Here is a 246,473-nt window from a genome sequence, read left to right as displayed (position 1 = left end):
AAATACAGCCAGTTTATTTGCTTTCCAAAATAGCCAGTGAACGTTTTTATATGAAATGTAGATAACGGTAGTGGTAATTTTGGGGGGAAAAAAAAATGTGGGTATTATTTTTCCTTAGAACAGCTTTCATGTGCACTGTTATGCAAAATTTTGGGCACCACTTGTCAAATTCTGTTTTGTTGATTTTCTTCGTGACAATAAATTAACATTCTCTACAGAGAATGTACTGCTGCACATTTTGATACACAATTACTGTATTTGCTGAATTTAACATTGGGAAAAAAATAAAAGTTGACACATTTAAAGTTTATGGCACATTTAATATGTTGTATTTTTTCAATATGTTAAATTTAGTAAATAGAAATTGTGCAGAAAATTATTTTATATATTATATTATGTTCTATTTCAGGCATCATATCTGTAACTATTTCATGTGATAACTTTCTGTGAGGGAGCTTTTAAAAACAACAAAACCAAAAAGATGTTTCATTCCTATCAGTACAGCTGAATTACACTCAACAATTCTAACTCTAAGTTTCTCTAGAACGGAGCATTTCACATCCAACCACTCTGAATGACTGAATTTTATTATGCAGAGGTTTTGACAAATCAGTGGAATTCCCATTTGACATTGCTGCAGCATCCGGAGATCATTTCAGGTGCTGGTGTCTCCATTCTCTGGCCAAAACAGGGGTAAGAACTGTGCTCAGATCAGGTGCAGAAGCCTGAATCTCATTCCTGTTTGTGACTGACCTCAGTTCAGCAGAATGTTGCTTACACGCTTAACATGTTATCAGGAAATGCTGTGCAGTGACCGTTTAGCCAACATACATGCTTCTAGTGATTTTTCTCAAGGTGCTTATTGTCTATAAAGAGGATTTTGGACCAACATTTTGGGACTTGAAACTTTTGTTCAAAGTTGACAAACCTATTTTAGCGTTAGCACTGAAAGGCTGAAAACACTGGATGTGAATAGAGCACAGTTAGCCTGTCTGAACATTTAAAAATGGCTTACCCTTGAAGCATTTTGGAGGTTGTACTTATGTAAATGTGTGAGAACTGCTGTAGAAGCCATGTTTACCGTTGTCATCAAAATCCTGAGAAGGAGTCAGTCTTCCATAAAACAGTTAGTACTATATGGATGTCTCTGTAACCCTGACGGTGAACAGTGTGTCAGTAGGCCTTTACACACTGCTCAGGCATTTTTGTTTGCTTGAAGAGCACTTTGCGATTGTATTGTGGAACGTTTATCCCTATAACTGCACATGTTCTAGTTTTGTATGAATCATCCTGACTCTCACAAGCTTGATCTCATCTGACAAACACAACTCAACAGTTTTTTTCCTTTTCTCCCATCGACACCTTCCAATTCTGCCTTTAGCAATAATGAACAGCATCAACAGTGTTACACCCTTTGGCTGTTGTCTACTATTAGGATTTATTCTTTAATGTCCAAGCTGGTGAGATGCAGGTTTTTTTGGCTGGATGTGTTCAGATGACAGCTGGTCAGATTTTAGAGTTTTCTGAGCGTGATCAGATCAGACTGTTGATCTCTGCTGGAGTTTGCATGTAAAGACCTTGCAAACCTTTACTGAACACCTGAACATTCCCTTTTCAAAGTTGTTACCTTGTTTTCAAAGTGACCTGTGTATATGCTGGGGATTTCCATCACTGGAGAAAAGAATACATATGGCTCATTCTTTTTTGTCCTGTTTTTTTTCCCATTTTTAAGGATTTTTTTCTATATAATTTTTTTATTGCTGATTGTTTTATTGTAAGAGTATTGTAATGAGAAATGCATTTGGTAATGTGTGTATATTGAATTATCTTTAGAGAAATTAATGCTTCCAATTATGTTGCCATTAAAAATATCTTCAATAGCATCTCATTCGTTCATTTTGTTTGTATGAAACACACACAGAGTGTGTGTAGTAGGTATGAATGATTGACTAAGATTGGAATCAGCAGATTTGTGCTTTAAACAAGTGAGTCTGCAGTTGGCCAGTTTATTACTTTTGATTTGTCTGTGTTGCCCTTTTATGAGATGAATAAAGTGAGGCAGGTAAGTTCACTCACACTGTTAGAACGCTGCTGCTACACTTGCACCAAAATGTCCTAGTGTAATTATGCATGACTTAGTGTGCTAGGAAGAAGAAAAAAAGAAATTATAATAACCATAAAAACTCACGACCGTGCAACCTAGTGTGTAGAACGCTTGTGAACTTTTGAAGATTTGAGGATTTGGAGACCTCTCTGGTAGAAATGTGTAATTGCACACTGTGCTGGAGAACATTTTGTAACCTCGAACATGCTTTGGACCCCTTCCCTGAGCAGATGAATCTGCTGATTGAGTGTGTTGAAAAAGTATTCAAAGACAACTCAATCAAAACTTGGTGATGGATGTGACTTCTGAGGATTATGAATTATCTTCTACTGCCGTCATATCTTTTATCAGGATGAAGTTTATTTTGCATTTGACGTAAATATCAAACCGGACCTTCTTTTTGAGCCTGTGCATGTGACGGTAATACATAACATTGATTATGACATAATACAAAAAATACTCCCTGACACCTCTGACTTTTAAATGATTACATTAGGCTTTACAGGATGACTCTCAGCATTGTTAACATATTTTAACCTTGTTTTTTCCCCTTGCTGATTCAGTGATGATTTTAGTGTGTTTGGAGTTAGCAATGTTTTGTTCTGGTAATATTTCAGTCACTTGAGTCAGTGGTCAGCCTGCACAAGGACAGACATGGAAACTTGTGTATAGTCTGTCTTCTGGCTTTTTATTTGAGTGAAAAATGCAGCTCTGATGTGGAATTTCCTTTGGCCTAATTCCAGGAGCTCTGTATTAGGAATGTTATACACGACCTCAGCCTGCATTATAACACAAAACCTATTCACTGCAATAACAGTTGCTTTGGATGTTCAGAAATGACAAAGTCAGATTAAACAGCTGCTGCCTTCTCTCTCTCTCTCTCTCTCTCTCTCTCTCTCTCTCTCTCTCTCTCTCTCTCTCTCTCTCTCTCTCTCTCTCTCTCTCTCTCTCTCTCTGTCTCTGTGTTTTTTCCACTTTTGGTTGCCAATGTTCCACAGCTAAATCTGATTGGGAGAACTTCCTGTTGCAGAGGTTGAAGGCCTCCCCTGATACAGGCACTCTGTCTCTCTCTCTTTCTCAATCTACCTCTCCTTTCCTCTCTCCATCCCCATCTGTCTTTTTCTTTCTCCACCTTTCTTTCCTTGTTTCTCATCACTGCTAACATATCCAAACTTCACAATCACAAGTTTTATGTTTCACCATTTGGGGGGGAAAAACACCAGCTTGGCATTGTGTGAAGATTTCATGATGACCAATAGAAATGGTTCAAAATGACCTACATTAAGATCTCATTCCATTAAAGTACATTCAAAATCTGAACGCTGTATTTACATGAGACTCATCCTCATCCTGAGGTTATAGTGAGCAGAGCAACATGTGCTAAACATCTATCACCATAACAGCAACCAGATTGTGTGTTGGTTGATTGACCTCACATGGCATTTAATGTGACTCATACAAAAAATGAAGGATAATTTATATCCTGAAATGTTTGTTTATGATCTTCCCTCTTCAACAGTTGTTCATTTGGGTTGACGTGACTAATTGGTTTTTACATTCATGCACTGATTTTGAGGTATGCTTTGGGTCATTGTCTCAGTATAATGTCCACATATGATTAAGGCTCGGCTTGATGGTTGAGACGGCCAAGTATTCTTTTGGCTAAAATGTCTCGGAGCTTATTGGAATTTATTATGCTGTTGATGTAAACAACAGCACCTGGATCTCTGGCAGCACATCAGCCTCAAATCTCAATTATTGCCATTAATGTGCTTTTCCTCATATGCATCAGTTGTGTTCTGCTTATTTTCACAGGCAGTAGGTTTCTTTTTTGGTCTTGTTTAACTACTGTACATCATCTCTGTTATAGTTCCAGTGACTCTGGGTTATGAGCCCAGGTGCATCTAATGTCTGTGTTTTTTCAGTTGTGTTGCTTGGCGTCTTTGCGCTTCTCCCTCTCTTCCTCAACAGACACAAGAACAGGCTTTTGCTGCTTCTTCCTGTCAGCTTTCTTCCAGATGGCCAAAGCTTTTTGATTATTGCCCTAACAGAGTCTAGTGGTATGTTTAATTCATCTTTGATTCCTCTTATGTGCTTCCTGTAGGTTGATATCTAGCTGCCTCTTTTAATGTGACTGTTCTTTGGCTCTCCTCATAGCAATGAATGGCTGGGATTTTACAAGCATTACCTCATTCTGCTGTTGTGAAGTTCCTTCTTCCAGATGTGAAACCAATAAGTGAGTATACAGAGTTATTATATTATATAAAAAAAAGTTAGTAAATGCAGTATAAACAGTAACCTTTAGTATTGTTACTTCTATTAACGTTGTATACACCCAGTCTTAGAAGTAGGTTTGTGAAAGTGTTACACAGCTCCCTGGTGCTATGACATTATGTTCATTTTCCTCAGCTTTGCCATTTGCCATAATAAAATCCACCACACTCATAGATTAAACTGTTAATTGTTACCAAATAATATATTTTCATTGCTTTGGAATGGTTCCTAATTGAGGTGTATGATGAAGCCTTGTGCGGATGGTCAAGCAGTACTACAAAGTGTGTGCCACATGACACAGTACATAACGTTACAACATAAACTAAATGTCCAAAAGTTTATAGACACCTGCTCACCCACATTTCCTCTGAACCTCCCACCCCCTTTTACTGCATTAACAGCCTCTACTTTTCTGGAAAGGCTTTATGTTAAATGATTGAGGTGAGGATCTGGTTGCATTCTGCTACAAGTGAGGTTTTTAAAATTGTACTCCACATTGAAAAAGGTTGTGTGAATTTATGGACGCTCAAAAACTTTCCATGTTGCATTATTTACACTCACTGAGCACTTTATTAGGTACTCATCCTCAATTTTATCAGCTCCACTTACTACATAGGTGCACTTTGTAGTTCTACAGTTACAGACTGTAGTCCATCTGTTTCTCTGCATACTTTGTTAGCCCCCTTTTACCCTGTTCTTCAATGGTCAGGATCTCCACAGAGCAGGCATTATTTGAGTGGTGGATCATTCTCAGCACTGCAGTGACACTGACGTGGTGGTGGAGTGTTAATGTATGTTGGGCTGGTACAAGTGGATCAGGCCATTTAGACCTTGTGCCACCTTCAGCAGCAACAACTGTAACCAAATGCTTTATTATAACAGGAAATGGGTTTTTCCCAATGAGAAATTTTGGCCCACTTTTCTTTGCAGAATTGCTTTAATTAAGTCACATTGGTGTACTTTTCCACCCATTGACAGCTGGGATAGGCTCCAGCATCCCACCGCAACCCAGAAGGATAAGCGGTTTAGATGATGTGTGTGTGTGTGTGTGTGTGTGTATGGTGGACTTTTGCACATAAACTGCACATTCACTGTCCACTCTATTAGACACACCTGCGTTATCCATCCTGTAGATGTAAAGCCAGAGACGATAGCTCATATCTTGCTGTACAGTATGAGCTAATCATCCTCTAGTCCTTCATTGGTGGTCACAAGACGCTGTCCACAGGACGCTGTTGACTGAATATTTTTGCTTAATGGACTATTCTCAGTCCAGCAGTGACACTGAGGTGTTTAAAAATCTAATCCACTCGTAGCAGTACAACACACACTAACACACCACTACCAAATCAGTGTTACTGCAGTGCTGAGAATGATCCACCACCCAAATAGTACCTGCTCTGTGAGGGTCCTTGGGGGTCCTGACCACTGAAGAACAGGGTAAAAGGGGGCTGACAAAGTATACAGAGAAACAGATGGACCACAGTCTGTAGTTGTAGAACTACAAAGTGCACCTATATAGTAAGTGGAGCTGATAAAATGGACAATGAGCATAGAAACAAGGAGGTGGTCATGTCAGTGTTATGCCTGATTGGTGTATATGTCATGTTTTCACTATAGATACACAGATTTAAAGCGCACTCAATAACAGTGTTTGAGAACTTTGTTGTAGGCACTGTGATGCTGTTTGGTCGCATCTTGTTTCTCATTTCTTTCTTCGTCACTCTTTTTGTTGTGGATAGTTCTGCTGAAAGAGCAAAGAACTCAGCCTCCACTTCTCTATATTCAGCTGTAAAATCATGGTTGATTTTAAACTTCACTGCCGAGATTATGATCACTGGAATTATGATTCTTTAATCCCTTTTACTCATCTTTTTATTTTTGATCCCTTTTCTTAAGCTTTCATTTCATCTCCTTATTGATTTGTTTCCATCTTCTGACAAAAAGGTGTCGTCTTCTCCTCTTCTCTCTCATCGTCCTTTATTGTCCACTCGACTGTCGTCCTCAAAAGCTGCTGGTTAATCGCACTGCAGGTAAGAGAAAGGAGGGTATGTCTTTAGGGCCTAGTACGAGAAAGTAGTGAGCACAGCATGAGAGAGAAGAGGAAAAATAAAGTGCAGAGATCTAAAGAACAGTGGAAGGAAGAGAGAGAGAGAGAAAGGAAAGGACAGAAATAGACAGACAGGCATAATGAAATGATTAGTGCACAGACTAAAGAGAAGCCTGTGGATGAAAGAGTCTGAGTGAGTTCCTTTGTTCAAGAAAACCGCAATAGAGCTACAGCTGTGTGTGAGTGTGTGTGCATGCATGCTGTTAGTTGCTGAATGTTTGCGAATATGAACATTCTAGACATATTGAAAAATATATCATGTCACAAATATGAACTTCAGTTTATTGTGTATGTATAATAGTCCAAAACATGCATTTCTCTTTCGGCCTGTACAATGTGTTAATATGTTTACATGTTTACGTCTTTGTGTGTTTCTGATTATTTACAGATGTCAGTTCTTCATTCATCTCTTCTGCTCATTAATCCTTCAGTCTCTCCTCTCATCCTTTCTTCAGTAATTTATTCCCTCACTCACTCCCTCCAGCCTCCATTATAAGGTTGTTTGTGACAAAGAGCACAAAGCGCCAGCGCATAATTGGCCTGATCATGGCCAGACGACACAAAGAGGCCACGCTGATATAATAATAAGCTCTGAGGAGGCAGCTGACCAATCAGAGAGCGGGGCTCCAGTTCCCAGGCCAGCTGATTGGATGATTGTGTGTCTGTGTGGTCTCCAGGTAGCCGGGTCAATGTTGGAGAACATTTCAGCCTTTCTGATGGGCGGAGTTACAAAGTGGCCAAAAAGAGAGATGGCTACTGCAATGGCTTTCTCTCTCTCTGTCTCTCTGTCTCTCTCTCTCTCTCTCTCTCTCTTTCTTTCTTTCTTTCTTTCTTTCTTATGTCTTTTTTCTCACTTTCTTTCTTTCTCACTTCTTTCTTTTTTCTTTCTTTTTCTAACTCTTGTTCTATCTTTCTTTATCTTTTTTCTTTCTTCTTTCTTTCTTACTGTTTTGTTCTCTCTCTCTCTATTTCATGATCTCTTTCTTTCTCCTTTCTCACTTTTTTCTGTCTTTCTCTGTTTCTCTGTCCTTTTCAATTTCTTTCCTTCTTTCTTTCTTTTTTCTTACTCTTGTTCTATCTCTTTTGTTATTTCTTTTCTTTCTTCTTTCTTTCTTACTTTGTTCTCTCTATATTTCATTATCTACAACCCCATTTCCAAAAAAGTTGGGACGCTGTGCAAAATGTAAATAAAAACAAAACGCAATGATATGCAGATCATTTAAACCCTATATTTAATTGAAAATAGTACAAAGACATAAAATCAAATGTTTAAACTATCTTGAATTTGATGCCAACAACGTGTTTCAAAAAAGTTGGGACGGGGGCATGTTTACCACTGTGTTGCATCACCTCTTCTTTTAACAACACACTGTAAGCGTTTGGGAACTGAGGAGGACCAATTGCTGTAGTTTTGAAAGCAAAATGTCTTCCCACTTTTGTTTAACATAGGAATTCAGCTGCTCAACAATTCGGGGTCTCCTTTGACGGTCATATTTTTCATTTCATAATGCGCCAAATGTTATTAGTGGTGACTGGTCAGGTCAGTTTAGCGCCCAGACTCTTTTAATATGGAGCAATGCTGTTGTAATACATGCAGATTGTGGTTTGGCATTGTCTTGCTGAAATAAGCAAGATCTTCCCTGAAATAGACGTTGTCTGGACGGCAGCATATGTTGCCAAAATTTATATATTGTTCAGCATTAATGATGCCTTCACAGATGTGCATGTCACCCATGCCATAAGCACTAATGCACCCCCTGATAACAAGCTAAGTGGTCTTTAGCCCAGAGGACTCACTGTCCATGATATCCAAAAAGAATATCAAATGTTGATTTGTCGGACCTCAGGACACTTTTCCATTTCCCCATTTTAAATGAGCTCGGGCCCAGAGAAGGCGGCGGTGTCTTTGTGTTTTAGAGTTTTAACTTGCGTTTGTAGGTGCAGCGGCGAACTGTGTTTTTCAGAAGTGTTTCTGAGCCCAGGCAGTTATTTCCACTACAGAATCATATCTGTTTTTAATGCAGTGCCGCCTGAGGGCCCAAAGATCATGGCCAGCAAATACTGGTTTTTGGCGTTGTCCCTTACATACAGAGATTTCTCCGGATTTTAATGATACTATGTACTGTAGATGATGAAAAGCAAAAGTTCTTTACTATTTTATGTTTAGAAACATTATTCTTGAATTGTTGCACTATTTGCCTGCTCAGTCTTTCACAGAGTAGTGAACCCCTCCTCATCTTTACTTCTGAAAGACTCAGCCTCTCTGGGATGCTCTTTTTATACCCAATCATTTTACTGACCTGTTGCCAATTAACCACCAGGTGTTTTTTAGCATTACAACACTTCACCAGTCTTTTGTTGCCCCTGTCCCAACTTTTTCGAAACATGTTGCTGGCATCAAATTCCAAACGGACATATATTTTTTAAAAAACAATAAAATCTCTATTTCAACATTTGATATTATGTCTTTGTACTGTTTTCAATAAAATATAGAGTTTAAATGATCTGCACATCATTGCATTTTGTTTTTATGTACATTTTTGCACAGCGTCCCAACTTTTTTGGAAATAGGGTTGTATTTCTTTCTCCTTTACTGACTTTCTATCTTTCTCTATTTCTCTGTCCTTTTCTATTTCTCTATTCCCCCTTTCTTTCTTTCTTTGTCTCTCTGACTCTCTGACTCTCTCTCTCTCTCTCTCTCTCTCTATATATATATATATATATATATATATATATATATATATATATATATATATCTGTCTCTCTCTCTCTATCTCTTTCTCTCATTGAATGTACATGTTACTGTAGAAGTCTGAATGTCTCTGAAAAATTCACATTATTCTTGCTCTGTGGTTCTTGGGCGTTTTCTGTGAGAATGGTGCCACTGGCACTGTTTTTCTCTCTTACTAAATCTCTCTCTATCAAGGCTTTAAAAATAAACTGCCTCATCCCTATTTCCCTCCCTCTAGTTCTTCCCTTCTTTCTTCTAGCTCACTAAAGCTTGAAAATAAAGTAGTCTGCTGAATACGCCGTTTCTCTTTCACAGCTTGAGGCCACCTTTCCCTGGAGTTTCCCCTTCTCAGCAGCGAGAAGCATGTGATTCAGGAAAAATTATGTTTACCCACAGAGAGAGAGAGGATAAAGTGTGGAAGGGTTAGAGGGAATGAAGTGTTCTAGATGACCCCACGTTTAATTACCTTTGTGGAATTTAACGGCTGTGAAAAAATAAAAACACAAAATTGAGTTCCGTATTACGCACTGTTTGTTTCCTCTTTAATTTCATACTAATATCTATTTCATGTTTACACAGTGTTGCATGTACACCATTTGTTACCCATTTTAAATGTTCTCTTCTCCAGGGTTGGTGTGCAAATATGGTTAGCAGTCTGAGAGGCAGGACAGGCATGTGTAGGTGGACACAGAGGGCAGATTCTGTTTCAGCAGGTGGCTATGGCTGCTAAACAGTGTGAGTATGGAGGGGTTTCACAGCGCTACTTAGCTGAGCTTGGCCTTGGTGGACACAGACTTAGTGGAAAAACAGCACCTGCTGAAGCTCTAACAGCTATCAGCCTTTGAGCCTCAGACAATGAAGGTCTGCTGTTGAATCATTTATAGATGTTGATTTAGTGGCCACATCATGTTCAAAAAAACAACATAAGATACTGAACTGATGATAATAATAAAATGAATAGGTGCATAAAAACTGTTAATGCTTCTAACAGTGGAAGACAACTAGCAGCAGCTGATAAGCTGATAATGCTAATTATGACATCAGAATAATTAACTTTTCCTTTATGTGGTCAAAAATGCTAATGTCATAAACATCAATTATGACATCACACTAAATAACTTGCCTCGTTGTATAGTTAATAAGTACAAAGGAATAGAATTGTCTGATGAGGCAATGTGAGTTAGAGTGTAGAGCAGGATCTACCACGCTGGAGAGTTCAGATCCAACACAACTGGCTTTAATATTCAGATGTACCCAAAAGCCTTCATCACCTAAATCAGGTGTGTTAGATTAGGGGTGAAACTAAACCCTACAGGGTGGTAGATCTCCAGGACTGGGATTAGGCACCCTTGGGGTAGAGTGTATCAGGTAGGTAGAAGGTTTGAAGCCCACCTGAAGTAACTGAAGCTGAGGTTATTTGTCAGTCGGTGGTGTAATAAACATCCTTTTTGATTACACATTTGATTTTATATTATTATATTATACTATTAACATCACTGACACATCATTAAGATACAGGACCAGTATGGACAAACGATTAACCACATTAGATTTTCTTATACACATGCAGATCATCTCACACAGAGAACCTGCCTCAGTCATACAGTGCAGTCTGCTTGTACTTCTACTTGGTGTTTGTATTTTTAGTCCCAATCCTATTTATATAACCATTTTCCAACCCCTCTTAGAATTAAACAGGCTGTTTTTGTTACAGTGCTTTTAAGATTAAGCTCTGTTCTAATTGGCAGTCCTGTATTGTACCTCATTCAAAAAGCAGCCCGAGCTGAAACACTCCTTATAACGTCATGGTGAGTGGGTAGAGCTAAACAGCTTTAAACTGATTAAGCAGATATATGCAAATGTGTTCGTTTTTGTGACACCACAAAAGCACTGAATCCAAAATGTGCTGCTTTTGCAGCTCAGTTTCCATATATGGGCAGTATGGACTGGTGAGTGATTTATACGTTTTAAAACACTAGAACTCAGTAGTCACCAAAATCTTTTTTTGGAAAGACATCCGAAAAAATTCTCTCAACTCAAATTGCATGTAGGTCTTCATTAAGGTCATGTAGACTTGTTGATGGGGCTTTGGCCACAGCATCACTTACTGTGGGCTATAAAAATGTAGCTCAATGGTCTGGGCGTTTTTCTAAAATGGCTGCCCACTGCGATGAGCTACACATTGAAGTTTTGTGCACTTTTATAGTTGATAGTCGACTGACTAAATCAAGAGAAAAAAGTGTATACATTTGATTTTTCAAACCTTTAACTTTTTATTGATGGTTAATCTGATGAAGTTTTATTACTTGTAATTCTGGACCACTTCATCATGAAATTTATTCACACAATATAAAGTGCAGGAGACATTTTGTAATGGCCAGACGTACAAAGGTTTGATATGACAGCACTAATTAGTACACTCCAGTTAAACACCCTTTAATCACTCTCAGAATTTCCTCATAAAATATATGTACAGCAGAGCAGAATTTTCCCCTCAAAAAACAGATGCTCTTGAAGGAATAGCTCAGTGAGACAGAGATAGGGAAGCTAAGGAGAAGGGGGGAGAGGGTTGGCCTACATTTCTATCCTGTGCCTCTGCAGAGAGAAGGAGAGGAGGGGATGATGCTGAAGTAAAGATTTCTGAGCTGCTTTGTCACTCACTGTGGCTTTGCCTAGCTTTCACCTCCGGTGATGAAGCACCACTGAAACTGTAAATAAATGAATAAAAATAATACTAAAAAGAGCTGTTAGCTTCTTTCTGAGGCCCTACATAATATTTCAGTCACAGTTTATTTTGATTGGATGAATGCTACAAATGCTTTATATACCTTGCAGCTTATCTACAGATGAAACTGTGGAACTCTGGTGGTTAACTAGGGTTACTGTTAGAATTAGGACCAGAGTTAGAGTTTTTGACATTCAGTTGAGGATAGGATAAGAATTAGGTTCAGGTTTTGAGTTGAGGTTCAAGTGAGTGTTAAGTTTGGGTTTGGGAAACTTTATGGTAAATTTTATTACACATTTATATCTAGAGTATTTGCAGTGAACCATTAAAGTAAAGTGAGCTATATATCAAAAACATTGAGTCGATAATAAGAAAAGATGTGGCATATGTCCACAGGGACATTAAGTGTATTAATAGGGAGTTTGTCCCCCTTTACTGTAGCAACAGCCTTTACTCTTCTGGGAAGGATTTATACTAGATGTTGGAACATTGCTATGAGGATTTGATTGCATTTAGCTACAAGAGCATTGGTGAGATCAGGCACTGAGATTAGATGATCAGTTCAGTCTCACAAATTCCACTCCAACTCATCCCAAAAGTACTGAATGGAGCTCCATCACTATCACAGATCCACTGCTCCACAGCACAAAGCACAAAACGTTCTATTGGATTGCACTTTTCTAAGGAGACTATACAAGCTGCGTGTGCACCTTAAAGTAACTGAATTGACTAATTAGAAGAGGTGTGTAGTCTCTTTTGGATACATAACATACCAAATCTCATAAACCAAAATAAACTGCAGAGGTAGAGAGTGCATCTCTGAAGCTGAGCACAGATAAGCAGCAAGCAGTGGCGATCAGCAGGGATACGCTGAGAGGAAAGAGCCTGAAAAGCCTTTAGCTCTGTAACCCTGTAAAGCAGAGAGTTGAGTTTCCTGTCTGACTCTCTGCTGTGAAGAGAAGGCTCTCTGTCTTCCTGTCTGAATCTGTGTCACGTTCCTCAGGCAAATCTGCTTTAATGCTTAATTTACTGTAATCCCCACTGCCATTCCACTGCTCAAAATAACACCTCTCTCTGCTGCAGGCCTGCTCGCACACTGTGGGTGACGGATCACGCTGAAGAGGGCTGCTGAGAGAGAGACTGTGTGGGTCTGCATGCTGATGCTTGAGCTTGTTAAGCTGCCATTTAGTGTGTGTGTGTGTGTATGTCAGTTGTGTCTTTGATTGCTCCCTCTATGTAGACGAGAGTAAGCAGGCATTTTGTATTTTAAGCAGAGCACAAATGTTTGCAGTTTAGATTATTATGTCTATTGTTCAGGACCCTGTACAAAAAATATGAATATAATATTAAATAAATACAAATTAATCTTTAGTAAACATCTTTTCATGCCAGTTTTCCCTGAATGAAATGTGAATGATCAGGTGTCCCACACTCTTAAAAAAGATGGTCCTTCAAGAGTTCATTTGTACAAAAAATGGTTCTATTTAGAACCATTAGTTCTATATATAACCGTTTCATGCTTAGATGTACTTTGCATGATGAAATGTTCTTCAGATTTGAAAATATGTTGTATATGGTTCTATGTAGCACCAAAAAGGGCTCTTCTATTATTACAAGCTTGTCATTCTAACAATAGCAGAACATTTTTAGGTGTTATGTAGAACCATTTACAACTTATTGTCCTTCAATCTAAAGAACAATTTCACCATGCAGAGAACCATTTAAGCATGAAATGGGTCTATATATATATATACCCTTTAGAACCCTTTTTTAAGAGTGTCTTAAGTATGAGGGTCAACCTTACGCATTTTATCTTCAAGTTGTAATCTGAGCACACATCAGCTCTCAGAAGTGCTTAAAGGACATTTGGGCCAAAAGATTTTTAGTGTGTGCTTTTAACAGTAGTTTGGAAAAGAAAACAGTTAAATCATTATTTAGGCAAAGTCCACTGTTCATACGAGGCAAGACACTTGATGAGCACGAAAACATAAACAACGAAACATACAGTATTAGTAAACAGCTGTTTTATGCCAACAGAGTCCTTTTTTGTAAGAAAGTAAACTTTTACTTATAAGAACAATGTTAGAACAATCAGTGCTTACAGCCATAAAACTTGATACACTAACCAAACAAACAAATAATAAGTAAAATAATAAAAAAGCTGGTTTAATGATGCATTCGCATGTTTACATACACTAATGAGTAATAATGAGTTTTCACTATGGGTCATGCAAAAGCCTTGGCACTTTTTGCTTTAACTGAGACCAAAGAATAGCCTACTTCTTAAGGAACTGTGTAACAGTGAAAATGAAATCAAACATTATTTTAAGCATTTTGCAAGCAGGCAAGGTGTCCCCAAGATGTTGATAGGCAGTGTCCACTGAGTAATGTAGTGTACATTGAAAATCAAACAGCAGTTTTTTTCTTGATATACAACATTAACAAAAGCAAACAAGTATGGAGTAAATACAGCATTCAGAGGTGTTAATGGAGGCCTTTATTGTGGTGATGACACTAAAGGCTGTTGTTGGAATGATGAAGATGATGATGATGATGATGATGATGAAGGCTGCCTTTGTGGTGGGGTGTCTTGTGTTTGGCCTCAGGCTGTGTGTGTCTGCTGAGCTGACCACCATCAATCAGACATCTGTGACCCAGAAGCAGCACACACCCCAAAAACAAGACAGAAATACTGTCTCTCTCTCTCTCTGTGTGTGTGTGTGTGTGTGTATGTGTGTGTGGTCATCTATCTGCAGTGCACTTTGTGTGAGAAGCCACATTGTCGGTTGTTAGTGGGGTGTGACCGTGTGTCTGTTAATGTGATTCTGTGAGTGTGCGTGTGAGAGAGAGAGACTGACTGTGACTATGAATCAGAGATGTGGTGTGATCAGTCGTATCTTAATCGTGAACAAATCTAAATGTCTAATTGATCTATTCATGCTCCACCTACAAATGTTTTCTTGAGTTGTAACAGTTGCTGGGTTGGACAAGCTTTACATTTCATTTCATTCAACTCACTGAGGAACTGAGCAGTGCTTATTTAGAGCTGCTACATAACAGTGAGTTTCCAGTTTAAAATGTCATGCTACTGAGCTGGACTGTGTTGTTGTAGCTTGTCCAAGCTTGGCAGGCTGGAAACTACTCAGTGAAGTTGCCACCATGCTAATGTGGCAGCAAACCACATTTAAACAGTCCTAATGTTTCACATGTATTCAAAATAAATATAATTTGACATTTATAATTCAGTCTCAATGTAGATATTTTCATAAGTTGTGCACTACCATTTCCCATTTGCTTTAATGGGGTTCTTACTCACACTCTCTAAAGCCTGTCCAACATTAGTCTCAGCTTCAGATGCTCCGACCACATGTAAATAAGGCGTCTGATATTTTTGTCTGTTAAGTTGCGCGCAACTATTGGGATTTTGTCAGTTTCATTCTGATTAGCTACCTGTACATTTGTGTGAACGCAATAGTTTTATCTGACCAATGGGAAACAAACTTTGCGAGTTGTGATCAGTGACTTCAGAGAAAGATGTTGTTGCTGAAAAAAATGAGAAAAAAAAGTGGTTTGTTGTATTAATCATTAAAAGTTATTCAAGAGCTTTTTTGAAGCATCTTTTAAGTGAGATGTCCTTGTGTGTTTGCCGACTCATACTGATGAGTTTCTCATGGGTTTATTTTTCTTGTAGCCCTGTTTTGAAAATTGTCTGTCACACTACAACAAAGATCTGAAAAATCTGTGGTTGTTTGTTTTGCATGTCAGTCAAACAGCTCTTCCTTGTCATAGTAGGCAGTTCTTGGCCATGTTGAGATAAGAAAAGCACCAGACTGTCTAAGCACAGGCAGAAATGTGGCTTGTGGGACTAGTTTAACAAAACAAAACAGTAACCCCAAAACTGGAGTTCAGAAAGGTATTAAAAATACAGAGAAAACTGGACTCTTTATAACCATGCAGGATCTGGTAGACCACTAACACTGTCATCATCAGATAAACAGTATATAAAGCTTTCATCTTTTGTGAAACAGGAGAAAATCAAGGTCCACTCTTGCTTCAGATCTGAAGTAACACATAGCTGTTTCTGTGCATCCTTCTACTGTGAGAAGACAACTCAACACTATGAGTCTGAAAGGATGTGTAGGTGTCTGTCAGGAAGCCCTCACTGAGAAAAGGAAACTTTGCAAATCAAACAAAGAAGCTGTTGGTGTTCTCAAAACAATAGACTAACCAACCCAGAGTCCAGACTTCAACATCACTGAATGTGCTCAGGGTTACTTGGACAGTCAGAAGCAGAAAATGCAACCAAGACTGAACTTTGGAGGTGTGCAAAAAATATCTCTGCAAAACTGAAAGCAAGTCTCCTGAAAAGACTGGAAAATGGAAATACAACAAAGTGTGGATAAACTAAATATTGATAAACATGATAGGCAGAATTTTCAGAAAAACAAAAAAACATTTTGTGATTTTTTTTTTCTTATGCTTAAAAAATAAATGACTTGTACTTAGTGTCTGTTTTGGCTTTTGCACAGTACTGTAGTTACCTCAGTCACAAAATCACTAAGAATGATCTGTTATCAAAATCAGGCACCTCTGATAGGTGTGTGTTTATATGTTACAGAGAAAAACAGAGTCTAAGAGTGTGACATTCAGATTTGCTTTGGTGGTCAGCTGTCTGTGAGTAGCACGATGAATAATTGCAGGAGTGTGTCTGCTGGCCTGAGAGATAGTAGTGTTTGTGTGTGTGTCTGGGTCTGTGTCTGGATTCCTGGGTGCGCTATTAGGTCAACTAAAGCAGGTTATGCCTGCAACTGTTCCTCTGTACCTCAGGGGCTCTGTGTGTGCATGCATGTGAGTGAAAGTGTGTGCATGTGTGTGGGGGTAGCTGAGTGAGTCTGGTGGAGAAGTGGGGGCAGAATGAGAGATAGAGACAGATCTATGTTAAGGGGTCACTAGTCGATTGTCCTACTTTAAATGAGAATGCAACACTGAGAGATAGTGTGGATGAATGGGTAATAGTATAGGATCTAGGGATGGGTGCTGAACCATTCAAATAACAACTATATAATATATAATATATATAATATATATATATATAATATATATATATATATAATATATATATATATATGTAATAAATAAACATGGAAGATATAACATTTGTGTGCCACTAGCTGAAGGTTCCTGATCATTTGGTTGATTAAGTGATTTATCTTTATTTTGTATATATTTTGTAAATGAATATTACTACTGCCAGTGGAACTACACTTTCCCCTGGCCATGCTTTGTTGATTCCCTGTGTGAAAATAAGTACACATCCTATTCAGAGAACACATTTTAATGCACAATTACTATTGGCTGAATTTAACATATTGGGAAAAAGAAATAAAAATCAAACATGGCCTGTGCAAATGTTATGACACATTTTATATGTTATGTTTTTTTCAATTTATTAAATTCAGAAAAATAAATAGAACTTATACACTAATATTTGCAGAAAATGCATATTTAATTGTGCATATTAAGTGTGTTCTCTGTACAGGATGTGTTACTCATTTTCACATTCTCAACTCAATTTTCAGTGCTGCTCTGCTTAAATGTTGTCAGCTGTGAGATGCATTACCAGCTGCTTATATCTCAACATTCTCTCAGTGTAATACACATTCCGTCTAAAATGTAATGCCTATTTAAAATGTTTTTATATAAAATGTACATGCCTTATTTGAATAGTCAGTTAAAGCTGCACTAGGTAAGATTTTTTGTTAAAATTGAAAAAAGTAGAATTACTAAAAAGGAGCCGGGAGGGGGGGTTCTCTTTGTGTACTTTTTCAATGCATTTGCAATTTGGATCCAAATCCCCAAATCTTACAGAGCGTAGCTTGGAGTAAATGAATACCGAGAGCTGGATACTACAGACATCTGTAGATTTGAATAACCACACCCATGACAAATAGAAGCTGACAGTGGAAGCCCACTGTGTGAGACAGAGGGGATTTGTGAATGACTAACCAGTTTCCTGCTGCTTCTTATGTATTGGGGGTTTTTGTAGTAATTGAATGACAGAATGATGAGCTAATTTTATCAACCGCCCTCTATTCCAGGCACACACAGGAAAGCATTTATGAAAGGCTTTAGTGTCCTGTTGTTCATTGTATCTGTTTGAGTCACTTCCGCAGAGGGAGGAGAGTGAATGAGTGAGAGGGGCAGTGAGTGAGTGGGTGTGAGGGTCAGATGAGTGCAAATTTCCACACATTCTTATCTTACTGTGCCACACACCCATGAGTCCTTATTCTTTTTTTTCTGGACACGTTTTCTTCAGGGTGGTCTGGCTAAACCCCATCTATCTAGTAAAAGAACAGAAAACCTGTTGACACAAAATACACTTATAGAAGCCAGTGCAGGGGGATGATTGGTTGTTTGCAAGGGTTTGTCAGTCTGTGCACTTTCATAACATTATTGGCTCTATATTAACAGTAAATTGCCACAGACTTTTAAAATAAACAAAGAAGTAACCAAACAGGTCTTTAATTTCAGAGTAAATACTTTTAAAGAGCTTTTTATACATTTATACATGACAGCATCCATATTTTATCAGTTGCGTGATTGCTTTGAGCTGAGAAGTAGGATACTCGATTGAGAAGTCTGAGTTCTCAGTTGTTATGAATGTGGCGTTTTTGTCCATAGAAAATTAACCACAAGCTACAGATGGAAAATAGAGATTAGCCCCTTTCTGCAGGCCTATAGTGACCACTCCACTGGCAGAATGGGAATTGACTTAGATATTTTGAATAAATATGATTTAAATAAATTAGATTTCCCCGTAATTCTGTTATCAGATTGACTCTCTGTGTGTGAAACGAATGACTCTGTATTGAGCTGCTTGTAGGCAATGAGGAGATGAAAGGGAGGGTGAGAACCCTCTACTTTAAAAGCAATTCACACCCCTCCAAAAAGACAGCTGTGTTGTGATAAACAGCACAATGGCAGCTTTCTTGATAGCACAAAATCATGCACAACTGCCAAAATAAAAAGAATTTCAGCTCTTTTATAAATGCTGATGTGCGTGTTCACTTGCAAAGACAAAAATCCAGCTTGCTTCTGGTTTTGTAAATGGCTACAGTGAAATAGGCTCAGATTAAAACACTGCAGTATTTCTTTAATTTTGTGGAGAACACTGGGAGTGGCAGTGCAGCAGTATGTGAAAAGGTCTATAAGTTGTTTATCGCGTCTGATTCTCTTCATGTGGAGCAGCAACACCTCATATTCAAATATAGACCTGTGTGTGCTTGTGTATGTGTAAATGTGTGTTCACACCATTAACCCAGATGCAACATCCATGTAAAAGAGCTTACTGGCAGGCATTACATCACCTTTTTGGGTTTGTTTCCATGGTTACTGTGACTGACAGAGACCCTGTTTCTTTCCTCATCTCTTTCTTCATGTTTTGATTTCTCTCTAAAACCCCCTCGCTTTCTGCATCTATCTTGCCATTCATTACCAAATATGTATCAGCTCCTATTCCCTCACTCTTTTCCAGGCTTTCTTTCTATCCTTAACTTGTACATTATAGAAGAATGGACAGATCAGCATTAGAGCACAGTGAAAGCTGGTCAGATTTCTTAAATAGGCCTTTGTAGCCTTTTCAGAGTAGAAGGAGCAGTAGATGTAAGGAGGGATGAGAAGAGCAAAAGAGAGGAATGCAACAACACAGATTTGATAGATGACCCCTTAGACACGTGAGGGAATGCATCAATATGGATGTAAACTTCAGTAGCGGTAATCGTCTAGAAATCACTATAATCTGATGTCATTTCCTTTATAAACCTGCACCCTCCTCAAATATCAGATAAACATATTTATAAGAGAGGAAAATAAAATACTTAACACTTTAAGAGCAAACCACTCCGTCTGTTATATAAATGCTGACGTAGCGTTGTTTACCCTGCTAGCTTTTAAGTTAACAGCTAACAGCTACATCGACAGCATGAACAACGAAAAGAGGCAATGCACCCTATTCCAAACACAGAGTTCCTTCTCTTGATCTAACATCCTATAAATGACGATCTCTACCTTCTGCTTCCTGTGATGAAGTTTTCACACCCATCTCCCTGCCCGTCTGTTCCTCAGTCATCTCGGGCTCTTGTTCATAAGAAGGCTGCAGCAGTAATGTAGTCGCTGTACCGGACTGTATCAGTGAAGAGTGAGCTGAGCCAGGAGGTAAAGCTCTCTGTTTACCAGTCAGTCTACATCCCCACTCTCACCTATGGTCATGAGCTTTGGGTAATGACCAAAAGAATGAGATTGCGAATGCAAGTGGCAGAAATGAGCTTTCTTCGCAGGGTGGCGGGCAACACTCTACTTGACAGGGTGAGGAACTCAGTCATTCAGGAGGAGCTCAAAGTAGAGCCGCTACTCCTCCACATTGAGAGGAACCAGTTAAGGTGGTTTGGGCATCTGATTAGGATGTCCCCTGGCCGCCTCCCATTGGAGGTTTACCAGGCACGGCTGACTGAGACGAGACCCCGAGGTCATTCCAGGACTCGCTGGAGGGAAAATTTCTTCAAATTGCCCTGGGAGCGGCTCGGGATCCCCCAGAATGAGCTGGAGGAATTTGCGTGGGACAGGGTTGTCTGGACTTCTCTGCTTTCCCTACCGCGACTCTAGCTGGATCAAGCGGCTTAGGAAGATGAAGAAGATCCCTGTTCAGCCTTCTAGTTTAAAGAAGAACACACCCACAGCTCCAGCCCACATTATCTGAGTTCTTTCTTGAACTGGCAACCTGAAGCTTAGACCAGACAAAGTAAATGCTCACAAAGTGTAAAGTTGGGTCCTCCAAAAATTGGTAATAAAATAATCAAATTCAATCAAATTTTGGTGAAGTTTGAGATTTCATGATACATTGAATTGTTTCCTAAAGATTCGTAAGGTCAGAGATTTACACCACTGATGAACATACAATACAATCTATTTCACAATGACTGCAAGCATTGTGTAACAAAAAGTACTGAAATGATCTAGAACCAAATTAAGCCACAACCTGAAACTGAATCCCAGAAAGACCAAGCTGCTTAACATCCCTGGTATTAGATGTCTTCACCGTCAGCTTGTTATGGCTTTGGAAAACTCCCTGGTCATTCCATCTGCAGAATTCAAAACCTTGGTATAGCTGTGGATGACCTGTCATGGTTCTTGGCTCCTACTGCAAACCTGACTCAGTAATGCATATTTCTCGATGATAACATCCTGAGAAATAGACCCTGTCTCTCTCAGGATCCACCCAGGTGCTTGTACAGTCCCTTGTCATCTCAAGATTTGACTTCTGCATGCTATCATGTTCTTGCAGGTTGTCCAGAATGCAGCAGCTCGACATCTTGTCACGGTGCTTACCCTTCCCTGGCTTACTGTAGTTCAGCACATCAGATTTAAAAACATGATGCTTGCATACAAAGCCAAAAATGGCACAGCTCCTCTCTACCTTCAAGCCTCAAGTAGAGCTCAGCTTGATCTGCATAGTAGACAAGCATCAAGACTCTTCTCTGTCCAGACACCCAGGTGGTGAAACCAACTTCCCTCGCAGTCTTCACATGCTGACTGAAGACCTGCCTCAGACTAATCAGGCACTTCATAAAATGTCTTATTGCTCTTGTAAAAGCCCTTCTGAAACTGGCTTGTAATTGAACTCATGAAATGTCTTATCTGTGTTTCTTGAGGTATCTAGGTATCAGCTCTGACTAGTTTCTGGCAGTATCCTTAGACTCTTGCCTATTTGCAAAATTACTTGGAAAAAAATATTATTACATTAACTTCTGTTGTGACGTTTTCATTCTCCAGTAAAGTTGTCATTTTGGAGACAGAAGATTTTGTTCTGACAGCGACAAAACGTCAGTATGTGTTGCGAAAGGGACACTAAATCTGAAGCTTGTTTGTTCATTTATGTTTGCTATGAAGCTGGTATAAACACCATTTTTCTAACTGTGCAGAGGCAGCCAGTGAGTGTAGACTGAATGATGGTAATGAATGGGTTTGTGATGACTGTGGGAAAACAGTCAGGTTAATGACTGCAGTATTTATACACTGTGGAATATAGAGAGAAAACGCCTCAGCACTGCACTGTCATCTCAACTCCACTGCCCTACTTTAACCAACCTCCATCCGCCTACAGTGTCTGTCTCTCTCTCTCTCTCTCTCTTTCTCTCTCTCTCTCTCTCTCTCTCTCTCTCTCTCTCTCTCTCTCTCTCTCTCTCTCTTTCTTTCTCAGCATGGTAGAATTACACAATGTTGCTCACTACACCAACACTTAGCCAACCCACATTCTCCATCCCAAACACATGAGCTTGGAAATTACTTGTCATACTGGTATATGTAAGTAACTTAACTTCAGTATCAAATTTACACGATTGCCCTCTTACCTCACATGTAAGAGCCAAGACTGCCTCAGTCTGAAGTTGCTTCTTTAGTTTTGCACTGGAGCTATGAGGCTAATATAGCTAACAAGTAATGGAAGTTTATAGCCACCAATTATCATCATATAAACTGCATACATAACTCTTTAAAAGACCTGCCTCAAATCATGTTGAGTAATTTCAAATAGACTTGCTTTTATGATTTAAAAAATTTTTGACTTTAAGATGCCATGATTATTTTTAGTTTTGCAACTTACTTTAGTCCATTTTTTTGCATAATAGTATGTTGTACAGCATCAGAAACTACAGCAAGAGAACTGTGGAAAACAAACATGTTAGAAACAGAGACGGGGTTAAGATGCCTGAGAAAAAGAGGGGGCCAAAAAGTGGGCCAAAGGTAGTCCCATTCAGAGCATTCTTCACTGTGACACTCTGGCAGGCCGGAGAGCTATAAGCCCCCCTTACCACACACACACAGGCTACACTCACACTAACCTTCTGTTTCAATAGTTTTTAATATGTCCTCACAACTGGGAAGTGAATAAGCCCTAAGTTACATAAGCGGCCACTCAAAGGGCAAGAGAAGGGGACAATGAGTAGAGGATGGTTTAATAGGAACGCACTTGCCCTTGAAAAGGCTAGCCTCAGTGAGCTAATTAACAGAGTAAGCAATCTCTGTACTGCAAACTGTTTCTTGAGAAGTGTGAGCAAATCAGTTTATTATTTTTTTTATTTGTGTGATTGAAAATAGCCCAAGATTTTTTATTTTGGCCAGAAAATGAGTGTGAACATTTTGGAAAATGTATTATCCACCTAACATTTGACGAGTCCATTGTATTTGAGATTATGATCAAAATGTCAGTTTGGGGAAAGGAAGTGTTGTTCATTACTGTTGTAACTAAGTCAAGGAACGTGCTTACTTATCATTTTATGTCACATGAAATCTTTCTGAAACCTCTCATTAAAGAGCAGTGCTTCAAAGGACATATGAATGTGGCTTTGTCATTGCTGTGCCCATTAAACATTGCTGTGTAATACCATTGCTTTATGGTTTTATGCCTGTAGCTGACAGTACAGACAAAGTTATCAAGTTTAAATTAATTGACTTTATTGCTGTAAGCACTGTGTGTAGGCTACAAACACAATCCTCAGACTAAAGCGTTTTTCTCACTTACGCAGGTTTAAGTTGCTGCTGACAGATTACAAATGTTGGCATATGGGTATTAAAGCCTTGTATACATTTTTATTTATTCTATCATGTTAGGATGTTGTGATCATTTAACATCTTGTCTTTTTACACTTTGCTGGAAATTCCATCCATAAGTTACTCAAAGCATTATGGGGCGTATGAAGATGGTGGGTAATAATCGATTATAAACTGTTCTGACAATTCAAAACTGACGCAGATAACCACTTCCAGACCTATGCATCAGTGCATTTTTATAGCCCTGATGTTAACACTCTGTTAGCAGAAATTTTCATATTCTGTGTGTTTTTGGAAGACTGCGCATGCCATACAGTATGAGCTGTAATCCCAATGTGGTGAATTTGGATTCATGTTTGTTTGTTGTGTCTTTGCCATGGTGATGTGACAGATATTTCCCTCTATGCAGGCCGCAGCGCTGGCTCTTCTACCAGAGTCTGCTCAGATGCTGCAGCCGAAGTGTCTGATGGCACACTCCCTTTTTTTTTCTTCCCTTTTTAATGATAACTCTTAACTGCAGCCATTTATCTGTGAAACATTTCTTATCCCAGTGTACTACTTGCTTTTAGAATAGTGTTGATCTGCTGTTACTCATATGAGCATATGAGTTCCAACCTCTTCATTGTTGCTTTTTAAGAGAAATCGCAATTTCATATTCAAAAACTTCTTCTAATATCCAGCCTGATCATTGGAAACAAAATAATAATTCTTAGAAAGCTGCGGAGGTTGAGAAGTCTCTTCTGGAATGTCTATGGGGTCTGATGGACTTCATACCTTGCTCTCATTACACTTTCCATTCTGCAGTCCAGTCTGAGGTCAGCAGGGAAATTCCATCATGTTCTGGAACACTGTGAATGTGTTCTATGTTTGATTGGGAATGTTTGAACTTCGTGATGGAATGTGACTCTGAGGAACCTGCACACTACACCCAGACCTCACTGAAACCCACTACAGACACTAAAGAGAGCTCAGTGTTTTCTCTTTGTGATGTCAGAACTTGGGTGTGTGCTGCAGCTGAAAAGAAAAAAGAAAGAAAAAAATGTGTGTATTGGCTATGAGTTGTCACCCATCCAGGATTTTCCTGGACTGTCCTTGATTTGGTTGTCAGGCCAAAAAATTCATTCCATTCCTGGAAATGTCCCAAAAGCAATTTCATATGTTCGCATTTCCAGTGCAGTTCAAACTGTTTCTTCTTATCCAATAAAACCATTTGTATAAGGAATTGGTTTGATTGGTTCAGGTTACCCTTGACAAATAGACAATTGCTTCACAATTGTTTCAGTGCTGGTGACATGTTTAGGTACTACACTGCATGCTGTGAGCTGCTTGCAACATAATTTCTGTGCAACTTGACAGTTACAGTTCAAAAACAAAGTAATATGCAACACGTGATTACTCCACTAGTTAGTCAAATAAGCAGCTCATATTTTTGATACATCATTCTTGCTATATAAAGTCAACCATGAGGTGTAACTTACATATTTGCAGCATTTTTATCATCTTCATATTTCTTCCAGCTATCATTTCCATTCTTTTTCCCTATATCTATGAATCTGTCATTTCTCCATCTATCTATAGACTTTTACTAAATATTTGTGATTTTATCTGTTGTATGTTAAGCCTTTGAAAATTAATGTTGCAGTAGCCATTATGGTCAGTCAAGGGAAGGGAGGGTGGTCTCCTTTTTAAACCACCCAATAAATCATCTTCTGTTTTATTGTACATTGTTTCAATGAATCTTTTTAAAGTACATGGGTCGATATGATCACGTGATGTGTCACTGCCGTTTTGATTGGCTATTTGATTGGCTTGCAACTGAGTTTCAAGTAAGTTGCAGGACACTTTATATGACGCAACTCAAGCGCAATTTAGTTTCGTGTAGGTTTCAAGCAACTACTTGCAGGAAGTTTAAGGTTTGATGTGTAAGGCCAGCCTAAGTTTAGTGTGCTTGTGCTGAGTTGCTGTCATTATGAGAACATGGTCCTGGGGTCTTAAATATATTTAACACACACTCAAACATTAATTCAAATAAGATATTACTAGTTTTATTATTTTAACATTTAACAAAAACATTTCTCTCATTTGCTTTATAGTGTGTCTAATTTTCCAAAGCAGTCTTGCACATTCCATAACAGTGTCAGTTAGTGGAACACCACACACATTCCTCTTCTTCACACACAAAATTCATGTGCCAGAATGCATTTTTATGTGCAGTCAAAAATGTGTATGCAAACAAATCAGTTTGAGATCATAATTGAAAGCCACCATTTAACAAGATTTCCACTTTATCTACAGGTACCAATTAAAGCTATTTATGTGTGGGGAAAAAAAACTTGAGATTTGGAACAGTATCCACTTTCTCCAATATCCAATAATAAAATTCTGTGTGTGAGGAGACATTTAAGATCTTCTTTTGACGAGAGAGGCAGTAAAATGTAGATAATAATATGCTGGTGCAGAATGATATTTATAAACTGACTGGAGGCTGAATATGCTGTTTTGAAAAATAATGAGACTGTGGTAAGGTTTTAGTATGCTGTGTGAAAACGTGAGTAGCTGAACAGTGACGATGTGAGTGTAGAGATGTTGTGAGTGGAGTAAGTATCTCAGAATATCCCCTGCAGCTGCTCACAGAGCTCCACAACACCTGCCACCATGAACGCTGAAGTGTGGACAAGGCTTTTTCTCAGGGGTGCATGTCTAACAGGCTTTAAATTCACACTCAAATTCCTTCATTCTCTCTCTCTCTCTCTCTCTCTCTCTCTCTCTCTCTCTCTCTCTCTCTCTTTCCTCCCTCTCTCTCTGTCTTTCTCTCTCTCTCTTTTCCTCTCTTTTCCCCTCTCTCTCTCTCTCTCTCTCTCTCTCTCTCTCTCTCTCTCTCTCTCTCTCTCTCTCTCTCTCTCTCTCTCTCTCTCTCAAACTCACATTTCACACTTACAGTTCAGTGAATTGAACATTCAACACTGTGCAATGTGCAATGATTCTGTTGGAAATAGCTGCTATTTTAGAAAACTGCTTAGATTGGTCTCGTGGAGTGATTAATGCTTGTACAAAAACCTAAAAACTTCTACAATTCCATTCATGGTGACTTCAAGACGTCATATCTACAAATCTCAAGTGGTCATATTTACAAATCTGTTGAACTGAGAAGAAGCTTATTGGTGGGTACATTTATTTGAGTTTGTTGGCAAAACAGGTGTGTCAAAAAGGGCTCTCTGTTCTTCTATGGCATTGCTCCACTTTTGCTGCCTTTCAGTGGATTGTTTTAATGACACATATTTGTAAATGAAATGAATGTAAAGAACCTTTTTAAAGTTTAAAAAAACCTTTACATAATGAAAACCCGGGGTACACAACTCCGGTGCTGGAAGGCCGATGTCAGGCACAGTTTGGTGTTCTCACAGCTCATACACACCTGATTCAACTTCTCTGTCAGTTGCTAGGTTTGGTGAGTGTGTTTGAGTAGAACAACTACCAAACTGTGCAGGACACAGCCCTCTATTTTTCTTTTCTCCTCCCTGTTTCTTGTTGTTTTCTTTAGTGAACTTTTGTTCTGTTGGATACTCTGGATACTCTTGCTGACTAGTATGGCCAGCTTCTAAGAAGAGAAGACGTTTCCATGGTAACAACAGTTGTGGTGATTTGTTCTGTTTCTGTCCAGAGTGAAGGAAGCCAACAGTTCTCATAACACTTTGATTATGCATGTGTAACAGATGGACACCCCTCTTTTTTCCCTCTTATCCCAACAAAAGAGTACTTGCCACCCTGACCATCCAGAGGCTATTTCATTATATGAAAGGAAAAGAGGAGACAAGCCTTTTTTCCCTTAGGGGGTCTTTAGTCAGAGTCAGTTTTAAGCTATGGTCATTTCCTCTGATCTAGACTTAGCTGACCCTGCTTTTGACCCTACATCTCTGGCTACTTTAACAGGATGCCTTTGCCCTCTGACCTTTGCTTCAGCAGCAGAGATGAGGAGACAGTTTCACAACTGTTGGTCCAATATCGTGTCACTGCCCAAAAAAGTTGGGTTTTTTCCAATTATTATTTTTTCCTGCTCTTTGTATTGTGTGATAATTTCATGATGAATTGACCAATAGAAATGTTTGAAATAAAATCTCTTTACAGGAGAAGGCAAATGTATGTATGTTAGTGTAAAGTTACCATTTTGGAGATATAATATATCACTGCTGTCAGAACAAAACCTCATGTCTCCATTTTTCAATTTTTGACAGAATTTGAAAATGCCTGATGCCCTTTATATTGCGTGTAAATTTCATGATGAATGGACCAAAAGAAGTGGCCCGAAATGACTTGGAAAAAAGTCCGGTTTCACTGACTTACATTAAAAGTAAAGTATGTTTTTTCCTTCTCCTGTAAAGTTACCATTTTGGAGATACAAGGTTTTGTTCCGACAACAGTGATGTAATATTTTTAAAATATGTAATATTTTCTTAGAGGACTGTGTCATGTATAAGTGCCCTTATGAAAAAAATTAAACTGCTTCATATTTCAAAACATAAATAGCACATGCAGTGGGTGATATGGCAAAAATATAACTTGACAATGGGTTGACATACAATCAGCTACTTGTTACTACGTAATTACTGTACACTGGTTTTTGTTTACTGGCACTCTATAATTGGTCTAAATCTGTCTTTTTATGACACATGCAGTGGTTGAGTGTTCTAGAAGTACTGATAATACTCATACATTACTCCAAAAAGCATATCGCAGCATAATCTATCACAATAATTATAACCCATCATCATATTCCCCACCTCTAGAGCATATTGCAATGTTTTCAGTATATTCCTTTTGTATGGGGCTTTGCTGTTTCAGATCTGTTCCCCAATAGTGGTGAAGCTGCCTCATCTGTATTCTAAACTCACAGCTGAGAAAACACGCAGATAGTTTGGCAGATGAAGCCAGGAAAGAGCCTTTGAGAGAGCAAGATTGAGAGAGGCAGAGAGAGAGAAAGAATGAATAAAAAAAAAGAAAACAGCCATGAAAGGGAACACTGTGTCAGCTAGCCTAGTTTCTCCCTCTCTTTTGATGAGAGCTGAGCATGCATAACTTTGTCTCTAAGAGTTAGCCTAGTTAGCGTAGCTGCCCCATGCTTTCAGACAAGCAGGCAGATCGTACATGCAGTCAGGCTGTCATTAAGCGAATTCTTCTGAGGGACAATGCACATGTAAGCATAGTTAAGCCTTGACTGTCCAGTTTAGTTTAGAATCCTCAAAACAGAAGTGACATCTATTACGAGGTAAACAGTTTTGGTCTTTCACAGTGGATGTCCTTGAGTCCAAAATGACCATCATCATTTGGTACTCAATATACACAGAGTGGCCAGTTTATTAGGTATACCTACCTTGTACTTACAATCATTGGCCATTTTATCAGAAACACCTACCGTATAGGTGCACTTTGCAGGTTTACATTTACTGACTGTGGTCCTCTTATTGCTGCCCCTGTTTAGCCTTTTATAGAAAAGAGACAATCGTAGGACCACCGTTGACTCGATATTATTTGGGTGGTGGACCATTCTCAGCACTGCATTGACACCAACATGGTAGTGGTGTGTTAGATTGGTTTGCGCTGGCACAAGTGTATCAGACATACCAGCGCTGCTGGGGTTTTTACATGTCAGTGTCACTGCTTGGTGGAGAATTGTCTGTTAACCAAAAATATCCAGCTAAGACTAGACTGGTGGCTGGAACTAACCACTGATGAAGGGCTAGAGAATGACTAGCACAAACCGTGCTTGTGAAACATGAGCTACAGTCTCTAACTGTACACTTACAAGGAGGATAGTAATGGAATATGCTATGACATTAAATAATCAGGATACACTTATAGAAGAAAGACAGTAAAACTATGCTTTTAGTTGTGATTAGAGGCAGAATTACATTAAAACCACTCTTACAGAGATATCTTCTTGCTTGTGTCCATCTCTACAAATTAGATCCAAGTCAAGCTAAATTTAACTTTTGCTATGTGGTAAATTTCTCTCTTCTTCTGCAGACTCATTCGCTGCTGTTCAGTGGGGATGATATAGGTCTGTACTGGAACAGTGTAAATTAGACATTAAAAATCGAGCTGCGATGAAACGTTTTCCGGACTGCTCAGACTGTGAAGCAGACTGAGAACAGCACAAGGCTGTATCTCACTATTTTTTTATATTTTAATATTTTTTATTTCTTTTTTATTATTTTATTAGTAATCCGATTATGTTACTTTAACATAATAATCCCTTGAAATAGGTTACAAATCACAATTTTAACCGGTGACCAGTAAGTTCTACCACAGGCATGGGGAACAGAGGGCCAGAGTCCAGCACAGTTTGTCCACTTGCCTGCTCTAGTACGGCAACCAAACCTGGTAATTAACTGAATCAGGATGAATCAGGTGTGCTTGAGCAGAAAAATAACCAAACTGTGCAGGAATCCAGCCCTCCAGGACTGGAGGTCCCCACGTCTGCTCTACTGGGACACATATTAAATTGACCATCCCAACCCTGCCAACAAAGCAGGCAGTTTTTTTTTTCTTTATTAAAGTTTCTCATAAAGTGGCCAGTAAGTGAACACCTCTTAAATACCAGATGCAAGTGAGTGAACACCTCTTAAATACCCAAGACCCTTTGCTGGGTCCAGTCTTCCATTACTCCCTCCGTCAGTGTGCATTGTTTTTGATGTAAGTACTGACTAATAAACCTAAAGACACAATAAGCCTGGGAATTTAAGTCTGTGTCCTGAGGCTGGCCCTACCATCTTGCATTCAAGCACTTTGGACTGCTGTGATGTGGGTTTTGGGACTCAGACTGTCTAGGGACATGCTGCTATACTGTTGTACCAGTTCATTTTGAAGGGAATGCTGAATGTGATAAAGGCTATAATTCATACTGAAGTATTACTTGAATACCACACTGTACATTTATTTAACAACAGCTAGTGTGCCCTGATCTTTTTTTTCCTTTTCCTTCTTCAGTTATCATAAAACACCACTTCTTTGAGTAAATAGAACAACACTGAGAGTGAGGTTCTACTCCATTTAAGGGATTTAAATTTCCAGCTGTTCTCTGCAACCAGGAAGATGCTTCAGATACACAGTGTTCTTAATATTTTATAGCTTGTTTTAAACTGAAATGGGCCAGTTGTGAAGTCATCCATGTTCTGGGTGTTCATGAAAAATGCAAGTGTTTGCAAACTTTTCAGCTAGCACTGCAAAAAAGACCTGTGCGAAATCATCTTTTTATAATAGTTATAGGGAAATTCCGCCAATTAAAAAAAATACAGAATTTGATAATTGAGGTGTAAACAGTCATCTAGACTGGTTCTGATGCATTGCAGGATAACTTATCAACTTGCATTTCTTTATAATAGTAGTGACAGGAACCCAGGGGTTATGGTGTCTCCAACACACATTGTCATTTTATTTGCTTCTAAAAAATGACCAGTGAACCAACACAAGTTTTTATATGTTACGGTGATACAAGTAATATTAGCAAATCCACTATTGGATACTATTGTGCTCTATAACATCCGCATGTACATGTCCGCCATTAATTAATTTAAAACTACACATTTCAGTCCAAAAACGTTTGTTAAAACTATAGGAAACTTTGCATAAATTTTGAAAAAATCAGTGGTATTACCCTTTAAAAATAAAACCAAATTTGAAGTTACAAAAGTCAAACAATGACACAATAACAGGTAATATAATTTTTAAAGCAATGCTTATAGGTGCATGCAACCTTCACTGTGTTTAACCCTTGTGTGGTGTTCATGTTACTGAGTGGTCTGGTGGACCCACCGCATTGTTGTTAATCAACACAGCCATAACAATTTATGTAAAAATACCAGATGTTTAAAATTCACAAGTGTCCAGCGTAGGGTTCTCCTTTAGCAGCTGTAGCCAGTCAGCAGCCTGTCCATGTTGTCCACCCTCATACACACACAGAAACACACACTAACAGCAGGCCATGTAGGAGAAGAACAGAGTGAAGTCATTGAAAATGTGTTATTTTATATGTTCTTCACAGAAAAATGAGTTTACCAATGTTGGTAAATATTGAAAACAGATCCCACAGACCTGAATACCACACAAGGGTTAAAGTGAAAGATGGCATTGGAAACAGAAGTAGCATTAGAAGTATCTGTAATATATCACAGCGTAGACATAGTGATATATCACTAAATGAGTATCAATAAAGGTCAGAAGTCAGCAAAGGATTAATGATTTCATAACCTTTTATTTGAAATGTCAGTGTTCAAGAGAAAATAAAACAGCAATATAAATATTAGCATATAAAATAAGTGTAACACTGAGGAGAAATGAGTCTTAGCGTTTTATAAGAAAGATGTTACAGCGGGGTACAGAGCATTACGGCATCGGCAGACACACACACATATATAATATTTATATTTGTTTCTTCATACAGACATTAAGAAGCAGCCTAGCACATATGCACAATAGAAATCACAAAGAAAAAGAAAAGAAAGGTTACAGAGGGTTAGGAGATGTTACTTTTGTGTCTATTCATTTAAGGGTGATCAATCAGACAGGAAGAGCAGGAGCGATAAAAAAAGGAACACAAAAATATATGCAAAAACGTCACAAATTTCTAGACTATGCGTGTGTCACGTTCTTCCGTTAAAAGTTACTCTCTTTATTTACAGTCGAGTTAGTTGGCCTTCATGTGCTATATTACTACTTCTGCATCACATATTTCCAAGAACATTTTGTGTTTTATTTATTTATTTATTTTATTTATTTATTTATTTTTCTTATTTTACTAAAAAACAAAAGCAATGCAACACATTCCAGTAGTAAGCCTGTGTTCCAAGCTCAGGATCTGAAATCTTATTGGATACATTTTTACATGATCCCAACTTACTCTGTATATTGGCTGGTATCTATTTACAACATGTAAAGTTCTCTCACCAATGATGGAAGGATGGAATAAAATGCTGAGAGGAGGGAAAATCATCAGTTGATTAGAGCTATGGAAACTCGAGATGTTTATGAACGTTGTCTCTGCCCTCCTGAGTGGTATTTCCTCATCTATGTGACCTTGGAACTAAAATCTGTGGTCGGTCAGTGATGATCACTGAGTTTGGAATTGTTTATTGATTTTGAACAACATTTACTCATTGAGTACAAACAACAGCTCTTCAACACTTCACGGTGACAGCGCAAAATACTTCCAGCTTCAATCAAGCAAGCTTCTACAGGTTTGACGTTTTTGAAAGCTCGAAAAGGGATATTAGGGATTATCAGGCAGCTGGTAATGATATAGTTCCTCTCTGTTATAGTACATGTATCATGTTTTGGCTCTGGACACATAGCATACCAACAGACTAGCAGTCAAACGTGCACTGAAATGGTAAAAACATTGTTACGCTTGAAGAGCACATCGTAACTCGCTGACCAAGCAGTCAGACAGCGAGACTCATAAACTGAAAAATAAGCACACAATAAATCATTTAGAACAGATCATTCTGACATCCAGTTGATGCTACAAATGGAGTTGGAGTTGATATCTTTCAGGGGCTGTTCTCTGTCAAGCAATGCATAGTTACACTTCACTTTATAGGATGTTTGGCAAAAAAAAAACTGCATCATGCAAAAAGTATTACCTGTATTATAATTCTCAAAAGCTGAACCCTCATACTTTGTTATATTTTGATAAATTCCAACAGTGGCAGCCTAGGCACAGCAAAAAACCATTCATTATCTGGAAAAAATGATTTGAGGAAAAAAAAATCAAAACACAAAAGTAATATATTACCAAAAAAAAAACAAAACACCAAACAACACCTTTTTGGGTAAGGCTAGGAAATGCATGGGATATAAAAAAAATTCAAGCAAATTATCACCAATATAATAATTACTATCATAGTCATTGTCAAAGTGATGATCACCACAGGTTACCCCTCTCCCTCCAAGTGAAATAGTACAAGATCACCATCACAAAGTACTGTGTTATATACCTCAATGACTTCTTATATGTAAAAAGTACTATTTTTCAAAACAACAGCAACAAAATAAAAGAACGATAAAACAGCTTCTGAGTTCACTCTCCAGAACTCAGGAACATTCAGCGAGACAAGAAGTCTAAAGGAACCTTAATCTCTATGTGAAAAGTATTATACATAAAACACGTTCAGCCACATTATAATGTGAGAAAATTAATGCATGGATTGAAATGGATGGTGGAGCTGCACATCCACCAGAGTCGAGAACAGAGGGAGGTGCACATTGATACACTGTTTTTCCGCCCCCCCCCCCCATTCAGTCTTATTTTATACTCTTTAAAGACATCCAGAAAAGCTCAGTGCACCAAAGCTCACCCTCATCTCTGAAGAAGCAAGAGAAGATTATGCCATATTCTTCCCCTAATCCAAGTCCCTCTCCATCCACCTCTCTACCTTCCCTCAGGCTTTCACCCATGTCTCGCTACCTCATTCAGCATCTCACTGCTACTGCTCTCTCTACTTCTTCTCTTTCTTGGTGGACTTCTTCTTGCTGGCAGGTGTCTGGGCGGCCTTGGGTGGTTCAGGCTGGGCTGCAGAGGCCTGTGGAGGGGGCAGGGCTTGCTGGGGCTGCTGGGGGTTGGCGGTGAGCGTGGCTGTGCTGCCGGGGATGTAGACGTTCTGCCGGTAGTCGGGCACATGCTGCAGGGTGAACTGCGGGCTGTAGCGAGTGCTCAAACCCATGGTACCAGGGCCCAGCGTGTTGGTGGCCTCACTCACTTCTGCAAAGAAAGAAATTTAGAAACTATATTTTCATCTGAAAATTCACTGGAGAACATACTTATGACAACAGAGCCTGGTGTAGGTCTTGGTACTGAGATCCCATACTTTTATAGTACAAAATGACTTCAATACTAGTGAGTTTAAAAAAAAAAAGTCATTCATTACTAAATTTAATAATCATGCTTGCCTGCTTGCTTCGTCTAGACTGACTGTCTAATTACATGCACACAACGTGATTTAATGTCAGCACTACTTGATTTGCAATATGTTTCTGGGTTAAGCCACACCCACTTCTGGTTAGTAATTCAAAAGAAGGTATGAACAAGAAAGTACTGTTCAGGAATCAATGTCAAAGTCTAGGTATTGGTATCAGTACTAAAACCTATTAAAATACCTCCTGGGCCTAGTCTCTTACACCAAAAGCTTGCCACAAGTCTTAATCTAGGATTGCATATCATGCTGGCTATACTTCTTTGTCAAATAAGACAATGACAACAATGTTCCTCCAACAATGTTCCTCCACTGAGACTTCAGTGATCTGGACTCTGATCAGGTGCCACAAAAGTTAAATTTTATTAATAAAACAGTCAAACTTATCTGTGGATTGCTATAGTTTAAGAACACTTCGATTAGCCAACAAGGATCGAATAATCATTGGCAACATTGATGAAAAAGAGGATGTGTCAACACAATGTTTAGTTAAAAACAGAAGCAATGTTCTATGGCTGTAAGCTGTATAACAGAGGTCTTTAACTTATGACCTTGTGTTAAGTTTCTGGTCCAAGATTTTGTAAATCACTGGTAGGTTTGACAATCAGTCGAAAATCAGTTACATCAACAATTCAATTAATTAACAGAAATCACAAAATTCAGGGCTGAGTTTCAGCGTCTGCACTTGTGTTCTTGTGATCATTGTTCAAAAATGTTTAACTTTCCAGGAGAAAACATTCTTAACTTTTAACATATCTTAATGTAAATAGATTTTTACCAAGTATATTTGGAGCATTCTTATTGTTACATTCATCAAAAGAACAACTGCTGTACCCAAATAATGTTTTTTCTTTTTTTGGATGGCAACAAAGTGACATGCCGCCATTCTTACAGATTGCAGTATGCTACAGGAGACATTGGGGTCAATATGGCCTTGTTTTGCTGGACCATAAAAGAAGAAATCACTCATCACACAGACAGAAATGTGAATGCCTGGGGACACTATGATGTGGCAAAGTGAGAGGAAATGGCAAAAGGCAGAATTATTTGATTACCTGATTAATCACATAATAGTCTATAATCATCTAAATAACTGTCAGCTGAAGGACTGTTTATTTGGGAAAGTAGAGGAGACAGGTATGTGAGTGTAATAATGTAAATAACTGTTAGTTGAAGCCTTACAGAACTGTTTATTTGGAGAGTGCAGTGAAGGGACAGGTGTGTGTATATGGAGGATAGAATCCAGTGGAAAATTTCCAGTGCTGTAAATATATGTAAAGCCCATGGGAGGTTATTACAAATCACTGCTTTGATGGAAAATGCATGAGTGTGTGTTTGAGAACACTCAGTTCTGTGTGGTGTTCATCTGGTTCTACTCTCTGAGCTGTTAGTGTCAGTATGATGTAGTGGTTGGCTCATAACTCACTCTTCCCCTTTAAACCATCCCCCAATCTGCACCATTTTCAGCTATGCTCGCAGCACACAAACCCGCACATGGTAGTGGCAGCTAATATATCCTCAAAGCTGCAAAACAACTCAAAAGAAAGCTGTTTTCATCCTCTCACACACAGTTAGGCTGGTGTACATGGTAAAACGTCTCTACTGCTAGTTGCGAGATGGGTGTGAGATGCATGAAACAATTTCTGTCAGTGTGCCGCCACTCATTTATTCCCAGCTAGCTGGCTAGCCAAGCCATAGAAAATGTTGTTTGTTAAACTTCACAAAACTCATGCTTGTTTTTTTGTCATGGCTAAAGCGACATAATTGTTTAAAAAACTGAGGACTTTCTCAACTATCTAACGACCATCATCTGCTTTATTTTCTTGTTCATAATGTATTGCAATCAATTGTTTGATGTGATCACCTGGTTTGTTATTGCTGTTTTAACTTGCAAGTTTCATGAAACTTGATTCACAAAAGCTGATTGCTGTGGCAGAGTTTCAAAAGAGTTTGAAGTGAACTGCAGGACACTTTACATTATGTAATGCAAGTAAACTTTTAATTTAGTTTAAAGCAAGTCTTCGCCTCATAAAGCCAGTCGTAAGAAAAGGAATTCTATATAAACAATGGAATTCTAATGTACGCTTTTAGGCCCCCTTTTCATCTTACTTTTCCAAACAAACCTCACTCTGCCTCAGTAAGGATCTTATATGATTACGCCCTTTCCTCCCCCCTCTCTCTCTTTCTCTCTCAAACACAGTCCAGGTCATGTATTCTTTAAGCAAAGCATATGTGTGGAAACTCCAAGGCTTTGCTGGAAGAGCACACTGAGGCAATAACAATGGAAATAATGACGGCTTTCCCTTCGGCATGACTCAAATTACTCGGCACTATTAATCTAGCCTGTGCCTCCAAACAAAACAGCCAAAAAGGATTCTGCGTCACTGTTTGCCACTGTGTGTTCAGAAACAGGACAGATTTGTTCTGTCCTGATGTGGTGATTACGGTTAGAAAGAGTGTGTGTGTGTGTGTGTGTGTGTGTGTGAGTGTGTCTGCTTAGTCACTGCAGTACAGAAAATGGTGGAATGAAGGAGGGAAGAGCAAAGACAGAAGGAGGGAGGGTGGGAGAGAGAGACAAGAACAATGAATGATGTAAGCAAATGAGCTGTCCTTTCCTCTGATTAGGATGGAAATACTATGGTACACTGAACACTGTGTATGTTTGCCCATGTGGGTCTCTCCTCTTGCACACGTGCCTTCTGTTTACTGCTATTGGCTACGCATAGATCTGATGATAACACAGTCTATAGTAGAAACTCTATACCTCTATGGCATGTTATTGTAAAAACACACAAACATGGCTTCTGATGGAGCCCAGAGTGCACATTTAGCCAAGTACAACTAAACTTTAAATTATGAGTAGATGCTATGTTGTGCTTTTTGGCATGACTTTGTGTGTGTGTGTGTGTTTCATAGTGGATATACATTGTAACAACAAGGTTTTGTATGGTTTCCACATCCTATGTTTTTTTGGGTTTTTATTTGTTTACTTTTTCCCCTGAATTACACCTATAATGTCTGTTTTTTTTTTCATTTTTGCCACAATTCATTTTTACATAACTATTTTCCAACCTCTTTTTATCCCTTCAAATTATACATGTTTTCTGTACTGTGCTTCTAAGACTGATATGTGTAAATGAACTTTGTTCTGATTGGCCGCTCCATGTTGTCCCTCATTCAAAAACAGTCTGGGCTGAAACACTCCTTATAACTCCAACGTAAATTGCAGGGGTTAAACTGTCGTAGGCTAAATAGGTGGATATACTGTATATAAATGAATTGTTTTTTGTGACATCACAAAAACAGTGAATTCAAAACAGCTCAGATGTATGAATATTTAGATTTTTTTTTAACAATGTTTGCATATCACATCAAACCCTTTATTTTAAAAAAAGTGAAGAAATTAAGGTGTAAGAATGTTTGGAACAAAAGACATTAAAAAACACCACGCTTGTACCTCTTTGTGACAATAATGTGTTTGTATTGTATAAATAAAGCTAAAGACATTAATGAATACAGACCAGGCTTTTTCAATGAGTGTGCAGCTGCTCTCTCCCTTCCAGCAAACAGAAAACAGGTCAGAGAGAGAGCGAGAGAGAGGGAGAGAGAGAAAGAGAGGTTTATTGATGGAACATTCAGAGAAGAGAGGGGAAGCAAAAAGATAAGAGGACAGGGTACAGAGAAATCATATAACATCCAAAATGTTAAGATGACAAGTATGCTAAGATGATATATAGAGATGTAGAGAAGGAGGTGGAGTGAGTGAGAGTTCAGTTATTCTGCTTTGTGGGGAAAGAGAGAAAGAAGAATGGATAAAGGAGAAGTGTGTGTTTGTGGGAGAGTGAGTAAGTGAGTGTGTTTCTCACCATTGGCGGCGGCCATAAGAGCCTGGAGCTGCTCGGCTTCAGTGGGGGGGTTGGGCCAGGGTCCTGTTCCCACGGCAACCTCCGGAGTGGCAGCCGCTCTGTGAGCAAGAGGGAGAGGGAGAGGGAGAGGGAGAGAGAGAGAGAGAGAGAGAAAGAAGAGTCAGCGACCAGCAGCCATTTTGTTTTCCCCTTCCTCCACACCACAGCTGCAGTGTGTGTGTGTGTGTGTGTGCGTGTGTGTGTGTGTGTGTGTGTGTGTGTGTGTATGAGTGAAGGCACATCTTCAAGAAGTTAAAACCAGTGAAGTCATAAGATCTGACCATCTAATGTAGCCTGGAGGAACAACACAGAGAAAATTACAACTACTTTAACCAATCTCTCACAATCTCCCTCTTCTCATTCCCTACTTATCTTTCACTCGCTATCTATCTCTCCCCCTCTCTCTCTGTCTATCTGGCCATCTTTCTATTTATTTGTCTCTTTCTCTATTTATATCCATACCGTTTTATATCTATCTATCTAGCAAAGGATAGACAAATATATAGATAGACAGCGAGCGAGTGATGGATAGACAGACAGATAGAGAGAGAGAATTCTAAAGCTTATTCTTTCTCTCTTACACACACACACACACACACACACACACACACACACACTCACAAGTCTCTTAAATATATATAGATACAAACACAATGATGTTGGCATGAATACACACCCACACCCTAACCGATGTTGGTGTTACTATATTTGTAAGGACTTTCAATGACTTCTGTATTATTGTAGCCAATGAGTGCTACATCTAACCTTAGCCTTAGTCACCAAAGAGCTTGCTTTTTTGGTGAAAACAGCACATTTTCTTATTAGAGGTCCTCACTTGTACTTGAAATTGTGACGATGTTCTATCATATGGAAATTTAGTCCTCACAAAGTGCTAAAGAGAAGCACACACACACACACACACACACACACACACACACACACACACACACACACACGCTCACCCTCACACACAGGCATTTAACGTTCACCTTCCATGTTGCCCTGAACCGCGCCATGTTGTAAAACAAAAAGTTAATGAGACCAGAAACAGAGAGGTAACAGCTGCCTGAAAGTAGAACATGACTCTCTCTCTCTCCCTCACTCACTCACTCATCTCTCTCTCTCTCTCACCGAACCACAGAGCATTTCCATCTGGACTGAATTGAGCTTCAAAGGCTTGTTTTTAAACTCAGCAATTTGCATCTACAGAGAACAAAAGCAAAAGTAGCCCTGATCTCCGTAATGTTCACCTCATTAGAGAAGTATAACACACTAATGCGCATGCACGGTAAGATTTAGGAGATATGAACACACTCTTCATTAATGGCAGTCTTCCTGGTTGCCAGCAGCAAATACACTTCAGACACAGTTTTACCATCTACACCCAACATGCAGAATCTCTCAGCATTAAAGAAGATTAAAGTAGCCATGCAGCTCCAGCATAAAACCAGATGGAGCTAATGGAGCTTACACAAGAGGAGACAACACTTTCACAACCTGTATTAATTACCCCAACAAAGGACAAATAGCTCTTAAAGTCTAAAGCACTACCGGTAGTGCACTGTTTTCCTGTTAGTGAATGCGCTACAGTTATTCCCATTAATAACAACAGAAGGTTGCCAGGTGAATTAAGATTCAGCCAACTTGCTCAAACTGGCAGGAGCAAACTGCTTCTTTAGTTTAGCCAAAAATGATTCCAGAGAACACAGAAAACAAAATGAAATAATAAAACTATGAGTTTGAAACCCTCATCATACCCACATACCCATCATACCAACACTGCTGCAGTTAAATAAATAAAAAAAGTTCCATCTAGCTTTGGAGTTAAACACACTCTTAAATATTGTAGAATATTTGAAAGGGGTGTTAACACAGGCTTAGATGTAGAGTCCCTGCAGCGAGGGGAATGGGTTTGACCTTGTCTTAGGAACGGTCAGACTGCATAAAGCATACAAACTGACTTACAGTTGGCCAGTGAAGTTAATAAGCTCTTTCACACATATGGAGTGGCCTGTTTCTTACATTTCCCACATTTGCTTGCCCTATTAGATACAGAACAGTGCTGCATAGGTGGGGAAAAATGTGAGTATGTGCAAATACATGTTCCTTTACATTCCCCTTCAATAATCCAAACTACAGCAGCCATCAAATACTCTTTGTATTCAGAATACTAAAGCTAAACATGCAGTGCAAATGGGCTTCAGTACTAATTTAAGACATACATACATCTGTCTCTGGCACTCAAGGGGTTAAAAGGATGGGGTTAAAAGGAAGCCGGGTCTCACGGGGTCTCACTTCCTGCTTTATACAAGCTTAAAGGTCATAAAGCAGGTCTACAGCACAGTTTTACTCTCTCTGGGGAATTAGGAGACAATTACCCACACTGACAAAAGACACATCTGTATACGGTACATTACTAGAGAAAGGAAAGGGAGAGGCTGAGAGAGGGACAGTGAGAGGAAAAAAGACAAATGCTGCAAAAGGACACCATACATTCTCATAACTAGTGCAGAAAAATGTTACATAAAACAGAAAAATGTTACTGGAAAGAACAGCAAAAGAAAACACAAGAAGGTTTAAAGGTTCAGTGTTTCATGGAAAAAATACTCTGAGTAATGAGGAAGAGAGAAAGAAAAACATCTTGCAAGAGAAGATGCTGGAATGGAGCACAGCAGAGAGAAGAGATGCTGCCAGGATTACTCCTGCCAAGCACTGAGAGCGGGATAAACCCACAGAGCCAGAATGAGGGAAGGCAGGGGACAGAGGCTTAGAGCCAGCACTGCAAGAACTGATGAAGAGCAGACCACTGGGGCCAAGCTAACCAAAACCTGCAGCTCCACTCACTCTGCTACTTCCAGAGCAGTTTTTATCGCTTAAACTGCAAGAACCCATATTTAAAAACCTCAGTCTCATACCTACACAATTTACATATTACTTTTATAGTAGTAACTCAATAATATCTGAGTAATAAGTCCTGAAGAGCAATATCATTGACTTTTGATGCAGCTCTTTTCTCTGTGGATTGTGGGTTAACCAGTGGTTATTGTGGTGTAATCATTGGCCGGTCAACCATGGAAAGACACTGCTTGAACTACAACAATATTAGCCGGTCTACAACTGATGTTGGCTAAGTTACCAATAGCATGGTATCAATAACAGCTAGATAGCTACTTTTTCTACACTGCTAATCTAAGCTAACTACCTACAATGATTAGCTAGACAAGCTAATAATAAGACCATAGAAAGACAGTATCTAACGAATAGTAATATTAGCTAGGCTAACACTAATGTTAACCAAGTTACCAACAGCATGATACAAATAATAGTGAGCTAGCTAGCTAACCTAAAATAGCTGCTGTTTCTACACTGCTAAGCTAGGCCAGCTACCTACAATCATTAGCTAGATAAGCTGGTGATGTGCCTAGACGTTATGATCACATGACAAAGCATCAGATTCTGTTCTATTCATTTTTTTCAACAATTTCACTGACATTGCTGTTTGAAATCTAAGCAGTTAACAAAGACTAACATCAGAACAACTGATTCTAGTTCAAATCACTAAAATATCTCAGACGAGCTCTGTCAGTTGCCTTGTTTCCCTTACACAGGGTAAAATGAGGACAGATTGCATGTCTAATGCCAGATTAGCACTTAGTGCAAGGATCTGGGAAAAGACACTTTGTTGTTATCATGAGTTCCCCATTTTATTTAGTAAATCTATTGGTGAAGATAAGACGCCTCATTTGTACCTAATTAGCTTTGGACTGCTCTGATCATAGATAGCACTTCCTCTGTCAGCATTATCATATCCTGTGGATGGATAATGACTTCCTGTGGTCAAGACAACAGGCTGTCGGTCAGAAAGAGCGGACAGTCGACCACATACACAAACACACAGGCACTGCTGGCCAGAAGAAAGCGTCTATACTGCCAAGAGTAAATAAAACCACATTTTTTTCCTGTCTTACAGACATAATTCACTCCAAATCACTATGTCAGAAGGACAGCCTTATTCTATATCAGTGCTAATCAGATACGTCTAAAAACTCCACTTCACACCAGCACACCCACGTACGCTGCTATTCTAGTAGTAAGAAAGCCCTACAAGCAACCAAAGCCAAAGCTATGGCCTACGCACACCACATGCTACAACTGGGTCAAAGTCTGAGCATGGAAAGCTGATAGGGGATGACTACACAAGAATAAAGGAGAGTTTTGCACACATCTATCTGCTCTACATTGCTGTACCTCAGCCTGCGGGGCGATGTCCATCTTAGATGGTTGGACTGGAACGTGTAGTGACTGAAACAAGATCAGTGATTCACCATTTTGAATTCTGCTTTAGGCGGGGGTAGAGCATTGGGGGAGGACAGTGAAACTTTAAAGATTGCTGTGTAATCATTACTGGATTTGTAGAGAGCGTTCTGTAGGCCAGAAGTTTACTGACCGGACAGACACCAACAAACACCACCAAATACAAACGCTTGATTAGTGTGCCATATTTGTGTTTGACTGGCGAAGGTTTCTAGAATATTCTCTCTCCATTCACTTCAGCTCATTTGGTTTGTCAGTTCTTTTTTGGACATTCTAAGGACAAATGCAAACGTTACAAGGTTTGTGTTTGTTGGTGTTTGTCTGCCCTGTTATTGTAATTGTATGCAAGATAGCATCTTCATAGGTGAAGAAAAAATATTCTTAAAATTAAATTTATTCTTTAACTAAAGGTTTTATTCCAAGATATTTTGGACTATTACTGTTGCTCCATTTATCATGAATTGTTCACATAGTGTAAGAGGCAGATGTACAGAACATATGTGGAGACCTCACAGGTAAGTTTTCATTACCTAACCCAAGCCTACATTTTCTCTCCAGGCTTTCTTTTTCCTTGAAGATCCGTCAAACAACCTTAAATGACGGTACAAATACTGCCTCTTCCAGCTCAGTTCTCAACGAACAGAAATGTATTCCTGTCGAGTTCTTCATCCACTGTATATATAGGGCTGACATTTCACACTAAACAAAAAAGATCTAATTTCTGCCAAACGGCTATTTCAAACAGGTCTTGCTCTCTGGCAGAAACGCTTTGTGTAATGCCTGTTGTGAAAATTGTTGCAGCGTGAGCGCATTGGGGCTGGCTGGCACGCAAGAAGAGGATGAATGCCTCTGGCTAACTGCTAACTGATTGGAAAGAAGAGCTGTGAGTTACTGTCAGTCACATAAAAATACAGTATTCCCAGTGGCACTCTGTGCCATTGCGGCAGTCAGTTATAGCTGGGTAAATAGACATGGCATTACCATGACTACACATCTCCAACCTTTTTCTTCCTTTCTTTCTCTTACTCTGGCTCTCATTTATGCTCTTGTTCCATCTTTCCATTCCTTCTTGCCTCCAGTCTTCCCCCCACCTCCCTCTCCTTCTCTCGTTGTTGAAACAAAATCACATTGGAAGGCAAAAAACGAGGAGGGGCAAAGAGCCGGCAGACATTTTACTCAACACACAGCAAACTGATGGAGCAGTTACTCAGAGTGCTTTCTATCTCCTTCATTGCTCTCCTTCTCCACATACTTTTTAAAGATATGCATTCAGACTAATTTGATTATTTGAGTATCCATAAGAGTTAATGAACAAATATCCAGGTAAGTACAGGAAATGAAAAAGCAACAATAAAAAGAAAAAATGGACTAAAATTAGTGTATGGCTATAGCCTTAATGTTTAGATGATTGCACTAGAGGTTAAAATTTAAAAACATCAAATTTTATATTAATCAAAAATAGCCTTTAAAAATCAGGTTTTTTGTGTTGGATGATTATGGGAGTCACATCATTAGAGAAACTAATGAGCTAAAAGTTAATGCTAGCAATGATGAGGACTGGTGGCCTTTTGCATGATGTCTTTTGTCCTCAGTCAACAATATACCAATATGTTAATTTTCCAGAGAAATATATTTTCACTGTTTCTGGATGCAAATATTAGCAATAGCAGTAGATAGCCTAATTAGCGATAAAAGCCACTCTATCTATGCCTTTATGGGCACGTCCTTAACAACACATCCTTGGCATTACACTCACATTCAGATACTCGTGTCCATAGGAGCAAAGCACAATATACTTACTTGCAAAACTGTCACATTTTGGTGTCTGGAGTTTGTTGCTTTAGTTTTGCTCTAGAGCTGCTAAGGCTAACGAATTTAACAAGTAAGGGAGGCTTATTGCCATCTGTTTGTACAATGCAATCTGCATTCATTACTCATTATACACTTGAATCTAACTAGGGATGTGCATTGTGATAAATTTTGATGTTGAGTATCCGTAAGAGTTCACAAACAGATATTAGTTAACTGTAGAGAAGAAGGGTGATAAAAAGGGCTCCAGCTGATATTAATGTTTTGTAGTTCTTACTTATAATACACAAACAATGCAAAAGTTCAGCAGCAAAAAGTGCACATTTTGTTCTATTAAAAAGAAACAGCAAAATATTTTGGTCTAGGCAGGTTAAACCAGTAGGTTTTCATGTCAGTAATGAGTGATTAGTGGAAGCTGCCCCTTCAGATGAGCTAATATTCTAACACTAACCATTTTACACAAGCTAACTGGTGCAATTGTGGATGATAATGATTTGTGGATGAAAACCAAGTTTTTTTTCTTCTTAGTGGATGATGTGGCAACATGTTAGTTAGATGTGATAATCTTGAGAAACAGAGTGTTTTCTGTTATAGCTAATGCCAGCTGGAGTAGTTGGCCTACAATATCTGCCTTCCCAATCATGTCCTTTACAACATGCCTTTGGCAACGTGCTCATGTTAAGGCACTTGTGTTTCATAATAGCAAAGTTTATTTGCAACTATGAGCAAAACTGATGCACTTTACAGCCCCTTTAAACCTTAATGGCGTTTATTGGCTGAATTTAACTGCATATTTTCTACCTGATTTTCAGTGTATAATCATGATACTTATACAATTATTTCAATATTCAGATAGTGCCAAAACATCTGACTCAAGCATAAGGTGACCAGATACATGAAATGCAAACCAGGGACATTTCCAGTTCAGTGGTAAATATATAATTTAAATATTTAATGTTTTTATCTATGAAAAAAAACAGACAGTTACAGTTTCATGTATTTTGTCCATGGTAACTGTACTGTACTGTAGTAAACTGTGGTGAAGGCTGACTGATAAAATTGGGTACTAATTAAGTAACTTGGTAAACCATGTCAGAAGATCATAGAAATAGAAGTAGCCAAGTAAAAAGGGTCTCAAAAGTCACTAAGTCTAGTGGCTTAGGCAGGGATGAGGCACGTTACATTTAGTACAAAAGATTCAGTGGTTGTTTGAGCCCATAATTTATATTCATGTTAAATATTTTGGCAGCAAAAAGACCCCCGTGGCTACAGCAAAAAGACTTGTGGCTATAGTCCAATAGTCAGAGCCTAAATATACCCCTGGGCTAGCTCCAGTTTTGGAGAGACAAAGACGGCTGCTATCAACATATGCCACATGTCATATATGGATGGCTGAAAAAGTGACACAGTTTAAAAAATTCATTCACTATTTTGTAGATCTCTACACTGAAGAAGACTGTAGGCCTACACAAATCAGTAGTACGATTCAAGTCTCGTTAGCCCACCCCTGCATTTATGTTTTGAAAAAACGTTCATGGTGACATTGACACTTGCTAGCTTCTGGCCGAGTTTTACACTGCACTATTCTCTAAAACTAGGTGAGCAAGTGGTAGAAGTGGTCAGCAGATAGCAGCAGCCAGCTCCCTCTGTTAGCCAAAACAAAATTGCCACAATGCAAGACATCTGCCCATCTGCTCTGCTACCAGGTCTTTTTTAGGACTTTCCAGTGTGTTTTGATTCACAGATAAAAACGGGGACATTTCTGGGGACAGCTGTTAAGTTATGCAAGACTTGATTACCCTTTAGTGCAAAAGTAAATAAGGAAACCTTTGACACCAAAATATGTTGGCTGACTGACAACATTTGGGGTAAACATTACTTGGCTGAACCACTGCTATAATGGAATCATAATTAAACCTACAAACATCTTTCCTTTGCTGGCGTGATGTTGTGTCAACAATGAGTGAAAAGAAAGAAAGAAAGAAAAAAAAAAGAAACAGTGAGAAAGAAAGGGAGGAAATGTGTTTCTTTTTGTGTGTTCACTTTGCCTCTGGGCCAACAGTTCTGTGTCCTCTTCCCTGCTGTGAACTCTGAAACATCGGCCTTTGCATCATCATCCAACACCCACACACACAGCTCCTCCCTTACACAACAGGGGCACCTCTACACGCCCTCTCCCATCTCTTCATCTATTCATAGTGCTTTGGGCTCATTCTAACATTCAGAAAACTGGCAGATCCAGAAGTGTTTTATGTAAGATGCTAAGTGACTGTATGGAGCATACTGCCTGTCCAAAGTTTATAGACACCTATAGCTTTTTGAAATGTTTGTAATAGAAATTAGCATGTTTTACTTGTTGCTGTAGTGTAACATACTAGGCTAGCCAAGATTATTTTGGGGTAAACAGTAGACAGTGTTATTGTAGTAATAATGCCTACCCCAAATATTGTATCCTCTTGTGAGGTCTGCACTCATCAGCACTCAAACCTATCAGGTGTTTATACCACTTTTGATTCAAAAGATTTTTAATATGTGCTTTTAATAATACCTTAAGAAAGAGTCAAATTAGTGCTTAGGCCAAATCTACTGTTCATACAAAGCTAATGTAAATACTAAGTACTGTTCATAGTGTTCATCACAAAAATAATGAATTAAAAACAGGCATTATAGTTTCTGTATATGGACTTCATGGACTGGGGAGTGAATGGTATATTTTGAAACAACACGTTACATTAAACTCTTATTTCAAAAACACAGGGGGACTTTGGACAGACTGTTTGCACATGAAGTATGTTAGTGTGTGTGCAGTACAAAAATGCAAATGTTTGAGTGTTAGATGGGTGTGGGCTGGTGCTTCAGATCCGAAGCGTTTGCATAATCCAAATCTATGCTAATGAACTCACCCGCTGGGTCCAGGCCGCTGGTTCTGCGTGAAACGCCAGTCAGTGTTAGGGGGTTTTTGCTGTGGAGAGAAAAAAGACAAAGTTTTAACTCTACAGAAAATAAAAGACAGATCTATGCATCTATCTTTAAAATTCTCAGAACCTCAGTAAGGTCAAATCATGGGCCTCCTGTTACACAAATGGTAATGGAAGCAGGCTGTTGTTAAGGATACAGAGGTATGGTTTAAAGCAATGCCAGTATACAAGCTCACTGTGGCAGTGGCCATTTTGTTGTAGAAAGACATAAAGTGCACAGAGAGACAAATGTAGTCTGAGGCTACATTAGCAAAGAGGGCACAGAGTTTGAATGTGTGTGTCTACAGAGGCTGTGTTGATTGTAACATTAGCACGAAGAAGTAGTTCCCTAGTCCATGCAGCCTGTATTCTAAACCACTTAACCCCTGTTTCAAGCTGATAACAGCTATGAGGTATGCACAGTAAAAAACAAAGTGCTTGAAGTGTAACACAAAACAATCCTTTATTGTTCCTGGACCCGGGAAATGAGCGCTAGCTCTAATTGAGTGATTGCGTGAAACTGCAGTCAGGACACAAAGCCACCATTGTGTTTATATTAAGAGCAAAGGACGTGCTCAGCGGACAGGAAGCATAAAGGACAGTATATAACTAAAACATCTCTGAATAGAGGCTCTTATCTCTTTAAAAATGCAGAGAAACTACAAAAATAAAGCGAAAGAGAAGGTCAGATGGGAGAGATGATGGGTGGTTATGAAGGAATAAAAGCTCTTGTACTCATCCTCTACCCCTTACTCTTTCTTTCCTTTTCTGTGTCTCTATGGGTGTGACAGGACTGAATAGAATGCTAACCTCAGGGATGGGGGTAGACAGATGGTTAGAGAGATAGATAGATAGATAGATAGATAGATAGATAGATAGACAGACAGATAGACAGATAGATAGAACGATATTGAGAGAAATAGATAGATAGATAGATAGATAGATAGATAGATAAAAAGAGACAGAAATAAAGTAAGAAAGAAAGAGAGAAAGAAAGAGCGGGGGACAGCTATACGGGTGAATTATTTAGAGCCTCATGCTAAAAAAACAACTACATACCTACATACTCACATGTTCATTAGAGCAAAACTAATATCTGTTCTATTGTAAGACTAGCAGTGTGCAGTACATGCACACAAACACATAACTGTCACACTAAAGCTCAGCAAAGCCATTAAAGCACTGCACAGTCCATTAACACACACACACAGCAAACACTGCTTTAACTGCTGCACACACACCCGCAGCAAACATTCACACTGCTACTGTCAGCAGCCATCTGTGTAATATGGACACAGAAGGTTTAGACCTGGACACCGAAACACAGCTCTAAAATATCAAATACATAGCGGTACAATTTCAAGAAAGTCACATGACCTCTTCATATATAGCCCCTTATATTATTAGTCCAAATAACCTCTCTCTGTACATGTGTACAAAACAGGGCTTCGGCCTGGGCTGCTGCTTCTCCTATCAAGGACAGGAGCCTGCAGTGTGTGCATGTGTAGATACTGAAGGTTATAAATTGAAGAGAGGAATGTAAGCACAGTTAGCCCACACTCCAGCCCACACTCCGAAACCTGAGGGAGGACTTTACTCATTTACATTTCTCTCACTTTCTATCCTTCTGATCTCTCTCTATCCTCCTATCTTCCCTCTCACACTCCTTCTGATCCATCTCACTATCACTTTATCTGTGTCTCTTCTCAGTTGTAGCCATCGACAGGAAAACTAGAGAGGAAGAACAAGTTTGAGTTTTCAAAAAGGTCTGACATTCCAGCACCGTGACCATCAGTATTTGGAGTCAATGCGGCTCTGTGCACTTTCAAGGTCACCGGCAAGAGCATGCTGTATCTCACAGAAAAGCAAAGAGGAAAGCCCACTCTCTAACACTACATGACAAGATTTCAAAGAAAAATACACAGTTTGTAGATGACAATGATGATAACTATGTAGAACATTTGCAATGTTTAAAAGTTTAGAGTCACTGTTTTCAGTTATATGAAAGCGGTCGGATTACAGACAAATGAATAAATGATTACAGACAAATGAATTCCACCTCACAGGCTTTATATGATGAATGAAGTTGTAAGTGATATACGAAACTAAGTGTATAACATATGAATGTTTGAGAAGTTAATGAAATATGAGGCATAAGAAATGTAGTACGTAGGTATTTACAACATGTTATTTATCACTAAAAATACATGTAATATTGAATAAAACTACCTATCTAAAAATCTTATCTAAAGCTTTTAATGTCTGTAAGACTTAAATGTGCAATGTATATTATTGTATATAAAATAAATGGAGCTATGGAATAACAAATTTGGGGGGGAGGACTGTGCCTGAAATGCCTTCCAATCAAAAACCCTATAAAATCTCTACCTTCCTTTTCCCATGACCAATTTCACAATTCCCATCACCACCCCATCTCCTCCCTGTTCCTCAGTCCTATCTGTCAATCTTACCACTGCTCAAAAAGGGAGGGGTCAGACCTCTTAGCTCCAACAAAAAACATGCAGAGCTCCAGCCCAAGTTCTCTGTGAGTTCCCCCGCCTCCCTCAATCACAGTCTACTTACTAGTACCACTACAAGTTGAAGGCATGGTACAAACTTTCAAACAAAACACTGGCATGATGATTGATTTCTAACTTATTCACTATTCACTAGAAAATTCTTGCTACTTTGCAAACTGAAGAAATGTATTTTTGGGAATTTACCAATACCACAACATGGCAGATACACGATGTAGCACACTATTTCTATTACTGTAACAGGGAGTGATTTCAGATGCTGCTTATGACTGATAGTCAGAAACTGTGGGGTCACAATGACACAAACATCTTCTGTTTACACATGCTGACATTTGGTGCTGTGCTATAGCTGGGTCAAGCAGTCTGTTTCAACACAAGGAGAATTTCCAACATCAGGTTAACCTAAATCACAGCTTTTAGTGTTCCTGGGTCTACCGTGACTCTGTGTGTTTTAGTGAGGAGTTTAATGAAACAGCTGTGGCTCAGTGGCTAAAATCTCTCAGCCAGAACCGAAAGCACTGTCTGAATGCCTCTAGGGAAAATGCTGAAAAGAAGAAGCTTCCAATATATTCCTATATATATATATATATATATATATATATATATATATATATATATATATATATATATATATATTAGTTTCTTTTATAACATTTCAAAGAACACTTTTGGCATCTTTAGTTTTAAGAGTGTAAGCAATAATAACACTAACACTAACCATGAAACTCCACTAGAAGAAGTAACATTCACTAAAGTCTTAGTCTGGCCAAAGACACATGTTGGTCAAGATGGTGTATTAACGGGGTGTTAACACTTGAAGTGCCAGGTTCAATTATAAAATGGAAACCGGACACACACAGACTTCCCGCCAAAACCAAAGTGCATAGCAGGAAAAAGCATGGAAAACAGCTGGTTCTCTGCTCACATCCTTTGGCTGGCCCCACCAAAAACACGACTTCATCCTATTCTCTACAACAGGGAGGAAGTTCCTCTTCCCTAATAATGTTTTCCTACAATAATGCTTTCCGTCTCATTGTCAGACACAAACTGTAGGGTGTTCTAGTCTTTTGTACATGAAACACTTACAGTAGAAACAAAAGAACACTGCAGTGTTTCTGTAATCAAGCTTGATACTGATCCATGTCTCATTGTTCTGACAGCTCTCAAATCAGCACCTGTCAGTAATGTGAACAACGTAGAATTCTGTGGCTAGTTGCATAAAAAAAGCTTGAGTTACTTCTCTAGAATGTTCCCTTATGGGTTAGATTTCCTTCATCTAAAGCAATAAGCAATTAATTAAGTGTGTTGCATTAAACATGCTTATGTTACATGGAAACTTAAAAAAAACTTTTTACCTAGTTTTCTCTAATTGTTGGTATTATTTAAAGGGGAATTCCAGTGATTAAATCATTAAGATGTAAACAAGTTTATTCTGTGTGATTTAATGTGAAATGTGCAATTGCAAATAGGCAATGGCGACAGGAACCAGATCGATGAAGGGTTAGGTTCACTGGTAATTTCAGATAACTATTCAAATAGCAATGTTTATGCTGTAGACATTGTGACCCCTGGTTCCTATCATCACCACTGTAAAGAATATCTGATGGTGGAATTCTCCTTTAACATAAACATTTGAATGTTGCTAAGGATGGTTAGTTTCTAGGCTAACAGTTTAGGGCATTAATAAATCAATGAAATGGCATAATTAAAGAACATTAAGAAGACAAAAACACAATGTTTGTTGCTTTCAGTTAAACTTAATTATTAACTCTCTTATCTTTATCCATAAAAGCTTTTGAAGGTGAATATTAAGATGGTTTATGCACAGAACAGTTTAGAACTTCAGCTTCACCATGCTGACTTTTGTGCAGTACAATCTAGAACTCCATTTAAGTTGACTCTGCCTAGAGGGCATTCATTAATCTGATTATTGTGATACGGGTCTCCAGCAAAACCTTCTTCCCCACCAGCACAATTTAGGCCACTGCAGGGGGTCTTATCAGAAACACTCTCCTGATGTGGGTTAATCTACCATACACACAAACACTTTTAAACACTGACACTGAGTACGAGCCACATATACACATTCACAGCTCTAGAGGGGAAACTGGCTGCAATGGTGATCAGAAGTCTTGGCAGGAACGAACACACACACACACACACACACACACACACACACACACACACACACACACACACAGGGGTAGAGAGCAGAGGATGGGGAAAGAGCAAATGATTGCTAGAAACATGGCACACTAAAAGATGACTAATAGTACAACATACTCAATGTCTTTACTGCTGAAAGTATGAAGAAGGAAAACTACAACAGTGTTTACATCATAATGGCAAAACAGACAAAGCAGCCGACGGAAAGCTCCTCCCCCTTTTTTTCTCTTCATAATAGCAGTAACAGAAGGGAAAAAGGCATGGAGAACGAGAGAAAGCATAAAAGAGGCTAACCAATGCAATATAATCCAATGCCCTCTTAGGCCCTGGGCCCATTATATTTGTAAAAGTACAAGGCCTAAAACTATTTACTGTCCTGCTCCGAATGTCAGAACCATTAGTGGCCTGTCCTTCTGTTATTGTTGCAGCTCACATGCCCTCTTGCAAAACGCACACACACAGACACATTGTGCACGTGTCATGCCAGAGGAGCCAGATGGTCTCCTCACGGCCCAAAGGCCAAAATGACTCCCAGAGGACTAAACGATGGGACACGAGGGAGAAGCTGGGAGATTGAGAGAATGAGAGAAAGAACGTGAAAACAAATTCCCATTCTCAGGCTCATCCCCCCTCGCTCCTGCTTCAAAAACATGATATAAACACCAGAGATTACACAGCGAGTCCTACTTCAACAAACAGCGGATATAAATAACCTCGGCCTGTAGCCCTAAAGAATTTCCACCTCACGCATCACATTCCAAACCCAGGAAAACCAAAACTGTAAGGAATCTGACACACGTCTCCACCTCAGTAAGTGAAAAAAGAGGCTAAAGCACTGGTGACTTATAATGAAGAGTGCAAAGTAAGAGTTGGTTTAGTTTTCACTCAGGCTACTGAAGTATTAACTCTAAGCATATTTACTATATTTCTACATAGTATTTTAGCTCAGTGTCTGAAAAAAACTCATTTCCTTCCTTAGTCTGGAGAATACTAAAGGATGTCTGAGGCCTAGTTACCATGGAGGTTTATTATGGGCTTGCCCAGAGGTGATACACTCACACATTACTAAAGGTCACACGACTTGAAAGGTATGGGATCAATCAGTCACAAGTGTCCAGCAAAACAGGAAGTCCAGGGTCACAGGATGACCTCTGGGATCCTGTTATTCAGACACTGATTTCTTCCTCTCCACAGCCCCGTCCACTCCGTCCCTCTCTCCATCCCCATTTGTCCTTCCCCCACTTTCCTTCTCAACACAATACTCATTTCTGCCTGCCAGTTCCTCTTCCTTTCTCTACCATCTGTCAAATATCTCTCTCTTTTATCACTCAAAATCTCTCCTTGTGATCTTCCTCACTTCCAGTCATTCATTTAGACCTTTATATCCTTTGCTTTTGATTCTTCATATATCTGTATGACTTTTTTCTGTTCTTGCTGGTAGATGTCTCAGAATCTCCTACTTGTCAATTATTTATGGTCTTCTTTGCTCTTTCTTTGTTCTTCCATCTTTTACCTTCTCTGTTTTCCTGTTTTGCTTTGCCAGAGTACTGTAACCTTATTATTCTAGTTTCCATTCTGGAGTACACTTCCTTCCCCTTGGTCTGATCAAACATTATGGCTCTCAAACATCTAAAACATGCCCTGCTTCAGTCTTGGGTGGGCTTTATTCATCAACACATTTTCCTGTTAAAACACTTTTAATTTGGCTCATTAGTTAATTATCAGGTTTAGTTGGTATCTTAGAGCATCAAATTGTGCTGGACTAAGGCCCTGCAGGATCAGAGATGAGTTCCCCTAATGTAAAACATGCACCACACAGAACTGTATAATAAGAAAAGCCATGCAAGGATAACAATTTTATATTCAGTTCAAATAAAGAGAGTCTAACAACACTACAAATGAGAGACAGGAAGACCCTTCACACACAGAGCTACTGAACATTATGCAACATTATGGCTGGTGTGCTGAGCTGAACGCTCACCTCATTGGCTGAGTTCATTAAGTGCTTCCTGGTTAAGGTCATGTTTAATGTGTTGTTATGGCTCAACATGGGAGTCTTGACAAACACAAAGTCACTCCTGCTGGAGAGGGTTGAGTAGCACGGCCTGTATGTGCGTGTGTGGGGCTCCTGAGGGCCCCCCACCACCTCCATGTACCGGATCGGCCCATCCGTGTTGAGCTGGAGATGGAGGTCTTTATGGGAGCGCTGCTGGTAGGCATGCCTGGAACGGAAGTCTTTCCTTGAGTAGCAGCATGTCAAGTCGTCCCTGTGTCTGAGACACCGCACCAGCACAACTACAGCGGTCACAAGAAAGACCAATGTCACACAGCCCAACGAAATGATAAGGTACAGGGTTACATCCGTCATCCCACTGACTTTCCGAGAAAGAGTTTTGTGGGAGTCTGTGGCTGCATCCATGCTCTTCTCCTCCACATCGACGGTGACAGAGACGGTGGTGGACTTGGGAGGCTTACCATTATCCTGCACAACCACTATGAAGCTGTAGGATAGCCGTTCCCTGCCACCCTGCTCGTCATCGGCCAGTTTCCGTGCAGTGCGTAGCTCACCTGTATGCTCTCCAATTAGGAAGAAGGCTCCATCGCCTCCAAGGGTGATGCTGTAGGACAGCCAGGCATTGTGCCCACTGTCTGGATCATAGCCCACAATCTTGTTCACAAGGTGGCCAACGGCGGCAGAGCGGGGTACGGTCAGCTGGAGGCCTGAGTCCTCAGAGTGGGCAGGATAAAGAACGATGGGCGGGTTGTCATTCTGGTCGATAACAAAGACGTGGACGGTGACGTTGGAACGGTGAGACGGCGTCCCAGCGTCATGAACCTGCACTTCAATTTTAAAGGCGTTCATCTGCTCATAGTCCAATGAACGCATAGTAAAGATATTACCGTTCTCTGGGTTGATGTAGACGTAAGAGGACACAGGGCTGCCACGAACACTGGTGGGCAAGATGGAGTAGGTGAGACGGGCATTGTCCCCCAAATCTGGGTCTGAGGCTGAGACCGCCACTATCAGGGTACCTGGGGCATTGTTCTCTGCAATGTCTACAGAGTAAGAGGGTTGCGAGAATACTGGAGCATTATCATTCACATCAGAGAGACTGACTACAAATGTCTTCTGTGAAGACAATGGAGGAGAGCCTTCATCTGTCGCTGTGACAACAACAGTGTACTCAGGGACAGTTTCCCTGTCCAAACGGCCATCAGTGACAAGGGTGTAATGCTCCCCAAAGGCAGATTTCAGTTTAAAAGGCAACCCTGGTGACACCTTTAATGTCACCTGACCGTTTTTACCAGAGTCTAAGTCTCTAGCGCTGATTAGTGCAATGACAGTGCCGGTTTCAGCATCCTCGCTGATGGGGCTGGTGAGAGAGGTCAATGCAACTTCCGGAGTGTTATCGTTCACATCCGTTATTTCTACTTTGACGTTGCAGGAGCCCTCCATGGCGGGGGTTCCACCATCCCGGGCCTGGACAGTAATGTCATAAACATTGGTTTGCTCATAATCCACCTCTCCAATAACCTGGATTTCTCCACTTTTAGAATCCACACTGAATAGATTCAGAATTATGTCTGGCGTGTATTTACTAAACAGGAAAGCCACTTCCCCATTCATTCCAGAATCTGCGTCAGTGGCATTGAGTTTTGCAACAACAGTTCCCACAGGAGAGTTTTCTAGAAGACTGACCTTCTTCACAGGCTCGTCAAACACTGGCGCGTTGTCGTTCACGTCCAGGATCTTAATGAGCAGCAGGGTGGTGCCCGATTTCTCAGGCTGCCCACCGTCCACGGCCGTGAGCAGCAGGCGGAATGACGCCTGCGCCTCTCGGTCCAGAGCCTTTTCCAGCACGAGCTCCGGGAACTTACCGCCGTCGCTTTTGGTCTCGACCCTCAGGCCGAAGCAGTCATTGGGCGCCAGGTGGTACGTGCGCAGCGAGTTGACGCCCACGTCAGGGTCCCGCGCGCTCTCCAGGCGGAAACGCGTTCCCGGCGCGGCCGCCTCCGAGATCTCCAGCGAGGAGTTGCGCGCGGGGAACTGCGGTGCGTTATCGTTTACGTCCGATATTTCTACGACGACGCGATGCACTTCGAGCTTGTTCTCGAGGAGGATCTGAAGGTGCAAGTAACACACTGCGATCGAGCCGCAGATGCGCTCCCTGTCAATGGTCTCCTTGATGACCAAGGCGCCGTTGTCCGAGTTGATCTCGAAGAACTGGCCGCTGGAGTCCGAAATAACACGCGCGTTCCTCTCAATAATCCTCTGAAGGGTGAGGCCCAAATCTTTTGCTATATTCCCTACGATGGAGCCCGGCTTCTGCTCCTCTTCGGCGGAGTACTTGAGGTCCCCGAACGCGCTCGAGAGGCAGGAGAGGAAGAGCGCGAGCCAGAGCGCGAGCCAGAGCGCGCGCCATTCCGGGCAGCGGCTCCGCTTTCTCAGCTCCATTGTGAGAGAGAGAGAGCTGGAGAAGAGAAAGTTTGAAAGGGTTTTTTTCCCCCGACGTTCAATCCATATTTCCACTTAAACTGTTCCTACCACGCCGTTCGAAACTTAATCCGCTTCGTGTGGAGCAGAAAGAGGCGTTTTGACGAGTTCATGGTGACCGAAAAAACATTCGTTAAATTAGAGAAAGAGAAGAAAAACAGTCCATCCAGCCGATTCCCCAAACTTCTGCGCTGCCTATGCCCCTCCGTTGTACAGAGGGGAGGAGACTAGGCCACCAAGGGCCTCTCCCTATTGGCCAGGAGCGAGCAACAGGCTCTTCACACCAATTTTCCTTCCCCACCCGTATTCCGACAAGTCCAGCCCACTGTGTTGAGAATGGCTGGTAGTATTCCGTTTCCTGCGCTAAAACTGGCTATTAGTATTCCCCCTTCTTGTGCTAGGGTTGGCCAGTAGCTCATATTCACCAGCGAGCTCACTACGAACTCCAGGATATGTTCACTACTAGCCAATCCGAGAGCAGGATGCGGGATGTGCCTGAAAACGGGTGGTAAATAACACACTTCGCAAGGAGTCAGCCACAGCCTTTGCGGAGCCACACAACTTTGAGAGCGCAGACTGAGAAGAAGAAGACTGAGAAGTCTGACTCTCTCTGAGTGACTCACAGGCAAAATATTTTCACGTGGCAACGAAGATGAACTGTAAATTAATTTCGTCCTTCAGTGACAACTTTTTGACAAAACGTTATTATCCTAAGTTTATATAATTTTTCAGATTCTATGGCTGTATCGTGAGTTTTCTACGTCTAATGAAAGCTTGTTTTGTAAAACAATCGAAAGAAGGAGCGCTGAAGGCAACACGCGCATCCAAAGCTTGTACAGATGCAAGATCAAGAGTTCTCCACTCGGGGGCGCTGTTTCTAAATGGGCTCAATTTATTATCTGTTCCTGTATTAGATCCTAATATTTCTACAATTTTAAAAAAAGTATATATATATATATATATATATATATATATATATATATATATATATATATATATATATATATATATATATAACATATCAGCAGATCTGAAGCAAAGCAAACAAGCATACAAATTCTGCTTTTGTCTTTTGTGAGGAGATAATGAACATAATGAACACACGACAAAGAAATAAGATCCTCACAGAGAGAGAGAGAGAGAGAGAGAGAGAGAGAGAGAGAGAGAGAGAGAGAGTACTGTAAATCCTCCCTATCCAAATAAATAAATAAATAAATCAATGAATGAATGAATGAATGAATGAATACAAACAAACAAACAATCTCCAAAATAGTAACTTTACAGAGCAAGGCAAAAATGTTAATGTAAGCTAATATAAAGAGATTTTATTCCAGATAAAACTTTACATTGTTACACAATGTTAAGGGCAGCTGCTGTGTTCAAATGACGCACAGCGATGACATTTTTAAATGCGTAGAGTTTATGTTTAGGCATTTTTGATGTGAGACTGTGTGTTTGGACCAGTGGTTCTTAACCCATCATCAGGGACCCCCAGACAGTCCACATTTTTGCTCCAACCCAACTTGCAACACTTAGCGAAAAAAGAAAAATGTAGACCATCTAGAGGTCCCCCTAAGGACCTATTTGAGAACCACTAGTTTATATAATATTCAATATGTAGTGTCCTCTGCATATATAGTCTTATGTAAAAGTTTGGGCACCCCTGGTCACATTGCATGTGTTGTTAATTTTCTAAGTGAAAATAAGTTCATACATCCTCTACAGAGAACACACTTCTGCACTTGTTAAATTTAACATATTGGAAAAAAATAAATCATCAAATGTCACACTTTGCACAAATAAGAGTTTATGTTTTCCCCAGTATGTTAAACAACAAATAAATAGAACTTGTGCATTTGAATATTTGGAAATATTTAAAACTGTTCCTTGTAGAAGGATGTGTTAACTTATTTTGTTACAAAATCAACAAACTTTTGCATATGACGTGTATGCAGCAAAAGGTTTCCTTAAAGTGAGCCACAATTTAGAGTCACGACGATGACTCAAAGCTGTTGATTTCCTTTTAACACTTGAGTAAACCCAACAAGACAGGCTTTATGCTGTTTAAGTCCAAAAATCATACCACATATCACGCAACAAGAAGCATGGTGTTGACAATATCACAGTACAGCACATTTCAGCTCACCTGCTGACTCTCAAAGGTCCAGGTGCTGTCCGGTAGAGACGCATCCAGCACGCTGATCATGTCCTTAAAGTCAAAAGTGCTGCTGGGCTTAATGAGGGTAAAATCACTGAACTCTGACATTGGAGAGAGACATGACCTGAAGGACTGGCTCTGGGACAACATATCCCCTCCCAGAACCTCCACGTACTTTATAGGCCCATCTGTGTTCAGCTGGATTTGCAGGTTTCGAGTGGGATTTTTGTAGCTGTCAGAGTCAGTCCGTCTCAGGCAGCTGCCTCTGCTGTTTCTTGCACACTTCATCACTAAGATGACGAATGTCACCAGAGACAGCAGAGACACAGAGGCCAGAGAAACGATCAAGTAAAATGTGATGCGGTCGTTTCTACTGATGGGCTCTGGAGCTTTGTGTTGGAGGTCTAAAACAGGTTCATGGAGGCTGTCCTCCAACACTATGTTTAGCGTGATGGTAGAAGACCGCACTGGATCACCATTATCCTTTATCTCTATGAGAACCCTCTGGGGTGAGTCATCATGCTCTGAAACTGCATGTTTAGTTCTCACCTCACCTGTGTAAGTATTCACACTGAACAGAGAGGCATCTGTAGCCTCCAGCAACTTGTAGGAGATCCAGGCGTTGTGGCCTGAGTCTGCATCCACTGCAGTTACCTTGGTAAGCAGGTGGCCTGCTTTAGCGGAGCGAGGCATCTTATAGTTAGAGGCTACAGAGGGGTAGATAACAGCAGGGACGTTGTCATTCTGGTCCAGGATGAACACATGAACTGTGGCGTTGCTGCTCAGAGATGGAGAGCCATGATCTTTGGCCTGCACCTGGATCTGAAACACCTTCAAGTTCTCATAGTCAAACGAGTACATGCTATAGATGCTGCCGTTATCTGAGTTAATGTACACATAGGAAGAAACAGACACATCTTGAACTTTAGAGGCTAAGATGGAGTAAGAGATCTTCGCATTCTCACCCAGGTCAGCATCAGAGGCCGATACTGAACATATGATTCTTCCAGCTGGGAAGTTCTCTTCAACATACACTGTGTATGAGGGCTGAGAGAACACTGGAGGGTTATCATTGACATCTTGAACATTAATTACCACTGTTTTCTTAGTGGAGAGAGGAGGGTCGCCTGAGTCTGTGGCACTGATTTCTACATTATAATTTACATTTTTCTCGCGGTCCAGGCGAGCTGTCGTAGCTAATTCATAGTGGTTTTCAAAGCTAGGCTTTAACTTAAATGGTGTATTGCTGATTACCTGTAGGCTGACCTTTCCATTTTCATTTGCATCCAGATCCCGAGCATTTATTAGTCCCACCACTGTACCAATGGGGGAATCCTCAGGTACTCTATCAGCCAGGGATTTAATAATGATCTCTGGTCTGTTGTCATTGGCGTCAATCAGATTTATCTGGACGCTGCAATGCCCCTCCATTTCAGGACTGCCCCCATCCTTAGCCACTACATCAATTTCATAGGATGAAACCTCTTCATAATCGAGTGACCCCTTCAGTGTTAATAAGCCTGTTTCTGAATTTAAGTCGAAAATATGTAATACGTCATCACCAGTACGTTCACCAAATAAATAGCGGATTTGCCCATTTGAGCCTTCATCTAAATCTACAGCTTTGAGCTCCACAATAACAGTCCCCGGTGGGCTGTTCTCGCTTATGGCAGACTCATATGTCTGTTTGGTGAACTGAGGCGCGTTATCATTATTATCCAGAACGTGCACTGTGATTTTAGCAGTGCCAGATTTAACAGGGCTTCCCCCATCCACAGCCGTTAACAGCAATTCATGAGTGGATTGTTTTTCCCTGTCGAGAAGTTTTGCTAAAACAAGCTCTGGCAACTTCCTACCATTTTTCAAAGTCTTGGTAGCGACAGAAAAATATTCGTTGTTATTTAAAGTGTAAGAGCGAACTGCATTACTGCCGACGTCTGGATCCTGCGCGCTCTCGAGAGGAAAGCGCGTTCCAGTCACGGCGTGCTCGGCCACTTTCAGCACCATCTCCTTGGTGGGGAAACTCGGGGCGTTGTCATTTATGTCCTGAATTTCCACGACCACCCGGTGCAGCTGCCACGGAGAGTCTGCGATCACCTCTAGCGGAAGCGCGCAGCTGCCGCTCTGCCCGCACACAGCCTCTCTGTCTATCCTCTCCTCCACCACCAGCTCTCCTCTCCCCAGATCCACGCTGAAGAAGCGCTCAGCAGCCTCGGAGGCGATCCGCACTTTACGGCTCGATATGTCAGCCAAACTCAAGCCCAAGTCTTTGGCGAGGTTCCCCACGACCGAGCCCTTTTTGGACTCCTCTGCTACGGTGTACCGAATCTGCCCGTCGACTGTCGCCCACCAGAGAGACGCACACATCAGCGGGAGAACCAACGCACAACTTAAACAGCCTCGCATCCCGTTATCCATGTCGATCAGTGAAATAGAAGTTTTCCCACGGTGACAAAATCCACCATGTCTGCAAGAACATACCTATAAACACTCAAACGGTCAGAAAGCACTGAAGCCGAACAGAGAATCCAGCAAGACTACAAGCCCGAACACGTGAAGGTCTTTGTCTCCATCTCTGTGCGCAGAGCAGCATCTTTAAAAGCTGATGCTGAAGCTGAGGATACTGGATCACTCAGAGTTAGCAGGAGTCCTGTTGGTGCACATACGCTGTAGTATGCACCAATGAGAGCACAGCTTAGTTTAAAGGTACAGGCTATCTAGAGAGAGAAGTGTTGTGAGTATAACTGTTTACATAAAAGTTACACGTTTATCAACAACACATGCTAACAATACAATAAATAAACAAGTTTTAATACACTATGTATTTTTTGCATAAGGTGCCATGTTAAAGGGGAATTTCACTAATTAAAAAAAATCTGTATAATTCAATCAAGGTTTTATATAATGTTGATAATGGCAAAATAGTGAGTGTGAGCTGTCATTGAGCATTATTTTGCCTCTCTGTCACCTGCATATACCTTTTTGCCATCAATGGATAAAATAAACACATTTTAGGCCAAAAAACGTGTTTCACTATCCTGAAATAATGTCTCAGGCATCAAGAAACATATTTGTAACTATTTCATGTAAAGGTTTTCTGTGATGCAGCTTTTAAAGGCATTAAAATCTTCAGATGTCTTCAGCTTATTTACATCTTAATTAGTGAATTGTGTAGAAACAAAACAGAATTCATCTTTAAAGTTGCAAAATATTATACTGTAATACTGTGTAGCAACAGCAACAATAATAATCATCATCAGGCAACTTAAACTACTTAAAACCTTCTGCTAAACTGGATGTGTGTGTGTGTGTGTGTGTGTGTGTGTGTGTGTGTGTGTGTGTGTGTGTGCGCGCTCATAGTGAATGTTACTGTCCAGTCTTCTAGCTTTTTATTTAAAGAAATTCAAACATATTGACTATATCAGAGAACAGACTGCCATAAGCTACAGAAAAATCAAATAATCATCTTTAACTTCATACAAGAGCTCTCTCTCCCAGCAGAAGTACAACAACACATCAAAGGGAGAATAAAGTGACCAGGCTGACTGGATTCATTAATGGGCTGTGAAATATGTTTTACTAAGTTTGCTAAAGCTTATAATTTATGGGCAATGCAGAATTCAATGTGGTAATTATTCAATTTGTAGTTTACTTTATAAAACTTGATTTCAAGAGTTAAACATAAATACTGCCTGCTTTTTAGAAAAACAAGTCAATAAAATAATTTGAGTGAACTCAACAAGCCAGGCTTTGCAGTACTATACAAGCTTGTTACAAGTGTTACTACAAATTACACAACTTAAATTGCTGAAATTTATCAAGTTAATGTACACAAAAGAAGAAGCAGACACATCCTGCAGAGAGTGAGAGATCTTTGTATTCTCATCCAGGTCTGCATCAGTGGCAGATACTGAACATAAGATTGTTGCAGCTGGGAAGTTCTCTATGACACACACAGTGTACAAGGGGTGATGTGAGCTATAACCTATAACCTATATTCTACAGTGGAGTCTTAAGGCACAGGTGTCACGAATGAAGCCACAACAAGCTCCAAAACAATGTCAATGTCAATCACGTTGACCTGAACTATATATTTTAAATCAGAACCTGTAGAGGTAAAAGACATGAGGCATTTTGTCCACACAGAGTTTCACTGTCTATTCACCATAAGTTCTCCCTTTCCCAAATACACACTGAACTACTGCTTACCAGCCTCAGATCTTATCCACAATGAGTTAGTATAATTCTACTGTTCCAGTATCCAGATTTTTTGCTGTGTTCCAAATAACAGTCTCTTATTTAGTTCCTCCAGCATACTATAGGTATAACACACATATTAAGAATATTATTGTTTTTTCTGGCACCTTTTCTTTTTATTTGTTTAAAAAATTGGTTAAAAAATACCATATTAAATGTGTCATAAATTTTGCAAGGGTTTATTTTTTTTGTCCAATATGTTAAATTCAGCAAATTAACACTAACTGTGCATTAAAGTGTGCCGGAGTGTCTTCTCAATAGAGGATGTGTAACTTTCATTTTCATAAAAAAAAAAAAATCAATAAAACATGTAAATTGACCAAGGGTGTCCAAACTTTTGCATATGGTTGAAGTATATAAAGTATTGATCTTTTGTGGTCCACTAGAAAAAAAAGTTATGTCACTACAACATGGATCAAATATATGGGTAAGTCATCATCTTTTTTACACAGGTATTAGAACATGCACTAAAAAATTATTGCTTTGATGTTGGTTAAAACCAGCTTTCTCTTATTTATATTACTTAACAAATGCATGTTAGTCTGTGAAACTGAGTCAGCCATGTTGTTTTAATGAAATTTAGTGAGTTGTCAGATTTACTTCATAAGTGTTAGTTTGGTCAATGTAATCTTGGGTAGAATTCAACGTCTTTCCTACTGGCTCCTAGCATAATCTATTTGCATATTGTTTGACTTGTTTTACTCTCCCTCTTCATGTTATCATCCCCCCAACCTGCCTTCCATTGTGTGAGCATCTTTTACTCCTTGGTTAACTGCCTAGCCACATTGTTGTTGGTTATCATGTAACTATACTGCTGAGTATAATTCAAAAACAGCTCAGTTAGCACAGTAATAACTTCACCAAATTATGTAGTTCTAACTTAAACCTGTTAACTTTGTGTTCTTTTCTACTTTAATTAGTACAGCATGTTAAGTTGAACTGTTGAAGTTATACATAAAGTATTTGGTCCTGTTAATTAGAACTCACTTTAGAGTGATTTACTTGAATTCTTTAAGCACACATTACTCAATCAAGTACCTTAGAAGCTACTTAACACAGTTGCACTGAACCACTTTACATAACATTTTTAAGTAAATGCAACATTTCATTTTTTGATTGTGTGGTCTAAAGTGTGGTCTCAAAGCCATATTGATGCTGCCAGGGAAATGGTGAAATAATGTAGTAACGCACCACATGCATTTTAATGTCATCAAGTGAGCCTGTTGTGCACAGAGCATCTCATCCTCAAAGCAGTACAAGCAATACTGTTAACTAGAGCAAGAGACCATGATCACTGCCATGACACACAAGTATTATTATTATTATTATTATTATTATTATTATTGTTGTTGTTGTTGTTGTAATTCTAAACATACTGTATATCATTATTGCTTATGATTAGTAGTAGTAATAGTAATGATAGCAAGATAATCAGTGCACCCACATACACATTAATAATAATAATAATAATAATAATAATAATAATAATAATCGAACACAACACTTTCTGGACTCGGATTGTCACGTTAGTGCCACCCTGTGGTACAACACGCAAACCGCAGTTCAGTCCAGTGCAGAGCGCTCAGTACAGAGCGCTCCTGAGCAGTAACGCTATTCCAGTGCGAACCAGTACAGTCTTGACTTCCTTACAATACGAAGGCTTTTTATTAATGATAACTACTTTAGAGTTCAACATTTGAACAAAAAAGTATGAAATATTCCATCACTAATTTGCACTTCACGGATGTAAAACTGACCAGAATCAACATATCCGGGGCTTCAACACACAACCTGTCATGTTTTATAATAATATATCTAGAACATGTGGATATACTTATAAATAACTATAAAAAAGGTGCCCCGAACGAGCAGACTGAGAAGAAACAGGAGTCAGAGAGGCAGAAGAGAGAGGGGAGGGAGATGAGGGTTAAGATGGTTGCGCTGCAGAGGAGCCACAACGCCTGTTTCAGCACCACGAGGGTGAACAGCGCCACACAGGCGGCGACCACGCGCCTCTGCATGTAGCGCGCAGCCATGCGGAAGAAAGCCATAAAGACACAAAGACCTGCTCTCCTCCCACAGAGACACATTTGTGAAGCGGTCATTGGCCAAGCAAACAAAACCCCCACATGTCTTACTCTAACACTAAACCCATTCACTGCTCCCAATACAGCCGAATAACACACTGAACCGAGACTGGACTCTGTCACTGCTATTAACACTGTAGCTTAATATCAGACACAGCATCCTATATCCCCCATACAGTGAGGGACATTCTATGTCTCATTAGCAAAAGGACTGATCAATGCAAACAGCCTACATAACCTAAAAAGTTGAGAGCTGCTGAAAGACGTGTGTGGTGAAGTGCATACACATACGTTAAATACAGCATAGCAAAGTTCAGAATAAACATATGTACATACTTGAATATTTGTTCAGTAAAATATATAAAATTTGACCATTTTGTTAATTTTCTACATAACAGTGAAGTAAACAGGGTAACTACAGATATGTAGTGTTTTAGAATGATGAAAACAACAACACTGAATTAAATTACAAGCCTCACATCTAATTTGGAACATGAATGCAAGCATTCCTTAAACATGAAGGCAGCTGATGTCATGTTTGATGTTCTTTGTTTAATTTCCACAGCAGTATCAGTGTTTCAGAATGACCACTGTGGGCTCTCCCTCAGCTAAAGTGTCATATTTAATGTTATATTATTAAGGCATTTTAATTTTTAATTTTTAAATGTATATTTAAAAAGTGTACTTTTATAATGCACAAACCATCATGTAAAATCAATCAATGGTGTAAATCGATCTAAATCAGTAATCTAGTAATCACCAAAGGATTGATACAGCATGTACAGTATGTACAGACACCTTAGTTTTTGCAGTACCAGTAAAGTAATTCCTGACTGTGGTCTTAAAGCTTTTCAAAAGGAAAAGTTTCTTACCTTTATTGAGTCACAGCAATGGACCAGAGTAAGAGCGAGAGCAGATCAGATGGACACAGCATCAGAGGCAGCAGATCAACATGAAAAAGAGAAGAACATGAAGGAATTTGGTTAGAATGGTGCATCATTCAGACAGTTCAGGGCCCAGATCTATACTTACCCATCTTCTTTACAATACAACACAGCTTTAAATGCAACAGATTGCAGTGCAGTTATCAGCTCTCACTGGTGCAAAGGCAAAATGAGTGACCAGAAACATATTTCTAAAATTCAACAACAGATCACCATAAAGACACTATGACCATCTAAATTGTGGCAAAAGTAACCAAATGACTCACACATCAAAACAATGGGCCGAATATGACACAAAATTAAAAATCAAAGCTGAAAATGAAAAGATTTTCTTTATTATCCAGACATAATGCTCCAGTGCAAGGTGCACAGGTAAGGTCATACAGGGCAGCAAACTATCTAAAGTCTGCTATGTGAATTCAGTTGTGCATGTATGTTTGTGTACATGAATTCAAATATAAAATAATCACAGACAGATTTTTTGTCACTGTCCAAAAACAAAAACAAAATCAAGCATCTCCAAAATGCTGACTTTTCAGAAGAAGAAAAAACATTCTTACATTCTTAACTTTTAATGAAAGTTATTTTAAAAAGGTTTAATTCCAAATAATTTTGGAGCTTTTTTACTGGTCCATTCATCGTGAAGTTATTACACAACGTAAAGGACGCCTGCGGTGCTCAAATGTTGCAGAAAAAAAAAAAAATAGTAAGCAACAGAGTAGAGTGAACAGAAAGCGCTCACTTAATGTGTCTGCTTAAACACATTTGTACTAATATGTGTCTACTGTATGTCTATATGTTCACTCTGTAACCTTTTAGAGTGGCTTAACATTAATAACGCATCTGTTGGTTTCAAAAGAGACCATGTTCCTTCTTCCTCTCTATGCCTTGTTGGTCTTATGTTAAAGCTCTGCAACACAAGGTATATATGGGAAATGAAAACAAATGTTTTCTCTCTTGTAACAGTTTTCAGGCTTTTAGAAATAATATACAACAATGTGTTAAGAACAACAACAACAAAAAAATGAAACAAAAACAAAAACCCATATATTTCATATCTCTCTCTGTTGCCTGTAAGTCATTTTTTCAGCTCAGGACCAGAGTGAGGAACTACTGGCCTCAATCAGTCCAGTTCACTGTAATGATGTCAGGCAATAGAAGAACCCTCAAAAACATACAGCACATTCTCCATCAAGCTGAAGAACTTCATGATGCAAAGAGCCCTTTAATGATGCAAAAGGTTCTTTGAGTGTTCTATATAGAACCATATAAAACAATTTTCTTTACTAAAGTGTGGGATCAGTGGTTTTCAACTTTATTCCTGTGGATCCTCCACTCTGCATGTGTTTCTTTCTCCAGCACTCCTGATCCAGCCCATGAGTGACTTGATAATGACCTGATCGGCTTGTATAAGATGGATTGGGGCAGGTAATAGTCTAATGGACTGTTGTCGTATGTTCACTAAGCTGACCTTTAATCATGTGTTACAAAAAAGCTAGCAGTCACTGAGCAGGTTGCATTTGTAACCAAAGAATTCACTCACATGGCAGAAAAAAGTAGAATTAGATAAAATAAAGTCCATGAGACTTTATGAAAGTGAAGAGTAACTGGTAAGATGTATTTAAAATTGTTCTTTGTTATTCATATATGATGCAGCCATTCTCTATTGCTGCAGTGCCCCTCTGCATGGTGAAGAAAACTGCAGTACCCTCAGTACAACAGCAGAGGACTCCTGTCAGAAGACACAGCATGATGCTTTATTCATGACTGTGTGCATGTACATCTGTGCATGTGCTAGATAAAGACGTAAAAAAAGACAGGCATGTCTACAGCTTTAATCCCTCAACACTGCACCAGTACTGATGTCACCTAACATATATGAACTACAGTGCTTGCACAAATGTAACATCATTATCTGCTGGTAACTGAAGAAATGACCGTTTGTTTGTCTGTGTGATCAGTCTTAAACTGTGAAGGGGACAACACCCATCCTGATCACACACATATCCACACCCATTCACACACCCTTCCCCCATCACATTAGCCTAGAATCTCAGGCTACTGTACCACATCATCCAGTCCAGGGGTATCTCATCTTCCCCAGCATCTCTCTCTTTCCCTCATACCACATCATTCAGGTCTGAGCCTCTCACTGCCCCCCTGTGGACTCTGACATAATGGTACAGCCCTGCCTGTGAGTCAGCTTGTTGCTGTGGCAACACATGGCAGGATGAAAATGGGCTAGGAGATGAAAAAAGAAAATAATGTGAAGAAAAAGGGGAAGAAGGCTGAGAAAAAGATGGATAAGCATGTGGCACACAAAACCATTGTGCAAAGTTGTGTTGTGTGCCAGTATAGTACCACATTTCTCTAAACAATGATATATTAGACTATCATAACAATCAATAGTACACTGTTTCTGTTATCTTGGTACCCAAAAACACTGTGTTGGCACTGAAGGAAGACGATACAACAGCAAGACTGTCTTATTCAGAAATCTGACTCAGATTACAGTGAATTGACGCATGTGTATTTTTAGCCCATTTTGCTCCAATTGAAAGGGCGAGCAGCCCAATGCACACAGCACAAAGACTGCAGAGTGGTGCAGCTGGAGAGGGGGAGGGGAAGGACAGACAGAAAGAGAGAGAGAGATGGAGAGCACTGCTCCTGAAAACTGGAAAATAGGCTGATACCATCTCACTCAAAACAGTAGCACGCATTACTACATCTATAATTGTATTAGGATTTTAATAATTATATTAATATTAAGAAAATGCACTTATTATTTGCCATTTTAACCTGTTCACTGACCTTACATGATTCAGCAATCCATTCTTATTCACAGCGCTACTGTGATTTTTGAGTCAGACACACATGACCTAGTTTCATCAGAAGGTAAAAAACAAGCCAGAGAAAAATGTGTCTCACATCAGACACACAAAATATAATTTGTTGTTGTTCATGTATGTGTGTGTGTGTGTGTGTGTGTTTTGTGTGTGTGTGTGTGTGTGTGTGTGTGTGTGTGGTGGGTGGGAGTGTATGTGTCATGTGACTTATGTCCATGTGTCTGTGTGCCCTACTGTCTCACTGGCCTCGATAAAGCTAAAGTAATCCCTTCAGAGGATCAGCACACAGCACAGGAGACACAGTAAAGAAACACCCACCCACACTCACTCACACTGAGATCTAGAAAACAGTAAAGCACAACAGAGCAACGTGTAACATGTGTAAAATTACTGTAATTAAGTGGCAGTATCTCCAATATGGTGCTTTCTGTTAAATACAGCAATAAATTGTTTACCACACACCCAAACTCACATGACTTGCACTTATGCCAGTCTTTAAGATCACATATATATAGCTCAATTTTTCCAGCAGTCTACTATAGTTAAGGAATATGTTTAGATTACTGAAGAATTACCAATGTAAACTTACAGTAATTCTCTACAGTGTGTATGTGTGTGTGTTTGTGTGTGAACTGAGTCTGAGGATTGTCCTTCTTTAATCTGTATTAAGGGCCACACCTGGTCAGAAAGCACAGGACAGACGAGGACAGAAAAGGCTCTGCAGCAGAAAGAACAGTCCTATCGTCAACATTACAGGCAGAAAAAAACAGAGCATGCCCCAGTGATGATGGCAAGAGAAGGGAAAAATACAAACTAACGTAATCTTTGAAAAAAACTCTTAATAAAGTGTCCAAAAATAAATTATTGGCCAATGATGCGCCAAAGACACAAGATTAGAAATAAAGAAACTAGTAATCTCTTGATCTTGCAAGTACTGGCCGGATATTGCTGGTCAGTGTGCTCATCTGATCAATACAGTCAATATTCCTAAACTAAGTATGTGGCAAATCAATCACAAATACAATACAGGCAGCATACAAGGGCAGAACATACTCAGAGTATCACACACATAGCACATTCATGTTGCCTTAGGAAGCAGGGCTTTCCAAAAACAACCAAATATTCCTGTTTAGATCATCTGCTTCATAGTCATCACAGTGGATCAGTCATTGTCAGATTAAAATGAACATCTCCTCAGTGTACAGTAAGCAATATCTTTAAAACACAACTACTAGGCCACTTTTTGATGGTTTCATTGCTAATTTTACAGCTCTCAATTACATTGTTGATTTCATGAACTCAGGTGAACTCCTAATCCTGTTAGTTTAATGTAAGATTATACCATAAGACAGAGGGAGGATTTCTTTCTCTCTTAAAAACAGGACATTTACCGTAGAACCAAAGAAATACACTCAATGTGAATTCATGTGAATTAAGAAGGTGCAAAATTTGATTTTGTTTGTATTAAGGACAAATTGTCACCTAGTCAAAGAAGCTATGTGGACATGCAGCATGTTTGAATTACAGAACATTACAGAAGGAAGATAAGACCAAACAAGAATACTTCCTTGGACCACACATAAACAAAGGCATCTGTTTGTCATTAGATTGTTTGTCATTAAAACCTGTCTGGGAAAGGAAACACAATTACAACAACATTGCTATTTATTCATAGAGCACAACGTCAGCCTATACTTGGTGGCCTTAACTTTTTCATAGGCATGGAATAGACTCAGAAAGCTTTCAAGTGATAGGTGGAGCTGATATCAGTGATCAGAGACACTCAAAAGCATGAAGATTTACACTGTGCAGTAAAAAGTAGTTTCACTAATGAACGTTTCTGGAAACTGCAGATTAGTGTCTAAAACAGAGCTAAAGTGAACCCAGATGTGAGGAAGTGTATTGCTGGGAGGTCATAGGTTAACACACACACACACACACACACACACACACACACACACACACATACAATTCATGAGTGTTTATTTATGAATGTGTTCTAGTGAACAATTTCAAACATAACACAAAAGCATACACCTTCATTCTATGTCCAAAACGTTGCTATTACTCCACAAGTTCAACACAGACCTATTCAGTTTAAACATGATAGAGAGGGAATTTAATGCAGTAGAATCTGCGCTACTGTTTGTAGGACTCAAAATGCCAAAATAAGCCTCACAAGATGATAAGAAACAGAGATAGGTCGCTATTCATAGAAGCAACACTTCCGCCATATACTGTACCCTCATGAAAGTCAGTGAGATGCTAAAATTTAATCCACATGGGTTCCTTCCTGTATAAAACGAGTGCCACATCTGACTGCCACATGAGCCTTCTACTTCACTTCCACTGACTCTCCAAAGCACCAGCAACAAAGGGGCTGATGCCGATAAGACCTGCTTTAAACTGGCTGCCTGTGGTGCAAGATGCCAAATGAATACAATATGCCAGCTATGCAATGGTGTAGTAGCTAACTGTTCTCACTCATTCACCATACACACATGAGCAAAAGGGCAAAAGGGCTTCTTTTTTTAACATAGGCCACTTTAAAAGCTCACAGAGCTATAAAACACTTAGAAATGGTCACAGACCATTATTGTTGCTAATGGCCACAACCTCAGACCACAATGGGACAGCATTGACAATTTGATTCTATCAATTATACAAAACAACTTTACAGTGAAAAATATTTATGTTTCATATTGCATTAGCTAAATCAGTGGATCTGTCAATACCAGCTTGTGTTCTAACTTGAAAAAAAAAAACAAAAACAAGTACGAAACTATAACTGGGGCAGTACCCATTTTTTCAGTGGGGTGGGACCCTCAAGGGTACATCTCAGTACCTTTAGTCAGGGAACATAATTGTACAATAATCCACTGACATTATATTTTCTAAGTTGTATTGACTGCACACATCCCGTCTCATCTCCAGGGTTATTTCATTGTTCTATTTTAAAACATTAGGTTATGAAAACGTACAAATATGTACTTTTCACCTGGAAAAAACTTATTTAAGGTGCACAATTGGACCTTAAATCCACTGTCATACCTTTGAAGGTACATTTACATTGTTTATACCTTGAAGAAATGTACCTGTAGCGTGTGGTTATTAAAAAATACAAAAAACAAAATGATCATGTGACTGAAAAATAAAAAGCCCATAGACTAACTGGAATATCGCTTGCGCTAACTGCTAAATCATGGAGATTATCACAAGTTGAAAAGGTATTTTAAGGGGTGCTTCAAAAGAATAACAATGTAATAGTATGAATTCTCTTTGAAAAGTATTTTTTTTTTTTAAATAAGCACATGTCTGTGAAAGGCCTACTTGCCAGTTAAGTTAGATTTGAGAGAGAGAGAGACAGAGAGAGAGAGAGAGAGAGAGAGCGCAGGGTGGTGAAACGCAGATTTGCACGAACAGGCCTGAGTCATCCTCTTTCTCCCAGAATAGAGCAGCTCCCAGGATGCTCATCTTAATTCAGCCAAACTCACTCAGGAACACCAGTATGCACTTGCAAAAGTCCTTAACCTGACATTAGCAAACATCCAGCATGCTAACAAGGACGCTAACTGCAGCACATCATTTGCAGTGAATATATGTTTCAAGCTTTACCAAACATATTCATATATATTATTTCACCTTCATATCACACTGCCAGTGCCCTTCCACGTACTTACAAATCTGCACGCTATGGCACTGGTTTTAAATAGAAGTTAGGGCGTCTAAATGCATTTTCCCAGAGCACAACTAAGGGTGAAAAAATTTAAACCGAGAGTGCAGTGCATGCTTTTGCACCCCTTTGGAACCAGGCCTGCAGAGGTGAACAGATAGTGAGAAAAGATAACCTCGCTCAAACTGTTCCTCCCACCCCTCTGTCTCCATCTCTTCTGTTTGGATCCATCTCAGCCCACCCATGCCTTGCTACGCAGGTGCAGGGAATGAGGCCATACTGCTCAAAATGGCTGCACCAGCATCTCACTGCAGTAGCTGTAGAGATCACTGGTACACAGTATAAATCAGTATGTGCTCTTTCTCTCTCTCGCCATCAACATTAACACTATATGGAAGTATTACTCAGAGTACACTGATGCAGCTCTCGTCCTGTATCTCTCTCTCTTTCCCCTTTCTCCTTATTTTTGTTTTGCTTCTTTATATCATATTGGGTCTCAGCAATACATGGAATTAAGTTGTCATTTTACTTTTTAAGGAATTCTATATGCATACCTATGTTAAGCTCAAGTACCCCTTGCAAAACCAATACATACCTCGGCATCAACATCCGGGTCAACCGCGTGTTTGTTTTGCCTAGGCACAGTCCTCGTGCCACCGAGGTCAACACTCAAGACACTCTGACTGGAAGAACGTACGAATTTCATGTCGCTCTTCCTGGAGTCAGCTGTCCCACACAGCTCGTAGTTATACACATGCTGTAAAGTCCCCGTCCCTCCTACGTCTGCGTAAAGGGGTGGATAATATGGAATAACTGGCAGATTGGCACCTGATTTATAAAACATCCGCTCACGTCTCCATCTGTAGCATTTGACTGACAGTATGGCTATGATGGAGACGATAAAGAGAAATGAAACTACAGCCAAGGCCAAGACTAGATAGAAAGTCAGGTTGTCGTTGTAATCCTTGTCGTGCGTAAAGTCAGTGAACTCCGAGAGCACTTCAGGGAAACTGTCCGCCACCGCCACGTTAATATTGACCGTAGCTGAACGAGAGGGCTGCCCGTTGTCCTCCACTACAACAGTGAGCTTCTGCTTCACAGCATCTTTATCGGTCACTTGGCGCACAGTTCTTATTTCTCCATTCTGTGCGCCCACTTCAAACAGCGCCCTGTCTGTGGCTTTCTGCAGTTTATATGAGAGCCAGGCATTCTGTCCAGAGTCCACATCAACAGCCACCACTTTAGTCACGAGATAGCCCACATCTGCTGAGCGAGGCACCATTTCAGCCACCACAGAGCCCCCAGTCTGGACTGGGTACAGAACCTGAGGCGCGTTGTCGTTCTGGTCCTGAATGATAAAGTTCACGGTGGCGTTGGCGCTGAGAGGAGGTGAACCGCCATCTTGCGCTTTAACAGTAACGCTGAATGACTTTATTTGCTCGTAATCGAAGGACTTCAGTGCGTAAATCATCCCACTCCCCGCATCAATCGACACTAAAGAGGATGTAAGCGCTCCGTTTAAATCTTTATCGATAATGAAGTAAGAAATACGCGCGTTCGCCCCCAAGTCTGCGTCATTCGCCTTTACGCTGAGCAAAGACAAAGAGGGAGAGTTATTCTCCGTCACGTACGCAGTATATGTCTCGTGTTCAAACTGAGGCGAATGATCGTTTATGTCTGAAATCTTCACTGACAATGTTTTTGTAGTAGACAAAGGCGGGCGACCGCCATCTTTTGCTGTAATTGTAATGTTATATTCTGCCATTTGCTCTCTGTCTAGGCTGGAGTCGGTCACTATGCTGTAGTAATTGTTCAGAGATGATTCAGTCCTGAATGGCAGGCTTCTGTCAATCGAACAGGTAACCTTTCCGTTTTCCTCAGAATCGCTGTCTTGCACATTGATCATTGCTACAACGGTGCCTGGGGGCGAGTTTTCGGGCAGTGTATTGGAAAAGGACATTAGCGTGATTTTAGGTGTATTATCATTTACATCAGTCACTTCTATGACCACCTCAGCGGAATCAGATAAACCCCCCTGGTCCTTTGCTTGAATTTTAAACTCATGAACAGTGGCCTCTTCAAAGTCAAGCTCCCCAGCGAGCCTAATCTCACCAGTGGATGCATCAATGGAAAATAGGTCTCTGATTTTAGGCGTTGTGTGTTCAAAGTAATAACCAACGTGTGCATTAGAGACGGTATCTGCATCAGTAGCGTTCACTGTAAGCAGTAATGCTCCCTGTGCTGTGTTTTCAGGCACAGAGACCCTATAAGAATGCTTTGGGAATAGAGGGGCATTGTCATTGCTATCTAAAACAACAATATGGATTTTTACAGTACCAGAGCGTTTAGGGTTGCCTCCATCAGTAGCAGTTATCGTTAGATACAGCTGTTCTTCTTTCTCTCTGTCCAACTGGGACTGCAGAACAAGTTCAACGTTTTTACCACTACCCGCGCGGCTCTGTGTTTTCAGGCTGAAGTGGTCAGTGGGGTGAATAGAGTAGCTCTGAATGCCGTTCAATCCCACATCAGGGTCGAGCGCACTGTCCACGGAAAAGCGCGCGCCAACAGAGGCTGACTCGCTTATTTCCAGCTTAATCTCTCCCCGTGGAAATGCAGGACTGTTATCGTTAACATCTAATATCTCCACGGTGACCCTATAGAGCTCTATGGGATTCTCCAGAATAATCTCGAAGCTGATGCTGCACGTAGACATGGCGCTCGAGCAGAGGAGCTCGCGATCCATTCTCTCCTTCACGATGATATGTCCTTTGTCCCTATCCAGCTCCACATACTCACGCCCACTTGCTGTGAAGATCCGAGCCTTACCCGTGGTCAAGCGTTTAGGTTCCAGACCCAGATCTTTCACGATGTCTCCGACAAAAGAACCGGGAGGCATTTCCTCAGGCACGGAGTAACGGACCTGCCCTGATGCGCTCTGGAGTAAATGCGCGCAGACAAAAAGCACCCAGGATAGCCGCGCGAGAGAGCCGTTTTTATCCATTACGCCGCGGTATCTCTCTCAAGATTGATATCCAATATCTAATAGCTTGTACGTTAAAAAACACGTAGTGCATCCATTATTAAATAGGAAACAAATATGCACAAAGATGAGAGCGTCAGGAAAGATTAGAGTCCTGCCAGTGTACAAAATGAAATGGGCAACCATGACCGTAGACATGCGCAAAAGGCACGAAAATGGGAGGCGCAGAATATGTATAGATCAGAAAAATCAAGCCCACTAACCAACAGCGACGCTCAGGGATCAGAATAGGAACTACACACGACCTGACTCAGCTTAGAGAAAGTGTAGTGATCATCTGTGTTGAACATGGTTGGATGTCACAAATGAACACTCTAAAACGCACGAAATGAATGTAGCAAAGTCTATTCATGCCTGTGTGTAGCGTGGAGTAGTGGTGTACATCTCTGTGTACATCTAAAAAATAAAAAGTAGTTTTTCGTTTGAATTTTTAAGTTTTAAAAAAAGTTTAAAACGTTTTTAGTTAAATAATTTCATAATAGTTTCTTTAAATCCAAAATTTTTGTAGTTAAATTGCCACCTGCATTGACACCGGTATTGCAGTTTCCAGCTCTCTGAGAAAAAAAAAAGCAAAAGGAAGACGATAGATAGATAGATAGATAGATAGACAGATAGACAGAACAATTAAAGCAGTCTAAGGTCAGTGATTTCACGGATCCAACCTCACCTGAATCTCTGATTCTCCAAGTGACTGATTATGCTCTTGTACACGCAGCAGCGTTTGAGTTCCACTTGTTTCCAGGCTAATGATGCTCTGACTACCTGGCCTGACGTACTTCATATCACTCTTTCTAGAGTCAGCTGTCCCACACATCTCGTAATTAAACGCTTGCTTTAAAGTCCCCGTCCCTCCTACGTCTGCGTAAAGGGGTGGATAATATGGAATAACTGGCAGATTGGCACCTGATTTATAAAACATCCGCTCACGTCTCCATCTGTAGCATTTGACTGACAGTATGGCTATGATGGAGACGATAAAGAGAAATGAAACTACAGCCAAGGCCAAGACTAGATAGAAAGTCAGGTTGTCGTTGTAATCCTTGTCGTGCGTGAAGTCAGTGAACTCCGAGAGCACTTCAGGGAAACTGTCCGCCACCGCCACGTTAATATTGACCGTAGCTGAACGAGAGGGCTGCCCGTTGTCCTCCACTACAACAGTGAGCTTCTGCTTCACAGCATCTTTATCGGTCACTTGGCGCACAGTTCTTATTTCTCCATTCTGTGCGCCCACTTCAAACAGCGCCCTGTCTGTGGCTTTCTGCAGTTTATATGAGAGCCAGGCATTCTGTCCAGAGTCCACATCAACAGCCACCACTTTAGTCACGAGATAGCCCACATCTGCTGAGCGAGGCACCATTTCAGCCACCACAGAGCCCCCAGTCTGGACTGGGTACAGAACCTGAGGCGCGTTGTCGTTCTGGTCCTGAATGATGATCTTCACACTCACATTGCTACTAAGAGGTGGGTTTCCTCCGTCCTGCGCTTTTAGGCGGATATTAAACTCTTTTGTTTGCTCGTAATCAAAAGAGCGAACAGCCAGAATCTCTCCGCTCTCTGCATGAACTGAAATATAAGTGGAGGCTGAAACTCCATTAACGAGAACATCCTCAAGAAAATATGAAATGCGCGCATTGTTACCAGAGTCTTTATCACTTGCTGTGACTGCAAATATAGACACTCCAGGTGTGTTATTTTCCATCACATAAGCGGTGTAAGACTGACGCTGGAACACAGGGGCGTTGTCATTGACATCCGATATTTTAAGCTGCAGTGTTTTATTAGTAGAGAATGAAGGTGAGCCCTCATCAGTAGCTCTGATTGTTATATTATATTCTGAAACCTTCTCACGATCTAAAAACTGATCTGTGACCAAACTATAGAAATTAGAGGAGGATGATTTGATGCGAAATGGTAAATCTGAATTCACTGAACATTTAATCTGTCCGTTTTTACCGGAGTCTATATCTTTAATATTGAGCATCGCTATAACAGTCTCCGGGGCGGAGTCCTCTGGGATGGGATTGGAAAAAGAGATAACACTGATAACAGGAGCATTGTCATTTACATCAGTGATCTCAACCAGCACTTTACTGGTATCAGTTAACCCGTCCTTATCCATTGCTTTGACATTCAGTTCGTACTGTTTGGATTTTTCATAATCTAAGATATCATTTACTCGAATGTCTCCTGTGTTTGGATCTATGGTGAAAAACTCCATAGCTTTTCCGGTGCTCTGCGAAAATGAATATGTAACCTCACCGTTAGGTCCCTGATCCTTATCTGTAGCTCTTACAGTCACTACTATACTGTTCTTGGGAACATTTTCTGGTAAAGACACTCGGTAAACTGGCTGACTGAAAACAGGAGGATTGTCGTTTGCATCAATAACAATGACGGTTATTTTAACTGTTCCAGATTTCTGAGGAGAGCCTCCATCAAACGCTGTCAGAATTAATTTATGCTCTTCTTGTTGCTCTCTGTCTAAAGGTGTTTTTAATTCCATCTCAACATACTTGGTGCCGTCATTACGCGACAATTCTTTCAAAGTGAAATGATCTGTTGGATTCAGAGTGTATCTCTGCAGTGTGTTCTGTCCTACGTCTGGATCATGCGCACTCTCTAATGAAAACAGTGAACCTGCGACCATAGATTCCTTAATTTCAATACTGATGTCTTTCTTATTAAAAACAGGAGCATGATCATTAATATCTAATATTTCTACATCAATTCTGTGCAGCTCCATCGGGTTTTCTAGAATGATCTGGAAATGTAAGGAGCATGGAGTGACCTGGGCGCACAGCTCCTCTCTATCTATCCTCTCTCTCACTACCAGAGTCCCTTTATCCACATTTAGACCGATGTACTCACGACTGTCCTCCGTGAAGATCCGCGCTCGACCAGATTTCAGTCTTTTAACATCCAAACCGAGATCCTGAACGATATTTCCCACAACAGAGCCCTTATTCATCTCCTCAGGAGTGGAGTAACGGACCTGCCCGCGCGCAACGGTCAGAACAAAGACAAACAGGACGAGAAACTGCATCAGCCGTCGACAAACACGAGAGATGGAGCCTGTGTTCCGGGCGTTATGAGAACAAAGGACATCCATGATGGAAATCGTTCAATACAGCTTCGAATATGAGAAAAACGCGAATCAAAATGAATATTATTGTATGTAATAGCAAGTAATGCTCGTATCTGCGCGCACACTGGAGTATCAATCTGAAATGAAGAACAATTTTTCTTCATGCATGATGTCAGAATGTGGAGGAGGATCCACAAATGAGCTTCAAAAACCTGCACACACTGACCAACAGCGGCACTCAGAGCACTGAAAGAAAATTACAACGAAAAACAAAATTTGTGGAAATATCTGAAATTAACAATTATGGAACGGATAGACAGCTAACATTTAAAATAATAACTAAAAATAATAATAATAATAAAAAGAATAATGATGTTGTCCTTGAAAAAGCCAACAGTTTGGTATAAAATAATAATAAGAAGATTAAGATTAAGAATAAGAATAATGAGAATAATGTTAATGAATGAAAATGAAATAAACATAATAAATACTTACTCTGTGAAATATGACCATACAGTTAAACACCTCAGTGCTATACTAAACCATAATAGTGTTAAATACTTTGTAGCAGCTCTAAAACGTTTGTCAGTTACTAAATCTCACCTGATCCTCCGACTCATGGTTCAGTTTCTGCTTCTGCGCATGCGTGAGTGTTTGCGTTCCACTGGTGTCCAAGCTAATGATGCTCTCACTGGAAGGTCTGGCATATTTCAGATCACTCTTTCTGGAGTCAGTCGTTCTGCAGACCTCATAATTATACACATGCTGTAAAGTCCCCGTCCCTCCTACGTCTGCGTAAAGGGGTGGGTAATATGGAATAACTGGCAGATTGGCACCTGATTTATAAAACATCCGCTCACGTCTCCATCTGTAGCATTTGACTGACAGTATGGCTATGATGGAGACGATAAAGAGAAATGAAACTACAGCCAAGGCCAAGACTAGATAGAAAGTCAGGTTGTCGTTGTAATCCTTGTCGTGCGTGAAGTCAGTGAACTCCGAGAGCACTTCAGGGAAACTGTCCGCCACCGCCACGTTAATATTGACCGTAGCTGAACGAGAGGGCTGCCCGTTGTCCTCCACTACAACAGTGAGCTTCTGCTTCACAGCATCTTTATCGGTCACTTGGCGCACAGTTCTTATTTCTCCATTCTGTGCGCCCACTTCAAACAGCGCCCTGTCTGTGGCTTTCTGCAGTTTATATGAGAGCCAGGCATTCTGTCCAGAGTCCACATCAACAGCCACCACTTTAGTCACGAGATAGCCCACATCTGCTGAACGAGGCACCATTTCAGCCACCACAGAGCCCCCAGTCTGGACTGGGTACAGAACCTGAGGCGCGTTGTCGTTCTGGTCCTGAATGATGATCTTCACACTCACATTGCTACTGAGAGGTGGGTTTCCTCCGTCCTGCGCTTTTACGCGGATATTAAACTCTTTTGTTTGCTCGTAATCAAAAGAACGAACAGCCAGAATCTCTCCGCTCTCTGCATGAACTGAAATATAAGTGGAGGCTGAAACTCCATTAACGAGAACATCCTCAAGAAAATATGAAATGCGCGCATTGTTACCAGAGTCTTTATCACTTGCTGTAACTGCAAATATAGACACTCCAGGTGTGTTATTTTCCATCACATAAGCGGTGTAAGACTGACGCTGGAACACAGGGGCGTTGTCATTGACATCCGATATTTTAAGCTGCAGTGTTTTATTAGTAGAGAATGAAGGTGAGCCCTCATCAGTAGCTCTGATTGTTATATTATATTCTGAAACCTTCTCACGATCTAAATACTGATCGGTGACCAAACTATAGAAATTAGAGGAGGATGATTTGATGCGAAATGGTAAATCTGAATTCACTGAACATTTAATCTGTCCGTTTTTACCGGAGTCTATATCTTTAATATTGAGCATCGCTATAACAGTCTCCGGGGCGGAGTCCTCTGGGATGGGGTTGGAAAAAGAGATAACACTGATAACAGGAGCATTGTCATTTACATCAGTGATCTCAACCAGCACTTTACTGGTATCAGTCAGCCCCCATTTATCCCTTGCCTCAACATTCAATTCATACTGTTTGGATTTTTCATAATCCAAAGGACTATTAACTTTCATTTCTCCAGTATAAGAATCAATACTGAACAAGCCTATAGCCTCTATTCCGGTGCTTTGCGAAAATGAATAAGTGACCTCACCATTCGCTCCTTGATCCTTGTCTGTAGCACTTACAGTCACTACTATACTGTTCTTGGGAACATTTTCTGGTAAAGACACTCGGTAAACTGGCTGACTGAACACGGGAGGATTGTCGTTTGCATCAATAACAATGACGGTTATTTTAACTGTTCCAGATTTCTGAGGAGAGCCTCCATCAAATGCTGTCAGAATTAATTTATGCTCTTCTTGTTGCTCTCTGTCTAAAGCTGTCTGTAACACCATCTCAACATACTTGGTGCCGTCATTACGCGACAATTCTTTCAAAGTGAAATGATCTGTTGGATTCAGAGTGTATCTCTGCAATGCGTTTAAACCTACATCAGGGTCACGCGCACTTTCTAAAGAAAACCGAGCACCAGGGACGGCTGACTCACTTATGTCAAAATCAATTTCCTTTCTTGCAAAAACAGGAGCATGATCATTAATATCTAATATTTCCACATCAATTCTGTGCAGCTCCATCGGGTTTTCTAGAATGATCTGGAAGTGTAAGGAGCATGGAGTGACCTGGGCGCACAGCTCCTCTCTATCTATCCTCTCTCTCACTACCAGAGTCCCTTTATCCACATTTAGACCGATGTACTCACGACTGTCCTCCGTGAAGATCCGCGCTCGACCAGATTTCAGTCTTTTAACATCCAAACCGAGATCCTGAACGATATTTCCCACAACAGAGCCCTTATTCATCTCCTCAGGAATGGAGTAACGGACCTGCCCGCGCGCAACGGTCAGAACAAAGACAAACAGGACGAGAAACTGCATCAGCCGTCGACAAACCCCAGAGATGGAGCCTGTGTTCCGGGCGTTATGAGAACAAAGGACATCCATCTTTAATACTGCAAATACTTCAGTCCAGCTTCCAGTATGTGAACTAATACTCATTTACTTAAGACAGAAATGAAAATGCACTAATATTATTCGAATGTGCTGAAAGGCAATGCCCAACTACGCGTGCGCGCTTGAGGGACGATCTGAAATGGAGATATTTTGCTTTGTGCATGATGTCAGAATGTGGAGGAGGATCCACAAATGAGATTCAAAACCCTGCACGCACTGACCAACAGCGGCACTCAGAGCACTGAAAGAAAATTGCAACAGCAAATAGTTTGAATATATTCCGCAGTACGAGCACATTTCATATGGAAATTACTCAGATCGATTAAAGTAAAAAATAAATAAATAAATAAATAAAAAAAAAAATTAAATACAACTACTAACAGTAATCATGATAATAGTAGTAATAGGCTTGTATAGGTAAAAAATTAAATCTGTGCACTATAAAACCAAACTGCACATCTTCATGAAAGAATTTAGTTAACACAAATACTACAGAAACCGGAGTGACTGAAAATTTCAAAGTAACCCACAAATGAATTGTTGAGAAGTTACTCAGTCATTTTGAGTGAGATCTTTTTTAAGCATTTTTTTTTTGTTACTGTAACTTTATTTAAATGTATTATACTCACTGTTTTTATTTAAGTTAACTTTACACACAAATTCAAACAGGCCAATAATGGGTTGTTTTTCAAGATTGTTGAAAATGTAACCCTCTTCTAACTAAATATGCACACTTCTAATAAATGACTGACTGTTTACTCCATTTATTAGTCATAGTCTTAGCGTATTCAAAACAATCTACATCAAAAGTGATGGACGCCAAGCACATGAAATAGTCTTGATGTCTATCAGGAGTAGCTGTTCTCCTCAGCACAGCTGGAATATGTTCTAATGTTTTTGGCTATAACATCAGTGACTGAGCTGTTGGGGTGTTCTGTATCAGTGGATTTATGATAAACTGCATAAATGTTTACATTTAAATTATTTGGACTTCACGTGCTTGGCTCGTAACTTTATTTTGATGATTTCAAACACTGAAACGGAATCTTTGAATTGAATCAACTTGTTACAATTTAGTTTAGACTTCTCAGCTTCACTTGATAAATGTTCAGTCAGTGCAATCTTGTTGAGTAAAAGCCACATCATTCCTATTTGCTCTTGGTACCATATATTTGCATATTGGGCGTGTCTTTCCACCTGGTTTACCCTACCATCTGTGTGTTGTCATTCTCCCCAGCCTACCCTTCCCTAGGTTATTTTTGTTTTCTAAAATTTGGTAAATCCTTTCACCCAGTAATGACTGAAAGTCAGTGTTGAGGGAGCTGAGTTATCAAGTTCCCACATGTTGAGTCTGGTTTTGAGTTGGCTAAATGCTGTAGAGATCACATCTGCACTGTGGTTCAGAGATGGTCCAGAGTAATATTAAGTTAGATAAGACATTGTTATGAATCTTTATTAATATCAAGTTCCTGCAGTACAATATGAATTTGTTATAATAATAGTCTAGTTTAGCCTTGCAGTTAATTTCTATTTACAATTACTTACTTGTATTGAGTTAGTACGGCTATAACATGTAAGTCCAAAATACTCAAACATTTTAAGATCAACAAAACGAATGGAGTAAGCAGAATTTACTCAATTTACTTAAGTGTATACAACATATATTTTCACACTTAGTTCAGGGAAATATTTAAGGTCAAATGATTCAACTTATTTTAAGTTAAATCATTTAAGGCAATGGGTTTCCTCAAACCATTTCAGTTGACTTAAATCAGCAGATTTTACAGTGTGACTCTGGGACTGAAAATTACACATAAAAAGTGAAAAAAAAAACAAAAAAAAAAACTTTTTAACAGAATGTGATAATGTCACCATGTTTTGTTCTGTAGAAATAATTAATCAGTGAATACAGGACCTCGAAAAAAAAAGGTTTCTGAATTTTCAGATCTCACCTGATCCTCAGAGTCATTGGCCAGATTTTCTCTCTGCGCACGCGTCAGAGTCTGTGTTCCACTGGTGTCCAAGCTAATGATGCTCTCACTGGAAGGTCTGACATATTTCAGATCACTCTTTCTGGAGTCAGTCGTTCTGCAAACCTCATAATTATACACATGCTGTAAAGTCCCCGTCCCTCCTACGTCTGCGTAAAGGGGTGGATAATATGGAATAACTGGCAGATTCGCACCTGATTTGTAAAACATCCGCTCACGTCTCCATCTGTAGCATTTGACTGACAGTATGGCTATGATGGAGACGATAAAGAGAAATGAAACTACAGCCAAGGCCAAGACTAGATAGAAAGTCAGGTTGTCGTTGTAATCCTTGTCGTGCGTAAAGTCAGTGAACTCCGAGAGCACTTCAGGGAAACTGTCCGCCACCGCCACGTTAATATTGACCGTAGCTGAACGAGAGGGCTGCCCATTGTCCTCCACTACAACAGTGAGCTTCTGCTTCACAGCATCTTTATCGGTCACTTGGCGCACAGTTCTTATTTCTCCATTCTGTGCGCCCACTTCAAACAGCGCCCTGTCTGTGGCTTTCTGCAGTTTATATGAGAGCCAGGCATTCTGTCCAGAGTCCACATCAACAGCCACCACTTTAGTCACGAGATAGCCCACATCTGCTGAGCGAGGCACCATTTCAGCCACCACAGAGCCCCCAGTCTGGACTGGGTACAGAACCTGAGGCGCGTTGTCGTTCTGGTCCTGAATGATGATCTTCACACTCACATTGCTACTGAGAGGTGGGTTTCCTCCGTCCTGCGCTTTTACGCGGATATTAAACTCTTTTGTTTGCTCGTAATCAAAAGAACGAACAGCCAGAATCTCTCCGCTCTCTGCATGAACTGAAATATAAGTGGAGGCTGAAACTCCATTAACGAGAACATCCTCAAGAAAATATGAAATGCGCGCATTGTTACCAGAGTCTTTATCACTTGCCGTGACTGCAAATATAGACACTCCAGGTGTGTTATTTTCCATCACATAAGCGGTGTAAGACTGACGCTGGAACACAGGGGCGTTGTCATTGACATCAGATATTTTAATATTCAAGATTTTGCTCGTGGATAAAGAGGGAGAACCCTCATCAGTAGCTGTTATTGTTATATTATATTCAGACACCTTCTCACGATCTAAAAGCTGATCAGTGACTACACTGAAGAAATTCGTAGATGTCGATTTGATTTTAAAGGGCGCGTCGCGAGCTATTGAACATTTTACCTGCCCATTTTTCCCCGAATCTAAATCTTTGACGTTCAGCATCGCTATCACTGTCTCCGGGGCGGAGTCTTCTGGTATCGCCTGAGAAAATGAAATTATGCTTATGATAGGTGCATTATCATTAATATCAGCAACTTCAATCACCACTTTAGAGGAATCTGTCAGGCCTCCTTTGTCTGATGCTTCAACAGTAATTTGAAAATGTTTTGACTTCTCGAAGTCCAGATCACCGTTTACAGTGATCTCACCGGTCTCAGAATCAATGTTAAATAAATTCAAGCTCTTTCCGGTGCTTTGAGAAAATGAATACGTCACCTGAGCGTTTGTGCCTTTGTCTTTATCTGTAGCAGTTACTGTGGCGACATAGGTGCCCTTGGGTGAATTCTCCAGCAGGGAAACGCGATATACAGGCAGACTAAATACAGGGGAATTATCGTTTGCATCCATAACTGTTACGGTTATCTTAACAGTGCCAGATTTCTGTGGATTTCCTCCATCAAATGCCACCAGAGTCAATAAATGATCTTCTTGATTCTCTCTATCTAAAAGTGTTTGCAACACCATTTCTATGTATTTCAGCCCATCATTACCGGCCACTTCTTTCAGAGAAAAATGGTCTGTTGGGTTGAGTGTGTACCTCTGTAGAGCATTAAGACCTACATCAGGATCATGAGCGCTGTCTAAAGAAAATTTCGCTCCAGGTAGAGCTGATTCACTAATTTGAAAACCAATTTCTCTTCTTGTAAAAACAGGCGCATTATCATTAATATCTAATATTTCTACATCGACCTGATGCAGCTCCATCGGGTTTTCTAGAATGATCTGGAAATGTAAGGAGCATGGAGTGACCTGGGCGCACAGCTGCTCTCTATCTATCCTCTCTCTCACTACCAGAGTCCCTTTATCCACATTTAGACCGATGTACTCACGACTGTCCTCCGTGAAGATCCGCGCTCGACCAGATTTCAGTCTTTTAACATCCAAACCGAGATCCTGAACGATATTTCCCACAACAGAGCCCTTATTCATCTCCTCAGGAATGGAGTAACGGACCTGCCCGCGCGCAACGGTCAGAACAAAGACAAACAGGACGAGAAACTGCACCAGCCGTCGACAAACACGAGAGATAGAGCCTGTATTCCGGGCGTTATGAGAACAAAGGACATCCATGATGGAAATCGTTCAATACAGCTTCGAATATCCAAATCAATATTCAATCATTTGAAGAAAATATACAAGAAAAAAATGATGAAGTATTATTCGATTGCGCTGAGAGGCAATGCCCGCCTGTGTGTTTATGTTGGTGAGACAGTCTGGAATGAGATATTTTGCTTCATGCATGATGTCAGAATGTGGAGGAGGATCCACAAATGAGCTTTAAAAACCCGCACACACTGACCAACAGCGGCACTCAGAGCACTGAAAGAAAATTACACGGAAAAAAAAAAAAGGAAAATTCTAAAAAAGAAAATTAATAAAAATAAAAGTATTTTATATGGACGTGAGGCACACAGCTTAACATATTGGCATTTTAGTGGTAAGTATTAATAATAATAATAATAATAATAATAATGTTAAACGTAATGAAATATTCATATGGCGACTGTGGAATCTAATGTAATTTCATCAGATTAAAATCAATAAATGAATAAATGAACGACTTTTATATGTGAAAAATATGGCAGTGTTATAAGAAAAGATGTTTAACGTACTTTAAAGATAGTAATGAACATAATTCAGGACCTCAATGACTATATCTCACCTGATCCCCAGAGTCATTTATCAGTTTCCCCCTCTGCGCATGCGTGAGTGTTTGTGTTCCACTGGTATCCAAGCTAATGATGCTCTCACTGGAAGGTCTGGCATATTTCAGATCACTCTTTCTGGAGTCAGTCGTTCTGCAGACCTCATAATTATACACATGCTGTAAAGTCCCCGTCCCTCCTACGTCTGCGTAAAGGGGTGGATAATATGGAATAACTGGCAGATTGGCACCTGATTTGTAAAACATCCGCTCACGTCTCCATCTGTAGCATTTGACTGACAGTATGGCTATGATGGAGACGATAAAGAGAAATGAAACTACAGCCAAGGCCAAGACTAGATAGAAAGTCAGGTTGTCGTTGTAATCCTTGTCGTGCGTAAAGTCAGTGAACTCCGAGAGCACTTCAGGGAAACTGTCCGCCACCGCCACGTTAATATTGACCGTAGCTGAACGAGAGGGCTGCCCGTTGTCCTCCACTACAACAGTGAGTTTCTGCTTCACAGCATCTTTATCGGTCACTTGGCGCACAGTTCTTATTTCTCCATTCTGTGCGCCCACTTCAAACAGCGCCCTGTCTGTGGCTTTCTGCAGTTTATATGAGAGCCAGGCATTCTGTCCAGAGTCCACATCAACAGCCACCACTTTAGTCACAAGATAGCCCACATCTGCTGAGCGAGGCACCATTTCAGCCACCACAGAGCCCCCAGTCTGGACTGGGTACAGAACCTGAGGCGCGTTGTCGTTCTGGTCCTGAATGATGATCTTCACACTCACATTGCTACTGAGAGGTGGGTTTCCTCCGTCCTGCGCTTTTACGCGGATATTAAACTCTTTTGTTTGCTCGTAATCAAAAGAACGAACAGCCAGAATCTCTCCGCTCTCTGCATGAACTGAAATATAAGTGGAGGCTGAAACTCCATTAACGAGAACATCCTCAAGAAAATATGAAATGCGCGCATTGTTACCAGAGTCTTTATCACTTGCTGTAACTGCAAATATAGACACTCCAGGTGTGTTATTTTCCATCACATAAGCGGTGTAAGACTGACGCTGGAACACAGGGGCGTTGTCATTGACATCAGATATTTTAAGCTGCAGTGTTTTATTAGTAGAGAATGAAGGTGAGCCCTCATCAGTAGCTCTGATTGTTATATTATATTCTGAAACCTTCTCACGATCTAAATACTGATCGGTGACCAAACTATAGAAATTAGAGGAGGATGATTTGATGCGAAATGGTAAATCTGAATTCACTGAACATTTAATCTGTCCGTTTTTACCGGAGTCTATATCTTTAATATTGAGCATCGCTATAACAGTCTCCGGGGCGGAGTCCTCTGGGATGGGATTGGAAAAAGAGATAACACTGATAACAGGAGCATTGTCATTAACATCAGTGATCTCAACCAGCACTTTACTGGTATCAGTTAGTCCGCCCTTATCTTTAGCTTCGACATTCAGCTCGTACTGTTTGGATGCTTCATAATCCAATGGACCATTAACTTTTATTTCTCCAGTATTAGAATCAATATTGAACAAGTCTACGTCCTCAATTCCGGTGTTTTCTGGAAACGAATATGTAACCTCACCATTAAGCCCTTTATCTTTGTCTGTAGCAAGCACAGTCACTACTATACTGCCCTTCTGAGCATTTTCTGGCAAAGACACTCGGTAAACTGGCTGACTGAACACGGGAGGATTGTCGTTCGCATCAATAACAATGACGGTTATTTTAACTGTTCCAGATTTCTGAGGAGAGCCTCCATCAAATGCTGTCAGAATTAATTTATGCTCTTCTTGTTGCTCTCTGTCTAAAGGTGTTTGAAGTACCATCTGAACATACTTTGTTCCATCATTACGCGACAATTCTTTTAAGGTAAAATGATCTGTTGGATTAAGAGTGTATCTCTGCAATGCGTTTAAACCTACATCAGGGTCACGCGCATTATCTAGAGAAAACCGAGCACCAGGAAGTGCTAGCTCACCAACATCAATGTTAATCTCCTTTCTTGCAAAAACAGGAGCATGATCATTAATATCTAATATTTCCACATCAATTCTATGCAGCTCCATCGGGTTTTCTAGAATGATCTGGAAGTGTAAGGAGCATGGAGTGACCTGGGCGCACAGCTGCTCTCTATCTATTCTCTCTCTCACTACCAGAGTCCCTTTATCCACATTTAGACCGATGTACTCACGACTGTCCTCCGTGAAGATCCGCGCTCGACCAGATTTCAGTCTTTTAACATCCAAACCGAGATCCTGAACGATATTTCCCACAACAGAGCCCTTATTCATCTCCTCAGGAATGGAGTAACGGACCTGCCCGCGCGCAACGGTCAGAACAAAGACAAACAGGACGAGAAACTGCATCAGCCGTAGACAAACACCAGAGATGGGGCCTATGTTCCGGGCGTTATGAGAACAAAGGGCATCCATGATGGAAATGCTACAATACAGGTTCTGATATCCGAATCAGTATTAAATCCTTTGAAAAAATAGTAGAAAAAAAAATTGAAGAAGTATTATTCGATTGCGCTGAGAGGCAATGCCCGCCTGTGCGTCTGTGGTGGTGAGATAGTCTGGAATGAGATATTTTGCTTTATGCATGATGTCAGAATGTGGAGGAGGATCCGCAAATAAGCTTTAAAAACCTGCACACACTGACCAACAGCGGCACTCAGAGCACTGAAAGAAAATTACAACGCAAAAAAAGCCCTTGTACATATTCTGGAATACAAAAAATATATTTTATATGGACGTGACGCACACGCATTAATCTTATAGCGTTTAAATTGTAGCTAATAATAATAATAATAATAATAATAATAAAAATAATAATAATCCATACAATAAACAGTTATTGCTAAAATGTTAATATGGCGATTGAGACACTTAATTTGATTAAAATCAATAAGTGTATAAATACACCATTTTACAAGTGAAAAATATGGCAGTGTTATCAAAAAAAAAAAGTTCAAATCAAAGTTAGCAATGAACATAATTCATGACGTCAGTGACTTCATCTCACCTGATCCACCGAGTCACTGGTCAGTTTCCCCCTCTGCGCATGCGTGAGTGTTTGCGTTCCACTGGTGTCCAAGCTAATGATGCTCTCACTGGAAGGTCTGACATATTTCAGATCACTCTTTCTGGAGTCAGTCGTTCTGCAAACCTCATAATTATACACATGCTGTAAAGTCCCCGTCCCTCCTACGTCTGCGTAAAGGGGTGGATAATATGGAATAACTGGCAGATTGGCACCTGATTTATAAAACAGCCGCTCTCGTCTCCATCTGTAGCATTTGACTGACAGTATGGCTATGATGGAGACGATAAAGAGAAATGAAACTACAGCCAAGGCCAAGACTAGATAGAAAGTCAGGTTGTCGTTGTAATCCTTGTCGTGCGTGAAGTCAGTGAACTCCGAGAGCACTTCAGGGAAACTGTCCGCCACCGCCACGTTAATATTGACCGTAGCTGAACGAGAGGGCTGCCCGTTGTCCTCCACTACAACAGTGAGCTTCTGCTTCACAGCATCTTTATCGGTCACTTGGCGCACAGTTCTTATTTCTCCATTCTGTGCGCCCACTTCAAACAGCGCCCTGTCTGTGGCTTTCTGCAGTTTATATGAGAGCCAGGCATTCTGTCCAGAGTCCACATCAACAGCCACCACTTTAGTCACGAGATAGCCCACATCTGCTGAGCGAGGCACCATTTCAGCCACCACAGAGCCCCCAGTCTGGACTGGGTACAGAACCTGAGGCGCGTTGTCGTTCTGGTCCTGAATGATGATCTTCACACTCACATTGCTACTGAGAGGTGGGTTTCCTCCGTCCTGCGCTTTTACGCGGATATTAAACTCTTTTGTTTGCTCGTAATCAAAAGAACGAACAGCCAGAATCTCTCCGCTCTCTGCATGAACTGAAATATAAGTGGAGGCTGAAACTCCATTAACGAGAACATCCTCAAGAAAATATGAAATGCGCGCATTGTTACCAGAGTCTTTATCACTTGCTGTGACTGCAAATATAGACACTCCAGGTGTGTTATTTTCCATCACATAAGCGGTGTAAGACTGACGCTGGAACACAGGGGCGTTGTCATTGACATCAGATATTTTAAGCTGCAGTGTTTTATTAGTAGAGAATGAAGGTGAGCCCTCATCAGTAGCTCTGATTGTTATATTATATTCGGGTGTCGTCTCACGATCCAAAACTCGTTCAGTTACTAAGCTATAGAAATTGGAGGTCGATTGTTGTATTTTAAACGGTAAATTTGAATCAATGGTACATTTTACCTGCCCGTTCTTACCCGAATCTAAGTCTTTTACATTTAACATCGCTATCACAGTCCCAGGAGCGGAATCTTCAGCAACCGGATTAGAGAAAGAAATAACACTCATAACAGGAGCGTTGTCGTTAACATCGACCAATTCAATAGCGACTTTACTGGAATCCTTTAAACCTCCCTTATCTGTTGCTTCCACGTTTAACTGAAATTGCTTGTTTTTCTCGAAATCGAGGTCACCGTTCACTGTAATGTCACCGGTGTGGGCATCAATGTTGAATAAATCTAACGCTTTTCCAGAGCTTTGGGAAAACGAGTAGACCACATCAGCATTCGCCCCTTTGTCTCGATCTGATGCATTCACGGTGACAATAACAGTACCTTTTGGTGAGTTTTCAGATAATGAAGCCCTGTAAACAGGCTGACTAAATACAGGAGAATTATCATTTGCGTCCATAACATTTACATTGACTTTAACGGTTCCGGACTTAGGAGGAGAGCCTCCATCAAATGCTGATAAAACTAAATTATGTTGCTCTTTTTCTTCTCTATCAAGAGGCGTTTTTAAAACCATTTCGACATATTTCATTCCATCACTATCAGTTACATCCTTCAATGAAAAATGATCTGTTGGATTAAGAGTGTATTTCTGCAGTGCATTCAGACCTACATCAGGATCCTGCGCATTATCTAAAGAAAACCGAGCACCAGGGACAGCTAGCTCACCAACATCAATATTAATCTCTTTTCTTGCAAAAACAGGAGCATGATCATTAATATCTAATATTTCCACATCAATTCTGTGCAGCTCCATCGGGTTTTCTAGAATGATCTGGAAGTGTAAGGAGCATGGAGTGACCTGGGCGCACAGCTCCTCTCTATCTATTCTCTCTCTCACTACCAGAGTCCCTCTATCCACATTTAGACCGATGTACTCACGACTGTCCTCCGTGAAGATCCGCGCTCGACCAGATTTCAGTCTTTTAACATCCAAACCGAGATCCTGAACGATATTTCCCACAACAGAGCCCTTATTCATCTCCTCAGGAATGGAGTAACGGACCTGCCCGTGCGCAACGGTCAGAACAAAGACTAGTACAAAGAGCAGACGGAACGAAACGCAGGAGGAGTATCTGCTTTTCCGGGCGTCAAAAGAACAAAGAACAGCCATATTTTAACCACCCGAATCCAAATCAAGGAGATGCGACAAATATTCCTAAAGTTAAAAGAGAACAAAATGGGAAATATTATTCAAAACAACAGCGGACGTTGCACCACTAAGAGCCAGCGAAAAATGAAGACAAGCTCTGCGGCTCCTATGACGTCAGAATAAAGGGGAGGCCCTACAAAGATCCGCTTAAAACATGCACCTTCTCACACTTACTGACCAACAGCGGCACTTAGAGCATTAAAGAAATACTGCAGAGAAAATATAACACAGATGAGTGTGCCCTCAAATTTTAAAGAATTCTTTTTTGAATTAAGTAGAAATTAATGAAAGAAAGAAAAAAAAAATAGATACTGTAGACATTTTCAGGAATAAAGAAAGACAAGGGGAAAGGGAGAAAAGGAGAAAAAACTGAATAAACAATAGAGTGCCAATATGTATAAACGTATACACAGTGTAGACAGATGAAAGAAAATGTAAGAAAACGCTATGTTTCTTGATCTCACCTTATCATCATAATCATTGCTTGTTATGTCTCTCTGCGCATGCGTGAGAGTCTGTGCTCCACTGGTGTCCAAGCTAATGATGCTCTCACTGGAAGGTCTGGCATATTTCAGATCACTCTTTCTGGAGTCAGTCGTTCTGCAAACCTCATAATTATACACATGCTGTAAAGTCCCCGTCCCTCCTACGTCTGCGTAAAGGGGTGGATAATATGGAATAACTGGCAGATTGGCACCTGATTTATAAAACAGCCGCTCTCGTCTCCATCTGTAGCATTTGACTGACAGTATGGCTATGATGGAGACGATAAAGAGAAATGAAACTACAGCCAAGGCCAAGACTAGATAGAAAGTCAGGTTGTCGTTGTAATCCTTGTCGTGCGTAAAGTCAGTAAACTCCGAGAGCACTTCAGGGAAACTGTCCGCCACCGCCACGTTAATATTGACCGTAGCTGAACGAGAGGGCTGCCCGTTGTCCTCCACTACAACAGTGAGCTTCTGCTTCACAGCATCTTTATCGGTCACTTGGCGCACAGTTCTTATTTCTCCATTCTGTGCGCCCACTTCAAACAGCGCCCTGTCTGTGGCTTTCTGCAGTTTATATGAGAGCCAGGCATTCTGTCCAGAGTCCACATCAACAGCCACCACTTTAGTCACGAGATAGCCCACATCTGCTGAGCGAGGCACCATTTCAGCCACCACAGAGCCCCCAGTCTGGACTGGGTACAGAACCTGAGGCGCGTTGTCGTTCTGGTCCTGAATGATGATCTTCACACTCACATTGCTACTGAGAGGTGGGTTTCCTCCGTCCTGCGCTTTTACGCGGATATTAAACTCTTTTGTTTGCTCGTAATCAAAAGAACGAACAGCCAGAATCTCTCCGCTCTCTGCATGAACTGAAATATAAGTGGAGGCTGAAACTCCATTAACGAGAACATCCTCAAGAAAATATGAAATGCGCGCATTGTTACCAGAGTCTTTATCACTTGCTGTGACTGCAAATATAGACACTCCAGGTGTGTTATTTTCCATCACATAAGCGGTGTAAGACTGACGCTGGAACACAGGGGCGTTGTCATTGACATCAGATATTTTAAGCTGCAGTGTTTTATTAGTAGAGAATGAAGGTGAGCCCTCATCAGTAGCTCTGATTGTTATATTATATTCTGAAACCTTCTCACGATCTAAATACTGATCGGTGACCAAACTATAGAAATTAGAGGAGGATGATTTGATGCGAAATGGTAAATCTGAATTCACTGAACATTTAATCTGTCCGTTTTTACCGGAGTCTATATCTTTAATATTGAGCATCGCTATAACAGTCTCCGGGGCGGAGTCCTCTGGGATGGGGTTGGAAAAAGAGATAACACTGATAACAGGAGCATTGTCATTAACATCAGTGATCTCAACCAGCACTTTACTGGTATCAGTCAGCCCCCCTATATCTCTAGCTTCGACATTTAACTCGTACTGTTTAGATTTTTCATAATCCAAAAGACCATTCAGTTTTATTTCTCCAGTATCAGAATTAATGGTGAATATGTCTATGGATTCTACTCCTGTGCTTTGAGGAAACGAATACGTAACCTCACCATAAGGTCCTTTGTCCTTGTCTGTAGCACTTACTATCACCACTGTGCTTCCTTTCCGAGCGTTTTCTGATAAAGACACTAGGTAAACTGGCTGACTGAACACGGGAGGATTGTCGTTTGCATCAATAACAATGACGGTTATTTTAACTGTTCCAGATTTCTGAGGAGAGCCTCCATCAAATGCTGTCAGAATTAATTTATGCTCTTCTTGTTGCTCTCTGTCTAAAGCTGTCTGTAACACCATCTCAACATATTTTGTTCCATCATTGCGAGATAATTCTTTCAAAGTGAAATGGTCTGTTGGATTAAGAGTGTATCTCTGCAGTGCGTTTAAACCTACATCAGGATCACGCGCACTGTCTAAAGAAAACCGAGCACCAGGGACAGCGGACTCACCAATGTCGATATTAATCTCCTTTCTTGCAAAAACAGGAGCATGATCATTAATATCTAATATTTCTACATCAACTCGATGCATCTCCATCGGGTTTTCTAGAATGATCTGGAAATGTAAGGAGCATGGAGTGACCTGGGCGCACAGCTCCTCTCTATCTATCCTCTCTCTCACTACCAGAGTCCCTTTATCCACATTTAGACCGATGTACTCACGACTGTCCTCCGTGAAGATCCGCGCTCGACCAGATTTCAGTCTTTTAACATCCAAACCGAGATCCTGAACGATATTTCCCACAACAGAGCCCTTATTCATCTCCTCAGGAACGGAGTAACGGATTTGACAGTGCACAACAGCCAGAACAAAGGAAAAAAGAACCAGAAGCTTCCATGTCAAACCCTGCTTAGAGGAGTTGCTTCGTCGGGCGTACAATGAACAAAGAGCACCCATATTACCAAAACTGCAATTCACTCCAAAAGATCATATACACACTTTCTTTTATATACACAGATTCGAGTGCCCAAAAATGCACGACAAATTCATTCGACCGATGTGCGGACGTGTTGACGATTTGGTCTGCTTTTCTCAAATGAAACAGAGAATGCGCAGTCTGTATGATGTCACAGTCTGGGCAGGATCACGCAATAAGCGCCTAAAGCCTTCACGCACTGACCAACAGCGTCACACAGAGCCTAAAACGGTTATTACAACTATGGTGAAGGATGAGATAATGTCTTGCTGATTAGAACTCGAGCCAATGTGTAAAATTAAAGTTAATCGAATATGTTTTTAAAGAAAAGCATTTCAGGAACCTCTAGAACGTGCAAAGTCTTTGAAGAATTGTTAAAGGTTGGGGAAAAAATGTCTGACGACACAATACGAATCATTAAGTACATCTTTTGAAAAATATGTATTAAAAGATTAATTGCAATACATGGGAAAAAATCAGATAATTCCTCGTACAAAGATCCTGATTCCGAATTTCAGTACAATGGACAGAGGCAGAAAGCTTCTAACATGCACATTCAACACCTCAAAGTTTTTAAAATAAATGAGATCTCAAAATCAAGAAAAACAACAACAGCAACAACAACAACAACAACAACAATAATAATAATAAAATAATAATAATAATAATAATAATAATAGCGCTAGTAATAACACGAAACACAAAATCTCACCTGATCGTCAAAATCGTCACTTATCAGTTTCTCCCTCTGCGCATGTGTGAGCGTTTGTGTTCCACTGGGATCGAGACTAATGATGCTCTGAGTTGGTCTCATGTGCTTCAGATCACTCTTTCTGGAGTCAGTCGTTCTGCAAACCTCATAATTATACACATGCTGTAAAGTCCCCGTCCCTCCTACGTCTGCGTAAAGGGGTGGATAATATGGAATAACTGGCAGATTGGCACCTGATTTATAAAACATCCGCTCTCGTCTCCATCTGTAGCATTTGACTGACAGTATGGCTATGATGGAGACGATAAAGAGAAATGAAACTACAGCCAAGGCCAAGACTAGATAGAAAGTCAGGTTGTCGTTGTAATCCTTGTCGTGCGTAAAGTCAGTGAACTCCGAGAGCACTTCAGGGAAACTGTCCGCCACCGCCACGTTAATATTGACCGTAGCTGAACGAGAGGGCTGCCCGTTGTCCTCCACTACAACAGTGAGCTTCTGCTTTACAGCATCTTTATCGGTCACTTGGCGCACAGTTCTTATTTCTCCATTCTGTGCGCCCACTTCAAACAGCGCCCTGTCTGTGGCTTTCTGCAGTTTATATGAGAGCCAGGCATTCTGTCCAGAGTCCACATCAACAGCCACCACTTTAGTCACAAGATAGCCCACATCTGCTGAACGAGGCACCATTTCAGCCACCACAGAGCCCCCAGTCTGGACTGGGTACAGAACCTGAGGCGCGTTGTCGTTCTGGTCCTGAATGATGATCTTCACACTCACATTGCTACTGAGAGGTGGGTTTCCTCCGTCCTGCGCTTTTAGGCGAATATTAAACTCTTTTGTTTGCTCGTAATCAAAAGAGCGAACAGCCAGAATCTCTCCGCTCTCTGCATGAACTGAAATATAAGTGGAGGCTGAAACTCCGTTAACGAGAACATCCTCAAGAAAATATGAAATGCGCGCATTGTTACCAGAGTCTTTATCACTTGCTGTGACTGCAAATATAGACACTCCAGGTGTGTTATTTTCCATCACATAAGCGGTGTAAGACTGACGCTGGAACACAGGGGCGTTGTCATTGACATCAGATATTTTAAGCTGCAGTGTTTTATTAGTAGAGAATGAAGGTGAGCCCTCATCAGTAGCTCTTATTGTTATATTATATTCTGAAACCTTCTCACGATCTAAATACTGATCTGTGACCAAACTATAGAAATTAGAGGAGGATGGTTTGATGCGAAATGGTAAATCTGAATTCACTGAACATTTAATCTGTCCGTTTTTACCGGAGTCTATATCTTTAATATTGAGCATCGCTATAACAGTCTCCGGGGCGGAGTCCTCTGGGATGGGGCTGGAAAAAGAGATAACACTGATAACAGGAGCATTGTCATTAACATCAGTGATCTCAACCAGCACTTTACTGGTATCAGTTAGTCCACCTTTATCTTTTGCCTCGATATTCAATTCGTACTGTTTATATTTTTCAAAGTCTAACTGGCCACTTACTCGAATATCTCCAGTGTCTTGATCTATTGTGAATAAGTCGATAGTTTTACCGGTGCTCTGTGAAAACGAATATATAATCACACCGTTAGCTCCTTTGTCCTTGTCAGTTGCACTCACTGTTGCTAATCTTACTCCTCTTGGTGCATTTTCCGAAACAGTAACTTTATATGCAGGCTGACTAAACACTGGAGTGTTATCATTAACATCAATAACCATGATATTAATTTTGACTGTCCCCGATTTTTGAGGAGTGCCTCCATCAAAAGCCGTCAATTTCAATTTATGCTCCTCTTGTTTTTCTCTGTCTAAAGCTGTCTGCAAAATCATCTCTACATATTTTGTGCCATCACTACGGGATAATTCCTTTAGTGAAAAATGATCCGTTGGTTCAAGGGTGTATCTTTGGAGTGCATTCAGTCCTACATCTGGATCATGTGCATTATCTAAAGAAAATTTCGCTCCAGGGACAGCCGACTCACTAATCTGGAAATTGATCTCACTGTTTGCAAAAACAGGAGCATGATCATTAATATCTAATATTTCCACATCAATTCTGTGCAGCTCCATCGGGTTTTCTAGAATGATCTGGAAATGTAAGGAGCATGGAGTGACCTGGGCGCACAGCTCCTCTCTATCTATCCTCTCTCTCACTACCAGAGTCCCTTTATCCACATTTAGACCGATGTACTCACGACTGTCCTCCGTGAAGATCCGCGCTCGACCAGATTTCAATCTTTTAACATCCAAACCGAGATCCTGAACGATATTTCCCACAACAGAGCCCTTATTCATCTCCTCAGGAATGGAGTAACGGATTTGACCGTGCACAACAGCCAGAACAAAGCCGAAGAGAACGAGAAGCTTCATCTGCATTAGTGATGTCAAACTCCGCGTAGAGGACCTTCTTCGTCCGACGTACAAAGAACAAAGAGCACCCATATTACCAAGACTGCGATCCACTCCAGAGCATCATACAAACATTTTCATATACAAGGAGGAACAAATGACGAAATAAATGTAAGAAAGTCTCAGCAGACTGATGTGTGGACGTGTTGACGATTTGGTCTGCTTTTCTCAAATGAAACAGAGAATGCGCAGTCTGAATGATGTCACAGCCTGGGGAGGATCACGGAATAAGCGCTTAAGGCCTTCACGCACTGACCAACAGCGTCACACAGAGCCTAAAAAGGTTATTACACCTACAATATGGTGAAGGATGAAATGATGCAAAGTGAACTGAAATTCGCACCAACGTCTAAACTTGCTGCTAAAAATTATGTTAAAAAGGAAAGTATTTCAGATAATTCTAAAATGCACAACAACTTAGTTAAATGTTTCTTGTTGAAAATTAAAATGAATATGATAAAACATAAATCAGTAAATCTCAAGGAAACAATATTGTATGTTTTAAAAATGATTACAATTCATAAGAAAACTTGTACAGAAAACTGCTCTAACAAAAGGAAAGCCTTAGTCTCGACACCACGGACAGAGGCTTAAAAGCATATTCTTTGCTCATGCAGCGGTTAAAAATCTTAAACTAAACGCGATAGCACAAAACAACAACCTAATAATAATAATACTAATACTACTACTACTACTACTACTACTAATAATAATAATAATAATAATAATAATAACACCAATACAAAATCTCACCTGATCGTCAAAATCGTCATTTATCAGTTTCTCCCTCTGCGCATGCGTGAGAGTCTGTGTTCCACTGGCATCAAGACTAATAATGCTCTGAGTTGGTCTCATGTGCTTCAGATCACTCTTTCTGGAGTCAGTCGTTCTGCAAACCTCATAATTATACACATGCTGTAAAGTCCCCGTCCCTCCTACGTCTGCGTAAAGGGGTGGATAATATGGAATAACTGGCAGATTGGCACCTGATTTATAAAACATCCGCTCACGTCTCCATCTGTAGCATTTGACTGACAGTATGGCTATGATGGAGACGATAAAGAGAAATGAAACTACAGCCAAAGCCAAGACTAGATAGAAAGTCAGGTTGTCGTTGTAATCCTTGTCGTGCGTAAAGTCAGTGAACTCCGAGAGCACTTCAGGGAAACTGTCCGCCACCGCCACGTTAATATTGACCGTAGCTGAACGAGAGGGCTGCCCGTTGTCCTCCACTACAACAGTGAGCTTCTGCTTCACGGCATCTTTATCGGTCACTTGGCGCACAGTTCTAATTTCTCCATTCTGTGCGCCCACTTCAAACAGCGCCCTGTCTGTGGCTTTCTGCAGTTTATATGAGAGCCAGGCATTCTGTCCAGAGTCCACATCAACAGCCACCACTTTAGTCACGAGATAGCCCACATCTGCTGAGCGAGGCACCATTTCAGCCACCACAGAGCCCCCAGTCTGGACTGGGTACAGAACCTGAGGCGCGTTGTCGTTCTGGTCCTGAATGATGATCTTCACACTCACATTGCTACTGAGAGGTGGGTTTCCTCCGTCCTGCGCTTTTACGCGGATATTAAACTCTTTTGTTTGCTCGTAATCAAAAGAACGAACAGCCAGAATCTCTCCGCTCTCTGCATGAACTGAAATATAAGTGGAGGCTGAAACTCCATTAACGAGAACATCCTCAAGAAAATATGAAATGCGCGCATTGTTACCAGAGTCTTTATCACTTGCTGTGACTGCAAATATAGACACTCCAGGTGTGTTATTTTCCATCACATAAGCGGTGTAAGACTGACGCTGGAACACAGGGGCGTTGTCATTGACATCAGATATTTTAAGCTGCAGTGTTTTATTAGTAGAGAATGAAGGTGAGCCCTCATCAGTAGCTCTGATTGTTATATTATATTCAGAAACCTTCTCACGATCTAAATACTGATCCGTGACCAAACTATAGAAATTAGAGGAGGATGATTTGATGCGAAATGGTAAATCTGAATTCACTGAACATTTAATCTGTCCGTTTTTACCGGAGTCTATATCTTTAATATTGAGCATCGCTATAACAGTCTCCGGGGCGGAGTCCTCTGGGATGGGATTGGAAAAAGAGATAACACTGATAACAGGAGCATTGTCATTAACATCAGTGATCTCAACCAGCGCTTTACTGGTATCAGTCAGCCCCCCTACATCTCTAGCTTCGACATTCAGCTCGTACTGTTTAGACTTTTCATAATCCAATAGACCGCTCACTTTTATTTCTCCAGTATCAGAATCAATACTGAACAAGTCTTTCGCTTCTTTTCCGGTACTTTGAGAAAATGAATATTTGACCTCACCATAAGATCCTTTATCTTTGTCTGTAGCATTTACAGTCACTGCTATGCGGCTCTTTTCAGCATTTTCTGGTAAAGACACTCGGTAAACTGGCTTACTGAAAACAGGAGGATTGTCGTTTGCATCAATAACAATGACGGTTATTTTAACTGTTCCAGATTTCTGAGGAGAGCCTCCATCAAATGCTGTCAGAATTAATTTATGCTCTTCTTGTTGCTCTCTGTCTAAAGCTGTCTGTAACACCATCTCAACATACTTTGTTCCATCATTACGCGACAATTCTTTCAAAGCGAAATGATCTGTTGGATTAAGAGTGTATCTCTGCAATGCGTTTAAACCTACATCAGGGTCACGCGCGTTTTCTAAAGAAAACCGAGCTCCAGGAAGTGCTAGCTCACTAATGTCGATATTAATTTCCTTTGTTTCAAAAACAGGAGCATGATCATTAATATCTAATATTTCTACATCAATTCTGTGCAGCTCCATCGGGTTTTCTAGAATGATCTGGAAATGTAAGGAGCATGGAGTGACCTGGGCGCACAGCTCCTCTCTATCTATCCTCTCTCTCACTACCAGAGTCCCTTTATCCACATTTAGACCGATGTACTCACGACTGTCCTCCGTGAAGATCCGCGCTCGACCAGATTTCAGTCTTTTAACATCCAAACCGAGATCCTGAACGATATTTCCCACAACAGAGCCCTTATTCATCTCCTCAGGAATGGAGTAACGGATTTGACCGTGCACAACAGCCAGAACAAAGGAAAAGAGAACGAGAAGCTTCATCTGCATTAGTGATGTCAAACCCCGCGTAGAGGACCTTCTTCGACCGCCGTACAAAGAACAAAGAGCACCCATATTACCAAGACTGCGATCCACTCTAGAGCATCATACAAACATTTTCATATACAAGGAGAAACAAATGACGAAATAAATGTAAGAAAGCCTCAGCAGACTGATGTGTGGACGTGTTGACGATTTGGTCTGCTTTTCTCAAATGAAACAGAGAATGCGCAGTCTGAATGATGTCACAGCCTGGGGAGGATCACGGAATAAGCGCTTAAAGGCCTTCACGCACTGACCAACAGCGTCACACAGAGCCTAAAAAGGTTATTACAACTAGAATATGGTGAAGGATGAAATAATGCAAAGTTAACTGAAATTCGCACCAACGTCTAAACTTAATGCTCAGTAAATATGTTAAAAAGGAAAGTATTTCAGATTATTCTAAAATGCACAACAACTTAGTTAAATGTTTCTTGCTGAAAATTAAAATGAGTATGATAAAACATAAATCAGTAAATCTCAAGGAAACAATATTGTATGTTTTGAAAATGATTACAATTCATAAGAAAACTTGTACAGAAAACTGCTCTAAAAAAAGGAAAGCCTTAGTCTCGACACCACGGACAGAGGCTTAAAAGCATATTCTTTGCTCATGCAGCGGTTAAAAAATCTTAAACTAAACGCGATAGCACAAAACAACAACCTAATAATAATAATAATAATAATAATAATAATAATAACACCAATACAAAATCTCACCTGATCGTCAAAATCGTCATTTATCAGTTTCTCCCTCTGCGCATGCGTCAGAGTCTGTGTTCCACTGGTATCAAGACTAATAATGCTCTGAGTTGGTCTCATGTGCTTCAGATCACTCTTTCTGGAGTCAGTCGTTCTGCAAACCTCATAATTATACACATGCTGTAAAGTCCCCGTCCCTCCTACGTCTGCGTAAAGGGGTGGATAATATGGAATAACTGGCAGATTGGCACCTGATTTATAAAACATCCGCTCACGTCTCCATCTGTAGCATTTGACTGACAGTATGGCTATGATGGAGACGATAAAGAGAAATGAAACTACAGCCAAGGCCAAGACTAGATAGAAAGTCAGGTTGTCGTTGTAATCCTTGTCGTGCGTAAAGTCAGTGAACTCCGAGAGCACTTCAGGGAAACTGTCCGCCACCGCCACGTTAATACTGACCGTAGCTGAACGAGAGGGCTGCCCGTTGTCCTCCACTACAACAGTGAGCTTCTGCTTCACAGCATCTTTATCGGTCACTTGGCGCACAGTTCTTATTTCTCCATTCTGTGCGCCCACTTCAAACAGCGCCCTGTCTGTGGCTTTCTGCAGTTTATATGAGAGCCAGGCATTCTGTCCAGAGTCCACATCAACAGCCACCACTTTAGTCACAAGATAGCCCACATCTGCTGAGCGAGGCACCATTTCAGCCACCACAGAGCCCCCAGTCTGGACTGGGTACAGAACCTGAGGCGCGTTGTCGTTCTGGTCCTGAATGATGATCTTCACACTCACGTTGCTACTGAGAGGAGGGGAGCCTGCATCTTGCGCTATTACGCGGAACTGGAAATCTTTGATCTGCTCGTAGTCAAAAGAGCGCACTGCATGGATAACGCCGCTATCAGCACTGACAGATACGTAAGAGGAGACGGGCACTCCGTTAACCGACGAGTCCTCCAGTATGTAGGAGACTCGCGCATTCTGGTTCCAGTCTGCGTCTCTGGCTCTGACTGTGAATATGGAGAGACCTGGTGTGTTATTTTCTGGAATGGAGGCCTCATATGAGCTCCTCTCAAACACAGGAGCGTTATCATTCACATCTGATATCTGTAAGGAGAGAGTGACGCTGCTGGAGAGAGATGGAGATCCCTCATCAGCGCAGATCACACTGATATTATAACCAGACTCTCTCTCTCGGTCTAAATTACTTTCAGTTACAATACTGTAAAAGTCGCTAGAAGTCGATTGAATTGTAAACGGTATCTTTTCGCTTATTCGACAGTAGACTTGACCGTTGCTATCAGAATCTGGATCATTAGCACTGATTATAGCTATGACTGTTTCTGGTGGCGAGTCCTCCACTATACTGGTGGACTTCGACATCACTGTGATCATCGGCTTATTATCATTTACATCAATAACCTCTAACATTATTTTACTTGAATCAGAAAGGCCACCATTGTCAATTGCTTCTATGTCAATTTGGTAATGCTTGGAGATTTCATAGTCGATGTCTCCGACCAAAGTCACCACACCCTTTTCGTCTACATGAAACATCTCTGACATTCTGTCTATGTTATTCGAAATTGAATAACTTATTTGGCCATTTGAACTTTTATCTTGATCAAAGGCACTAACCGAAATAACTGATGTACCTTTAGGTGAATTTTCAGTTATCACAGCTTTATATACTGGTTTAGTAAAGACAGGAGCGTTATCATTGGCATCAAGCACAGTGATGTGTATCTGCACTGTTCCTGACATTACTGGATCTCCACCATCTATGGCCGTTAGCAATAGCGACATGTTTTCCTGTTTTTCTCGGTCTAACGGTTTTTGTAAAATCATTTCTACAGTTTTGCTTCCGTCAGCTTGGCTACCAATCTTCAGATTAAAATTGTCAGTTGGCGCTAACACATAGCTTTGGAGTCCATTTCTTCCAATGTCTGCGTCGACTGCTTTCTCTAAGACGAATTTTGAGCCAACAACAGCAGATTCACTTATCTCAAAGCGCTTTTCAGTCCTGATAAAACGAGGAGGGTTATCATTAATGTCTGTAACCTCGACGGTAATCCGGTAGAGTTCAATAGGGTTTTCTAGAATTATTTGTAAATGTAGAGCACAAGGCGTTGTCTGTCTGCATAGCGTTTCTCGGTCTATTCTCTCTTTGATCAGAAGCACCCCCCTCTCTTTATTCAGCTCGATGTATTCAGTAGAATCTCCACTAAATACACGAGCTTTTCCTGATTTCAGTCTCTTTAAATCTAAACCTAAATCCTGCGCTATATTACCGACTAAAGATCCTTTGGGCATTTCCTCAGGAATGGAGTAACTGACCTGTCCGCGCACTGAACTGAGAGAGAGGAGACAAATAAACAGCAGTACTTGCCGCGCCATTGTTCTGTCCGACATTCTGACGAGTGACAAAACAGTAAAGGCGATGTCTCCAGTGCTTAAAAGAAGGTTAGCTACACAAAGCAGCGATCCATTTCAAGAAATATTCCAATGTCCTTGAATGCAGTAAAATAAGGTAGATCTATTGCTCCGAAAGACGTTTTCTGCGCTCTGTGTTTGCAGTGCGGCTATAAAGCTCTTTCTCTCTCGCTCTCTTATTTCCACAATGTGGGGGAGGTTCTGCTCAAAATCCGGCTTGCATTCTCCAACACACTGACCAACAGCGGCACTGTGAGTCCAAATTGAAGAACTACACAAACATGAAAAGTGCAATGCATGAGAGAGAATGACTGCCATCAATAAGAAAGAAATAACGCAAAGCAAAGGAAAGGTCTAAAATATACGTAAGATCTGGGAGACAAATATGTGAACTAAAAAAGTGTCTTTCATTTTAACGTGTAAGATAATGAATGTTTACGCACCAAACAACTGAACTGTCATATAGAAAATAGCACTGAATGTAAGCGGTACAAATGTGTGCATAACTAACAAAGTAATATATTTATGACATCAAATCTGTCTTCTAGTTTACGTCATTTTAGCACTAATTATGTTGATAGAAAATATATTGTTTAATGCGCCATTATTGCCGTTGTTACATATGATACACAACATGGTTCAGAATACAGTACATGAGAAAACTGCTCTTAGAACGAAGACCTGAGTTGAAATTTCAGCACCACGGACAGAGACATATAGCGTCTGGTATGCACATTCAGCGACTCTCAAATCTTAAACTCAGCACCCAACCAATATAATAATAATAATAATAATAATAATAATAATAATAATAATAATACAAAGTCTCACCTGATCATTAAAATCGTCGTGTATCAGTTTCTCCCTCTGCGCATGTGTGAGAGTCTGTGTTCCACTGGTATCAAGACTAATAATGCTATGAGTTGGTCTGATGTGCTTTAGATCACTCTTTCTGGAGTCAGTCGTTCTGCAGACCTCATAATTATACACATGCTGTAAAGTCCCCGTCCCTCCTACGTCTGCGTAAAGGGGTGGGTAATATGGAATAACTGGCAGATTGGCACCTGATTTATAAAACATCCGCTCTCGTCTCCATCTGTAGCATTTGACTGACAGTATGGCTATGATGGAGACGATAAAGAGAAATGAAACTACAGCCAAGGCCAAGACTAGATAGAAAGTCAGGTTGTCGTTGTAATCCTTGTCGTGCGTAAAGTCAGTGAACTCCGAGAGCACTTCAGGGAAACTGTCCGCCACCGCCACGTTAATATTGACCGTAGCTGAACGAGAGGGCTGCCCGTTGTCCTCCACTACAACAGTGAGCTTCTGCTTCACAGCATCTTTATCGGTCACTTGGCGCACAGTTCTTATTTCTCCATTCTGTGCGCCCACTTCAAACAGCGCCCTGTCTGTGGCTTTCTGCAGTTTATATGAGAGCCAGGCATTCTGTCCAGAGTCCACATCAACAGCCACCACTTTAGTCACAAGATAGCCCACATCTGCTGAGCGAGGCACCATTTCAGCCACCACAGAGCCTCCAGTCTGGACTGGGTACAGAACCTGAGGCGCGTTGTCGTTCTGGTCCTGAATGATGATCTTTACACTCACGTTGCTACTGAGAGGAGGGGAGCCTCCATCTTGCGCTATTACGCGGAACTGGAAATCTTTGATCTGCTCGTAGTCAAAAGAGCGCACTGCATGGATAACGCCGCTATCAGCACTGACAGATACGTAAGAGGAGATGGGCACTCCGTTAACCGACGAGTCCTCCAGTATGTAGGAGACTCGAGCATTCTGGTTCCAGTCTGCGTCTTTGGCTCTGACTGTGAATATGGAGAGACCTGGTGTGTTATTTTCTGGAATGGAGGCCTCATATGAGCTCCTCTCAAACACAGGAGCGTTATCATTCACATCTGATATCTGTAAGGAGAGAGTGACGCTGCTGGAGAGAGATGGAGACCCCTCATCAGCGCAGATCACACTGATATTATATCCAGACTCTCTCTCTCGGTCTAAATTGTTATCTGTGACTAAACTGAAGAAATTATTTGTGGTCGATTTCAGCGTGAATGGAACATTTGTGTTTAACGAACAATGGACTTTACCATTTTCACCAGAGTCTGGATCTTGAACGTTTATCATTGTTACAACAGTGTCTAACTTTGAGTCTTCAGATATGATATTAAGTTTACTCATTATATTTATAACTGGCGTGTTATCATTTACATCAATTAAATCTACAACGATTTTACACGAATCAGTTAAACCTCCATCATCAGTTGCCTGTATGTGAACTTGATAGTGATGAGCCTTTTCATAATCTAGATTTCCAGCAACTTTAACCTCACCGGTTAACTCATTTATTTCAAACAATTCAGGCATAGTGTCGTCAGTGCTTGTAATTGAATATATTATTTCACTATTAGAACCTTTGTCAGCATCCGTCGCACTTACTGTTGTAACAACGGTGCCTTTTGGTGAATTCTCTGTAATAGTGGTTTTATATACTTCTTGTGTGAAAACAGGTGAATTATCATTAGCATCTAAAACAATGATATTTATCTGCGCAGTGCCAGATAGACGCGGATCGCCTCCGTCTACTGCTATTAGTACGAGGGACAACTGCTCCTGCTTTTCACGATCAAGGGGCTTTTGAAGAATCATTTCAACCATTTTATTACCATCTGGCTGATTTTGCACTTTTAGTGAAAAATTATCCGTAGGGTTCAGAGAATAACTCTGAAGACCATTAACGCCAACATCCGGGTCCACGGCTCTTTCTAAAACAAATTTCGCTCCCGGTACAGCTGACTCACTAATTCTGAATTGCATTTCAGCCCTTTTGAACGAAGGAGAGTTGTCGTTTACATCCATAATCTCGACAGTGACACTATAAAACTCCATTGGATTCTCTAAAATGATCTGAAAATGTAGAGCACAAGGCGTTGTCTGTGCGCACAGCGCTTCTCGGTCTATTCTCTCTTTGATAAGGAGGACTCCCCTCTCTTTATTCAGCTCGATGTATTCAGCGCTGTCTCCAGTATAAATACGAGCTTTTCCTGATTTCAGTCTCTTTAAATCTAAACCTAAATCCTGCGCTATGTTACCGACTAAAGATCCTTTGGGCATTTCCTCGGGAATGGAGTAACTGACCTGTCCGCGCACTGAACTGAGAGAGACGAGACAAATAAACAGCAGTACTTGCCGCGCCATTGTTCTGTCCGACATTTTCCTCTGCGACACGAAAAAACAACAACAACAAAAAAAACAGTATAATCCAATCAGTAATGAGGACGTACGATACTCTTCCAAAAAACAAAAAAAAAATTACATGACAAAATACCTTTATATTTTCCAGCATAAAGAACAATAATGATATATATTTGAAGAGCTGATGTCGACCTTCTGCTCTATGCTCTCTGCTAATGTCTCTTTCTCCTCCTAACGCATTGAAATAAAGTGGGTGTTTCTGCTGTCAATCTCTGCAACACGTTGACCAACAGCGGCACTCTGAGTCCAATATACTGAACTACACAAATAAATTACCAAATGTGAAAACATAAGGAGTATCTTGAGAAATTCAGTACTATGAGAAGATAAAAATGAGAAACGTTGGCACCAAATGCATAGACTTTATAAGCATGTCGAGGGTTCGCCACGACTGGAAAACGAAAACATGCATACCGTGAAATAAATGAGCACTTCAGCACCTTGGACAGAGCAACAAACAAAAGAGAAATGGGACTACGTGTTGAACTTTCTACTAAACTGTGGTCATTTTCTCAAAACAAGATCTAAATACTGAAACGTGTAGAAGAAATAGCGATATTAAATTCAGAAACAACAGAAAACATCTTAACACTGAAGATTCAAAAGCTGATTTTTTAAAGAAACATGCTAATTTGAAAAAGTTAAGAAAATGCACTGATCGGTCGGAAACAAAAACAGCAATACTACTACTGCTAGCAATACTGCTACTAGTAAGTTTTCATGTAATTATTATTAAACCTAAAATATATGGAGATCTGAATAATGTGTCAGTCAAGCAGTAACAACTTAATAAAACTAGGTTTTAATAGGCTGTAAATACATCACGAAGTTTTTAACAAAAAACAGCACCTGATTATCAGAATCAGTATGGGTAAGTTTCTCCCTCTGCGCATGCGTGAGTGTTTGTGTTCCACTGGTGTCCAAGCTAATGATGCTCTCACTGGAAGGTCTGGCATATGTGAACTAAAAAAGTGTCTTTCATTTTAACGTGTAAGATAATGAATGTTTACGCACCAAACAACTGAACTGTCATATAGAAAATAGCACTGAATGTAAGCGGTACAAATGTGTGCATAACTAACAAAGTAATATATTTATGACATCAAATCTGTCTTCTAGTTTACGTCATTTTAGCACTAATTATGTTGATAGAAAATATATTGTTTAATGCGCCATTATTGCCGTTGTTACATATGATACACAACATGGTTCAGAATACAGTACATGAGAAAACTGCTCTTAGAACGAAGACCTGAGTTGAAATTTCAGCACCACGGACAGAGACATATAGCGTCTGGTATGCACATTCAGCGACTCTCAAATCTTAAACTCAGCACCCAACCAATATAATAATAATAATAATAATAATAATAATAATAATAATAATAATACAAAGTCTCACCTGATCATTAAAATCGTCGTGTATCAGTTTCTCCCTCTGCGCATGTGTGAGAGTCTGTGTTCCACTGGTATCAAGACTAATAATGCTATGAGTTGGTCTGATGTGCTTTAGATCACTCTTTCTGGAGTCAGTCGTTCTGCAGACCTCATAATTATACACATGCTGTAAAGTCCCCGTCCCTCCTACGTCTGCGTAAAGGGGTGGGTAATATGGAATAACTGGCAGATTGGCACCTGATTTATAAAACATCCGCTCTCGTCTCCATCTGTAGCATTTGACTGACAGTATGGCTATGATGGAGACGATAAAGAGAAATGAAACTACAGCCAAGGCCAAGACTAGATAGAAAGTCAGGTTGTCGTTGTAATCCTTGTCGTGCGTAAAGTCAGTGAACTCCGAGAGCACTTCAGGGAAACTGTCCGCCACCGCCACGTTAATATTGACCGTAGCTGAACGAGAGGGCTGCCCGTTGTCCTCCACTACAACAGTGAGCTTCTGCTTCACAGCATCTTTATCGGTCACTTGGCGCACAGTTCTTATTTCTCCATTCTGTGCGCCCACTTCAAACAGCGCCCTGTCTGTGGCTTTCTGCAGTTTATATGAGAGCCAGGCATTCTGTCCAGAGTCCACATCAACAGCCACCACTTTAGTCACAAGATAGCCCACATCTGCTGAGCGAGGCACCATTTCAGCCACCACAGAGCCTCCAGTCTGGACTGGGTACAGAACCTGAGGCGCGTTGTCGTTCTGGTCCTGAATGATGATCTTTACACTCACGTTGCTACTGAGAGGAGGGGAGCCTCCATCTTGCGCTATTACGCGGAACTGGAAATCTTTGATCTGCTCGTAGTCAAAAGAGCGCACTGCATGGATAACGCCGCTATCAGCACTGACAGATACGTAAGAGGAGATGGGCACTCCGTTAACCGACGAGTCCTCCAGTATGTAGGAGACTCGAGCATTCTGGTTCCAGTCTGCGTCTTTGGCTCTGACTGTGAATATGGAGAGACCTGGTGTGTTATTTTCTGGAATGGAGGCCTCATATGAGCTCCTCTCAAACACAGGAGCGTTATCATTCACATCTGATATCTGTAAGGAGAGAGTGACGCTGCTGGAGAGAGATGGAGACCCCTCATCAGCGCAGATCACACTGATATTATATCCAGACTCTCTCTCTCGGTCTAAATTGTTATCTGTGACTAAACTGAAGAAATTATTTGTGGTCGATTTCAGCGTGAATGGAACATTTGTGTTTAACGAACAATGGACTTTACCATTTTCACCAGAGTCTGGATCTTGAACGTTTATCATTGTTACAACAGTGTCTAACTTTGAGTCTTCAGATATGATATTAAGTTTACTCATTATATTTATAACTGGCGTGTTATCATTTACATCAATTAAATCTACAACGATTTTACACGAATCAGTTAAACCTCCATCATCAGTTGCCTGTATGTGAACTTGATAGTGATGAGCCTTTTCATAATCTAGATTTCCAGCAACTTTAACCTCACCGGTTAACTCATTTATTTCAAACAATTCAGGCATAGTGTCGTCAGTGCTTGTAATTGAATATATTATTTCACTATTAGAACCTTTGTCAGCATCCGTCGCACTTACTGTTGTAACAACGGTGCCTTTTGGTGAATTCTCTGTAATAGTGGTTTTATATACTTCTTGTGTGAAAACAGGTGAATTATCATTAGCATCTAAAACAATGATATTTATCTGCGCAGTGCCAGATAGACGCGGATCGCCTCCGTCTACTGCTATTAGTACGAGGGACAACTGCTCCTGCTTTTCACGATCAAGGGGCTTTTGAAGAATCATTTCAACCATTTTATTACCATCTGGCTGATTTTGCACTTTTAGTGAAAAATTATCCGTAGGGTTCAGAGAATAACTCTGAAGACCATTAACGCCAACATCCGGGTCCACGGCTCTTTCTAAAACAAATTTCGCTCCCGGTACAGCTGACTCACTAATTCTGAATTGCATTTCAGCCCTTTTGAACGAAGGAGAGTTGTCGTTTACATCCATAATCTCGACAGTGACACTATAAAACTCCATTGGATTCTCTAAAATGATCTGAAAATGTAGAGCACAAGGCGTTGTCTGTGCGCACAGCGCTTCTCGGTCTATTCTCTCTTTGATAAGGAGGACTCCCCTCTCTTTATTCAGCTCGATGTATTCAGCGCTGTCTCCAGTATAAATACGAGCTTTTCCTGATTTCAGTCTCTTTAAATCTAAACCTAAATCCTGCGCTATGTTACCGACTAAAGATCCTTTGGGCATTTCCTCGGGAATGGAGTAACTGACCTGTCCGCGCACTGAACTGAGAGAGACGAGACAAATAAACAGCAGTACTTGCCGCGCCATTGTTCTGTCCGACATTTTCCTCTGCGACACGAAAAAACAACAACAACAAAAAAACAGTATAATCCAATCAGTAATGAGGACGTACGATACTCTTCCAAAAAACAAAAAAAAAATTACATGACAAAATACCTTTATATTTTCCAGCATAAAGAACAATAATGATATATATTTGAAGAGCTGATGTCGACCTTCTGCTCTATGCTCTCTGCTAATGTCTCTTTCTCCTCCTAACGCATTGAAATAAAGTGGGTGTTTCTGCTGTCAATCTCTGCAACACGTTGACCAACAGCGGCACTCTGAGTCCAATATACTGAACTACACAAATAAATTACCAAATGTGAAAACATAAGGAGTATCTTGAGAAATTCAGTACTATGAGAAGATAAAAATGAGAAACGTTGGCACCAAATGCATAGACTTTATAAGCATGTCGAGGGTTCGCCACGACTGGAAAACGAAAACATGCATACCGTGAAATAAATGAGCACTTCAGCACCTTGGACAGAGCAACAAACAAAAGAGAAATGGGACTACGTGTTGAACTTTCTACTAAACTGTGGTCATTTTCTCAAAACAAGATCTAAATACTGAAACGTGTAGAAGAAATAGCGATATTAAATTCAGAAACAACAGAAAACATCTTAACACTGAAGATTCAAAAGCTGATTTTTTAAAGAAACATGCTAATTTGAAAAAGTTAAGAAAATGCACTGATCGGTCGGAAACAAAAACAGCAATACTACTACTGCTAGCAATACTGCTACTAGTAAGTTTTCATGTAATTATTATTAAACCTAAAATATATGGAGATCTGAATAATGTGTCAGTCAAGCAGTAACAACTTAATAAAACTAGGTTTTAATAGGCTGTAAATACATCACGAAGTTTTTAACAAAAAACAGCAATTAATATTATAAGACGCTCACCTGATTATCAGAATCAGTATGGGTAAGTTTCTCCCTCTGCGCATGCGTGAGTGTTTGTGTTCCACTGGTGTCCAAGCTAATGATGCTCTCACTGGAAGGTCTGGCATATGTGAACTAAAAAAGTGTCTTTCATTTTAACGTGTAAGATAATGAATGTTTACGCACCAAACAACTGAACTGTCATATAGAAAATAGCACTGAATGTAAGCGGTACAAATGTGTGCATAACTAACAAAGTAATATATTTATGACATCAAATCTGTCTTCTAGTTTACGTCATTTTAGCACTAATTATGTTGATAGAAAATATATTGTTTAATGCGCCATTATTGCCGTTGTTACATATGATACACAACATGGTTCAGAATACAGTACATGAGAAAACTGCTCTTAGAACGAAGACCTGAGTTGAAATTTCAGCACCACGGACAGAGACATATAGCGTCTGGTATGCACATTCAGCGACTCTCAAATCTTAAACTCAGCACCCAACCAATATAATAATAATAATAATATAATAATAATATAATAATACAAAGTCTCACCTGATCATTAAAATCGTCGTGTATCAGTTTCTCCCTCTGCGCATGTGTAGAGTCTGTGTTCCACTGGTATCAAGACTAATAATGCTATGAGTTGGTCTGATGTGCTTTAGATCACTCTTTCTGGAGTCAGTCGTTCTGCAGACCTCATAATTATACACATGCTGTAAAGTCCCCGTCCCTCCTACGTCTGCGTAAAGGGGTGGATAATATGGAATAACTGGCAGATTGGCACCTGATTTGTAAAACATCCGCTCACGTCTCCATCTGTAGCATTTGACTGACAGTATGGCTATGATGGAGACGATAAAGAGAAATGAAACTACAGCCAAGGCCAAGACTAGATAGAAAGTCAGGTTGTCGTTGTAATCCTTGTCGTGCGTAAGGTCAGTGAACTCCGAGAGCACTTCAGGGAAACTGTCCGCCACCGCCACGTTAATATTGACCGTAGCTGAACGAGAGGGCTGCCCGTTGTCCTCCACTACAACAGTGAGCTTCTGCTTCACAGCATCTTTATCGGTCACTTGGCGCACAGTTCTTATTTCTCCATTCTGTGCGCCCACTTCAAACAGCGCCCTGTCTGTGGCTTTCTGCAGTTTATATGAGAGCCAGGCATTCTGTCCAGAGTCCACATCAACAGCCACCACTTTAGTCACGAGATAGCCCACATCTGCTGAGCGAGGCACCATTTCAGCCACCACAGAGCCCCCAGTCTGGACTGGGTACAGAACCTGAGGCGCGTTGTCGTTCTGGTCCTGAATGATGATCTTCACACTCACATTGCTACTGAGAGGTGGGTTTCCTCCGTCCTGCGCTTTTACGCGGACATTAAACTCTTTTGTTTGCTCGTAATCAAAAGAGCGAACAGCCAGAATCTCTCCGCTCTCTGCATGAACTGAAATATAAGTGGAGGCTGAAACTCCGTTAACGAGAACATCCTCAAGAAAATATGAAATGCGCGCATTGTTACCAGAGTCTTTATCACTTGCTGTGACTGCAAATATAGACACTCCAGGTGTGTTATTTTCCATCACATAAGCGGTGTAAGACTGACGCTGGAACACAGGGGCGTTGTCATTGACATCAGATATTTTAAGCGTCAACGTTTTGTTCATAGATAAAGAGGGAGAGCCCTCATCAGTAGCTGTTATTGTAATATTATATTCAGAAACTTTCTCACGATCTAAACGGTGTTCAGTGACTAAACTGTAGAAATTAGAAGAAGATGATTTAATTTTGAATGGCAGGTTTGAATCTACTGTGCATTTAACGTGTCCATTTCTCTCTGAATCTACATCTTTGATGTTCAGCATAGCAATTATAGTCTCGGGAGGCGAATCTTCTGGAATTGGGTTCGAGAACGAAATAAGGCTTATTACTGGGTTATTGTCATTTACATCAGTTATTTCAATATTGACCTTACTAGTGTCAGTTAAGCCGCCCTTGTCTGTTGCTTCCACGTATAATTCGTACTTTTTTGTTTTCTCAAAATCTAAAGAACCACTCACTGAAATCGTTCCAGTACTACTATTAATATCGAACAGGTCTGATATGCTTTCACTACTTTGAGAAAATGAGTATGTTATGTCTCCATTTGTTCCCTGGTCCACGTCCGTAGCGCTAACGGTCAAAATTGCGGAGCCTTTCGCAATATTTTCTGGGATAGAAACTCTGTAAACCGCCTCACTGAAAACTGGAGCGTTGTCATTTACATCAAGAACAATAACGTTTATTTTTATTGTGCCTGTTTTTTGCGGACTGCCACCATCAAATGCCGTCAAAATCAGCTTGTGTTCGCTCTGCACCTCCCTGTCTAGAGGCTTCTGCAAAAGCATCTCAACAAATTTTGTATCATCAGACAGGGTAGGGATTTTAAGTACAAAGAAATCGGATGGGTGAAGCTTGTAAGTCTGCAGCGAATTTTGACCTACATCAGGATCTTTAGCACTGTCAAGCGACAAACGAGCTCCAGGCAGAGCTAATTCGCTTATTTGAAAATTGATCTCATTTTTCGCAAAAACAGGAGCATGATCATTAATATCTAATATTTCTACATCAATTCTGTGCAGCTCCATCGGGTTTTCTAGAATGATCTGGAAATGTAAGGAGCATGGAGTGACCTGGGCGCACAGCTCCTCTCTATCTATCCTCTCTGTCACTACCAGAGTCCCTCTATCCACATTTAGACCGATGTACTCACGACTGTCCTCCGTGAAGATCCGCGCTCGACCAGATTTCAGTCTTTTAACATCCAAACCGAGATCCTGAACGATATTTCCCACAACAGAGCCCTTATTCATCTCCTCAGGAATGGAGTAACGGACCTGCCCGCGCGCAACGGTCAGAACAAAGACAAGTAGAATGAGACGCTGCGTCAGCCATGGAGAAATCCAGACGGTGTAGCTGCTTCTCCGGCCTTCGAGAGAACAAAGAGCAGCCATTTTCCAACTACGACAGTCTTGTTTAGACGTTATAACTATGATTCAAGAACCGAACCGATTGAAAAACGAAAAATTATACCAGAATCCCAGTAAACCATTGCAGGAACCGCTTGAGCATTTGAGAAACAAAGCCAAATGAAATACTGCAATTCTACTTCGTGATGTCAGAAATAGAGGAGTGTCTAGTATATTCCTTTAAGCCCTCCACACGCTGTCCAACAGCGGCACTTAGAGCACTAAAGACATATTACAACCAAAATATAATCCAAGCAAATGCACTGTATTTCAATTTAGTTTCAGATTCAGGGCATATGATACAATGCAGTAAAGTTGTTTATGATAGAAATCAGCATAGTAACTGCGCTGCCACAAAATTTAGCAAAGACTTTTAAGTGTTAACAAAGCAATAAGGAGCCAGGGCTAATACGTGATTATTATAATTACCATTTACAGAAAAAGAAAAAGTGTGAGAATTATGTTTTAACCCATGAAACCCATTTTAATTAATCACAAGTGAATATTTCACAATGATCACATAAATGATATACTGTGCTGCTGTATCTCTATTAGGAAAATTACATTTTCCAGCTGCTAGAACTCACCTGGTTATCAGAATCGTCCCTTATATTCGGTTTTCCCCTCTGCGCATGCGTAAGCGTCTGTGTTCCACTAGAATCCAAACTAATGATGCTCTCACTGGAAGGTCTGGCATATTTCAGATCGCTCTTTCTGGAGTCAGTCGTTCTGCAGACCTCATAATTATACACATGCTGTAAAGTCCCCGTCCCTCCTACGTCTGCGTAAAGGGGTGGGTAATATGGAATAACTGGCAGATTGGCACCTGATTTATAAAACATCCGCTCACGTCTCCATCTGTAGCATTTGACTGACAGTATGGCTATGATGGAGACGATAAAGAGAAATGAAACTACAGCCAAGGCCAAGACTAGATAGAAAGTCAGGTTGTCGTTGTAATCCTTGTCGTGCGTAAAGTCAGTGAACTCCGAGAGCACTTCAGGGAAACTGTCCGCCACCGCCACGTTAATATTGACCGTAGCTGAACGAGAGGGCTGCCCGTTGTCCTCCACTACAACAGTGAGTTTCTGCTTCACAGCATCTTTATCGGTCACTTGGCGCACAGTTCTTATTTCTCCATTCTGTGCGCCCACTTCAAACAGCGCCCTGTCTGTGGCTTTCTGCAGTTTATATGAGAGCCAGGCATTCTGTCCAGAGTCCACATCAACAGCCACCACTTTAGTCACGAGATAGCCCACATCTGCTGAGCGAGGCACCATTTCAGCCACCACAGAGCCCCCAGTCTGGACTGGGTACAGAACCTGAGGCGCGTTGTCGTTCTGGTCCTGAATGATGATCTTCACACTCACATTGCTACTGAGAGGAGGGGAGCCTCCATCTTGCGCTATTACGCGGAACTGGAAATCTTTGATCTGCTCGTAGTCAAAAGAGCGCACTGCATGGATAACGCCGCTATCAGCACTGACAGATACGTAAGAGGAGACGGGCACTCCGTTAACCGACGAGTCCTCCAGTATGTAGGAGACTCGCGCATTCTGGTTCCAGTCTGCGTCTCTGGCTCTGACTGTGAATATGGAGAGACCTGGTGTGTTATTTTCTGGAATGGAGGCCTCATATGAGCTCCTCTCAAACACAGGAGCGTTATCATTCACATCTGATATCTGTAAGGAGAGAGTGACGCTGCTGGAGAGAGATGGAGATCCCTCATCAGCGCAGATCACACTGATATTATATGAACTTTCACTTTCTCGGTCTAAAAGACTATCAGTCACAATGCTGTAAAATCCTGAAGCTGTTGATTTGATTGAATAAGGGATGTTATCAGCGATGAGGCATGACACTTGCCCATTTTCTCCTGAATCTCGATCATTGACGCTCATCATAGCTATTACAGTATTGGGAGGCGAATTTTCTGGTATTGAATTTGACTTCGATATTATATTAATTATCGGGCTGTTGTCATTAATATCAATCAGGTCCACAACAATTTTGCTGGAGTCAGACAATCCACCATTATCTATGGCCTCGATATCAATTTGATAATTCGTTCCTTTTTCGTAGTCAATTTGGCCAATCAAAAAGACATCACCATTTTCCCTTATGCTGAACATTTCTGACACAGCATCTGTATTAGATATCAAATAACTAACGTGTCCATTTGGTCCTTTGTCCGCATCTGAAGCGCTTACCTTGGTCAGTAATGACCCTTTAGCGGAATTTTCAGTTATAACAGCTTTATACACTGGTTTTGTGAAAACAGGGGCATTATCATTGGCATCGAGAACAGTAACATGAATCTGAACTGTTCCAGTCATCTGTGGCTCGCCGCCATCTATAGCTGTCAACAACAAGGACATTTTCTCCTGCTTTTCACGATCGAGCGGTTTTTGTAAAATCATTTCAACCTTTTTAGTTCCATCTATCTGACTGTCCAGCTTCAAATTAAAATGGTCAGTTGGTGTTAAAATATATCTCTGCAGACCATTAATACCAATGTCTGCATCGATCGCTTTCTCCAGCACAAATTTTGATCCAACAACCGCAGACTCGCTTATTTCAAATCGTTTCTCGTTATTTTTAAAGCTCGGAGCGTTATCGTTTGTATCTGTAATTTCAACGGTCACCCTAAACAGCTCAATTGGGTTTTCCAATGTAATCTGGAAATGTAGAGCACAAGGCGTTGTCTGTCCGCACAGCGCTTCTCGGTCTATTCTCTCTTTGATAAGGAGGACTCCCCTCTCTTTATTCAGCTCGATGTATTCAGCGCTGTCTCCAGTATAAATACGAGCTTTTCCTGATTTCAGTCTCTTTAAATCTAAACCTAAATCCTGCACTATGTGACCGACTAAAGATCCTTTGGGCATTTCCTCAGGAATGGAGTAACTGACCTGTCCGTGCACTGAACTGAGAGAGACGAGACAAATAAACAGCAGTACTTGCCGCGCCATTGTTCTGTCCGACATTTCTCTTGGCGACACTCAACGACGTTTTAAATTAATCCATATAAATTGATTTCCTTATCGATGTCCAAACGATCAACAATGAAAAAAAATAAGTTAGAAGTGGCTGGAACAAAGCAGATTAGTGATCTCTGCGGTTCGTGTCCTTTCTTCTCCCTCTGTGCTCTCGTAATGTCGGTTTTCTTTCTTCTCTGGAGATAACGGTGGGAACTACCAACCTTAAATCTCCACACACTGACCAACAGCGGCACTCAGAGTTCAATCTGATGAACTACATTAGTAGAGTTAAGAGGCATTTATTTTAATTTAACTTGGAGAAATCGAGTCTATAGCGAAAGAGTAAAGCAGAAAAATTTTCAAAAATGTGACAGACTATAAAATAAATATGAAATGATTATATACCTTGGGATCAGTGACATTTTGCAATTTCCATTTTAGAAATCTCAAAAACTATTCAAAAAGATATACTAGACTGTTCTTTAGAATTTATTATGAAGTTGCCATAAAACTCTCTTAACAGTCCTGTAAGTTTGTCATAAAACCCACAACAATATGCTAAATTAAAACAGTACGCGGAATGTAGGAACGACGGTTCAAATGCATATTACTGCCTAAGTGCATGAGAATGGGTAAATACATAAGTTCTGATATAGGGAACGTCTCCAAACATGAGAGAATTTCAGCACCATGGTCAGCGAGACACTACCAACAGGCAAAAAAAGCGTTTCCGTAAAGTAAGAAAAGCGTGATGATATTTCAGGGTTAGAAAAACAGGTAATTAAACAATGAAGCTCACCTGATCACCAGAGTCATTCGAAAGTTTCTCCCTCTGCGCATGCGTCAGAGTCTGTGTTCCACTAGTGTCCAAGCTAATGATGCTCTCACTGGAAGGTCTGGCATATTTCAGATCACTCTTTCTGGAGTCAGTCGTTCTGCAGACCTCATAATTATACACATGCTGTAAAGTCCCCGTCCCTCCTACGTCTGCGTAAAGGGGTGGATAATATGGAATAACTGGCAGATTGGCACCTGATTTATAAAACATCCGCTCACGTCTCCATCTGTAGCATTTGACTGACAGTATGGCTATGATGGAGACGATAAAGAGAAATGAAACTACAGCCAAGGCCAAGACTAGATAGAAAGTCAGGTTGTCGTTGTAATCCTTGTCGTGCGTAAAGTCAGTGAACTCCGAGAGCACTTCAGGGAAACTGTCCGCCACCGCCACGTTAATATTGACCGTAGCTGAACGAGAGGGCTGCCCGTTGTCCTCCACTACAACAGTGAGCTTCTGCTTCACAGCATCTTTATCGGTCACTTGGCGCACAGTTCTTATTTCTCCATTCTGTGCGCCCACTTCAAACAGCGCCCTGTCTGTGGCTTTCTGCAGTTTATATGAGAGCCAGGCATTCTGTCCAGAGTCCACATCAACAGCCACCACTTTAGTCACAAGATAGCCCACATCTGCTGAGCGAGGCACCATTTCAGCCACCACAGAGCCCCCAGTCTGGACTGGGTACAGAACCTGAGGCGCGTTGTCGTTCTGGTCCTGAATGATGATCTTCACACTCACATTGCTACTGAGAGGAGGGGAGCCTCCATCTTGCGCTATTACGCGGAACTGGAAATCTTTGATCTGCTCGTAGTCAAAAGAGCGCACTGCATGGATAACGCCGCTATCAGCACTGACAGATACGCAAGAGGAGACAGGCACTCCGTTAACCGACGAGTCCTCCAGTATGTAGGAGACTCGCGCATTCTGGTTCCAGTCTGCGTCTTTGGCTCTGACCGTGAATATGGAGAGACCTGGTGTGTTGTTTTCTGGAATGGAGGCCTCATATGAGCTCCTCTCAAACTCAGGAGCGTTATCATTCACATCTGATATCTGTAAGGAGAGAGTGACGCTGCTGGAGAGAGATGGAGACCCCTCATCAGCGCAGATCACACTGATATTATAACCAGACTCTCTCTCTCGGTCTAATTCCGCGTCCGTTACTAAACTAAAGAAATTACTTGACGTGGATTTTAGTGCAAAAGGAACATTTTGGTTTGTTGAACACTGCACTCTACCACTGTCTCCCGAATCACTGTCCTGAACATTTATTATTGAAATTACGGTTCCTATTTTTGCATTTTCAGAAATGTCATTTGATTTTGACATAATGTTGATTAAAGGACTGTTGTCATTCGTGTCAATTACATCTATAATTACTTTACACGTGTCAGAATAACCGCCTTCGTCTGTAGCAAGTACGTCAATCTCATACGATTTTATTTTCTCAAAATCTATGTTACCAGTTACTCTCAGTATTCCGTCGTTGTTGTTAATCGCAAATACATTCGCAGCGCCTGGATTGTTTGATAACGCATAAGATATCAATCCATTTGGGCCTTCATCCGCATCGACAGCATTTATCGTAGTCAAAAATGTTCCTTTCGGAGAATTTTCGGTAACGCTGGCTTTATACACAGACTGGGAGCAAACTGGTGCATTGTCATTAGCATCTAGAACGTTAATCTGTATCTGCATTGTGCCAGACATCTGCGGATTGCCTCCGTCCACAGCGGTCAATAGTAACGTCATATGTTCCTGTTTCTCTCGATCTAGTGGCTTTTGAAGCACCATTTCAACGTTTTTGCTACCACTGGATAAGCTTTGCAATTTAATAACAAAATTGTCGGTGGGTTTTAAAGTATAGCTTTGTAGTCCGTTAATGCCAACATCTTCGTCAACAGCCCTCTCTAGAACAAACCTCGCCCCACTCAGCGCTGATTCACTAATTTCAAATTTCATCTCACTCTTACTGAAATGCGGAGGATTGTCGTTTACATCAGTAACCTCTATCATTACACTGAAAAACTCCATTGGATTCTCTAAAATGATCTGGAAATGTAGAGCACAAGGCGTTGTCTGTGCGCACAGCGCTTCTCGGTCTATTCTCTCTTTGATAAGGAGGACTCCCCTCTCTTTATTCAGCTCGATGTATTCAGCGCTGTCTCCAGTATAAATACGAGCTTTTCCTGATTTCAGTCTCTTTAAATCTAAACCTAAATCCTGCGCTATGTTACCGACTAAAGATCCTTTGGGCATTTCCTCAGGAATGGAGTAACTGACCTGTCCGCGCACTGAACTGAGAGAGACGAGACAAATAAACAGCAGTACTTGCCGCGCCATTGTTCTGTCCGACATTTTCCTCTGCGACACGAGACGAATCATATTTTCCAGGCAGTTATGAGAAAACCAAAATATTTGTATAAAATGAAGAGGCTCAGGATTAAAAAGGTGTTGATAAACAGCCAAAGTAGTCAGAAATCCATGAAAAAATGTACCAAACTCGTTATCACCACGCTTCGTGACATCTCCTTTGCTTTTCTGTTTTCTGCTTACGTCTCTTTCTCTTTTTCTCCTCTTATATAGAGTTATTGGGGGAGGATGCATTGCTAGAAAACCCTCAACACATTGACAAATAGCGGCACTCTGAGTCCATTGAGGGGAACTACATCAATGAAAACGAACTTTAAATAACAGAGTACAGGAGCTGTCAGGTGAGTCACATCATGCCACAGCAAGAAGGGGCAACCACATTAAACACACACACACACACACACACACACACACACACACACACACACACACACTCACGCGTCTATGTATATGATGTATTGCACAATGTGAAATTTCACTTAGTTATAATACGAATAACTCTATATCAGTTTAACTTGCAGATCACCTGTGTGGACCCCACTATCAGCCATTTCAATATAATTTATGTATATATTCTGCAATGTCAACACAACTAACCTTGCTTTACTGCAGTGGTCGCCAACCTTGGCCCTGGAGAGCTGCCTTCCTGCAGAGCCCAGTTCCAACCACAATTGGACACACCTGCACCAGCTAATCAGCCTTTTCCCAAGTCCCTGATTGGCTGCATCAGATCTAACAGAGTTACGTAAGGGGCGGGGCAGCTGATTATATACAGGTTTGAACTAAACTCTGCAGCAAGGTAGCTTACCAGGACCAGAGTTAGAGAAGATTGCTTTAATTTATTGCCAAATGGTATCCGTGAAAGCATTCCTGGAAATATGCGTCTATAACCTGAGACCTCTATTTCAGGACCACGGTCAGCGACGAAGCGTAAATAACTACAACACTATAGTCATTGTATCATTATTACAGTAAAGCTTCGGAAAATAAGTTTAAAAAATATAGAGCAAAAGATCATGAAGTACACTGAAAATCACAATTACACTTGTACTCAAGTACTTAATTACAAATCATATGTAACGCGGGAAATAAGACAATAAAAAAGGAAATCATGCAATCTACATCATGTCAAGCAAAGTGATAACAAAAACTTTGGTTAAAAGATTCGAGTCGAGACTCAACAATTATGTACAATTAACTTCAGGTAATCATTTAAGATCAATATGCTCTTTAAATTTTCTGTGAAAAGAAAACAAAAACGGAACAGCCTTAGATATTTGCGCATATGTGCTTATTTTGGAAAGCGCTACAAATTAAAAGTAAAACATTTAGTCTAGACTGTTACTGTCAGGAATATCAAATGTATAAAATGAATATCAGAAAACTAGTAGAAAATATGTAACATTAATAATCCTAAATAGTATTGCCCACCTGATCGTCGACCTCGCTCAGTTTCCCCCTCTGCGCATGCGTCAGAGTCTGCGTTCCACTGGTGTCCAAACTAATGATGCTCTCACTGGAAGGTCTGGCATATTTCAGATCACTCTTTCTGGAGTCAGTCGTTCTGCAAACCTCATAATTATACACATGCTGTAAAGTCCCCGTCCCTCCTACGTCTGCGTAAAGGGGTGGGTAATATGGAATAACTGGCAGATTGGCACCTGATTTATAAAACAGCCGCTCACGTCTCCATCTGTAGCATTTGACTGACAGTATGGCTATGATGGAGACGATAAAGAGAAATGAAACTACAGCCAAGGCCAAGACTAGATAGAAAGTCAGGTTGTAGTTGTAATCCTTGTCATGCGTAAAGTCAGTGAACTCCGAGAGCACTTCAGGGAAACTGTCCGCCACCGCCACGTTAATATTGACCGTAGCTGAACGAGAGGGCTGCCCGTTGTCCTCCACTACAACAGTGAGCTTCTGCTTCACAGCATCTTTATCGGTCACTTGGCGCACAGTTCTTATTTCTCCATTCTGTGCGCCCACTTCAAACAACGCCCTGTCTGTGGCTTTCTGCAGTTTATATGAGAGCCAGGCATTCTGTCCAGAGTCCACATCAACAGCCACCACTTTAGTCACAAGATAGCCCACATCTGCTGAGCGAGGCACCATTTCAGCCACCACAGAGCCCCCAGTCTGGACTGGGTACAGAACCTGAGGCGTGTTGTCGTTCTGGTCCTGAATGATGATCTTCACACTCACATTGCTACTGAGAGGAGGGGAGCCTCCATCTTGCGCTATTACGCGGAACTGGAAATCTTTGATCTGCTCGTAGTCAAAAGAGCGCACTGCATGGATAACGCCGCTATCAGCACTGACAGATACGTAAGAGGAGACGGGCACTCCGTTAACCGACGAGTCCTCCAGTATGTAGGAGACTCGCGCATTCTGGTTCCAGTCTGCGTCTCTGGCTCTGACTGTGAATATGGAGAGACCTGGTGTGTTATTTTCTGGAATGGAGGCCTCATATGAGCTCCTCTCAAACACAGGAGCGTTATCATTCACATCTGATATCTGTAAGGAGAGAGTGACGCTGCTGGAGAGAGATGGAGACCCCTCATCAGCGCAGATCACACTGATATTATAACCAGACTCTCTCTCTCGGTCTAAATCACCATCGGTTACTAAACTGAAGAAACTGGCAGACCTAGACTTTAATGTGAAAGGTATGTAATCGTCTATAGAGCACTGAACTTTGCCATTTTCTCCTGAATCTGGATCCGCGGCATTTATCATTGCAATTACAGTACCAGGTAATGAGCTCTCAGATACAGCTTTCGATTTTGACATAAGGTTAATGGCTGGTTTGTTGTCATTTGTGTCAAGGACATCAACAATGACTTTGCAGGAATCAGAGTGACCTCCCTGGTCTGTAACTTGAACGTCAATCTCATGAGAACGCGTAATTTCATAATCAATATCGCCTATTAATGTCAGCACACCATCCTCACCATTTATTTCAAACAGGTCTTCTTCGACACTGTTTGTTATGGCATACGTAAGTTTTCCGTTTGGTCCCTCGTCGGCATCAGTCGCGGTAACAGTAGCTACAACTGTGCCTTTTGGTGAGTTTTCAGCCACACTGGTTTTAAACGCGGACTGAGAACATACAGGCGCGTTGTCATTAGCGTCTAATACGGTAATCTCTATCTGCATTGTGCCAGACATCTGAGGGATGCCTCCATCTACAGCAGTTAGCAGCAATGTTAAATGTTTCTCTTGCTCGCGATCCAAAGGCTTCTGTAAAACCATTTCTACCTTGTTATTACCCGCTGACTGGCTCTGTGGATTTAAGATAAAATGATCACTGGGTTTTAACGAATAGCTATGTAGCCCGTTAACACCGACATCATGATCAATTGCTCTTTCCAGTGTGAATTTCGCACCGGTTTGTGTAAATTCACTAATTTCAAATTTCATTTCAGTTTTTTTGAAGAGAGGTGGATTATCATTTACGTCTGTGATTTCGACAGCAATGCTGTAAAATTCCATCGGGTTTTCCAGAATGATCTGGAAATGTAGAGCGCAAGGCGTTGCCTGTCTGCATAGCGCTTCTCGGTCTATTCTCTCTTTGATAAGGAGGACTCCCCTCTCTTTATTCAGCTCGATGTATTCAGCGCTGTCTCCAGTATAAATACGAGCTTTTCCTGATTTCAGTCTCTTTAAATCTAAACCTAAATCCTGCACTATGTTACCGACTAAAGATCCTTTGGGCATTTCCTCGGGAATGGAGTAACTGACCTGTCCGCGCACTGAACTGAGAGAGACGAGACAAATAAACAGCAGTACTTGCCGCGCCATTGTTCTGTCCGACATTTTGCTAGATGGAATGTCTGGCAAAAAGATGTTTGGGACTGAAAGATTTAAATCCAGTCGGTTTCAGGTCAACAAATCCCACTACAGCAAGAATAAAAAAAGTGAATCGGTATTTCCAAAACAAATCAGAGCTGCATTTCTCCACGGATTCTTTCTCCCTTTCTTCACCTTCTCGGACTGTGCTCTCCTTTCTCTCTCTGACATGGCAAATGGTTGTCGAGGCTCTGCATGAAACCTGCTATCTGAATCTCAGCACACTATCCAACAGCGGCACACTGAGTCCAACACGATGAACTACACAAATATTACAACTAACTTATATTTGCTTCCACGAAGCTCAGAGAGGCATTTTCCAGGAGAAGCAATATCATTCCAATATAGTAAGTAGACCAAAAAAATAAATAAATAAAAAATAAGAAGACTGAGAAGAACAACAAGAGAAATGATAAAAAACTTGACTGGAATATAATTTGTTAGTCAAAACGTATAAAGTAATACGCAGTTTGAAAACAGCTGAAACTAACGCCGAAAACTTAATCAAATACAACTACTCACAAATTATAAAAGCAGACTTTTAAAAATCGTTATATGTATAAGTACATAAAAGACACGATGTAAAGTTAGCTTGCCTGGGTGCTCATCATAACTTCAGAACCATGGCCAGCGAAAGACACAAAACCCTTTTTCCATTCAGACATTATTTTGAACCGACTACCTTTAAATTATAAAGGAAATGTAAAGACAGATAAACAAATGCTGCCTTAAAAATTAAAGTGACCTATGAAAACAAACAAATAAGATTTTAGATGAAACACTTAGACACATGATTAAAGCTCACCTGTGTATCAGAATTATCAGTGGCCAGTTTCTCCCTCTGCGCATGCGTCAGAGTCTGTGTGCCACTGGTGTCCAAGCTAATGATGCTCTCACTGGAAGGTCTGGCATATTTCAGATCACTCTTTCTGGAGTCAGTCGTTCTGCAAACCTCATAATTATACACATGCTGTAAAGTCCCCGTCCCTCCTACGTCTGCGTAAAGGGGTGGATAATATGGAATAACTGGCAGATTGGCACCTGATTTATAAAACATCCGCTCACGTCTCCATCTGTAGCATTTGACTGACAGTATGGCTATGATGGAGACGATAAAGAGAAATGAAACTACAGCCAAGGCCAAGACTAGATAGAAAGTCAGGTTGTCGTTGTAATCCTTGTCGTGCGTAAAGTCAGTGAACTCCGAGAGCACTTCAGGGAAACTGTCCGCCACCGCCACGTTAATATTGACCGTAGCTGAACGAGAGGGCTGCCCGTTGTCCTCCACTACAACAGTGAGTTTCTGCTTCACAGCATCTTTATCGGTCACTTGGCGCACAGTTCTTATTTCTCCATTCTGTGCGCCCACTTCAAACAGCGCCCTGTCTGTGGCTTTCTGCAGTTTATATGAGAGCCAGGCATTCTGTCCAGAGTCCACATCAACAGCCACCACTTTAGTCACGAGATAGCCCACATCTGCTGAGCGAGGCACCATTTCAGCCACCACAGAGCCCCCAGTCTGGACTGGGTACAGAACCTGAGGCGCGTTGTCGTTCTGGTCCTGAATGATGATCTTCACACTCACGTTGCTACTGAGAGGAGGGGAGCCTCCATCTTGCGCTATTACGCGGAACTGGAAATCTTTGATCTGCTCGTAGTCAAAAGAGCGCACTGCATGGATAACGCCGCTATCAGCACTGACAGATACGTAAGAGGAGACGGGCACTCCGTTAACCGACGAGTCCTCCAGTATGTAGGAGACTCGCGCATTCTGGTTCCAGTCTGCGTCTCTGGCTCTGACTGTGAATATGGAGAGACCTGGTGTGTTATTTTCTGGAATGGAGGCCTCATATGAGCTCCTCTCAAACACAGGAGCGTTATCATTCACATCTGATATCTGTAAGGAGAGAGTGACGCTGCTGGAGAGAGATGGAGATCCCTCATCAGCGCAGATCACACTGATATTATAACCAAACTCTCTCTCTCGGTCTAAATCATTTTCAGTTACAATACTATAGAAATTATCAGATGCCGATTTCAGCCCAAGAGGCAGATTTTCATTTATTGAACAAATAACTTTTCCATTGTCTTCTGAATCCGGATCTTGCACGTTCATCATAGCAACTACTGTCCCTGGTTTAGAATCCTCACTTATTTTTTGTGTCATTGTCAATATATTAATTAAAGGAACATTATCATTTGCATCTATAACATCAACAAGCATTTTGCATGAGTCTGTGAGTCCACCTTCATCAGTAGCTTGAAAATGTATTTCATAATGACGAGACTTTTCAAAATCAATTTCTCCCCTCACCAATACCTCTCCATTATTTTGGTCCACTTCAAATATTTCACGGACATTGTCCATTGTGTTTGTTATGCTGTAAATAATTTCACCGTTACCATCGTTATCAGCATCTGATGCGCTAACTTTACCGAGGACTGTGCCTTTCGGAGCGTTTTCTCTCACTGTGGACTTATAAAAAGGCTGCGTAAAAACTGGTGCATTGTCATTTACATCTAATACTGTTACATGTATTTGCGCAGTGCCAGACAATTTTGGGTCACCTCCATCTACCGCTGTCAGAATTAAAGAAATCCTATCTTGCTTTTCTCTGTCAAGCTCCTTTTGTAAAACCATTTCAACCAGTTTAGTTCCGTCAGGCTGATTTTTCATTTTCAGAATGAAATTGTCTTTAGGACTAAGAGAATAGCTTTGAAGGTCATTTATACCGACATCCGGATCCATGGCCCTTTCCAACATAAATTTACTTCCTATTACTGCCGATTCACTGATTCTAAATTTCATTTCGGACTTTTCAAAGGTTGGGGGGTTATCATTAATATCTGTTATTTCAACGGTTATTCTCAACAGCTCGACTGGATTCTCTAAAATGATCTGAAAATGTAGAGCACAAGGCGTTGTCTGTGCGCACAGCGCTTCTCGGTCTATTCTCTCTTTGATAAGGAGGACTCCCCTCTCTTTATTCAGCTCGATGTATTCAGCGCTGTCTCCAGTATAAATACGAGCTTTTCCTGATTTCAGTCTCTTTAAATCTAAACCTAAATCCTGCGCTATGTTACCGACTAAAGATCCTTTGGGCATTTCCTCAGGAATGGAGTAACTGACCTGTCCGTGCACTGAACTGAGAGAGAGGAGACAAATAAACAGCAGTACTTGCCGCGCCATTGTTCTGTCCGACATTTTCCTCTGCGACACGAAAAAAACAGAGTGAAATCCACAAAGAAATTACTCGACTGCGGCGATAACTGAGGAATATATGCCAGTATTTTGAAATATCATGGGAATTGTGTTCTGTTCTCCAGAACAAAAGATATCCATGCACAGTATCTCCGTGTTATCGTGTGTCCTTTGGCTGCTTACCCCCTTACGTATTTTCGTTCTTTAATAAAGACGAAGAAGGGGTGGTACTTCTGGGTATCAGAAACTACAACATGTTGTCCAACAGCGGCCCTCAGAGTTCACTACGATTAAATACAAGCATATGAACTCGATTCGAAAATATGAAAAGCTCCACTCCAAAACGTTCACTTAGCAATGTTTAATAACTAGTCTTTGAAAATAAATATATATATATATATATATATATATATATATATATATATATATATATATATATATATATATATATATATATATCAGCTGGCATATTACAAAGCTCTTTTGTCAAAAAAGTATTTTGTTATTTCTTTTTCATCTAAAGAGGTAAAATCATGCAGCAGAATGCATATTTCTTATATGTGTACAGCCAATTCCCAATAACGGAAATCATGAAAAGAAAAGAAAATTAATGAAAGTGGCGTTTGATGCGTTTTGGAATGAACACTTTCACACACACACACACACACACACACACACACACACACACACACACACACATACATGTATTCTAACAATGGTAAGAACGATTGGAAGCAGCGCGAAGCATCAAACAATGACTCAGCATACGCGACAAAAAGGAGCAAAAACTCAATTAAATGGAGAGAAAACAAAACAAAACTAAACTTTCAGCAAATGACCCTCGATGTACACATAAAAGGCTAAAAACGGAGAAGCAGAGCACCGAAAATATAATTTTAAAACCCCAACGTGTCTAAGCTTGCTGCTATTGCAGACATCTTTTCTATTGTAATATGAGTTGAATATTTTAACATTTAACCTCGTCTCGTGTTAAATGCATTGCTTAACACACATCAGCATTACATACTTGTAAAAACTAACTGACATGACTCGGGATACTTCAATAGCCCCCAAAATAAAAAGAAAATAGCTCACCTGATCATCTGAATTATTGCTCAGTTTCTCCCTCTGCGCATGCGTGAGAGTCTGTGTTCCACTGGTGTCCAAATTAATGATGCTCTCACTGGAAGGTCTGGCATATTTCAGATCACTCTTTCTGGAGTCAGTCGTTCTGCAGACCTCATAATTATACACATGCTGTAAAGTCCCCGTCCCTCCTACGTCTGCGTAAAGGGGTGGATAATATGGAATAACTGGCAGATTGGCACCTGATTTATAAAACATCCGCTCTCGTCTCCATCTGTAGCATTTGACTGACAGTATGGCTATGATGGAGACGATAAAGAGAAATGAAACTACAGCCAAGGCCAAGACTAGATAGAAAGTCAGGTTGTCGTTGTAATCCTTGTCGTGCGTAAAGTCAGTGAACTCCGAGAGCACTTCAGGGAAACTGTCCGCCACCGCCACGTTAATACTGACCGTAGCTGAACGAGAGGGCTGCCCGTTGTCCTCCACTACAACAGTGAGCTTCTGCTTCACAGCATCTTTATCGGTCACTTGGCGCACAGTTCTTACTTCTCCATTCTGTGCGCCCACTTCAAACAGCGCCCTGTCTGTGGCTTTCTGCAGTTTATATGAGAGCCAGGCATTCTGTCCAGAGTCCACATCAACAGCCACCACTTTAGTCACGAGATAGCCCACATCTGCTGAGCGAGGCACCATTTCAGCCACCACAGAGCCCCCAGTCTGGACTGGGTACAGAACCTGAGGCGCGTTGTCGTTCTGGTCCTGAATGATGATCTTCACATTCACATCGCTACTGAGAGGAGGGGAGCCTCCATCTTGCGCTATTACGCGGAAGTGGAAATCTTTGATCTGCTCGTAGTCAAAAGAGCGCACTGCATGGATAACGCCGCTATCAGCACTGACAGATACGTAAGAGGAGACGGGCACTCCGTTAACCGACGAGTCCTCCAGTATGTAGGACACTCGCGCATTCTGGTTCCAGTCTGCGTCTCTGGCTCTGACTGTGAATATGGAGAGACCTGGTGTGTTGTTTTCTGGAATGGAGGCCTCATATGAGCTCCTCTCAAACACAGGAGCGTTATCATTCACATCTGATATCTGTAAGGAGAGAGTGACGCTGCTGGAGAGAGATGGAGACCCCTCATCAGCGCAGATCACACTGATATTGTAACCAGACTCTCTCTCTCGGTCTAAATTACTGTCCGTGACTAGACTAAAGAAATTGTTAGTAGTTGACTTCAGTGTAAAGGGAATATTCTCACTGAGAAAGCATTGAACTTTCCCGTTTTCTCCAGAGTCGGGATCTTGAACGTTTATCATTGTGACAACTGTCTCTGGCTTAGAATCCTCAGCGATTGTATTTGTTTTTGACATAATGTTTATGGATGGACTGTTATCGTTGATATCAATTACATCAACTATAATTTTACAGGAGTCTGTGAGACCTCCACGATCACTGGCTTGTACACGAATCTCGTAATGGTGAGCCTTTTCATAGTCGATATTTTCTCTAACTGCAACCTGGCCGTTCTGTCCGTTTATATAAAAAACCTGACGGACATTATCTTGTGTATTTGTTATGGAATACTCTATTAAACTGTTAGAGCCTTCATCGGAATCAGTTGCATTCACTGTCGTTATAATGGATCCTTTTGGAGCATTTTCTCTAACATTAGCTTTATACACTGACTGCGTAAAAACAGGGGCGTTATCATTTGCGTCTAATACAGTTATATGAATCTTTATATTTCCAAACAACTGAGGGTCACCTCCATCAATTGCAGTCAGTACCAATGACATGTGCTGTTCTGTTTCACGATCTAAGGGCTTTTGTAAAACCATCTCAACATTTTGTCCTCTGCTTGGCTGGTTGTTAAATTTGAGGACGAAGTGATCGGTTGGTTTCAAAGAGTAGCTTTTTAAGCTATTAATACCTACATCGAGATCTACTGCAGGCTCTAACGTGAATTTGAAACCTGTAATAGCTGATTCACTGATTTTAAAATGAATTTCCTCTTTCTCGAAGCTCGGCGCATTGTCGTTAATATCTACTATTTCAACAGTGATACTGTAAAACTCCATCGGGTTTTCCAAAATGATCTGAAAATGTAGAGCACAAGGCGTTGTCTGTCCGCACAACGCTTCTCGGTCTATTCTCTCTTTGATAAGGAGGACTCCCCTCTCTTTATTCAGCTCGATGTATTCAGCGCTGTCTCCAGTATAAATACGAGCTTTTCCTGATTTCAGTCTCTTTAAATCTAAACCTAAATCCTGCGCTATGTTACCGACTAAAGATCCTTTGGGCATTTCCTCGGGAATGGAGTAACTGACCTGTCCGCGCACTGAACTGAGAGAGACGAGACAAATAAACAGCAGTACTTGCCGCGCCATTGTTCTGTCCGACATTTTCCTCTGCGACACGAAAATAGATCCACTGCTACTGTGAGTCAAACAAGATACAAATCCCATGCCATGCTCAGACAGAAAAAAAAATATCCAGTTCAGCCTACAGTGTTTATAAAGATGAAGACACTTCTTTCAAAAATAAACCCTTTTGAACAGTTGACGTTTCCACGATTCGTGATCTGTTTCTTCCTCATGCGCTCTGAGTGCTCTTGTGCTCTCTCTAAAATGTCAACGTAATGGGGGAGGCACTGCTAGAAATTCACAACCGAACGTCAACACACTGGTCAACAGCGGCACTTGGAGTTCAATATGATGTACTGCACTAAATATGCAGAACAAATGCTGCTTAACTATAGTTCACCAAGCAGGAAACATTTTAAAATCTATCAACCTTAATAAACATATAGATAAAAAAGAATAAATGAATGAAATGTTAAATTGAAAGTAATTTTAATGTGTGTTGAAATGTTGAAATGTTGAAATTTATGTTGAAATGCTTATCTGAGAATTACAAAGCTACAAAAAGTCAAATGCAAAAAACATTTGTGACGCAACAAAGACATTTGTACTCAATAGGTGAGCTCAATTCAGCACCACGGACAGCGACGTAGCGCCAACGTCTAAGCAGTTACAAAAAACAAAATGAGCGAAATATTGAGATTGTTCAGTTCTAGAATTTGATTTGCTGAAGCTAAAATACTCCATAAAGTGTATGCACGCATCAATTGAATTATGTATATAAATCTGATAGGTTCAATACAAAAATTGTCGATATATAAGGCCACGCAACATCATGTGATTCTCTATCAGTGCACCATGTTATTGTGTGGAGCAAGGCTTAGTGGTAACCATAGCACAACTCCATATAACCAAAACACTGTTACGCAGATTACTTTCTACTTCACAAAATAGTCAAGATTACATATAATCCATGCGCATACTGAGACAGACAGAACATGATACTGCTTGCGAAAGTTAGACTTTTAGTTGAGTGAATGGATTAATAAAGGAACACATTTTAAAACATTAATAAAAGGCCGACCTCACCTGATCATGGGAACTATCACTGCTGAGTTGCTCCCTCTGCGCATGTGTGAGAGTCTGTGTTCCACTGGTGTCCAAACTAATGATGCTCTCACTGGAAGGTCTGGCATATTTCAGATCACTCTTTCTGGAGTCAGTCGTTCTGCAGACCTCATAATTATACACATGCTGTAAAGTCCCCGTCCCTCCTACGTCTGCGTAAAGGGGTGGATAATATGGAATAACTGGCAGATTGGCACCTGATTTATAAAACATCCGCTCTCGTCTCCATCTGTAGCATTTGACTGACAGTATGGCTATGATGGAGACGATAAAGAGAAATGAAACTACAGCCAAGGCCAAGACTAGATAGAAAGTCAGGTTGTCGTTGTAATCCTTGTCGTGCGTAAATTTAGTGAACTCCGAGAGCACTTCGGGAAAACTGTCCGCCACCGCCACGTTAATATTGACCGTAGCTGAACGAGAGGGCTGCCCGTTGTCCTCCACTACAACAGTGAGCTTCTGCTTCACAGCATCTTTATCGGTCACTTGGCGCACAGTTCTTATTTCTCCATTCTGTGCGCCCACTTCAAACAGCGCCCTGTCTGTGGCTTTCTGCAGTTTATATGAGAGCCAGGCATTCTGTCCAGAGTCCACATCAACAGCCACCACTTTAGTCACAAGATAGCCCACATCTGCTGAGCGAGGCACCATTTCAGCCACCACAGAGCCCCCAGTCTGGACTGGGTACAGAACCTGAGGCGCGTGGTCGTTCTGGTCCTGAATGACGATCTTCACACTCACATTGCTACTGAGAGGAGGGGAGCCTCCATCTTGCGCTATTACGCGGAAGTGGAAATCTTTGATCTGCTCGTAGTCAAAAGAGCGCACTGCATGGATAACGCCGCTATCAGCACTGACAGATACGTAAGAGGAGACAGGCACTCCGTTAACCGACGAGTCCTCCAGTATGTAGGAGACTCGCGCATTCTGGTTCCAGTCTGCGTCTCTGGCTCTGACCGTGAATATGAAGAGACCTGGTGTGTTATTTTCTGGAATGGAGGCCTCATATGAGCTCCTCTCAAACACAGGAGCGTTATCATTCACATCTGATATCTGTAAGGAGAGAGTGACGCTGCTGGAGAGAGATGGAGACCCCTCATCAGCGCAGATCACACTAATATTATATCCAGACTCTCTCTCTCGGTCTAGATCACCATCGGTTACTATATTGTGAATTCCGTCAGCTGATGATTGAATGACGAAGGGAATATTTCCATTAAGAATGCATTTTACTACGCCGTTTTCACTGGTGTCTTCGTCTTCTACGCTTAGTATCGCAATGACAGTACCAGATTTAACGTTTTCTGAAACATCATTGGATTTAGACATTATATTAATTACGGGTTTATTATCATTTGTATCGGTCACTTCAACAATTAATTTACAGTTATCAGCGTGCCCTCCTTGATCTCTGGCTTGCACTGCAATTTGATAATTTTTGGTCTTTTCGTAATCCACATTTCCTGTTAACTTTACTAGACCGCTGTGAGGGTCTATTTCGAAGAGATCAGTCATTTCTTTGGCAGAGCTAGATAATGAGTAAGTTACGACACCGTTAACACCTTCATCTGCGTCAGATGCGCTAATTGTGGTTAAGACGGTTCCTTTTAGAGCATTTTCGGCTATACTGGCTTTATACACAGACTGAGTACATACAGGAGCATTGTCGTTGGCGTCTAAAACTGTAATTAGGATTTTCATTGTTCCTGACATTTGTGGCTCGCCACCATCAAAGGCTGTTAATAACAAAGAGATATGTTTTTGGGTCTCCCGATCTAAGGGTTTACTTAGAACCATTTCTACAGTTTTACTTGCATCCGGCAACGTATGTGTTTTCACAATAAAATTGTCAGTGGGCTTCAGTGAGTATCTCTGAATAGCATTTGCGCCAACATCATTGTCCACCGCACTCTCCAATACAAACTTAGCGCCAGGCTGTGCTAATTCGCTTATTTCAAATTTCATTTGATCGAGGTTAAAAACGGGAGCATTATCGTTAATATCTATTATTTCGACTGTGACTCTATACAGTTCCATCGGGTTTTCCAGAACAATCTGAAAATGTAGAGCACAAGGCGTTGTCTGTCCGCACAGCGCTTCTCGGTCTATTCTCTCTTTGATAAGGAGGACTCCCCTCTCTTTATTCAGCTCGATGTGCTGCATGCTATCTCTTGTGTAAATACGAGCTTTTCCTGATTTCAGTCTCTTTAAATCTAAACCTAAATCCTGCGCTATGTTACCGACTAAAGATCCTTTGGGCATTTCCTCAGGAATGGAGTAACTGACCTGTCCGCGCACTGAACTGAGAGAGACGAGACAAATAAACAGCAGTACTTGCCGCGCCATTGTTCTGTCCGAGATTTTCCTCCGCGATTTAAAAATGTATCCAATGTCCTTATAAATCCAGGAAAATATTAGTAGAACGAGATGTTCTCAACAGAAGATATCCTGGTTTGCAATTAAAAATATAAACGGCCAAATTATTCAGACGTATTCATCCAAAAGAAACATCTACTTTCGTGTCATTTCTTCTCCGCTGATCAGACCATGAGCTCTGCTCGCGTCTTTCTCTCTCTCATACAACAGGATGAGGGGAGAGGCACTGCTACAAATCTCTATAAAGCAACAAATTGACCAACAGCGGCACTCTCTGTCCAATATAAAGAACTGCTCAACTACATGAGAAGTACTATTTCTCTAATATTAGACACTGCACTCTGAAAAATAAAAAAATAATTTTAAAAGCCTTCCCCAATCGGTAAGGCAAAAAATAGAAAATAAAAATAATAATACAATACCTAATGGGAAACACTCAAAAAAACAAACAAACAAACAAACAAACAAACAAACAAAAAACAAAACAAAAAAAAAAGAAGAAAAGCGAAAATCTCAATATGGAGCATATTAACAAAAATGGCCAAGATGAGAGCGCCATTTTTTTTCTTTTGTAGCCCAAAGAAAGCAGAATTTGCTGTGATTTCATTTTGTGGAAATGATCCTTGTTAATTTAGAAAGGCTGGGAAAAGACGCATAAGTATTATTTGTTGGCGGAATGTGGCAGTAAAGTTATTCTCCATGTTTGTTAAGTTGAATAAGAGTCATTGCTCGTGGGCCAGGTGAGAAATATACAGCAGGCGCGAATTCACTAACGCTGGAGGTAAACCGGGTAACAGCGAAAAGAATGGGGAAAAGAATCATGAACAAAAATAGACAACCAGCAGACCAAGACCTTTGTAAAGAAAACGACGATCAGAAGTGTAACATAGCTGCAACGCCAAGAGATTTTCTCCGAAATAAGTGTCAATGAGCTTTTCAGAACCATGGCCAGCGATTACGTATAAAAGTGATATAAAATACGTCAGCACTATTTGCCTGTGATGTACATACATTGTGAGTACAAGTTTAAGATTGTTGAAAAAGCTTACACACACAAGCAGGAACAAAGACTCACTCACCTGATCACCAGAACCACCACTGGCCAGTTTCTCCCTCTGCGCATGCGTCAGAGTCTGTGTTCCACTGGTGTCCAAGCTAATGATGCTCTCACTGGAAGGTCTGGCATATTTCAGATCACTCTTTCTGGAGTCAGTCGTTCTGCAGACCTCATAATTATACACATGCTGTAAAGTCCCCGTCCCTCCTACGTCTGCGTAAAGGGGTGGATAATATGGAATAACTGGCAGATTGGCACCTGATTTATAAAGCATCCGCTCACGTCTCCATCTGTAGCATTTGACTGACAGTATGGCTATGATGGAGACGATAAAGAGAAATGAAACTACAGCCAAGGCCAAGACTAGATAGAAAGTCAGGTTGTCGTTGTAATCCTTGTCGTGCGTAAAGTCAGTGAACTCCGAGAGCACTTCAGGGAAACTGTCCGCCACCGCCACGTTAATATTGACCGTAGCTGAACGAGAGGGCTGCCCGTTGTCCTCCACTACAACAGTGAGCTTCTGCTTCACAACATCTTTATCGGTCACTTGGCGCACAGTTCTTATTTCTCCATTCTGTGCGCCCACTTCAAACAGCGCCCTGTCTGTGGCTTTCTGCAGTTTATATGAGAGCCAGGCATTCTGTCCAGAGTCCACATCAACAGCCACCACTTTAGTCACAAGATAGCCCACATCTGCTGAGCGAGGCACCATTTCAGCCACCACAGAGCCCCCAGTCTGGACTGGGTACAGAACCTGAGGCGCGTTGTCGTTCTGGTCCTGAATGATTATCTTCACACTCACATTGCTACTGAGAGGAGGAGAGCCTCCATCTTGCGCTATTACGCGGAACTGGAAATCTTTGATCTGCTCGTGGTCAAAAGAGCGCACTGCATGGATAACGCCGCTATCAGCACTGACAGATACGTAAGAGGAGACGGGCACTCCGTTAACCGACGAGTCCTCCAGTATGAAGGAGACTCGCGCATTCTGGTTCCAGTCTGCGTCTCTGGCTCTGACTGTGAATATGGAGAGACCTGGTGTGTTGTTTTCTGGAATGGAGGCCTCATATGAGCTCCTCTCAAACACAGGAGCGTTATCATTCACATCTGATATCTGTAAGGAGAGAGTGACGCTGCTGGAGAGAGATGGAGACCCCTCATCAGCACAGATCACACTGATATTATAACCAGCCTCTCTCTCTCGGTCTAAATCACCATCGGTAACAAGACTGTAAAATCCATCTGATGAAGAATGAATGACAAATGGAATGTTTTCGTTCAGTTCACATTTCACTATACCGTTTTCATTTTTGTCGGCGTCTTGTATGTTCATCATCGCCACAACAGTTCCCGGTTTGGCATTTTCAGAAATCTGACTTGATTTGGACATTATACTGATTACTGGCTCATTGTCGTTTTTATCAATAACATCAACAATGACTTTACAAGAGTCCGTGTGACCACCGTGGTCCTTGGCTTCAATTGATACCTGATACTGTTTATGTTTTTCATAATCTACCTTTCCTGTTATTTTTACTACGCCGTCATACTGACCTATCTCGAATAAGTCAGACAGTCCTTTAGAGGTGCCAGACAGTGAATAAACAACAATACCATTCGGCCCTTCATCTGCGTCAGATGCGCTAACTGTGGTTAAAGTGGTGCCTTTTGGGGAGTTTTCTTCTACGCTGGTTTTATATATCGCTTGACTACAAACAGGAGCATTATCATTTGCGTCTAAAACCTGTATCAGAATTTGCATCGTTCCGGATTGCTGAGGCTCGCCTCCGTCAAAAGCTGTTAACAACAATGTTATATAGTCTTGCGTCTCTCGATCCAGAGGTTTTTCTAAAACCAATTCTACACTTTTACTGCCATCAGGCAAATTGTGAGTTTTTAAGCCAAAATGATCTGTAGGTTTTAAACTGTAGCTCTGAAGGCCATTTACGCCAACATCATTATCTACAGCAGCCTCCAGAGCAAATTTTGCACCAGACAAGGCTGACTCACTTATTTCAAATTTCATCTCATTTACTGCAAAAGCAGGCGCGTTATCATTCACATCAGTGATTTCTAATGTCACCCTGAATAACTCCATCGGGTTTTCCAGAACAATCTGAAAATGTAGAGCACAAGGCGTTGTCTGTCCGCACAGCGCTTCTCGGTCTATTCTCTCTTTGATAAGGAGGACTCCCCTCTCTTTATTCAGCTCGATGTATTCAGCGCTGTCTCCAGTATAAATACGAGCTTTTCCTGATTTCAGTCTCTTTAAATCTAAACCTAAATCCTGCGCTATGTTACCGACTAAAGATCCTTTGGGCATTTCCTCAGGAATGGAGTAACTGACCTGTCCGCGCACTGAACTGAGAGAGAGGACACAAATAAACAGCAGTACTTGCCGCGCCATTGTTCTGTCCGACATTTTCCTCTGCGACACGAAAGCAAAAACGATTTATTCCAGACAGACAGATCCAATGCGATGTGCAGAAAGCAGTGTCCAAAATGGGAAAAGAAAATAAGCCTCGTTGTTTCTACAACAAAGGACAACAACAAGGTTCGCGTTCTTTGTCTCTCCTCTGACTGTGTGTCTTAAAATGATGAGAACTGCTAGAAATCCGCCCAGAAAACTGCAACTCCCTGGTCAATAGCGGCACACTGAGTCCGAAACCGAGAACTGCACACAGGTTATAATAAAGAAATACGAAACTGACTTAAGGAATAACAAGTGGAAATTGTCCACCAAAGTCGTTGTCTTGTGTGGAATACAACAGAACAGCTAAGCATGTTCAAACGGGAGGTGGGATTTTCTAGCTAGATATACTTTTGTAGTCCTTAAAAAAAGTAAAAGTAATTTTATATAACGCAATTCAAGAGCTTAAGCAATTCTAAATCACACACACACACACACACACACACACATACACACACACACACACACACACACATACACACACACACACATATATATATATATATATATATATATATATATATATATATATATATATATATATATTCAAAGATAACAATTGTATAGGATCACCAAGAACCACTATTGCATCTAGAAGAGATTGGTAATACTAATTTGATTAAAAGAAATGTGTCCAATTTGTATTAATTAGTAAAATTGTCCAGTGTATTATTATTATTATTATCATTATTATTATTATTATTATTACTCCACAGCAATGAAAGAAATAAGTCCGCCAAAAAAGGACGGTTGTTTCAACTTAACAGTTAAAAACTAGTAACTATGCTATCTTATATTTTAAAAAAAATAAGTTATTTATAAGACGCCCCGTTAAATATTTAATTCAAAACAATCTTTTTAAAAAATCGACTAATATTTTAACGTAATAGATCTACGTTCTTTATATTGTTGCAAAAAGTAATGACTAATAAGATTACATTTTTTCATTCAAGGACCACGGCCAGCGACCAATACTCCTCTCCTTTGCAGTCGCAAAAAAATAAAATAAAATAAATAAATAAATAAATAAAAAAAACACCAAACATGAAACACATGTTCATCACAGAACTCATATAATACTAGAGTGGGTCAGGACAGTATAGTGTTTGCATCGAGGACTCAAATTTGGTATTAAATAAATGAATAAATTAATCAAGCAAGTAAGACGTCAGTGAACGAATGACCTCACCTGATCATGAGAACCATCATTGGCCAGTTTCTGCCTCTGCGCATGCGTGAGAGTCTGTGTTCCACTGGTGTCCAAGCTAATGATGCTCTCACTGGAAGGTCTGGCATATTTCAGATCACTCTTTCTGGAGTCAGTCGTTCTGCAGACCTCATAATTATACACATGCTGTAAAGTCCCCGTCCCTCCTACGTCTGCGTAAAGGGGTGGATAATATGGAATAACTGGCAGATTGGCACCTGATTTATAAAACATCCGCTCACGTCTCCATCTGTAGCATTTGACTGACAGTATGGCTATGATGGAGACGATAAAGAGAAATGAAACTACAGCCAAGGCCAAGACTAGATAGAAAGTCAGGTTGTCGTTGTAATCCTTGTCGTGCGTAAAGTCAGTGAACTCCGAGAGCACTTCAGGGAAACTGTCCGCCACCGCCACGTTAATATTGACCGTAGCTGAACGAGAGGGCTGCCCGTTGTCCTCCACTACAACAGTGAGCTTCTGCTTCACAGCATCTTTATCGGTCACTTGGCGTACAGTTCTTATTTCTCCATTCTGTGCGCCCACTTCAAACAGCGCCCTGTCTGTGGCTTTCTGCAGTTTATATGAGAGCCAGGCATTCTGTCCAGAGTCCACATCAACAGCCACCACTTTAGTCACAAGATAGCCCACATCTGCTGAGCGAGGCACCATTTCAGCCACCACAGAGCCCCCAGTCTGGACTGGGTACAGAACCTGAGGCGCGTTGTCGTTCTGGTCCTGTATTAAAATGTTGACTGTCGCATTGCTGCTGAGAGTAGGTGAGCCTCCATCTTGCGCCTTAACTGTAAATCTGATCTTTTTGATTTGTTCATAATCAAATGGTCGTACTGCATACATTATGCCTGTTTCAGAGTTGATGGATATATAAGAGGACACTGGATCCTCACCGATTTGTGTCTCATGTATAAAATAAGAGACTCTCGCATTCTGATTCGAGTCTGGATCTTGTGCATTAACAGTGAATATAGACGTACCAGGAGAGTTATTTTCCAGTACTGTAGTATAATACGCATTCTGTTCAAATACTGGAGGGTTGTCATTAATGTCAGAAACTCTAAGATGCAACATTTTTGAGGTGGAAAGAGGTGGCGAGCCACTGTCCGTCGCTGTTACAGATATATTATATTCTGCCTTTGTCTCTCGGTCAAGCAATGCATCTGTCACTAATGTGTAGTAATTTGCAAGAGTTGATTTGATTTTAAAAGAGAGTCTATCGTCTATTGTACACGTGATCTGCCCATTTCTTCCTGAGTCGGCGTCTTTGACATTTATTATGGCTATCGTGGTACTTAGCGGTGAATCCTCGGATAGAGGGCTCGAAAAAGACATAATATTAATGACAGGTGTGTTATCATTCACATCAGACACCTCTATCATCACCTTACTGGTATCAGTCAGTCCGCCCTGATCTTTGACTTCTACTCTAATTTCGTAACGCTTATCTTTTTCAAAATCAATATTACCTGCGACAGTAACAACGCCAGAAGTTCCGTCAATATGAAATATTTCGGCTAAATGTTCTTTAAGATTGGAAAATGCATATGATACTTTACCATTCGAACTGCTATCTGCATCGGTTGCGTTCACTGTTGTGATATACGTGCCAATTGCTGCATTTTCCATTACAGTGGCTTTGTATAGGGTTTGATTGAACACGGGCGCATTATCATTCACATCTAACACCGTAACGTCTATATTAACAGTGCCAGACCTCTGTGGATTTCCGCCATCGACAGCGATCAGCTTTAGCGAGAGCTGAGGATGCTCTTCTCGGTCTAAAGCTTTTTGCAGCACCATTTCTGCATATTTACTGCCATCGGGATTAGAATGTTGTTTTATAACAAAATTATCATTTTTAGTCAAGATATAATTTTGCAGGGCATTAATGCCAACATCCGGGTCCTCAGCGGTTGCTAAAGCAAAGCGTGAGCCAAGCGCTGCCGACTCGCTGATTTCGAAGCTCATTTGATTCTTTCGAAATATGGGCGAATTGTCATTAATATCAGTGATTTCAACCGTCACCTGATGCAGCTCCATCGGATTCTCCAGAATGATCTCGAAGCTGAAGCTACAGGGCGTGATCTCCCCACAAAGCTGCTCTCTGTCTATTCTCTCGCTCACCACTAGAATCCCTTTGTCTGGTTTTAGCTCGGCGTACTGAGTGCTGTCTTCGGTCACGATGCGCGCTCGTCCTCTCTGGAGCCTTTTCAAGTCCAAACCAAGATCTTGCGCTACGTTACCAATCAGCGAGCCCTTTTTCATCTCCTCCGGAACAGAGTAACGAATTTGACAGTCAATCGTATAAGAAAAAATGTACATAAGAAACAATGTTACTTGCCACCTCATTGCGCAGCCTAACCAATGGACCACTGCGTAGCTTCCCAAACGAATCTCGTTGAAGATATTAAAAAGTTGCAAATACGTGAAAAAGACAGAGCAAAGAAACAAGATCAGTTTCCAGAAAAGAGAAATCAAATAAATAGAGGTCCTTCTGTCTCAGACAGAAAAGCCGAAACCGTCTTAACAATGGACTGAGCAATGTCTGCTTCTCTCTCCTCTGGTACTGCGCAGTAACAAGGAGGAGCCTCATGAGCTTAAACAAGGTTCAAAAATTGTTTCGTTGACCAACAGCGGCACACACAGTCCAAAACAAGCAAGCAGCAGAAGCAATATGTTACAAATGACAGAGACTCCAATAATAATAATAAAATAATAATAATAATAAAAAAAGTCAAAGCAAACACACACACACGCAAAGTCGCTGTCCACGGTGGTGGTGCTGAAGCCATTATACATGAAATTAATTTGACTTAGCACAAATCCGTCAGCAATATTGTACTTTTATTTCTGAAAATATTTTTAAATACTTCACTAACCTCGACAGGTGAGTCTGCGTCATCCAGGACGTTTTTCTGGCTGATTTGACGCTGCGTTGTTCCTGTACAACTGGGATCCACCACCAATACATTCTGACTACAAGGTCTTACAAATTGACAGTCACTCTTTCTTGAGTCAGTGGTTCTGTACACGTCGTAGTTATACAAGTGCTGCAAAGTCCCTGTGCCTCCAGCGTCTGCATAACGCGGTGGATAATAAGGGATGACTGGGAGACTAGACTGATAAAATATGCGAGACTGCCTCCATCTGTAGATCTTAACTGATATTATAACTACTAAACACGTTACGAAGAGAAATGAAACTACAGCCAAGGCCAAGACTAGATAGAAAGTCAGGTTGTCGTTGTAATCCTTGTCGTGCGTAAAGTCAGTGAGCTCCGAGAGCACTTCAGGGAAACTGTCCGCCACCGCCACGTTAATATTGACCGTAGCTGAACGAGAGGGCTGCCCGTTGTCCTCCACTACAACAGTGAGCTTCTGCTTCACAGCATCTTTATCGGTCACTTGGCGCACAGTTCTTACTTCTCCATTCTGTGCGCCCACTTCAAACAGCGCCCTGTCTGTGGCTTTCTGCAGTTTATATGAGAGCCAGGCATTCTGTCCAGAGTCCACATCAACAGCCACCACTTTAGTCACAAGATAGCCCACATCTGCTGAGCGAGGCACCATTTCAGCCACCACAGAGCCCCCAGTCTGGACTGGGTACAGAACCTGAGGCGCGTTGTCGTTCTCATCTTTGATCAAAACGTTTATTGTGGCATTGCTAGTTAAGGGAGGGGAGCCTCCATCTTGAGCTTTAATGATGAACGTGAGCTGTTTAACCTGCTCATAATCAAAAGAGCGCACTGCATTTAAAACTCCAGTTTCGGCGTTAATGGACACTAAAGAGGACACAGGTGTTCCACCAATTTGTTGTTCCGCGAGAAAATAAGAGACTCGTGCATTTTGATACCAGTCCGAGTCTCTAGCACTGACTGTAAAAAGAGACAACCCAGGTGAATTATTTTCTGAGACATAAACAGAGTATGCGTGCTTTTCAAATACAGGCGCGTTATCATTAACGTCTGACAGAGTGAGGCGTAAAGTGGCAGAGCTGGAAAGAGGAGGTGAACCGGAATCAGTGGCTATTATAGTGATGTTATATTCTGCCACAGTTTCACGGTCCAAATGAGCGTCAGTGAGTAAGTTATAATAGTCCGATAGAGAGGATCTTATTTGAAAAGGCATTCCTTTGTTTATCGAGCAAGTCACTCGTCCATTATCATCCGAGTCATAATCTTTAATTTTGATTACTGCTACTGTTGTGCCGGGAGGAGCATCCTCTGATATAGTACTGCTAAAAGACATGACGGTAATAACGGGTGCGTTATCGTTAACATCTATAACCTCGATTATTATCTTACTGGAGTCAGTTAGTCCTCCCTGATCTTTAGCCTCGACTCTGATTTCATACCTTTTGTCTTTTTCATAATCAACCTGCCCCAGAACCGAAACGAGTCCCGAGTTTTCGTCAATACTGAACATGTCAGCAACGTTTCCTTTAAGCTTAGAAAAATAAAATGTAATCTTGCCATTTGACCCGCTGTCAGCATCAGTTGCATTCACGGTTGTTACATACGTGCCTTTAAGTGCGTTCTCCATCACCGAAGCCCTGTATTCTGTCTGGTTAAAAACGGGGACGTTGTCATTCGCATCTAACACAGTAACATCAATATTAACAGTGCCAGACCTCTGAGGATTCCCGCCATCTACAGCAATCAGCTTCAGAGATAAATAAGGATGCTCCTCTCTGTCTAAAGCCTTTTGTATCACCATTTCTGCAAATTTCGTACCGTCCGGGTTGGCATGCTCCTTTAAAATGAAATAATCATTCAGGGTTAGAAAATATCTCTGCAGAGCATTCAAGCCGACATCCGGGTCGTCTGCGCTCTCCAGCACAAAGCGGGAGCCAGGGACTGCAGATTCGCTGATTTCAAATTTGAGATCATCGTTCTGAAATGTGGGTGGATGATCATTCACATCAGTTATCTCCACAATAACACGGTGTAGCTCTATCGGGTTCTCTAAAATGATCTCAAAACTAAAGCTGCATGGCGTGATGTCGCCACAGAGTTGTTCTCGGTCTATTCTCTCTTTCACCACCAGGATCCCTTTGTCTATTTTTAGCTCTGCGTACTGCGTGTGTTCTCCGGTCACTATATGGGCTCGGCCCGTCCGGAGCCTTTTTAGATCGAGCCCCAAATCTTGTGCTACATTACCGATCAACGAGCCTTTCTTCATCTCCTCCGGAACAGAGTAACGGATTTGCCCAGCAACGAAAGAACAGGAGAAAACGACAAACAGAAAAACATCCAGTCCACACCCGCGACATCTTAGCGGTGAGAAAAACGTCTGGGAAGCCATGATTAAATTCCTGAAAAACGACTGGTTTCAACAATCCACAAAATCAAAAAATATTATTTTTTCTCCTGGTTACTCCCAAACGATTAGAGCAGTTTCGACTTTAAGCAGCCTGTAAACGTCTCCCTCTCCTCTCCGTCGCTCTTCTTCATACAAAGGGGAATGGTCTGGCATACAGAAAGACATAGGAGGGGCCAGCGTTCACAGATTAAATTGGAAAAAGAAAATCCTGGTTCAACAGCGGCGCTCAGAGTCCAAAAGCAGAACATACCACTCCAGATGTAATATTTAAAGCTCCAGACAAAAGTATATCACAGTCTTACAAAAGCAAAACTCCGCTGCCAGCCATGCGAAAGTAAAGCAATGTGAACCTGGGATGACAGAATCACAACTCACAGCGTGTGGAAAAACGAACAAACAAAAAAACAAACAAATAAGTAAACAAATGACAAATCAACCAACCTAACAAACAAGTAAATACGTAAGAAGAGATTCATTGATAAACAGCAAAGGTAACTGATCAACCACAAACAAAATGAAACTGTGTTATGTTATATGCAGGAGTTATTCAATTGTGATGCGTCCACTATCGCTACAGATGCCACATACATTAAATAGTACTGTACCTGATATTCCTCATGATCTAATAATAATAATAATAATAATAATAATAATAATAAAAAGAAGAAGAAGAAGACATAGTAGTAGTATACCACCAGGAGGCCTTAGTGAATATTACGTGTGTTAAACACCAGAAAGAACGAAGATAGAGACGTTTTATTATTATTATTATTATTATTATTATTATGCAAAAATCCAAGTCTTTCTCAGTTTTGCTAATGACAAATGGTCCATCAAAGTGCTATACGTTTTCCTGTGACAACGGTAAAATATTCAGATAGAGGCAACAGAAATTCAATACAACTTAGTGATTTCACATTAATGTTTCAGCCATACAAGCACCTAATCAACAAAATGTCTATTGAATAAAGGTACATGATGGTGTGTAACCGCAAGTATACAATACTATAATATGAAATAAGTTAAGCGTCACAGTACAATTACAACACTGAAAATATTTCAAACTAACCAAAGTTAACAACAAAAACGCACCAACAGCTCAAAAACTATTTCAGCACCGTGGACAGCACCACGGGGACAACCCAGTCTTCTGAACGAAGGACCAAGAAGGAAAAGTAAAAATCAAAGCACAGATAAACACTGGAAATCTACCATATTTATTTAATTGTGTATATCTATATGATATTTGTTTATAACTCACCAGTGTGCTGTTTCTTTCACTGCCGTCATTGTATTGAGCCTCCTTGGGAAGAGTTTCTGTTCCAGCTGCATCCACGCTCACTAAACTCTGACAGCTCGGTCCTACATATTTAACATCATTTTTTCTGGAATCAGTGGTTCTGTAGACCTCGTAATTATAAACATGTTGGAGGGTTCCGGTGCCAACGGAGTCAGCATAACGCGGTGGATAGTACGGAATAATCGGGAGACTGGACTGGTAATACATGCGAGATTGTCTCCATCTGTAGATTTTAACTGATATTATGACTACTAAACACGTTACGAAGAGAAATGAAACTACAGCCAAGGCCAAGACTAGATAGAAAGTCAGGTTGTCGTTGTAATCCTTGTCGTGCGTAAAGTCAGTGAACTCCGAGAGCACTTCAGGGAAACTGTCCGCCACCGCCACGTTAATATTGACCGTAGCTGTCCAGAGTCCACATCAACAGCCACCACTTTAGTCACAAGATAGCCCACATCTGCTGAGCGAGGCACCATTTCAGCCACCACAGAGCCCCCAGTCTGGACTGGGTACAGAACCTGAGGCGCGTTGTCATTCTGGTCCTGAATGTGGATTATAATTTGTGCGGTGCTGTTAAGAGCAGGCGCGCCCCCGTCCAGAGCATTTACGTGAAACTCCAACGTTTTGATTTTTTCATAATCAAATGAGCGCATCGCGTACATTACTCCAGTCTCTGCATTAACAGATATAAGGGAAGATAATGGCTCTCCGTTTAGCTGCACGTCTTGGAGGAAGTATGATATTCGAGCATTTTGGTTAGAATCAGCATCACTTGCACGAATAGAAATAACAGAATGGCTCGGTAAATTGTTTTCTGGAACAAAGGCCGTGTAAACACTGCGATCAAATATTGGTTTGTTGTCATTAACGTCAGTGACTCTGACTAGTAGTGTTTTATTACTGTGTAAAGACGGAGAGCCTTGGTCAGCTGCTGTTATGGTTATATTGTACTCAGAAACAGTTTCCCGGTCTAAATTTCCGTCTGTAACCAAAGTGTAATAATTGACTAACGATGACTTGATTTTAAACGGCAGAGATCGATTGATACTGCAGTTTATAAGCCCGTTCCTGTCTGAATCCGCATCTTTTACATTTATTATAGCTACTGTGGTTTCTGGTGGAGAATCCTCAGGAATGCTGTTTGAGAAAGAGGTTAAGGCAATTACGGGTACGTTATCGTTTACATCAATCACTTCAATGATGACTTTACAGGAATTTGATAGAGAACCTTTGTCCTTGGCGATCACGTTTAACTGATGTTGCTTAGTCTTTTCAAAATCGACGTCGCCCTCAACTCGAATCTCTCCGTTTTCAGAATTAAGTGAAAATACATTGCTAGCGTGTGATATGTGATCGAGGTAATATGTTAAATGTCCAAATACTCCTTCATCTCTATCAGTTGCAAGGACTTTGGTGACAAGAGTGCCTCTCGGCGCGTTCTCCACCACAGACGCCTTGTAAACGGCCTGTGTGAAGATGGGAGCGTTATCATTTGCATCTTGAACAATGACGCGTATACTCACTGTGCCAGTGCGCTGAGGGCTGCCGCCATCAACCGCGGTTAGAGTAAGCTTCATCTCCGCCTGCTCTTCTCTATCAAGCGGGCTAGTGAGCACCATCTCTGCGTACTTACTGCCGTCAGAATGTGTCTGCTCCTTTAGGCTAAAATGCGTCGAGGGTTTCAGGCTGTAGCTCTGAAGTGTATTTATACCTACATCTGGATCGACCGCACCGCCTAAAATGAACTGCGCCCCAGTTGTCGCCGATTCACTTATATCTAATGTAATTTCTTTCATAGGAAAAGCGGGAGAGTTGTCGTTAATATCCAGTATTTCTACCGTAATGCTGAATAATTCCATCGGGTTTTCCAGAACCATCTCAAAACTGAAGCTACACGGTGACGTCTGTCCACAGAGCTCCTCCCGGTCTATGCGCCTCTTCACCGAGAGTATGCCTTTGTCGGGCTGAAAATGCACAAGATCGCCGCTCTCCTCGGTCACAATACGAGCCCGACCGGATTTGAGCCTCCCCGTGCTTAATCCGAGATCTTTTGATAAATCACCGATCATAGATCCAGCCTGCATTTCCTCCGGAATAGAATATCGTACTTGCGCATGAATCACATTCAGTGAAACAATACACAAAAGCAGACCGAATAGCCATCGAGGCGAGGCTATTTGTGCTCTCCAACACATAGTAATACTGCCTGTCAGTCTACTGTGACTGTAAATAAAAATGAAAAAAAAAAATAGACGTATGAAAATTCTAGCTCCAGCAACGGTCGAAAAAATAAAATCAGAAGAGCAGAGCTGATCGCCTGTCCACCATCACTGTTGTGTTCACTATACTCGACCCAGGGGAGGAGACGTGACGCAGTGAGCTGCATGCAGTGTTTCTCCATAACGCAGATTCGCAGCCCAACAGCGGCGCTCAGAGTACAAAACAGTGACTAACAATCAACGCTTTCAAGTGAAAAGATTGAAGGAAAATACATACACCTAAAATTTTACAATAACGTTAAACATAATGCCTGCACATTATGAAATTATGTAAACACTGTCTGATTTCCTAAAGACAGTTAAGACAGTTTTCCTTTTGTGTCCACGTTTATTCTTATTTGGAGACGATTCTAACAATTTTCAACTTGCAGCAAAAGTTATATTAATGGTAGGTTTAACAGCTTAAAGCAGTGTGACAAATATTAAGTTCTCCTCAGTTTGACTTTATTTATTTGTTTATTTAGACCTTCTTAGTTTGGAACATGACTCCAATTCTTTTGATAAAGACCTTGTAAAGTGAGACAATTATTGGGTAACTAACAATGTATAATAACCATTTCTATTCATGGAATCTGTTACATATTGCTGGATATTCATTCAGAACGCATTTTATTACTTTTACAGGATACCTTAATAATTTCTGTTTCAAGCATACCTGCAATTTTCGTGGATCTGTATATGTGATTGTGATGGTGAAAAAAAATAAACTTAGAAAAAGGGTTAAATACTAACGACTGCATTACAACAGAAAAGCCCGTGTGTAAAAATTTCCGTCATAACATACGAAGAGAAAAAAAAACCCAAAAAAACAATAAAAAAATAGCAGAAAGAGGAATTTCAGCTTCATGAAGACAAGTAGGAAGTTCAAGTGAGAACTGGTTCAGGAATTAACATTGTACCACCAACATAATTAATGAAACGGATATATATTATAGTTATATATTTATAACTCACCAGTGTTCTGCTTGCTTCAGTGCCGTCATTGTATCGAGCCTCCTTGGGAAGAGTTTCTGTTCCAGCTGCATCCACGCTCACTAAACTCTGACTGCTCGGTCCTACATATTTAACATCATTTTTTCTGGAATCAGTGGTTCTGTAGACCTCGTAATTATAAACATGTTGGAGGGTTCCGGTGCCAACGGAGTCAGCATAACGCGGTGGATAGTACGGAATAATCGGGAGACTGGACTGGTAATACATGCGAGATTGTCTCCATCTGTAGATTTTAACTGATATTATGACTACTAAACACGCTACAAAGAGAAATGAAACTACAGCCAAGGCCAAGACTAGATAGAAAGTCAGGTTGTCGTTGTAATCCTTGTCGTGCGTAAAGTCGGTGAACTCCGAGAGCACTTCAGGGAAACTGTCCGCCACCGCCACGTTAATATTGACCGTAGCTGAACGAGAGGGCTGCCCGTTGTCCTCCACTACAACAGTGAGCTTCTGCTTCACAGCATCTTTTTCGGTCACTTGGCGCACAGTTCTTATTTCTCCATTCTGTGCGCCCACTTCAAACAGCGCCCTGTCTGTGGCTTTCTGCAGTTTATATGAGAGCCAGGCATTCTGTCCAGAGTCCACATCAACAGCCACCACTTTAGCCACAAGATAGCCCACATCTGCTGAGCGAGGCACCATTTCAGCCACCACAGAGCCCCCAGTCTGGACTGGGTACAGAACCTGAGGCGCGTTGTCGTTCTGGTCCTGAACGTTTATGACGACAGTCGCGTTACTGCTGAGAGGTGGGGACCCCCCATCCTGAGCTCGCACCTGTATTTTAAACTCTTTCATCTGTTCGTAGTCAAATGACCGCACAGCGAAAAGCACTCCATTATCAGAATTAATAGAAAAATATGTTGACGCAGACGACCCACTAACCTCGCCATCTATGAGATAGTAAGCAATGCGTGCATTTTGTCCTTTATCAGCATCGGTTGCTTGGAGTGTGAGCACTGAAACACCAGGAGAATTATTTTCTATGACATGCGCTCTGTACTCACCTTTACTAAACAATGGCGCGTTATCGTTGATATCTGTGATTTCCAGAAAGACTGTTTTCTTGCTAGACAAAGATGGAGTGCCCTCGTCAGAGGCCGTCAACGTCAAGTTAAAACTGGAAACTCTTTCTCGATCTAATAGCGCATCACTCACCAACGTGTAATATTTCCGCGGCGATGGTTTTATCGTAAATGGGACATTTGGGTCAATATTCAAATTAACCTTACCGTTTTTACCGGAATCTAAATCCTGCACACTTATCAAAGCCACGACAGTACCCGGAGGAGAGTCCTCTTGGATTTTACCTGAGAAAGATGTCATGGTAATAACGGGTGCATTATCATTTACATCCAAAACATCTATAACCAGTTTACTAGTACCTGCGAGACCTCCAGAGTCTTTCGCTTGCAAGTTCATTTCATAATGTTGAGTCGTTTCGTAGTCTAGAATACCGGCGAGTCTGATTTCACCAGTTCGCGCATCCACCTCGAAAACCTGCTGTGCATCCTCTACATTTGTGAATGAATACGACACATTTCCATTATGACCTTCATCTTCGTCCGTTGCACTGATCTTAGTAATCAGCGCGCCTATTGGCGTATTCTCTAACACACTGGCTTTATACAAGGGTTCTGTGAAAGCAGGCACATTGTCGTTTACATCTAGCACAGTAATGTGCACTTTCACGGTTCCAGATCGAGGTGGATCTCCACCATCTACAGCCGTTAACACGAGTACATGTTCTTTGTGTTTCTCCCGGTCTAGCGGCGCCTGCAACACCATTTCTGCGTACCTGCTACCGTCATTTCGACTGTGTTGCTTCAGCGAAAAATTATCCGTAGGTTTTAAACTGTAACTTTGAAGAGAATTCAAACCAACATCTGGATCATAAGCTGCATCGAGATGAAAAATGGTGCCTATCGGTGCAGATTCGCTGGTTTCCAGGTTAATTTCTTTTTTGGAAAAGACTGGTGCATGGTCATTAATATCTTGAATTTCAACAGTAACGGAGAAGAACTCGAGAGGATTTTCCAGCAAAATTTCTAGACCGAAGCTACACGGAGTTTTCTGACCACAAAGCTGCTCCCTGTCTATCCTTTCTTTCACTACCAAATGCCCTTTGTTACGGTTTAGCTCCACGTACTGCTTACTGCCGTCGATAACCAGACGCGCCCTGCCCGACACCAACCTTTTCACATCCAGTCCCAGATCTTTCGCGATATCCCCAACAAACAAGCCAGGTTTCATCTCTTCTGGGATGGAATAGCGGATTTGGCCGCTCACGGTGCCCAGCAGACAAAAAAGAAGAAAGGAGATCCTCGTTTGCCATTTCAAAGACTGGCCTGACATCAAGGCGTTTGCGCCTTCGATACTCCGCATCTTATCCGCTGCGTAATCCTCATATAAAGGGTGCGACACGGTAAACTTTAAATATTTGCAACATTAAAGCGAAGGGATGAGCGTTTCCAGATAATATTCACACACTCGGCATTAAACGCGCTCTGCGTCCGCTCTCCCTGGATCCTTTATGACGCAATGCATTCTAGAAGCAGCATCACAATGCAAAGCATCGTCTCCGTAGGCAACAGCACCGCTCAGAGTTCATGTGCAGTAGGACAGCTGAGCAAGTCAACGCTGGACAACAATACAACGAAATGATCAGAAACGTCGTATGATAGTCATCGTATAAGGTTAAACAAGTTTTGATTCTCTGATTGATGGTGAGGGCTCTAAACTACACTCAAAATATTTTCACACTTGTGCATGTAAATATAGACATATCTCAACAATTTCTCCTTTTTCCCTAGCTCTTTCTTGCTCTCTCTCTCTTTCTCTCTTGATCTCCCTGTTTTGCACACACACACACACACACACACACACACACACACACACACACACAGGATGTATAAATACATGTTTGCTCATGTACAACCCATATAACAAATAAACCATGAAATGTTCATTATTTAGTATTGTGATAGTGTTTTATGGTCACTTACAGCTTTCACCTTTCTCAAATGCTCACATCTATTTTGTGGCAAAAGATAGGGATAAGTCTTATCATTGTCTGTCTACTGTGTTTTAATTAGATAAAAAGAAAGAAAATAAAAAATAAGATTGATTTTGAAATTAATATTATTAATATTATTATTATTATTATTATTACTATTATTATTTTTATTGTTGTTATTATTAGTATTACTACTACTACTATTACTACTACCACATTTACAGCTCTGGACTCTCTGGAACCCAAAAAAAAGCCAATCAACAAAACATGAGGGTTAATTAAACTGTGCATGTTTATATCACTGTCATAATCATTCACAGTTATGTGGACAGGTGGATTGTGCATGTAATATTATCGATTTCAAAAATATGTACATGTGGAACACTAGTGACAGTCACAAGAATGTGAACCAGCTGAAACTGAGAATTCACAAGAACGCAGACTGGCTAGACTCAAATCAGCAGCTTCATGACTCAAAAAAAAAAAAAAACTAACAAGCAGAAAAATAAATAAAACACCAGGCACCATGGCCTTAACAGGGCTTCTTGCTGAGGTGAGAGGTAACCGCAGTAAATACACTTTTTTTTACTTGCAATGACATTTCATTTGCGTCACTCAGAAGTGTGTCTGAAACAAATAATTTTAAAAGCACTGGTAACTGTGCTATTTACAGATATACAATCTAAGGTTCATCATTAAATAGTGCTGCAAACAAAGTGCACACAGTGCTTTGAATATGTATTATTCAGCAGGTGCGTGTGTGAGATGTAATGCATTTTAATGCCACCGAAAGTGGGCTAAGAACCCCAGACATAAAGGCATACTGACATACTGCGGCAGCATGGAGAGATACCGCAGGGACCAACACACACACCACTGACAAACCCTAGTTATTTTCTTGCTCCACTAAACCACCACAAGATGGAGTAACTGTACAGTGTAATCACAGTTCAACTGCTGCACAGTACATCCTTCACACACATATACAGTAACAGTACATCAATGTTGAGATAAAATGCACAGAAGCTTTCAGATATTGTTGAGTGCCTGGGGGTGCTCAGAAAAGAATGCCAGGTGCAAATTATACTTGCAATAGTCAAACGTTGCACTGTTTGGTATGTTCTTTGGCACTGGAAGACAACCATGCCAACTGTGTTATTGCCTGACTTGGATTGGATGCAAGTATAACTGTAGGATACATCTGGACACAACTCTCTCCTGCTAACTAGAAGTGCAAAATTTTTAATTGACTTCAAAAACCGACTGAGCTACCAATTTTAACTTTTGAAATGAAATGAATGGACCATGATTTTTCTGACTTTATGCTTTTTTCTCTAAGACAAATACAAGTCCATTGCTTTGCAGACTGTAGCACATTCATATTGTTTTCACAAATTGATTAACCACATCAGAGCCATACAGGCCAAAAAGTATTTCATTTTTGCCTCAATGTCAAGATGTTACAATCTCACTCTGTGGGACTGTGCTTCTCAGCCAGCTTCTGAGCAGTGTAACACATTGTCCTCTAGGTGTTTGTCTACTGCTTCATCTGCCAGGCATTTTCAGACAATCACTTAACATAGTGTTTTGATGTTCATACTTTGCTACTACTTAAAAATATACAAGTTGTTTTTTTTTTTATCTGTTACAGTAGGGGGAAAAGTTATGGTGTTAAATGAAGTTTCTCCATTTTGGCTGGTCTGACACTATAATGCTTTTAAATTAGCACTATCAACTACCTATTAATGATACTCAGCTTTCTAGGCTTACTTAGTGACTTACTTCGTGACTAATGTTTCAGCCTTGAAGCTCTCAAATATACCAAACATCAAGAAGAGTGTTACCACATTATGGGAAATCCATTTAGATTGTGGTTTTCATATATTTCTTATTTATTTATTTAATTTAAATTATTAACTGAAAATGTAATAAAAATAAATAGTTATTTTGAGAGTGGTTTAGCATATTCATTGCTTTACAGAACATGTCTGTGGATGAAATTCATTCAAAATTAATCATACCTTGCATCTGTAATGTTGTCTCTATCTTTCTACACCAGGTTTGTTTTCAGTGATGTCCAAATGAGTACTTACCTTTGTAAATTTCTGGTTATAAAATTAATGATCATGCAGCCATTGTTAAAATATGTGAAAAAAATATTACTTATGTTGTAGTAAAAGATGTGTCAGATGTTGCTGTGTAGTACGTTCAACAAAGTGTGCTTTACCTTTGCATTTTAAATCAAAAGAAAATGTGCTAGTAAATCAAGGGTGGGAAAAATGACAAGTACATATCACAATAAGACAACATCACAATAAAATATTCTCACAATGCACAAAGTATCACTTTTTCTTTTTTTTTTGAGGCTTACTAAAAACCAGAATTAACAGAATACACCAGAAATATATCAATGCCTGATTTAACTACTTAAAATCCCAGGCTTATTACATACTAAGCCTTATTATTCAGTAACTACAGGGACTTCAATGCTAATTGGCATACTCCTATAACATAAGATATTCTTATAGGAGTGTGTGATGCAACTTTGCCTTTGCCTTGACCATTTAAGGGGTTAAAAGAGATGAGTGTACGGATTTGTACAAAATAAACTGAGTGTATGGATTAGTAAAAAAAAAAAACTATTTAAGAAGAAAGGAATGAAAGCCAAAAATGGGCTGACTTCCAGTCATCTAGTTGTTACTAAGCAGTTTGTGCATGGATACTGTGCTCTAATTTGTCTACATCTGTCACTGTTATGACACATGCAGTTGTTCAGTGTTCCAGACATACTGACAACACCCATGATATACTCAGTAGTGTATACTGTGACATACTTTACATAAATAACCCATGACTACCCCTACATGAAGTTTGAACACATGTAATGTATGTCTAAAACAGTGGTCTCCAACCCTGGTCCTGGAGAGCTGCCTTCCTGCAGAGCTTAGTTCTTACCACAATTTGCCACACCTTCTCCAGCTAATCAACCTCTTCCCAAGTCCCTGATTGGCTGGATCAGATGTATTAGAGTTAAATAAGGGGCGGGACAGCTTATTGGATACAGGTCGGAACTAAACTCTGCAGGAAGGTAGCTCTTCAGGACATGAGTTGGAGACCACTGCTCTAGAAATGTGTTAATCAGCATAAAATTTCAAGATGTAAATTTATATGTCCACTTCAATATAATGTTTTTGGTTTGTTTTGTTTTTTAAAGAATGAAATTGTCTCTTACCTGTTTGAGGACAGGTCCATTTTCATTCATCAGGCAATAAACAGCACAAAGAGAGAAAAAAAGATGGAGAATAATTAGAAAATATAAAACAATCACATTCCAATTACTGAAGGAATTCTTCAGCAAAAGTGCAGCAGCCTCTGAAATAAAATGGTAAAAACAAGGAAATGAAACAGGCTTAGATTATAACAGTTGCATTCCATGGTAATGCCATGATTACAATGTCATCATGATAATATTTCAGTGCTGTATAACCCATTGCTGTATTGTTGAGAAGATTTTAATCACATCGATATTTCAATGAGTATTATGAGAGCTGCTGCCTATGGTGAAACAAACAGTTCTGCTTCTGTCAGGATATTTAATCGTCAGACTGCATCATGATGTATTCTGTACTGTACACTCTATTCACATGCTTAACAATAAGAAAACAATTTATAAAATCAAACACAGTAGAATTATGATTCTTTTTGTCTAATACATCTTAGAATTGTGCACACTCTCTTCCTCCTCCTTCTCATGCAGTTGCTGTGTGGAGTGAAAACTAGGTCTGCCTACAGCAATCGTTTATGCATACATGGGTTAACATGAGAATTAGTACACAGTGACTGGCTGGCAGGGCATTACATCTCTGTGCTGCACTGTAACACATCACAGATCAGCTAGAAGGAGAGACTTTCATAAACAACATAAGCCTGAAATCATAAACATCTCATCCCATGAGCTTTTGAGCATGTTATTCCCAATGACTGAGATGCTGAATACGATTTTCATGAAATAAAATTTCTTTGGACTAAGGTACATGTGGTGGGGTATTCAGGGCATGATGCACATTTCACAAAAACAATATTGACCTCTTAAAATTAAACTTTACTGAAAAAAAGCCTAAAAAGATATAAAAAGCAATTCAAACGAAGCAATTCAAATAAAACGTGCAATGTGCTCTTCGGTATATGAAGCTTCGAACAAGCTGGGATGCCCCTGCGTCTGGCAGACTACGGAGATCACTTCCAGCATCACATGTAATGCAATCAATTACACATACCTCAAGGTATGTAGTGTTTTTTTTTGGTCCAGATTGTTTCATCTTAACAGGAGTTACAACAGAATATTTGGGGCCTCTTTCAAGTGAATCTCCCTGTATAATAAGCCTGTTCAAAAACTATTAAGCTTGTCTCATTTTACATATATATTTATATTCCAGGATGCACCAGCAAACGCAAGGAACCAACACATTTGCCCAAGAAGAAATCCATTTGTGAGTCTCTCTTACCAGCAGCATTACTGAAGACCAAGTTTGTGGCCTGGTTAAGTCCATATCAGTACTTATCACGTACAGTAGGGCAACATATTCCAAATACCACAAGCTAAAAAAAATCCACCAGAGACATCTGAAAGATGACATTTGCCTCTTATCTAGCAAGGAAAAATACAAAGCAAGTCTTCCACATTTAGCCTTATTATGAGTGAGGAACCAGTGATTAACCAAACTCTATTGTGAGATCTGGAGTTCTTGACTGAAGAAAACTGAGTAGGATGATAGACAATAGTACCACTGGGAAGTCTTCAGTATGCCTACAAAGAGTATTAAACATGCAATACACTTTACTTGTACCAAGCTTTTCATTTTCATGCTTGCACAGTCCGTAAAAGCCTCTAACCGGCTTATAGTGGTGAGAGTCTAGCAGATTATTGGAAATTACTTTTGGCAAGGACAAGCTCAAAACCCTCCATTTTGATTCTCTACATGAGAGCAGCTCTTGGCGATGTCATTCAAATGGCTAAAGAAAAGCCTCTAAACTGAAGTCAAATACTAGACATGTCAACCATGATACATGCATTTATTCAATAACAAATGAATTAGGAGTATCGACACTTTGCCTATTTCAGCCTAATTCATTCAAAGGAAATAATACAAAAAAGAAAAAAGTACATATCTTAATGCTTCATGCTTCAACTCATACTTTCTTGCTGCAGACAGGAGAACACACACACAGCCACTAAATTATAAATGGCTCTATGATTAAAAATAGAACATGTTTATGTCAACACTCAACATTTTGTATTTTTTCTTACTTTACATTTACATCATCTGTGGTGCCAAACAGAGTCATGAAAACTGGAGATTAGCCTGAGTAAAAACTCAATGTAATTTCTACTTGTATTTCTGTTTGTAATTGTCTATATAGTATTTAGGAATGCACTTATAATTAAATATATCATAGCATCACATTCACACATGATAGGTAGGCAAAGTTGGTGAGAAAACAGGTGTGTCAACTTTCAAATGATGATATGAATTATGGTTACTATTTGACACAAGTGTATCTAATAAACTCCCAGCTCAGTGTAAAATGTTAGAATGGAAATATTCAATATTGAAAGCAGGACTGAATAAAATTTATAGTTTTCAGAAATCGGCATTTAAGCAAAACATTCACTGAAGAAAATACAGAAACATGGAACCAAAATAGACAGAAAGGGTGAGTTTATTAGTTGTTTTTTACTTTCTAATACAACTAACAAATTGCACACATGTTGACTAGGAGAGTGCTTTACAGAGAAAAATAAACATAATACTGAGGTCCATGTAAAGTTAGAGAAGTGCTGAGAGATAATTTGGTGTGAAAGTGAGTACACATCTGTGTTATTTCACAAATGGGACTGCATGTGATTAACAGATTGATCATTTTTCTCTAATCTCTTGTCCTGGAACAGAGACAGAGAGAGAGACAGAGAGAGAGAGAGTCAGAGAGACAGAAAGAGAGAGAGAGAGAGAGAGAGAGAGAGAGAGAGAGGTACAGTTAAATAAAGTATATATAAATAAATAAAGTATTAAATAAGTACAGTAAGACAATTAAGGAGAATATACAGAAAATGCCCAGCTTCATATATTAATTTGGCCTAAAATGTACACACTATTTTAGGCAAGTTACATGATTCATAAATAATGAAACACACAAATACTGAGAACATGTCCATATTTCACAGTGTTAACTTCAAGCACCCCTTGCTCAACTTCAATTAAAATACAATGCATACACAATAGAGTTCAAATTAATATTGAATACAAGGTCAGGTCACATGCATCACTACAGTAAATTATTGAACTCCAAGAATCGACAGTTACAACAGAAGTTGTTATACATGCTAACACAGATATTAGTTTTAAGAATAAGCATTTGGATTAAACAAACTGATTAATTATAGTAATGATTTAATTTGATGTTTTGCTATTGCTGTTTATGAATTCACTCTAACATTTGGACCGAATTCACCGTGTCACTGAAAGATGTGCACGTGATCCCACTTTTACATTGGCTGTGTTATCTCCACTCACACGCACCATTGTCCCACTCTTCCTCAGTGTATCATAATCAAAAGCCTCTGAGCCAAATCTAAAATCACCTCTCCATGACCCTGTTGTTAAAAATGAACTGTACCTATCGTCATTCTGCAGTGTACCACATCGACTAACATCAAAATAGCCTGGTGGTCCATAGGTTGGGGGGAAAACAGGAAGCTTTGCAGAGGTGCGGTGCATGTAGTTGTGTCTACAGAACCTCATGTAAACTACTATAGTGATAAGAATGAGAAAAAGAATGGACACCCCAGCCAGAGCAATTATTAAATACAGCGTAAAATCATCTCTCACCTGTGACTCATCCAAGCCAAAGGCAGAAAGCTCGTCTATAACAGGCAGGCCTTCACCAATGGCAATAATCACAGTGGCTGTGGCAGACAGAGACTCAGCTCCATTATCTCTTACAGCAACCACCAAAATTTGTTTCGGTTCATCATCATCTACAAATGGTCTAAGCGTCCTTATTTCTCCACAGTGTAACCCAATGGAAAATAAATTAGGCTGTGTAGCTTTTACTATATGATAAGACAACCAGGCATTGTGCCCCGCATCTGCATCGACAGCCACCACTTTAGTGACTAGATAACCTTTAGGAGCAGCTAAGGGCACTATGTCATCTGCAATGTATCCACTAGACTGAACTGGGTAAAGGACAACAGGTGCATTGTCATTTTCATCTCTGATGAAAACCCTAACAGTGCAAGTGCTGGTGAAGGGAGGGCTTCCCCCATCTCGCGCCATGACACGTATCCAGAAATGGCTTGAAATCTCATAATCAAAAGGGCGCAAAGTGAAGATCTCTCCTGTCTCTGCATTCATCGAAAAGTAAGAGACTGCATCCTCTGCTAATGAGTATTGAACTTGAGCATTTTGCCCAGCATCTGCATCATCAGCGCTCACCCTTATCACCGGCAAGCCTTGCGCTCTGTTTTCAGGCACCTCAATGGTGTATTCACTTTGAGTAAAGACAGGGGGGTTGTCATTAATGTCTGCCACCATTATGGATACAATGTTACTGCTGAACATAGGAGGGGTACCTGCATCCACTGCGGTCACTGTTATGTTATAATACGAACGCTTTTCCCGATCTAAAACACCATCAGTCACAAGCATGAAATAATTCTTCACTTCTGATATAAGTTTGAATGGCGCATCATCAGTAATGTCACATGTTACCCGTCCACTAGCACCAGTGTCCAGATCGTAAACATTGAGCAAAGCAACCATGGTCCCAGGTGAGGCGTCCTCAGAGACAGAGGGGGATGAGGACTTGATCTCTATCACAGGTGCATTGTCATTGAGGTCAGTAACCTCTATAATAAGTTTACAGTGTGATGACTGTCCTCCTCCATCTTTGGCTTGAATGTCCAGTTCATGTGTGCTTGCTTCTTCGTAATCAATTGCCCCTGCTACTCTCACTTCACCAGTCATAGGATCAATATCAACAACCCCTCTGGTCTTATCAGGCACGTGACTAAAGGAGTAGCTGATTGTGCCATAAAGTCCGCTATCCAAATCTGTTGCGTTTAACTTTGCCAAAACCGTACCTCGGTCAGAGTTCTCATGTATGTAAGCTTTGTAAACTCTTTGGCTGAAAACTGGGACATTGTCATTTGCATCCAGCACATGGATATGAATGGAAGCTGTACCAGAAAGAGGTGGATGACCCCCATCCACTCCACTGATGGTCAAGAAGTGATCCACCTGGCTTTCACGGTCAAGCGGCTTTTTAAGAACCAGTTCAGGGTATGCATTTGCATTCACATGAGTGTTCATTTCCAAAGCAAAATAATCATTTTCGCTTAGTCGGTAGTGCTGAACTGAATTAGCACCCATATCAGGATCTCGTGCACTCTCCAGTGGAAAGCGTCTCCCCAGAACTGTTGACTCCAAAAGCTCCAGCTCGATTTGTCCATTATCAAAGAAGGGACCGTTGTCGTTGATGTCCTGTATATCCAGTACAAGGCTGTACACTTTGAGCGGGTTCTCGAGTAGCAGTTGAAACTGCACAATGCATACCTCAGTCTGTGCGCATAGCTCCTCTCGATCCATCCGCTCACTGACCAAGAGAGAGCCCGTCTCTGTACTTAGCTCACAGAACTGCCGGCTTCCCTCCGCCACAACCTTTGCGTTGCGTTGAATCAGCTCATCCACATTAAGCCCCAAATCGTGTGCCAGGTTTCCAATCACCGAGCCCCGTTGCATTTCTTCTGGAACTGAGTATCGCACTTCACCGAGTGTGCCACCAAACAGAATGGCACAGACAGAAATATGCAGCACAACAAGCGTCTTTACACATCGCGCTCTTAAACAAAAAACGTGTTTCGGTGGAAAAAACATTTTATACAAAAAATACAAAGTTACATTTGAATCCTAATATGCAAAAATAACAGAGATGTGTGAACATTCTGTGTTGATCTTGCTGTTCAGAGTCTGTTCAAAAATGGAGCAGATCCTACGCTGTGAAGCCTGATACTGTCGGCTTAGATTTTTCTCTTCATCTCTCTCTCTCTCTCTGCTCTGTGCTCCCAGCACTAACACACACATCCCCCGCCCTTCACTCTCTCTGTGCAACACTAATGAAAGCAGGGAATGAGGGCACTCTGCTGATCTGGTTCTGCACTAGAAGAGCGTCACCCAGAGACCAAATAATATACATGCAGTTTCCACATCAACTGCAGAATGCCTGGCTTGTCATATTTGCAGGCAAATATTTAATAAACATGTAATCACAGGGTATGAAGGTGACAGAAATTGCAAAAGACACATGCACACATTCCTAAAAGGGAAATTCAAAGGAATATTAAGACAGATGAAAGAAGAAAGAAAAAATAATCTTAACATATGCTGCCCTAAGCGCTGATACATTTTAAGGCCTTGTGCAGCTGCAATTCAGCAGGTTTTAGGTCTTTAAAAAATGTTTTACAAAATTAGACTAACTAGTGGTGGTTTTCTGTTTAAAGATGCCTTTTGTTGTCAAAATGATTCAATCAATTTGTCACTATATGTTAGCTGCACAGAAAAAAAATGCATTATGTTTTTTTGGGGGGGGGGTTTGATTCTTGTAGGATCTGAAAAATGCATAAGTGATATCCTGCTGTGTTCTTAATCAACTGAGATTCTGTATTCCACTAATTGCATTTATTTATTTACTTGTTTTCATACTTCTTTGTTTTTACAAAGCTGTTGATATGTTTACAAATAGGTTTGACCATACAGCTAATGAGTATGCTAATCCATTTTATTAGGTAGTCTTACCTTTTACCTACACTCTCTGTCCATTTCATCTGCTCTACTTAAAAAAAGGTGCCCGTTGTAGTTTTACAATTACATACTTTAGTCTAACTATTGCTCTGCATGAATTGATTTATTGCTTTTCCCTATCCATAATTGGTCAGGACGCCTACCTAACCACCACTGAGCAGATATTATTTGGGTGGTGGGTCATTCTCGGTACTGTTGTGACACTGTCATTGTAGTAGCATGATAGTACATTTGCTGAACAGAGTGGATCAGACACAGAGGTGTTACTGAAGTTGTTAAACAGCTTTGTCACCCCTGGGCTAGAAATAGTCTATCAACCAAAAATATTCAACCAACAGCATTCTCTGGTAAGGAACTGATCACTGATGAAGGACTAAAGGATGACTAAAAATTCTGTAGTAACAGATGAGTTTCTTTAATTTACATCTTCAAGGTGGGACAACAGAATAAAAGAAACAGTAAGTATACACAATGTTTAAAACTCCAGTAACACTGCTGTCTGATCCAGTAGTCCACTTGTAGTAGTATGTCATGAACATGAAACAGCAAACTCAAGAGTAAACAGACTATAATTCCTTTTCATTTTCTAAATAATACTGGGGAAAAGGGGAGGGGCATTTGAAATGTTTCTTTTTAAATAATAGCCACAACTGTCAGACTGATATATCACATGTATAAGGATCTGTGAGCATAACATGTTGTAATGCATTTGTAAGGTATTATAAACATGGTTATAAATGTTTATGAAAAAAAGAATGCTATTGCTATCATTATGCTAATTGTTACCATAAAGCATTATAAGTAGTGTTCATAAAATATGACAATGTCATTGTTAAAAAAAAATCTTTCTAGTCATAAACATGACGTTTAATAACTTGAAGGAATTGTACTTATCTCTAACAGAATAATAGCTTACAGTCATTTGTGTATTATAACAGGAATTCACAAGCTTTAAGTGACAGGATGTACATACTTCATAATTTATACACTCATATTACAACTTCAAACAAGTTTGTAAGTTGTATTGATTAGTTAAGTGAGAAATTTTAGACTAAAGGAATGTTTGTAAGTTTCTTATCCAAAATGCACTGTGACATATGGAGTTTCTTTGGCACTGACAACAGAGTGTATTGTGAACACTACTGCATACAAAATGTTGACCATTTGTAATGCATATTTAATACAGCTATAATGTATAATGAATTTTTCTAAATATTCATAATATGTCAAACATTTACAGTATTTATAATGCCTTATGAATGCTTTACAGCACGTTATGTGTTTGTGTTTCGTACAGAGATGATGTTTATAGAAAGTGTTAATATCTTCCTATTTTAACACTTAATAAACATGACAAAGAGTTTTAAAAAAATGTTTTTCAGTGCCAGATCTATCTATTCAGCAAAAGACCTTCAAGGAGGCTTTGACAGGTGTTCAGGATAGTCCATTCACATAGATACAAAAGTTTTAAAAAAAGAATTAAATTAGCTCAAAATTCAACAGTAAAGAGAACACTTACTTATGGATACTCAATGTTTTTGTATACTCAAATAAAAAAAAAAACCAAAAAAAAAAAACTTAAAACTTAAAGTGGATTATAACATGTGAGCTAACTGAAGGCTTTTCACTTGCAGCATTTTGTATGCCGGTACAATGAAGTTTGCATGAGTACTATAATATAAAGATGAACTTTCCACAAACTCTACAACATGGAATGAGAAAATATTCTCACCTGATCAGTATCAGCAGTCATGTCAGCAACATGCTCAAGTTCAGTAAGAAGAGATGGTGCCTTTTTCAGAATTTGCTGTGCAGGCAGAGTTCCCTCATTGTAAGAAGTGACGAACTTAAAATCACTGGTTCGTGACCCTGTGGTCAGATATGCATCGTAGTTGTAGGTGCTGCGGAGAGTTCCCGTTCCCTCCACCTCTGCGTAATTTGGAGGGAGATACGCGCTGGGAATGGCCACAGCTCCATCAAACAGCAGTCTGGGCTTCCTCCTGTGACAAAACCTCACGGCCAGGATGATGATGATGAAGGTGAGGAAGAAGGTGGAGATGGACACCAGCGCGATGATCAAATAAAAAGTCAGTTTGGAGCTGCTCTCATCATAAGACATGTCTTTCAGTTCAGGAATCTCAGCCAAATTATCAGAAATAAGTAAATAGACGGCGCAGGTTGCAGAAAGTGAAGGCTGTCCGTTATCTTTGACTGAAACAATGAGATTCTGCTTTGTACTGTCGGATTCAGAAATGTCCCGCTGCGTCCTGATTTCTCCACTGTGCTCACCAATAGTGAAAAGTCCTGGGTCAGTCGCTTTCACTATGTGATAAGAAAGCCATGCGTTTTGACCAGAGTCCGCATCCACTGCGATCACCTTGGACACCAGAGAGCCTGACTGGGCAGCTTTGGGCACCATCTCAGTCATGAAGGAGTTTCCTTCCGGAGAGGGGTATAAGATTTGTGGAGAGTTATCATTCTCATCACTTATGAAGACGCTCACAGTCACGTTACTGCTGAGTGGAGGAGAACCGTTGTCTCTGGCTAAGACGAGCACTTTGAAACTTTTCAACTGCTCATAATCAAAAGACCTCACTGCATGGATAACACCTGTGTCTCCATTAATGGATACAAATGAGGACACTGGAGCACCACTGACATCAGAAGGTAGAAGAGAATAAACTACAGTACCATTCTGTCTCCAGTCCGGGTCTGTTGCTGCTACTGTACAAACAGAGGAGCCTGGTTTGTTATTCTCTTTCACATGAGCGCTGTAAATCTGCTCCTCAAATACAGGTGGATTGTCATTCACATCAGCTACTGATAAATGAATAGTTTTAGAGGAGGACAAAGGTGGAGAGCCTTCATCAGTAGCAGTGATTGTAATGTTATAATCAGATACGAGCTCTCGGTCTAATTCACCTGATGTCACCAGAGAATAATAATTTTTAATTGATGGAACAAGTTTAAATGGAACATTTTGCTGAAGTGAACAGTGAACCTGTTGGTTTTTCTCAGAGTCTCTGTCCTGAACATTAACAATGCCCACCTCTGTACCAGGTAAAACATTCTCAGGGACTGGACTATTCAAAGATTTTATGACTATGATTGGTTCATTATCATTTACATCTGTAATTTCAATTACTGCTGTAGAATATGAGGTTAATCCAGATGCATCTTTAGCCAGTACTCGCAGTTCAAATGCAGATTCTTCCTCATAATCTACTGGACCAATTACTGTAATTGCTCCTGTTTTAGGGTCCAGTGAAAATAATCTTTTATCTTCGTGTGAAATGTGACCAAACGCATACATTACCTCCCCATTCTGTCCCTCATCAGCATCTGTAGCACTCACAGTAACCACTACAGTGTCTAGAGGAGAATTTTCAGGCAGACTGACCTTATAAACAGACTGACTAAACACTGGAGCATTATCATTAGCATCCAGTACAGTGACGTGTATGGCTACAGTACCTGATCTCGGTGGAGTCCCACCATCAACTGCAGTCAGAATTAATGATACTTCTGTCTGCTGTTCACGGTCCAGTTCTTTGTCTAATATCAGCTCACTGTATTTTCCTCCGATGTCATTTGTGTTTACAGATAAAACAAAGTGGGCATTACTTTGTAATATGTATGTCTGAACTGCATTCTCCCCAATATCCGCATCGTGAGCCTCCTCCAATAAAAAGCGAGCCCCTTTATCTGTCGACTCTCTTATTTCTATTTTGATAACATCTTTCTCAAATTTGGGCGAGTTATCATTAACATCTTGAACATGTAAATTGATACGATGCAATTCCAAAGGATTTTCCAGCATAAATTCCTGTTTTATAAGGCATGTTGCCTTTTTTCCACAAAGCCCCTCTCTGTCAATCCGTTCTGTTACAGTCAGTTCTCCAGTATCCAAATTAACGTTGCAGTAGCGTTTTCGGTTACCTTCAGTATCAATACGAGCCTTACGAGTCGACAGCCTTTTCACATCGAGCCCCAGATCTTTGGCTATATTTCCAATCACAGATCCGCGTTTCATCTCCTCCGGAAAGGAGTAGCTGATGTCTCCGTAAGCAAAATGCGCCATGAGTCCAAAGGAACAAAAGCCCCACACCAGCCGAGTAGCGTCTGAAATCCATAGCGAAATGTGCGTTCATTCAATCAAATTAGCCATATAACCACGTGTAAACCGAAATCTGAATGTGAAGAAACGCTAGTGAAGCAGAAACACGATAGCTCAGACAGCCATACGCGGTTAATAAACTCACATAAAAAGCCGAATTTACGTCTCGAATCGTCACATCATGATTGGGGTGGAGAGAAATACGAATCTTCAAATATCTTTGCTGGTGAACAGCGACGCTTTGAGTCACTATTAAAAACTACATTTCAAAAATACCTCTATGGTGCAGTTTCTGCTCAAAGTTAAACGGCTGGTACATTATAACAGTGAGAAAACAAAATGTATTGCATTTAAAGATACATGCCTGGGTCAAAACATTGACAGAAACATAGATAAACTAGGTGAAGGTCAACAGCTTTATTATACCCTAATACTCTCTTAAAACAGGATATAAATGAACATTTAGTCTAAAGTTGAATCTTTCTGCTTCCATGGCTGTACCTTGAAAAGTCAAGGGTTTATAAAATGAATGGGTTTTAATGGGAGGGCCGATGGATGCAAGAAAGGAGAGTAGGGACAAACAGATGAGTGCTATCAGTATGAACTGCACTTATGTTCTTAGGGTCAACAAGTGGATCTCTCTTGCTAGTCTGATGACTGTAGCTAAAAAAGTTAAGTAGTTACACAAAAAGAACTGAAGAATTTTAATTGAAGATGGTGGGATGGACGAAAGGGTAGCAGACTCTGACTGATAGATGAATGCAGAATAAAAAAATTGAACTACAAAATGATTATTTTTTTCCAGGTTAATGGAAGCCATGAAAAAAAATGAATGAAAAAAGGCAGGAGGGTGAGGTAGACAAGCAGCACAAAAAGATATGTCTGCTGAATTTCTTCAGAATATGTACAAATCCATGTGTAATACAGAACAGAGTAAAGATTTAGATATATGGTATACAGATACATATTGTTCTTGTATTTTACAGCTAGTCAAAACACAAATATACATAGCTGGAAAGGAAGTCTGAAAACTTTGGTTGCTGTAGAGTTATTGTAGAGAACAGAAAATTAAACGTTCAGTGTACGGTTAATTTAATGGCTGAACCTTGAAAATTCAAGCGTTTACAAAATAAATGGGCTCTAATGGAAGGATAACAGAAAGGACAGCAGGAACAAATAGACTAATGCTATGACTATGAAAAGCATTCATGTGCTTTGGGTAACAGTTGGATCCTTTATGCCAATCTGATTGCTGTAGCTTGAAAATTCAAAGAGTTACAAAATAAATAAAATGAACAGAATAGAGGAATGAAAGAACAGCAGGCATTGATTTGGGTAAATATTTTATGCTTCTATTAAAGTTTGAGGACTATTGAAAATTCAAAGAGTTACAAAATGATGGTTTTTAATGGAGGTGGATGAATGAAAGAAAAGCAGACACTGATAAGAGCTACATGGAACTCAGGAATCACATACAGATTTATTTTTTTAAAAGGAAGATGAAGGAATGAATGAAAGTATAGGAGGGTGAGGTACAGGCATGCTATCAATATTGGCAACAGTTGGCATGTTTTAATTCCTTTAAAGGAGAGCAAAAGAGAAGTATACTAAAAAGAATCAAAAGAAGATAAATTAATAAAGGAAAAAAGTAAGTTAGCTTTTAAAGTCAGTTTAATAATTGAGTATAGCTCTGCCAGTCTCAACAGGTTATTTACCCTGAATGACATTTATTTACACTGTTTACAAAACAGTATTTATTGTTTTTTTTATGATTTGTTTTCCTCATCAACTCCAAAGATACTGCAAATGAATATAGCCAATGGCAGCAAAAACATTATATAAAAAAGGGTAAAATATGTGGCATGGGAATATCTTAGAGAATCTGGTCCATAAATATAACTTCTTCCATGCAGAAGGCCTAACAGTGCATCCCCTTTCTAATGAGCCTCAAATTAGTCATCCTGTCATTCAAAACTATACTGTGTGTGGAAATCACTGCCACCAGCAGTATAAGGACTAGAAAGTGCACAGTATTAGAACAGAGCACCATTCAGATTGGAGTAAAACTGGCCTGTTCATCATTGGTTCACAATTTCCACTCATCTTCAACATTTCTAAAAAAAAATTGAGAGAGAAGGCATCTAGTGTCATTAATGCAGACCATACACACCCCAACTGAGACTTTTTCACCTTGCTACCATCTGGCAAATATACATTATTAAAAGTAGCTGCACAGAGAAAGTTCACATACTATTTTGCATCAATGGATTCTCCAGCATAAATTCATGTTTTATAATGTAGCTTTCTTTCCAGAAAGCTCCTCTCTGTCAGTCCTTTCTGCTGTAGTCAGTTCTCCAATATTCAGTTCTCCAATATTCAGATTAAAGATCCACTTCCTAATGAGACCCATACAAGCTTGATCTTGACCTCCAGAACATTCCTACAGAACCACTATGGATAGCATTGCCATCAGCAGTATCACAATTAGGTCCAGGAAGTGCACAATATGAGAACACAGCACCATTCAGACTTTGGTGGAACTGGCCTGGTATATCACTGGTTTACAACAATTTTGAAAGAACAGCACTTGGTATCACAACAGAACCCAGTACACCCCAACTGAGACTTCTTCACACTGTTACCATCTGGCAAATGGTACCAGAACATCTAATCCTGTTCTAACTGCCTAAAAGAGTTCTATCTCCAAGTTCTCAGGCTTTCAGACCTGTCTCTCCTCTAACTTCATACTTTTCTTTCACATCCTCCTACCTCTTGTATTCAAAGACATCTTGAACTTAATTTATTTTACTCAAACTTTAGTAGTCATTTGCAGTTCATCAACACCATGTATGCTGTCAGTTTTGCATTTCTGCATTTAATGTGTACTGTTTAATATTTAATCTCTCTAACTTTATATGCACACAATAGCCAGAGTACATTCTTAGTTAGTCAAAGAAAATGAATTAAAACTAGATGTTTACAAGAACATAAAAGCTACATAAAAGACTATTTATAGCTCCATTTACATGCACAGCAGTATAGCCTGACTTTATATAAAATAAAAACATTTTTTTTCTTTAAAAAATAGGCTATAATCATGTCTATTTCTGACAACATGTTTAAGACGACAATAATTCATTCAAATTTTCTAAGAACAACATCGCTAGATATGGATTATTGCAACATGACTTAATTTGACCTTAAGTCCAACAATGATTTCTGATATGTTCTTATGCGGCAAAACTTGCACACAGAGAAAGTTCGTATACTATTTTGCATCATAGATTGAATAATGAAAAAGAATGAAATTCAATAATGAAAACGTCATTGAGCTCCACGTTTTTAGAAGAAAATCACACTGCTCTGGTCACTAAGTGGTTAATCACAACATCATGATCTTTAAATACTCTTTTGATTGACAAAATATGTTACAGTGATAAAGTCTAAGGGTCCTGAGGCTGTTTATGTTTGAATTAAAATGATAAAGTTGAAAACATGCAAAGGTTTCTAGTGTAAACTTTAAATGGTGGCTTTTTTGCCCCATTAGATTTTACAGAGAGGTCACAGAGAGGTCACAGAGAATAAGGAATCATTTGAATCTGCTGTGTCAATGGGCTTTGTCATACAAACCTTACTACTGAAAATAAAGGAAGGTTTGAGTAATACATACACATTAGGATAAACTGTCTAAAATAATACCTCCAACCGACACTGCGAGAACCTAGATTTCCATATATTTATATGACTTATGATGAGTTAAACACCAGACATTACAACAGATGTGGAAGATGTTCAACACATTAGTCATCATTCTATAAAACAGATATGAATTTTACTGAAGTTCTGTACTACGTACAAGGCTCTGTGGTGCCTAGGTCACCTCTATAAGACATTTCTGTCATCAGCAATCAATGTAATGAACCAGCAACATCCAAAAACAATGCTTATAGGTGGTATGGTATACTGAAAATGCTCAAAAATATACTGTGGATAAATAAATCATACCTCTGAAGAATCCTCAGTTTGAACATCAAGCCCTTCAAGATAATTAAAAGATGACTGGACTTTTTTCAATGTTAGGTCAGCAGGCAGAGTCCCCTCATTATAAGAAGTGACGAATTTGAAGTCACTGGTTCGTGATCCCGTGGTCAGATATGCATCGTAATTGTAGGTGCTGCGGAGAGTTCCCGCTCCCTCCACCTCTGCGTAATTTGGAGGGAGATACGCGCTGGGTATGGCCACAGCTCCATCAAACAGCAGTCTGGGCTTCCTCCTGTGACAAAACCTCATGGCCAGGATGATGATGATGAAGGTGAGGAAGAAAGTGGAGACGGACACCAGCGCGATGATCAAATAAAAAGTCAGTTTGGAGCTGCTCCCATCATGAGACATGTCTTTCAGTTCAGGAATCTCAGCCAAGTTATCAGAAATGAGTAAATAGACGGCGCAGGTTGCAGAAAGTGAAGGCTGTCCGTTATCTTTGACTGAAACAATGAGATTCTGCTTTGTACTGTCAGACTCAGAAATGTCCCGCTGCGTCCTGATTTCTCCACTGTGCTCACCAATAGTGAAAAGTCCTGGGTCAGTCGCTTTCACTATGTGATAAGAAAGCCATGCATTTTGACCAGAGTCCGCATCCACTGCGATCACCTTGGACACCAGAGAGCCTGACTGGGCAGCTTTGGGCACCATCTCAGTCATGAAGGAGTTTCCTTCCGGAGAGGGGTATAAGATTTGTGGAGAGTTATCATTCTCATCACTTACGAAGACGCTCACAGTCACGTTACTGCTGAGTGGAGGAGAACCGTTGTCTCTGGCTAAGACGAGCACTTTGAAACTTTTCAACTGCTCATAATCAAAAGACCTCACTGCATGGATAACACCTGTGTCTCCATTAATGGATACAAATGAGGACACTGGAGCACCACTGACATCAGAAGGGAGAAGAGAATAAACTACAGTACCATTCTGTCTCCAGTCTGGGTCTGTTGCTGCTACAGTACAAACAGAGGAGCCTGGTTTGTTATTTTCTTTCACATGAGCGCTGTAAACCTGCTCCTCAAATACAGGTGGATTGTCATTCACATCAGCTACTGATAAATGAATAGTTTTAGAGGAGGACAAAGGTGGAGAGCCTTCATCAGTAGCAGTGATTGTAATGTTATAATCAGATACGAGCTCTCGGTCTAATTCACCTGTTGTCACCAGAGAATAATAACTTTTCAGTGATGGAACAAGTTTAAAGGGAACATTTTGCTGAAGGGAGCACTTTACCCGTCCGTTATTCTCTGTGTCTCTATCCTGCACATTAATGATGCCTACTTCTGTACCTGGAGTCAAATTTTCAGGGACTGGAGTATGCAGAGACTTCAAAAATATTTCAGGTGCATTGTCATTGACGTCAACAATTTGTATCACTACATTTGCTTCTGAAGAGAAACCAAACTCATCTTTCCCTTCAACTGTCATTTCATACACTGAAGCCTCCTCAAAATCTATATGTCCAGTAACTGTGATCTGTCCATTATGTAGATCCAATGAAAATACCTTCCTGGCTTTAGCAGATATACGACCAAATTCATAAGTCACTTTTCCATTTGGTCCTTCATCTGCATCTGTAGCGCTCACAGTAAGCACCGCCGTGCCTAAAGGTGAATTTTCAGGCAGACCGACCTTATAAACAGACTGACTAAACACTGGAGCATTATCATTAGCATCCAGTACAGTGACGTGTATGGCTACAGTACCTGATCTCGGCGGAGTCCCACCATCAACTGCAGTGAGAATTAAATTAACCTCTTCCTTCTGCTCGCGGTCTAGCTCTTTGTCTAACACCAACTCAACATATTTCCTTCCATATACATTTGAGCTGACAGCCAGAGAAAAGTGTTCATTTTTCTCCAGCACATAGCCGTGTACGGTATTCTGTCCTATGTCTGCATCATGAGCCTCATTCACACGGTATCGAGCGCCTCTATCAGCAGATTCGCGGATTTCAAACGTGATTAAATCCTTCGAAAACACTGGAGCATTATCATTGATGTCCTCAATTTGAAGCGAAACACGATGCAGCTCCAAAGGCTGTTCTAACATTAGATCAAATTTCAAAACACATGAAAGCTCGTCCCCACATATCTCCTCTCTGTCAATCCTTTCCGCTACGGTCAGTTCTCCAGTATTCACATTAATGTCGCAGTAGCGTTTTCGGTTACCTTCAGTATCAATACGAGCCTTACGAGCTGCCAGTCTGTTCACATCGAGTCCCAGATCCTTCGCTATATTTCCAATCACGTATCCGCGTTTCATCTCCTCCGGAAAAGAATAGCTCACATCTCCATTGGCGTTGTGCACAAAAAGAATAAAAAGACAAAAGCCCAACATCCGAATCAGCACCGAGAAACGCTTAAATGCCATCTCCAGAAGAATTCGAGTTTATATCCACATAAATACAGAGGAGAAACTCAACGATTACAGGCAAGAAATATGTGTGACGCAAAGACAAAAGGCAGAGCAGTGTCGCTGAATGAGTCTAAAACGAGAAGCGTCAACCAATTGACCTCCTGAACAGGGCTGAGAGAAAAAACGTGGGTGTGTTCAAGGGACAAAGCCTTGCGCAAGTCAAATGATCTACACATCATATATAACATGATTTTTGGACAAATAATGACTTGAATATCAGCGAATCCGAGCAGCTCTGCGTTACAATAACGCCCTCTAGATACCCGTTGCTTTGCTGATCAACAGCGACACCGTGAGTCACAATAGGGAATAATTTGCAGACAACATTTAAGAAACTGAAGAAAATAAAATGATAAACTGGAATTAAAACACGTGTGAAACGCTATGGAGACACGACAAGTTGGGATTACTAACAAACAAACTGACTATTGATCCACAGATAAAACGGTAATGTAGCACCATGGACAGCAGCAAAGACAAAATACATAAAAAACTCGCATTACCACACTTTTTAGAAAAGGAAATAAAATTATACAAATTAAATATATGTATAAAATGCCAAAGAGAAAGAGATACATTATACAATTCATGCGTGCCAAAGTTAGGTCATTAATAAAACACAAATCTAAAATGGCGCCCTTAAGGAGTTGTGATGGCCCGGGTGGATTAATAATTAATATATTTTTTGGACGTTATTATCGCACGTTATGACTGCTTTTGCAGTGCCGGCTCTACTATAAGTTGAAAAGACGGAAATAGCAATAAACAGAGGGGGAAAATAGCAAAAACAGGACCCTTTGATGCAGCATGGATCATTCCTCTCATTAACAATCAGTATGATGAGCCACTAATTTTACATATTCCATATTTCAGGTCAAACAACAGACATACTTTTAGACAGGCCGTCATTGTTCTGTGAATTCTTTGAATGATGATGCAGCATTAAAGTCTAGAAAGGTGCTAAAGCACTGGGCTACTAATCACTGGGATTATAAGGTTTAGTTCAATGATGAAAGGAAAAACTGCATGTCATACCTGGGAGGAGTCGTTTAAACCATCGTCAAATCCGTCAAAATCGCCAGTAGAACACTGATTTTTTTTCAGAGTCAAATCAGCTGGCAGAGTTCCCTCATTGTAAGAAGTGACGAACTTGAAGTCACTGGTTCGTGATCCTGTGGTCAGATATGCATCGTAATTGTAGGTGCTGCGGAGAGTTCCCGCTCCCTCCACCTCTGCGTAATTTGGAGGGAGATACGCGCTGGGAATGGCCACAGCTCCATCAAACAGCAGTCTGGGCTTTCTCCTGTGACAAAACCTCACGGCCAGGATGATGATGATGAAGGTGAGGAAGAAGGTGGAGACGGACACCAGCGCGATGATCAAATAAAAAGTCAGTTTGGAGCTGCTCTCATCATAAGACATGTCTTTCAGTTCAGGAATCTCAGCCAAGTTATCAGAAACAAGTAAATAGACGGCGCAGGTTGCAGAAAGTGAAGGCTGTCCGTTATCTTTGACTGAAACAATGAGATTCTGCTTTGTACTGTCGGATTCAGAAATGTCCCGCTGCGTCCTGATTTCTCCACTGTGCTCACCAATAGTGAAAAGTCCTGGGTCAGTCGCTTTCACTATATGATAAGAAAGCCACGCGTTTTGACCAGAGTCCGCATCCACTGCGATCACCTTGGACACCAGAGAGCCTGACTGGGCAGCTTTGGGCACCATCTCAGTCATGAAGGAGTTTCCTTCCGGAGAGGGGTATAAGATTTGTGGAGAGTTATCATTCTCATCACTTATGAAGACGCTCACAGTCACGTTACTGCTGAGTGGAGGAGAACCGTTGTCTCTGGCTAAGACGAGCACTTTGAAACTTTTCAACTGCTCATAATCAAAAGACCTCACTGTATGGATAACACCTGTGTCTCCATTAATGGATACAAATGAGGATACTGGAGCACCACTGACATCAGAAGGGAGAAGAGAATAAACTACAGTACCATTCTGTCTCCAGTCCGGGTCTGTTGCTGCTACTGTACAAACAGAGGAGCCTGGCTTGTTATTTTCTTTCACATGAGCGCTGTAAATCTGCTCCTCAAATACAGGTGGATTGTCATTCACATCAGCTACTGATAAATGAATAGTTTTAGAGGAGGACAAAGGTGGAGAGCCTTCATCAGTAGCAGTGATTGTAATGTTATAATCAGATACGAGCTCTCGGTCTAATTCACCTGTTGTCACCAGAGAATAATAATTTTTAATTGATGGAACGAGTTTAAATGGAACATTGTGCTGAAGTGAACAGCGAACCTGTCGATTTTTCTCAGAGTCTCTGTCCTGTACATTAATAATGCCCACCTCTGTACCAAGTAAAACATTCTCAGGAACTTGATCATTAAGAGACTTAAGATATATTTCAGGAGCATTGTCATTAACATCTAGAATATCTACTATGACTTTCGAAAAAGATGAGAGTCCATAACCATCTTTTGCCTCAATTTGCATTTCATATTTTACTTCCTCTTCATAATCCAAATGACCTTTTAACCTAATTTGTCCAAGCTTTTGATCTAATGAAAAAATTTCTTTGGCTATATCAGAAACTCTACTAAATCCAAAAGTTACTTCACCGTTTACTCCCTCATCTGCATCTGTAGCGCTCACAGTGACTACTACAGTGTCTAGAGGTGAATTTTCAGGCAGACTGGCTGTATAAACAGACTGACTAAACACTGGAGCATTATCATTAGCATCCAATACAGTGACGTGTATGGCTACAGTACCTGATTTCGGTGGAGTCCCACCATCAACTGCAGTCAGCATCAATGTTATCTCCTGCTCCTGCTCGCGATCTAACTCTCTGTCCAACACTAAATTAATATTTTCCCCTTCATCGCTGATTGAATTCACGTTTAATATAAAGTAAGCATTCTTTTGTAAGCTATACGCTTGCACTGCATTCTGCCCGATATCTGAATCATGAGCTTCATTAATGCGGAAGCGAGAGCCTTTTACAGCAGATTCAGTTATTTCGAGTTTAATTACCTCCTTTGGAAAAACTGGTGAATTATCATTGATGTCTGTAACATGTAATGTAATTCGATGTAATTCCAAGGGATTCTCCAGAACGAGATCAAAACTGAGAAGACAAGACATCTTTTCTTTACACAGCCCCTCTCTGTCAATCCTTTCTGCTACAGTCAGTTCTCCAGTATTCACATTAATGTCGCAGTAACGTTTTCGGTTACCTTCAGTATCAATACGAGCCTTACGAGCTGCCAGTATGTTCACATCGAGTCCCAGATCCTTGGCTATATTTCCGATCACAGATCCGCGTTTCATCTCCTCCGGAAAGGAATAGCTCACATCTCCAAAAGCGGTGTTTACCAAGACCACGAGCAAACAAAAGCCAGTAATCATATCTACAGCTTTCAGCGGTTTAATGTCCATGGCGAAAGGCAAAAGAGCACAAAATGGCTAATCTGCCCGAAGCCCAGAATATAACCCAGAACGTACAAGGAAGGACAAAGGATTAAGACAGAGAAAAAAAAAGCATTTTTTCAGCTACGTGACATCATGAACAGGGTGGAGAGATGAGAGTGTGTCCCCCAAATGCTTTGCTGGTGAACAGCGACTCTAAGAGTTGTATCGAAAAACTGCATGATAAAGTACTTAAATTACACATCATGCAGTAATTTCCTTCATATGCTTATGTTGTTGATATATCAACTGAAAAAAAGTTCATGCACTGAATTTATGTAATTCACATATGCACACCATATCCCACATCAATACAATTCCTACATTAACATAATTATTACTAAAAGTAAATGAACTAAAAGACAAAATTGTGTTGATGTTTTGTGTTTTATCTATAGTGAAATTATGTACTCCTTCATTTGAATACATTCACTATATTCCTTGTTTCAGTGTAAACAGGAGAAAAAAAATAACTGTTGAAAGTAATGGATGCAAGAAATAAGTAATGGACCAACTTAGAAAACAATCATGCACTTAATGCCATACACGTACTACAAAACGCCACCTCTTCAAATAGCCAAGTCTCAACGATTCAGAATTCTATGACTCCCTAAGAAAAATCAGTTTGCATTGTTTTCCATGAAATTGCTGAATAAAGAGTCTTATGACGTAATAATCTTGGGGATATAAGAAGGTAAATGAGAAAACACCTTAGCCTAGAAAACAGCACCATGGAGAGCAACCGAGGCTTGCAAGATGCTATTTCAGGATAAATTATTCAGACACAGAACCAGCACTATGTAATTATGAAAATACTATTGTTGTCCATGTGACAAATACAAATAATTATAACTAAGCAAAAAGAAGGCAGTCTCAGTTTTTCAACATGCACCACAAAGTTTAAACAAAAAACCTGGTTATAAAGCTTTAACTAGTGAAGCAATGAAACTTTATGATACCTGTGTGCAGTGTGCACCATACAAACTCACAATCTGAATTGATTATGGTAAATATTGCGAGTGCTATTATCAGAACTGAAAATGTTAAATAAAATGCAAAACTGCAGTTTCAGAGAATACATCAAACACCTAACCTCACCCAATCCTCAGTACCAATACTGACGTCAACACTAGCATAGAGGCTTCAACTACAGACAGACCAGTTTATCAAGGGTCATAAAATGCTCATAACACTTCTCAGATAAATGATTGTATTAATAAAAAAATGATTTGCTGGAGGAAAAATTAAACGCAAGAAAACTTCTTTATTTGTTATATATATGGTGCTGCAAAACAACGTTACACTCAGTTTACACATAAAACACACATGAAACAAAATATGTCAAAAATATTTTTTGAATGTAGGAAAAGGTTAATATAATGTATACTGAACCTGAGCAGAATCACCATTGAGTCCTGTTAGATCATCCACAATGCAATCAGTCTTCTTCAGAGTCAGGTCAGCAGGCAGGGTTCCTCCTTCATTATATGAAGTGATGAACTTGAAGTCACTGGTTCGTGATCCTGTGGTCAGATACGCATCGTAATTGTAGGTGCTGCGGAGAGTTCCCGCTCCCTCCGCCTCTGCGTAATTTGGAGGGAGATACGCGCTGGGAATGGCCACAGCTCCATCAAACAGCAGTCTGGGCTTCCTCCTGTGACAAAACCTCACGGCCAGGATGACGATGATGAAGGTGAGGAAGAAAGTAGAGACGGACACCAGCGCGATGATCAAATAAAAAGTCAGTTTGGAGCTGCTCTCATCATAAGACATGTCTTTCAGTTCAGGAATCTCAGCCAAGTTATCAGAAATGAGTAAATAGACGGCGCAGGTTGCAGAAAGTGAAGGCTGTCCGTTATCTTTGACTGAAACAATGAGATTCTGCTTTGTACTGTCAGATTCAGAAATGTCCCGCTGCGTCCTGATTTCTCCACTGTGCTCACCAATAGTGAAAAGTCCTGGATCAGTCGCTTTCACTATGTGATAAGAAAGCCACGCGTTTTGACCAGAGTCCGCATCCACTGCGATCACCTTGGACACCAGAGAGCCTGACTGGGCAGCTTTGGGCACCATCTCAGTCATGAAGGAGTTTCCTTCCGGGGAGGGGTATAAGATTTGTGGAGAGTTATCATTCTCATCACTTATGAAGACGCTCACAGTCACGTTACTGCTGAGTGGAGGAGAACCGTTGTCTCTGGCTAAGACGAGCACTTTGAAACTTTTCAACTGCTCATAATCAAAAGATCTCACTGCATGGATAACACCTGTGTCTCCATTAATGGATACAAATGAGGATACTGGAGCACCACTGACATCAGAAGGTAGAAGAGAATAAACTACAGTACCATTCTGTCTCCAGTCCGGGTCTGTTGCTGCTACTGTACAAACAGAGGAGCCTGGTTTGTTATTTTCTTTCACATGAGCGCTGTAAACCTGCTCCTCAAATACAGGTGGATTGTCATTCACATCAGCTACTGATAAATGAATAGTTTTAGAGGAGGACAAAGCTGGAGAGCCTTCATCAGTAGCAGTGATTGTAATGTTATAATCAGATACGAGCTCTCGGTCTAATTCACCTGTTGTCACCAGAGAATAATAATTTTTAATTGATGGAACGAGTTTAAAGGGAACATTTTGCTGAAGTGAACAGTGAACCTGGCCATTTTTCCCTGAATCTCTGTCCTGTACGTTAATAATTCCTACTTCTGCACCAATCAAGGCATTTTCAGGAAGGGGGATATTCAGAACTTTAACGATTATTACAGGACTATTGTCGTTGACGTCAGTAATACTTACAGAAACTTTTGTATCAGACTTCAGGCCGTACGAATCCATTGCCTGTATACGCATTTCAAATTTAGAGTCCTCCTCAAAATCAAGAGGTCTTATAACCTTAAGTTGGCCTGTTTTTTGATCTAGTGAGAACAAATTTCTGGCTTTGTCTGATATCCGATTAAAATCATATGTAATTTCTCCGTTTGCTCCTTCATCTGCATCTGTAGCGCTCACTGTAGCCACTACAGTACCTAAAGGTGAATTTTCAGGTAGACTGACTGTATAAACCGGCTGACTAAACACTGGAACATTATCATTAGCATCCAGTACAGTGACGTGTATGGCTACAGTACCTGATCTCGGCGGAGTCCCACCATCAACTGCAGTGAGAATTAATTTAACCTCACCCTGCTGCTCACGATCCAGTTCTTTTTCTAATACTAGCTCACCATATTTGCCTCCATCCATATTTGAGTTAACAGACAAAACAAAATAATCATTTCTTTGTAAAATGTAATTCTGAACAGCGTTTCTTCCTGTATCACTATCGTGAGCGTCATCCAAACGAAATCGAGCACCTTTGGTCACTGATTCACTTATTTCAAGTTTAATGACATCCTTTTGGAAACTGGGAGAGTTGTCGTTCACGTCGTCTATTTTAAGCGTGATCTGATGGAGCTCTAACGGCCCTTCCAGCACTAACTCACAATGAAGAACACACGACACCGTGTCGCTGCATATTTCCTCTCTGTCAATCCTTTCCGCTACGGTCAGTTCTCCAGTATTCACATTAATGTCACAGTAGCGTTTTCGGTTACCTTCAGTATCAATACGAGCCTTACGAGCTGCCAGTCTGTTCACATCGAGTCCCAGATCCGTGGCTATATTTCCGATCACAGATCCGCGTTTCATCTCCTCCGGAAAGGAATAGCTCACGTCACCCAAAGCGGTTTGAGCAAAGAGGACAAAGAAACAATAGCTCAGCATCAGCCCAGCACTAAAACAGCCTTTCCGATCCATAACGTGCTGAGTATTCGTCTAATGAATAGACGATAAACACGTCCACATATATACAATCAAGACAAAATGTGGGGAAATAGTGCGCCGTACGTTTACCGACCACACTGGCTCGGTGTTTTATGGAAAAAGCCCAACGTGCAGCCCTCCAAGTGACGACATAGAAAGAAGGGTGGAGAGATGGACGACACGAACCTTCTAATACGGTTGCTGGTGAACAGCGACGCTGTGAGTTACAATGAGAAATTGCACTTTTTTAAGCATTTTGTTTCAGATTGTATTCAGATCAAATCCAAAAGCAATGTGCTGCAGTAAAGAAAGAAAGAAAGAAAGAAAGAAAGACAGAAAGAAATAAAGAAAGAAAAGAAAGAAAGAAAGAAAGAAAGAAAGAAAAGAAAGAAAGAAAAAGAACAAAACACCACTTGTTATATTGATAATAAACAACTCACTAAGCAACAAATTGCAGTCTAAGTGTCCCAAACTAGACAGTTTCGGGACAAACTGTCTTGATTTCTAGGAATGGTTCACTGAAAAAAGTGACTGGAGTTATGAATCTAATGGAGTTAAATAATTATGGAAGTGTATACACACACACACACACACACACACACACACACACACACAAGAAGAGAGAGATTAAATTTCAGTGAACCGTTCTTAGACTTCTCTTCAATTAGTTTCTCGGTTCCAGTGGAAAACTAAAGAAACAAAGATTGGAGTGCAAGCAAATACTAGATGATCAAATGTGTTTGGGCTGAGGGGAAGACTGTGTATTTTTTTTTTGTTGTTGTTTTTTTGGTGAACCAGTCTTTTAATAAATCAGTTTCAGCACCATGGATAGTAACAACTACAGTGTACCAGTTACTTTATCCAATTCAAACAGGAACAAATGAAATATGATAATAATAAAAGACTACAGATTCTTCGAGAAACGGTACTCCTCCAGGCCAGTTAGATTAAGACACGAGTATTTTATAATCAGTTTAATCAAATATAAATTTTCACATTTACGATCCAGGGAGACTGCTTTAAACAAATATAGACTACATTTCACAGAATTAACCTACACAGAACATTCATAAAGTATTCACATTACAAAAGTCTTAAATTCAGATGGGGGAATTTAACTAAAAAATACACATGTATTCCCTAATCACTTAAATGGATTTGGAAAAAGGATCATGAATTTCCAATGAATAAATATACCAGGTGCACGTTAGACTCTAATCAAAGGTGTTTGGGTAATTTGAAATTGCTTAACTCTTCTCATACTCGCTTGAATAAAGACGAATAACACAAGCTAGATCATTCTGCAACATGTAAATGATTCATTTTAACTAAATGCTAAAGACGTACTTGCTAAACTCAAAATAAATGATAACACCAACATTTTTGTGGTTTTCAATAACGAATAAAAGTTAAATTCTTGATGGATATTAGGCTAAAAAGACCAATTTCCTATTGGCTTACTTTTAAAAAATCCTGAGACTTTGCGTAGAGGGTACAAAGGAAACGTCTCCCGATGAAAATGAATTCCCATGATGAAGTGCGCTATCCAATACTCATATATAATTGGACAGAACAACCTAGCGATGTATTTGTGTCTAAATAATTTGGGAACTTAAAAATACTGAGTAAGGTAAAATAAGCTCTAAGTTTGTGACAAGTGTTAGTATTTAAACAATAAAATATGCTCTTTTAAAACGTTCAGGACATTTCAAGAAATCATTGGAAGAAATAGTTTCGGTGACTGCAAACTGAAAGAGTACCCGTTCACTGTTTGGGCACAGATGACCTATGACTCAAAGGTCTACCGAGATTAGGAGACCCAGTGATACGTGATTTGTCCAATGACTAAGACTTGAGCTGGAACCTCATACGTGACAAAAGTTTTCTGTCGACTGCATACTTAAAAGTGTCTATAAAGGAACAAGCAGTATCAAAATAATCTGAAAAGGTATCTCTCAAAATGCATTATTTGTTTCTACAAATAAAGCAAATCTTACCAAAACCATTCATTGTGAAGCAAATAACTGACTTCAGGGAAAAAATGAAACCCGCATACTAATGAATTTATCAACATGCATATTCGAAAAACTGCGTGTAAATGGAATGACACAAAACAATGAAACCGACCAAATCACAAGAGATCAAATTCATGTTCAAGACGTGAACTAGGAAAAACGTCCACACAAATGTCAATAAAGCTGAACATTCATTAATATTTTAGGCAAGAATCATTGCAAATAATACGCTCAGAAGAAAAAAAATCGTGTGCGCTTTAAAGAGTCTAAACGTCTATAAACGATTTAAAACTTAAGCCACAGAACAAGTGATATTGTACCACAAAAAAAGTGACTTTTTACATAAATCACACATTTTTTTTACGCAGGCAAACTATGCAGAAAAAAAATCAGACAAATCAACAGCAGGCTAGAAAACTGAAATCGAAATCTCTTTGAAAGAGGCGAAAGCGAATAACCACACAGTAAGGCCACCTTAAAATGTATCATACCTTTGAAGAATCGTTAGTTTCCCCATCAAGCCCTTCAAAGTCGTTTAAAGATGACTGAACCCTCTTCAGAGTCAGATCAGCTGGCAGAGTTCCTTCATTATAAGAAGTGACGAACTTAAAATCACTGGTTCGTGATCCTGTGGTCAGATATGCATCGTAATTGTAGGTGCTGCGGAGAGTTCCCGCTCCCTCCACCTCTGCGTAATTTGGAGGGAGATACGCGCTGGGAATGGCCACAGCTCCATCAAACAGCAGTCTGGGCTTCCTCCTGTGACAAAACCTCACGGCCAGGATGATGATGATGAAGGTGAGGAAGAAAGTGGAGACGGACACCAGCGCGATGATCAAATAAAAAGTCAGTTTGGAGCTGCTCTCATCATAAGACATGTCTTTCAGTTCAGGAATCTCAGCCAAGTTATCAGAAATGAGTAAATAGACGGCGCAGGTTGCAGAAAGTGAAGGCTGTCCGTTATCTTTGACTGAAACAATGAGATTCTGCTTTGTACTGTCAGATTCAGAAATGTCCCGCTGCGTCCTGATTTCTCCACTGTGCTCACCAATAGCGAAAAGTCCTGGATCAGTCGCTTTCACTATGTGATAAGAAAGCCACGCGTTTTGACCAGAGTCCGCATCCACTGCGATCACCTTGGACACCAGAGAGCCTGACTGGGCAGCTTTGGGCACCATCTCAGTCATGAAGGAGTTTCCTTCCGGAGAGGGGTATAAGATTTGTGGAGAGTTATCATTCTCATCACTTATGAAGACGCTCACAGTCACGTTACTGCTGAGTGGAGGAGAACCGTTGTCTCTGGCTAAGACGAGCACTTTGAAACTTTTCAACTGCTCATAATCAAAAGACCTCACTGCATGGATAACACCTGTGTCTCCATTAATGGATACAAATGAGGATACTGGAGCACCACTGACATCAGAAGGGAGAAGAGAATAAACTACAGTACCATTCTGTCTCCAGTCCGGGTCTGTTGCTGCTACTGTACAAACAGAGGAGCCTGGTTTGTTATTCTCTTTCACATGAGCGCTGTAAATCTGCTCCTCAAATACAGGTGGATTGTCATTCACATCAGCTACTGATAAATTAATTGTTCTAGAGGAGGACAAAGGTGGAGAGCCTTCATCAGTAGCAGTGATTGTAATGTTATAATCAGATACGAGCTCTCGGTCTAATTCACCTGTTGTCACCAGAGAATAATAATTTTTAATTGATGGAACGAGTTTAAAGGGAACATTTTGCTGAAGTGAACAGTGAACCTGTCGATTATTTCCAGAGTCTCTGTCCTGAACATTAATGATTCCCACCTCTGTACCAGGTAAAGTGTTCTCAGCTATAGGGCTATTCAATGATTTGATAACTAAGACTGGGGCATTGTCGTTCACATCTATAATGTCAATATGTAGATTAGAGTAAGAAGCTAACCCCGCCCCATCCTTTGCTTGTACACGAAGTTCATAAGTGGACTCCTCTTCATAATCAACTAATCCGACTACTTTAACTTCCCCCGTTTTAGAATCGAGGGAAAACAGTCTAATGTAGTCTTCAGACACATGACCAAACTCATACGTCACCTCACCATTGGCACCTTCATCTGCATCTGTAGCGCTCACTGCAGCAACTACAGTACCTAGAGGTGAATTTTCAGGCAGACTGACCTTATAAACCGACTGACTAAACACTGGAGCATTATCATTAGCATCCAGTACAGTGACGTGTATGGCTACAGTACCTGATCTCGGTGGAGTCCCACCATCAACTGCAGTGAGAATCAGTGTTATTTCCTTCTGCTTCTCACGATCTAGTTCCTTGTTAAGAACCAATTCTCCATATTTTCCCCCAACCGTGTTTGTTTGGACAGATAAAGCAAAGTGTTCATTGTTTTCCAATACATAGCTTTGTACTGTATTCTCTCCTATATCTGCATCGATTGCTTCATCTAGCAAATATCGAGCACCTTTGTCTGCTGATTCACGTATTTCTAATTTAATTATTTCTCTTTTAAATTGAGGTGAATTGTCATTGATATCCTGTACATGAAGGCTAACACGTTGTAGCTCTAAAGGACTCTCCAACACAAGCTCTGCCGTGATCACGCATGAAGCCTTTTTCCCACAAAGCCCCTCTCTGTCAATCCTTTCTGCAACAGTCAGTTCTCCAGTATTCACATTAATGTCACAGTAGCGTTTTCGGTTACCTTCAGTATCAATACGAGCCTTACGAGCTGCCAGTCTGTTCACATCGAGTCCCAGATCCTTCGCTATATTTCCAATCACAGATCCGCGTTTCATCTCCTCCGGAAAAGAATAGCTCACATCTCCAAAGGCGGTACGCGCCACCATGACGAACAAACAAAAGCCCAGAGTGAGACCAGCAGCAGAGAAGCCTTTTCTCCCCATTTCTCTAAGGTTAGACAAGCCAGTTCAGTGATGCTTATTTCCGCGTGTACATAAAGGATTATTCGGGAATGTATGATCCAACCAAGAAGAAAAACCCTTAAAAAGGAGGAACAACAGTGATTCAGCCCCGTCGACGGTTTCCTACAACAAGGAGGAGCAACAGCGTTAAACGTGACATAAGCAGGAGGTGGAGAGAGCGCTGAACGTGTCTCCACAGAGCTTTGCAGGTGAACAGCGACACTACGAGTCACAACGAGAAACTGCATGTAGCCGCGACCGTACTGAAAATAAATGTTATGTGTAGATGAACTAAACTCTCAATTTATGTATTTAGAATCCAGTATGATTACAGTAAGATGTATCAACCAAAAAAGCAAATTCTTTCATGAATATACTGATGCATTCGTGACAATTGAGTAAAAGTTCTGATTATTCACTGTGAAGAGATTAACTGCCACACAACGACAAAGGATTGTTTAATAACTACCATCTCAAACCACAGCCTACAGAAAAACTCCATTGGCTGCGCGGTGCAGCACCATGGACAGAGCCAGCCAGAAAGTACCGCGAAGAAATTAATCAAAAATAAGTCGTTTACTTACAAGGTAAAATGCACATATCCATTCGCCAACAGTCGCAGAGCACAATCACTACCGGTACCATAAAACAGTATTTCCGATAAAGCGAACCTACGGTCTTCACTTGTTTTTCGCAAGTTATTTAATGATCGTTTAATGATCACTTAAAGGTAATATTAGATCAAAGGCCTGAACACGTTAATGAACCTGGTAAAATAATAAACCATCAGAAATAAAAAAGCCATAAATCAAAAACCGAATTTCTTTGAAAGAACAGCGCTGGGGCAGTTGTAAATACAGAATGACTTTTTTGTTGAATGACTGGCATTAACTACTAACTTCAAATTATTAATTTTTTAATATAACTATTTTATTTGTAGTATGTTTTCCAGCTACATACAGTGTTCCAGCAGATTACTCTGCTCTCAAAGTTACACGATGCTGACCAATACTACCTGATTTACATGTCATATGAGTTTCTTCAATACAGATCTCTACAGTGTGGGATATGCTGACCAATGCTCCCTCCAAACTGATCTAACATGAAGAAATGTTTCAAATTTCGCCTTGTAGCAAACTCTGAGTTGTGGGACTTTGTAGCACTGCATGAACGATTACCAAAATGTGGTATAAAGGTAAACATTTTACAGAGTGTTTCATTAAATATACACACATTTCAGCCAGACTTTATTTCGATGGTCCCCTTCAGATGCTCTACAGACACTTAAATCATTAACAAACTTTCTGGTGATAATCAGTATCACTAGGACAGCTTTTTTACATCTTCGCAATATTGCCAGAATAAGAAATGCCTTATCGCTGCATGATGCAGAAACATTAGTACATGCCTTTATTACTTCAAGGCTAGACTATTGTAATGCACTACTGTCAGGATGCACCAGCAGGAATTTAAGTAAACTTCAACTAGTTCAAAATGCTGCAGCCAGGGTTCTCACTAAAACTAGAAATTTTGATCATATCAGTCCAGTTCTATCATCACTTCATTGGCTGCCTGTTAAATTCCGTATTGATTACAAAATTCTTTTATTGACGTATAAAGCCCTACATGGGCTCGCTCCTGAGTACCTGCAAGACCTTATTTCCCATTACGAGCCACCATGATTACTCAGATCACAGAGTGCTGGCTTTTTAATAGTTCCCAGAATTCAGAAGGTTTCATCTGGGGGAAGAGCCTTTTCTTATAAAGCCCCCAAACTATGGAATGATCTTCCAGAAAATGTTCGGGACTCAGACTCAGTCGCAATCTTCAAATCTAGGCTGAAAACTCACTTGTTTAGTTTAACTTTTGGTAGTTAATGTTTCCCCTTAGATAAAGGCAGCAGATCCAGGCGTCCACGGACGCAGGGAATTATAGTAAACTGAGATGCTGGTGCTGTCATCCTGCTGCTCGCACGCGATCACTCAGGTTTGTGGACGGTGGAGTGGAGGGATGCCAAATTGTTTCAGGGTGCTCCCGTATCTGTGTGCCCTTTTGGTTCTCTCCTTTTAGTTAAGCTGTTATAGTCAGATCTGCCAGAGTCATTAGCCACACTCTGGAAATGTTTTACATATTATTATACATACACCCATACAGAACTAAACTCCATCTCCCTACCTTTTTTCCGAGTAAACGACTGCCCACCTGTCCGGCCGGACACTGATGGACAATTGTCTGTCAAGCTCTCCTGCTACCCGCTTCAGAGCAGTTGCCCACGCGCCAGTTACCGCCACCTGCCTTGGACTGGCTGCCCACCCGACACTGAAGTGGACTCCTAACTATTATTACTACTACTACTATTAATATTAGTAGTATAATAATTTTGTAGGTAGTTTGACCAGAGGAGGATGGGTCCCCCCTTGTGAGCCTTGGTTCCTCCCAAGGTTTCTTCCCCAGCTCTGAGGGGGTTTTTCCTTGCCACTGTCGCCCCTGGCTTGCTCACCTGGAGGATTTACATTTCATGTTAAAACTTTGTCCTTAATGGATTTCTGTGAAGCTGCTTTGTGACAACATCAGCTGTAGAAAGCGCTATACAAATAAATTTGACTTGACTTGATTACCAACAACATTATGGTCAGGTTCAGGGTTAGGAGTAGTTGTAGGTTTTGCCTTAAGGTTAGATTTAGGGTGAGATTCAGGGTTAAGGATAGATTTAATAAAAATTTTCATACTAAACTTGAAGTTCAGTTGCATTTACTGGAAATTCAGTTGAATGTTACTTACAAACAAACTGAGCATTTACAAAGCATCTACAGTGGACCATCCAAATAAAGAGTTACCCACATAACAAATAAAATATGATTGTGTCATATTAGTTCAACAGCAATAAAACATACATATGCGAGATAATGGGTGACTTATAATAAACCCTGAGTTACTGTAACAAGAATGCTAACAGGTATACAAAGTATTCATTTTAAATAGATAAACTTTTCAAAAAAAGGTGCATAGTATTCATTCATGTATGACTGCAAACTAAAAAAGTAGCTATGCAGAAATAATAGATGATAGTAGCTGGGCAGAGATGAGATGTCACTCATTCAGTGACAGACAAGGATGTGACACATCAAATCATTAAAACTTATAATGAGCTGGAACTTACTCAAAGAAATCTTGTCTGTCCAGTACATACTACACAAAAATGACCTAATAAGACATTAACTATGTCAAATAAGCGTTTCAAAATTACTCTAAAAGCTATTATTCACCATCAAGCTGAAATTAGTTTTTAACAGAAAATTACTGTAAGCAGCCGATTGATTTAGTGGACAAAGAAACAAGGGAGCTAAAGAATTTGCACAATGAACAAGCGTTGTAAGCATCTGAACAACAAAAAGCATTTGAATGACCAAATATGAAGAATATAATTCATTCATGGCACAAGACCTGCACTTTGAAGATCTTCCAAACATAATCCAATAATATTGAATATTTACAAAAACTATGCTCCAAAAGGTGCAAATATTTCAAACTATTTTGGTTGCTGTGAATAATACTGAAGTGTATTTAAATGAGTTTAAAATGCTTGAGGCCACTCATATGAACACATATATCTAAACAAACCATGCATAAAATGTAAGCCAATCAATAATGGGTTATGACACATATATAACAAGCAGTTTAAGACTGGAGGCGACAAAGAGCATATTTGGCACATACCATTGAAGAATCATTAGTTTCCCCATTAAGGCCTTCAAGATCATTTAGAGATGACTGAAATTTAAGGGTTTCATCAGCTGGCAGAGTTCCCTCATTGTAAGATGTGACGAACTTGAAGTCACTGGTTCGTGATCCTGTGGTCAGATATGCATCATAGTTGTAGGTGCTGCGGAGAGTTCCCGCTCCCTCCACCTCTGCGTAATTTGGAGGGAGATACGCGCTGGGAATGGCCACAGCTCCATCAAACAGCAGTCTGGGCTTCCTCCTGTGACAAAACCTCACAGCCAGGATGATGATGATGAAGGTGAGGAAGAAAGTGGAGACGGACACCAGCGCGATGATCAAATAAAAAGTCAGTTTGGAGCTGCTCTCATCATAAGACATGTCTTTCAGTTCAGGAATCTCAGCCAAGTTATCAGAAACAAGTAAATAGATGGCGCAGGTTGCAGAAAGTGAAGGCTGTCCGTTATCTTTGACTGAAACAATGAGATTCTGCTTTGTACTGTCAGATTCAGAAATGTCCCGCTGCGTCCTGATTTCTCCACTGTGCTCACCAATAGTGAAAAGTCCTGGATCAGTCGCTTTCACTATGTGATAAGAAAGCCATGCATTTTGACCAGAGTCCGCATCCACTGCGATCACCTTGGACACCAGAGAGCCTGACTGGGCAGCTTTGGGCACCATCTCAGTCATGAAGGAGTTTCCTTCCGGAGAGGGGTATAAGATTTGTGGAGAGTTATCATTCTCATCACTTATGAAGACGCTCACAGTCACGTTACTGCTGAGTGGAGGAGAACCGTTGTCTCTGGCTAAGACGAGCACTTTGAAACTTTTCAACTGCTCATAATCAAAAGACCTCACTGCATGGATAACACCTGTGTCTCCATTAATGGATACAAATGAGGACACTGGAGCACCACTGACATCAGAAGGGAGAAGAGAATAAACTACAGTACCATTCTGTCTCCAGTCTGGGTCTGTTGCTGCTACTGTACAAACAGAGGAGCCTGGTTTGTTATTTTCTTTCACATGAGCGCTGTAAACCTGCTCCTCAAATACAGGTGGATTGTCATTCACATCAGCTACTGATAAATGAATAGTTTTATAGGAAGACAAAGGTGGAGAACCTTCATCAGTAGCAGTGATTGTAATGTTATAATCAGATACGAGCTCTCGGTCTAATTCATCTGTTGTCACCAGCGAGTAATAATTTTTAATGGAAGGAACGAGTTTAAAGGGAACATTTTGCTGAAGTGAACAGTGAACCTGTCGATTATTTCCAGAATCTCTGTCCTGAACATTAATGATTCCCACCTCTGTACCAGGTAAAGTGTTCTCAGCTATAGGGCTATTCAATGATTTGATAACTACGACTGGGGCATTGTCGTTCACATCTATAATGTCAATATGTAGATTAGAGTAAGAAGCTAACCCCGCCCCATCCTTTGCTTGTACACGAAGTTCATAAGTGGACTCCTCTTCATAATCAATTAGTCCGACTACTTTAACTTCCCCCGTTTTAGAATCGAGGGAAAACAGTCTAGTGTAGTCTTCAGATACATGACCAAACTCATACGTCACCTCACCATTGGCACCTTCATCTGCATCTGTAGCGCTCACTGCAGCAACTACAGTACCTAGAGGTGAATTTTCAGGCAGACTGACTTTATAAACGGACTGACTAAACACTGGAGCATTATCATTAGCATCCAGTACAGTGACGTGTATGGCTACAGTACCTGATCTCGGTGGAGTCCCACCATCAACTGCAGTGAGAATCAGTGTTATTTCCTTCTGCTTCTCGCGATCTAACTCCTTATTAAGTATCAGTTCTCCATATTTTCCCCCAACCGTGTTTGTTTGGACAGATAAAGCAAAGTGTTCATTGTTTTCCAATACATAGCTTTGTACTGTATTCTCTCCTATATCTGCATCGAGTGCTTCATCTAACAAATATCGACCTCCTTTGTAAGCTAATTCAGGAATTTCTAATTTAATTAATTCTTTTTTAAACTGAGGTGAATTGTCATTGATATCCTGTACATGAAGGCTAACACGTTGTAGCTCTAAAGGACTCTCCAACACAAGCTCTGCCGTGATCACGCATGAAGCCTTTTTCCCACAAAGACCCCTCTCTGTCAATCCTTTCTGCAACAGTCAGTTCTCCAGTATTCACATTAATGTCACAGTAGCGTTTTCGGTTACCTTCAGTATCAATACGAGCCTTACGAGCTGCCAGTCTGTTCACATCGAGTCCCAGATCCTTGGCTATATTTCCAATCACAGATCCGCGTTTCATCTCCTCCGGAAAAGAATAGCTCACATCTCCAAAGGCGGTACGCGCCACCATGACGAACAAACAAAAGCCCAGAGTGAGACCAGCAGCAGAAAAGCCTTTTCTCACCCATTTCTCTAAGGTTAGACAAGCCAGTTCAGTGATGCTTATTTCCGCGTGTACATAAAGGATTATTCGGGAATGTATGATCCAACCAAGAAGAAAAACCCTTAGAAAGGAGGAACAACAGTGATTCAGCGCCCGTCGACGGTTTCCTACAACAAGGAGGAGCGACAGCGTTGAAAGTGACATAAGCAGGAGGTGGAGAGAGCGCTGAACGTGTCTCCACAGAGCTTTGCAGGTGAACAGCGACACTACGAGTCACAACGAGAAACTGCATGTAGCCGCGACCGTACTGAAAATATTCATACATTTAGAAGATTAATTAAACACCCAATCGGTTTTCATATTGTAATGTCACCAGATTAAGACATAATGATGTATTTGCCACTACCGAAGCTGTTATTCAACGCCTCTAGATAAACTGTCGCATAACGTGAAAGAACTGTTCAATAATGACTCTCAAACCACAGTCTACTTAAAAATGAATAGGAAAAATGGTGCAGCACCGTGGACAGCGCCAGCGTAAAACTACTGGGAAGTCATTTATCAGAGTAAAAAAAAAAAAGTCGTTTACTTACAAGGAACATGCACATATCTATTCACCATGATCAGTAGATCACAATCAATACCGGAAACAGTGCAAAACAAACGTAAAACAGTTTTTTTAGACATAGCAAATAACCAGTGTTGAATTGTCATTCACATCGTCAATGCTTAATATTATTTTGTGTATTTCTAGCGGATTCTCCAGCACCAGTTCCTGTGTTAAAACGCAGGAACCCTTTTTTTCACAAAGCCCCTCTCTGTCAATCCTTTCCGCTACAGTCAATTCTCCAGTATTCACATTAATGTCGCAGTAACGTTTTCGGTTACCTTCAGTATCAATACGAGCCTTACGAGCTGCCAGTCTGTTCACATCGAGTCCCAGATCCTTGGCTATATTTCCAATCACAGATCCTCGTTTCATCTCCTCCGAAAAAGAATAGCTCACATCTCCAAAGGCGGTACGAGCGAACATGAAGAACAAAGAAAAGCCCAGAGTGAGACCAGCAGCCGAAAAGCGTTGTTCCTGCATTTTGACGCATGTACATCAAAGAGTATTCTAAAACATCTGATCCAACCAAGAAGAAAAACCCTGAAATGGAAGACCAATAACTGATCTGTACAGCGCCGTCGATGGTTTTCTACAAAGAGGAGAAGTGCCAGCGTTGAAAATGACGTAATAAGCAGGGGAGGAGAGCAATGTATGTGTCTCCAAAAAGCTTCGCTGGTAAACAGCGACACTAAGAGTCACAATGAGAAATTGCATAAAGCGGTGAAAATTCCGATATGACGTACACGGAATGAGAAATATAAAAATGGATTAGTCTTTGCGTTCGGTTATTTGTCCTAAAAATAAAGAAACAAACAAAAAAATATGATTGAAATGAATTAACCATGTTCAGTCATTACATCAAAAACAATAATTTGATCATTCACTGCCAGAAAATACTGATTTACACACCTTTAATAACCACCGCAAACAGCATGCACATCGCCATATAGAAAAAAACAAGCCTATATATATATATATATATATATATATATATATATATATATATATATATATATATATATATATATATATATATACATACGAAAAAAGTGCCTATAGCATCGTCCTGTGACAAATGTCTATTTAAATATCTCTTCCTTAAAAATACATTATTACACTGCACAGCATTCGTTTTGTCCTACATTTTACTTTTGTTAGATCTGGTCTCAATGAACTCATTGGTCAATTTCTAACTTGTGTTAAAGAAGATTTTAACGCCCAGAAAAGGTGTGTATATTGCTTATTAAAATCTTGATTTGATAGATTTCAGAAAAATGAAACCAAAAATTTAAGACTAAAAATAATGCAAAATACAAACTAAAATATTCCCCACACTGCCAATGAATAACAACAAAAAGCACGTGACAACAAGCAGTTTAACATTTCCAATGAACTTCTGTACTGTTCCACTTTAAACTTTGCTAAAATTACTTTGATTCAGTATAAGAACAAAATTCTAATTGGGTCAAAACAAAAAGTTAGTGAAGCAACAAAGAAAGAATGTGCAGTAAAAGAAAAGGAAAGAAATGAAGCTCTGTGGACAACAAAACGTGCTTTTAACGGATAATAGCTATTGTAGAGTACAGTGCGCTTCAAACTGTTATTGGAGAGATGTGGCCCAACGAACTGGTATTCTCAAAAATCACTTCTGTTTTCTGCGAAGTGTAAATCTTTCAGATGAACTAATGTGCAATAAAGAAAAATAAAAATCTCACAGATAAACGTACATTTAAATGATTTAGCCGACATACATGGCAGTCTTTCTCGATGCGGGAAACACTAAGATGCAGAGAAGAAATGACAATCGTTGCTGTGAGGGTCAATCCAGAAAACGTCTGTACCTATGAAACCACGTTCACACTGACCTATATGAATTTATTTCTATCAGCCACAATTGTTGTCGAAAAAACAAGACTGCGAACTTTGCCTTTTAGTCTCGAATATGCATCATGAAACAGATCACAATCGATAATTCAGGATCAAGAGATAAGTTATGATAGGTAAATGACATTTCAATGACACCACAATAAAAGCCACCATTCTTACCCCTCCACCACCGGAAAAAGAGAAAAATGACTTCTGCATTTTGTCTGCTGTGGGATGGCTTTGCATATGACCTGATCTACGTTTATAACAAACAGGAACACAAACACAACTTAGAATATAAAGGACTATACCTGAGAATCATTCACGGAAATGACCAGTCTCTCAAGATCATCAACAGACGTTCGAGTCTTCTTTACAGTCAGGTCAGCAGGCAGGGTTCCTCCTTCATTATATGAAGTGATGAATTTGAAGTCACTGGTTCGTGATCCTGTGGTCAGATATGCATCGTAGTTGTAGGTGCTGCGGAGAGTTCCCGTTCCCTCCACCTCTGCGTAATTTGGAGGGAGATACGCGCTGGGAATGGCCACAGCTCCATCAAACAGCAGTCTGGGCTTCCTCCTGTGACAAAACCTCACGGCCAGGATGATGATGATGAAGGTGAGGAAGAAAGTGGAGACGGACACCAGCGCGATGATCAAATAAAAAGTCAGTTTGGAGCTGCTCTCATCATAAGACATGTCTTTCAGTTCAGGAATCTCAGCCAAGTTATCAGAAATAAGTAAATAGACGGCGCAGGTTGCAGAAAGTGAAGGCTGTCCGTTATCTTTGACTGAAACAATGAGATTCTGCTTTGTACTGTCAGATTCAGAAATGTCCCGCTGCGTCCTGATTTCTCCACTGTGCTCACCAATAGTGAAAAGTCCTGGGTCAGTCGCTTTCACTATGTGATAAGAAAGCCACGCGTTTTGACCAGAGTCCGCATCCACTGCGATCACCTTGGACACCAGAGAGCCTGACTGGGCAGCTTTGGGCACCATCTCAGTCATGAAGGAGTTTCCTTCCGGAGAGGGGTATAAGATTTGTGGAGAGTTATCATTCTCATCACTTATGAAGACGCTCACAGTCACGTTACTGCTGAGTGGAGGAGAACCGTTGTCTCTGGCTAAGACGAGCACTTTGAAACTTTTCAACTGCTCATAATCAAAAGACCTCACTGCATGGATAACACCTGTGTCTCCATTAATGGATACAAATGAGGATACTGGAGCACCACTGACATCAAAAGGGAGAAGAGAATAAACTACAGTACCGTTCTGTCTCCAGTCCAGGTCTGTTGCTGCTACAGTACAAACAGAGGAGCCTGGTTTGTTATTCTCTTTCACATGAGCGCTGTAAACCTGCTCCTCAAATACAGGTGGATTGTCATTCACATCAGCTACTGATAAATGAATAGTTTTAGAGGACGATAAAGCTGGAGAGCCTTCATCAGTAGCAGTGATTGTAATGTTATAATCAGATACGAGCTCTCGGTCTAATTCACTTGTTGTCACCAGAGAAAAATAGTTTTTGAGGGACGGAACAAGTTCAAATGGAATGTTTTGCTGAACGGAGCACTGAACTCGTCCCATATTCTCAGAGTCTCTGTCCTGTACATTAATGATTCCCACCTCTGTACCAGGTAACGCATTCTCAGAGAGAGGGTTGTTTAATGATTTAAGAACTATAATTGGTGCATTGTCATTTACATCAGTAATCTGTATTATTACTTTACAATAAGACTTTAAACCCGATCCGTCCTTTGCTAAAACTTTCAGTTCAAATGTTGTTTCTTCTTCAAAGTCAACCAAACTTTTAACAGTAATTTCTCCACCATCTTTATGAAGGGAAAACAATTCCTCAACTCTCTCAGACCCCTGACCCAGAGCATAAGTGACTTTCCCATTCTGTCCCTCATCTGCATCAGTAGCGCTCACAGTAACCACTACAGTGTCTAGAGGAGAATTTTCAGGCAGACTGACCTTATAAACAGACTGACTAAACACTGGAGCATTATCATTAGCATCCAGTACAGTGACGTGTATGGCTACAGTACCTGATCTCGGTGGAGTCCCACCATCAACTGCAGTCAGAACCAATGTTAGCTCCTGCTGCTGTTCACGATCCAGTTCTTTTTCTAATACCAGCTCACTATACTTGCCACCGTCCATGCTTGACCGGACATTTAAAACAAAATGCTCATTTGTTTGGAGAGAGTATGAATGAACAGAATTCTGTCCGATATCAGCATCGACAGCTTCATCTAACAGAAATACTGCACCTTTATATGCAGACTCAGCTATTTCAATTTCTATCAAGTCAATTTTAAAGCGTGGTGAATTGTCATTTATGTCTTCAATACTTAACATTATTTTGTGTATTTCTAGCGGATTCTCCAGCACCAGTTCATGTTTTAAAATACATGAAGCCTTCTTTCCACAAAGCCCCTCTCTGTCAATCCTTTCTGCTACAGTCAGTTCTCCAGTATTCACATTAATGTCGCCGTAGCGTTTCCGGTTACCTTCAGTATCAATACGAGCCTTACGAGCTGACAATCTGTTCACATCGAGTCCCAGATCCTTCGCTATATTTCCAATCACAGATCCGCGTTTCATCTCCTCCGGAAAAGAATAGCTCACATCTCCAAAAGCGGTACGCGCCACCATGAAGAACAAAGAAAAGCCTAGAGTGAGACCAGCAGCCGAGAATCCCTTTCTCCCCATTTCTGTAAAGTCAGCCACGTCAGTCTAACGATGCGTATTTCCGCGTGTGCACAAAGGAATATTCAACAATGTCTGGTCCAACCAAGAGGAAAAACCCAAAAATGGAATAATTATAATTATTCACCCACGACCGTCGACGATTTCCCACAAGGAGGACCGAGCGCGTTGAACGTGTTACAAAAGCAGGGGGAGGAGAGAGCACTGAGTGTGTCTCAAAAGAGCTTTGCAGGTCAACAGCGACACCGCGAGTCAAAACAAAAAACTGCATGTTGTGTTAATTGAAAAAGATAATTTCATTATTGTAATCAGTTTTTCGGTTAAAAATGAATGAAATCAGTACTGACGATGAAACACAAATTAATTTACAGAGAAATTGTTGTACTTAACAGATATTAAATAAAACTTTGATCATTTAGTGCTTATAAATAAACTGTCACACCTTCCTTAGAACAGCCTCAAACCACATCTAATTACAACGGAGTGTAGCAGCACCATGGACAGCGCCACTGTGAAAAACACAAATACAAATTCATCACTGAAAGAAAAAAAGGCACAGACTGTCGGTTCCACATGAATGGAATGTATTACTTCAAAACATTTTTCTTTCTTTCAGTTTACTCACTTTTGGCAATAACTGAGATGATGCAATACATATTTTATTTATGTGGAACCGATGTCTACATTTGAGTCTAGGAAAATCAGTGTACCCCACCCGCCGCCCCCAAAAAAGCATTTCGCTCAGTTCAATTAAATAACAATTTCTAAAAGCAGAAATTTCTACAGTTTCATCGGTCTCTTATTTTTCTGCGTAAATCTGAAATAAGTCTTGCCAACATGATTACCTATAACATTTTTCAACCTGTGAGTTGACAAAAACGTTGCAGTGCCCTAAAAAAGGATGGATGTATCGCTTTCTGAGATTCCAAGCATGACAGAATTTACACAAAACTTAGAAAGCTAAGGACACAAGAAGCAAACATCTGAACCGACCTCCGCTGTTTTCCAAAATTATTAGACAGGAAATTCTTATCTGAAACTATCTAGTTAGTGTAAGTCTGCGAAACAACTTTCATCATACAGTCCAACTAGCGTATGGTGGCACAATACAATATTCATAAACTCAATTAAGCTCCAAACAATTTGTAGCATGCACATAAAACACAAAGAAAAAAATTCAGGAGCAGTGGTTGGAAAATTATAAGACGCGACTGCATATAACTAAATCCACACGTCTCATGAAAAATGAAAAAAAAAATCACTTGGACTTCTGCATCGTGCTTTGTGTATGATGCATGTGCTTGTGGGTTACACACTACGACTAGGAAAAACATCAACAACTCATGAAAATAAGCGGCCATACCTGAGAGTCATTAGTAGTGCATAATCCTTCGAGATCATCGACAGACGTTTGAGTCTTCTTCAGAGTCAGGTCAGCAGGCAGGGTTCCTTCATTATAAGAAGTGACGAACTTAAAATCACTGGTTCGTGATCCTGTGGTCAGATAAGCATCGTAATTGTAGGTGCTGCGGAGAGTTCCCGCTCCATCCACCTCTGCGTAATTTGGAGGGAGATACGCGCTGGGAATGGCCACAGCTCCATCAAACAGCAGTCTGGGCTTCCTCCTGTGACAAAACCTCACGGCCAGGATGACGATGATGAAGGTGAGGAAGAAGGTGGAGACGGACACCAGCGCGATGATCAAATAAAAAGTCAGTTTGGAGCTGCTCTCATCATAAGACATGTCTTTCAGTTCAGGAATCTCAGCCAAGTTATCAGAAACAAGTAAATAGACGGCGCAGGTTGCAGAAAGTGAAGGCTGTCCGTTATCTTTGACTGAAACAATGAGATTCTGCTTTGTACTGTCAGATTCAGAAATGTCCCGCTGCGTCCTGATTTCTCCACTGTGTTCACCAATAGTGAAAAGTCCTGGGTCAGTCGCTTTCACTATGTGATAAGAAAGCCACGCGTTTTGACCAGAGTCCGCATCCACTGCGATCACCTTGGACACCAGAGAGCCTGACTGGGCAGCTTTGGGCACCATCTCAGTCATGAAGGAGTTTCCTTCCGGAGAGGGGTATAAGATTTGTGGAGAGTTATCATTCTCATCACTTATGAAGACGCTCACAGTCACGTTACTGCTGAGTGGAGGAGAACCGTTGTCTCTGGCTAAGACGAGCACTTTGAAACTTTTCAACTGCTCATAATCAAAAGACCTCACTGCATGGATAACACCTGTGTCTCCATTAATGGATACAAATGAGGATACTGGAGCACCACTGACATCAGAAGGTAGAAGAGAATAAACTACAGTACCATTCTGTCTCCAGTCCGGGTCTGTTGCTGCTACAGTACAAACAGAGGAGCCTGGTTTGTTATTTTCTTTCACATGAGCGCTGTAAATCTGCTCCTCAAATACAGGTGGATTGTCATTCACATCAGCTACTGATAAATGAATAGTTTTAGAGGAGGATAAAGGTGGAGAGCCTTCATCAGTAGCAGTGATTGTAATGTTATAATCAGATACGAGCTCTCGGTCTAATTCACCTGTTGTCACCAGAGAATAATAATTTTTAATGGATGGAACGAGTTTAAATGGAACATTTTGCTGAAGTGAACAATGAACCTGTCCGTTATTTCCAGAATCCCTGTCCTGCACGTTAATGATGCCCACCTCTGTACCTGTCTGGACATTCTCAGGAACTGGATTATTCAGAGATTTGAGAGCAATACTTGGAGCGTTGTCATTCACATCCATAATTTCTATAATAACTTTTGAATATGAAGTTAAACCAGGCCCGTCTCTTGCCAGTACTCTTAACTCATACGTTGATTCATCCTCATAATCTATTTGGCCAGTAACCGTGATCGCTCCCGTTTTACGATTAAGAGCAAATAGTCTCTTGTCTTCCTCAGAAATGTGGCCTAATACATAGGTGATTTCACCATTCTGATCCTCATCAGCATCAGTAGCGCTCACAGTAACCACTACACTTTCTAACGGAGTATTTTCAGGCAGACTGACCTTATAAACAGGCTGACTAAACACTGGAGCATTATCATTAGCATCCAGTACAGTGACATGTATGGCTACAGTACCTGATCTCGGTGGAGTCCCGCCATCAACTGCAGTCAGAATCAATGTTAGCTCCTGTTGACGCTCACGATCCAGTTCTTTGTCTAAGATTAACTCACTGTATTTTCCACCGTCTGAATTTGTGTTAACCGCCAAAACAAAGTGCTCATTAATTTGTAAAGTGTAGGATTGGACCGAGTTCTGGCCAATATCCGCATCACTAGCCTCCTCTAATAAAAAGCGGGCTCCTTTGTCTGCCGATTCACTAATGTCTTTTTTAATAGCATCTTCCTCAAATTTTGGTGAGTTATCATTTATGTCTTGAACCTGTAAGCTGATGTGATGCAATTCTAATGGGTTTTCCAGCACTAACTGCTGTTTTATAACGCATGACGCCTTCTTTCCACAAAGCCCCTCTCTGTCAATCCTTTCTGCTACAGTCAGTTCTCCAGTATTCACATTAATGTCGCAGTAACGTTTTCGGTTACCTTCTGTATCAATGCGAGCCTTACGAGCTGATAATCTGTTCACATCGAGCCCCAGATCCTTGGCTATATTTCCAATCACAGATCCGCGTTTCATCTCTTCTGGAAAAGAATAGCTCAGGTCAGTATAGACGGTGTCCGCCATCACCACAAAGAAACAAAAAGCCGTCAGTAGCGCCGTCAACGAGAATCCTTTACAATCCATATCGAGTACTGTGCAGTTTAGTCTACACTGACTGCTACGTGAATAAAAATAAAACAAAAAAAAATAATCAAAAATTCTATTGCTGAAATGATTTCTTACAAAAAGGACCAAAAGCAAAGGAGCAGAAGCGAATGACAATGCATAAAGCAAGACACTGCCCGATGTTTTCTCCAATCAAACAAGGCGAAGTGTTTCCTCTGCTACAGTGACATCATGAAAAGGGTGGAGAGAAGCATCTAATTCATCCCTTCATAACACTGCAGGTGAACAGCGACACTGGGAGTTTTTTTTGAGAAACTACACTTCAAAACTAAACGGGTCTAAATTACTCAGTGAGGACAAATTTACTCTAACACAAGATCTTCCTCTCATATCAATCATAGAAACGTATCAGTGTGAAAGACAGACAGATAGATAGACAGACAGATAGATAGATAGATAGATAGATAGATAGATAGATAGATAGATAGATATAGATAGATCTGTAACGTAATGTAAAATCTCTCAATTACTGACAGAATGACAGTTTCTAAAAGCATTTTTTCCAAAACATTATTTAATTCCAAATCAGATCGCTTCTCAGATACATTAATCAACCACCAATATTTATTTATTTATTCATTCATTTATTTAATCATTTATTTATTAATTTATTTATTCATTTGTTGATTGATTGATTGATTGATTGATTGGAGCGGTCAAACTCGCCACCGACCTTAAAGTTTCCTGAGCAAATAAGAGCTAACTCATGATTTTCTTCAGTTTTAAGACCTTTTCTCAGGCCAAACTTTAAAGCACCATGCACAGCAAACCATCGCATAACCACCCCTACATTTGCTTGACTCCTTCTATACGTTAACTCAAGTGTGTATTTACCCCTAAAAATTAAGTTCAGAACCGAAAGCAAAAACAAGGAAAAACGAATATTTACAGAATATTTATTAGAAATTAAAAATAAAAAGGGGGAGCTTGCATCAAACGTAACTTTTCTAGACAGACGTAAAAAGTATATACATGAAAAGCACTGAAAAAAGAGAAGTTTATTCATGCTACATTAAATGAAACTCATTGTGAGTTTAGAGTTAAAATTGTCGACGCAACTCGTGTAAACAACGCAATTTGAAACAGTTGCAACTAACCTAACAGTAGTTCAAACGCTGTAATTTTTAACCATAGCAAAAAGTAAATTAGACAATGAGGAATAAGACTTACACGTACGCTAAGGTTAAAGGCAAATAAAACAAGTAAGCAACAGTCCAAAATATGTCTCTAAACATGGTGAAAAAAACATCTGCAAAAAAGGAATGAATGAGCCAATGTTCATTTACGTCGAAGCGAATACCCGGAGACACGAACATTACTTGATGTAATTATGAAAGTATAAACGTTAAAATGCGCCCACCTGAGAAGCATCGACTATTCCATCATCTAACACAGGAAAGGGATCCACACATAAACGATTTTTCTTCAGAGTCAGGTCAGCTTGCAGAGTTCCCTCATTGTAAGAAGTGACGAACTTGAAGTCACTGGTTCGTGATCCTGTGGTCAGATATGCGTCGTAATTGTAGGTGCTGCGGAGAGTTCCCGCTCCCTCCACCTCTGCGTAATTTGGAGGGAGATACGCGCTGGGAATGGCCACAGCTCCATCAAACAGCAGTCTGGGCTTCCTCCTGTGACAAAACCTCACGGCCAGGATGATGATGATGAAGGTGAGGAAGAAAGTGGAGACGGACACCAGCGCGATGATCAAATAAAAAGTCAGTTTGGAGCTGCTCTCATCATAAGACATGTCTTTCAGTTCAGGAATCTCAGCCAAGTTATCAGAAATAAGTAAATAGACGGCGCAGGTTGCAGAAAGTGAAGGCTGTCCGTTATCTTTGACTGAAACAATGAGATTCTGCTTTGTACTGTCAGATTCAGAAATGTCCCGCTGCGTCCTGATTTCTCCACTGTGCTCACCAATAGTGAAAAGTCCTGGATCAGTCGCTTTCACTATGTGATAAGAAAGCCACGCGTTTTGACCAGAGTCCGCATCCACTGCGATCACCTTGGACACCAGAGAGCCTGACTGGGCAGCTTTGGGCACCATCTCAGTCATGAAGGAGTTTCCTTCCGGAGAGGGGTATAAGATTTGTGGAGAGTTATCATTCTCATCACTTATGAAGACGCTCACAGTCACGTTACTGCTGAGTGGAGGAGAACCGTTGTCTCTGGCTAAGACGAGCACTTTGAAACTTTTCAACTGCTCATAATCAAAAGACCTCACTGCATGGATAACACCTGTGTCTCCATTAATGGATACAAATGAGGATACTGGAGCACCACTGACATCAGAAGGTAGAAGAGAATAAACTACAGTACCATTCTGTCTCCAGTCCGGGTCTGTTGCTGCTACTGTACAAACAGAGGAGCCTGGTTTGTTGTTTTCTTTCACATGAGCGCTGTAAACCTGCTCCTCAAATACAGGTGGATTGTCATTCACATCAGCTACTGATAAATGAATAGTTTTAGAGGAGGACAAAGGTGGAGAGCCTTCATCAGTAGCAGTGATTGTAATGTTATAATCAGATGCGAGCTCTCGGTCTAAATCACCTGTTGTCACTAGAGAATAATAATTTTTAATTGATGGAACGAGTTTAAATGGAACATTTTGCTGAAGTGAACAGTGAACCTGTCCGTTATTCCCAGAATCCATGTCCTGCACGTTAATGATGCCCACCTCTGTACCAGGTAAAACATTCTCAGGAACTGGGCTGTTCAGAGATTTGAGGAGTATCACAGGCGCATTATCATTGATGTCAGTTACATCTATAACTACTTTAGAATACGTCGCTAAACCTGGGCCATCTTTAGCTTGTATTTGAAGTTCAAATGTTGTTTCCTCCTCAAAATCTACTGGACCAATAAGACTGATTTCTCCCGATTTTGTATCTAGTGAAAATAATGCATGATTTGTCTTTGAAATGTGAACAAACGCATAAACTACTTCACCATTCACCCCGTCATCAGCATCTGTAGCGCCCACAGTAACCACTACAAGGTTGAGAGGAGAATTTTCAGGCAGACTGACCTTATAAACAGACTGACTAAACACTGGAGCATTATCATTAGCATCCAGTACAGCGACATGTATGGCTACAGTACCTGATCTCGGTGGAGTCCCACCATCAACTGCAGTGAGAATTAATGGTAACTCCTGCTCCCGCTCACGATCTAACTCCTTATCTAACACTAATTCACTGTATTTTAGCCCGTATGCGTTTGTATTAACATTCAAGACAAAATGTTCGTTCCTTTGAAGCACATAGCCCTGTACTGAATTTTCTCCAATGTCTGCATCGTGAGCTGGATCTAACGGAAATGTGGCACCTTTAACAACCGATTCTCTTATTTCTAATCGAATTACTTCATTCAAATATACAGGCGAATTGTCATTAATATCTTGAATATTAAAACTAACACGATGCAATTCCAATGGATTTTCCAGGACCAGCTCTTGTTTTATAACGCACGTCGCCTTCTTTCCACAAAGACCCTCTCTGTCAATCCTTTCTGCCACAGTCAGTTCTCCAGTATTCACATTAATGTCGCAGTATTTTTTCCGGTTACCTTCAGCATCAATGCGGGCTTTACGAACCGACAGTCTGTTCACATCCAGGCCGAGGTCCTTGGCTAAATTTCCAATCACAGATCCTCGTTTCATCTCCTCCGGAAAAGAATAGCTCACATCTCCATAAACGGTGTCCGCCATAACAAAAACGCTGAGACAAAGATGAAGCACGACCGAGAGCGCGCCTTTGTTTTCCATTTTATACTGCAGAACTGTTTCAGACCGGTTACATCTAAACTATCAAATATTAAACAAAATGTAAAAGCAATTGAACAATTCTGTCCAAGTAAATTCTCTCAGACCTGCTCTGCAATACGCACAAATATCCTACACCACAAAAGAAGCAGGTTATGGAAGCGACATCGCCAGTGGGTGGAGAGATTAACACCGCTTGGTTTCATAGGTAAACAGCGACACCACGAGTTATATTACTGATATGTACATTTCAAATGAATTTGTGACTGGTTGCATTAAATTTAGTATATAGCTTTAACTGTACGCTATAGCCTCATATAAAAGGGGGAATGGGGGAAATTGTGAATATGCCGTGTGGTTTAGCCCATAATAAAAGATTTGCACACTTTCACCATGTCATACATGAACATTAATTCTCTAGTCATATTAGCAGCACCATGGGCAGCAACAAGACAAAGTTCTTAAACGGAGTGTTAACTTGGTAAGAGAAAAACTGTTACTACTAGCTAAATAAAAGACAGGTCATGTAGGATGTTGAGCACTTCAAGTTCTGCTGGAAGCCTCTTCTTCCAGGAACAATTTCACATTCAATCAACTTTTTCAGTAAGAGAAGCTGTAAACAATTTATTAATGTGATTTGCACGGAAAAAAGAAAGTGTGCGGTGCAAGCAGGCATACAAGAATGGCCTTGAAAAGACTGATATACAGAGATCTATTACTAAAAAATGTATATATAATAATAAAATAAATAAATAAAAAAAGTTCCACTCTGAAAATACTATCAAAACTGGTCTGCTTTTAAACTTTTGATTTAAATCCCCACAGCTTTAATTTTGCCACATCGTTTAAAAAGAGCTGAGTAATTCCTGTTTGGTCCATGTACACGAAGCTATATTTCTTATCATGCGCAAAAAATACTGTACGGCATCTTTAATGACTATAGTCTACAACATTAACCATATAATATGCATTCTAACGTTAAAAGAACAAGCGATAATCATGTTATGTATCTGTCATCACGTGCGACGTAAAAGGGAAACCATGCAAGTATTAAAACTGCAGTCATTACATCAACGTGAGCTCACAATTAAAAATGCGCTGAGCAAAGAATAGATCGAGAGAAAAGGGACTCATTCAGTGTGTGAACAAATAGCCTAAAAATGTTTTAAATAATTTCTTGAGGCTTAAAAGCTTATAGGAAAAACAAACATAATTTAAAGTCATACCTGGGTTACACCTTCAAATTCGTCACCAGCATATCCCATCAGATTCTCAACGGATTTATCCTTCCTGAGAGTCAGGTCAGCAGGAAGAGTTCCCTCATTGTAAGATGTGACGAACTTAAAGTCACTGGTTCGTGATCCTGTGGTCAGATATGCATCGTAATTGTAGGTGCTGCGGAGAGTTCCCGTTCCCTCCACCTCTGCGTAATTTGGAGGGAGATACGCGCTGGGAATGGCCACAGCTCCATCAAACAGCAGTCTGGGCTTCCTCCTGTGACAAAACCTCACGGCCAGGATGATGATGATGAAGGTGAGGAAGAAGGTGGAGACGGACACCAGCGCGATGATCAAATAAAAAGTCAGTTTGGAGCTGCTCTCATCATAAGACATGTCTTTCAGTTCAGGAATCTCAGCCAAGTTATCAGATACGAGCAAATAGACGGCGCAGGTTGCAGAAAGTGAAGGCTGTCCGTTATCTTTGACTGAAACAATGAGATTCTGCTTTGTACTGTCAGACTCAGAAATGTCCCGCTGCGTCCTGATTTCTCCACTGTGCTCACCAATAGTGAAAAGTCCTGGGTCAGTCGCTTTCACTATGTGATAAGAAAGCCACGCGTTTTGACCAGAGTCCGCATCCACTGCGATCACCTTGGACACCAGAGAGCCTGACTGGGCAGCTTTGGGCACCATCTCAGTCATGAAGGAGTTTCCTTCCGGAGAGGGGTATAAGATTTGTGGAGAGTTATCATTCTCATCACTTATGAAGACGCTCACAGTCACGTTACTGCTGAGTGGAGGAGAACCGTTGTCTCTGGCTAAGACGAGCACTTTGAAACTTTTCAACTGCTCATAATCAAAAGACCTCACTGCATGGATAACACCTGTGTCTCCATTAATGGATACAAATGAGGACACTGGAGCACCACTGACATCAGAAGGTAGAAGAGAATAAACTACAGTACCATTCTGTCTCCAGTCCGGGTCTGTTGCTGCTACAGTACAAACAGATGAGCCTGGTTTGTTGTTTTCTTTCACATGAGCGCTGTAAACCTGCTCCTCAAATACAGGTGGATTGTCATTCACATCAGCTACTGATAAATGAATAGTTTTAGAGGAGGACAAAGGTGGAGAGCCTTCATCAGTAGCAGTGATTGTAATGTTATAATCAGATACGAGCTCTCGGTCTAATTCACCTGTTGTCACCAGAGAATAATAATTTTTAATTGATGGAACGAGTTTAAATGGAACATTTTGCTGAAGTGAACAGTGAACCTGTTCGTTATTGTCAGCATCTCTGTCTTGTACATTAATGATTCCCACTTCTGTAGAAAGTGGTACATTCTCAGGAACTGGACTATAAAGTGTGTTAATTAGTATAACAGGTGCATTGTCATTAACGTCTGATATTTCTATCACTACAGTAGCAAATGATACCAACCCTAAGCCATCAGTACCTTGAACCTGTAGTTCAAAAATGGATTCCTCCTCGTAATCAAGAGATTCTAGTAAAAATATTTTTCCGGAATTAGGATCGAGAGAGAATGTTGCTAAATCGTTCTCAGAAACGTGACTAAACTCATATGAAACCTCCCCATTCACACCATCGTCTGCATCTGTAGCGCTCACAGTAACCACTACAGTACCTAAAGGAGAATTTTCAGGCAGACTGATCTTATAAACAGACTGACTAAACACTGGAGCATTATCATTAGCATCCAGTACAGTGACGTGTATGGCTACAGTACCTGATCTCGGTGGAGTCCCACCATCAACTGCAGTGAGAATCAGTGATACCTCCTGCTCCCGCTCGCGATCTAACTCTTTATCCAGCACCAATTCACAGTAAACCCGTCCACCTGCTTTCGAGCTGACAGATAATGTGAAATGTTCATTTTGTGCTACTGAGTAGCTCTGGACTGAGTTTGTACCTATGTCTGCATCGTGAGCCTCCTCCAGGAGAAAACGAGATCCTTTATCTGCTGTTTCTCTAATTTCAAATTTAATGACGTCTTTTTTGAATAAAGGTGAATTGTCGTTCACATCCTGTACATTTATGTTAATTCGATGAGATTCTAATGGATTTTGCAGCACCAGCTCCTGTTTTATAACACATGCAGTCTTCTTTCCACAAAGACCCTCTCTGTCAATCCTTTCTGCCACAGTCAGTTCTCCTGTATTCACATTAATGTCGCTGTATTTCTTTCGGTTACCTTCAGAATTAATGCGAGCTTTACGAACCGACAGTCTGTTCACATCCAGGCCGAGGTCCTTGGCTAAATTTCCAATCACAGATCCTCGTTTCATCTCCTCCGGAAAAGAATAGCTCGCATCTCCATAAACGGTGTCCGCCATAACAAAAACACTGAGACAAAGATGAAGCACGACCGAGAGCGCGCCTTTGTTTTCCATTTTACACTGCAGAACTGTTTCAGACCGGTTACATCTAATGTTCCAATATTAAACAAAATATAAATGGACAATGCCACACAAGAAAAACCTGACAGGCTTATCGTCAGTACTCAGAAATATCCTACACCACAAAAGAAGCAGGTTACGGAAGAGACAACACCAGTGGGTGGAGAGATGATCACCACTTGATTTCGTAGGTAAACAGCGACACCACGAGTTACATTACTGGTATGTATATTTCACATGAATCTGTAAAATGCTATTTTAACATCAGCAGGCATCTTTAATTGTACTCTGTAGTTTCAGAAAAAAGGATAATTGGAAACATACAGTATGTAAAAGCCCAGAACAGAAGACTTGCGCATAACCACCATGTGATTCATCCAGCAACGCTTCATCTGTGCTTGTTTTTGCAGCACCACGGACAGCAACAAGACAGACAACATTCGTACAATCAGTGTTAAACTGGTAAAACACAATTCTTTTAGTATGTTCTATATAAAAGCTATGGTATGTAGGATGTTAGGCCTTTATCCAAATTCACTTCTGAAGTCTCTCGTGTCCTAAAAAGTTACAGATTATATCAGGTGATTCAGTTAAAGATGGACTTGACTATCAATATTTATGATTTGCAAGGAAAACAAGAAACGGTGTGGTGCAGGAAGGCATACATGATTGGATTTGGAAACACTGACATAGATTTTCTTTCAAGAAAAAGAGAAAAGAAGTCAATAACAACCTGCTCTCAAAAAAAGACTGTCCAACATAACTGTCCACAGTTATTTCAAAATTATATACTATGCACAAACACGCAGTCCCTTTTTTGAACTTTTCTATTACTTTTTCATCCAAAGTTTTCATTTCGTGACGCCGTTTAAACAGAGCCGAGACGTTTTTACACGTTTCACGTACACAGAACAGTATTTCTCACATTACACACGAAAATCATTGACATACGATATGTTCAGTTATTGTACAACATATTACTCGGTGAGATAAGGTCATATGGGACCCAGTGCAAAACAATTAAACCCTCGACCAGACGAACAGTTACCTTTCTTTTAATTGAACGTGACACATAAATAGCGTTACACAGCATTTCGTCAGAGACATTTGTTCAGTAATGTTTATATATTCGAACACTGTTGAATATTTACAATAACAAATGATGCCCAATTTTTTAACTGTCTATCCGAATCGTGTGATAGCAAATTGCCTACCTAACGATGGTGCTCGTCCATGAAGGATGGTAGAACAACGAGTTCAGTCACTTAAACATTCCAGCGCAAATAAGACTCCTTTCCATATAACACTTTACATAATTTGGACACGTGAAATTAAAGCTCAGTAACACCTTTAATCAGCCTGTGGAGGAACTACAAGCAGAAGTTCGTGTGCACAGATGAATTACACATGACTAAAGACGGTTCTGCTGGGTTCTGTTTATGTGAAATCACCTGGAAGATGGGTATGCTAAGAAGTAGAACCAAAACTATTTTTGTCAGCAAATGCTGAACGTGCCAATGTCGACAACGGTGATCTCGGTCGGTGGTGGATCAATTTGAAATTTCCTGACGGAATGGAATAATCTACAGCAGTAGACAACTAGCTAGAATCATCAGGTGACTAGGGAAGGCTAAAGACTGATTTGTTGCTCTCTTGCTGAACTAGTTATTCTCTTTACCTCTCAGCTCTACCTTTTTCATCTCTTCCTACCCATTTTGCAAAGCTGTGAACACAAACTGCGATGCTGTGCTGGCTGACTGGCTAAGCTAGCTCGCCAAGTAGTAATGCAACAAGTTTCCGAACTAACACTATTCTCTAACATGATTATCACAAGTTTACTGCTAAAAAAGGCCAGACGCGTGAGACATTTTGTGGTAGAGGTGCGGGGAGGGAGTTTGTTTTCATTTTAATGCGCACGTATCAAGCTTCAGTCCTGTCGGGCCAAAAGACTGCAGAGTTTAGCACTGCCTCATTTAATACACCTGATTCAGCCCGTCAGCTAATTAGCAAAGACTTCATGAACCAAATTCAGAGCGTTAGATGAGGGCAAACGCTAAGCTCTGCAGCACTTTTGCCTGGAAGGTCCTCAGTTTGACATGCCTGTATTAATGGATGCCTCTGTAATGGATTTTAATTTCATCTTTAGGCAGCTGGCCTGGACAGTCCAACTAACGGGTCAGGCTAGTGACGGAAAATCTCCTGATACACCTGACGGGTTAGGATCATATCGTGACTGCTCCCTCCACCGGAAGATACGCCACTGACATTACCTTTATATGAATGCTAATTTACAGCACAAGCGACAGCCATATGGAGTTGCTGTTGTCATGTGCTACAAAAGAGAGAAACCAGATGAACAATTGCTTAATTAAAGCAGTCATTACATTAAAATGGGCACTCAATTTTAAAATACACTATATAAAAGAAGTTCAATCATACCTGAGTTACACTTTCAAATTCGTTACCAGCACATCCCATCAGGTTCTCAACAGATTTATCCTTCTTCAGAGTCAGGTCAACAGGCAGAGGTCCCTCATTGTAAGAAGTGACGAACTTGAAGTCACTGGTTCGTGATCCTGTGGTCAGATATGCATCGTAATTGTAGGTGCTGCGGAGAGTTCCCGCTTCCTTCACCTCTGCGTAATTTGGAGGGAGATACGCGCTGGGAATGGCCACAGCTCCATCAAACAGCAGTCTGGGCTTCCTCCTGTGACAAAACCTCACGGCCAGGATGATGATGATGAAGGTGAGGAAGAAAGTGGAGACGGACACCAGCGCGATGATCAAATAAAAAGTCAGTTTGGAGCTGCTCTCATCATAAGACATGTCTTTCAGTTCAGGAATCTCAGCCAAGTTATCAGAAATGAGTAAATAGACGGCGCAGGTTGCAGAAAGTGAAGGCTGTCCGTTATCTTTGACTGAAACAATGAGATTCTGCTTTGTACTGTCAGATTCAGAAATGTCCCGCTGCGTCCTGATTTCTCCACTGTGCTCACCAATAGTGAAAAGTCCTGGATGAGTCGCTTTCACTATGTGATAAGAAAGCCACGCGTTTTGACCAGAGTCCGCATCCACTGCGATCACCTTGGACACCAGAGAGCCTGACTGGGCAGCTTTGGGCACCATCTCAGTCATGAAGGAGTTTCCTTCCGGAGAGGGGTATAAGATTTGTGGAGAGTTATCATTCTCATCACTTATGAAGACGCTCACAGTCACGTTACTGCTGAGTGGAGGAGAACCGTTGTCTCTGGCTAAGACGAGCACTTTGAAACTTTTCAACTGCTCATAATCAAAAGATCTCACTGCATGGATAACACCTGTGTCTCCATTAATGGATACAAATGAGGACACTGGAGCACCACGGACATCAGAAGGTAGGAGAGAATAAACTACAGTACCATTCTGTCTCCAGTCCGGGTCTGTTGCTGCTACAGTACAAACAGAGGAGCCTGGTTTGTTATTCTCTTTCACATGAGCGCTGTAAATCTGCTCCTCAAATACAGGTGGATTGTCATTCACATCAGCTACTGATAAATGAATAGTTTTAGAGGAGGACAAAGGTGGAGAGCCTTCATCAGTAGCAGTGATTGTAATGTTATAATCAGATACGAGCTCTCGGTCTAATTCACCTGTTGTCACCAGAGAATAATAATTTTTAATTGAAGGAACGAGTTTAAATGGAACATTTTGCTGAACTGTACACTGAACCTGGCGGTTTTTCTCAGAGTCTCTGTCCTGCACGTTAATGATGCCCACCTCTGTACCAGGTAAAACATTCTCAGGAACTGGGCTGTTCAGAGATTTGAGGAGTATCACAGGCGCATTATCATTGATGTCAATTACATCTATAACTACTTTAGAATACGTCGCTAAACCTGGGCCATCTTTAGCTTGTATTTGAAGTTCAAATGTTGTTTCCTCCTCAAAATCTACTGGACCAATAAGACTGATTTCTCCCGATTTTGCATTTAATGAAAACAACTCTCTATTTTTCTCTGAAATGTGATCGAAAGCGTACATTACTTCACCATTCACCCCGTCATCAGAATCAGTAGCGCCCACAGTAACCACTACAGTGTCTAGAGGAGAATTTTCAGGCAGACTGACCTTATAAACAGACTGACTAAACACTGGAGCATTATCATTAGCATCCAGTACAGTGACGTGTATGGCTACAGTACCTGATCTCGGTGGAGTCCCACCATCAACTGCAGTCAGAATTAATGACAGTTCCTGCTCCTTCTCACGATCTAACTCCTTATCTAACACTAATTCACTGTATTTTAGTCCGTATAGGTTTGTATTAACATTCAAGACAAAATGTTCGTTCCTTTGAAGCACATAGCCCTGTACTGAATTTTCTCCAATGTCTGCATCGTGAGCTGGATCTAACGGAAATGTGGCACCTTTATCTGCTGATTCTCTTATTTCTAATCGAATTACATCATTAGTAAATACAGGCGAATTGTCATTAATATCTTGAATATTAAAACTAACACGATGCAATTCCAATGGATTTTCCAGGACCAGCTCTTGTTTTATAACGCACGTCGCCTTCTTTCCACAAAGACCCTCTCTGTCAATCCTTTCTGCCACAGTCAGTTCTCCAGTATTCACATTAATGTCACAGTAATTTTTTGGGTTACCTTCTGTATCAACGCGAGCTTTACGAACCGACAGTCTGTTCACATCCAGGCCGAGGTCCTTGGCTATATTTCCAATCACAGATCCGTGTTTCATCTCCTCCGGAAAAGAATAGCTCGCATCTCCATAAACGGTGTCCGCCATAACAAAAACGTTGAGACAAAGATAAAGCACGACCGAGAGCGCGCCTTTGTTTTCCATTTTACACTGCAGAACTGTTTCAGACCGGTTACATCTAATCTATCAAATATTAAACAAAATGTAAAAGTAAATGAACAATGCTGTCCGAGTAGAATATCTCAGGCCTGCTTTGCAATACGCACAATTATGCAACACCACGAAAGGAGCAGCTTATGGGAGAGACAACGCCAGTGGGTGGAGAGATGAACACCGCTTGGTTTCATAGGTAAACAGCGACACCACGAGTTACATTATCAGCATGTATATTTCACATGAACTTGTAAAGGGCCGTTTTAACGTTAGCACACAGCTTTAAATGTACTCTGTAGCTTCATACAACGAGTGGACCTGGAGATATATAGTATATCTTAGCAAATATCAGAGGATTCGCACACTCGCCATTTTAACCATGAAACATCATTTACATCTGGACGCTTTTTGCAGCACCACGGACAGAAACAAGACCGACATCGTTTCTACAGTCAGTGTTAAAGCTGTAAAACAAAATGCTGCTAGTATTTGTTAAACAATAGAAGAACCGTTTAGGATACTGAGCACTTAAACTTCAGTCATGAAGTCTATCTAGTTGTGAACTGTTTCATATGAAAACATCAGATTATTTCAGGATGTACTTGAAAATTAACTAATGATGTGATTTGCAAGGGAAACAAGAAACTGTGCGGTCCAGAGATATGTTTTAACCTGTCAGCGGAAGTAAATCATCTAAGTAGGTCGTTTTTAACATGAAAAAAAAAGTACATTTCCTTCCTAAATAAAAACTGTACACCTCGACTTTCCACAGGTATTTGAAAAAAAAGTGCGATGTATAAACATACATTCTTCTCTAAACCGTTTAGTCTTTTTTTCCACACGGATTTAATTTGGTAAAACCGATTTTACCGAATTGACCAATTACTATACTCTGCATGTACACTGATCAGTTGTTCTTACATTGGGCATAAATGTTGTCTACATAGGCTATGTTTGTTGACTATCATACAACATACTAAATAAATAACATGAATGCTAATTTTAAGAGTACAATCCATAAGAGTGTTAATTATTTGCCGTTGTCACATTTATTACTACCATGTAAATAATAAAACTTCAGTCATTACATCAACATGGACGTTCAGTTTTAGGATGTTCTGTGAAAAGTTCCAAAGAATAAAAAAGGTCTTAAACCCATGTACACCAGCAGAAAACAGGTCCTGTGCAGGCACCTCATTCTTCGTTCATTAAGGTACAAACAATGTAAATGTACCCAAAAGGTTCAAAAATGGTTTACGGCACAATAGTATACCTTAAATACCCCCCACCCCCCACTTGAAATGTACATTTTTGCACCTTTTCATGACCGCATGTTGTAAAATATTACAATTAAATAAAAAGGCTGGAGGAAAAAGACGGTGTGTGGAGTCAGAACAACGTAAACATATTTAAATGCAAAGGAATATGGTGCAATTATGTTCCCTAAGTAAAAGAACTGATGATGTACCCTTAAGGCTCCACCTCAGTGAAAGTTTCGAATTTTTTTCTGAGTGTATGAACAAGTGGCCTAATGTAAGATCTTTGTTATGTTAAACCTTAAAACCACGTGGCCTAATGAAACATTAGTTTGAAATCATACCTGAATTATACTATCAAGTTCGTCAACAACACTCCCCATCAGGTTCTCAACAGATTTATCCTTCTTCAGAGTCAAGTCAGCAGGCAAAGTCCCCTCATTGTAAGAAGTGACGAACTTGAAGTCACTGGTTCGTGATCCTGTGGTCAGATATGCATCATAGTTGTAGGTGCTGCGGAGAGTTCCCGTTCCCTCCACCTCTGCGTAATTTGACGGGATATACTAGTTAAAACTAACACGATGCAATTCCAATGGATTTTCCAGGACAAGCTCTTGTTTTATAACGCATGACACCTTGTTTCCACAAAGACCCTCTCTGTCAATCCTTTCTGCCACAGTCAGTTCTCCAGTATTCAGATTTATGTCGCAGAAGCGTTTTTCATTACCTTCTGTATCAATGCGAGCTTTACGAACCGACAGTCTGTTCACATCCAGGCCGAGGTCCTTGGCTATATTTCCAATCACAGATCCTCGTTTCATCTCCTCCGGAAAAGAATAGCTCACATCCCCATAAACGGTGTCCGCCATAACAAAAACGCTGAGACAAAGATAAAGCACGACCGAGAGCGCGCCTTTGTTTTCCATTTTACACTGCAGAACTGTTTAAGATTGACGCCTTTTATCTCAAAAATCAAGCATTATAAATATAAACATAAAACCTACAATGCTGCCCAAGTAAAATCGCAGGCCTGCTCTGCAAAACGCACAAATACAATACACCACAAAAGAAGCAGGTTATGGAAAAGACAACGCCAGTGGGTGGAGAGATGAACACCGCTTGGTTTCATAGGTAAATAGCGACACCACGAGTTACATTACTGGTATGTATTTCTCAAGAATTTGTTAAGCATACAGCTACAGCTGTACTCTGCAGCTTCACATAAAATGGGATATTGGGAACATATCGTGTGTCTTAGCCCATCAGAGAAGATTCGCACGTTTTCACCACGCCATCCATGCCCCATTACTTCTCTACTCATATTTACAGCACCGTGGACAGCAACAGGACAGACAACGTTCTTAGATTCGGTGTTAAACTGGTTGAAAAAATACTGTTAGTATTTGCTAAATAAAAGACATGATGTGGGATGTTGAGTACTTCATCAAGCTCAGTTATGAAGTCTCTTATGTCATGAACAGCTTTGAAATAAAACACTTGATTAAATAAGTACTTGATAATTGATTATGATTTGCAAGGTAAACAAAAACTGCGGTGAAAAACAAAACGGCATATTAGACTGAATTTGGAAACAATGATAGATAGATTCTTCGTCTTGCTTTTCATTTATTTATTTTCTTTCTTTCTTTCTTTCTTTCTTTCTTTCTTTCTTTCTTTCTTTCCATCCATCCCTCCATTCCTCCATCCAAAAAGTTCAATCCAAAGACGACTGTCCAACACGACCGTTCAAGACCACTTAAAAAAAGTGCTATGCAGAAACGTGTGGTCTCCTTTTGAACTTTTCTATTCTCCTCCCACAGCTTTCAGTTTGTAACACTGTTCAACTAGAGGTGAGCAATTCATATAAGGTCCATATACACAGAACTATATTTCTTATTTAACACTAAAATATTGTCCACATGCAGTATATTTAGTGACAGTAACACACAACATTAACTAGCCGATATGAACTCTAATTTCAAAAAGTACAAGTGATAATCCGTTATGAAGTTGCCGTCGTCATGTGCGACGTAACATTTACCATGTGAGCAAAAAAACTGCAGTTATTAAATCAACATGAGAACTGAGTTTAAAACGTTTTGTGGAAAGTGTCAAACAAAAGAAAAGCGTCTCTGTAATGCGTGTGGTCGCCACTTTTGATGGTGTTGTGGTGAGTAAGTGGTCCGGAGGGTCCCAATTCATTACACTTTGACATCAAGTCTCCATTTCATAGTGCTCTAAAGTTTACTGTAACTACACTCGCGAGAAAAGTTTAAAAACCAAAGCTGTGTATAAATGACTCCACGTACTCCTCAGTCATTTCTCCAAACAGAACTAGTGCAATTCTGATAAAATAAATCTGAGGCTGCAAAGCCACACAGACCTTCCCCAAAGCACAAAGGTACTTAATCCCCTATTGGTCCCTTCCCTCTTAAACTGGAAGCCCCTCCCGCATTGGAGCTGGGTCATACCACTGTTTAAATGTAGGCAGGACAATAAAACGAACATTACGCATATACATCCAAACAACAGTAATTTCTCTTCATACATACATGTGAACATGCAACATAAAAACAGCACGGATAAGCTAGACTTTATTATTGTGTTCTATCTTTTACAGGTGCCTGCAACCTGGACCCCACCTCAATTTGACCGACCTGGACCTCAGGTAAATAGAATTTTAGATGAATTCCATTAAATGTCTGCTATAATAAAAATGACATTAAATGTCCATGGAGGCAAAAAGTGAATTACAGTTCTAGTGATGTGTTAGAGTATCCTAACATAATCACAACCTCATTCAATGTATGAACAAGAAGCCTCAGCAAAGATGTTTTTTGTAATATTTTTTAAGGTTTGGCAGCTTATCTGAAAAAGAAAAAGGTTTAAAGTTATACCTGAGTTCCACTTTCAACTTCGTCACCAGCACATCCCATCAGATTTTGTATAGATCTATCCTTTTTCAAAGTCAGGTCAGCTGGCAGAGTTCCCTCATTGTAAGATGTGACGAACTTGAAGTCACTGGTTCGTGATCCTGTGGTCAGATATGCATCGTAATTGTAGGTGCTGCGGAGAGTTCCCGCTCCCTCCACCTCTGCGTAATTTGGAGGGAGATACGCGCTGGGAATGGCCACAGCTCCATCAAACAGCAGTCTGGGCTTCCTCCTGTGACAAAACCTCACGGCCAGGATGATGATGATGAAGGTGAGGAAGAAAGTGGAGACGGACACCAGCGCGATGATCAAATAAAAAGTCAGTTTGGAGCTGCTCTCATCATAAGACATGTCTTTCAGTTCAGGAATCTCAGCCAAGTTATCAGATACGAGTAAATAGACGGCGCAGGTTGCAGAAAGTGAAGGCTGTCCGTTATCTTTGACTGAAACAATGAGATTCTGCTTTGTACTGTCAGATTCAGAAATGTCCCGCTGCGTCCTGATTTCTCCACTGTGCTCACCAATAGTGAAAAGTCCTGGGTCAGTCGCTTTCACTATGTGATAAGAAAGCCACGCGTTTTGACCAGAGTCCGCATCCACTGCGATCACCTTGGACACCAGAGAGCCTGACTGGGCAGCTTTGGGCACCATCTCAGTCATGAAGGAGTTTCCTTCCGGAGAGGGGTATAAGATTTGTGGAGAGTTATCATTCTCATCACTTATGAAGACGCTCACAGTCACGTTACTGCTGAGTGGAGGAGAACCGTTGTCTCTGGCTAAGACGAGCACTTTGAAACTTTTCAACTGCTCATAATCAAAAGACCTCACTGCATGGATAACACCTGTGTCTCCATTAATGGATACAAATGAGGACACTGGAGCACCACTGACATCAGAAGGGTAGAAGAGAATAAACTACAGTACCATTCTGTCTCCAGTCCGGGTCTGTTGCTGCTACTGTACAAACAGAGGAGCCTGGTTTGTTATTTTCTTTCACATGAGCGCTGTAAATCTGCTCCTCAAATACAGGTGGATTGTCATTCACATCAGCTACTGATAAATGAATAGTTTTAGAGGAGGACAAAGCTGGAGAGCCTTCATCAGTAGCAGTGATTGTAATGTTATAATCAGATACGAGCTCTCGGTCTAATTCACCTGTTGTCACCAGAGAATAATAATTTTTAATTGATGGAACGAGTTTAAAGGGAACATTGTGCTGAAGTGAACAGTGAACCTGACCGTTGTTGTCAGTATCTCTGTCTTGTACATTAATGATGCCCACCTCTGTAGAAAGTGCCACATTCTCTGGAACTGGACTATGAAGTCTTTTGATGAGTATAACAGGTGCATTGTCATTAACGTCTGATATTTCTATCGCTACAGTAGCAAATGATACCAGCCCTAAACCATCAGTAGCTTGGACTTGTAGTTCAAAAGCTGTCTCCTCCTCGTAATCAAGAGATCCTATTAAAATAATTTGTCCTGAATTAGGATTGAGAGAGAATGTTGCTAAGTCCTTCTCAGAAACGTGACTAAACTCATATGAAACCTGCCCCATTCACACCATCGTCTGCATCTGTAGCGCTCACAGTAACCACTACAGCGTCTAGAGGAGAATTTTCAGGCAGACTGACCTTATAAACAGACTGACTAAACACTGGAGCATTATCATTAGCATCCAGTACAGTGACGTGTATGGCTACAGTACCTGATCTCGGTGGAGTCCCACCATCAACTGCAGTGAGAATCAGTGATACCTCCTGCTCCCGCTCGCGATCTAACTCTTTATCCAACACCAATTCACAGTAAACCCGTCCACCTGCTTTCGAGCTGACAGATAATATGAAATGTTCATTTTGTGCTATTGAGTAGCTCTGGACTGAGTTTGTACCTATGTCTGCATCGTGAGCCTCCTCCAGGAGAAAACGAGATCCTTTATCTGCTGTTTCACTAATCTCAAATTTAATGACGTCTTTTTTGAATATAGGTGAATTGTCGTTCACATCCTGTACATTTATGTTAATTCGATGAGATGCTAATGGATTCTCCAGCACCAGCTCCTGTTTTATAACGCATACAGTCTTCTTTCCACAAAGACCCTCTCTGTCAATCCTTTCTGCTACAGTCAGTTCTCCAGTATTCACATTAATGTCGCTGTATTTCTTTCGGTTACCTTCGGCATCAATGCGGGCTTTACGAACCGACAGTCTGTTCACATCCAGGCCGAGGTCCTTGGCTATATTTCCAATCACAGATCCTCGTTTCATCTCCTCCGGAAAAGAATAGCTCACATCTCCATAAACGGTGTCCGCCATAACAAAAACGCTGAGACAAAGATAAAGCACGACCGAGAGCGCGCCTTTGTTTTCCATTTTACACTGCAGAACTGTTTCAGACCGGTTTCCTATAATATGCCAAATAATAAACAATATCAATTTAAATGTACAATGCTGCCTAAGTAAAATCTCACAGGCCTGCTCTGCAATACGCACAATTATACAACACCACAAAACATGCTGGTTATGGAAGAGACAACGCCAGTGGGTGGAGAGATGAACACCGCTTGGTTTCATAGGTAAACAGCGACACCACGAGTTACATTACTGGTATGTGTAGTTCGCATGCATCTGTATGTGTCCGTCTTAACGTTTGCATACAGCTTTAACTGTACTGTGTGGCTTCAATTAAAAAGGGGAACTGGGAACATACAGTATGTCAGTCTACAACAGAGGTTTTGCACGCACTCGCCATTTTAACCATGAACCAACACTGACATCTGTATTTAATTTTTGCAGCCCCACGGACAAAAACAAGACAGACAACGTTTCTACAATTTGTTTTAAAGTCATAAAAGAAAATGCTGCCAGTATGGGATAAACAATAGGATTAGCCCATCGTTTAGGATACTGAGAACTTGACAAGCTTCTGTCACATAGTCTCTTTTGCCATGAACAAGTTCGTATTAAGTGATATTTATCAGGTCAACCTGTATGTAATAATTATCTAATCGTGTTATTAGCAAGGAAATCCAGAAACTTTGCATAGCAGGAGGACATTGAAGACTGAATGCGCAAAAATATTTATATAATAAATGATTGTTCACTCTAAGAGAAATGCTTTCCACCAAGACCTTTCACAGCCATTTGAAAACCAAAATACAATGTAGAAACATGCAGTCTTCTCTGAACATTATTCCTCAAAGATTTAATTTTGCAACAGGTATTTTGCAGAACTGAGAAATTGCTATTGTTTGCATGTACACTGACCGTCGGCCGTCGTCACACGCGAGAAAACAGTGAAACCGTATAAGCAATAGAAGTTCAAACATTACATCAACATGGACAGTCAGTTTTAAAATTCGCTGTAGAAACAAGAATTAGAAAAGGGTCTCATATTCAATGTACACTGTCAGAAAACAGGTCCTGTACATTGTGCATTAAGGTAAAAAAAAATAAATAAATGTAAAATGTACCCTGAAAGGAACAACAATGGTTTAAGGTGTTCCGCAAATACGTCCCGACCACCCAGGGGAAATGTACTGACTTGTACCTTTTCATAAGTTAATGTTCTGAAACACGACAATAAAACAAAAACGCTGGAGGCAAAACGCGGTGCGTGGTAAATACAACGTACGGACATACGAATGCAAAGGAATATTAAATGTTAAAATGATGTTCCCTAACTAAAGGTATTGAAGGTGTACGCTTGAGGCTCCACCCCAGTGACAGTTTCGTACATTTTTTTCTAAGAATGTATGAACAAGTAGCCGAATTAAATATATTTTTTTAAAATCAAGTATTAAGAAAAAGTAGCCAAGATGAAAAACAAACAAACCAAAAAACATTTTAAAAAAGTCATACCTGAGTTACACCTTCAAATTCATCACCAACACATCCCGTCAGGTTGTCATCAGATTTATTCTTCTTCAGAATCAGGTCATCAGGAAGAGTTTCTTCATTATAAGAAGTGACGAACTTGAAGTCACTGGTTCGTGATCCTGTGGTCAGATATGCATCGTAGTTGTAGGTGCTGCGGAGAGTTCCCGCTCCCTCCACCTCTGCGTAATTTGGAGGGAGATACGCGCTGGGAATGGCCACAGCTCCATCAAACAGCAGTCTGGGCTTCCTCCTGTGACAAAACCTCACGGCCAGGATGATGATGATGAAGGTGAGGAAGAAAGTGGAGACGGACACCAGCGCGATGATCAAATAAAAAGTCAGTTTGGAGCTGCTCTCATCATAAGACATGTCTTTCAGTTCAGGAATCTCAGCCAAGTTATCAGAAACGAGTAAAAAGACGGCGCAAGTTGCAGAAAGTGAAGGCTGTCCGTTATCTTTGACTGAAACAATGAGATTCTGCTTTGTACTGTCAGATTCAGAAATGTCCCGCTGCGTCCTGATTTCTCCACTGTGCTCACCAATAGTGAAAAGTCCTGGGTCAGTCGCTTTCACTATGTGATAAGAAAGCCACGCGTTTTGACCAGAGTCCGCATCCACTGCGATCACCTTGGACACCAGAGAGCCTGACTGGGCAGCTTTGGGCACCATCTCAGTCATGAAGGAGCTTCCTTCCGGAGAGGGGTATAAGATTTGTGGAGAGTTATCATTCTCATCACTTATGAAGACGCTCACAGTCACGTTACTGCTGAGTGGAGGAGAACCGTTGTCTCTGGCTAAGACGAGCACTTTGAAACTTTTCAACTGCTCATAATCAAAAGACCTCACTGCATGGATAACACCTGTGTCTCCATTAATGGATATATAGTCAGACACAGGTGCTCCAATGACTGCACCGGGTAACAGAGAGTAAAAAATCGTGCCGTTCTGTCTCCAGTCTGGATCTGTCGCAGAGACTGACAGCACAGAGCAGCCTGGTTTGTTATTTTCTTTCACATGAGCGCTATAGGACTGCTGAATAAAAACAGGTGGGTTGTCATTTACATCGGCTATAGACAACAGAAATGTTTTGGATGAAAAGAGTGGAGGGGAGCCTTCGTCCGTGGCAGTTAGAGATATATTGTACTCTGACTGGCTTTCACGGTCTAGATGTGTTGTAGTAACCAAAGAGAAGTGATTCTTTACAGATGGTAACAGTTTCAAAGGTGAGTTTCGTCCTGTGGAGCACCTGACTCTACCATTGGCCGTGGAGTCTTTATCTTGCACATATATGATTCCGACTTCCGAGCCTGGAGGCAGGTTCTCTGGCACAGGTGTGTTTAAAGATTTGATTATAATCACAGGAGTGTTGTCGTTCATATCCACAACTTTAATGAGAACCTTACACGTTGCAGCCTGTCCCGCACCATCTTTGGCTTTAACTCTTAGCTCGTAAGAGGAGGATTCTTCAAAGTCTATTTCCCCCTTCACCTTAATTTCCCCTGTTTTCTCGTCTATGGTGAAGACATTTTCAGCATCAGCGGAAATGTAACTGAATTCATACGTCACCTCTCCATTGGGTCCCTCGTCGGCATCGCTTGCGCTGACTTTAACAACCACCGCATCTAAGGCCGCGTTTTCAGGCAGACTCACCTCATAAACCGGATGCGTAAAAACGGGCACATTGTCATTTGCATCCAGCACACTGACATTAAGAACCACAGTCCCAGTTCTCCGTGGAGAGCCGCCATCATACGCAGACAATAGCAAGGAAAAATGGTTTTGTTCCTCGCGATCCAGCTCGTGTTCCAAAACAATTTCAGCGTATTTGCCATGGTCAGCACTGGTGTGGACAGCCAAAATAAAATGCTCGTTGGATGACAGAGTGTAACCTTGCACAGTATTGACTCCAATATCCGGATCATGTGCCTCGTCTATGGAGAAGCGAGTGCCTTTATTTGTCGACTCCTGTATTTCCAAATTAATAGCTTCATTCCTGAATTTTGGAGCGTTGTCGTTTACGTCCTGTATTTCCAAGGTAATACGGTGTAATTCCAATGGATTCTCGAGAAAGAAATCGAACTGTATAGCGCAAGATGGTTTTTGACCACACAAAGCCTCTCGGTCAATCCTCTCGTTAATAGTGAGCTCTCCAGTGTGCAGGTTAATGTCGCAGTACTCTTTACTGCCTTCAAAATCTAAACGAGGTTTTCGGGCTGACAGGGATTTCGTGTCCATTCCTAAAGCCTGAGAGATTTTCCCGACCACAGCTCCTCGACGCATCTCCTCCGGAACGGAATAACTGAGGTCCCCATAACAAAGACGGAAACTGACAATGGACGTTAAAACAAAGCATACTGCAGTCCGCACCAAAAGTATACATGTTCCTTTCAATGACATAACCTAAAAATGAAACCCCGGCGATGACTGACCTATAAAATCTGTTTCACCAAAAAATAAAATTGATGAATATGGAAAACGGCTGTGTTCAACACTCTCCCAAATCAGAAGACACAGTACACACGTAATGCCCTGCCCTCAACAGAGACGGGAGGGACTCGTGCACTCAGACTCCTGAGCTGATCAAGAGTGTCACAGTGTGTTGTAAACTAGAACTGCACTCGCGCCCAATAACAATACTGATTATAATGACAAACAAATAACCATCTTTCATAAATAACTGATTATCAAGGCGCAAATGAGAAATAAGAAAATAATTTCTCAACTGTAGCATATATATATATATATATATATATATATATATATATATATATATATATATATATATATATATATATATGAAGAGAGAGAGAGAGAGAGAAAGAGAGAGACCTTTAAAATTCTTCGCTATGAGCATCACCACTACAAACCCCTGAAAGATGTATTTAAAGGTGGACTTCTGCTGCTGGTTAACAGTCGAAGCTCGCGCTCCGAAGCGTTCTCTCGTCCGATCTAACAATGCGCGGAATCACAAAGCGAAGAGCGAGAAAAAGAGAAACAGAAATGAAGGAAATTACCTCCAGGAACAGCTAATCAACCAAAACACTCACACTTCCAAGACAACGACTCCAACCGCAATACAGAAACGATCGATCAATACACAGACTACTTGGCAGAAGTAATAAAAACACGCGCACTTGTTGCAGACACACAGCTGTGTTTACTATTAAGATGTAAAAGTCCTAATATTACTCGTATATTTATGGGTCTATTGTAGACGAGCATTACTGTCAAATAGATTAACAAGTATTCATTCATCAGCGTTAATCATTCAGCATTACCATTCCAAGAACATACCTTTAACACATGGCTTAGAAAACAGCTTGGTGTGTCTCGCTTTCGTCACTCGTGTTTATTATAATTCACAATAAAATACATCTACAGCTGGGGAGGTTACCATAAACTTTAATAGTCATTTTCCGTCCTCTCTGTGATTGATGGTCACGTCTGTTCGGGGTTGTCTGATGCCCCTCTCAGTGACAACCTACAAAGCAGCAGGACAACATAATCAGTATCACTGTAAAAATCCTAAATAATATGGAGATGGAGAGGACAGTCAGAGAAGGAGAGAACACAGAGGAGCAGCCAAGGGTGCAACCACACCCTCATTTATTTATTTGTTTGTTAGGAAATGATAGAGCGCCATATTAAGGGTTGTTTTAAAACTTCACATGCTCCACATTTATTTTATTTTTTTTCGAAAGCTCCAGAACTTTTCTCTCCCCCTAGTTTGATGCAGATTTACGGACTGGGGCGCTGTTGAGTCACGAAATAAAATATACAGCCAGGACACAAGGCTAAACGAAACAGGAGAATTACTTGACCATTCCGTTTATAAAGTAGTAACACCACGTTGACATTCAACAGTCTTCTGGTTCAAATTCATCATGGGACTGCAGAATTACTGCAAAGTGCGAACTTCAGCCTGAACAGCCACAATGTCACATGTATGGCTGTTGATCATTAAATGATAACATAAATCAGAACTCCTCGTTATCATGGTAGTGACACCATTGTAATGACCCTGGGCAGTTTTCAGTGCTTTAATGATGTTATTGAAAACAGCATGAGGGGAAAAAGGGTCTGGACTTTCTCACACTTCTGTCTATGAGACACTAAGCAGAGAACTGCCTTGCACACAAATGTAAAATAAATAAATAAATAAATAAATGAACAAACAAACATAAAACAAGTGTCATCTCTTTTGCTGTAGTTTAAATCCCTGACACCCTGTTGCTCCTTCCTCCACAGTAGCGTTTCAGTCTCCAAGCCTTGTGATGTATAATAAAGAAAAAAAAAGAGACAGTAGATCTGGAACTAAGCTGTAGAAATACAAACCAGCTGTGATATTTTTTCAGTCTGACATTTGAGCACTGACGCTGATTTGGTTTGCTCTGTGTCCAGATTTGTGCAGCGAGTTGACTGGAGCAGATCATAGCATTGAAGTGCAAAGAATATGGGTTTTATTCAAGGCCTGACTCATTCAACCTGAGCTGAATCAGAATGTGTTACTGCCTAAAAGCTACAGTTATTCAGTTATATTTGATAAGGTTTCATTTTACAGGAGATGATGTTGCATTGGATAATTTACCAGGAATAAAACATCAGAGCGTCCATCCCACATTTGTTTTTCCATTCTGGTACAACTACACTGTAAACCTGCATAAGTTAACAGAACACAAAATAATTAAGGCAATCAGTTGCCTTAATATTTTTTAAGTTCATAAAAACATCAGTCAGAAGTCTGTCAAACAGGTTTTTAGTTATACACATTTTAATGGCATAACATGTACCAAACTCCATTTAAACTCAAAATACGTATTCACGTCACTCAATCTAGTCAATGTAATTAAACCTTTTAAGTAATTACAAATTTAAATGACATGAGTGACTACCTAAATATTTTGTGGCAAATGATAGTCCTAAATGAGTACAATGGTATATTAATTCATATGTTTTGAGTACATCTAACTCAAAACATGAATTGATATACCACTGCTTACTCAAAACATCTAAGCTACGTTAACTCCTGTGCTTTGCTGATGACAGCACTACATGAAGGACAGTTTCAAAGAACACTTAAGAATAACTACTGGACTACTCTGTAAGTAACAAACACTTGGCTACATACTCAGAATCACTAATTGTAACTGGTTCCACAGATTTTGTGTATTTGTGCCAGCCTAATCAAAAGCTGATGAAAGGCCACACCCAATTCTATACCTTTATATTTATAATACAGGCTGATCTGGTAAACTGCAGCACGAAACACCATAATGGATAATGCAAGTAAAATGCATCCAAAAATAACCTTTAGCACACACATATCATGTTGTAATGCAAATTAACGTTATATGACAATAACTGATGAAAAATGAGAAAAATTAAAAGATAATTATGACAAATCAACAGACCACTAGGAATTCAGGGAAGCTCATCCTTCCATTTCACCTTTATTCTATTTATAAGAAGTCAGATGTAAAAAAATCAAATTTATTAGTTTCAATAATTCGTTGTGCACTCTTAAAACATTTAGTATAACCGTTAAATCTATCTTAAGTTTTCTTCTCTCAATCTAACATTGGAGTTCACAGAGTACCGGCCAGTAATGTGGCTGGTACAGGAGTACTACACATTAAGTACAAAAACAAATACATCCAAGAACGCGCACACACGCACACACTCTAAGCCACTTATTCTCTTGGGTTGCAGAGTGCTGAACCTATCCCAGCGTTCACTGGGTGGAAGGCAGGAAACCTCTTGGACAGGCTGCTAATCCAACACAGGGCAGACACACAGACATACAGTCACACATACACTCACATCTAGGGGCAATTTAGCACCTCCAAATGACCTGACAGCATGTCTTTGGACTACGGGAGGAAACTGGAGCACCTGGAGGAAACTCATTCAGACACGGGAGAACATGCAAACTCCATACAGAAAGGACCCTGGTCACCTGGCCGGGGAAATGAACGCAGGCCTTTCTTGCTTTCCAGCGCTACACACTGTGCCACCGTGCTGCCCTACATCCTGGTAGATATACACAAACATGTTACAGATTATTAGTTTATTATATTAATTTTAAATTTTACTACAATCTTATTCATAAATCCATTCCTATTCTAGTCATTCATGTTTAACTTCCTTGAGTATGTCCCACAGGCCAACTGTATCTCAGTATTACTGAACTGACATGCAGCTGATCGCTGACCATGGTGCTGAAACCCCAGCTCACTTTCCATGGGTGGAACCTCTGAATCACACATCACTGGCACCAAAAAGGGCACTGAACCTGAAACCCTCAAACACCCACCACAAAAATGGGACAGTCACCTGTAGGAAGAAAGCAGCAAGAGAGTTTGTGGTTTAAATATACATCTTCCCTGTATTTTGTTACTCATCAACTTAGGGGAGGCTGCATGCGACCAAGTCATCTCATTTGCAACAAGTGTCCCTATAGCCTCCAACACTACAATCTTGTTTGACCACACACCTGAACACCTACATCTGGTTGTGCTCAGTGTCACTCACTCTTGCCTCTCACATAGGAAAAACACAATAATGGAGTTTGACACATGCATACTTTTTATATGCATGCATGTATAAAGCCCTAATTTTTCTTATTCACATGCAATTTGTATGGTGGCAAGCTCTAATAGGTAATCCAGCATTAAAGGTAATGTGATAGCAGTAGTGTTAATATTTAATATAAATATTTAATATTAATATTAGGTATTTGTCATTACCTTTTACTAGAGCCCATTAAAAAAATAAAAAATAAAATAACAGCCTGGAGGGCAACCAAAGACTGCACCTGGAGACAGAAACCTGAAAAAACCAGGAGCTATCACTTAAACCTGCTGAGAGCTCCGTCCAACATCACCAATTTATTTAAAAGGTAATTAGATGGGCAGGGAAAAATATCTGCATAATATTAGGGCACTTAGAGTAAGCTAATCCATCTTCAGAACTCTTTAAGCAGGATCAAAGGGCATTCTTATTAAGTCATTACCAGCTTTTAATTTGTAATTAACAGAATATTTTCAGCTATTCTTTCATGTATTTAATTAGTTATTTCTATAATCGTAAGATGATAAAAGTCTATGTAATGTAGTACAAAAGGCTGCAATATGAATGAATCACACTGTGAATCACACAAGTTAGTGTCTACTTATTATTCATACACTCACCAAAGTTGTGCTCAAATCATATGCCTTATCAATGCCAAATGCACAAAGTTTTGGTCATATTTTACCAAAGCGATTAACCAGCTTAAGTGTAACAGAACTATTGTCTGCCACAACAAACACAGACACACACTGGTTCTTTTAGCCTTTTTTCATTGAGTTTGTCTGTTTTGATACACTAATTGACTGTTAAGATGAAAAACTTAACCTTCATAAGAGAGAAAAGCAACACCTGCAGGAAACAAAGAAAGAATTGGTATAAGCACGTACTTGCTGAACATCAGCTAGTTTTAAATTAAATTGTTTAAATGTTCCCTGTTTGCATTACAATAGTGCAGAAGAGCTGAATTATTTTAGTAGTTTTAGTCTAAAATACTTGTAGATGACAGATACTGTAGCTCACTAAAGTGCATTGTAGAGTAAAATGTACTTACCTGTGATTATTTTCCAGATAGAGGCATCCTTGTCTTCATTCAGCAGAAAAAATAGTCTTTGCTTTGTGGCCTTCTTTACAAACTCAGATTTGGCTGATTATTAGACTGTTAAGATAACTTGCATATATTTGCAAATGTTGAGTTTTTGTAAGTACTTTTTTGTGAACTGTATAATTGAGAACATGTACCTCATGGAATACTGAAATAAAAAATAAATAAATAAATAAAATAAAAAAAAAACTTTTTGGCACTTCCCCCTGGAATACACCCTTGTGTCCTTTAAACAATGGACATCACATCAAGTCAATGATATAGCCTGTAAGAGGTGGATGCCTATGTTTGTAAGTGAAAGACTTAAAAACAGGTAAATTGCTCAGGAGACTGAAGTAAACTGAAGTAAAGGTCCTTGCAGTCTGGAGGCTGCGGGAACCACCGGATAGCCGCACACAGTTATCTGATGCCTCAGAGTCAACAGAGTAGGCTGGGGAGGGGGGGGGTTGAAGGAAATGCTGTAAGTGTATGCTGCTCAGTTTCTACTCATGAAATGCTACTCTGATGCTACTGGATGAGCAGATTTGAATACCTCTAGTTCACTGGCCCTAGCTGCGAGGGATCACATGCTCTTCAGAGCATCAGCAAGGGTTTCAGCACCTTAGAGAGCAGTCAGCTGCACTGTGGTGGCTTTAATGTCTTGTCCAGCCATACCACTTGACATGAAAACTGATTTATATGAACAAATATATGTTTTGAAGCATTATGTACCCCACAAACTCTGCAAAATAAGATCTGCAAATAATGCAAACTCTGCCATGGGGCACAGAACTAAATGTTTCTCAGAACTGGAGAGCCCCTCTTTTCTATTACACCTCCAGTTAAGAAAAAGACATTTACTCTGTGTCACCCTAATATTCTTGTGTTCAGTCATATGACACAAATATGATCAGGATTCATTTTTCGGTTTCATTCTAATCAAACCCTTTTTAACAAATTGCAATTTCCACCTGTTTTGGAGGTCCTGCAGTTGAACTCAACAACTGTTTCATCGTTGTAGGTGAGCAAGCGAGTTACACTTATAAAAGTGTTTATTATTATTATTATTATTATTATTATTATTATTATTGCATTAGTGGAAGAACGTTTCACACACAGAGATCCAACAGTGTTCTAGTTAATCTGATAACTGAGTCACAGGGACAACACACGTTATTTGATTAAATTAATTAAACATATTCAAGTCCATTTCTATTCCACCTTCAGAATGGCCACTGAAGATAAAGGATAATCTTACATTCATAAACACTCGCCTGATGCTCCACTGGCCCTCCCTGCTATAAATGCAGAGATTGAAAGTGTGTGTCAGAGAGAAAGTTCTAACCTGCAGTTTCATTCTCCTCGCGCTGTGGCCGGTAAATCGTGTAGCGGCCAGCTCAGCCCTGATTTATGGCAGCTGTTAATTTTGCCGTCACCGCGTCTCTGTTCTGACCGCCTGCTGCCTCAGCGGGAAACGTATGCTGAGTCACTGGAGCTGTAGAGCAGGGCTGCGTACACTTCAACAAGCACTACAAAACTGACGCTATGCACTCAATCAGACTCTACTCAGCAGCCTTAAAACTCACACCTCTGAACACAGCTAAAACTGCAAGCCAAGGGCCCTTTTCCTGATGGGATCTCAGTCCATAAGCATTGTTTAAGCATCCAGAGAATGCTAATAGTAAATCTGCCTTTAAGAATGTACATGCACCCCAAAGAGTCACACCTCTAATGTGGTCTGAAACTTTGTGTTCATTATCTGAAAGTGTATTGCCTGACTCATGCTTGTTTGATTAATGTGTTGTTTTTGTGAGTCTGGCCTACCCTCACTATGTCAGCCACAGTATATCTCCATATTTATGATTCTCCTGCAGTGAGCTCATTGCTTTTTCCAGAAACTTCAAAGCTTCTGGCTACTGTGCTCTAATTATATTTGTGTGCTTGTGTGCTTGTCAAAGCTCTCCAACAATAAAAGAAAATCTAGAATACTAACAGGTCATGATCCACCCTCAAACACTGTTTGGTGTTGTAAAATGCTCCTATGGGAAATGTCGGAACTTCAGTCTGTGTGTGTGGGGTGGGGAAAAGCAAGAATAAATGGACTGTAATTAAAAGAGAGCATAAGAGGACATAAGTAAAAGAAGGAGGATGAGAGAGAGAGACAGAGTGAGAGAAACTGACAGAGAGCATCATTCTTGAGCATCTTACATCAACTACCAGTATGTGTTCAGCACTCTGGGTGAATTTAGTCTTTAACTGCAAAGCAATAATAAAAACCACACTAATGTTGTTAATTCATAGAAACCACACACTTCCATTACACAGTAAACATTGACAGTCAAAAGCATTTTCTCTTTTGTCTAAATCAAACCTCAGACCACACACAAACCCCCTAATATGCGCATGCCCAGGCTACCACTAAACAATGTAGAACTACTATAAAGCCTCTTACTGCTGGTGAACAGTACGTATGTACATACAATGCGTTTGGAAAGTCTTCAGATCCTCTCACTTTTTTTTCACATTTTGTTATGTTGAAGCCTTGTTTGTGCTTTAAAAAAAATCTGCACTCAATACCCCATGATAAGAAAGTGAAAACACAATTTTATTTTTTTTTGCTAATTTATTAAAAAGGAAAAACTAAAATTTTGCATGGACATAACTATTCAGACCCTCTGCTATGACACTTGGAATTCAGCTCTGGGGGCCTCCCATTTGATCATCTTTGAGATGTTTTACACCTTGATTGGAGGTCACCTGTGGTAAATTCAGTTGATTGGACATGATTTGGAAAGACACACACCTGTCTATATAAGGTCTCACAGCTGACAATGCATATCACAGCAAAAACCAAGCAATGAGGAGGAAACAACTGCCTGTAGAGCTCAGAGACAGGATTGTGTAGAGACACAGATCTGGAGAAGGCTATGCTGCACTGAAAGTTCCCAAGAGCACAGTGGCCTCCATAATTCTTAAATGGAAGAAGTTGGAACAACCAGGACTCTTCCTAGAGCTGGCTGCTGCACCAAGCTAAGTAATCAGGGGAGAAGAGTCTTGGTAAGAGAGATGACCAAGAATCCAATGGTTACTCTGACTGAGCTCCAAAGATCCTGTGTGCAGAAGGGAGAAACTTCCAGGAGCTCAACTATCACTGCAGCACTCCACCAATCTGGGCTTTATGGTAGAGTGGCCAGGTAGAAGCCTCTTGTCAGTAAAAGACACATGAAAGCCCACCTGAAGTTTGCACAAAAAAAGCACCTATAGGACTCTCAGACTGTGAGAAACAAGACTCTCTGGTCATGTCTGGAGGAAACCAGGCACTAATCATCACCTGCCCAACACCATCCCTGCAGGGAAGCATGGTGGTGGTAGCATCATGTTGTGGGGTTGTTTTTCAGCAGCTGGGACAGGGGGACTTTTCAGGGTTGAGAGAAAGCTGAATGGAGCTAAGTACAGAAATATTCTTAATGAAAACCTAATCCAGAGCGCTCGGGACCTCAGACTGGGCTGAAGGTTCACCTTCTAACAAGACAATGACCCTAAGCACACAGCAAAGACAACACAGGAGTGGCTTAGGGACAACTCAATGTCCTTGAGTGGCACAGCCAGAGCCCTAACTTGAACCAAGTGTGCAGGAACAGTAAATTAACAGAAGGCCATAACCAGATACTGTAACACTGGAGAGGACCAAACCAGAGGTGTGGGGGTGTTATTCCCTCCAAATGTTTAGCATTTTCAGACTGACGGTGACAGAGCTTCCAACATAATGCTCCTTTCTTACATCAACTTCAGCTTGTCCTACTCTCCCTTTTTTCTTGCACTGGGAACTGCAGAAGCAAACATGAGATTTAGTAAGGCACATCGGCTTGCTCATGAGAAGCTACAAATGCTGCTACTAAGTTTCCTATCAGCTTACCATTGTGTTTCGTGCTTTCATAAAGAAAATCAGAATATATGCATTCCTTTTCATTATTATGACAGCGAAACTGCGAAACATTAGCGAGCTACAACAGAATTACAATTTTACTGCAAGCTAGCCCAGATTAGCCATGTCCACGTTGAGCAATTAATTTGTTGTGGCAAACGGGGGAAAAAATAGGCTTACTTACTGTACTACTGGCATCTTGTGTTAGCAAACAAATTTGCCTGTATAGTGAATTCAGACCATAGCTTGATTTTTTTTTTTCTTTTTCCATAGTTGTGTCATACTGTATCTACTCATATTTCTTTTTCTTTCATTTATCTGTTAGCACTATACTGGAGGACAAGGACTTCATTTAATTAAGTGTATAGTGCTACCTATTGCTCGTCTCAGGTGACGCCTGTGCATGCACATTATGTGTTGGGCACTTTATCAGTCAATTACTCATTCAGTCAGTGACACAGTAAGATACAGCAAGACACAGCAAAAGCAACAAATATTTTACACTGCTTACAATTATAGGTGAAAATTTAACTAAATCATGGATTCATAAAATTAAACCTTTAAATAGGAAGTAGTTTTGGTCACTGTAAAGTTTGTTTTGAGAAGTTTATCATCATCATGGTTTGGATTTATCATTACATTAGGTTTAATAGTCTGCATTTTTGGAGATTTAAATAAGCTGTAGTATCAACAACTGCATCATTTCAAGTTTGACTTTTGACCACCAATTCAGGATTGGAGCTTAATTAAGAAAATAATCTTAAATTACAACTCCAATATCATTAAGACTGCAACTCTGTGGGTCTGTCTGTTTAACAAGCACTGCACTCAAACTAAACAATAACCAGTGCTGAAAGCACATCCTACAGCAGGTCTTTAACTCCTAACCTCTAGAATCAGTCTATCGCTCTGCTCTGAAATTTAGAATCTTACACCACTGATCCCTGCAGTTTGTATGAAGAAGCTGAATGGTCCTCTCTTGCCATGTGGCAGGAAAGACACTGGTTTATTTTTCTTTATTGGGTGCTCTATGGCATTGTGCTCTTATATTACATCTATGTTCAATATAAATATATATATTTTTTTTTCCCCCCAATGTTTAATCTCTGAGCTTCCGTCACTCAGCCTGCAACTGTTGTATTTGTTAGTTCTGTTATGGTTCTATTTAATTTTATTGGTGCAGATTTTTAACTTATCTATTGCCTTAGTAGTTCTTTCTTTCTTTACTTTTATTTTTATTTTTTTTTATTTCCATAGCTTATCGTATTACTATTCTATCTTTTATTTGAGGTTTTATTTGCTTTATTAATTTTACTTTGCTCGTTAGTTTAATGTGTTTTCAGTGTTTAATTTCCATTTTTAATCTTTGCAATCCCTGTTTTACTTGCTCAGCTACACTACAAATGAGAGTGACTCAATGTACTTCTGGGTAGGGGGGCCAGTGATGACACCACATGCCAATCAGTTACATCAACAGTTCAATTAACTACTATTGATTACAAAATCCAATTCAAGGTCTGGAGTTGAAAACCTTTGTCCTAGACTTTCAATAGGACCTCAAACCCAAATATAGGCCAAGAACCTATAACTCAAATCCTGCCCAACCCAATCAGCAGCACCAAGTTTGGAACCCAAACCTGGCAAACTGTCCAAACCCCACAGAAATTCAACCACCTACTATAACCAAAGACTGAAAAAAGTTGCCTCACCAACTATATTGTTACTGGTTTATACTTCACACTTCACAGACTAAATGTTCCCCATTGTGGGGGTATTTTTACATAGGATAACATTTTACTTTATATTTCCTAAATGTAATTTGAATCTGCCCACAAATTTAAACATATCCAAAAGGCCAGCTCTGACTGCGTTAGGCTTTAGTGTGAACTTCTGCCCTACGATGGACTGGTGACCTGTCCAGGGTGTTCCTTGCCCACTAGGATAGGCTCCTGTACCCCCCACAACCCAGAAGGATGGGTGTTTGAGAAAGAGAACTTCCCACTGAACTCCGCACAGCAGTCATTCAGTTCCTTCCGGCGTGGTCTGAAGAGTCACTTCTCACAGCAATATGAAGCTTAACACCTTATTAGACTCATTTGAACCTTTTTCCTGAATCACTTTTTCTCGAACTCTTGGCATTTTATTACTTGACACAAAAAAAACAAAAAAACAAAAACAAACTTTGATCATTCTCCTCAGTGTCTACACTTTATTTAACTACATCAAACTATGGTATAGATCTCCTCTCTAAGGTTACAGGTTCTTACAATGTTTAGGTTTTGTAAGTTGCTCTGGATTAGAGCGTCTGCTAAACGACAAAGTAAATATGTGCACTTTTGAGATCCAGCTTGTGTAAATCTATGCAGGTTCTTCCAATTCAATTATGGAGATACATTCTACTTGCATACTACCCATTGTAGATAATAATCCTAGGGTAGAAAAGTATAAGAATTAGGTATTTTACATCAGTATACCAGTTCTGTACTGTAAGAGGACAGGTCTCTCTTACAGGTGATTTTATTTTTTATTTTTTTTTACAACCTGCAAGTCAGATGAGTTAAAAAGTTCTTCCAAAACCATTCAGAGCTTAGCTTTAAGTTGAAAATAGTGTAATAAAATACCTTACCAATAGCTTTAACGAACACTAATAAAGGATATTTCAAAACTATAATCAGAAATCTGGCCTCCTTAGACTTCTTACAACTTAATCAATTGAGTATTTAATCAATTTGAGTATTATATTCTCAGAGTCTCTAGCAGATATGGGTGGTTAAAAAATGTCTAGATCCTCAGTAAATACAGCGTTAGTTTGAGTAGGGGTACCAGATACAGTGTAAAAAGTGGCTCATCAGATCTACCTAAAATAAAATACTTCATGTGGTAACAAGTAAATTAACTAGTTTCATTCAACCTAAATAAATACTTTGAATGGAAGATTCTTTCAAAGTAAATTTACTTGTTAGCACATGAAGTATTTTTTTTTAGGTAGATCTGACGAGCCACGTTTTACAGTGTGGTGGACAGTGTGAAGACATTTCTTGGAGAGCTAGGCTGATCTGATCAAGCTGGTTATTTGTTAGGTTTTTAGTAGCTAACTGCATTGTGAAGAAAGGGAAGACAGGTCACACCTGTATATCCCAGGCTCAGTACACTGTAAACTTAAATAAGTTGATTTTGCTTGAAAAAAATGCAGAAAAAAAAAAATGAAGTTACTCAAGTTTAAGCTTAAGTAAATTTATATATGAGCTATAGCTACTCTACTTTTCAGTGACACTTCTGCCGTGACTGAGGTTAACTTAAATGGTTATTATAAGTTGTTTCCAATGAAGTACTGCTTACTCTTGAACTGGGTTAGCGTGAATCAAATATTACTCTTTGTGTAATGTACTGGCATTACTTAAAACAACTCCATTTTATTAAATTGACTGTTTTGTACAGTAACGAATAAATGGCTTAGATAAGAGCAGAATCACCCATTTCTGAGGACTCTTCCTGTTCAGCAAGCATTCATGGCTCCAGGCTGAACTGATAATCCTAACACAAAACACCATCTTGGTGAGAATAATAAAAACATGTAGAATGCACCCAAATTTCACATTTAACACGAGTCTGCTCAAAAAACAATTACATTGTTTACAAAAAAAAAAAAGAAAAGTTAATTAACAGAAACCAACAAAAACCACTAAGAATGCAGAAAGCTGAGAAGCTTTTTGGGCACAAGACTCAGTCTGTAGGATCTTAACTACATACATACATACATACATACATACATACATATGTATGGATCTTAACTAGATTTACCTAAATAATTTAGGATTACACAAGAAATAGTACTTGTTACTAGATTTGTATTTCAACAAATTTGTAAACACAAAAAAATAAGTCAATGCAATTGTTTTACAATGTAGGTTGTCACTTTTAAATGTACTCAAAGATAACAGTACAGCTGAGATTCAAAAGTTTGTAAAGTTCTGTATTGTCTTCACCTTTGAGAGGAAATGTCAGCTAGTACAATTGAGGCATATTTCGAAGAGGTGGTTTCTTGTTGATTTCCTAGAGAGCACCTGCTGTGGTTCTGGTGACACCTTCTTCTCTGCTCTGTGGATGACCCTCACACCACAGCCAGCCCTTTAGAAAAAAGACACACAACCTCCCAGACAGCCATCTCAAAATTCTCTGATGAAGCCCCCAGTTGTTACCAGCCTCAGGCCTAGCAGAGCCTAAGCACGTCACAAACCCTCAAACCCCTTAATAGAAGAGAAACAGACACAGCTGTAAACTGGTGAAAAGCTCTGGCTTTCATTTATTAAAAACATTCAAGTACATTTTAATCAGTTTTAAAAAGGCTTCGCAAAATACAAACCCAATCTGCTGTACATCCTCTAGTTTCATAATGCACAATAAGTAACACGTTTACGAAACCACAACACACAGTAAGACAATAACAAACCCACAATATAAAATAACTAAATAATTAAAACAGTGCTTCACCTGATCTAGAAACAAATCCATCAAAGATTAGACACCAACAAGTCTTTGCTAAGTATTGTAAGCAAATGAACTCATTACATAAAATAACGCCATTACATAAAATAACACGTTTATGAATCATTATAAGCTACGAAACAGGCAATATATGCACATGCAACCATTTTCTTAAATTTTCAATTAATATACTCTCGAAATGAGAGCACTTATTAGCTTTGGACTGAAGTTCTAAGCAAAATAATGTCAGCCATAGAGTCTAATTGGCTTTAATAAATGGCGCCAAAACACAACACAGACACATGCATAGCTATCGTCACGATATAAACACAAACGTGTCAGCAAAACACTTCTTGGGTTCTTCATAGACGAGATTAGAAAGGGATGCATACATTAAACGCAGTATCTTACCTTAGTTGAAGAGAATTACAGACACCGTCGGAAGCCGATACAAAGCTCTACAGTTCATGCAGCAACTTCCTCACTGCCAGAGATACTTACCCCTTTCCCCTCCTCCGTACCAAGCGCCATCTGCTGGCCGGGTTCTATTTCCCTAAACCTAAAACCACACATTTAAAGATTGGATGGCTTATTATGAATGTTATGATGGCAAAGAGTACAACGTTTTTTTTTCCACTGAAAGCACAAACCGGGTCCAAAACTGTGGCCTATACACTATAGTGCAGGCTTTTTGGGTTCTGCTATTTTGTAGAGCCAAACTCAGTAGTTTAATGCAATAGAATCTGCAGTCGCAGAGTAATGAGTAAACCCCTATGATGTAGTGTCCGAGATTGTTTAACACCATCACGAGATCTGTTCCCTATGTAGTGATCCAGATTTTTTTTTTTTTTTGAAGTGGGTTCAATGAAGCAGCGATTTGTGGGGTACTACGTGGGGCGTTACGTCACATTAAGCTTGAACCCATCACAGTCCAATATGCTAAAACATGCTAAAGAGAGGATGTACCAGGTGCCACACTTATGAACGGAAACACAAGCACCTGCACATAGAGGGAGATAAAGAACTTTGTTGTTTGACCCTCGTTGCCTCCCACAACAAAGCTACTGGAGTTGAACGTGTATGTTGAATGTGTATTTCTGCATGGAGCTGTTAGCCTGAGCTACATTTGCTCCATGTTTATCAAAAGTATGATGCGTTTCTATTAGATCTGTGTGCTTTTTAATACAGCAAAGAAAAAGCATGGATGTATTCTGCGGACGTCCATACTTTATTTATCCGTGTAGGGGGCGTATCTATGAACAAGCGCTCGAACGGGGTGAAGTCATATTAACTAGTTAACCCTCTGGTATATGCAAGCTTTAGTGGACATTTTTTGACAAAGAAAAATCACAAGTTAAACGTTTCTACATTAAATATTGCTATGTAATGAAATGCATGGATGGTGCATGATCATGGTTAATATCTGCTGGGTGCTTTTAAAATATTCTGAATCACCATTAACTTCAGTACAAAGAATTTTTTTTAAACAAATTAAAAAAGACATTTGCTGGATAAACAAGCAAAACAGTGGCTAAAATACAATATAATAGAACATTTGCTGATGTAACCCACATTTTATGTGAGTGACACGAAGTCACATTTAGACCTTCTCAACATTCAAGAGGTTAAACTTTTTGAGCAGGGTGCTGCATTACTAGGCTGCAAGAAATGTGTTCTTTTGGGTTATGGTACATATAATTTCATGAAATTATAATTATACTAATTATTTTCAGCATACATACTGAGGTTTTCCACATTGGAGGGCTGGAAGTTGGTAGAGATGGGGAAGCTAAAAATGGTCTTTATTACTAAATACCGCCATCATGCCAAGGTCACCAGGAACACACAGGTGAACAACTTGGCAAAATGATTTCTGCTCTTTCTATCACATTTCTGCTCTATCCATCACATTAATCCATTTTCACTCTACAATAAATTTTAGCTGATTTTTCAAAGAAAAAGAAAAATACATAAAAATTTAAGGGAAAGTCTGCCATAGGACCGTCGCTGCTTCTTGCCACCATAGCTTGTTGTTCTATAAGATCTCTAACACCACCTTGTCATAGTCATTAAAATTTGAGGTTTAAATTAGTTAATTTCACATTTTATTATGTGTATAATTACATTTTTTAGACAACACTTTTTTAATGAATTCAGAGCAACATTTTCAATGACTACATAATTTGGTCAATTTGCCAGTTGGTAGCTGATGTTGGTAATGTTGTGGATGCCTTGCTCAAAACCAGTTTTTCCTATGATAGATGCTTCAAAAACACTTGTGTGTAGGTATGAATGAGAAATACGAACTCAAACCAACATATTGTGCTATTAAAGAGTACATGGCAGACTAAAAGACTAAATGGAACCTTTCCAGCTGTGTGAATTAGGCGGAAAGGTCTCATCAAGCAGCACACTATGCCACAAGCAAAATAAAGTGAAAAAGATATGAGAAAGTTATTGAATTATATGAGTCTGGAAAGGGTTAGAAAGCTTTTCTAAGACTCTGGGACCCCATTGAGAGCCATTATGTCCAAACAGAGAAAACTTGGAACAGCGTTGAATCTTCCCAGACGTGGGAGAGAGTGTCAAGGTCAAAACTACTGCTAACCAAGAAGAACATAAAAGCTCATTTCACATTTACCAAAAAATACTTTGATCACCCCAAGCCTTTAGAAGAATCTTCTGTGGATTGATGAATTGAAAGTGGAAGTTTTTGGAAGACAGTCCAATTACATGTGCCAAAAAACGGACACAGCATTCCACGTTAAGAACATCATACTAACAGTCAAACATAGTGCAAGAGAATCTGGTGAGAGGATGTCCAGTCATTAGTCTGTGATCTGAAACTCAAGCACGAATGGCAGTGAGACAACAAAACACAAATATCTACCTCTGAATGGCTCACAAGAAACAAAATGAAGGTTTTGGAGTGAGCTAGTCAAAGCCCTTATTTGAACCCCATTGAGATGCTTTGGTAGGACCTTAAACAGGCAGTTCTAATGTGGCTGAACTAAAGCAATTTTGCAAAGAAGACTGTGCCAGATTTTCTCCTCAGCAATATGAAAGGCTAATCTCTAGGTTAAAGGAAACATTTAATTGCAGTTATTGCTGCTGAAGGTGGCACAACTAGATATTAAGTTTAGGGGACAATTACTTTTTCACATGGTTAATCTAGATGCTGCACATTTTTCCCCTTCAATTAATGATATAATGTTTTCTTTTGTGCTATATCTGTTACAGGCTGCGGACTGACGACTTGTTCAGGGTGTTGCCCGCCTTCCACCCAATGACCACTGGGATAGGCTCTAGCTCCCCTCGCGACTCAGAAGGATAAGTGGCTTAGACAATGTGTGTGTGTGTGTGTGTGTGTGTGTGTGTATCTCTTACAGGAAAAAAAAACAGAGGAAAAACCTTTTTTCACTGCATTGAATACATGTCTTAAATGAAAATGAAATAAGCTTCTAAGCATTACATAGAGTGAGTGTACGGTGTACCTTTCACAGACCTATCCATCCTATAAGCGAACAGTTTAATGTGGTGTATGCACATTGTAATATATTTTTATTCTAAATAAATTGACTTTATCCAACAGTTTATTCTCCACCTATCCATTTAATTGTTTCTAGTTTCTAGATTCTGCTTTGATTTGATTTATTATATAAGGGGACAGCAGAAGAAAGCTATTGTTTTTGGCTGTCCTCTATATAAAGGGTGTCTACATGACAAATCTTTTCAGTTTTATATGATCTACTGTGGGTCAGTTTTGGATTATCTTGGTTTGACTGTTTGACATTTGTGGTACTCCAAAAATCTTTCTGACTTTACCAAAAATAAATTTTACAAGGTAAAAAAAAATATTTTGTATATGCAGATCTTCAATACATCTGATCTTTTACATGTCAGTTGTGTTAGCATGTTTGTAGGTACAGCATCCTATTTGTGAAAATCAATATCACAACAACACTGAAGACACATTCACTGTGCAGCTCTTGTCACTGCAAAATCTCACAGGATATTAATGCTAAATTGTAATATTAAAATGTAGATGTCTGTACAGAAGAAAGAAAGAGGGAAGGATCATAGGTAGAAGCAGAGGGCAAGGTCATAGTCAAATCAAAGTAATAATCCAGATCAAACTAGGATAAGGTATGCAGAAGACTACCGAACAAGCTTAACAAAGAATCAGAGAGCTCAATGAGAGATACCAATTCCAAGCAGTTGTTGACCTTTCACTTTGCCCTCTGGTCAGACACAGAAGGCAACCCTGTTTAGAATGATATTTAGAGATATTTTAAAAAGCACAATATTTTCCAACATAGTAAAATGCCAAGCATGATGGGGAACTGATAAGCTTTTTAGGGCCTTTTAGGGATATCTGGAAACCAGCTAACCTTTACAGGTCGAGATATACTTTGGTTTAAAAAAAAAAGTGAGAATTTGGTTAGAATGGTCAATGTATTGATGGCAACAAGTAATATTTGAAGTCTGTACATCTCATAATCAACACTTAAGTATTGATTTAATTAAGTAGGATGAAGGAAACTTTTTTTCATCAACATTTTATATTAAGAGTGTCTACATGACACATTAAAATTGTTTTATGTAAGCACTTTGCAACATATTTTATTGAAAGATCCAGCATTCACTTGTGTCAGGTTAACACTTGTACAGCTAAAGGAGCAAAGCCAGGTCATTTTTCATGATTTAATATTCAGACATTTGGTTGAAAATGGTCTAATATATGTTGTTGAAAAAAAAAAAAAGGAACTTTACAGGAGAGGGTAAAAAACATTTACTTTGCATTGACTGCTGTACTTTCCATATAAGTTAATATAAAATGTAAAGAGATTTTATTCCAAGCAATTTTTAAGCTTTTCTGTTGGTCCATTAATCATGACATTTTCAGACAAGGTAAAGGACAGCTGCTCAAATAATCCTGAAAAAAAAAAAATGTATATACACATTTTCTTTGGACAGTGACAAAATGCAGACTTTTCCTTTTGACAAGAAAAGCATTACCACATTAATGCCATGTGAAATATAAACACTTCATGAATATAAATAAAGTCTAAATGATGTTTTGCCTACATCTTGGATGTCTTTTACCTGCCATGCATTTGAGAAGTGGACAGAAATCAATCTAGCCTGGAATCAGGAGAGCTGCTGCAGTTAGGACCTCTTCTTACAAGACTTCCTCCAGTTCCAGATTGAGTTGATATCTGTCCACACTTCAAAGATATCCTAGAAGAGCTTTAATGACCAGCTGTGATCCAGTCACTACCTTCACAGCAACTGGCCTCCATAAAGGAACTTAAAAGGAAGTGCTGATGGCACTGTACCCCAAAGAATGTAAAACCCAGCAACATATACCTCAACTATGGTAATGGTATGCAATTGTTACCACACTCTGGTCCTCCCATTGCTGACACTGGTGTTCATTTATTCTTCACAGAAAAACATTTCCAATAGAATAGAACTCTCTGGAGCAACCTACGGTCATGAGCCTAAGGTCACTATGCCCATTGGCAGGCATCAGCTAAAGGGGTATAAAGCTCCTCAGCACTGGTCTGTGGAGCAGTGGATCTGCATTCTCTGAAATGATTGAGTATTAAATACTAATACTATTGGGATGAGTTGCAGAGGTGTTTGTGAGCCAGAGTGCTGCAACCATCTACACTGCAAAAAATTATACATATTTTGGCAAGTAAAATCAGCTTAAATCTAGTTGTTACACATTGTATTTCTCATTTTGAGAATGTTACTGTAACATTATTAGATAATAACAACCAGAAAATCGCACACAATGATTTGTTAATTGGTAACAATTTTAGCTAGTTTTGAATGTAGCTCAAAAATGCTAGCCAGTACATGACTAGCAAACACTGTTTAGAACAGTTTTACACAATAAAATCTTATTTATTTATTTATTTTTCTTTCATTAAAACACAAAAAAAGTTAAAGTGTTTTGTTACACACTGATTTTCAGACTTTGGTACACATTTACTTCTAAAAATGCGATTTAACTGCTCACTATGTGGCCTTGAGGGACAGGGATGCAGTCTCACTTCCTGCTCTACAATGCAATGGCATGGCTAAATTAAAGCTCTGCCTATGGACTAAAACTTTGTGTTTTGGTATTGACATGAAAATGTGGGACAGCATTTTTTAAATAAAGTTTAATAAACTCATAATAAATCTAAATCTAACTTCAGTCTAAAAGTAATTAAAAAATAAATAAAAAATGTAAAAAATACAGAAAATAACATACCCTATAAATGATGATGCTGTGTAAATTTAGCTTATCACTATCCTAATGAATGCCTTGGGTTAAAATAAATCATAACAGTCCTTGTGAATATCTAAGGTCTGAATACTTTATTGTGGTTTTAAATAGTTTGTTGCTTCGGGACCACAGTTTGAACTAATTCAGTAGAAAGGCCCTTATAAGCAATTATAGTAGCCTTAACTTTGGTGTGAAAACACATTGACAAATGTTGATAAATCAGCTTCCCCTGTATCTTCACATATATTATGTTAATAGCATATCCTATATAACCTGTATTTTGCCTTTTGAGGCTTAGCACTTCCACTTTAAACAAGTGTAAACAAATGTAGACGCTGTCTGGGTGTTGCAGTGCTGTTTTGATCAATACATTTGAAGCACGAGGGAGTATCTGCACCATCTTCAGCACACGTAATCAGGGCCATCAAAAAGCTGTTTTTGAATATATTTTTTGTATGTCTGTATGAAGAGAAATGGGGAAATGAGAGTTTGAAGTAATATCTTGAACTTCCATGAACTTCACGAATCTGTCAGATATAATAGGACAGCCTGATTTCCTTTCCTCCCACTTTCACCTCTACACTTGTTCAGTAGCTCAACCCAGGAGACTGTTGCTATAGAGATCTGTTCCATCCCTGTAGTAACCATAGAAACTGTCTCCTGGATCACACAAAGAATAGGGTGTTAGACATACAGAATTACCATATGAACCCTTGAACTCTCCCATTCTCTCTCTCTCTCTCTCTCTCACTCTTTCTCTCTCTCTCCCTCTCTCTCTCTCTCTCTCTCTCTCTCTCTCTCTTTCTCTCTCTCTCTCTCTCTCTCTCTCTCTCTCTCTCTCTCTCTCTCTCTCTCTCTTTTTCTCTTTTAGATGCTGGTTGCAAAACAAACAGTCACACAAGGACAAAGCAGCATACATGCCTCAATTTAATCTGAAGTGCATGGTGAATGATGGCCTTACATAGCGCACAAAGAGAGAGAAAGAGACAAATGCCAGCCAGACCACCATTAGCATCAATAACAGACATAGCTAAAGTGAGCAGAATTCCAGGGAAAATGTCTTCAGATTTGATAGTAGCTAATCATCATTATTATCATCTGCCTGGCTGGATGGGGAAAGTAACACAGTTTCAACGGATTGAAGGAAGATGGGGGAGTGAGACACAGTCTGGGAGATACACTCATCAAGATGCTGCTGCACTGAGCTGCTCTGACTGCTTGCCAGCCCTGATCTGAGAATAGATGGGTCAGGATCCAGAGAAAGAGAGCGAGAAAAAGAGATAGAGAGAGAGAGTTAAAGATTTACAACAGACTATGGATATCAGTGAAATTCGTTTTTTTGGGAAAATATATTACAGATAGCACAAGCATAATTTTAGTCATAACATCTAGAGATAGTAGTGAGGAACCTATGCCATTTAACTAGTAAAATGTTGTCAGGGCTCAATGTGCATTAAAGATGGAGCTGCCCACTTAGAATTGAGTGTAAGCTTCTGTGTTTGCACAAGACTTAGAGTTGAACTTAGAGTATGCTGTATTGCTCAGTTGCTATAGTTGCTGTAAGGAAACATGAATGTTTCAGTGCCTAAATCAGTCATGGTAATTCCTGGAGAAAAGCTGAGAGTGGGATGTGCATAGTTGAATTTGGAGCAAAGCCATGAGTGGGAGGTGAAAAAAGGGGAATGTGAACAAATATTAGAAAGCCTGAGCTCTCTCTCTTTTTCCAGAATGACAAAGACACATCCTTTTAGTGGTCTGCAGTAGGCCGGCAGCCAGAAAGAGATTGATAGATGCCCTTGGTCTTCAGCTCAAGTCCTTGTCTTTACCTCTATCTTCTACCTAAGACGTGAGCCCAAATGCAAAGCACAGCCCTACATTTTATCTTTCTCCAGATAATCTAAACTGGACTTCCTGTAGTTAACCCCTTAAAATCCCAGACTTATTACATACTAAGGCTTATCATACAGTGACAACAGTGACTTCAATGCAAACTGGCTGAGCTATTTTTAGGTTATAGCAGTGTTTAATAAAACTCTGGCCATTTAAGGGGTTAAAGGTGGGGTCAGTGATTTTTAAGTCAAACATTTTTTTGTAATCTGTCGCAAAATTCTCCTCACATTCCAGAGGCCGTCGATAAAAATATTAATTTAGAGGAGAAAATCAAATCCCTTTGGCTTTGTAACTGGGAGAAAAGAACAGATGATGTGGACCACCTATATTCAACCAATGAGCATGTGGCAGCGTATCTACTTGATCGACTCTGTCAGTCATGTTGTGTGCCAACAGCACATAGCATGAGCTACCAAACTGAGTTCTGAAAGACCCATTACGACAGCTGATTAGTTCTTAAAGAGGTAATGGCAGAGAAAAAAAATAAATAATCCACCATTTTCCACAGCAATTTTTGTTCTAAACTGTGCAGCTGATATAGCCAAGTAGCTAACTAGTGCAATTCTCCATGAACCATGTCAGTTATAGTATGCCGTAGCGCTAGCTAAGAAAAATTGTTGATGATGGTAGCTATATAAAGCTAACAAAATGGGCTCTGCACTCTG

General features: G+C 40.3%; 24 protein-coding genes and 10 pseudogenes across 29 annotated transcripts; all 34 read right to left on the bottom strand.

Moving 5' to 3' along the window:
• Positions 1–31,776: 31,776 nt before the first annotated feature.
• On the bottom strand, positions 31,777–224,058 carry LOC118811457 (protocadherin gamma-A11-like). Of its 6 annotated transcripts, none has more exons than XM_036575686.1 (4): positions 221,557–224,058; positions 47,444–47,502; positions 38,379–38,476; positions 31,777–34,301 (listed from the first exon to the last, which is right to left on the bottom strand). In XM_036575686.1, the coding sequence occupies exons 1-4, from the start codon at positions 223,969–223,971 to the stop codon at positions 34,039–34,041; spliced, it is 2,835 nt and encodes a 944-aa protein (XP_036431579.1). In that variant the 5' UTR covers positions 223,972–224,058; the 3' UTR covers positions 31,777–34,038. The 6 variants fall into 6 exon arrangements, with proteins under 6 accessions (XP_036431579.1, XP_036431580.1, XP_036431577.1 ...); XM_036575687.1 differs by lacking the exon at positions 221,557–224,058 and adding an exon at positions 174,979–177,441; XM_036575684.1 differs by lacking the exon at positions 221,557–224,058 and adding an exon at positions 143,475–146,160.
• LOC118811477 (protocadherin gamma-C5-like) lies at positions 58,833–61,250 on the bottom strand. Its single transcript, XM_036575705.1, has one exon. The coding sequence runs from the start codon at positions 61,218–61,220 to the stop codon at positions 58,833–58,835; it is 2,388 nt and encodes a 795-aa protein (XP_036431598.1). The 5' UTR covers positions 61,221–61,250.
• LOC118811469 (protocadherin gamma-A12-like) lies at positions 72,042–75,779 on the bottom strand. The gene has a single exon (XM_036575698.1). It carries the CDS (start codon positions 75,659–75,661, stop codon positions 73,226–73,228), a length of 2,436 nt encoding a protein of 811 aa, XP_036431591.1. The 5' UTR covers positions 75,662–75,779; the 3' UTR covers positions 72,042–73,225.
• On the bottom strand, positions 76,325–78,982 carry LOC118811465 (protocadherin gamma-A10-like). Its single transcript, XM_036575694.1, has one exon. It carries the CDS (start codon positions 78,807–78,809, stop codon positions 76,350–76,352), a length of 2,460 nt encoding a protein of 819 aa, XP_036431587.1. The 5' UTR covers positions 78,810–78,982; the 3' UTR covers positions 76,325–76,349.
• Positions 79,174–81,818, bottom strand: LOC118811475 (protocadherin gamma-A10-like). Its single transcript, XM_036575703.1, has one exon. It carries the CDS (start codon positions 81,762–81,764, stop codon positions 79,371–79,373), a length of 2,394 nt encoding a protein of 797 aa, XP_036431596.1. The 5' UTR covers positions 81,765–81,818; the 3' UTR covers positions 79,174–79,370.
• LOC118812682 (protocadherin gamma-A2-like) lies at positions 83,735–86,650 on the bottom strand. Its single transcript, XM_036577805.1, has one exon. The coding sequence runs from the start codon at positions 86,228–86,230 to the stop codon at positions 83,735–83,737; it is 2,496 nt and encodes an 831-aa protein (XP_036433698.1). The 5' UTR covers positions 86,231–86,650.
• Positions 86,681–89,392, bottom strand: LOC118811464 (protocadherin gamma-A11-like). The gene has a single exon (XM_036575693.1). The coding sequence runs from the start codon at positions 89,262–89,264 to the stop codon at positions 86,805–86,807; it is 2,460 nt and encodes an 819-aa protein (XP_036431586.1). The 5' UTR covers positions 89,265–89,392; the 3' UTR covers positions 86,681–86,804.
• On the bottom strand, positions 86,895–98,717 carry LOC118811482 (annotated as a pseudogene).
• On the bottom strand, positions 89,802–92,392 carry LOC118811467 (protocadherin gamma-A11-like). The gene has a single exon (XM_036575696.1). The coding sequence runs from the start codon at positions 92,284–92,286 to the stop codon at positions 89,848–89,850; it is 2,439 nt and encodes an 812-aa protein (XP_036431589.1). The 5' UTR covers positions 92,287–92,392; the 3' UTR covers positions 89,802–89,847.
• Positions 92,303–95,632, bottom strand: LOC118811459 (protocadherin beta-15-like). Its single transcript, XM_036575690.1, has one exon. The coding sequence runs from the start codon at positions 95,223–95,225 to the stop codon at positions 92,649–92,651; it is 2,577 nt and encodes an 858-aa protein (XP_036431583.1). The 5' UTR covers positions 95,226–95,632; the 3' UTR covers positions 92,303–92,648.
• LOC118811486 lies at positions 102,294–104,793 on the bottom strand (annotated as a pseudogene).
• On the bottom strand, positions 102,322–118,937 carry LOC118811487 (annotated as a pseudogene).
• On the bottom strand, positions 104,869–107,899 carry LOC118811461 (protocadherin beta-16-like). The gene has a single exon (XM_036575691.1). It carries the CDS (start codon positions 107,897–107,899, stop codon positions 105,431–105,433), a length of 2,469 nt encoding a protein of 822 aa, XP_036431584.1. The 3' UTR covers positions 104,869–105,430.
• On the bottom strand, positions 108,920–112,462 carry LOC118811458 (protocadherin beta-16-like). The gene has a single exon (XM_036575689.1). The coding sequence runs from the start codon at positions 111,870–111,872 to the stop codon at positions 109,272–109,274; it is 2,601 nt and encodes an 866-aa protein (XP_036431582.1). The 5' UTR covers positions 111,873–112,462; the 3' UTR covers positions 108,920–109,271.
• LOC118811483 lies at positions 113,322–115,751 on the bottom strand (annotated as a pseudogene).
• LOC118811460 lies at positions 119,475–122,365 on the bottom strand (annotated as a pseudogene).
• Positions 123,234–125,679, bottom strand: LOC118811473 (protocadherin gamma-A2-like). The gene has a single exon (XM_036575702.1). The coding sequence runs from the start codon at positions 125,652–125,654 to the stop codon at positions 123,249–123,251; it is 2,406 nt and encodes an 801-aa protein (XP_036431595.1). The 5' UTR covers positions 125,655–125,679; the 3' UTR covers positions 123,234–123,248.
• On the bottom strand, positions 126,334–129,085 carry LOC118811468 (protocadherin beta-16-like). The gene has a single exon (XM_036575697.1). The coding sequence runs from the start codon at positions 128,890–128,892 to the stop codon at positions 126,457–126,459; it is 2,436 nt and encodes an 811-aa protein (XP_036431590.1). The 5' UTR covers positions 128,893–129,085; the 3' UTR covers positions 126,334–126,456.
• Positions 130,027–133,145, bottom strand: LOC118811481 (annotated as a pseudogene).
• LOC118811488 lies at positions 133,488–136,244 on the bottom strand (annotated as a pseudogene).
• Positions 136,960–139,768, bottom strand: LOC118811484 (annotated as a pseudogene).
• On the bottom strand, positions 145,982–153,007 carry LOC118812681 (protocadherin beta-16-like). The gene is made up of 3 exons (XM_036577804.1): positions 150,865–153,007; positions 147,178–147,589; positions 145,982–146,062 (listed from the first exon to the last, which is right to left on the bottom strand). The coding sequence occupies exons 1-3, from the start codon at positions 152,874–152,876 to the stop codon at positions 145,982–145,984; spliced, it is 2,505 nt and encodes an 834-aa protein (XP_036433697.1). The 5' UTR covers positions 152,877–153,007.
• LOC118811470 (protocadherin beta-16-like) lies at positions 156,702–174,137 on the bottom strand. The gene is made up of 2 exons (XM_036575699.1): positions 171,490–174,137; positions 156,702–156,739 (listed from the first exon to the last, which is right to left on the bottom strand). Exons 1-2 carry the CDS (start codon positions 173,896–173,898, stop codon positions 156,716–156,718), a joined length of 2,433 nt encoding a protein of 810 aa, XP_036431592.1. The 5' UTR covers positions 173,899–174,137; the 3' UTR covers positions 156,702–156,715.
• LOC118811471 (protocadherin beta-15) lies at positions 159,935–162,443 on the bottom strand. The gene has a single exon (XM_036575700.1). It carries the CDS (start codon positions 162,441–162,443, stop codon positions 160,014–160,016), a length of 2,430 nt encoding a protein of 809 aa, XP_036431593.1. The 3' UTR covers positions 159,935–160,013.
• On the bottom strand, positions 164,966–167,628 carry LOC118811466 (annotated as a pseudogene).
• Positions 178,789–181,322, bottom strand: LOC118812680 (protocadherin gamma-A3-like). Its single transcript, XM_036577803.1, has 2 exons — positions 181,011–181,322; positions 178,789–179,510 (listed from the first exon to the last, which is right to left on the bottom strand). The coding sequence occupies exons 1-2, from the start codon at positions 181,210–181,212 to the stop codon at positions 178,789–178,791; spliced, it is 924 nt and encodes a 307-aa protein (XP_036433696.1). The 5' UTR covers positions 181,213–181,322.
• Positions 183,719–186,263, bottom strand: LOC118812679 (protocadherin beta-11-like). Its single transcript, XM_036577802.1, has 2 exons — positions 185,932–186,263; positions 183,719–184,431 (listed from the first exon to the last, which is right to left on the bottom strand). The coding sequence occupies exons 1-2, from the start codon at positions 186,131–186,133 to the stop codon at positions 183,719–183,721; spliced, it is 915 nt and encodes a 304-aa protein (XP_036433695.1). The 5' UTR covers positions 186,134–186,263.
• Positions 189,830–193,341, bottom strand: LOC118812678 (protocadherin beta-16-like). Its single transcript, XM_036577801.1, has 3 exons — positions 193,140–193,341; positions 192,074–192,280; positions 189,830–190,572 (listed from the first exon to the last, which is right to left on the bottom strand). The coding sequence occupies exons 1-3, from the start codon at positions 193,339–193,341 to the stop codon at positions 189,830–189,832; spliced, it is 1,152 nt and encodes a 383-aa protein (XP_036433694.1).
• LOC118812677 (protocadherin beta-16-like) lies at positions 195,033–197,647 on the bottom strand. Its single transcript, XM_036577800.1, has one exon. It carries the CDS (start codon positions 197,445–197,447, stop codon positions 195,033–195,035), a length of 2,415 nt encoding a protein of 804 aa, XP_036433693.1. The 5' UTR covers positions 197,448–197,647.
• On the bottom strand, positions 198,778–201,279 carry LOC118812675 (protocadherin beta-16-like). Its single transcript, XM_036577799.1, has one exon. The coding sequence runs from the start codon at positions 201,208–201,210 to the stop codon at positions 198,778–198,780; it is 2,433 nt and encodes an 810-aa protein (XP_036433692.1). The 5' UTR covers positions 201,211–201,279.
• On the bottom strand, positions 202,438–205,144 carry LOC118811472 (protocadherin beta-16-like). The gene has a single exon (XM_036575701.1). The coding sequence runs from the start codon at positions 205,016–205,018 to the stop codon at positions 202,598–202,600; it is 2,421 nt and encodes an 806-aa protein (XP_036431594.1). The 5' UTR covers positions 205,019–205,144; the 3' UTR covers positions 202,438–202,597.
• Positions 206,236–208,758, bottom strand: LOC118812672 (protocadherin beta-16-like). Its single transcript, XM_036577790.1, has one exon. It carries the CDS (start codon positions 208,645–208,647, stop codon positions 206,236–206,238), a length of 2,412 nt encoding a protein of 803 aa, XP_036433683.1. The 5' UTR covers positions 208,648–208,758.
• Positions 208,751–213,563, bottom strand: LOC118812661 (protocadherin beta-16-like). The gene is made up of 2 exons (XM_036577774.1): positions 211,093–213,563; positions 208,751–208,768 (listed from the first exon to the last, which is right to left on the bottom strand). The coding sequence occupies exons 1-2, from the start codon at positions 213,496–213,498 to the stop codon at positions 208,751–208,753; spliced, it is 2,424 nt and encodes an 807-aa protein (XP_036433667.1). The 5' UTR covers positions 213,499–213,563.
• LOC118812654 lies at positions 217,655–220,193 on the bottom strand (annotated as a pseudogene).
• Positions 224,059–246,473: the final 22,415 nt, after the last annotated feature.

The sequence above is a fragment of the Colossoma macropomum genome, unplaced genomic scaffold (genome assembly GCF_904425465.1).
Source record: "Colossoma macropomum unplaced genomic scaffold, Colossoma_macropomum, whole genome shotgun sequence".
NCBI lineage: Eukaryota > Metazoa > Chordata > Actinopteri > Characiformes > Serrasalmidae > Colossoma > Colossoma macropomum.
The sequence above is the reverse complement of the archived record's forward strand: the minus strand, read 5'-3'. Positions and strand labels throughout refer to the sequence as shown.

Bases quoted from the DNA above. Each gene is read 5' to 3' on its own strand.
- LOC118812680 (XM_036577803.1), bottom strand. From the start codon at position 181,212: ATGGATCGGAAAGGCTGTTTTAGTGCTGGGCTGATGCTGAGCTATTGT. The intron at 179,511-181,010 runs GTAACCGAAAAC...CCTCCCCGGAAG, and splicing joins GGCTCGTATTGATACTGAAG to GAAACTCCTTCATGACTGAG.
- LOC118812675 (XM_036577799.1), bottom strand. From the start codon at position 201,210: ATGGATTGTAAAGGATTCTCGTTGACGGCGCTACTGACGGCTTTTTGT.
- LOC118811461 (XM_036575691.1), bottom strand. From the start codon at position 107,899: ATGTCGGACAGAACAATGGCGCGGCAAGTACTGCTGTTTATTTGTCTC.
- LOC118811459 (XM_036575690.1), bottom strand. From the start codon at position 95,225: ATGGGTGCTCTTTGTTCATTGTACGCCCGACGAAGCAACTCCTCTAAG.
- LOC118811475 (XM_036575703.1), bottom strand. From the start codon at position 81,764: ATGCAGTTTCTCGTCCTGTTTGTCTTTGTTCTGACCGTTGCGCGCGGG.
- LOC118811473 (XM_036575702.1), bottom strand. From the start codon at position 125,654: ATGTCGGACAGAACAATGGCGCGGCAAGTACTGCTGTTTATTTGTCTC.
- LOC118811464 (XM_036575693.1), bottom strand. From the start codon at position 89,264: ATGGATGCCCTTTGTTCTCATAACGCCCGGAACATAGGCCCCATCTCT.
- LOC118812681 (XM_036577804.1), bottom strand. From the start codon at position 152,876: ATGCGGAGTATCGAAGGCGCAAACGCCTTGATGTCAGGCCAGTCTTTG. The intron at 147,590-150,864 runs TTTCCCTGAAGT...GGTGGCGGACAG, and splicing joins AACGTGGCGGTGGCGGACAG to TTTCCCTGAAGTGCTCTCGG. The intron at 146,063-147,177 runs GTGAGTTATAAA...TCTGTATGCCAG, and splicing joins GTGAAAGAAACAGCACACTG to ACCATTCCCCTTTGTATGAA.
- LOC118811470 (XM_036575699.1), bottom strand. From the start codon at position 173,898: ATGGCATTTAAGCGTTTCTCGGTGCTGATTCGGATGTTGGGCTTTTGT. The intron at 156,740-171,489 runs GTATGATTTATT...GTCCTCAAACAG, and splicing joins AAACTGAGGATTCTTCAGAG to GTAAGAGACAATTTCATTCT.
- LOC118811465 (XM_036575694.1), bottom strand. From the start codon at position 78,809: ATGGATGTCCTTTGTTCTCATAACGCCCGGAACACAGGCTCCATCTCT.
- LOC118812682 (XM_036577805.1), bottom strand. From the start codon at position 86,230: ATGGATGTCCTTTGTTCTCATAACGCCCGGAATACAGGCTCTATCTCT.
- LOC118811467 (XM_036575696.1), bottom strand. From the start codon at position 92,286: ATGGCTGTTCTTTGTTCTTTTGACGCCCGGAAAAGCAGATACTCCTCC.
- LOC118812677 (XM_036577800.1), bottom strand. From the start codon at position 197,447: ATGGGGAGAAAGGGATTCTCGGCTGCTGGTCTCACTCTAGGCTTTTCT.
- LOC118811468 (XM_036575697.1), bottom strand. From the start codon at position 128,892: ATGTCGGACAGAACAATGGCGCGGCAAGTACTGCTGTTTATTTGTCTC.
- LOC118811457 (XM_036575682.1), bottom strand. From the start codon at position 56,656: ATGGAGCTGAGAAAGCGGAGCCGCTGCCCGGAATGGCGCGCGCTCTGG. The intron at 38,477-47,443 runs GTGAGTTCATTA...TCTTGCTCACAG, and splicing joins CAGCGGCCTGGACCCAGCGG to AGCGGCTGCCACTCCGGAGG. The intron at 34,302-38,378 runs GTGAGAAACACA...CTTTCTTTGCAG, and splicing joins TCTTATGGCCGCCGCCAATG to AAGTGAGTGAGGCCACCAAC.
- LOC118812672 (XM_036577790.1), bottom strand. From the start codon at position 208,647: ATGGAAAACAAAGGCGCGCTCTCGGTCGTGCTTCATCTTTGTCTCAGT.
- LOC118812661 (XM_036577774.1), bottom strand. From the start codon at position 213,498: ATGGAAAACAAAGGCGCGCTCTCGGTCGTGCTTTATCTTTGTCTCAAC.
- LOC118811471 (XM_036575700.1), bottom strand. From the start codon at position 162,443: ATGTTTTTTCCACCGAAACACGTTTTTTGTTTAAGAGCGCGATGTGTA.
- LOC118811477 (XM_036575705.1), bottom strand. From the start codon at position 61,220: ATGTGTGCGTCTCTCTGGTGGGCGACAGTCGACGGGCAGATTCGGTAC.
- LOC118812678 (XM_036577801.1), bottom strand. From the start codon at position 193,341: ATGCAGGAACAACGCTTTTCGGCTGCTGGTCTCACTCTGGGCTTTTCT. The intron at 192,281-193,139 runs GTAACCGAAAAC...GTCTAACCTTAG, and splicing joins GGCTCGTATTGATACTGAAG to AGAAATGGGTGAGAAAAGGC. The intron at 190,573-192,073 runs GTAACCGAAAAC...CCTCTCCGGAAG, and splicing joins GGCTCGTATTGATACTGAAG to GAAACTCCTTCATGACTGAG.
- LOC118811469 (XM_036575698.1), bottom strand. From the start codon at position 75,661: ATGGATAAAAACGGCTCTCTCGCGCGGCTATCCTGGGTGCTTTTTGTC.
- LOC118811472 (XM_036575701.1), bottom strand. From the start codon at position 205,018: ATGGAAAACAAAGGCGCGCTCTCGGTCGTGCTTCATCTTTGTCTCAGC.
- LOC118811458 (XM_036575689.1), bottom strand. From the start codon at position 111,872: ATGCTGGAAAATATAAAGGTATTTTGTCATGTAATTTTTTTTTTGTTT.
- LOC118812679 (XM_036577802.1), bottom strand. From the start codon at position 186,133: ATGGGGAGAAAAGGCTTCTCTGCTGCTGGTCTCACTCTGGGCTTTTGT. The intron at 184,432-185,931 runs GTAACCGAAAAC...CCTCTCCGGAAG, and splicing joins GGCTCGTATTGATACTGAAG to GAAACTCCTTCATGACTGAG.